The sequence below is a fragment of the Drosophila bipectinata genome, chromosome 3R, assembly GCF_030179905.1.
Source record: "Drosophila bipectinata strain 14024-0381.07 chromosome 3R, DbipHiC1v2, whole genome shotgun sequence".
NCBI lineage: Eukaryota > Metazoa > Arthropoda > Insecta > Diptera > Drosophilidae > Drosophila > Drosophila bipectinata.
The window spans coordinates 8,649,263-8,896,828 of record NC_091739.1 but is presented as its reverse complement, the minus strand read 5'-3'; the positions used below and the strand labels follow the sequence as shown (position 1 = coordinate 8,896,828).

General features: G+C 41.8%; 34 protein-coding genes, 1 long non-coding RNA gene and 2 other non-coding genes across 48 annotated transcripts; 17 read left to right on the top strand and 20 right to left on the bottom strand.

Annotated features, from left to right (window-relative positions):
* Positions 1–45,077: 45,077 nt before the first annotated feature.
* On the top strand, positions 45,078–52,266 carry LOC122321581 (uncharacterized). The gene is made up of 3 exons (XR_006246157.2): positions 45,078–45,133; positions 46,688–46,891; positions 51,488–52,266. It is a non-coding gene; the product is annotated as an uncharacterized lncRNA (long non-coding RNA).
* Positions 52,267–52,297: 31 nt separating this feature from the next.
* On the top strand, positions 52,298–86,427 carry Rim (Rab3 interacting molecule). Its single transcript, XM_043212069.2, has 23 exons — positions 52,298–52,468; positions 52,535–52,739; positions 54,266–54,391; positions 54,449–54,817; positions 54,907–55,486; positions 64,943–65,865; positions 66,896–67,136; positions 67,293–67,628; positions 67,964–68,547; positions 68,605–68,742; positions 68,802–68,936; positions 69,610–69,795; positions 71,557–71,679; positions 72,483–72,872; positions 72,989–73,332; positions 74,222–76,791; positions 77,317–77,442; positions 77,780–78,011; positions 81,404–81,581; positions 81,641–81,808; positions 81,875–82,006; positions 83,069–83,237; positions 83,523–86,427. The coding sequence occupies exons 1-22, from the start codon at positions 52,359–52,361 to the stop codon at positions 83,123–83,125; spliced, it is 8,253 nt and encodes a 2,750-aa protein (XP_043068004.1). The 5' UTR covers positions 52,298–52,358; the 3' UTR covers positions 83,126–83,237; positions 83,523–86,427.
* Positions 53,436–54,207, bottom strand: LOC108128700 (uncharacterized). Its single transcript, XM_017246425.3, has one exon. The coding sequence runs from the start codon at positions 54,108–54,110 to the stop codon at positions 53,739–53,741; it is 372 nt and encodes a 123-aa protein (XP_017101914.2). The 5' UTR covers positions 54,111–54,207; the 3' UTR covers positions 53,436–53,738.
* Positions 86,428–86,555: 128 nt separating the features above from the next.
* On the bottom strand, positions 86,556–142,295 carry tinc (transmembrane protein tincar). 4 transcript variants are annotated; one of them, XM_017246525.3, is made up of 9 exons: positions 141,886–142,295; positions 121,057–121,141; positions 105,645–106,327; positions 105,290–105,405; positions 100,903–101,137; positions 92,716–94,521; positions 91,804–92,269; positions 89,784–90,504; positions 86,556–89,132 (listed from the first exon to the last, which is right to left on the bottom strand). In XM_017246525.3, exons 3-9 carry the CDS (start codon positions 105,967–105,969, stop codon positions 88,278–88,280), a joined length of 4,524 nt encoding a protein of 1,507 aa, XP_017102014.2. In that variant the 5' UTR covers positions 105,970–106,327; positions 121,057–121,141; positions 141,886–142,295; the 3' UTR covers positions 86,556–88,277. The 4 variants fall into 4 exon arrangements, with proteins under 4 accessions (XP_017102014.2, XP_070137425.1, XP_070137426.1 ...); XM_070281324.1 differs by lacking the exon at positions 141,886–142,295 and adding an exon at positions 140,538–140,627; XM_070281325.1 differs by lacking the exon at positions 141,886–142,295 and adding an exon at positions 129,577–129,597.
* Positions 142,296–142,816: 521 nt separating this feature from the next.
* Alg1 (ALG1, chitobiosyldiphosphodolichol beta-mannosyltransferase) lies at positions 142,817–144,436 on the top strand. Its single transcript, XM_017246842.3, has 3 exons — positions 142,817–143,460; positions 143,520–144,080; positions 144,152–144,436. The coding sequence occupies exons 1-3, from the start codon at positions 142,901–142,903 to the stop codon at positions 144,369–144,371; spliced, it is 1,341 nt and encodes a 446-aa protein (XP_017102331.2). The 5' UTR covers positions 142,817–142,900; the 3' UTR covers positions 144,372–144,436.
* On the bottom strand, positions 144,363–145,158 carry LOC108128954 (uncharacterized). The gene is made up of 2 exons (XM_017246843.3): positions 144,953–145,158; positions 144,363–144,881 (listed from the first exon to the last, which is right to left on the bottom strand). The coding sequence occupies exons 1-2, from the start codon at positions 145,156–145,158 to the stop codon at positions 144,569–144,571; spliced, it is 519 nt and encodes a 172-aa protein (XP_017102332.2). The 3' UTR covers positions 144,363–144,568.
* Positions 145,159–145,513: 355 nt separating this feature from the next.
* Positions 145,514–147,567, top strand: Arfip (ADP ribosylation factor interacting protein arfaptin). Its single transcript, XM_017246218.3, has 5 exons — positions 145,514–146,002; positions 146,064–146,583; positions 146,653–146,821; positions 146,887–146,994; positions 147,055–147,567. The coding sequence occupies exons 1-5, from the start codon at positions 145,792–145,794 to the stop codon at positions 147,097–147,099; spliced, it is 1,053 nt and encodes a 350-aa protein (XP_017101707.1). The 5' UTR covers positions 145,514–145,791; the 3' UTR covers positions 147,100–147,567.
* A 28-nt stretch (positions 147,568–147,595) lies between these two features.
* Positions 147,596–148,192, bottom strand: Dph3 (Diphthamide biosynthesis 3). Its single transcript, XM_017246219.3, has 3 exons — positions 147,984–148,192; positions 147,843–147,917; positions 147,596–147,780 (listed from the first exon to the last, which is right to left on the bottom strand). The coding sequence occupies exons 1-3, from the start codon at positions 148,089–148,091 to the stop codon at positions 147,703–147,705; spliced, it is 261 nt and encodes an 86-aa protein (XP_017101708.1). The 5' UTR covers positions 148,092–148,192; the 3' UTR covers positions 147,596–147,702.
* Positions 148,193–148,439: 247 nt separating this feature from the next.
* LOC108128593 (dnaJ homolog subfamily C member 17) lies at positions 148,440–149,555 on the top strand. Its single transcript, XM_017246269.3, has one exon. It carries the CDS (start codon positions 148,522–148,524, stop codon positions 149,416–149,418), a length of 897 nt encoding a protein of 298 aa, XP_017101758.2. The 5' UTR covers positions 148,440–148,521; the 3' UTR covers positions 149,419–149,555.
* Positions 149,556–149,988: 433 nt separating this feature from the next.
* GCC88 (GRIP and coiled-coil domain containing 88 kDa) lies at positions 149,989–152,385 on the top strand. Its single transcript, XM_017246736.3, has 3 exons — positions 149,989–150,197; positions 150,248–152,063; positions 152,121–152,385. Exons 1-3 carry the CDS (start codon positions 150,116–150,118, stop codon positions 152,299–152,301), a joined length of 2,079 nt encoding a protein of 692 aa, XP_017102225.2. The 5' UTR covers positions 149,989–150,115; the 3' UTR covers positions 152,302–152,385.
* Positions 152,377–153,819, bottom strand: LOC108128885 (protein arginine methyltransferase NDUFAF7 homolog, mitochondrial). Its single transcript, XM_017246737.3, has 2 exons — positions 153,420–153,819; positions 152,377–153,363 (listed from the first exon to the last, which is right to left on the bottom strand). Exons 1-2 carry the CDS (start codon positions 153,753–153,755, stop codon positions 152,377–152,379), a joined length of 1,323 nt encoding a protein of 440 aa, XP_017102226.2. The 5' UTR covers positions 153,756–153,819.
* Positions 153,820–154,021: 202 nt separating this feature from the next.
* LOC108128523 (antigen 5 like allergen Cul n 1-like) lies at positions 154,022–154,977 on the bottom strand. Its single transcript, XM_017246201.3, has 2 exons — positions 154,822–154,977; positions 154,022–154,772 (listed from the first exon to the last, which is right to left on the bottom strand). Exons 1-2 carry the CDS (start codon positions 154,927–154,929, stop codon positions 154,098–154,100), a joined length of 783 nt encoding a protein of 260 aa, XP_017101690.3. The 5' UTR covers positions 154,930–154,977; the 3' UTR covers positions 154,022–154,097.
* Positions 154,978–155,186: 209 nt separating this feature from the next.
* LOC122321558 (antigen 5 like allergen Cul n 1-like) lies at positions 155,187–156,165 on the top strand. Its single transcript, XM_043211836.2, has 2 exons — positions 155,187–155,352; positions 155,402–156,165. The coding sequence occupies exons 1-2, from the start codon at positions 155,221–155,223 to the stop codon at positions 156,074–156,076; spliced, it is 807 nt and encodes a 268-aa protein (XP_043067771.1). The 5' UTR covers positions 155,187–155,220; the 3' UTR covers positions 156,077–156,165.
* Positions 156,166–158,750: 2,585 nt separating this feature from the next.
* RpL3 (ribosomal protein L3) lies at positions 158,751–161,992 on the bottom strand. 2 transcript variants are annotated; one of them, XM_017246729.3, is made up of 6 exons: positions 161,847–161,991; positions 161,291–161,483; positions 160,934–161,102; positions 160,145–160,280; positions 159,436–159,825; positions 158,751–159,193 (listed from the first exon to the last, which is right to left on the bottom strand). In XM_017246729.3, exons 1-6 carry the CDS (start codon positions 161,847–161,849, stop codon positions 158,837–158,839), a joined length of 1,248 nt encoding a protein of 415 aa, XP_017102218.1. In that variant the 5' UTR covers positions 161,850–161,991; the 3' UTR covers positions 158,751–158,836. The 2 variants fall into 2 exon arrangements, with proteins under 2 accessions (XP_017102218.1, XP_017102220.1); XM_017246731.3 differs by lacking the exons at positions 158,751–159,193; positions 159,436–159,825; positions 160,145–160,280 and adding an exon at positions 160,347–160,571 and having other exon boundaries at positions 161,847–161,992.
* Positions 160,728–160,808, bottom strand: LOC122321680 (small nucleolar RNA U83). The gene has a single exon (XR_006246210.1). It is a non-coding gene; the product is annotated as a small nucleolar RNA U83 (small nucleolar RNA).
* LOC122321679 (small nucleolar RNA U43) lies at positions 161,171–161,248 on the bottom strand. The gene has a single exon (XR_006246209.1). It is a non-coding gene; the product is annotated as a small nucleolar RNA U43 (small nucleolar RNA).
* A 407-nt stretch (positions 161,993–162,399) lies between the features above and the next one.
* LOC108128561 (J domain-containing protein CG6693) lies at positions 162,400–163,651 on the top strand. The gene has a single exon (XM_017246239.3). It carries the CDS (start codon positions 162,597–162,599, stop codon positions 163,500–163,502), a length of 906 nt encoding a protein of 301 aa, XP_017101728.2. The 5' UTR covers positions 162,400–162,596; the 3' UTR covers positions 163,503–163,651.
* A 919-nt stretch (positions 163,652–164,570) lies between these two features.
* Positions 164,571–166,674, top strand: LOC108128803 (zinc finger protein 431). Of its 2 annotated transcripts, XM_017246615.3 has the most exons (4): positions 164,571–164,880; positions 164,938–165,305; positions 165,371–166,485; positions 166,537–166,674. In XM_017246615.3, the coding sequence occupies exons 1-4, from the start codon at positions 164,652–164,654 to the stop codon at positions 166,655–166,657; spliced, it is 1,833 nt and encodes a 610-aa protein (XP_017102104.2). In that variant the 5' UTR covers positions 164,571–164,651; the 3' UTR covers positions 166,658–166,674. The 2 variants fall into 2 exon arrangements, with proteins under 2 accessions (XP_017102104.2, XP_070137359.1); XM_070281258.1 differs by lacking the exon at positions 164,571–164,880 and having other exon boundaries at positions 165,186–165,305; positions 165,376–166,485.
* Positions 166,615–168,024, bottom strand: LOC108128805 (zinc finger protein 675). Its single transcript, XM_017246618.3, has 4 exons — positions 167,803–168,024; positions 167,004–167,743; positions 166,874–166,945; positions 166,615–166,812 (listed from the first exon to the last, which is right to left on the bottom strand). Exons 1-4 carry the CDS (start codon positions 167,917–167,919, stop codon positions 166,677–166,679), a joined length of 1,065 nt encoding a protein of 354 aa, XP_017102107.2. The 5' UTR covers positions 167,920–168,024; the 3' UTR covers positions 166,615–166,676.
* Positions 168,019–168,960, top strand: RpS25 (ribosomal protein S25). The gene is made up of 3 exons (XM_017246619.3): positions 168,019–168,152; positions 168,421–168,697; positions 168,761–168,960. The coding sequence occupies exons 1-3, from the start codon at positions 168,150–168,152 to the stop codon at positions 168,832–168,834; spliced, it is 354 nt and encodes a 117-aa protein (XP_017102108.1). The 5' UTR covers positions 168,019–168,149; the 3' UTR covers positions 168,835–168,960.
* Positions 168,961–169,610: 650 nt separating this feature from the next.
* On the top strand, positions 169,611–172,021 carry ZnT86D (zinc transporter 86D). Its single transcript, XM_017246617.3, has 4 exons — positions 169,611–169,913; positions 169,975–170,162; positions 170,237–170,677; positions 170,934–172,021. Exons 2-4 carry the CDS (start codon positions 169,979–169,981, stop codon positions 171,428–171,430), a joined length of 1,122 nt encoding a protein of 373 aa, XP_017102106.2. The 5' UTR covers positions 169,611–169,913; positions 169,975–169,978; the 3' UTR covers positions 171,431–172,021.
* A 987-nt stretch (positions 172,022–173,008) lies between these two features.
* On the bottom strand, positions 173,009–174,135 carry Tctp (translationally controlled tumor protein). The gene has a single exon (XM_017246818.3). The coding sequence runs from the start codon at positions 174,002–174,004 to the stop codon at positions 173,486–173,488; it is 519 nt and encodes a 172-aa protein (XP_017102307.2). The 5' UTR covers positions 174,005–174,135; the 3' UTR covers positions 173,009–173,485.
* Positions 174,136–174,512: 377 nt separating this feature from the next.
* On the top strand, positions 174,513–175,277 carry SdhC (Succinate dehydrogenase, subunit C). Its single transcript, XM_017246704.3, has 2 exons — positions 174,513–174,616; positions 174,674–175,277. Coding segments are annotated over exons 1-2 (516 nt in total). The 5' UTR covers positions 174,513–174,614; the 3' UTR covers positions 175,188–175,277.
* Positions 175,278–175,621: 344 nt separating this feature from the next.
* cu (NADP/NADPH phosphatase nocturnin) lies at positions 175,622–186,685 on the bottom strand. Of its 6 annotated transcripts, XM_070281579.1 has the most exons (8): positions 183,440–183,595; positions 179,124–179,405; positions 177,567–177,671; positions 177,104–177,336; positions 176,978–177,049; positions 176,798–176,919; positions 176,088–176,720; positions 175,622–176,028 (listed from the first exon to the last, which is right to left on the bottom strand). In XM_070281579.1, the coding sequence occupies exons 2-8, from the start codon at positions 179,201–179,203 to the stop codon at positions 175,831–175,833; spliced, it is 1,443 nt and encodes a 480-aa protein (XP_070137680.1). In that variant the 5' UTR covers positions 179,204–179,405; positions 183,440–183,595; the 3' UTR covers positions 175,622–175,830. The 6 variants fall into 6 exon arrangements, with proteins under 6 accessions (XP_070137680.1, XP_070137681.1, XP_070137682.1 ...); XM_070281580.1 differs by lacking the exons at positions 179,124–179,405; positions 183,440–183,595 and adding an exon at positions 186,379–186,685; XM_070281581.1 differs by lacking the exon at positions 177,567–177,671.
* A 638-nt stretch (positions 186,686–187,323) lies between these two features.
* Positions 187,324–188,749, bottom strand: LOC108128864 (uncharacterized). 2 transcript variants are annotated; one of them, XM_070281370.1, is made up of 2 exons: positions 188,328–188,749; positions 187,324–187,559 (listed from the first exon to the last, which is right to left on the bottom strand). In XM_070281370.1, the coding sequence occupies exons 1-2, from the start codon at positions 188,459–188,461 to the stop codon at positions 187,475–187,477; spliced, it is 219 nt and encodes a 72-aa protein (XP_070137471.1). In that variant the 5' UTR covers positions 188,462–188,749; the 3' UTR covers positions 187,324–187,474. The 2 variants fall into 2 exon arrangements, with proteins under 2 accessions (XP_070137471.1, XP_017102196.2); XM_017246707.3 differs by having other exon boundaries at positions 188,202–188,742.
* A 3,599-nt stretch (positions 188,750–192,348) lies between these two features.
* Positions 192,349–194,001, bottom strand: LOC108128610 (uncharacterized). Its single transcript, XM_017246288.3, has 3 exons — positions 193,814–194,001; positions 193,398–193,759; positions 192,349–193,338 (listed from the first exon to the last, which is right to left on the bottom strand). Exons 1-3 carry the CDS (start codon positions 193,853–193,855, stop codon positions 192,501–192,503), a joined length of 1,242 nt encoding a protein of 413 aa, XP_017101777.2. The 5' UTR covers positions 193,856–194,001; the 3' UTR covers positions 192,349–192,500.
* Positions 194,002–208,321: 14,320 nt separating this feature from the next.
* Positions 208,322–209,968, bottom strand: Ugt303A1 (UDP-glycosyltransferase family 303 member A1). The gene is made up of 2 exons (XM_017246255.3): positions 209,710–209,968; positions 208,322–209,652 (listed from the first exon to the last, which is right to left on the bottom strand). Exons 1-2 carry the CDS (start codon positions 209,966–209,968, stop codon positions 208,334–208,336), a joined length of 1,578 nt encoding a protein of 525 aa, XP_017101744.3. The 3' UTR covers positions 208,322–208,333.
* Positions 209,969–210,141: 173 nt separating this feature from the next.
* On the top strand, positions 210,142–211,789 carry Ugt304A1 (UDP-glycosyltransferase family 304 member A1). The gene is made up of 2 exons (XM_017246815.2): positions 210,142–210,391; positions 210,459–211,789. Exons 1-2 carry the CDS (start codon positions 210,142–210,144, stop codon positions 211,787–211,789), a joined length of 1,581 nt encoding a protein of 526 aa, XP_017102304.2.
* Positions 211,790–212,608: 819 nt separating this feature from the next.
* Ugt35A1 (UDP-glycosyltransferase family 35 member A1) lies at positions 212,609–214,548 on the top strand. The gene is made up of 2 exons (XM_070281944.1): positions 212,609–212,902; positions 213,036–214,548. The coding sequence occupies exons 1-2, from the start codon at positions 212,629–212,631 to the stop codon at positions 214,364–214,366; spliced, it is 1,605 nt and encodes a 534-aa protein (XP_070138045.1). The 5' UTR covers positions 212,609–212,628; the 3' UTR covers positions 214,367–214,548.
* Positions 214,549–215,134: 586 nt separating this feature from the next.
* Ugt35B1 (UDP-glycosyltransferase family 35 member B1) lies at positions 215,135–216,816 on the top strand. Its single transcript, XM_017246232.3, has 2 exons — positions 215,135–215,410; positions 215,466–216,816. Exons 1-2 carry the CDS (start codon positions 215,170–215,172, stop codon positions 216,785–216,787), a joined length of 1,563 nt encoding a protein of 520 aa, XP_017101721.3. The 5' UTR covers positions 215,135–215,169; the 3' UTR covers positions 216,788–216,816.
* A 1,053-nt stretch (positions 216,817–217,869) lies between these two features.
* On the top strand, positions 217,870–219,544 carry LOC108128576 (UDP-glycosyltransferase UGT5-like). Its single transcript, XM_017246253.2, has 2 exons — positions 217,870–218,136; positions 218,193–219,544. Exons 1-2 carry the CDS (start codon positions 217,896–217,898, stop codon positions 219,542–219,544), a joined length of 1,593 nt encoding a protein of 530 aa, XP_017101742.2. The 5' UTR covers positions 217,870–217,895.
* A 1,108-nt stretch (positions 219,545–220,652) lies between these two features.
* Positions 220,653–222,597, bottom strand: LOC108128539 (juvenile hormone esterase). Its single transcript, XM_017246216.3, is given in 5 exon segments — positions 220,653–220,876; positions 220,941–221,073; positions 221,132–221,461; positions 221,527–222,321; positions 222,324–222,597. Coding segments are annotated over 5 exon segments (1,647 nt in total). The 5' UTR covers positions 222,538–222,597; the 3' UTR covers positions 220,653–220,701.
* A 1,389-nt stretch (positions 222,598–223,986) lies between these two features.
* Positions 223,987–225,729, bottom strand: LOC108128524 (UDP-glycosyltransferase UGT5-like). The gene is made up of 3 exons (XM_017246203.3): positions 225,439–225,729; positions 225,119–225,375; positions 223,987–225,060 (listed from the first exon to the last, which is right to left on the bottom strand). Exons 1-3 carry the CDS (start codon positions 225,689–225,691, stop codon positions 223,987–223,989), a joined length of 1,584 nt encoding a protein of 527 aa, XP_017101692.3. The 5' UTR covers positions 225,692–225,729.
* Positions 225,730–225,818: 89 nt separating this feature from the next.
* On the bottom strand, positions 225,819–228,577 carry LOC108128548 (UDP-glycosyltransferase UGT5-like). Its single transcript, XM_017246225.3, has 3 exons — positions 228,191–228,577; positions 227,400–227,659; positions 225,819–227,339 (listed from the first exon to the last, which is right to left on the bottom strand). Exons 1-3 carry the CDS (start codon positions 228,441–228,443, stop codon positions 226,266–226,268), a joined length of 1,587 nt encoding a protein of 528 aa, XP_017101714.2. The 5' UTR covers positions 228,444–228,577; the 3' UTR covers positions 225,819–226,265.
* Positions 228,578–228,721: 144 nt separating this feature from the next.
* Ugt302E1 (UDP-glycosyltransferase family 302 member E1) lies at positions 228,722–231,002 on the bottom strand. Its single transcript, XM_043211594.2, has 2 exons — positions 230,697–231,002; positions 228,722–230,588 (listed from the first exon to the last, which is right to left on the bottom strand). Exons 1-2 carry the CDS (start codon positions 230,938–230,940, stop codon positions 229,264–229,266), a joined length of 1,569 nt encoding a protein of 522 aa, XP_043067529.1. The 5' UTR covers positions 230,941–231,002; the 3' UTR covers positions 228,722–229,263.
* An 857-nt stretch (positions 231,003–231,859) lies between these two features.
* Positions 231,860–233,565, top strand: Ugt302K1 (UDP-glycosyltransferase family 302 member K1). The gene is made up of 3 exons (XM_017246263.3): positions 231,860–232,115; positions 232,179–232,438; positions 232,503–233,565. The coding sequence occupies exons 1-3, from the start codon at positions 231,860–231,862 to the stop codon at positions 233,556–233,558; spliced, it is 1,572 nt and encodes a 523-aa protein (XP_017101752.2). The 3' UTR covers positions 233,559–233,565.
* A 10,489-nt stretch (positions 233,566–244,054) lies between these two features.
* mAcon2 (Mitochondrial aconitase 2) lies at positions 244,055–246,846 on the bottom strand. Its single transcript, XM_017246855.3, has one exon. It carries the CDS (start codon positions 246,724–246,726, stop codon positions 244,363–244,365), a length of 2,364 nt encoding a protein of 787 aa, XP_017102344.2. The 5' UTR covers positions 246,727–246,846; the 3' UTR covers positions 244,055–244,362.
* Between the last annotated feature and the right edge of the window lie 720 nt (positions 246,847–247,566).

The following is a 247,566-nucleotide window of genomic DNA, read 5'->3' as shown; positions in this document are numbered from 1 at the left end:
TATAGACTGGAAAAAATATTAAATGAATTATAATTAATTCATTGTGTCAACATCAGTGTAAGATGCCTTATAATTTCAAATATGCTAGGCATATGTAAGTACAAGTTATGTGCCCTAGTATCTTTTTGTTTCTTTCAGTGTAGCGCACATTTTCTTACGCTTATCACAGTGAGACATCAGCAACTACAACAATAACAAGGCCAGCTGCTGGCAACTCCATTGCGTAGTTAAGAGCAAAAAAAAATTTGAATACACAGAGGCAATGGCAGCGGAATGGGAATAACAGCAACCGCAAGGCAAACAAACAAACAAAAACATAGATACTCACATACGTACATCCAATATACACAGAAATGTAGAGGAATATACGGAGAGAAGACTCTCCAGAATACTTGAACATGCCAGAGTTAGGGGATATGGGAAACAACTTGAAAATTGAGCTGACTACAAACCAAAAATTGTAATACAAACGCTCGCTCGAGCTGGCAAAAATATGCACATAACTAAAGCTCAGGGCTCAGGGCTGGAGGAATTGTTTGGGGTTTGTGTTTGGACTCGTGTGTAAATATGCAGGCTAAAGGTGGAACACAAACAACCTTTTAATACAGGGACAGAATCGAACCCACCCCATCTGCCAATATGTATTCCTTTCGAATCACTATGACGCCTGTGAACTGTATCTGGTATCTGGCGAGTGTATCTATGCATCTCGGTTGGATAAGACCCCGAAATACTTTGCATATGTCATATTATGCAAACGATAAACGAAACTGAAACGCCTAAGACCACATCGGCTGTTAGGAGGAAGTTCGGCGAGACCTAATACGATTTTAATATGACCCCCAACAATCAACGGACAAACGATGATTAGAGGATGGCAGCTGTTTTAATCCCGTATGATTAATAATTGATAGAGAATGCCAAATCACCGATCCGACCGCACCATGCATATATAATAGACAATGAAGCCTGGTCGGTGGTGTGTGGGCTCTGCAAACACTAAACACACAAGTGTGTGTATTTAAATGGCATCGAATGGCGTGAGATTTATGGCCAAAAACTGCGGACACTTTGCGATTAATGAGCGGCCAACCAGGCGTATGCTTATTGACCACTGAACAAGGGGAATATATCACGAAAATAACAATAACATATAGTTATGGCACTTTGTACACATATTTAGCGTTTATGGATTTGGTATGTGGGCTTATTATTCTATTGGACAAATATAAATGAAATTGATCCGGCCGATATGGCAATTAATTAATTTTTTTGGAACTCTACTTGTTGCTGCACATTGTGAGATCATAAAGGCGATACAGACTGGATAATTAAATATAGACAGTGCTTTTTCCCAAAAGTACGGCCCTGAGAAGGGGGCTCTTTGATTTTCTATTCTCTCTGCTAAAATCTGAATTCTCAATGCACTTTCGCAGCAATAAATAAATGACTAACACCGACAATGTACTATTGTGTTTACATAAGCAGGCAGCAATGGCAAAACACAATGGAAAAAGCACAGGCTGAGGCAGTGGCAGAGGGGAAAGGTAATAGGTAAAAGGTAAAAGGGGAGGGAGGCTCAATAGAAGCCGGAGAGTAACAATAATGACGCTTGCCATCTACCATTTTTGTAGTAGTTGTTTCGGTTGTCTGTCTATTCCATTGCCATGGAAATTAGTCAGTAAAAACAAAAAAAAAAGTACAACAACAGCCAGTCATAAATATTGCTAATGAATTTCCCGCACGCTTTGCTGGGCTCGGAAACAACAAGCACATGGGGCAGGCCAGATCGAATCGAGTCTCTCGTTATTTTTTCAAACTATGCTCGAACGGAAGTTGGGAGCGGGAGCATTTGTTGTTTTTGGCATAAAATAAATATAATTAAATGTAATTTTTATAATGACAAATGCTCTGCTGTCTGCGGCGCGCCTCCACCGAAAGGGAAGTCTATCATGGCAATTACGGCAACACAAAGCCCAAAAAAAGCGGCTATAAAACCGTAACGAATTGGAAATTGTGTATCCAAAAAGCCGGAACGAAATCTGGAGCAGCCACAGCCACTGAAGCTCGAGAGCTAAATTCACCAATCAGTTTCCAAAAAAGACTGTTAGAAATTCAAAATAGAGCTGGGATCACGGATAGCCGCTGGCAAAGTCGATTTGACTGCTGCTCGCTCGATTAGCTGGCAATTGGCTGGTACCCTATGATCCCCTCTCCGTCTCTCCAGAGATTCATTGTAAAAGATACTGCCTCACACGCGGGCTAATAGATGCACGCCCACGACCCTCGGGGGCTCCAGCTCGATGATGATCGGCTCGGAAACGAGTTTCTCCATAAAAATAAAGATGATTTTGGCCAGATCACTTGTCAGCAACTGAAATCACAATTAGCATTGCTAATGCGTGAGGATAGACGAAACTTTGAGTACTCAGGCATCCGTAAGTACACTGCAAGTATCTGCAGCTCCCACGTGATTTGCGTCTTCGTAGATTGTTGCGCATTCCGTACATTGTCGGATAGTCAGATACGGATTGTTACAGATACTCGTAAGTCCCGCGGAAGATGCAAATGTATCTTGTTTCGTGTCAAATGCCCAAATTTGTCAACAGTTGGCTCTGCCCATCATGACGACGATAATAACTATGGTTGTTATTATTAAACACGATCCAAGAGCGACACTTGGATGAGCTGACACGCCTAGTGGCACTACAATAATAACTCCTCTCCTCAGGCCAAGTGGTTCTGGCCATAAAACGAGGGTAGAGTTATTCGCCCTGTCATGGTTATTGCTCTACACTCGCATTGCATAATTAATATTTAATAAGCCAAGTCAAGAGCATTGCCAAAAGTTTTCTCGAGTGAGATATTCTGTTTTCCAGGTCCTCCTTACCCCCAGAACCCCATGCTTATATCTACTCCATCTGCTTGTTTCAATTCAAGAATTTATTTGTACTCTGCCGGTCTAAGGGGTTTCTTAACTATGAGATACAAAATATCTTACCCATCTCTTAGCCAACTCAAATTCGGTAGATACACATACAATCCAAAAAATGTTTAAATTATTATTAATTTTAATATCATAATAGTTTTTCATAATTTTAAAGCCCTCTGGACTTGTTTTTCTTGATTTTTAGAATGTTTAGAAGACTTATTTTTAGGTTCTTGGTTTTTGGTTTCCAAGGTTACAGCCGTAGGGCATGAAAAGTTCGGCTTATAAGCCCAGTTTCCTCTCCAAAAATGTTTGTTTTCGTTTTCAACTTTTTTCTACCGACAGAGACGCTCCGATAGAGACATAAAGAATATGTGAGACAGAGAGGGCGCCTCAGTTTTGGCTCGTTGGGATGCTTATGTGCCGCATATATTATGATGCTCGAGAAACATTTTTTATATCTTGGCATGCTCCAATTCTTTGCTGCAAGAGCCCGGCTCATGCCCCACGGCAGCGTGTCTCTATTTGCCGCAGGAGGCGGAGGAGGAGGAGGCAGGAGGGTGGCAACTCGAGGATGAACCATTCCGTATGAGTATCTGTGTGCGCAAGATAGTTGGTTTTGCAAACTTTTTATTCTGCCCTGCCTTCAATTCGACTTATTATGTACTAGGATATATGGACTCGAACACAAAAAGAAGAGTGTTTCTCCTTCGTTTTTCAGAAAATTACAAAATCCATTAAGTTGCTTGCACGCAACTTAAACATAAATCCATCATACGCCATGTGGCACACACACACATAGACGGAACAAGAGAGCTAGACGCAAGGACAAGTTGCCAGCGAGGGGTGGGTGGGATAGGTGCATAGCTATAGCATAGCATGCACTGCCACGCCCCCTGCCTCTGCTGATTCGGCTGCTTTTATTATCCACGCCATATTTAATGCACAAACATTCAGACACTCGAGTAGGTAAGTAGGTTGGGCCAAGTCTACATCAACGTCTGTATCTGTGTCCAAAGTCATAGTTTGGTAGCTCGGTAGGAAGACACTATACGTATGTATCTATCTATCCCACCGCCTGCAGGGCTTTCAATTTAATTTCCTTGCCATCTGACTGACGAACTTTGGCTGACGCTTTTCGATACTTTCGAATTTGCTTTCAATGAGCGAAGCAGAGCCCTGCCTCTCCGGCTCATGCCCCTTTGGATGGGATGTGTATCTTTTAGCTGATAGCTTTAGATACCATAAATCATAGAACCGATTACGGCAAATTGCAAACGTTAATGTAATAAAACCTCCGTCCAAAAATTGCCAGCGAACTGGGGGAGAGAGATGTGAGAAAAAGTAAAACTCACGTCTTGGGAGAATTGAAGCAGAGCCGCACAATAGACAGCTTGTGTCTTCAGAAACTAGTTCAAAAGTTCAAGCGAACGAGCGGAGATTGAAAGACACCAGAAGACACGATCGCAGAGAAAGGGAGTCGGAATGGGACTTCTGTTTTGGTCCAAAATCTCAGGCCCACTTTTGTGAATTTGTAACGCAGTCCGGCTAACAATTTCCCCCGAATCTGAGTCGGTCTTTGCGGTTGTTTCTGTTTAGAACACAGGGCCAGCCACACCATCAAGCGTCCGAGAAACCGCAAATCAAACGCCATGTTCGTCAGTGATTTTCGTGCCGTTGACAAGTACTATGGTATACCTTATGCATTGATGTGCCGTATCGATGGGCGACAATATGGCTTGATTGAGGTGGGAGAACCACCCTGCCACCCCGGCTCGAAGGCAATTTAAAACCGCATAGACGACCGAACCAAAAGCCGATGACAAATGCTGTGACGCCTGACAAATGCCATTGTCGTTTCCATCATCATCAATGTCAAGATGCCGCCCCATTTGCACCCAACCAGTGGCTCTTTGTTGCGGCAATCTCAGCCGTTCCATTAGCATTCGCAATTAATTTCCATCTGTGCTGAATTTTTACAAATTTCTAAGCTAGCCCAGGGAAACGAACACAAATGGCAACACAAATGCAAAGCAAAGGCAACTAAAAGCTGAAAAAATCCCTACACAAATCGCTGGGGAAAAATCTCTAAGCTCGGATATATAGCTTTATATGTCTCTCCATACACTGTTTTTTTATTATTTCAGCCACCGAGGCTAATTAACATTAATTTTGCATAATTAAAGCGGCCAACGTGCAGGGACCGGAGCCAAAAACAAAGGGGGCGTGGCATACATTCGTCGTGAGTAAGCTATCCTCAGACTGTCAGTCAGTGGGTCAGTGTCAAGGGTTTCATGGGGGCAGCCTACAAGGAAAAGCTTTCGGGCATCTCAATTTATATTAATTTCCAGTGTGGGGCAGATAGATAAGCCCTCATTTGATTACTCAATTATTTTGAATAAATTAAGAGACTTTTCTTTGGCTTCTGATTGTTGGCTTTTTGTAAATCCTTGGCTAACCACAGACTTGGTGAAAGGCCAAGACAATTTGTGGTTTATTTCTAGTAAGGTGGTCACTGGTCACTGTCCAAAAAGGAAAGGCATCTACTATAGTCTTGTAATTCGAGACTAAATACTCCGTTCACTTAAAGCATTTAGATTCCAGAATATTCTATTCTTTTGATGTCTTTTCTGGGAGGCTTTATGAAAACATGAAATACAAGCTACTTCCGCTTGGCAATCCTACAGAGCACTTTCCTCTTTTCTGTGCATTTCTGAAATTGGCTGGAATTAAGCGCAAAGTGCGTGTGCGTCTTCGTCGGTTTGTTGCTCTTTCGTTTTCATAAATTGCGCTTTGTTTATTGCGATGACCCCCTTTCGCCCGCTTCAGCTCCAGTCTTTCATTGCTGACCCGGCTTGGGAATGATGTCATTAATTAATGTGAATGAGTTCAGTATGATGTCAATTAGCTGCGGAAAGCGCACTTGGAGGCATCAGCAGAAGCACCAGCTCAGCGGCAGGCAAAGTGCATTGGATAATTTGTTATTGGACGGAGGAGATCCGAGCCGAAGCAAGCCACCCACACTCTATCAGATTCAGATACAGATACATGGCATGCACTCAGATACTGCACGCAGACAGACACACAGGCGACTTAAACAATTGCGGAAGCTCTTGAGTTGCTTTTTTTGCTGTTGCCTTGCTTTTCTTGCTTTTTCTCTTACATTCCTCGATTATCATAAGCAGCTGCTCTGTGCTTAGGCACAAAGTTGAAAGCTTTATCTTCGGGAGGCAGGAAACTTTGGCCAAAAGTGCTTAACAATAGTTAAGACCCACTCTCATTCACGACGAAGAGATGGGCGGAGCCATCATTAAAACTCTGCTCCCAATGGGAAAAAGCAGGGCCCAAGAGCTGGTCTACCAAAAAAAAAAATAATAATAACACTAAGTAAATGCAATAAAATGAAAATCCAACTGGGGAAATTTCGCCATGATTTATTGTTGTTGCCGAACAAAAGGAGCAGGGTAGAAAAGTAAAAGGCATTATGCAGATCAAACTTACTGGCCAACTTTTCTCAGCCGTTTACTTACAAAAACAATGTTGTGTTCTTTTGTGGTTTAAGGACTTCACTCTGGTTTCAACTCACCTGCAAAGATAGGAACGAAAAACGAAATCATGAATTTGTATCTTACTTAAAACTTTTCAGACTTAAATCGATTAGTTAGCTTAAAGGAATAACTTAAAGTCTGTTCCAAAAAGGTAATAAAATAAAATCTGGTCAGTAAATTTGATTTATACAATTTTGAAAAGTCAGCTAATAAACTTCTAAAAATTTACAATCAATTAGAGTTCTCAGCAAAAGCCCATAAAAAAAAAAAAATTGAAAAAGGCCCTAAATATTTTTAAAGCTCTACACGAACATTTTCACCTTTGTTTTGGAAACAGCCAGCTCACTGAGCCAAATTGCATGTTTTAGACATAGTTTGAGCCCGGTCATTGATTTCGGGCTTTGTTTTTCTCTCGTTGGCCAATTGTTGCTACAATTTGGTATTGCAAAAAGGCGAAAGGCAAAATATCGGACCAGCTCAGCCCCAATTCCAGTCTCAGTTTAGTTTCTGATTTTGCGGCTACGGGCTTTGTGAGTATGTGAGTGTTTGCCAGTGTGCAACGGAGGCGAAACAATTTTTGTGGTCAAGAGCCTTTCACCAAACCAGAATGAAGTGTGGAGCAGGGTCCGAGTTCATAGCTCATGAACTCCCTTCCCAGCGCTTCTGGCTTCCGTCGCCCCGTGCCTCTACCTCGGCAGCTCTGCTTTGGGGCTGGTCATGCTCTCGCCCTCTTTTTGGCCAGGCTAAATCTGTAACTGAGCCCCTTTTCAGTTGTGGCTATTATTCTTGCCAATCCCCATGTGCCTGGGAAATTTGTTTAGCCCTGCTTCCCTTTTATCCTCGTTTAAACAATGCCACGGTTCGGTTTTTACTTCCCCTGTCGTTGTTCCTGACTTTTTGGGGTTTCCTGGCAATAGGAATGTGAAAAAAGCAGGGAACTTGTGGAACTCTGAGTGAGACCTCCAATCGGCTTGCATTCTTATTCGTCAGTGTGAAATCAGTCAGAGATACCAGAGTGTATCCATCAACCGGAATTAGTTTCGCTCAGTCACTGCGATAGAGACTCCGAAAGCCGAGCTGTCTTGGCTAATGATGCGCCAATAACAAGGCGAGAAATGGCTAAAACATGGCACCTGGCAAGTGGCGATTAAGGGGAAACCTAGAGAGAGCCAAAGATAAGGTGAGACAGATGATTCTTGGCAGTCCCCTCTGTTTCTGGGCCTTTTGCCAAAAGCTGCATTCCTCAATTAGTTTTGGCGGAAAATAGAAACGGGCACCCAAGGTAATAAAGCTAATAAACTCAGCGACAACCCTTCACCAAAAACTTGAGCGTTATTTACTTGTAAGGATATTTACTTCGTCCATGAGTCCCTTTCATCCTTCCTGCCTTTCTTCTGCTTCAACAAGCACACACAAAAATAACAAGTTCCCAAGTTTTTCAAATTAAATATGAATAAAATTTCATCCACAAAAGTGAAGATGCTTTCAAACCTTTACTGGAAATTTTATCAGTTTTATCAGAGACAGGCATACTTGATACTTCGGAGAGCTCTGCTATAAATTTTTAATTAAGAAACGAAGAATCGTATGAAGGTTTTTTTATGTGTGGCTACCTGTTTCGGGGCTTATGGGGTGGTAGATTTGCTTGATTGGGGGTGTCTGGACGGGTCTGAACACACATATTCACACACCACGTCTCGGATTACATGCTGGCAGCCCTTTTTTGATGGATGGATGGATGGCTGGGCGCATTCTCTACCGCTTCCCTTTGCTTATTTACTTAAGCAAGAACACAGAAAACTGGTTGTCGCCGGCAGAGTGAAGAATCATGTGAGGTAACCAGGCAGGGCAGTCGGGAATGAGATGGGGTTGGGGATGGGGGCTTCGAGTGACAGTTGGCACGGAAGTGGTTTTGATTTAATGCCGCTTGGCGCTGAGTGACGCAAGATAAACAGATGCTACCCGGCCGAGAACAGGTGTCGACAGCGAAGGAGCGCGAAAAAGGCAAATAAAAGAGCTCTGAAAGAAAGACGAGGCAAGAATCGATTAGGAGTCGCCTCCAATGTGTATCCATCCATTTAATAAATATGTTTCTCAACCATTTATGAAGTAATAATTCGTTTAATTATTCGTTTAATCAATCAGGTAAAATATGGAAAATGGAAAGCAGTAATTGATACAATCATAACAATTAATTGAATGAAAGGCCATTCATGATGTATAATATGCCTCTTTAACTTGGATACCTTAATGTTTTTAACAGAAAAGCACAATTCGGATTATTCTTGTACCATCTAATTTGTAATTGCTGTCGGGATGGAATTCGGAGGGTGGAACCAGAAAACATAATCAAAGCGAGCGAATCGAGGGAGAAGTGAGTGAGTCAGTCTTATGGATAGGGATTCCATGAAAGTGGCAGGGACAGGATAAATCCCCCCACTGGGCATACTTGTGGCTTATTGGCAATCAAATTTGGAACAGAGCTCGTGTCTCACCCTGGGAGGATGATGGCACACCAGACTGAGAGCCGAGTGTCTGCTGATTAGCATAATTGACTTTGTGTTAAATTTAGCATTTAATTAATGTGGAAACATGGCACACCAGGAAGGTAACAATGCAGAGCACAATACCAAAGGACTTCCAGCCGGCATCGATATGAATGGTAAACCAGAATTAGGGGAACCCCACGCCCGATTGTTTGCCTCTGTTGGTGCCCAGTTTGGCAAACATATGTGCTCCAATTCCAGGCTCAAGCTCTCCGACCGAACGCCGGCACTTGAACAAAGCCCGGCCATAATTGACTTTTCCAGCAGCAGAAGCAGAAGACCATGGCAAAGGCGTAGACGAAGACGGAGAAGATGCCGACGGCAAGCCACAACCATTTAACACCTCCCAACCACCCACGAAAAAGAAAAGTCAGTGGCAGGGAGCTGGGAGCTGGACGCGCAGAGGGGAGAATGAAGGAAAGGCGTTCTAGAAAACTTTAGGCCAACCCCTCGGCAAAGCACTTAACATGTTCATCAATTGCGCCCGCTTCCCAGACAACATACACCGACCGACAAAGTGTCCCAGCATACTGCGAAGCCGGGCCAGGGGAGAAGGGAAATGGAAAATGGGCCAGGGTGGAATTCCGCCGGAGGAAGTGGAAAATCTGGGCAAGCCAAAACAATGCAACGCTCCAAACCAGGAAAGAAGCCAGGGGAGAACGCCGTGAAATTGTTTGGCGACAGGCGAGCACACAGGAAAAGTACCAAAGGAAAGTAGAGCACAGTTTAACACTCAAAAAAATTGAACTTGCTTTATAAAATTAGTTTTCTGACTTCATATAAATTCATATAAAGCCCTTTCTTATATATGAATTGTTGTTTTTTTTAATTTATCTTGTCCCAAACTGTAAGATTCTGGTTTTTTAGAGTGTAACGTTGCGGGAGGTTGACCGACAGCAGCCGCCTACGCCACAGTCACTGTTATTTGTTAGATGCGCCACGCCAAAAGCCAAAGCCGCCAAGTCAAGGCCTCCAGATGCTCGGCTTGTAATTCCGGCCGAGCTTTCAACAAAAAAAATAAAATAAAATGGAAGCGTGATGGGGAAATGAAGAGGAGTCGGCGATGTAGGCGATCAAAAATCTGGCAAGCCAACTTTGGTCAATGTCTAGACAAGAATCTAAGCTAATGAATGTCATATTGCCAAGAACTAGTTAAACCAGTTTAAGGAGCACTCGAAGCTGGGAAAATGGACAAGAGAACAAGAGGTGCCGATGCCCTTTGGGCACTTCAAAGCCTATCCATAGGCACTTCATTTCAATACACTTAATGACGGTACCTTCTTTTCAAGTGAACTCACGAAACTAGTTTGAAATTATTTGAAGAAGGGTTTCAAAAAGATATTCTTGGTAGAAAGAGGTAAACAGTTTTTAAACAGTTTCCATATTTTTGCATAGAGTAGCAGCTACTTCACAGCCGATTTTAGCCGAGACGAGCTTCAGACAAAAATGATTAATTTGCCTTTTGGCCGCACACGCTGAGCGCAAAACTGGCAGAAAGCTGGAAGGTTTCCTCACTCAGCGCGATGTCAAAGTCGAATGGGACACAACTCAGGTTGATGAGCATTTTGTGGAAGCTTATGCAAATGACCCGAGATGGAGCGGCATGGGGGATGTTGGAGCGGCATAATTACCCATAATGAGTAGAAAATGGAAAGTATCCGACGAGTGGGTTAGGCAAATTGTGGTACGGAGCTTGTGGTGTGGAGCTTGGAGTAAATAAACAGTTTCCCATTGCCGGTCTTCGATTCGACGGGTTTCCACCGAAGCGCGATATATGCTATAGCATACTATTTGTATGTATGTACCTGTGTACATATTATCCACTTGAAGTGTAAATAGATACAGAACAGAGGGGGGAACGGGCAGGTGTTGTTGCTGATGGTGGGTGAGCAAGTGGCTGGGGGGACGGGTGCGAGGGTGGCAACAGTTGCGCAAATTTGCATGGCGTCAACAGGTGGCTCGCTGGCAAAACCGAAGCGTGAAATCTATTTATTTAGTTACACATTTTGTTTTGTTTTCCCCTTGCTTTCAACTTGAACCGACTCGAGAGCGTTTCAATTTTTCAACTTCAACTTAACTTCGGCAACTGTTTTCAGTTTGCACACTCTTTTTCTTGATTTTTTTGCATTTTTTGTGGCTCCGGGCAATGTCAGTTCACTCGACTGCAGCTGACTGAAAATCACATCAACTGAAATGCAAATGATGCAACAGCCAACAGCCAACCTCAGCAGAAAAACTCAGCCAGGCAGCCAAAAGCAAAGTCAACGTTTTTCTTCCCGTTCGATCTTCGATGGTTGGATCTTCGAGGTCTCGTTTTGCCGGGTCTGGGGACTTGGGCCCCGTAAGCCATATACCCCGCGGGGTAAAGGCAAAAGCAATGGCAAACAAAGCCGGGCCAGCGGCATCGGTTACTTTGTAATAATCCCCAACTAACAGTTCGAAACACTCGCAACACAGAGTGCTAAAATATCTCCATATGTAATGGGACTTGGGGGGAATGAATGGCTTTCTGATGATGATGATGGCGGTGATGAAGGCAGTCAGTCAATGCAGTTTGCCCTCAGAGATGACGTCGTGTAGTAGGCAGGCCTCTTAAATCACACATTCATATTTTTAACAAAAAATATTTGGAAGGTTGCAACAATGAGGTATCTACCAGACCCATCGAACTCTTTTCAAGTATTCAATTAATTGAACCTGATTGAATTGGTTCGTGATCATTATGCATATATTATTGGGTTTCCCAGAGTTTTCTCCGGCAACCCGTTTTCCCCATTTCACGTTTCCATCTCCAGGGACAGCCACACAGCACGTTTCTCTACGAGCCGGCCTCGCTTATTGGCATTCGCCATTTCCCGCTGATTTCTGTTGTTTTTTCGCCGAAGCCATTGTCTTTGCTTGGAGTTGCATGTAACTTCCAGCTCGGATTCGTTTTGAGTTTCAGCTTTTCAGTATTATCTGTTTTTTTTTTATTTTTTGTCTGTGGCGCGTCAAAAACTCGTGCATGGGGATCAATCTCTCCATTAGAGTCGTCATCGCAGCTTGGTTTCTTTGGATTTCTGCTGCCAGTCAGTCGGTTATTGCATTGTAAAGACAGAAGGCGACAGCCCCAACGGCATGTAATGATGTTTGCGTCATGAGCGGCATTTCTAGCTCAAGAGTGTGGAGTGTCTCCGGCTGTGAATGTATCTCTATCCGAGTATCTGTGTATCTTCTGTCGTGCACTTGTAGAGCTCCAACGCTCGTCGCTCGTCGCCCGTCGCTCATTCGTCTCGCATTTCGCATTTGCGGGCGAATATTATGTAATGTATGCATTGTTGTTGACCTGCCATATGTCCAATATCATATATATACCACAAGCCCAACTGAAATCGAAACCGAAACCCTCGAAAAATATCACTCTCCGCACATTAAGATATATTGGTGCTTTGCATTTGCATCTTTGCATAGTTTATCAATTCGAGGTGCCACAGAGGCTAAAGCCGTTTGATAAATGACACGAGACGAAAGCAACACTCGGCCTGAAGCCGTTGTATCTGTATCTACATATCTGTATCAGCAACTCTTTCTGTATCTCTGGGATCCACAAATATAAATACAAAACGAGGCGAACTCAACAATCAATCAACAGAAGACAACGACACTCGATGCAAATTGTTTAACAAATACATCTTTGACATTTTCTGAGAGGTAACAAAAAAGGTGTGGGCAACAAGGAGATTAAAAGTAATATAAATATTATAAACTACATATTTTTATAACAATTGCTGTTCTTTTCTCCATATATTACTCCTATATTACATTTCTTCGAGTGCATTTCACTTCTAACTAAGCACGTGCGCCTACAATAAAATTTCGAAATTTATTGCCCGGTTACACCAAGAACACAGGATACCTTTTCGGCTACTTCAACCCCTCGGAGCCGGGTGCACCCCCCGCCCTTATGTGGCAGGATCCTTGACCCCTCTGCCACCACAATAAGGCGTGTGTGTGGGTATATGATTGTATTAATGTTGCATGTTCGTTCGGCTTGCGTGCAGGTCTTTTCGCTGCCTTAGCTCCGGCTCATACTGGTTGTAAATTACGCTGGCTCGGCCAGAGCGCAGAGTAAACGAACCCCTAACCCTGGTTGCAACCCTCACCATGTACCAAAGTAGCCAGGACTTTGACTGGTTCCTGGTTCAGTGGGTTCTGCTCCTGCTTCGAGTCCTTCTCCCTCTCCTGGTCCTGCATTCCAGTTTGCCCCGCCCCTCACCAGCCGAGCGACAGCTGATGGCGTCGGTTGTTTCCTTTTTGCCGGCCAGCTCGGCAGTTGGTTTTATGGCCACCCAAAAGGCCAGTGAACCGCACCTTAAAAAAAGGCGCTAAAGTAAACTGTGGCCAAGTCGCAGTTTGATTAAAACTATACACAGCACACAGACTGGGACAGATACACATGGCCACAGTAATAAATGGCCATACATGGACACATGGGAGCAGCCGCCTTAGGTCTTCAAACTCGGCTCTCTGACGTCGTTTGTTAATACCCTTTCAGTGGGTCGTATAAGTTGGCCAATAATTTGGGTCCTAACTTGACTTACTATCATGATCTCCCAACTACGGATAAATCCTAACTTTTCCTTAATTATAGACTCAAATTTTAAGAATATGACCTATAAGTTCGAAGAAGATTCCCAGAAAGAGTACCACAAGATTATGTTTTCAAAGAGGACTGGCTGGTTTTGTACTCTTTTCGTTTTAATAGTCTTAGCTTGACCCCGTCACCGGTTCGCGTTTTGGCCCTGGGCCGCTCCCTTCCTGACCCGCTGCCTTCCTCTTCCTGTCGCCCATCTGTTGTCGCCCTGTCCCGCTCACACTCCCCGCCATTTTCCGTTCCTCTCGCACCGACGGTTTTGTCATGTTTCATGTCGGAAGTGGAAATTATCCGCAGTGCACTTTGCCATTGCCATTGCCCTGGTGACTGACTGACTCCCCCCCTCACTTCGCTCTCACTCGCCCTCGCACCGGCTGTCTCTTTCTCCCCCTGGGCTTCCCTTTGGCTTTAACATTTTGGTTTCGTTTCGTTTTCATTACCCGCTATCGCAATCCCCAGGCAAGTCATTGACACACCTGTGTGGTGAGCATTATCAGGGGCGGGTTGGCACCGGTGGAAAGGAAGCGAAAGGTTAGGTTCCAAAGCACCGGGTACTTTGCTGCCCGTGCCCGTCTCTTTCTGTCTTCCGGCGGGAGTCTCACATTCTCTGGAGAATTTTTGATTATTTGCAGGCTTTTTACCTTGGTGAGTTGCATTCGTTGATGGTGGATTGGATAAATATTACTAACTAATGAGAGTGTACATGCCAAAGGATCGTTAAATAGTTCCCGGGCTGAGATGACCTTAACAGAATAATAGGGGGAGTGCTATTTTAGCTTCCTTAACCTTTCCCCGATAGCTAAACGTTCTTTCCCCCTAAAACCAAAACCGAAAACAATTTTAAAAAGGTAATTTCCCAGAACAGAATTCCCCTAATGAAAATAGAAAAACACAAAAGTTGAAATAACACTTCCGAAAACCATTTGCGATGTTGGAGATAATTGTTTGTAACTAGTTACAAACCAGACCCGCACCCGACCCAGCTCCCTATAAAGCAAATGACCCTTATGAGAGTGGAAAACCTCATTACGACACTTGGACATTCGCCACGCATTCTTGCCACACCATCTAGATAGAGAATTGAAAACTTAATGATCATTCGATTCCATTCAGGCTTTGTCTTCCAGTTTTATGGCGGTCCAGAGGGCCAGAGAGAACGGGAGAGTTTTCGACGTAAATTCAATTAGATTTTATTGATGATTGATTTCGTTCTTGGGATGGGGGGGTTGGAAAAACAGCGTGGAGGGGTCAGAGTTTCCTCGATCAGTGTGTGGTCAGTCGCCGGAGCTCTCAACGCCCGCTCTTCGAGTCTCTTCGAGACTAATTGTCTTTAATTCAATTAGGACAAAACCAACACACACTTAACTTCAATTGCTGTGACCTAACAAGCCTCCTTCTCCGCCTCTCTTAGCTGATTTCATCAGATACTCAAATGCATATCTCATATGTGGCCGAATAGCATATACATTTTATGGATGCGTTGTAATATTTCCGCTCTCGAACACCACCACACAGCCACACAGATAGACAAACAATCTAAGTTTATTGATATAGTTTCCCGCCATGCCCCCCTGATTTGCTGGCTCATTGCGGTCCCTGTGTCATCAGGCAAATGAAATATATGAAAATATATTCATGCAATTGTCGGCCACGTTATCAGCAACATGCATATATACCTAGATATGTATTTATATTTGTCCATACGCTCCGGTCCTTACATTTATCGACACAGTAAACAAACACCGTTTGGCCATCACCAATCGATAGAGATAAGTTGGAGTTCGTTTTGGCTTTGGCTCTGGCTGCGGTTGGGGCTCTGGACGGGGCTCCAAATGTTCACACCGAAAGCACAGCCCTCTCCCTGAAACAATAATCACCCCTCCGGTCATCGATCAGTGGGACTTATTGTGCGACTCGTTAGGCGACCCATGACGGATATTACGGGGAGGTCTGGGTCGCAGCTCTGGCATTCCGGGCGAGAGCAGGAAGGAGCGATCCAACACTTCACTGCAAGCTAAATGCACTGAGAGAAAAGATCCATACTGTCTTGAAGAATTATTTTACAAATTCCTTTAAGCTTCGAAACTAAATTGCTTCATAAGCGTTTCTATAAATAGGACTATAACCAAAGGTTGAAAACCCATTTTTTCTCTGCATAGCATGACTTGCCCAAAGTAGACTCCTCTATCCCACAAGCCAGCTATCTTATTCTCACATTGCTTTGGGTTTATTGTTTTAGTTGTCTTGCCCCGCTTGGTTTTGAACAGCTGGCGGTGTCGGGTGCTGCCTATATAGACGGAACGCGACTTATATAAACTCAACTACAGCAGCGAAAAGCAAATACAACGGCGCTCACAGTTCATTTTAATTGACATCGATAATTAAAAAACTATTTTGTTTTTAAATTTTTCCCTGGGCTTGGCTCTTTTAGCGTCTAGCTGAGCTAGCCAGCCTCGGGTGGTCAGGTTGCCCATGTTGTAGTTGCTTCTATACGATCTATAACCTCTGAGTCTTAGTCTGAGATACTTGGTCTACTTTCCCAGGTTTTTATTGTCTTGGTCGCAACCACACAAAGGTCGAGGTGCTAGTGGCTACTTGAGGCCAAAACCAAGTCAAGTGCCAAGATAAAAGTTGTGTGCCTTCCGCTCCCTGTTTATTTCTGCGGCTGCCATAATTACTCAACAATTAATACAGTTAACCACTTTCGTTGCTTGATATCTACCTCATTCCCCAGTCAAGTGCGAGGTTCTGATTACGAATCACGGAAAATATCCCGCCCATAAAAATAAAGAATGTTATAAAAAGAATCGGAGTGGGACTCCATACGGAGGCCGTCACACATATTGTAATCGCTTATTGGTATATTGATAAAAAAAAAAACACGGAACACAAAATCGAAAAGAAACCAGAACCTTTATAGCTTGCTAGTCATCAGGCTGTACAAAGTTGGCTTTAGATAAGAAATGTTCTTCTACAGTAGCACCCAACAATTTAATTGAATTTAATTGAAGGTAGTTTTCTTGGATTTAGGTCGAGATAACGTAAGAACTTTACGCAAAAAATGTTTGGAAAGTTTATTTTTGTTGGTGACAAACTTACACAAAGTTTTCCTATGGAATATCCCTTAAATAAATTTCATAGAATATTTTTATAGCGCAATTCCGATTTAATTAATCTTAAGGGAAATTAAGAATTCGAAAAACCCGATATTTTTTTGTAAAAAAATAAAGAAGGAAATGTATTTATTTATATCGTAAATTCATAGAAACACTCGCCTCACTCCAAGTTTAATTCAGTAATGGATCAGCCCTTCATATAGAAGTCTACACAATGTACATAGACTTTTTATCGCCATGACGCGACTATAAAGCATTATATAATGATGTTGTTGTCCGCAATTCCAGTTCTAGTTCCCATTTCGTAGTACCCCTGTGGGGCTAACTGAAGCGATAAGAGTTCTGTTCCCCAAGAATAATTTGTGGGTCAAGTACAGCGTGGTGGTGGAGCCAGAGTGGTGCAAATATTATTCACCACTATGATCCGCTTTGAAATACCAAACTTTCTCGATTTCAAGTTTCATATTCCAGTAAATCGGTTTACAAAAATATTTTTTTTCCTATTGATTTAATAAAGACTTTAAAGCTTTGAATGGTCTCCTATGGAATTATTATTCATGTATATTTTTTTTTGTAATTTTTTTGCAAACTCCTATAATTTCTTTGAACGGCAACTTTTTCGCCGCTCTATGGGTATAGAAAATATTTTACCTTTTTGTAGTTATTATTTATTTATTTCCCTCTTGCTTCTTTGTGCTGTTGTTGCCTGTCACTTTTAACTGGTTTTTATGCCGCTGTTTTTGGTGTTTTTGTTGTTATTGGAGTTTTACTTTTCAGCTGCACTGTAATTGAAATTTTTGTAGCCGTTGTTGCCGTTGGTAGTTACTGTGGAGCATTTCAAATTGTTTTGCGCCGCCCACTTTGAATTATTTTCGCGTTTGATACACGACTATATGTATATGCATGCACTGGGGATTTCCACATATATATTTATATAGAGATGGCTTAATGGTTTTTTTCTGGTTCAATTATATTTTGTAAATCAAATTTTTTTATCACAATTTTCTTTTTTTTTGGGTTGTGGTTCTTTGTTTGGTTTGAAAGTATCCTCACATTGATTCCTCTGCGGAGTTAATAATTGGAAGGTGGTTGGTTAAATCATCAGTTGCATAAAAGCCGGTCATTAGCACATTTTATTGTCTCTTTTGCAACTTGGACTCTTTTGCAAAAAAAAAAACTAAAACACACACACACTCTAGCACTCGGTGGAAGTTGAAAGTTCTTAGTTCTTGCACGCTGCGAGTTGGCCGTAAACAAATAAACCTGTTAGCTGAACCGAGAACGCAGCAGCTGATTTATGCTGCCTAGCTGGAAGATATATATACAAATATGTATATTTATGGGGGTAACGCTTGTGAACCGGTTTGTGCCTGGGATTCTTGGCTCGTGAGCCAAAAGTCTTGGACTCGGCCAACAATTGATACAATTTGCGGGATAATTTTCAGTTGTTAGCTGGCGGCCTGGCCTTCGGTGGGTGTGGGGCATGGCATGGGTGTATGTGTGTGGGAAAGCCCCGCTGCCAGCAACCGGACCTCAGAGCTCAGAACTGCGGGGCACTTGCATAATGAGTGCAGCGGTAAGAACGGTTCAAGTCAACGACTTTCACACGCCCAAACCCAAAGCCAAAAGCAAAACCAAAGTCTGGCTGACTAATGAGAGTGCGAGAGTTGAAAGGTCATCAGCGCTGGGACGGCGCAGATTGAAGGGAAAATGACTCAAAATATGGGGATAAAAACAAACTTAAAATCATATATTTTAAGCCTTTTTTCATGGAACATATTTTCTCCAAATATTAAATGCAATCATTTGAATGAAAACTATTCTCAAATTTTCATTTATTTTATTAATTATACGATTTTGGGGAAAGTTTCTTTGCCAATAGATTAAAAGAGCATTTTTTCCAGTGTTCTCTGGATGACCAAGTCCAACTCAAGTCCGATCCCATGTCCGCATTGCTTCAGCGGAAATAATCGTAAAGTAAGGTACCACTGAGGGCACCAACAGACACATAAAGACAAAAGCCAGCTCTGGGCCAGGTTCAGATGGCTAAGAAGCTATAGTGGAAGAAGAAGCGGCAGCTGGGCCTGGGAGAAGCGGCAAACGAAGAAGCCAAAGCCGTAGATTGGGGAGGGGGTGGGGGTATGAAAAGAAGTAGCAGGCAATGGGCATAAAATAAAAGTTTAGCGCAAAGCGGAATTGAAATGGATGGCTGGCCAAGAACTAGACTCTCGACCGAGCCAAACTCGCCTCGACTGTTGACTGTTGTCGACTGCTGTTTGAACTTGGCTAAAATAAATAAAGCCATACAACCGACCAACTGGGAACAACTCCTCCGGCCCGCTTCACTCCCGGCTGGGTGTCAGAAAAGTTTCGTAGCCGGCAAAGTTAACATTTCGCACCCCAAATGAAAATGAAATAGTTTTCTTTTTCGCTCCCCCAACTTCACAGATATTCTGCAGTCGCTTTTTTGTATTTTTTGGGTGATGTATTGGATTCATAATTAAATTTGCCGCTAATTGTGCGGCCTTCCTAATGAAGACATAGAAGAATGACCAGGCTGCACCCAAACTTAACTGCCAAGTTATGAAGACTCTAATTAAGGGACTTTCGGTTAGCCGGAAGATGGCAAAAATTCCATCTTTCCACAATTGCAATTGCAACACGCAATTGCATTGAAAAAAGGAAGCTAGGGCGAGAAAGGAGTAGAGATAAGCTAGCCGGTTGCCAAGGGCTTTGGATTTCAATTTGCGGTTGCAGCTGCTTTTCTCTTGCCCTGGCTAAAAGGGGAAATATTTGCGGTTCACATGTAAGATTATGGCCCATGATTGCCTATACCTTACTAACTGGCTAACTAACAAAAGCTCCGGGGGGACTGGAAAATTTCCATAACTGAAAACGGATCTGCGGCAGAAAATTGAAGGTGACTGGGGTGAAAAAACTTGGCTAAGATGGAGTAGATTTTGAAAAACTTTATACACGATTTACATGGCATATAATAATTATACGTTTTGACTAGTCATGATCATCGGTTTCTTATTCGAATTAAGAGGGAGATCTTTGTTTCAAAAATTTCAAACCATTTGGACCAAGTTTTCAGTTTTCAAAGCAATTAAAAAAGATTGATATGGACTCCTATAATTTCTACAATCTTCACTCGATTTTTTCACTTCTTCACTAGGTCTTTCGATCTTCGCTTAGAACCATTTGCATAATTAAATATGTGTTTAAATATTTATTTTTCAATTTTTGCGAATCCTAATGAATTGGCTTTCTGGAATCAGCGAGTTCTTTTATTTATTTATTGGCTGTTTTGCATTTAACCCAAATAAATGGGCGAACAAAAAGTTCTGAGTTCAGCGTTCTGAGCTTCATTTCGGGCTGTATTTTTCACTTTAGTGGTTTTTTGGAACGTGACTCATTTTGTATCTAGTGACTGCAACGGCATTGTATCTGATAGCTTAAAATTGCACACCATGCACACCTTAATTTGTTAATAAACAATTACAGTTCTAACCGTGTGTGTGGGCAATTAAGTGTTGAATTAAAGTTTGGTTTGTGAAATGGAGCCAAACACGAATCGAAATGGCGAACGGATAAATTCACGAATTATACATTCACGTTTGTATAATTGCCCACTGTTTCCGCTTTTCGGGTTGCGATTTACTTTTAATGATTTATGCGAATTGTTTCTAGTTTCGAGATAGGCCAACTTTTAGTACGGGTGTGTGTGCGAATAAGATTTTTTTATTTATTTGCTAGCTGCAAGATTATAGCTGAACTGGCGATTTGATTTACAATATTTGCTGGGAGACGATTTTTGTTTAGAGGTTGTAGTACTGGCAATTACAGTTACTGCAATTAACTCTTTATCTATTTATTTATTTTATTTTTATTTATGGTTGCTGGAATTTCCGCGGGAGACGAGCAGCCAACTGCGTTTCTGACACTAGACTGAACCGGACCGAAAACATTTTTGAAAACATTGCTGGTTGCTGGTGGCGCCCTTGTCGGCTATCCGGAGAGCTCAGATACGAAGCGGTGAAAGATACGAGCCCCGAACCGAATCCACACTCGGTTAAGATACTTTGCTAGTAAGATACTTCGGCTCTGACGCCGGCGTCGACGCTGGCAGCACAATCAACGACTGGTTGCTGGGAAAACGCTCTCGCCCTCTCGTGACGGAAAATGGCCAGAGCGTCGTTCGGCGTTTTTCTCACATTTTCCTTACATTTGTTTTGCTTTTGCGGTTCGCGAGAGTGTTGGGGCCAAAGAGAACAGTTGGATCCCAAGAGCGCGGCCCCAGTGGATTGTATCTAGCTAAGAGAGAGTTAGTCACAGCTCCGTGGTACCTTAGGTACTTCTAGCCGCAAAAGGTGGTACTACCAGAAAATAAGGGTGTACTAGCGGCACAGGCAGGTGGGCGATGCGTCTGGCCACTCGAAACATGAAAGCGAAATGTCCTGAGAGTCTCCAAGCTCTGGAAATAGCCAGCCACACCGGAGAAAATCGAATTTGCTTAATAGTAGGGGAGGGTATTCTTTTAATCCTGCAGTTCATTGATTGTGGATTTGGTCTTTAAAGAAAAAAGGTGCCCCCTACGCCTCACACATCGCTCTTGTTTTAATTAGAAACATTTTCCTCAGTGCAGCACTAGAGCAAAATGGGCACACTGACAATAAATCACGTGCCATTTCCCTCAGGTGAGCGTTTTCGTGTGTGTGCCAGCTACTTTTCCAATCAAAAAGCAAAAGTCTCGTTAGGGGTGATGCGAGTGCTGGGGGAGTGCTGGCAGTGTGTCATAGAAATGGTTAACAAATCATTTGCCATTTTTAGAAATCTACTTGACTTGCACACTGGCTCTACGAATTGAAGACAGTCCGAGGCGCAGGAAGGGGGATTACGTAACAGGCAAGAAAACTCACTCGCTCGCTAACTAACTAACCCATCGACCGCCCCCCACACTGCCGTTTTCTAAAAAATGTGCCACCAATGTGTGGCAAACTGGATCGCCGCAGACTGCTGCAGGAAAGTGGGTGGCAGTGCGGGGAGTGGGTGGTGTACACAGTCTGGGAGTGTCGCCCAGACAGGCTTGCGGTTCAAATTGCCCGGCCAGAGCCATGAACAACACTTAAAACTTCATTCGCTATACCACCAGCACTTTGCCGCCCCCACCTCTTCCTCCACTAGAGTCTCGTTTTTATCTCTTTTCTCCTGCAATAGTTTCCTTTTTTCCGGGCGGCTTGGAACTCTGAAACTTGCACTTTTTTAGTCGGAATGTGGCACGGGTGACCCAAGAAATAGATGGGTTCGGAAAAGGCTTTTGTGGTGCCAATTTGGGCTTCATAAGTGCACCGTCCATGCCAGCGTTCATTAATTGAAGAGGTCGAAGTGCAAAGCCATTGCTTCCTGAAAAGGCCACAAGAAATGGCTCAATCCTAAGATTCGAAAGCATTTAACTATTTAATAGCCAATATAAATTATTTCCTACTTCCTCGAACAATCAACTTCCACTATAATTAAAGATAATAAATGCAAAGAGAAGAAACTAACCACCAGAGTATGTAAATGTATAAATATTTAATACCGGCCCATTAAAATCTCCAACTTTGGTAAAAGAAATCAAGTCTCCTGCCACTAAAACTTTCCACCAACATTCAGGCCCCAACCATTTCCCAACACATTTTCCATTGTTTTTCTTCGATAATTTGTCATAAAAATTGATCAAACAAGCCGGAATAATGACAAAATGCAATTTGCATGTCATGGGACCCCGCCCCAGCTCCCACTTCCGCCCCCCAATATCGTTTATCCTTGAAGGCATTGCATGTGTGCCGTGGATAAAAAAAAAAGAGGAAAGAACGGAGGGGTGTTCGTGAGACAGGGGACTTGTACACAACGACAGGCGTCACGATAAACCATTTACAATATTTATTTATTCATAACTCAGCAAGTGGAATTAACTTTACATACAAGATGGCTCGGTTCAGTGTAGTTCGGTAATAGTTGGCCGGATTTAGTTTGGGGCTTTTCCGTTTAGTTTTCAGCCCTGTTTCATGTCAGGCCACGATTTCCCTGGATTTGCGTATACAAATTGAAAATTGTTGGGCGACAGGTGGACAGGACTGGGTCGGAGCCTCCCTCCTACCGAAGACCTCCTAACGTGATTCGCAGTCATAACTTGCCCATATTTATTGACTCTGGTTGGCCTAATCAGAGGAAGAAGCTTACTTTGAAAGCGGGGCTGAAAATTCCTATTACCAATTCTTGTTTATGCATCGAAAACAAATTCAAAAATTGAATTTTCCTCTTCTCTTTTGGGAATCGAAGCCCAGTCCAAGTACCTTCCCTGCCACATCCACCCTCCAAAACATAAATATATTTTTTCTGGCCTCTTCAAACATCCACATTGCCATCTATTGCTTTTAATGTTTGGCCAATTGTCCCAGGTAGACGGCAGACGACAAACGACAGACGGCCAACATTCGACGGCCGGCAGTCGACAGTCGGCAGCCGGGTTCTTCCTTTTGGAATGGCTCTGGCCAAGACGAGACAGGTGCATTGCCACTCACCACTCGAAACACACTACCAAAAAAAATATGATTATGAATTTGACTAAAATTGACTTAAATTTTAGACATTTTGTTTTTCTGAAAAACAATGAAAGTAGAACCTTAGGTGCTAATAGGTTGACTTAAGCGATTTTCTTACCAAACTATTTAATAAAATATTTTTTTGATAAGAAAACTTAGTAAAACCTTGTTTAAGACAATTTCAGTGTAGGCCTTGTACTTTGTTTTGGTTGTAACAAATTCAGGAAAAGGGAAGCCCACTTACAAACACATAGTGTTTTACAGGAACAACACGCGGCACAAAGTCAGGTGTTTCAGCCTCTGCCAAGGCATATGCTATATGTACTCATATGCTGTTTTTTCCGAGGGTTACTTTTGGGCAAGGTGAACGGACCGAGGCGAGTGTTTCGGAAACCAGTCCACCACAAGTCCAATCCCAACTGCAGCCCCAGTGCGCCACTACACCAGTGCAATTGCAATTGCAAGAAGACATAGGACAGAGGACACTGGACAGAAAACAATGACAATGGCTATGGAGGCCCAGACAGAGACTCTATGTACGGAGCAAATTCCAACCAGTCAGGCCAGTCATTGCTGCACTTACTCGCCATGAGTTGGCTGCTTTTTTGGGTTCCAGACCAACCCGACTAGCCGGACAATGGCAATGACCACGGCCGGTCGGGCGCATAATGCAATAAACAATCATAGAAATGCATAATGCATGTCAGATTAAGAAATTATTAGCCGCATAGGAACAGGGAAGGGAGTTTGCAGTCGGAGTTTCAGGTCCAACTGGGAGTCTCCCCCAAACCACAGTTACATTCATAGACAGAGGCCAGTTTCTAACTGAATGGGCAATTATATTGGTGACTAAAGCAGTTGCGCATAAAGACCGATCTGCAGAATGTATGAATTTTAATTGAATCCAAGTGAATTCTCTATTAGTTTTTGTGCACAAAATTGACTAGGGAGTCACTCTCTTCAAGCCAATCGTTCAATGCCCTTTGACCGCTGCTGGCTAGGAGTAACAAGATCTAATGGTTTTCCCTTGCGGATTTCTTGCTCCAGTGAAAAACTACATGATGCACTAAGAGCTGCCATTGCTCTGCCCAAAGCATTATGTCGTTCTGCTCCCGGGCACTGAGTTATGCAAGTCTGCTTTTTGAGTTTCGAGCTGAGCATATAATGCCAAAAGACCAATGGTAGTGGGTGGCCAAGGCGATGGCGGAAACTAGGGCGGGGCCGATCGGGAGGGCGCCCAGATGGGAGAGACAAATGTTGACGGCCATGCTTCAATGCGTGCGCAGCGGCGAATGCTTCCGTTTCCGTTCTTAATAGCTTTATTGTGATTTACTCGACGGCAAACAGAGCAGTAGGGCCAACAATAACCGCGCCGGCAATGAGCAAAAGCAATCAACGGAATTACAATAGCGTTAAAAAGACAACAACTGCGGCGGCGGCCGATAACTGATAAAAACAACATTCAGTGATTGAGAACAATCGAAGAGCGAAAAGTTAAGCCCCCTGACTAAGGGAAATAAAAAATTTAAATGGCTGGGAAATTACTTTAATGGGGACAGGTGAGAAAGGGCGTGTCATGCCAAGTGGCGGAAAATATGATAGTATATGGCCCACCTAAGCCTACACATACGAGTATATAGAAGGACTGACATTTCAAGGCTAACAAACGGCTAACAAACAGTTCAGCAATCGTCCAGCAAAACAACGAACAGACACTTTTAAGGCCACTGGGTGAGCTACAACCCTTTTTTGCATAACTTTCGGATAAAGGGGATGACCAGAGGGGCTGGGTACTGGCCGTCAATCAAGCCAAGTAGAAAAACCACCCGCTCATGACTCAAAGGCACTCAAAAAAATATATCTCAAAATGTTAAACTATAGAATAAGAAACCTTAGAAGTACTACATGGTGCATCTGACCAGGATTTGTATTAAAATTTGTTTTAATGTTTACCATTTTTTGCTAAAAAAAACTATTTCGAGTGCAACGTCCTCCCCACTTACGTCACACAAACCCAAAAACAGCAAAAACGGAAACATCATCATCCAAAGCCGAAACTTTAGTGTTTTGGTTCTGCGACTCATTTTATGCCATATGATGTGGCACAAATACCACACATAAAGCGGACAGGAACTCGGGATATAGCCAGGCTGTATTATATAGATATGACGGTATATGGTATATAGAAAAGTGGTTGCTTAGTATGGACTGCTTTGTTGCTTGGTTGCGTTTCAAATGCTCAGCCAGGTGAGACGCGTTTTTTTTCTGCCTCTGTCTGTCGCTTTTTGTTGTTGTCTGGGCCGCCAACTCAGGTGTGACAAATAATTATATATACCTGTCCGTATACACTGTTCCCTATACACTGTACAGGTATGAGCACATACATAAATATATATATATATATATATATTCAGTCATGTTAAAAGAAGCGTCGGCAGCAAAAGTTCATTAAAAGGCGCACAATTTTCTCTGCCAAAAGAGCAAACGAGTTGTAGTTGCCACCCCCATCCCCCCTTTTTTTCGTTTTTGTGCCATAAAACACCTTTCAGTTCTAGCTGAGCCGGGTTTTCGACTTGTCAACCTTTTGCCGACACTTTTCTGACTCATTAATGCCGTCGAGATTTTGAGGCGAAACATTTTTTCAATTAGAAAAGAAACCCTCCACGCAGCTCCTTGTCCCAAAGTTCCAATTGGATTGCCACATTTCAGTTTGATCCACGAAATAGCGGAAAATGGTGAAAAACTGGACCAACAATCGCCATCGGGAAGCTGCGAAAATGTGGCTGACCATGGTCCGCGGATGAACCGAATGTGTGTTCTGGGATACAGCTCACCCAATGGTGCAACAATTTGCAGCACTTACGCCGCAGGGAGCCGTTGTAAGAGTGTTTGCATTTGGGTTGAGGGAATTGGGTTTCGGATTTGGGACTGCGATCCGGACTTGGATTGGCTGGGGATTGAAGGATGGCCGAGACGAGATGCCCATGAGCTAGACTCTAACTGAACACCAATCAATCTAAGCGGCTTGCTCTCAAGACACAAACAGTTTATGGCCCCAGCTGTGTTACCAGAAGAGAATACTTACTTTTACACTTTTTTTTGCAAAACTTGCTTATAAAATCGAATGATATATTATTGGTATACTTTAGAAGTGCTAATCGCAATTTCAAAATCTTTCAAAACTAAGCCTATCAATTGGTCAAAACTCAAAACTGACTTCTGCCAGCTTATGGGACTTTGTGGTTGTCCAGCCTTCGATTATCCGTACATTTCTCTCCAAACACTTATCTATTTGCGTAATTTATTACTTCCTGCACATTTGCATTCGAGATTAAGCTATCAAAAGTGCAAAAGCCGCACTGCTGCCTATAATTACAGCACATTCAATGCAAATGAATTTGCAATTGTTTTGATGGAGCTCGAAATGCGTTTCAATTAATTGATTGCCCCGGGGCTTTGCATACATAATAATATAATATGGCTTAGATGATCTTACCACTAAGCACCCAACTGGTCGGTAAGTTAATCATTATTCGGGTACTCACCTTGGCAAACAAAAGTTATACAAATTTCTTGGCGCTTTCGTTGATGGCCCAATTAAAACCTGAAAAGAGTAGAAAAGAAAGTTATTTTTGAGAATTTTATACTTTGATAGAATCTTTTAATTTTTTGAAATGGATGAAGAGCATCCTTCCCTTAAAGGACTTCTATATATTCCGCTTCTTTGCCATCCAATTCCCTTCCTTTTAGCCTTTAGATTTATTGCATTGCAATTGAAAAATGCTTTCGCCCGAACTCCAATTCAATTTATCTTTGATTTTTAGTGCACTCTGCAAGAATCCACTCTACTTGGCCACCACCGCACCTCAGTTTGATTAATTTTGTATTTTTTTTGTGCTGGCAGGACGGCGAGAACGTGTAGCATCTTTTGCTAAACTTTATTTGTCCAGGTTTCGATACTCGGTGGGAGTCTTTGGCCGCGGACTAATTGCGATTTTTTCTCACACAACCTAACAACCATTGTCCATTTAGTTTTTAGCAAATTACATTTTCAATTAGCGACTAGTGAAATCAATTTGCGTCCTGAACAATAATACTGGCCTCCCCGCTGTTGCTGTATATTTCAGTTGGCTCCTCGTAAATTCCTTTGACGCTACCAACTGCATTTATGCAGCAAGTCCGGAGACTCCCGCGGACTCCCCACCCGAAATTGCAGCTAACAAAGGGCCTCCTCTGGTAGCGAAAAAGTAGACCATCTAGAAACAGCAGGGACAACAACTGGAAGGGAATTCCTAAAACAAAAAGAGAAAACATGAAGCCTCGGCTTCCAAACTAATTTTATTACAGCACCACAGCCAAAGAGCCCCCACAGGAGTGGCAGTCCCTCCTATCCTTCTCCTGGCCCCCTCGCTTTTTGTCCTGGCCGTGTGAGAACAATGTCATTTTTACACTTGGTCATTTTGCTTTTTAGTCATGTGCCCTCCTGTTTTCCAAAAAAACAACAACTTTTGGGTTTTTGTTGTCCGCTCTCGGTGGAAATTTTAGCATATGTTGTTTAAATGTTTAATGAAATCCGCCGTAGTGCCAAACACAGAGTTGCATTTTAAAGTATCCAAAAAACCTTGTCCCTTTTTTTCAGCCCCATCCTCGTTGTTCCCTGGATCTCTGGGCAGTGGAGGCTCAATTTTCTAAGCCAATTTTGTCGCACATCGTTGCCGACCAACAAGTAAACAAAAGCCCAACACAAAATGGCCAGTAAAATCCAAGGGTGGCAAGAGGGGATTTCCAGGAGTGTTTCAGGAGCTGCAGCGCACTGCATGCAAAGTGAATCTAATAGAATAGTCAAAAGTTGTTGCCAAAGTGCTGCGAGCCGAGCGGCCTGCCTGTCAATGGCAATAGATTGTTACGGTTATTGTGTGGGCTGCTTTAGAGCTCCCGGAGAATGGGGGTTCTTTCAGAGGCATCTAAGAGATAATCCCAAAGTGTCAGTCAGATAAGGTGTGGGTATTTGTGCGGGCCATAAACCAGATGCTGGGGATCAGTTGAAAGTGCAGCTTGCTGATGGTTGATAACAAAAACTCAATGCAAGCTTTACATTCGGCTTTGGGGAAGAACATTTATTATCCTTAAAGAAACATAAGAAGACTCTTTCTTCCTGAATGTCCTATTAAACTCTGGAATGGAGAGTTTTTCGAATAATTTGTGCCCAGCTTGTGGTCTATCAAATGTTTTTGTTTTATTCTGCAAGACGTAAACTTTTAAAAAAGGACTGCACAGTAGTAGCATCTAAGACTTCAATCTTCTTACATTTCTTTTATAGTTTTAAGATTTTCTTAAAGGGTTCTTAAACCATAAATTCCCATCTAACTGCCTTTGAGTCTGGAACTCAACGGGTTCACTCCTTATATTTTCGGGACATGGTTCAAAGCAACCAATCGACAGGCTGTCAATTAAAATGGAAATGTTTAAGTTTCGTTGCCAATAAAAAGGCTCGCCTGGCTCTTGGCCCAGTCCCGAGTAAAGTTGGGCTGGCTTGTAGAGAGGTTTGGCTGGTTCGGTTGGTTCGGTTGGCTCATTCATCCAGAAAGAAAGGCAGGTTCTTCCTGCGGCTGGTGATTTTCAGCTTCTACTTCGTTCTCCATTTGAACTTTGACCCAATTTGCGATGCAGCGGCGTCATCCAGGATTGCCTCGGTATCCCTGTGCCACTCCACTCCAAGTCGAGGCAGCTCCTTGGGCCTGCCCGCTGATTGCACGTGGCACACTCGCACACTCACAGAGAGAGATATGGCACAGAGTGTGCTACAAATTGAAGTCTTCAGCAACGAGTCACGAAATCTAGAGTAGTAGTCTCCGGCTCTGAATATGTGGAACGTTGCAAGTTGGCGCCCCGGCACGTTGCACGTGTATTATATTTTCGTATTTCGCAGTTCGCATTTCGTTTTCCCTTTGCTGCCGTTGAAAGGAAATTGTATGATGTGCCTAGGCTTCTAGTCCTGCATCTAGCCTACTCTCTGTGGCGCATACACTGAAGAAATTTCTGAATTACTTTTCCAATTTTAGTTTCAGACATGGAACCCCATAGTTAAATCCTTAAGCTCCATGAAATTCAACAAAATGTATGTAAGAACTAAAATTTTCTCTGTGTAGTCACACTGCTAATAGTCGGCAGCTTGTTTAAGCCGTCTGTAGCTTTTCACAGACAAACAGACATTCGGCGAAAAGGAGACCGACAGAGTGAGGAAAAATGCTGGAAAATAGTAAAGTGCGGGAACTTGTCCCTGCTGCAGAGTCGATTTTTATGTGAAACTCTATAACAATTTCACAGACGAAGACCGTTACGTGCATTTTCGCCTGGGAACAGGCTCCTTGTCGGCACTGTAAGCCTCGCTTTAAATACAAAGATTCCGGCTTTCGATGAGGGGGAAGGCGTAGAAAAAAGGATAAGGGAGTGAGCATCGGGTGGCTACACCTTTCCCCAGCCTTGCATTTCGTTTACTTTTATGAAAATGGCTTCCATGTGTTCCAGGCGAGTATTTTTAAGGATTGCGCCAATGTGTAATGAACTGCAAGGAAAGTGGAGTGCAGTTCTTCTTTTTTCTACTTCTGCCTCGGTCTGCCCCCCTCAGTTTCAGTCTCTGAGTTTCCGCAGCCGTAGTTCTCCGACAGAGTCCAGTTTCAGTCAAGCTTTTGATGCCAGTCTCTGGCTTATTTGAGTGTATTCGAGAGTTTCGTCATTCTTGAAAACTAATTTTATTTACAGGTAGACCATTGCATTCGGTCCGTAAGTATTCGCCCGCATCACAGCTTTTTTGCTCTCGGCCAGCCCAGGCACTCGATTTATATTGAATAAATGCAAAAGGCGTGTTAATTGACAGACCATGAAGAAGAAAAATATTTTTGCACTTTTATGGCCCCCCTTAGCATCCGCTCGCCTGCCCTCCACATTTTTTATTTTTTACAGAAAAAAACAACTACAATGAAAACTATAGTGGAAAAGTAGTCAAAGCTTTTAACCTGCCTTCGTGCCGAGCTGCAAATGGCCAACTGAATGGGCTAAAAATAAAGTGATGGGCAGAGGAAAATTGAGGAAAATCGACTGAGTTCTTTATACAATTCTCGGATTACTGAATAAGCCTAATGATTTGGTTATACCATTTGTAAAACAATCAGTAAAATAATATGAAAATTGTATAAAAAGTATGTAACCTCAAACAAGAAAATATTTTTAACTTTTTGGGCAGAAATTTTAGGTAGCACTGTTGAGCAAGGTAATTATGGTAATTTGTTGCTGCTTCTACTTAGCCAGTTGTTTTATTATTATTTTCATTATTAATACTCGTTTAAAGAGGAAAAAATCCAAAGAGTGGGATGGCTGGCGCCCATAAATCTGAAGGCTAGCGGCGTGTATTTTTTATGACGCTCGGATGGCTGCGTCTTCATTGCGTTCCCCTTTCTCCATCGAAGGAGTTTTCCTCCCAATTCTTTTTGGTCAGTTTAAGTTGCGTGCGGCACTAAATCGTTCATATTTATCTATAATAAAGGCAATTTTGAGCCATTCCCCCCGTTGCCTTGCCTCTTGGCCTGGCCTAGCTGGCTTTTCTTTCCGTTGCTCGAGCCTCGAGGTACTGGCAGAAAAATCGATTAAACAAATCGAGTAAAGTGTTGCCAGTGCCTGCCAGGCACGCCACATAGCAGTATATGGCACACATATACACGGTACATAAATACATATATATTGTTGGGCTTGAGGGCGGGGACTCTGGTGGTCTATAATTATATGCCTGGGCCCCGTTTTTCGCCGCCTCTGTTTGTTGGGGCCAACTTGCGTTGCCTTGGCTACGCGTCGTCAATAAGCCAACTCACACACTCGCTCTTGGGACAAGGATACACAGGACATACAGACACACACTCGTACACACTGCGGCACATAAGACAGACAGGACACTGGGCAGGATATGCCAATAATATTTATTTATTTTAACTGTCCACTTTGGCTTGAGGGAATATTTTAATGCGAAATAATAACTGTCACTTCTTTGTAATTGAGTAGCAATTAATTATTTTCTGAGCTTGTCACTACTTTGAGTTTTTATTTATGAAATAATTACTTATTGTTCTTGGCATTGGTTGATGTTTTAAAAAAAGCTTTTGGGTTTTATGTCCACACTGCTCCTTATTTAATTTTCTCCTCACTTTCCTATTCTTTCATAAAGCTTTGCTTTTCCTTTTTTTCACTTGTATTCTTAACTTTAACATTAGTGTACTGTTTCCATTCTCACCTCGCGTGTCCTGGCAGCGAGTCCTTGCGCAATTTGACCGCAAATTTCTGGCAAAACTTCTGCGTAAAACTCTTGATTTTGTAGATCTTCTGACCCAACGACATCGTACCACTCGATCTTATGTCACCATGTTTTTTAGTGTTTTTCCCCCTCGGTTCATTATTGGTAATTTTTATGTGTATTCGTTGGGAGCTAATAGTGTAGGTTTGGGTGCAACTGCTATGGGAAAGTTGCTGTTGCGCCTGCTGCCATTTGCCACTGAGTCCAACTGCCAACTGGCGTGCCAGGACGATGCGTGTTTTTGTTTTGGCCTCCCCCAGTTCGGCTCGTATCCTAGCAATGGGCTGGAGCTTTGGAATTTTTTTTTGCGTGCCAGCCGCAGGTCCTTGGCTCGAAAGGCTAAGCTGCCAAGCTAAGCCGCAGGGCTAGCACCTCCTGGGTACGGCCTTCGTGGCTAGCCCTCGTTTCCAGCAGTGGAAACGGCGAGAGAAATAGTGAGAGAGCTGTACACTTTGAAAATTAAATATGTTAACTCTTATAAAATAATCTAAATGTTGGAAGAGGTCTTGATTTTGTAACAAACTCTTTTTTTTTGACAAACTGTGATAAATCAAATTATCAATATGATAGCTACTAGCTAGATGTTATCCCCAGTGTGGAGAGAACGTGGCTCCTTGTTTGGGTACTACCAACAATAAATCGTTAGGCCGTTACCAAGGCAGCTACTACCAACCACCCAATAGCCCCCCACCACGTCGACCAACAACCGACACCCTAACATCGAGGCTTACTTAATTTGTATAAAAATTTTCCACTTCTCCGAAATGAAGATTTCAATTAAAGCCGACGCTTCAAGTGCCGCAATTGCGGTAATTAGAAGAGCAATCACAGTAACAGGACCTACGCATATCGATCTAATTATGGGGTGGTGGGTGTTTGGCTTAGGTTGCCTGGAATTGCCTGGGGGTGCTGGATGGAGGGCGGTTGGGGATGAGTGGCTTCATTGTTACAGTGGCTCAGCTAGTTCAGGTCAGACTATGCAAATTTACTTGGCATACATCGCTTTGTCTCTTTCGCTGTCTCTGTCATTTTCCAAACTTTTCTCTCGCTTCCCCACTAGCCAGAGCCCATCCCCAACTCTCTCCATCTCTTTTATCCCCAATGCTGTCCATCGCTTGGCATAAATAACGAGAGAAACCTGTTAATCGAGCTAATTGCATAAATTATAATGGATAATGGCCACGCACCCCACTCCAGCAAGGACATTCCAGCCAGGATGTCACCAAAACACTGACACAGATTTTTATTTTTGTTCACTTTGGGACACAATAAAATATAAAATATCTAAGCAACTTTAATAATAATAACTATAGTGTTTCATTCCGCATTTTGAAGGGGATAAAAAATCGAAAAGGTATGTAATTCCTGGATTTTGAGATATTCCTTTCAATAATCGGATAAATATTGGCAAAGATCTAGCCTTTGGAGTGGGTCATAATGGCCTTCCCTTTCTTGTAAACATTTTGAAGGGGATCCCCCAGAAAATTCGACAAAAAATTAAAACATATTTCGTTCCTGGCTTTTGATGCAGCTTTATGGAGACTCTATCCACAAATCGTTTGAGGTATTCCGCACAATAATCGGATAAGTATTGGCAAAGTTATAGGTTTCGGAGTGGGTCACATTGCAATGTCAATTGTCATTCCCATGGATTTTCCGCATTTGAAAGGAGACCCTCCAGATAAATTAACAACAAAATTTTAAAACATTTTGTTTCTGGATATCAATGCAGACTTGTGGAGAATCTATCCACAAATCGTTGAAGGTAATCCGCTAAATAATCGGATAATTTGCGTCATTTCATTGTCATTTGCGGTGCATCATAAAACCGTCTGTTCAGGACAAAAAATTTTTAAATTTCTTAGTCAAAAATCCATAAAAAATATAAAAACTTGAATCCGTCTTATCGGCAATGATAATATTTCTAGAAGCATGTTTTTTTTTTTGGTTATTAAAGACTTTTCGCGCTGTCAGCGGCAGACATCGCCAGTGGTGGCAAACTTCAAAGTGAAAATCAATTTCTCTTTAAGCAATTTCCAATTGAATTGAATTTTCATTAGACAACAGCGCAGCGGGAAAAGAGCAGAGGAAAACAGGATGGTGGAAGGCGCATGGTTGCCGGGAAACGACGACTGGCGATTGAATTTCCATAAATCCCTCGCCGCGACCCCTTAACCCGTTTTTCCATTTACTGACACTTAAAGGATCTGCCGGGTCTCAAGTTAAACTTTTGTTTTGTTAGCTCGCGTTTCGAGGCGGAGTTTTGGCCATGAAAGTAAAAATTGCCTGACAACGGAGGAGGCAGTGCTCGTTTCGGTACTTTTTGGAGGGAGTTTGATTGACGTCTGAGCCGCTTGTCACTTGACAGTTCCTGCTTCTGTCCCTGACAGTTTTTCGCCTATAATAAAAGTCTCTCGCCTGCCCGACATCTTGCATAAGTAAAATTTTGGAAATTGACAAATCGTAGTGGATAGAGGGTACCAGATACATTCCGCAATGGTTAGGAGAGTCCTGGTTGTTCTTTGCGACCACAACTATGTCAAAAATAATTTTAATTATTTATCAAACTCAACAGAAGATAAAATTTTGTGAGTCCAGCCGGAGCAACTATTCATCCTTTCCACAACTTCCATTCTGCTGATGGCATCTTTGTGTGAGCCTTGGAGAGCTTTTTACGGGCAGAGCTAACAAAATTTATTTTATGGGACACAAAAGTTTCTCCCAGGACTTAACTCATCACAATAAATCAAATCAAAAGCTTTCTAGGACAAACGATGGGGTAACCATTGTTCGGCTTGGCTTGTCTGCCACTCATCAATTTTTGAAAATTATTAAAAATTTAAATGGAATACCAAAATACTTGAAATGCACTCCATATGAAGCACACGCATACACATGGAAATCTGATGCCTTTAACAAGGATATGGGACGGTCATAGGATGAGTCGTTGTCGTTATTTGTGTGTCAGGCTTGTCAAACATTTTCCCAACCCCCCACAGCGATGCGAATGAAATTTTAATTTTAATTGTTCACCAAATGTGCCGGACAAAATATGTTCACAGGGTTCCACACACACTCACCCACACTTGGAAAGGCGAAAGGACACTCGTTTGTCGAGTGTACCATTCAATATGTATTTACTGCCATTGAGGGAAGGGTATCTTTTTTATATGACTGACATTTTAATGGTCGAAATGAAAAGCCTTTGACCGCCGTGATGGCTCGCAGATTTCCCACAGCGAAAATTTTACCGAAAAATAAAAATTGAAGAACAATTGTGGGCGGAGACGTCGCCTCCTTTGCGATGTAAAGCTCTTTTAATGACTTCCACTTTATTGACTTTCTTGCCGCAGTCGAAAAGGAAGACGGAGTAGCAAGGGCAAGGACCCAAAGTGTCCATCATTAGCCGGCAATCCGACCGAAAAAAAATCCATAATTATAATGCACCTTACATAACGCTTCATTAAGATAATGATAATGAATACGTGACCGCAGAGTGGGGAAGCAAACGGGAAAGAGTGAGACAGGTACAGCCACTTCCTGCTAGGTAATGGCACGCATGAGGATGTGTGCTTGTGTTTGTGTTTGTGGGTTATGGCAGTGAGTGTGCGTGTGTGTGCGAGTCAACTCTGCATATCCTTTCGGGGTAAATGTTACCAGGTCCAAGACCAGCCCACAAATGGCCAGTGGGCAAGTGGCATTAACCACTTACCGCCCCAAAGGCAACAGTACTGCGTGACACAGTTACACTGAAGAAAAAATAACCATTTTTAAAGAAATAATTAACTAAAAAATATAAATAAAGCTTTTTTTTACAAATTAAGTCAATTCGGTTCTTAAAAAATGTACTACCTTTGTATAATATTTCTGGACCTTAGTTCTTTCAAAATTTAATTAATTCCTGTGTATGACAAAGGACCACAGCTGAAATTTTTTCGTCCTGTCCTGCAGACACGAGTCCCTTGAATGCGGTCGATAATTTACATAAAAAGAACAAACGCAGACAACAAACTGAAAGATAAAATAAAAATGAAATAATATTTTATCAGGTAATTGAGTCTTTGAATGAAATTTAAATGTACCAAGAATTGTAACATCTAGAGTTCAGATAAATCTTGAAAGACTTTCAAAGTCTAAAAATATAAAAATCATTTATATCTTCACATAAAAACTTCCGAAATATTCCGTTTCCGCTTCAGCCATAAAATCAATAAGCATTACATGAAAAAAAGACTATGGGGAAACAAAAGTAGAAGCAGATAATAGCACATAGGCGTAATTGGGCGTGGTCAGGACAGGATGGAATATTGGAAAATGGAGTTTGCGGCTGAACTTTAACCTACTCAGTCATTGAACCCAAGGCCAGTCATCAATAAAAATTATTGTGGAAAGGTTACCAAAATGTCCTTTCGAGGTGGTGGGTTCCCAAAACAGTTAACAGAGGCGAGGGAGGTCCTTTTGGGGAAAAGATAGCAACCATAATTAATTCACTTGCATGATAATCAAAATATCATTTGATTAATGTCATGCCAAAGCTTACGCACAGCAAACTCGATGAATTTTGCCTAACTAAATATTGTTTTCATATTTAAAATAAGCCAGCAAGGGGTTGTGGCGGAATGGGAGGAGGAATGCGACCCAAACCCCTGGAAAATGAGTTTTATGTTAAGAGCTAATTTGGGTTAATGCCGTAAAATGTGGCGCAGTTAAACAAATGCCAAAAGAGCTAGGGTGAGGGGTGGGAAGGAGGGCGTTTTTTTAGGGGTTTCGCCGGTGCGGAGGGTGAGGAGTAAAATTTCATCTCGTTCTCATGCTGCCTTAGCAGCGTTTTATGCTCCTCAAAGTATTCTACATAAAATTGCACAATATGCGCATAAGCCACAGGAATTGTTAGCTCGTGTGAGTGTGTGCCTGCACGAGTGTGTGTCTGGGCGAAAGTGTGTTCATTAGTGTGCGGCTGAGTGTGTCTGCAAGAACTGTAGCATACTTTTGTGCGTTTGCCTTTCCAAAAGATTTCATTATGTATGGCCGAGCGTATGCATGTGCGCCTGTGAATGTGTGCTCTTTTCAGCCCCTCCCCCCTCCAAACTTTGTCCGTTGTGCCCCTCCTTCATCTGTTTTTGCCGCCCCCAGGCTTTCATTTTAAATTAGTCAAAATGTCAACTTGACACAGATTTTTGGGGCCCGGCAGCAATGAAAAGCGGTTTGCGGCCAAGACGGAAGATGGAGAAATCTTGCCTTAAAGTCCGCATTTCTGAGTCTTCCAATTAACTTCTTGATGGAGCATCGCTCCTGGGTGAATAAGACTAAGCCCGCCTGGCTGGATAGCCATTAGGTTTGTCATTTTGATTTTGACCTAACTCTTTTCATACTCCAAGAAAAGTAATTTGCAACAGGTCGTATACGTAATGTCAGTTATTTCTTTAAATATTTAATATTTGTCTATCTTATCTTCAAGACTTCATTATTTGGAGTAATATTATAAATATTTCAAAAGCCCTGCTTGTTTTGAAGACTCCTCTCGACTATTTGAATGACAAAAAAATTGTCGAAACTTTCACCTGACTGCGCCAGCTTCTCAGACAAATATTGACAAAACATTTGCCATACTCCGGGTGCAGATTCTGGTTCCAATTTCCTAGGATGTTCCTGCTGATGCTCCATTTGCTTATCTTAAATTACAAATCAGTCAATATCAAATTGAATGCAAACAGAGACAGAGACACGAACTGCAAAAAAAACGATGGGATCTGAAGCTGGGGAGCAATTGGCATGCACTTGAGCTGGAAATCAGTTTCGGTTTTTCTTCCTGTCCTTTTCTTCCTTTGAGTGTCCCTGTGCAGTTGGAATTTGAATTTCCCTCTGCGTAAAAATATGAGCAGCCACTTAAGGACCACCTGAGAAGGAGTTTGTAAGGTAGAAGTTACCAAACGACTTGAGGGAACCCCTCGTATGCATTCCAAATGAATTTGGACAATTTTAAACTCCTTCCGGAAAGCTGGCAGCTGTCATTGTAATTACGGGTGGTCAGCGCTTGAGGGCTTACCTCAATTTGGTTTTTTATGGCACCCCGCCCAACATCTGTGCACATGCGAGAACCTCTAAACTTTCCCACTGACACATTAAAAATTAAGTCAAATGAGACAATTAAAAGGAAAATGCCTGGGGTTTGGAGCTTGGGAAAAACAGCTGAAGCTACGGCCACGCCCATTCCTTAGTCGCCAGCTGCCAATCAGCCGTCAAGCAGTCAGTCAGTCAATCAATTTTCTATGTATATGTAAAAGCAACTTTTTGTATAAACATCCGGGGCTGTAATTTCATAAATATTTAATGTTCGCATGGGTCTGTGCTAAAGTATATACGATATGATGCAGATACATATAGACAGAACCGACCGTAAGTGACAATTATCCATGTCCTGCGCCACCCACCCCCCTGGGCTTGTTTTCCTTTTTGCAGTGGCTTGGAAAATCCACTTGGACTTTCCTCCGATTCCGGCTTCTGGCTTCTTCTTGGCCAGGTTAACATTAAGTGTAATTTTTTGTTAGTGGCAAACATTTCATGAATTAAAAATGAGCCCGGGCGCAGGGGACTGCGAGTGTAAATGTATTTGTGTGTATGCGGCAGGAAGGCATGCCGGCATGGTGGCGGGCGGGGGTGGAAAAGTGCGTGGCGCCTCTGGCAGTTAGTCATCCAAACTTTTTCCTGCCGCCAAAAAAATGAAATGTTCTACTACGTCATTGTCACACGTCTTCGTGGGTTTTTAAGGACAAGGGGAGGATTGCGGCCGAAGGGGCGTGTCATCTAATGTAATGAAGCGAGCAAAGCGAACGGATGGGTTGGGGGAGAGGGGCAAAGGTGGCTCGGCTTTTTCCGCTTATTACCAACAAGCCAGCAAAAATTGTGTATGCCAGCCAAGTTTTTTTTTTCGTCCCGCCCGCTTATGATATATTTTTGCGGATGTCATAAGGCGTGTGAGGTACCTAAAACGTAGGCTATTTAAATGATTGCTCCGGGCCACACACATTCATAATTGTACACTGTGACAACTTTCTATCAAATCAATAACATGAAATTGTTTGAAGATAAAAAGCATGTTCACCCACTCTGTAATAATTTCTCTATTTTAATTATAATCACAAATTCAAGAAAAATATTATCTATCAAATTAAGATATTTCTCAGTGTTCCTAAAACTCTTACATAAACCTAAAAGAGAAACAGCTCAGCCTAATTGCATTTGCTATATTCTGGGAGATGTGGGACGGTATGCTACATGAATTTTGATTAATTCTTGGGCCAGCGATTAAGCCCGGCTGTCCACCTGTAGGAGGTTCTCCTGGAATATCCACTTTTGCCTGCCAGACGTAGATGACATCATCTGCTTGCCAATCAACCTGCGTGAGCTTTCAGAAATGCCATTAAATATGCACTCAAGTCTCGAGCTTCCTAGGATATAGACGACTATACGGATACCGTGTTAATGTAACCTGCCTCACCAACCTACACTAACAATCAAAAACAAAGTAAAGTACAAAAAAAATGGAAATAAATTAAAAAACTCAGAAAATACGCTCACGCAATATAACCGGAACAAGCTTCTGAATCTGCGCAAAAAGGAAGAACATTTGCATGAAATGTCGACACGACTTGGTGGAAAATTACCTTCACCCACTTTGGCGAAAAGTTTCGACGCTGTTTCTTTTTGCCATAGCCTTGCCTGCAGCACTTTAACTTGGCCCAAAAGACGCTAGCGCATAACGGAATGGAATTACTTTAAATCTGATGTTTTTCTTTTGGATCTGCATAATAGGCAAGGCTGCAAATGAAGCAAGGAAATGCGACTTTCCCCAAGGTAATGCCCTATAAACTGGAATTGACCAGTAGCTACCAGATACATATCTTTTTTAATATCTTAAAGATGTATTTTCATTCCCATTCATTGTGAAAAGGATGTTAAAAGTTTCACAACTAACTTAAAGTGATTATAATAACTAAGGGTGTTTAACGAGAGCTTCTTTCTTGTTGCAACTTCCCTTTTTTTGATGTTGCTCAGGTTTAGCATTCCCCGATGCTGCACTCATTAGGAAATGGCTCCTGAAAGTAGCCGGCGAAAACTGGCCAGGTAAAAAGCCAAGAAGCGAGAGCTGCGGGAAAAGGCGAAAAGCGAGCAGCTGCTGCTGCACGTTGGTTGATGGAGATGATGAATTTTTGATGCCGCAAATTGAGGCAGCTGCAGCGGGAACGGCCTTAAAGTGACCAACGCTCTAATGGCCGAAAGCCAAGCCACAATTTGTCAGCTCGAGGTTCTAGGGGAATTTTTTATCGCACCGCTATTTCGCCTAGGGTACAATTTTTGCTAGGGTGATCCGAACGATTGCCAACCGCAGTAATTGAAAATTAAATTTAATTTTACGGCCAAAGTTAAACATTTGCTCAGTAAAACACAAACGCGCACGCATTAGAAGCCTTCCTGGCTTCGTCATCGTAGGTGTCCTGTTGTGTGGCCCCACCAGCCCGCCGGCTTGTACCCTTCGACCTGGGGCGGCCCTTTTGCTTCGTGTGAACCCGCACAATTGTTGCGGATTTTCGCAAGCGATAATCATAAAAATGAAAATTTTAATAGTCGCGCGTGGCGACGTCAACCAAACTCCCACTCCCCCTCGGTGTGGCGTGTGTGTTGGCTGCTTTTCTAGCTGTTTGAACACACACACACGGCCGTATATTGATTTTGTTTCCAGTTTGTTTGGGTGTACCCAGCTGAGTGTTTTCATACATATGTTTGTGACTCGCTCTTGGGCGCTGCAGCAAAAAATTTCGGTTCGACAGGCTCATTACGGTTTAGTGAAACCGTGGGGCTCAGAAGGAGGTGGCACGACAATCCCCTCTAGGCCCATTGGCGCATAAAATTCTGGAGCCTCGGCCTTCTTTATTTTTGGCTGTTTTATGGATTAGCTATGCTCCCATGCTTTTACCAGAAACTTTGTGATTGGTTTTTGGAAAGTGATTACAAAAACATGAACGAATTCTACTAACAATTCTGCAGAGTCTTTAGGTCTAAAGTTTGGAGGTATTTGTAACATTAGTAGGTATAATTCTTAGTCAGACTTACCAGTTGGCAAATTACTGTGTGTACTTTTCCGTTGTCTGTTATCGAGTCTTATCGGCATTTGAAATTGGTCCACTTAATAAAGTAAATAACTTTTCCGTAATAACTTTACGTAGTCTATTGGTATAATATTCTTCAGATTGTATGATTTTTCACTGTCTTTTACTCTTTTGAGGCTACCTCAATGATATGTGGCGATATTTTTGTAAATATTTTGTTTTATTCGATAACTGATGTAAAACTTCTAACAAAAATTGCTACCTTAGGAGTTATTCATTAAGCAATTTTAATACATTGATGCATGTACTATTTTAATATATTTTTTTTGTAAATTTAATGGCTAATTCTTGAGATTAAACTAGGGTTTACTCTTTGCAAGAGTGTTGATATGTATGCGATAATTTGCACAATTTTCCTTAAACTAGTTCATTAAGATTAGTTTTTAGATTTTTTTATTGAATAAATAGCTTGGTTAGTAATTCAGCAAGCTTTCTGGGCGTTATTACATGATATGCATTAGTTTTCTTTAAGTTTACATTTAATTTGTATTTATTTATTTATGCAAAGTTGTTCTTGTTCTTACTTCATTAAGATTTATTCGTTTTTAGGGTTAGTGTTTAGAATGGTCTTGCTTTTTGGATTTAGTTCCACTATTTTTAAATTCTTATTTTGAATGATATGTTTGGATAAAACATTAATTTTGTTTATTTGGTAATTACTGGTGTTTTTTTATTTTATATAATGATAATGTGTCCTTTTTATTTTATTCGTTTTTGTTATTCATCGAATTAATCATCCTTTTTTCTTTAATTTCTTTGTGGACTCCAAGTTTTGTTTATAAATTTTCCATCCACCGCTAACGGGTTCCACAAACTTTCTCCGGGGGTTCTCTTTGGGGCGCTCTCTCTTTTCTCTTGCACAGTAATGGCGGCTCTCTGGCTTCCTTCTCTGGGCCCTTTCTCCAACTCCGCGACCACCTCCGCTCCTGTGGCCCACTCGCCTCTCTCTCTCCTTTCTTCTCCTTCCTGCCTTTCTCCGCCCCCTCTCTTTCACTGGACTCGCTTTTACAGGCGGCAACGGCAGCGGCAAGTTCTCTATGTATTCGTTTTTTTTTCAGGCTTTTGTATTTCAGTAACTTTTTCCGATTCCGCTTTGTGGCCACATTCGCACCGAAAAAACCGTAGGCCCACAAACAACAACAAATCGTACTCGAAATTATTTATTCAAGTCAATTAAGTTTTCATGTCGGATTTTTGGGGAATTTTCGCTGATTATCTCCTGCGGAGATTTATGGCGTTATCGTGGATATATCCTGGTGGGATTAAGGATACATCTATTTGGCCGCTGCCGTTGTGTTCCCACGCCCGTAGAAATTATACAATCACTCGAAGGATTTAAAAACTATATGCGTACAAGGATGTATTTCTTGGGACACTCGCGTTTGCCTAATTTGTTCGTTATTGGATTTAAAATTTAAAATTAGAAGACTGCGCACTGCGATGGACAGCGATTTGTTTATTGCACAATTCGAATGTCTCTGTTGGGATTGGGATTCTTTATTTTCAGGCCTGTGTTCGCTGCGTGCGGCAGAGTCGGAGTGTTTTCGTTTACTCAGGAGCTAGTGCAGGATGCTGCTACGCCAGACCATGAATTTTTCATCAAGCATCCTTATTAGAGATTTTCGCCCCATCTCGTTGAGATTTCTGCGCAAGCATCCGCCTGAGAGAGATGCCGAGAGAGAGTGCGAGAGAATGGAGCCTGCGAGAGCGTCAGTAACATAGATTTTGAAAGGACATCCCTTTGAATGGGTGCATCTCCCAATTGGTATGCTATACAAATTAATAAGCCATTTTTACTATTCCCCCATAAGTATTTCCCTTTGCATCTGATTATAGTCTCTTGGAGGTATTTTTCTGAATTTTTCCTGTATCTTTTGGAGGGTTGTTCGCTTATCAGGTGGGCGGTGGATGAGCTTGGGGCCGTGCGAAGAGGCCGGGGGTGTCTTTTGGGGGTGGCTTTATCTGTTTGTTATTCGCTCTCCCCAAGCTTTCCAGCTTTTCAATTGTCAGCCAACCTTTCTCCGAGGTTGCAACATTGGCTAATGGTGAGTTTTAGCTAGTTCCCAAACCTTGCCGCCATTTTGTTAGCATACATGTAAAGAAAGAAATTTACATGGTCCGATGTTAGGTAAAAAGCATGCATAAATGAAATTAATTAAAAAAATCTATTTTTGTAATTTAAAAAAAAAAACCTGGCTTTTTAGCATCATTATTGATTAATTTTTAACTTATTGAATTTTCCTATATAATAAAATCAGTTCGTCTTAAACTTAAAGCAGAATAATAGAATCATAATTCTATAGTTCGTTTTAAGATTATACTTAAGAAAAAAATAATAATTTTAAGAAATAAAAAAAAAATAAAAACTTCATGTTTGTGATTTTTTATTATTCTTATTTTTTAGATTGGTCAATTTTAAGAAACATATTTGAAAAATAATAATTTTCAGTTTGGCCCAATTTTTTTTAATTGCGGGCCAGAAGGAACTCCATTGGAGACCCTACCCAAGCCTCTCCAGACAGCCCCTCAAAATATTCTTCTTCAATTGCGTCTCTCGCCGCTCCATGTTGGACATCTGTTGGCCTGCTAGCTCTGCGTCCTAGCCCAAGTAATTCTTCTCCTGCTTGGCTTGAGTCCTTTTTTCGGGTAAAATGAAAATCAATAAAAAGCTCAATGACGTCAGCCGTCCGGCACACACACACACAATATTCAACAAAAAATGCTGCTGGCAAATACCCGTAGCTCCAGGCTCCCCCAGACTCCGGCTGTCACATCCATATCCCCCTGGCTCCCTGGCTCAAACCCACGAAGAATTCTCTCTTCTCCGTCGGATATCCAATCGCTCTGCGATGGGAGTTTATGTGTGTGTGAGGCGTGATTTGGTGGTAGTATGTGTGTAAAGCTGAAAACTCTGCACGTGAGCTGGCTATCAGAAAAAGACTCAAACATTTCGACAACCAAAAAAGCATTTATCTCACAATATTATTCTACTTGTCATAGATAAATGCAAAAAAATGCATGGAAAAAAAAGTTATTATTATTATATTATTCTCTATTATTTATATTATTTTACAGCAATATAATTTTTTTTAAGTTCCGAGCGTCAAAATAGTCATTTATTTCATTAAAAAAACATAAATTTTTTTCAAAATCTCAGAATGTAACATTCTGTCTTTTATTACATTAATATAATTAATTTCAAAAATTTTAATAATTATTTTTTCCTCTGCAGCATAAAGGAAGTGCAATAGGACGAAAAATGAGCGATAGGCTGGGAAAAGCAACGTACAAGTGGCTTTGACAATTTACGCCAAATTCCGTGATGGCTGCGATAAGCCGCAGGATAAAATCGAAAGCAGCCACGACAGCTCAAGCCAATTGCGAAATGTGCAACAGAAGTGTACAAATTTTATAGGCTTTGCGTACTTTGGGTGCTTTGGGGGCTGAATATTTTTGACAAGCACGTGATGTGTTAAGTTAGACTCTGTGATTCTAAAAATAGCATTTTTATAAAAAGATTTTTGAACTTTTGAGAAGTAGATTTTTCTTTCTATATTGAGGAAAGTTCATTTAAGCATAAAACTCCTCCCGCATTTTGTTGCCCTCAAAAGTAGGCAATAATAACTGAGTCTGGCACTATTAAGGCTTTTCAGTCCAAAATGCATTGAAGAAAGGTTTTTTTTTTGCAAAAATGAGAGAAACCATCACACAAGCGTTCTCCCCCTAACCGAGCTTAGTTTTATGAATATGCAACACGATGTTGCTTCCTAATGTTAGCCCAAAACAACTATATTACTATATGTAATGCCCGAGGGGCGGATCGCAAGGGGGTGGCTGGCGGAATCGGAGTCACACACACACACACGAGCATTTATTAGAGCCGTTAGTTTGTAGTAGGTGTTAAAATTGCACATGAAATATGAAAAGCCACTCATAACAGCACACACGAACACACTCGCAGGCGAAGGAACATGTGCTCCCACTTGCCTGGTTAACAACTCCCCGGTCAATTCACCACGAAAGAGATAGCCAGCCAAGGAGGCGAAAGAGACGGGTAGACAGCGAGGGAAAGAGTCGGGAATAGCGAGAGAGAAATTCCTGAACTGCTGACGACAATCGAAGCGAATTCCTGATGTAGGTGGGCCATATCGCAATAGCTGTGGCTCCAGCTGCGGGTTCCTTTTTCAGTTTTAGTTTCAGTCGTTGTCGTGTCGTCGTGATGTGCACATCTTGAGAAGATTGCGTTGCTTTCTGGGCGCAGCTGTCGGTTTTAATGGAAAATAATTAATTTCATATTTAATTTGAAGCCCATTGAACAATGTAAACAAGAACGCGATAATCGCGATGGTTGCGGGATAGCTGTCAGCGTTGGCTTTCGATTAGAACGTTTAAGAAAAAATATAATTCGAAGGTTGCCGGATCGAGAAATTGTTGGAAAATATCTGTTTCATATAAAAAATGGTCCATACGTTCCAACAATTTGTCAGGTTGGCGCTCTCGCTGATAACTAAGGACTACTATAACTAATTTCGTTGTTTTGATCTGGATCTTCCCTGGTTGCAAACAGCAACATCAGCAACATCAAACAGCAACAGCAACATCAGGCCATCACCGTCAACAAAAGTTAAACAATGCTAAGGACATGAGTTCGCCAAACTGAAAATTATTTTGCGCATATGGAATGCTGCACACATAGATATAGCAGTATATACTTATACCGATATATACCTATATATTTGCCTATGTTATACACACACAAATCTAAATAAAATCTAAGTGCAAACCAATTGTGATTTAAGCTAATGACCACGACCCAAAAAACAGCTACATAAGTGTAAAAAAAATTTAAGCAATTAATGCAATTTTCATTTTCTACTTTAATGAAATTTTTAGGGTTTTTTTTCATCATTCCTCTGCTGGTTGCTTTTTTCTGTACACACAACGCCACGCAATCCCACCCAGAACTCTCTCCTCTCAGGGCTCTCTCTTCGGGGCCCCCTCCCCGCCACTACGACTTTCACCCGACTGCCTTTCTCTCCTTTGTTGTGTTGGCCGTGATCCCGCCTTGCTCTCTCGCTCCCACTTCCTTTTTGCGGATGAACGCATTAAATATGCAGAAAAATAAAGCAGCACTCATACAGGCACAAGCACAGGCCCACACAGACGCACTCACGTGTAATGGTTAACTGTTTTGTTCTTTACCCTTGAGCTTAAAGGAAATTTCATTAGGGCTGAGAGTTTCTGTTTTTTAGCCCAGTGAACTCGTCAGGAATTAATTAATCAAAGTTGTGAAAGGCAATCATGTGGGCGGGAATGAGAATAAGTGGGAGCTTAAAGTTCACCATACGAAGGCAGAAAAATAAATTAAACTAGTAAAGATACAACTGTATTAACTTTAAAGTCTGTAGAGGGAAAGAGTATATCTTGTGGTACAACAGTGCGTATGATTAACATGGCTTACGTTAGCCTTTTCGCTTATTTCAAGTGCTTGGCGACCCAGCATGGGCAGAATAATATCCCAGTATTTCGGTGCTTGCTGCCAGCTGCAGTGCCCTTTCTCTCAGCCATGCTCTCTCCCTCAGTCTCGCTCTCTGCTTCGTGAGTGTATCTGTGTGTGTGTTTGTGTGAGTTACAACAAAAGGCAGCATGCAACATAATTACAACTCAACTTCAACTTTACACTTAGACGCGAGGCGAAGCTCGCTAGAGAAACAACAAATACGAGAGCCGCAAAACGTGTGTTTACTAATCAGTGTATCTAATATACATATATTAAAGTGGATATAATCTAAATATGTATACTTTTCTTCGCAGCAGTTTTCAAATTTATTAAAAGTCGACACAAATGCAAACCAACAAACGCCTTGTAAATAGCAAAACTAACTGAAATAGAGACTCAACAACACTTTCTTATGCTAATAGAACAAACTTAAAATTAACATATTCTAAACCAAACCATAACAAACAACGAATAAACAAACAACGGAGTTTACACAACAACAACTTTATAGAGGAGTTCAGGTGAGTTAAGAAAAAAAGAATTTTAGTCCTTTTAGAGTATTTCTATTTTGGTATCAAAGGAGCAAAAATAACGTCAACAGTTGACTTAGACAATGGTGAACAATGGCCAAGAAATTGACACAAATTTCGCCCATTTTCTGCCCTTCCTCTCCTTCTCTGCCTTTTGTTGCCTTTTCTCTGTTTACTGGGCTCTGGCTGGGATGAGTGGGTGGTTCGCCCGTCGATGGGCGTTAAATTTAATTAAAAGGTAAACTAGTTACGGCAGTAGTGGTAGTAGCTTTGGCAGTGGCAGCAGCAACAGGCAGCCAGTTGGAATCGATTTTCCCTTTGACTTGTGTCAGTTGGCAAATGGCAAACGTCACTAGGCAACCGAACCGGGGGCCAGGGAACTAGAGGATGAGCCCATTTGTATGGACAAATGATAGTAATGACGACATAAGCACCCACATTCAAATAAACACACTCGCCAACTGAACCGAATGGACGTCATAAATGTTTGACAATGCACACGAGGCGTATGAGTAATGGCGCACGGCCCACAGAAGAAACGGCTCTTTGTTTTGTGGGTGTAACTGAATAGCTGAGTGTGTGTGTGTGTGGAGGGACACCATTGAAACAACTATCCATTGACATGACCCCCTCTTCCATCCGTTCCATCCGTTTTTGTGAGGGTCAATGGGTGCATAAAATTGCTTTTATGCTTCGATGTCAATGCTCGCCTCTTTTGCCCTTTTCCCTCTGCTCTTGGGTGGAAACATATTCAGTGGCTCTTGTTGGGCCAACTTTTAGATGTAGCCCTCCACCACCTTCCCCTGGAATCGACAACTTTTTGCCAATGTTTTGTAGCTCGCATTTGTCTGCCGTTAATTGCATGGAAATTGTGAGCGCAATTGAAAAAGTTAAACAAGGAAACCGGGAGGATAGCATTGTCCCAGCTTCCTATTTTCGCTGTGAAATAGAAAAAGAACAGGGAAAATGCAAATGGGTGCAGTCATTGACTTCCCTGGCCGAGCCCGCAATGAATAAATAATTTAAATTATAGGCCATGTCCAGCTGCGAATGCCTGCTGGTCATTAGTCAGGCTGGCGAAGAGACCCCGACGACATCCTTTTTGGCAAGCAAACCGCAATAAGTCGCCAAGTCATTGCCTCGTTTATAGTTTTTGGGTTGGCTTGCAACAACAAACGGCAGCTTGGCCACGTTTTCTTTTATGGCTCTATTCGAGTGGTCGTTTGTGAGTAAGTGTGTGTGTATGCGTCCAAGCAACACTCCAAGTCCATTGCACTCGGCAGCTGGAAAATGGCTTACGCCACGAAAACTCCGCTCACCAATTCTGTTAAATGCACGCGTCTTCGGCGATCGCAGCGGGAGAGGTAGCGTCACAGGGGCAGCAATATATAGCCAGATAGAGCACCCCGTTGACAGGTGATGTCAGTTGATAAATGACCCACTTCCTAGCCGAGCAACCAGTTGATGCTTTGGCCTTTTGCCCCGATAAAATAAGTACAAGACTACCAAACCGAAACGGTGGAGAGATTAAAGAGCAATTCCGAGCAGGCGAACGGTGGTCCTGACATTTCGTAATTGAAAGTGCGCTGAAAGAAAAATGAGTATATTATCAAATAGAAAAGTAGAGTAGAGTAAATCAATCTAGGTATTAACTCATGGATTGAATAATTTATATTAATTGTATAAGCAGTCCATATAAATGACAACAGTAGCTACTTCTGAAAAAAAATTTAAATGTCTTCTAAAAATACTATTTCAAACTCATTCCATTTTTTATAGAATCTTGACCTTTGCCTTAATGGCATTTTTGTTGGTCGCTATTGTTGCCCAATTCCAGGCATTTGAAATGCATTTTTCCTTTCACTGAAAAAATGATTCCGCTGGCTGCTGTTGTTGCCACTTCTGGTGGCGACTGGTATGGCTAATTGAAACTGTCAATTATCAGTTGGCTATTGGTAGTGGCAGCTACCCGTTGGCAGTGAACTTTCACATTTCAGCCCGACCTGCACTTTTGAACTGCGCTATTTGTGAGACATTATTCCCTTTAGTGCTCCGGAGGCTAGGGGGCGTATGCGTAATATGAAATAACCTTGGACAACGTGGGCAGGCAGTGGCAGTGGCGGCGGCAGCGGCGACCAAGGAATGTAGCCTTCCGCTTCCTCTGCTCTCCCCGGCCACCACTCCCCTGGATTTTTCATTATTATTATAATTCATCCTTGTGCCTGATAAGTTTCTCGCCCCCCCCCACCCGCTGTGCTTTTTGGTTGCTGTTTGCCTTCTGCTTTTGTTGTTGAGTTCGCGCGGTCAGCGCATGAAATTTCTATCTACTGCGAAGCAGGTGACAGGGAAATTGTCAGGGGGAAATTTATGGAAAACTTCCCCAGTGCCCGCTCTCTGTGATTTAACCGTTAGCGCCTCGCAAGCGCGCGCATTGGAAAAAGTCCGTGGTGAAAAGATAAGCCTTCTCTCTCTCACTTGTTTAGCTTGCCTCTCCCGCAGTTAATAAGCTGATTCTGAGTTTCTGCGGCTTTATTTTTGGTGGAACTTTTCGAGAAAATGAGCTTCGGGAGCACACTTAATAGGCGACACCGAATCAGGCATCTTAATCAATTGATTGAAGAGCTGAAAGATTGATTTCTCTCCCATAAACCCAAAACAAACGCCCCATCCGCTGAGCTCCTTTTATGGGACCATTTTGGAGGGTCCTGCCCCATCGGTCTAACCTTCCGATTTAAAGCCACATAAAGCCGCCCCATCCTGAAGCCACACACATCTACCCAACGCAGCCATCAATTTTGCATGGGGTGTTGGTGCTGTTGTTGCAGGTTCTGCTGCATCTGCTGCATTATCAATTCATGAGCCCGCGCCGAGAAACACAAGATACAAGTCCTCGCACCGCCTGAGGACCTCTGTGGATGGCAGCATAAAGCAGGCCCATAAACACCATGGTAGCTGGATTTTATCTTGCTGGAACTACATAAGTTATAGGCCAAGAGGGGGCTGTCAGTGCACAGAACAAAAATTAAATAAACTTTACAGAAAATGTCTAAATATTTAGGAGTAATTAAAGAATTACTTTATTAAAAGCAATAAATTAATCATTTTTTGAATGATTCTTTTGAAAAACATATTATTTAAAGTTATATATGTATCAAATATATAATTAAAACTCCACTGCAACTTCTTTCTCTCCCTGTATCTGTGTCAAGTTGCATACATCTGCGTACATACCCCGAGGATGTGACATCGACAGCTGCCCCATAAAGCCCCAGTAATAAATATACATGCATTCGAGAAATCAATCGCTGGCTCCCCATGTAGTTGATGCTCTGCCTTGATTTTAATGCCACCCCAACTCAATTTAATTAAGCGTGGCTCGGTCATACATACATTTCATAAACGTTCGGCAAATTGTTCGCAGTGGGTCGGAGGTCATAACCAATTCCCACACCGCTCGGATATCTCTGACCCGACCTGCTGCTGCTGTTGCTGCTGCAAAATTCATGCAATTGAAGCTACAGCTGCTGCAATATGTTGCCGAGGGGGCTAGGGCTTCTAATGCGGACGCTGCTGCAGCTCCTGGTCTTTCTGCTAAATCTCGGCCTAAGCTCCTTGCTGCTTTCAAATAGGATTAGAGGTCGATATCCTGGCAACGTCGGCGTTCTGGTGGGCTTCTCGCACACTCGACTATGCGCCAAGTGCTTGATGGCTTTTAATTACGATGGTTCAGATTGCTTCCTGGCCATTGGATGCTAATTCTAGCGCCTTTCAGAAGAAGGAAATGAGGCGCCTGAAAGAGTCCTGCCCCAGCAAGCGAAGTGTTTTCTTCCGGTTGCAGCCTGCCCTCTTGCAAACGGGCTTGGACCAGTAATCTCCTCTTTGTGCGTAAATGTATGCGAATGCACCGAAAAAAAGGCTAAGCTTTTATAATAACATTTCTATTTTATTAGAGTTATTTATTTAAATTTATTTAAACTAAGAACCCTCTTCTTTTAAAAGACTAGGACTCGACAATATGTTCCAAAATTGTATCATTTAATTTTATTTCTGCGTGTACATGAGCATGGCCTCGTACATATTTTCGCATTTTGTACGTGCGTCACCGTGTCAACCGCAAAGAACTGCAACCCTTTGCCTCACCACTGCTGGCCCGGCCCCACTCCATGACCCTACCCCGGCAGGCAGGCCACCTAGTTACCCTACTAAGGGACCTGCCTGGTTTTTGTGGCTGGTTGTTTGCCCTGGCACGTTGATGGCCATAAATACAGTTACACATGTTTACATTGCGGTCAGATACTGGCCATCCCCAGGGCTCCCGCCTCCCCCTTGGAACCCTTCGGTCATCTCGTTAAAATTCTCATTTCCTGCTGGTTTACTTTTGTTTATTTTTTAAATTTGGCATTGCATTTGGTTTACGAGATTCAATTAAGTACGTATTACAGTAGAAATTACAGAAAGTTTACACCATTAAACGTAAAAATTAATTAGTTCACAGCTGGTAACAGGAATAGCTTACTGTCAAATTAATTTTAAAACATAAAAATGCACTTTATTTTAAATAAAAAATATGTCTTGTTTCGATTGCAGTATTAACAGCTCTCTTTAAGCCGCGTTGCCTGCAATTTGAAAGGATCGCAACGCAAAATGGCGCCGCAACGCGCACGGCAACCTTACCAACAACAAAGGACACAACAAGTACAATTTACTTGGCAAAGGCACCAGAATCAGCCATTAGAAGCAACAACAATGGCCCGGCAACGACATAGAGTGGTTGAAAAATGAAACAAAAACCAGAAACGAATTTTCCACTCAAATTTGCATTCAGCCAAAGATATACAAAAGTCTAAACAAAGAGGAAGGAAACAACACACAACTGTGCACAAGAAATTCGCAAAAGAAAAGGGGTCAGAGGGCACGCACACAAACACACACACCGAAACGGACAACAGGACACAGGAACCACAACACAAATACACCTGAAAGGAGCACATAAAACTCAGAGAAACCACACCGACACACAAATAAGAAAGAAAGCGCCGAGTGCATCGTGAATAATTTCCAACGAATTTCCAAAAGTCTACGAAACAAATCTAACAAAACGTTCATTACAAATAATAACAAAAGAATCCCATAAAAGTTTTGAAATTTGCTCTGTGATTTTCTATCGGAATGGTTTACTAACCCAATAATAATAATAATATTTAATAAAATAATATATATTTATAAATATTGCTGCATAGACGACATACCAAAACAAACAAGTTATCGAATCAATATTGAAAGCTTTAAATCCAACCGGAAAGATAAACCAACAATGTTTATAAATACTAGAAGCAAAAAATAAATACACTCCAACTAATTAGAGCCGCAGAAGCTACTCAACTCCCGGCAAGCGTCAACGAACTCAATCGATTGGGAAAAACTAGAAAAACTAGAGGAAAACCCTAAGCCATTAGCCATGGACGAAATGCCGGACCTGTCGCACCTGACGCCACACGAGCGGATGCAGATCGAGAATGTCCTTATGCGCCAAAAGCAGGAGGAGGAGAAGCAAAATGAGATCATGCGGTGAGTTTTCGGTAGACCTTTAATTTAAATAATAAAAATTAATATTTTATTAAAATGTCCTTGCAGGCGCAAACAGGATGAGGTGGTTACACTGGAAATGCAAATCAGACAACGCTCCGAGCAGCAGAAGAAGGCCGGCGTGGAGCTGGATGCCACCTGTCACATCTGCCTTAAGACCAAATTCGCCGACGGTGTTGGCCACATATGCCACTACTGCAACATTCGGTGCTGCGCCCGATGCGGCGGCAAAGTGACTCTCCGTAGCAATAAGGTAAGTTCCATCCACTCAGCCATCCAATTTAATGAACCTGACAGCTCGCTTGGATTACTACTCTGACGGCACTGACATCGACACTATTTGGAGAGCGCGTGTGACAGCAGAAAAATGGGCTTTAAAGGGTGCTGAGCTCATTTTCCGCTTATTGGCAAATAGGACAGCGGCGCTGCCAAACTCTGACGCCAATATTGCTGGCGTCCCGGCTGCCGCTTGACTAAGCAGCCATCACTCATACGCCCCATTGCCACATCGGCATGGCCATAGCCGGATCCTTAGCTGGAGCCCTAGCCATCGCTTGTTGCCAACTGTCCCCAGTGACGCGTAGAGGGCATAAATAAGTGCCATTGTCGCCTTGTAGCCCGCTGTCGCGAGAAGGATAATTGGCGAGTGATGGTTTCATGTTCCTTTCTTTCCGCCTCCCTACAATTTATAGTTTCAAGTGATGTCTTTTTCCAAGGATGTGCTATTATGCAGTTCCCTGTTAATTCTTTCTAATTCAATAGTGAATTTAAATACCAGTTTTCAATTGATTAATAATGTTTCCAATATTTTGGCTCTTCTTCCAACTACCTTTAGATAGCCTTGGGAGCAGGATATTGATTGCTGGCATTGAAAGCCCCTCCATTCTCATTTTTTTCATCCACAAACTCACCCTCCAGGCCCCCGCCCCCGCAGTGCATTGCATTTCAATTACACTTTTTTCAATTTTTATTTAACTCAGTGAACCGTTTCGTTGGAGTTTTCCCGCTTGTTTCTTTTCCCGCTGCCTGAGCTTATCATTTTCTGGCCGTGCTGCCAAACGTTTTTCCGTTGAACTGCTGCCAAAATGTCACAGACACACACTCACACCAGAGGTGTGCCACAGATATAGACCCGGAGAAAAGAAATTGTATAGCAGCCCCGAACGAAAGCCAAGCGGAATTTCAATTTGGCTGTGACACGGTATCTTGGACTTATAGTTCCTTTTCTTTTTCGATTTTTGGTTGTTTTTTGTTATTCAAGAGACCTCCGGAACATCGGGAAGGTCGAAGCGCGGAAAACTAGCGACAGGTGGATCCATTTGTTCTTATTACGATCTTCATGGTACGATGTGACCAGGTTTACATTGCTAAATCCAGCAAAGTACTCGTTCCTTCCCCGCTCCACATAGGTGGTCGTAAAGATGCTAGCCCACATGAATTCGAAAAGCTTGGTGAAAACGTAAAGCACTGTGGTATCCGGCCATCCATCAAGTAGAGCTACGCCGTGTGCGTTTTCGGCTCTGTCCTGCCCTTCGCCCTCAATGGGTCCAAATTCCTCACCGTCATCGGAGGACCTAAGGCGAACTTGTATATCTGGGGCACTCAGATTTTCAGCTTCTTCCATGGTGTAGCCAGTCTGCAAATGTAAAAACGATGTGGACTACCTAACCTAAGTGACTGAATCGGCACGGGAGAGTAGAAACCCTGAATGTTTATGACTAGAAAGTCACTGCCTTGATAGTTTCTAAACGACAGGCTTATTTTCTCTTCGTCTTTCAGGTGATTTGGGTGTGCATATTGTGCCGCAAGAAACAGGAGCTCCTGTCCAAAACTGGCCAGTGGATAAACAAGACAGCGGGCCACCAGGATGGATTCATCCGGCGCATTGAGCCTGATGGCAGCAGTGTAAGTGTGCATTTTTCTAGCCCATTTTAGCTGCTCAGAATATATTATTCGCTGCAGGACATCTCCCAGCAGACCATCGTGGATCCGCACGACCAAACGGATAAGCGGCCCAAGCTGGAACGAACTCGCAGCGCCGCTGAGAAGGAAAACCTGCCCATGCAGCGAGCGGGGAGCATGCTCCGGCGTCAGTACTCGCAGCAGGAGCAGCCCACCAACCGGAGGCTCTCAGTGTCTGACAGCGGAATGGATCCTATGATGAGTCCCGGCCAGCAGCAGCAAATGCAGCACCACCAACAGCAGATGCAGCAACGCTCCCGCATGCAACCGATGAATCCTCAGCAGGCGCAGCAGGCATATGGCATGCAACAACAGCAGCAGCAAAGAACCGGTGGCGCTTATCCAGAGGATGATCCGCGTTTCTATCAGGTAATTAGTCAACTTTTCCCTTAGCCAGGGAGAATTGAGATAAACACAATGAACTAATACTATTTAATAATATTAATTATCATTTTTAGGGCGAGCTAGATGGTCTGATGAGACAGCACCCGCACCTGGCGCATCCCAGTCAGGTGCAAGCGCCACACCAGCCACAGTCACAACACCAACAGCAGACGCAACACCACCCACAGCAGCAGCAGCAGCACCTTATGCCCCAGCAACATCGCCAATCACCGCAGCAACATGTGCCCCAGCAGCAGCAGCAGCACCAGCAACAACACCAGCAGCAATTCGCGGCTAGACAGCAGCAGCATCAGGTGCAGCAATCCTACCAGGCGCAGATTCACCAGCAGCCTCACCAGCCAATGCCGCCACACCACGGGCAGCCAGGCATGTCGCAGATGGGAGGCTACCAAAAGCCCCCGCCCTTGACCCGCAACCTGACCATTTCCGGGGGTCATGCCATGGACACCAGCGCGTACAGCCAGCAGCAACAACAGCAGCAACGCCGGGCTCTGGCCGGATCCCAGTACGCCTCACAGCAGCAGAGATCCTTCAGCAGCTCCGAGGAGGAGTTCCAGCATCAGCTGATGCAGGCCCAGGCCCAAGCCAGCGGGGGGATGCCCAGCGTGGTTACCGCCGGATCGGACTATGACGGTGAGTTGAGACGTTTTGTCCAATTTGCATCCTTGGCTCCTTGTCGCTCTATCTCTGCTCTATCCCCTCCGATCGCTTGAGCGGTCCTCTGTCTCTCTCTAGTCTCCTCTTTCCCCGTCTATCACTATCGCTTCCATTTTAAACGCTCTGAATGTCCCCAAGCCAGATCCGAATTAATACTATTTTCTGTTCCGATAACTCTCCCAATAATTCACAATCTCTCTGTATTTGTAAAATCTCTTTGACTCGCTCGCTAAATCAAAAATCCTTTAAAAAAAACAGAATTCTTTCAAAACTATAGCACACTCTTGTCTCATATTGGTGCGTTGTCTTTTTCTTTGGCTCGTTTTTGAGGATCAGTACTTAATGTTTTTCTTTCCAAAGTCAAATCTTCTTGTACTTGAGTTTTCCTCATATTTCTCTGTTTCATATATCGGTGTAAATATTTATTTTTCAATATTCATTATGTATGACTGTCTCACACATTAAGTTAGCTTTAAGACTACTTCTAAGGTGTAAGTGTAGTTTAAGCGGGAAAACGGCAATCGCATTTCGGGGAGTCTCAAGCTCCTCGACGACTTCGACTGCAAAAGTTTTGGCCAAAAATAAACCGCACTTACCCACATACATACATATACAGACCAGTTTGCAATTTTTTTTCCACACTTTTTTCCACGTGCAATGGTGGCAGGAAAAATAAAAGAAAAAAGGAAAACGAACGTCGAATGGCGAGGAATGTTTTGTAGCGGAAACATTTCGATGCGCTTATCTCGGGGGCACTTGACTCGAATAGAAGGGGAAAAATCTCGAACGAGAGCGGGAAAACCTGCGGAAAAGCACAGAAAGCAGAAGAGGAAAAACGTGAAGGTGCCGAGGAAGGAGCGAAAATAAAAATAAATTGTTTACAAAGGCCAAAAGAGCCACCGAGACAAGTGCACACTTCTGGACGCTGCATACTTTCGGGCGAGCCATTGCCGCTCTTTTTTGCTATAATTGTAGTTGTTTTTCCTGCTCTTGTTGTTGTTGTTCGTCCTGTCCTTTCTTGGTGCTACTTTTGTTGTTGTTATTGTAGCCCGTTGGCCGTTAAATGCAATCAGCATAAATTATATGCCAGTGCCAGGCAAGCGAGCAAAGAAGGTTGCACAGCTGACCCGAAAACACATTTTCCAACAGGGAAACGTGGCACAAAAAAAAATATAAATAAAAAAAAAGCGTACAAGGAGGCAGGACAAGCAGCTTTTCCTTTTTGGCCGCCACCACAGAACATCAAGAAGTTGGCCAAGCAGCTGCACTCGCCTGATGAAGAAGGTGGGTGGGTGGTGCCTCCTTGGGCCGGCTGGGTGGCTGCTTGGCAGGGCGGGGTGAGAATATAGGGTTTCCTTCTGCTCTTCATGTTTTGAAAGATGCCGGGCGACGTTGTCAAGTACGATGCTGGCAAATTTATTATCCTAATTAGAAAGTTTCTTGTTGGCACTTGCTGCAGTTGTGCCACCCTCTGCCATGCCCCCACTTACAAACGACAGTCTTGAATGCACCTCAAAAAATAGATCATTCCCATACCTAATAAAATATAAAAAACTATCGGCAATACATCAAGCATAAGTATTTATTTAACGTTAAAGTATTTTGATTAAATATATAATTGATATTAATATAACTCTGGTTATTAAATTTATTCTATAATCATTTTTTTCGAGTGAATAGTTCAGGAGCAGTGCAACATGCCGCTCTGGGTGATTCCAATTTTTTATTGCTGCACATTAGCGCGCAAGTTTCTGGCAAGCATGTTGCACTTGCAGCACCCCGGTACCACCCCTCGTCGTCTTTGAACTCCTCTGTCATTTTCAATTTTCCAACAAACTAGCATACAATAATTATTGATTTCAACTTTGGCCCCGAGCTCACAGTATCAGCTTGCCAGCGTGTGTTCGCTGGTGACTGTTTGCCACAGAAAGTGGCATAAAATTAGGCTCCCAAAAGTTACAACCACCCAGAGCCCCGCCCCCTAGATCTGGTCTGCAAGCAGGCTGATAAGCAAGCTAGAATGCAACCAGATGGTTAGGAAAGGGCAGAACCGAAAGCCCAATCGAAACTGAGGCAAGTGAAAGTTTACGCGGCAGGTAGCTTGGCATGCTCGGGGCATGGAAAAGCGGCATGTGGAATCTGTTCCGGTGCAGTTGCACTTGAAACTCACCATAGTCCACCATGGGCAACGAAACTCACCACTTTTCTTGCTAGTTCACAATAGTCGCATCCTCAGCTAGACGCCATGCGTTGGAATTTCTCATCCAACGACTCGGCTGGAAAATTCCCACACACCAACGTGCTACCGAAGAACGCATGCGCTGTATTTTCCACGTGTGTCCCCCGCCTCTCTCCCTTCGAACTTACACCATTCCAATGCTGTGGGTGGGAAATGGGAAACAGTGAAAGCAGAAGCAGCTGATGACGAGAAGCGCGCGTAAACCCTCAGATCAGAAAGTTATCCCCCTACTAGGAGGTCTGAGGAAAACAAACTAAATAATAGCCTAAATAATGTCTATCTAATGGTTTTAATGATGGAATTTAAGATACATTTTTATATCTAATACCTTTAGAGTCCTTTAGAGTTATAAACTTTATGCTTTGGTGGAATAAAATTGAAATAAATTTTCCTAATAAAATCTTATAATAGCCATTTATTAATTAGTCCCCAAGCTGTTCAACAATCGAGTCTTTGACTTAGAACTCTTAGTTTTGCGTCACGTTGGCCATTTTGGCTCCTTTGTCCTGCGCTGTCAGATATTCGACTCCACTTCCCTCTTAGTTTTCACCCGCAGCGACGTCATTTCATTCAGTGCATTTCATTTGGGCCTCGTGCAGCGTCATGGTCTTTACTACGTGCAACAACAACATCAACTGATGCACTTTCAACACCAGCCGTGGCAGTAGCAGAAACCGAAGCAGAAGCAGCGATGGCCGTGTGCCAGTGTGGCAGTGTGGCACTGTCACTGCCAACCATCCATCGCCACAGTTAGTCGCTTTTCCGCATCCAGCACGCGCACAGAAAACCACCTCCCACATTCCACCCACCGGCCCCCACCTCTACAAATTTTCCGCTCGCTGGAAGGCAAAGACAAACACATTGGCTTTGCAGAAAATTCGCCTTGAAGGTGCAAACACAAACACCAACACACATTGCAACATTTGTGGGAAAACATATTTTATTTTATTTTAAAATTTATTTATGTTAATTTCTAAAATTTCAAATCATAATTGGGGGTTTATTCGCCTTTTTCATGATCTATCAGTAATATTTCTTAGGGGATTTAGTTTGTTGTTAAACCTTTCTTAAGTATTTTGTCGCTGAGTGTAGTAGTACAACATGTAACTGAAGGTAGGGCGATTTAGAGGGGGTGCGGGTAACCCGCTGACCCCAAAGTGGGCAGCAGCAGCTGTCAATGTTATCGCTGCTGGCTGCGGTCCTGCCGCTCTGCTACTGCTCTGCTGCTGCGCTGTAACCGAGCAGTTGGCAGAGCTGTTGGCCACGCGCTTAACTTTATTTTTAGTTCGGAACTGGAAGCGCCATGGGAAAGTGGCAACAACAACGAGCCATCGTGTAACATTGTTATTGGAAATGTTGTAGGCTCCAACAGCACAACAAAAACAACCAGAGAACGAGAGTAGGCGCAAGGGAAAGCGAATGGCAGCGTAAAGCGAAAATTCCATTGAGATTTTTTATGAAATCGAAACGAAATTAGTTTTCGATGAACTTTAAAGGCGAGTAAACAGCCGTAGCGGTCCTTCTCGCGTTCTCGCACATGTGTGGCATCTCAAAAATATACAAAAATATTTCCCAAACATATTTTTGATATAAGAAACAAAATACTGAAGCGTGTGAAAATCGGGAAATCGCAGAAATCGAAGGAAAACGCGAAAAGGGCAGAGTGCCCGCAAAAAAGTGAAATCAAAACCCGTGTGGGTGAAAGGGAAAGTCAAACCTTGTGAAATGTGAATGTCGAGTTAAAAATAACCTTGTTGGGAAATTGTACAATCCGAAGAGGTTGAGGTTGAAAAAGGAAAATCCTAAAATGTGGCTATCGTGCATAGAAAGCGACAAAGTGGAGAAAGTGAAAGCGTCGGTTTAAAAAATTTAACTTCATTGGCCCTAAATCTTACAAATAATTGACAACTTGGCATTGAGAATCCGCCAAGGATAATTGAGTTGCTGTCAAAGTTTCAAAACTGAAGAGTTAAAAATATAATTTCAAGTGCAAAGTGCAAGTGCTGAAAAATATTGTTCAACTAAAGGTAAACGCGACCTTGAAATGGCTTTAAAACTGCCTAATTGACCGACAACATTCCCTCCCAACAACCACGCCAAAAAGAACCAAACAAATTTGCTCTCAAATCAGTCAATCGACTAACAATACACTGCGCAAATTGTGGCGCCTAACGGGCGCTTTTGCATATGGCCGACCAGCCGAGCCACTCAACCAGCCACCCACACACACACCCACTGTTAGACACCCACGACCACGACCCCGAGTCCACAACCCACCCGAGGCACTTGCTCAGGGGCGCCTGAGTCCTCCCAACCACCCACTGCCATCCCTACACCCATCCCAACCTCCAAACACGCACCCACAACCAACACACCAATGTTCACTTGGAAAAGCAACGCCAAAGGCAGTAGCAACTTAATATTATTGTTTTATTTTTTTGCCATTTTGCTGTTGTGTAGCAGGTAGAAGAAAAACGCTCGATTTGTTTACTGTACTGCCACGCAATCTGTGTGAGGTATGGGTGGTTGGGTGGTAAGCGGCTGGTGGCGGGGGTGGCTAGGTGGCCGAAGCAAGATAGTGCTTCTTGGTGCCACCTGAGCACAAGGGTGGCTTGCTAACATGCCCCGCAATTTGTACAGCAAATTAGGCAATGGCCCAAATCAGAATTCAACAACAACAACAGCTTAAGTGATTTGAAAAGAGGAGGAAGTCCGAAGAAAACAAAGCTCAAAACTAATTAGTGTGGCATGGAGAATATAAACCATTTTTAAATTCCATAAACAAAGCAGAATTTAAGGTGAGTGTCGGCTGCAGGCAAAGCTCTTCTCGAAAATGCACCCACCACAGCTTCAACAAAAATACCAAAACTAAAATCTACAAATGCCACACGCTCACTCCAACAAACAATTCACAAACCACAAACAAAATGCTTAGACAGCCAAAAAGTGAAATATTTAAATGCAAAATTCAAATAGATTAGCACCCAGTATCCAAAAAATGCTTATTGTGTCGAAAAAATGTCTGTCGAGTGCCAAAAACAAAAAATCCAACTAAATGCAGCATTCATATCAAACAACAATTCAACAATGGCAACAGGATTTAGATATTCAGGATTAAGATACACTATGACCTCCACTAAGAACTAAAAACGAATGTCTTTATAATTGGCTTAAGAACATGGGGTCTTTGCGGAATTCAAAGATATAATCTCTTACTTAAGAAACTAATCTCTTGGTAATACATGGCTTTAAATTCAATTTATTATTTTATATTTTATTTAAAATTGTTTGGTAAACATAGCAAACATGTCCACATTTTAATTAGTTAGATAGGAGATTTATTTTCATTTAAATCCTGCCTGTCACGTGGCAAAAACTAATGCTTTTCAGGAGTATATCCACTTTGAAAGCCCGCCTAAAATTATGCTACAAATTTGCGATTAAACACAAAATCAATAGGAAAAATGGTGGATGGGACGAAAAGTAAAATGGCAACCGCAACATCAACGCGGAATGTGTCACATATGAACAAACAGGCTGTGAATAAGTAAATATAGACCACACGTTTGAGTGGGTGGTCCACCATATATCTATCTATATAAAGATATATATGGGATATAGCCCAGTAAGAGCTGCCGTTTGGCTATTTCAAAATGCGACCCACACAGAACCTTTGGGGAATGGGCTGAATTTAATTAAATCGTTGACCAACACCAGTTGACGTTGACGTTGCCAGTTTGTTGTTATTTATGTTGCTCTTGTTGTTGTTGTTGTTGCTGCGGATGCTGGCATTGTTGTTGTTTGTTTGCATGTGCAACTGTGCGTATGAGTGACATTAATGCGAACATGGAGGCTGGCCCACGCAGAAAGTGCGTGTGAGTATGCCGCCCACTCTCATTGAATTTGTTTGTGTTTGTACGCCTGTTTGTGGCCATTTGTGTGCTATTTATGCGCCTGCGTGTGTGTGTTCGTGTGTTTGTGTTTTGTGCGCGTTGGTTTAAAAATAGCACAAGCTACGTCTGCTTCTCCCGATTCTCCCTGCTCCAGCTCCCGCTCCTGCTCCTGCCAATGATGATGATGATGATGATTTTAGTGTCCTTTTGCCAGCCCAACGCCCATTACACCTACACCTACCCTATGTCACACTGCCCCTGCTACACCCGACCATTTCGGTGGCTGTCAACCAAACTGGCTTGAATTTATTGCCAAAAATATAAAACAGGAAGCAGCAGTACACACACACACACACACACTCGACAAACACCAACACACTCGCTCGTATAAACTTTGTTTGATTTTTCGTATTATTTTGTTGTTATTGTCGTTGCCCGATTGCACAATGCGATGGTTATGCGCCATCTTTGGAGAACAACTACAATCGCAACATCTGCGGGGAAAACACCATAAACAACAACCAAAACACCAATACCAACTTAATAAAAAGGCAACAAAACACCAGAAAGCCAAGCAACTTGAATACAAACAAAAAAAAAATATATATCTAGACGAATATCAACAACAACAAGAAGAGAAAAGTGAAACAGAAACAACACCAACACGAACTACAATAAGAAAGGTCGCCAAGGGACAGAAATGACCGTGTTTTTGTGTACAATATTGATTTTTGGTTTCTTTTCTTGGTCTTTTGCGCTGCCGCTGCCTTTCACTTGCCCCTTTCATTTCCTGGCCCCGAGCCTCAAGCCACCTCTTGGCTCCAACCCCTCCATCCTCCTCGTGGCCACGGAATTGTGCGTGTGGTTTGCCACTCGCATCTCAAATAATTTACTTTACTTTGGCTTTGTTTTACTTTCGTGCCTTCTTTTGTTTACATTGTTATCGTTATGTTCTTGTTGTTGGTACTGGATTTTTTCTCTAATTTTTTTTCCATTCTTTTTCTTTTTTTATATTTTTTTTATTTTTATTTCTCTTGGTTTTTTGTTTTGTTTGTCGTCGGTTGTTGTTGTTGCTGTTGCTGCCGCCCATTATGCGCACAATAAACGTTTCGTATCGTTACCAAAGTCAAATGAAAGTATGCCAGGGGTATGGCCCACAAACAGGATAGTCTATATATGTGTGAGTGGGTGTGTGGGGCTCTGTGTTTGTCGGAAAACTAGTTCTTTTTCGCACCCAAGGCGATTGTCTGAGTGAGTGCCTGCATGTTCGTGGGTGTGTACTGTATGTGTGTGTGTGCATTTGTTTTAAAGAAATTGTTCAAAATGCGTTCCCAGCCATTTGCATTGCCTACTTTCAAGGGCAAAAAGTAGGCTTACATTTTATTGAGTACAAGCGTATCAGTACCGTAAGTTTGAATGCTTTTAGTGGCTTATAACCACCGAAACCCATCAGATGTAACCAAAAGTAAACAATTAAGCTTATCCTAAATATTACATTATGGTATTTAGAGTAATTATATGTAAGAAGCTATTAATATTTATGTTGAATTTTAAACCTTTTTTAGTACAAATAGTTGTAAGCTAAGTTACCTCGCTAAGCCATAGTCTAAATCACGTTTACCACTCGAGCTCACTTTTGAAATATTGTTTTCATATATTTTTCTCCACTTTTTCTCTCTCCACGGTCTACCCCAATAAATGTATCTCCAACCAACTTGCCCGCCACAAAAACCATTAATGCCAAAAACCAAAAACCCCAAATAATGTCTAACCTAAATATAATGAAATCACAAAAATAAACATCGAATAGCAGGTAATTTTGGCGGCGTTCAAGGTGTCCAAACAGTTCTCTCGCCCGGCGATCTACAGATTCATGCAAATGTAAGCAAAAAGAATTAAATCAAGGCCCGAAGGCATTATGCAAAATTATTTGAATGTGTGTGTCTCTTCGATGTTATTGTTTTTTTTTTTGTCTTATCAGTTACCTACCACATGTCACCAGCGAAAGCAAGGAATGTGCGATTTTCTTAGTTGTTCAATTTGTTTCCTTTTTTCAAAGCACTGTCGTCTAACTCACACTTTCTCCAACACTCTCTATCCGTCACTTTCTCCTCTTCCTCATAGAGTTTTGTTTCGGTTATAGCCAATTAACTGGTGATGCAATCAAGCGTTTCTCAGTACGTGTTTCTTTTGCTTCCGGTACTGCTCTCTATCTATCGATCATCACTTGACTTCCTCCTCACACCTGCCACACACACCCTATAACTCTGGCTGTGACACTCTTTATCGTTACTTGACGAGATTTTCAAACACTTTGTCTTATATATTTGTTACTTTTTTGCCTTTTTTATGTATTTTCTACGTTTTTCCCCTACCTGTAAATGTGAACTGAAACAAAAATAAATTTCTAAAAAGCAAGAAACTTGGTGAATAATTTGCATGGATATCGTAACGCTGTTTCCCATTTCCTCCTTACTTCAATCCGATTCTACACTGTCCAATACACAAACACACTTATCCATTCAGAACATTCTACAGTTCTACACTGTCCCCCAGGGCTAAGCCCTCTAAAAATATTTTCCCCGTGCCCCGAAAAGACTTGGATTGTATACCTAATGTTCTTGCAACTTTTAGCCACAACAGATAAGTATTTAACTACCCCATATCTCTCAATGTCGATTTCCGAAAACTGGGCACTATATCTCTGAGTAAACTTAACCCGGCCATGGCACCATTAGACCCAACAGTCGCGGGCACTCGTAACTCTAGTCTAGTAGGTCTATTATAATACTCGTACTACCCATACTTAGCTTACTCATACTTGTGGCCTAAAACAGTAGTGTCTCCACGGATTTACAAAAGAAGATACTTAGAATCTTTCAAATATGTATTTTTGGTTAGAATATTTTTTTTTTAAATAAGCATAAAATGAAAAGTTCTTTAAGAAAATCCTTGCAGACACTACTCATCATTCGCCACAACTCGAAAAAATTCCAGAGCAGGATCAGACACTGATCCGAAACCCACAAATAAGTCTTCTATCATACGTATTTATTTGCATCGACTTTTGCTTTATCGACCATATCGATTACCATATTTTGTTTGTGTGCATTAGTTGAAACATCTGAAAAGGACAACAAACTATGGCAGGCAAGCGGCGCAGTCCCCCCTAGTAATCCGAAAGTAATCCCCTAAAACCCCTAATACCCAGCCCCAAAGTGAAACCCCGAAATCCCACAGAGCAAACCCCCGTTAGTAGCCATTATAGCCACACCCAATCAACATCTCCAACCCCTACAGGCGGGCGCCTCCAGGTGCGCACCTCTCTGGATCCGTGGCGCCAGCAGCGGAGCCTCAACGAGCGGGACCTGCTCAGCTCCGGCGGTGACTTACGCCACCTGTCGCAGACCAGTCAGCGGCTGTACGCCTCCGCGGACCAGCGAGACCGCTACGAGCTGCAACTACAGCACCGCGAGCGCCTCGAGCAGTATCCGCTGACGCGAACCGCACGCCTGGACGTCCAGCAGCGGAACTCGCTCAATCGCAGCAACCACGAGCGGCAGTTCTCCACGGCTGGTGGAGCGGGAGCAGCGAGTGGTGCTGCTGGCGCCTACCGACGTGCCCCGCCCTTGGCCGCTGCCGGCGGCGGCGGCAGCAGCAGCAGCAGCACCACTAGCAGCAGCTACTACCCCCAGGCAAAGCCGCAGATTGTGATTGGTCCGGGAACGGGATCTGGAACGTTATCGGCATCGGGCTCCTACGATAGAGGGGCAGCCATGGCGGCAGAGGCGGCACGGGGCAGTGGTCATCGCGGCCTGCTGGGCGCCTCAAGGAGCGGCGGGGGCAGCAGCTCCGTCAGCTCCACAGAGGCGGCCTACTGGGACGAACCGGCCACCAGCTCCTCCTCGTCAGCTGCCCAGGATTCGCGGCGCTTCACCGAGCGCAGAATAAAGAAGACGGTGCGCTTCGATGCCCACGACGACGAGGCCGTCCTGCTGGCTGCCAATCAAGCCCTGCCCCCGGTGACCGCAATCCTGCCCTCGACGGCGGTGGATGTGGGAGCTGCCACCATTCTGAGCAGCGGGAAAACGCTGGACGGCGACTGGTCGCGTTGGGAGTCGGAACGCCAGGGCAGCCAGGACTCGGCCACCAAGGACTCAGGCATCGATACCAGCAGCACGTTCACCAGCAGCGAGGACTCGAATCGCGGCGACGGTCCCAAGGTACAAGGAGTCGAGTTCGCGACGAACGAGATGGGCAAGAATGCATTGTGTCTGTGTAGAGTCTCTCTCTGTCTCTCTATCTTTGTCTCTTTCTCCCCTCTGGACCCCCCAACCCACTTTCATCCGTTTGTCTGTGTGAAGAACCGAACCAACAAAAATGATAACCCCAGTATTCCCTGTTTGTTGTTCTTGTCGAAAACCAACCATAACCCAGACCATAATCAAGCAACAAAATATCGTTTTTGGTTATCACTCCTAGCTCGCAACCAGCTCGCAAATTTCAGCTATTTTGACAAACATTTCAGCATACGACTCACTGAACCCCAGAGAAAACGAAACTCCACAAGAACCAATATTGCATGATCGTGTATAAGTTTTTTTATCCTTCAAGTCTCTGAGTGTTGTGCTTGCATGAATCCCAACTATCTCTCAAGAAAATGAATTCCCAAAGCACGCCCTTGCATGACCCCTAAATGTTAGCGGTTTTAGCATTCAAAATTAACCCATTAATCGCCTGGAGTTGAGGAAACTCTTGAAACGTGTGTGTTCTCAAAACAAGTAGGAACAAAATATACAAACGAAACAACTATGTATCTCTATCTATGCGCTATGCCAACTATCCGTAATTGAGTAGAACGTGTTTCTCTAGCCTGTAAGAAAACAAACAAAACCAAAACCAAAACAAAACCAAAAACAAAATGAATGTGAACAAAACGTGTACAAAATGTTACTTTCCACTGTTATACATACTATATATATATTTAATTTCGCTTACCAACTCTAATTGTAAGTTTGTACTAGACTGTAAGTTGTTAACATATTTCTGAGACCTGAGACCGGTGCAAATTGCTAACTAAAAACAATTCTACTTCCCGCATACGATGGCTCCCCACCGAACACCACCACATCCAACAACCAAAATCTATGCACGATCATCCGCAATCCGAATTGTAATCCCACCAATCAATCACAATAACCACCACCAACCAATCAACCACCCTTCCACACCCACCACTGTCGATGCATATAGAATCCGGTGAATTGGCAAACATCCGCGGACAATACTCGCCTGATCGGGCATATGATATTGCGTAAATACTATGACGGGGAGGATATATTAGGCTTAAAGGTCAACGGCGGTCAGCCCCTTGGAGTGGGCGGCGGCGTCGCAGGAGGCGGCGCAGGAGGAGGTATAGGAGGTCCATGCGGGGCAATTGTGGAGAAGGTGAAACGCGGATCGGTGGCCGATCTCGAGGGCCGGATTCGACCAGGTAACCACCATCTCTAATCATCCCATTTTCCACTCACTACATCCACTCTATCTCTTTCTTCTCGTCTCTCTGTTTTCTCTCTCTTTCTGCCCGCCTATCTATGATCGTTCGATCCATCCTCACATCCATTCATGATCCGATCATCGGCGGGAGCAGGCGACGAGATAATCGAGTGGAATGGCCGCAGCCTGCACAACAAGAGTGCCGACGAGGTTTACGACATCATCGACGAGAGCCGCCTGGACGCCCAGGTGGAACTGATTGTGAGCCGGCCGATTGGGACCGGCGGTGGCAGTGGCGGCAGCAGCAGCAACGTCAGTCCCAGCAGTGCCTGTTCCGCTTCCGCGTCCGGCATATCCGGCATTTCCGGCGGCTCCGCCAGCAGCACCGCCCCGCGCCGCTCTTCGGCCAACTTTCCGCACAGCGGACTGGCCTGCAGCATGGCGGGAAGTGCGGTGGTCAGCAGTGGCGGAAGATATCTTCAGCGAAAAGGTATTACTCTATATAAGTCTAGAATAAAGTCCTTTGAAAAGGATTTTCCTACTGTTGTTGTATGTGTGAGTCTGTATGATTGAGTGACTGAAAATTGTGACAAAAATAAACCATAGGAACTTACAAAGAGGGTGGGAATAAGAGCCATATTTTGGCGTATAATTTGGATACCATAATATGGAAAATCTTAAATTTGCTGCGTAACAAGGGACTAATGGTTTTAGGAATAAAAGTAATTCAGGACAGTCATAACACGACCATAAAACTAACTTCATACTCATACTCATAATGCTTCAATAATCAATAATATCTACCAATATCCAATTGCAATATAGCTCCTGCGGTTGAGGCTATCGAAATCCATCGAGATAAGCCAAGTGTGCTGATTACCTCGCCCGGTTCGCCGGACATCCACACCGGTGTTCCAGGATCAGGAGCTGGCGGAGGACTGCGGCAACGTGGCGTCGTCGCGCATCAAACGCAACGCCTGGGACCAAGTCACAGCAGCCACAGCCACAGCAGCAGCGGGAGTGGCAGCGGCAGCAGCACCAGCAGCGCCCACACCGCCCCCTCCAACGTCACCAACCTCGCATCCGCATCCGCCACCGGCTCCGCCTCGGGCGGTCTGCACGGCACAACGACGGCGGGCCATCATCACCACCATTGCCATCCGCATTCGCATCAACACCCGCTACAACATCAAGGACTGCCCACCGCCCACCTGCACGGTCACGGGGTGGGCGGGGGCGTGGCCATGGGAAGCGGCTCAGGCACCACCACACAAGCGCTTCCGATCGAAGGTCGGTTGCAGCTGAAGCTCGGCTACGACCAGAACACGTTGCAGCTGATCGTGACCCTGGTCTGCGCCACCGGCCTCTCCCTTCGCCAGAGCGGAGCTGGCCGCAATCCCTACGCAAAAGTGAGTATCCTTTTAGGATAAAGAGCGCCTCATATACGTAAAGTTATATTCTTTCAGGTGTTCCTTCTGCCCGATCGCAGCCACAAGTCGAAACGGCGAACAAAAACTGTGGGCACCACCTGCGAGCCACGCTGGGGCCAAACCTTTATCTACTCGGGCCTGAGACGCTGCGACCTCAGCGGCCGGCTGCTGGAGGTATTTGGTGGCATCTTCTTGAAAAGCTTCCGATCGGATAACTAAACTGCCCTTTTCAGGTGACGCTGTGGGATTATGTTCGGTACGGGGCCAACGACTTCATCGGCGAGGTGGTAATCGATCTAGCGCACCACATCCTGGACGATGAGGCGGAGTGGTACCAGCTGCAGCCTCATCAGGATACCTCCTACCTCGTATGTGTGTGGGCCGGGGCTATTTCAGTTCGTTCGCTTGGTTTCCATTTTGCGTTCGTTGGTTCGGTTTCCGTTGAATCCTGCGTGTTCAGAAAATTATTCATACATAGGTGTTGGCAAAGGGCTTTAGCGAAAACCTAAAGGAAACACAAACGAGCTAAGGTTAAGCTTAGCAAACAATGCTTTGAGGAGCGAAAAAATTAACACAGAACTTGCAAATGAAAAATGGAAAATATTATGGTTTCAAATATTATTATTGTTTAATTATAATTTTTAGTTGTTTTGTGAAACTAGTTGTAAGGGCTGATCCGTCTTACAGTTTTGGAGATTTTATTAAATTTTAAATAGATAATTCTATCGAATCTATATAACTGAAAGTAGGATCCAGCTTGGTAATATTCCCTTGCCAACCATCCATTCCTGCAGAAGCTGCCTGGTTTGAACAAAATTATTAATTCAGCATTGTCATTATCTGGTTTTTTCCGTTGGTTTTTTTGTACTGCACCAACACGTTACCACCCCAAAAACTTCACCACCCTCTGCCACCACCACTTCCACCCACAATAACAAACAACAACAACCACATGTGCGATTCTCATACAACGAAATCAACAACATTGCGACGCAAAATTTATGACACCAACAACAACAACAACAATAATAACTAAAACAGTTACGTGACGAGGGCAGCGATGTGGACGGCCTGATACTGACACCGACAGATCATTTATCACCGCCGAGCACCATGTCGCGCCTGAGCGACTCGGACACAACGTCCGACTGTGACATCGATGGAATGACCCCGGGGGCCAGCATCTCGTCGATGGGCAGCTCAGCGAGTCCACCACCCCTGCTTGAGGTAACAACAACAAAAACAAGAGCTAACCAAAAATTACAGTGAGAGCTCAACACACAGTAACAGAAACAGGATACAATGTTTGAATCAAAAATATTATTTCATCTGTATATAATACACTTGCCAAAAACTAGCAAAGGAAGAGCCAAACAAAAACAACTGACAGCAACCAGAGTGAGGACACTTGACTCACTAACACAATCACACATACATACATACTTCAATCGCAGCTTGCCACTTTCAGGGGCACTCAGTCCCTCCTACACGGTTACATACATATGAACATCCTATGTTCCCCTTTAACTTTCTCTTCTAGTCAGTCGGGAGACTCGACTATTTGGCGCTACTTATAAGCCTCAAAATCAAATAAAGTTGCTAAGGCTAAGCTGCATACTCTTGGCTAAAATTCTAATAACCAAATATATTAAAAATATTTATTAAAATATTAAATGATTGTGAGACTGCATGAGTTTAAAATTAAATAAAAAAATAAAGAAAATTCATAAGATACAGCATTCCATAATCCTTAGAGAGAGTATGCAGACTTCAGTGTCCACAAATGAACGTTTTGATGCTTTCAATTAAGTGCCATCCCTAGTTTATATCTCTCTCTCTATGTGTGCGTGCTTTTTTCTAACTGTAACTCACATATCACATGCCATGGGCAGCATTCACCATAAGCATCGCCATCAACATCAACCAGCCGACCCGTTGGTCGTCATCGAGCACAACCACAGCAGCAGAACACAGTCGGCGAATGAAAAGAATAACTCATTCATAGCCATGGCATCCATGGACTCCATTTTCTGTTTCAATTCCAGTTCCGGTTCCTGTCAGCTATCAGTTTTCAGTTTGCATGCCACACCACACACAACAGGCAAACAGAAATTGGTTAAATGTCAGATTCAACACGTGTCACCTCCCAGCAAACAAACATACATACAAAATGTACAAAGTATTTTGGTTTTCAAGTGTTTTGAGTTTGTTTTAAAGTTACATTCAACTAATTGGTGTCGTTGTTTGGTTGTGCGTGTGTTAAATTTTTCTCTCTCTTTCTGTCTTTCGAAAACTATGATCTGTCTTCGAAAACTGTCTTCTAACTCTATGTACTAAAATCTCTACCGAATCCAAGCGGGCCTTGGTCGCGACTTTTCAGCTAACGATAACTATTGAATTTAAGATGAAAAACTACTCTAGTCTAAGTCTCTTAAGTCGAATGTTTTAAGCTAAGAATCCGTGTAAACTTAAACTTGAGAACACATACTGCCAAAGGCGGCCTTAAAACTACTATAACTCTCTATCGTATCCCATACCGATCTGCCATTCAACCGCTATTGCATGCCTCTATAGAATATCGCTTATGCCCATCCACTGACCACCCGCCCAGCATCCTGCTTGTAGCTTTAAGTGTGTAGCGTTGCGTATACTTGATGTGAGTTGAGTTGAACAAACACAGCCCCCCCAGACACCTGAGAAAAGTGCCAGACCCTTACCCAGAGATACTCCCACACAAACACAATGTAAGAGGCCAATACTGTAATTTTTTGAATACCACACACCTAAACACATATATCACACTCCCAGATTTCCGCTCATTTTGTTCATATGTAAACTTCTTTATTGTCTTATCCTTCTTTTTCTCTCGATCTTTATCTTTCACTTAAAACTGAACTCCTCTAAACTCAACACCCCTTAAACCTTTAAAAAAAACCCTCGTTCCATTCCAAATCCGAAAACCCTTTTAACCGAAATACGACGATCCAGATCGATCTAAACGAGCGTCGCTCCAGACGCGATATGTCTCCCCAGGGCCGCAAACGGGTGGCCGGGATGGTGGCCCGCGACTACCGCACTGTATCTGGCATCGGACAAAGTTACCACAATCAGGTTTGCACCAAAGCTAAATTAACGAACCACCAAACAGAACTGCAAAAAAAGCACTACAAACAAAACAGAACAGTACAGTGAGGTCTACGAAGTCACTTGCGTTCAAAGTATCATCTTAGGAACCCGTGGGGGGTTAATTAGAAAAGAAATGATATACAAAAAAAAATCACAATTCAATCTCATGATTTATTACAAAAATAATATCAAAATAAAGGATTTCTTGCAGAGATCACTTGGTTTATGTTAAAGTTTCTTGGCCAGTTGAAAAAAACCCACCCATAGCTAGTTTAGTGAGTTAGAACCACCGCCTTACTACAGCACTTTCTATTCAGAGTTCATGCTAATATTTTACTTAACCTAACTAACTAACCCTAACTAATACTTCCGCATTCCCACCTTAGGGAGTGCAGAAGCTTGGTTCTCAATGTATTTTAATTGATTTCGTTTCAAAAATATAATATCCGTATCCAATTTTATGGCTCTCTATCTCTTGTTCACCTACGTATTACCATATCTTTGAACTTACTCGTTTCAATGTTCCAGTAGAAGTTGCAGTAAAGTTAACCGAAAATAAACCAACACGAACACCCACACTGTTAATATGCCTGAATTAAGTTCAGAACCACTAAACCACTTGAAATCACTCGACCACCCAGAACCACTCACATGCCTAGTTTATAAGCTCCGATCCGAAAGTTTGTCAGAGTCCCTGGACCCCAAGGGGATGCCTGATTGGTTCGGCTGAGAGGTGCACCACTCTAACCACTCTCTACTTTCCATGCCACCACCTGACGCACTTTCAGGCATCTGCCAGCGGCTACTATCGTCGCGGAGGTGGTAATGGTGTTGGTTCCGCCATCGGTCCCGGTGGCATGAGCCTTAGCCAACGCAGCCACTCAGCGGCACCCAGTGACAGCTACCACAGTGGTGGAGGAGGAGGCGGCGTTCCCTCTGGCGGAGTGGGCTACGGATATCGGAGTACCAGTCCGCGGCGCGGATCTCTTTCGCCTCCCGACGATCGCTACATAGACTATCCAGTTCTTCCAGTTCACGGCTCACCCAACGCTCCATCGGCATACCAGGGGCCGGGTGGCGCATCCTCAGCGTCAGCTGCCACGCAGCAACAGCGGTTCCAGTCGCGATCGGCTACAGCCACGCCTACAGGCTCTCCCAAGAAAAGGCAACTGCCACAGGTAACCTTGGCGGGACTTGTAGCTAACAAGGATTATTCTGAATCCTTAACTTGATGTTACAATAAGCAATATTGAAGAACAAGTTCTGATGAATATTAAATTTTTCGTTTCGTTAGGTGCCCCAGACATCTCGCAGCGCCATGTTGAGGGACCGACTCGGTCAGGACTTTGACGAGCGACTGGCCTCGGGCGGCCGCTTTGGGCGGCACCGCACAAGGCAGCCCCACCACCAGGCCACCTACCGCAGCACTGGGATGGGCGGCTGGGAGCGGCACTATACGGGCCTTTCCGACAGCGACCTGCACTCGATGGACACCAGGATGCGACCACGACACTCCCTGTCGCCGGACAAGGACTTTATGGGCGAGTTCGGCGACTCCGATATGGAGTCTGTGGTCAGTGTGACCTCCAGCGCCTTCTCCACGCAGTCGGAGCGACCGCGTACCTCGCGTGGCCTCAGGTGAGTAGCTGACTGGAGGGATGACCGAATGTTCGGAAGGAAAGAGGAAGGAGTGCCAGTCAGGCTTGAAACAAGCCAAGCAAAGCTGTCAAAATTACGCTGAAATTCCGCTCTGGGCCACACGCTATTGGCCTTCTTGTAATATTTTCTTTCTGAGTAGTAGCTATGAGCAACATTACAAAATTTCCTTGAATTAGGCTTGGTATTCAAACGATCAGAATCAGAATCGGCGCGCTTACCGCCCAACTCTCTCTTTGTAACTAATACAAACAGACACACACCAACACACCCACACACACGTGGACCCAAAAAGTATTTTCTCGCTTACACTGATTACCACACGCACACTGAAACCAAAGGAAAACGAAAGCGAAAACTTTAAGTTTCTTTTCTGCATTTACTTTTTGCGTTTGCCAAACCAACCGACCAATAAAAAATCTCTATGATAATCTCAACAACAATCAACAACAACAACTTGCCGCTCTCGCCGCGCCAACTCTCTGTTTGTGTTTGTGTTTGAATGCTTCTCTCGCGTGCCGTGCTCGCCACACGCTTACACGCCGCCAACTCACCACGAAACACATTCCAAAACATAACTCCACCGAAAAAAAAATGAACATGAAACACACAACCACCCACCCACCCACTACTCTCACCTGACCTCGGACGATGTTCGATCTTTTCCCCCCCAATGTGCGCTCTCAATTCAACTCACCACCCCCTGCACCTGGTTTCTGCATTTCCTCAACACTCTTCTATGCAATGGGTTGGTGTAATTACAACAACGTTTTGCATGCCACTGAAAACCACCACCGCCGCTGCCACTCGTTTATCGTTACCGTTACCAAAAATATACCACCCGTTACCGTTGCCCACAAATAACCGTTAGCTTCCCCCGCAACTGGCGCAATCTCTTTGGCGTCCGCAACAGTTTCCTCAGCGGATCCGGAGGTGAGCCCATCACCGGACTGCGGCTGCACCACTCGGAGCCGGGCAGGGCCAACACCATCGAGGTGGATGACTGTGATTACCTGCCATCGGGCGGGGCCCAGCAACTGGTTCTCCTCGAGCAGCTGGAGCAACTGCAACATCTGGCCGCTCTGGCGGCTGCCGACTCGCCCCCAATCTCCGCCAGAGTCGGAATGGGCATAGCCCCGCACCAGGTACTGGTGACGGATGCCAACAGTGGCCAACTGGTGGAGCAGTTCTTCGTGGAGCCAGGCACCGTGGCCGAGGAGGCCCTTATGCCGCTCGAGCCACTGGACCCACTCGATCCCCATGCGCATCTGCATCCACATTCCGCCTTCTACTCGCCCCATCTGCCCACCACCATGCCCCCATTCGACATTTTTCCACCAAGACGCTCGAACGGACAGAAACCAATCGTACAAGCCACCTCCGCCGCCTATCCGCTGCAACCGCAACCGCAACCGCTGCCGCTGCTGCCGAGCTTTGAGCAATTCAAGCGCATTACCTCGCCCATCACCAATCTCTTCCGCAGCTCTTCGCCAGCGGGCGGCCACGCCCACGCCCATGCCCACGACCATGCAACGACTTCGCCCAGTTCTCTGGTGGGCTATGTGCGGGATCACCTGGACAAAAGCTGCAGCCACTGCCAGAACGGAAGCCAACCGGTGGTGTTGTCCACGCACCACACCTTGCAGTTGATTGGCGCATGTCCCGATCCCTGCTGCCTGGCGGACGCGCATCCCCATCCCCAGCACCAGCCTATGGGGTATCCCTATGGAGGCGAACCCCGGCCACCCTCCTCTGATCCAGCCATGTGCGGGGAGTGCGTCGATCAGCACTTCCTCGGCGGCTTGACGGGGCCGCAACTTAATCTCGGAGTGGTGCCTACCTATCATGTGCACACACCCACGCCAAACGCCCATAGAAGGGCCAGGGGGCAGATGAACACGCCGGCCCCGCCACCGACCCAATCGGTCCTGCGGCTATCTCGGCAGCTAAGTGAAGACGCTCTGGTGGCAGCTGTACCCATTTCGGAGGCCAAAGCCCAGCCCACTTCGATTCTGAAGAAACCGAAGCTGGAGCGCCGAAGACTCTTTCATGAGGGGCAGTCGCGTTCGCTGGACTACGATGACCTGCACACCAAGAGCTGGGGCAGGCGTCGTATTCGCTACGAGGACGAGATGGCGCCCACGGACGATTACCCCTATCCACATCCAAGCGCCTACGCCCACTCGCCCACCTCGGCCATGTCACGGCGATACGGATCCGAGACGAACATCCGGCAGTCTTACATGGGCGCCAATGTGGATGCCAGCAATCCGTTGAGTCACTCGCACTTCCTGGTCACGGATGACAAGATCGTGACCATAACCTACGACTCTGATGTGGGTTGGACGCGTCGAGGAGTGGCGCCTTCACTTTTTCGAGGGACGCACCGCCAACGTGGCCTGACCGATGCCAGGCACCACATGTCCCTGGATCTGCAGCGGACCAGCCAGCAGAAGCTGTACGGGCCGGCGGCTCCGTATTTGAAACGGAGGCGGAACCTGCCACATCCACCTAGCGCCCAAAACGCGCACAACTTTTCGCCAATGGAGGGGGGAGCGGATCAACTGAATGCAGCTGTGGCGGGAGTGGACCAAACGGGCAACGGCGGAATGGGTAGCGGTGGTGGTGCACACAACACATATAGCAATACCGCCACCACACACAATAGCAACCACCAGAATAGCCTAGCGAGTAGTGTTAGCAATCAGCAATCAGCTAGGCAAAAAGGGAAAGAAGGCGGATCGATGATCGGAGCATCGGAGCAGCTGACGAAATCTAGTAGTGGGAGCGGTGGTGCAACATCTGCTGCCGCTGCTGGGCATCATGTCGTCGGTGGTACTAATGCTAATAATGCTTCTTCTTCCTCTTTTGCAAATCCCCAACCACCACCACAACAACAACAACAACAACTACATCATGGATCACCCAATAATAACAACAAACGTGTCCTTTCATCAATGACAACAACAAATACTACACCACAACAATCACACACTGACGCCAATAACTTGACGCTTGACGCCACACAACAACAACAACAACAACTTGTACAACAACAACCAACGCCAAATACATGCACAAATCTCATAACAAACACAACAACAACATTATCAACAACCACAACAACAACCACACCATCGTCGAATGCAACGAATGCGGCGACAACGACAACTACAACCACTGCAACAACAAATGCTACAACAACTGCCACAAATCCAACGACAACAACAAATAACACTAACGAACCAAACGCAACAACCAACGCCAATGCCGATGCGGATGCGGACGCGGATGCTCCGCTGGACGCAATCGACTGGGATGCAATCGATGCGATGCTGGACGACGACTTCAGCGAGTACGACAAGGACAAGAACGGCGCCGATGAAGCGGGCGGCTCCAAATCAGCAGAAGGAGCTGGTGCAGAAGGCGAAGAGAAAGTCGGTGAGTGCCCATAAAATGCGAGATTTGAATGGTTTAGGGTACCTGGCTCTCTGAGCGATGAAATACATAGAAGCAGGAAAAATATTTGACCCACCCGGCGTATGAGTGATATCATATTAAGTATACGACGAGTAGGCATATTGAATTTTCAGCTGAATTGTATGCAACAAAAAAAAAAAAGGTTTTTTTTTTTTCAAAGGGCTTATGGGTTTTAGCATCCACTAAATATTTTGTTCTTTTATTAAAAGAATTATTATTTTATTTTTATTTTCTTTTTTTATGAAATATTTAAAAAAAAAATTTTTTTTTTTTTCTTTTAATTTTAATTTAAAATAAAAACTAAGAAATTACCCTTATATTTATTCCCTAATGTGGAATAATTGTGTAGTTAGAATATTCTGACAAGCCTGCAAAAGTATGACCTGTATAAAAAATTACTCATACGCCTTGTATGCAGAAGAGTCATAAAATTCAAAAAATTATAAAAACTACCAACTTTAATTTTTGAATCGATTAATCCTACAGATGGAAGCCTCTCGGACACCGCTACGGACAGAAAGAAAGGCGGCGCCATTGACCAGGAGCGGTCGCCCAAGGGCGGCAGCGGCATGGGAAAGAAGTCCAACTCCACCTCACAGCTTTCGGCAACAGGTAGGCCATTTGTTCCGTTCTCTGTTTGCGCTCGTTTACCGTTCTTGTTTAGTTACATTGAGTTTCATAGTCAGATGATCAGTTAATCGTAAAATTTTGGTCTCGTTCCGGAAAAAATTAACAAAAAAAAGAGTCCGGAAAGAGCAGGCATCTCGTCCTTCGTTGATCTCATACCCATTGATTTAGTTCATGCTTTGCCATTAATTTTTCGGTTGCCCGACTAACGTCATAACTGTATTCATAACCATAAGCTAACCCACTAACCAGTAACCAATATAGTTAAACTAACCAAAAGAATACAAAAATACTAAAACTGTGTAAAATGCCGTACTCGAAGGTCGTAAAAGACGTATGGGCTTTGGAAAGAAGGGTAAGAACTCGTTCACGGTGCACCGCAGCGAAGAAGTGCTGCCCGGGGATATCACGCGAGAGTTGCGCAGCAGCGGCGGTGCAGGCGTCAGCGGTGCCGGTGGTGCCAGTGGAGCCGGTGGTGGCGGTCTGTCCCGCGGTTCGTCCTCGGAGGCGGACGCCATCGAGCAGTTTTTCGGCGATGGCGCCGGCGGGGAAAGGTGCGCACAAGTCCAACTTTCTACTCTAGCTATCTTCTCTCTACTCTAGTATACTTTCTACGCTATTCTATCAGTTCTTTTCCGTATCTTTATTCTATTCTTTATTCTTTTTTAACTTTATTTTGTTTTTTTTTGCTCTCTAGAAAGAAAAATAAATTAAAAAAAAAAAAAACCAAAAGAAAATTCCAGTTGATTGAGATGATAAACATTAGTCGGCCCAAAAACAAAAATCAAAAGAATCCTGTAAACAGTAACAGTACATTATCGGTAACACTCACAGGATATCCATTTATCCATAGATATAAGAGCTTCTCATTCACTTTTCTCTCTTGCTCTTTTAACTTATGCGCGTGCTTTTTGCCAAAAGCTTCAGTGAAAGAAAGCTCGCCCTTTTTGAAAAATTCCAACCGAATTCGAAACCAAACCAACCGCCTCCCCTCCGTTTATTTGATTTATTATTTTCGACCCTCACGAAAGCGCAGGTACAACAATCTAAACAAACAATAAGTAAAATATTAAAAATATTTCCAGAACAACCAGAACCAGAACAACCCAACTAAACCAAACCAAAACCAACAAACAATCCAAAGTCGATACGTATTTTTAGGCTTATAGGGGGAGTCCTGTTTATCCAAGGATTCCTCAAAACGAAGCGGGGCACTCCAAAAGCTTTGCTTTCCCGCCAAATGCTTTAATTGTAAAGCAAAGCTTTTGGCTGTGCGACAGCCCCATTTGCATTTTACTTTCTTAGCAACATACTTACTATAATTACTACTACTAACCAGTAACCAGTAAACAGTTACCCGTAACCTATATCCTTTACCGATTGCTAATGCCATTTGTATAACCCACACAAAACATTTTATCCTAGCGTTCTGTTCGATTTGCATGCATTGAGTTAAGCCAATACCTATACCTACTTATATACTCGTAACATACTCGATACCAGCATACCAGCAACTACCAATCTATTGCAGCTTCTAAGAATCTTAATATTGCTCTCTAGCTGAGTTTAAAGCCTAGGCTAAAGCTAAAGTTTGAGCTTCAGCTGCAGCTAGTTGTTGTAAGCGGTAAGCAGTACATCGGGAACTGATCCCCAACAAGGAATCTTCCACACAACCACCCGGCAGTTTCCTTTAAATAAAAAATAACACCAAACATCGGGTTGAAGTCTTCAACTCCTGTCTGCGAACTAATGTTTATCATCCGCCCGCCGCAAGATTTTTCTTCAGTTCCATTATGTTTTGTGCAATCGATTCGGATACCTAAGTATACAAAAATATATGCAGGGAGCTCTGTCACAGAAAGTCAACAAACATCGAACCACAACATCTCAAATACAACCACAATCAACACACATCTGAAGACCACGACAAATACCAAAATTGTAACAATACTGCTGTACAAAAAACATCAACCAGACCCATCTGAATTGGCCTACTGAAACAGCAAACATTTTTAGCATTGCACACGACGTAGCGGAAGCAAGTACCAAAAGTGCAGTACATATCACAGCAAATATAGAATCAACACTCTACTGTATACCAGAACCGAAATAGTACACAACCAAACGGGTTAAAAATGCTATTTTAGCCATGGCATAAAAACAGCAATTTTTTTCATTTCAGCCACTAGTTTTGATGATTTTTCGCTGATATATAAATATATATATACATATAGTGTGTACTCTATGATCAGTGTTCTTATGGTTATTAAGTTATCGTTCTCGCTTGATTTACCCCCTCAGTTTGTATATCGATTTCCGTTTCGACTCTACTCTGTCTTGTCGCTCCTGTGGGGATGCCCCAGCATCGGTTCTCGCTTAAAAAAAAAGGTTTTGCGGTTTCCAACAGCCCAGCGTCGAGAGTCCCCAAGCCCAGAAATCAGAATTCACATCCGACGTCGCAATCACATCACCTACTGTACTGCACCGTCGCTTTTGAATTTTGAGTTTTCGAATTTTTGAGAACAGAAATATCATATTTTGAATTTTGATAATAATATTATTAGATCATACCACAGGTGGATCCAGAAATTTTATGGGGCTTTAAGAATTAAAGATACCAATTTAATTTGCAGCATAAGGTCTCTGAGTCATCCACCTATCAATATTTTTGAATCAAAACACACACACATTGTATCATCAACCATTTCACACACCCTCTGTAAATACGGTACACCTTGTACATCTGTATAAATATGTATTGTTGTCTCCGGCAGAGCAAGAGCAATACCAGGCACAGTTCTCAGGCAGCTCGACCAGTTCTGCTGGTCACCACCATATCACACTACCTCCACCACATCCATACCACCAGCGGCAGTCGCGCGGCTCGGCGGGCAGCATCCAGCGGTCGGTGGAGGTACCTCCGGTGCCTCCGGTGACCCGTTACAGTGCCGGCAGCATTCATTCGATCTCTAGCTCCGAGGGCTCATCGTAAGTCTCCCGATCGCCTCGGCAAAAGTGCATTTCCAAACCAGATGCTACTATGAACCACCATCCATCAATCTATGCCTGTGCCACTTCTCTCTGTCTCTGTCCCTCCGACTCTTCTCTATCTCTCTATTACTTTCCGTCACTCTCCGATCTAAAATCTATATCCATTTGGCTTTTGTATATGGTAATCTGTGTGGCGACCCCATCTCAAAATATTTCCAAAACTCTCATCCTGCAACTTTCTCTTTAATCGATGTCTGTGTGCCTTTGAAAGCGAGCCTGCATTTGCGTACATTTTTTCTCTAAGTGTTTTCCATCTATTCCACCTTGAGTTCTGTATACTTCCTTGAATTATTTGTCTATTCTTCTGTCATGTAATGTGTAAAAATTGTGTTTTTTTGGTTTATTTTCTCTATGATTTTCAGCAATCTATATATAGTATATATATATGTATATAAGAAAGTTAACCTCACTCTTGATGTGTGTGTAAAAGAAAAATCGGTTAAAATAAACAACAAAAAAATTATCCTCGTTCGGAAAAATCGCTTAGAGACTCTGATAGATTCAAGCGACACCAACTATAGTCCTAGTAGCTTCTCTGCACTATGCTCCTAGGAACGAAAGACACTGCATGCCACCATTGAACTGTGACTCCACTTGTCTGTCCCCCTTCGCACCGCCATTACCACTATCACCCTATTCACCACCCTAACACATGAACCACCTCAGACCACTACTGAAAACTACAACATTTACTGTCTTTCTACAACTCCCTGTGTATAAAAAGTACTTTTTCTTTTTCCAAAGATCCTTTCTTTCTCTAAATTATGGTATTTTATTTAAACTATCCATAGATTGGAAATAAAATATGAAAATTTATCCACGATGCTGTACTAAAATGCTTTCTTTAATGTACCCCAAAACCCACAAAAAATCCCAACACCATCCCCACATGTAGATTCTCCCCCTCGCTGCGAAATGATGGTGCCCTCAATGAATTTGTGGATGGCCTGGGCCCAGGACAGCTGGTGGGTCGTCAGGTGCTGGGAGCTCCCTCGCTGGGGGATATCCAGCTATCGATGTGCCACCAGAAGGGCTTTCTGGAGGTGGAGGTCATTCGAGCCAGAGGGTTGCAGGTAAGTTTATATTAAATGGGTATGTGCTAACAATCTTAACTTCTTTAAATCATCCACAGCAAAAAGCCTCATCGAAAATGTTGCCCGCTCCGTATGTGAAGGTTTATTTGGTGTCGGGAAAGCGCTGTGTGGACAAGATGAAGACCTCGACCGCCCGGAGAACCCTAGACCCTCTGTACCAACAGCAGTTGGTATTTAAGCAATCATATTCCGGTTGCATACTCCAGGTGAATAAATCTCTATTTTGTTATAGACCTAATCTACATATTTAATATTTTAAAATTTTCCTCTAGGTAACCGTCTGGGGCGACTATGGGCGCATCGAGAAAAAGGTGTTCATGGGCGTGGCGCAGATAATGCTCGATGATCTGAACCTGTCGAACATCGTGATCGGCTGGTACAAGCTCTTTGGCACCACCTCACTGGTCAGTTGTCCCACTAATATAGGCTTAGGCTCTAGGCGCTCATCCATAGCCTCACTCGACTCACTCAAACTCTAGAACTACTTAACTAATCTAATCTGAACTCGACTCAAACCAGAATCTTTCAAAACTCGATTCGTACAAGCAAACTAAACAAATTTAAACAAAGCGAATTCGCCAATTGATAAAGAAAAACTCACTTGTATTATATTTATGTAATCTACACAAAATACATTATATTTAAATCGTATTTAGCTCTTATTTTGTTCAGAACAAGTTACCAAGAGCAAAAGTTATACAACTTATTAGCGTAGTCAGTCGCAAACACCTGTAAAAATTCCCGAAATAAGACGATTGGTTTGATCAGTTAAAGAAAAACCAAAAAAAAAACTCTCATTATAACGTTAAAATAGTCAACATTTAAGTATTTGTTTTTAGTTAGCGATACACAAACGCACTCCTGTAAATGAAAAGCTTGTTAAGATCACACACTTTAAAGACATACCCACTACACCCATAAGGCAAAGTAGTATTTTGCATTGCGAACTGAAAAGTTGAATGGAAGGTTGATCAAAACCAAAACAAAAAACTAAAAAAAAAACAACCAAATCAAAATGCAAACAAAATTTAATTGAAAATCCTCTCGCAAGTCACCATAAGTCACCGTTAGCGTTATCGCTATACTTCAACGTAGTTTTCACATAGACTCGTATAATACTCATATAGGTATGTTTCTCAATCCCCGAAAACCCGATTACTCGATAGACTCGATCACACCCAAATATTTTGCTTAGCATATCCTAGTGCATGCGTAGAATAGTAACCAGCATCTGTTTGATTTTTGATCCAAGCCGGTAACAAGACATCACGGTTCTTAATCTCACACTATTTGTTTTACACACACTACTTTTTAAGAGAATATTTATTAGTTTTGAAATGGCAAACACTGGCTAGCGACCAAACATTCTAAAATAGAAAACGCTTAGGCCTAGTAACTATAATCAATTCTTTCGGTAAAAGAAACAAGAACTCCTAAGAATGCAACAAACTTTGAAACTACACCAGGGTCGTCCGATTGTCTGGGCCGGCGAATCAGTCATTATGGAGGAGCCGGGCGAATAACAATTCACAACACTCTCAACCCAAAAACCAACAAACAACACCACAACGAAAACACTTTAAGCACCTAAGCACAATTTAAAATCAAGCGAACTCTTACACTGAACTGGATTCAGTAAGTGCACCACGACTAATAATAAATAAATTTATTTCAAGCTTAATTCCTATATCGCTAAAAGCACCAAATATTTTGCCACTTTGCCATTTTTAACACTCAAAACTACACAAAAACACACACACACAAACCAGGCATAAAAATAAGCCGAAAGGATCTAATTAACTCATGTATAAATTCAAAACCGCTACTAACCCACTTTTGCCCGTTTCCGAAACAATTAACAACACTTACCAGATGGCATTTAGTTTGAAAATGTTCTCTAATTAGCTTGTATTTTTGCAGTAACCCTTGCAGAGAGCTGCCAGCCAGGCAGCAAAATAGCAAAGGACCAAGGTCAGCCTGCAGAAGTGGATACCCGGAAGCCGCCCTACCCTCGTTCGGCATGTTGGTGGCCTCAGCCTAAGCCTAAGTCCAAATCTGTATTTTTTTCTATTCTATCACGGAGGGATATTTGAAAAAAAAGAATACCTATTAAACCAAAAAAAAAAAAAACGAGAGGCTATCTAATTTTTCTAAGTCATGAAAACAATTGCATTTAAATGAATGAATGAAATAAAAAAAAACCACAGGCAGTGTGGAGAGATCAATCGCTTAACTAGGGAGTAAAGACACAAGATAGGGGTACAGAAAGTCTATATATATATAAATATGTATGTATACAGATATACATGTACACATATATAACGGATAACATTTGACAAAGGATACTTGTAAATTATGCATATTTAAAATAATTTTTTCTAAAAACCTAAGATCACTATCATTTTCGTATTACGATTACTACGATTATTATTATATTAAAATTATTATGGATTAAAGATCAAAAAACAAAAAAATATAATAATAAAATTGGAGAAGGTGGATAAAGTTCAAGTGCTAATGTCAGTCATGCCTAAGTCTAGACCCGAGCCGAGGCTCAGAGGATATAAATTGTTTAATGAAAAATTAGCTAAATCTAAATCAGTAAAGAGAGTTATAGATTTTCAGAGAGGCGTTATTTAAGTATATTATACATACATATATAAATCGATATATACATACATTAATATATTTACCGTTTAAGCAAGCAAAGAACCACTAACACTTAACTAAGCCTAACTTACGATAAAACCGGAACTTAAAGTTAAAGCTTAAGTTTAGGTAACCAAAGGAGGCATGAGATATGTATTAATCGAATAACAAAGAACAACAAAATATTTACCAAGCGAGAGATGAGCAAGTTTAACTTAATAATGCAAATCTGAAATTAAGCTGTATAAAGAATCCACCCACTCACCTACACACGTACATAACCGATATCCGATTAACGATTACCAATAACATATTACCGCCAACGCTTTTTCTGATTTTGACTTTTAGGCTCTACGCCCCGCCAAAAACTCCGCAGAAACCCCAAAATGTATGAGTTTTTGCCGATGGCGATGAGGATGCTTATTTTATACATAAACATATGTTTGAGGCAGAAATTTTATAATTTTAACGTTCAAAACTTAGAGAAAAGAGAACTATTTCTATTTGTAGCGAGCTTTACTTTGTCTTGCTTCTAGAATCGCTTTCCTTATAGAGAATCCCCTTATTTCGCCAAAGACACAAGCAACTCGCCTCAAAACGCATCAAGTACCTTCAACTAAATAGTGTGAGCTGTAAAAATTGTTACCTGCTTGCCAAAGACACACGTACACTAGCATAGATGGAAAATGGATAAATTATACATAAAATAACGAATATATTTTGCATATTCTTGCATCTATAATTTGAGATATTTTTGGCGTTCTTTTGGGCAACATTTTGCAATGCATTCCTAGAAAGGATCACTCCGACCGGTTCACTTTGAGCAGACATATCATAGAACTGGCGGACGGACTGACAATGGATGGGAACAGTTAATTTTGATATGCATAGTGCCATTCGTGGGATAGTAATGAAATAATCGTATATATGAAATAGTTAGACATTGTTCCTATCCAGTTTTTAGTGTTCGTTCTATTTCCTTTCGCTCATATGACTACGGATATTAAGTTAAACCTTGCCGTCCATTCATTCAGATACATACAGCTACGCATATATGGATACAGTGACCACAAACTACACACAAAGATAGTTAAAAATTATACTGACATGTGCATATCCATCTAGGCAACAGCTTCCTATATCAGATCTTAAAATACTATGAGATACGTAAAGAATTGCCAAAGCACAGGGATGCATTCGAAATGTTGCTTCAAAATAACAGAAAAAATTATCAAGATATCGCGTTTAAAATTGCATTTGAATACAAAAAAATCCGAAGGACAAAAATTATTTGAGAAAAGCAAAACTACCAGTGAGGTTTCCAGAAACTAACTATACGATATATAATTCTGAGATACATCATACATCCATATGCATACATTAAGGATAATCAGATTTTTACACTCCGCTCTTCACGATCCTCATACGAACTTTTCTATGATAAAACTCTCTCTATCTCTATATTATATTGTTTCCACTGATCTCCTCCAGCAAACATTTAAAAATGCTTCGATTATCCAACACAACCAAAAAAAAGGAGATAGTACACCCTCTACATCAACTTCGGCCATACCGAATTTGAAATGCCCGTTTCTGAACACAAATCCAATTCTATCGATATGGGTATTTCGCACTGTACTTTGTGTCATACAAAAAAATCTTATTAGGATTCCTATAGAATTCGATACATTTAAGACACACCAAAGACAAAGCATATAGAAAATGTTAATAAAGCAAAGAGATATATTATGGCAAGTTATTTCAAAGGCTACCAATTCAAGAAACCAAATGCTATTTACTAAGTTCAATCTGAATGAGAGGCGAGTAATTACACACTATACGACAAGATCAACAACACAAGATTATATCATTTATTGAAAATGTTGAACAAAATTGATAAAAAGGCGAAGGACACCGCTCTCGCTGGGCGCCCTGAAAACCTTATATTGTATTTTAATATCTCGACAACAATCGAAGGTCGAGAAACGACAATAAACTGTGAAATGAATATGTAAAAAAGCAAAACCAAAAGTAAAGACACAAAAACTAAAATTATATTAAAAATTGCGGTGAACATCATTATTGATATTGATGAACACAAAAACATAAATTGTGTAAAACTAAAAACTAAAGAGAAACTTTAAAGAAAAGTGAAATTTAAAAACAAAACAAAAATGAAATTCATTAAAAATTGTTTTCTAATAAAGTAAATAAAACGGACTTTCAATGGGGGGAAAAAGGTTTTTAAGCATTAATTCTTACCTTTAAAAGACCCACCACAAAAAATGAAAGAAATTCAGTCCATTGGGGTTTTACATAAAGCGGTGGTATTTCTTTATTTACCATTGATAAACCATTTAATCCGTATATGGTATATATAAATAATGTAAACATTTATTGATTTTAAATATAAATGTTTCTGTTGTATGTGCCGTTTTGGGGAACTGGGTTTAACCTTATTTTCATTTACAGGTTTGGCTCGAGTGCGCAAAAAAACTGACCCAAATTAGTTAAATAATTTAGGAGACTTATCATTTTGGACATACTTAGTACTTCGCCTGGATATTTTAATCGAATTAACCATTATTTAATTGGAAATTATCTTACAAAAGTTATCATTCTTAAATATTGATATCTCGTTTAGTTTAGTGCGTTTCTCAAAGGAACCAAGTTAATGAAGACGTACTAAACTATATTTATGGCCTATCCTCTATCGTATGAATTTCTCAATTGGTATTTGGGAACGCTTTCTATCAGTTGGGGGATTTGTGTGCCTTTTGAAATGTGTCATATTACTAATCAGTCTTTATAACGAAAATAAATACGGTAGGACTAGCAAATGCTCTATAAAAACATTTAGTTTTAGTAAAGCAATCCCACACAAAATAACAAAACTATTTACCTATATGCGCGGCAGCACGACAAATAAAATTTGATAATGCAATGGTTATGGGTTCTAGACATCGCAGCGTGCAGGAGTTCAAAGTGGAAAGTCTTGTGCATGAGAGATATGTATTGGGGGGGCGTGGATAGTAATTATTTGTATCATACATTAGATAATATTCATATTGTCGCTTTGTTACATTACATTTTACAATCATCTTATACGGTAAGCGTTGAGAGTCCATAGAAAATACGTATGCCAAAGCTTTGCGGGAGTCTATCATCTATGCCGACTAGCTGAAGCATTCTATTTGGCTAGATAGTGCCATAAAATACGATTTACCATTTTACATTTAATCCTTACAATAAAAACCATAGAATTGCAGCTTAAATTCGTATGCCTTTTCATCTTTTTGTTTGACCTTTTCTGTTTTGGTTTTTATTAGCTATTTGCTTCAATTAGAGAAATTGCTTAGGGAAAAATACTTTGAGTGCTTGCACATGATCGAGCTATGATATTTTATTCCTTTCAGATTAATAATATATGTAAGGGCCTTATTCTTAGCTATCGATATTCATTCATATATGATATGATAAACATTAGTTTACATTGATTACTTAAACACGATTAGCTTATTATCTTACACATTGTATACGAGCATAGCATGTAAAATATATATAGTATAAATATATATATTTAGATTTAGATTTAGCCATAGGTTTAGCCGTAGTTTAGATATAGTTTAATGCTTATTTTTTCCTTTGCTTGGATCATCTGAGTGGCAGGTTTGTGCTAATTACTTGAGTGGATCATCGTTTGGGCAAAGCAAATAAGGAGTAATTCAACCATTTGGGATTCGGTAACCAGCTGATCCATTGGAAGATTAGTGGATTCGGTATGGCTTCTCTTGGGGCCTAGAGCTGTACAAAAATCGATAGAGACTAACTTAAAACAAGACAGGACTTAGGGCTTTACCATAAAGGTATCTTGACTTGAAATTTTACAAATGTTATTCTTCTTAATTTGAGACATCGCTTTGCCCCTTTTGAAAATGATTAGTAGTTTCATTAGAGTGTAACTTAACATAGAACTGGTTTTGGGTTTTTTTTGGATTGCAATATTTAATATTATAGTTAGGCATCCTAGTGCAGTTGGGCCGTCACATATAGTCCGCAGTCCTGGTCGGAAGCCATCGAGTAGTTGGCCGAGTCGCGATCCTCCGGAATAGTCGGGTGCGTATCGTGCGGAAGCTTGGCGAAGGCATGGTGTCCGGCCCCGTAGCCCAGGTGTCCGTACGGCGACTCTGCCGCTTTGGTGACGTGCGGCAGGCGACGCAGGAAGTGCGGATTTGAGTACCGCACCCCGTTCGGCAATGTGGTGTGTGGCTGTTGCTGCTGACCCCCCATGGCAACGGCGGCATTGGCATAGTGCATGCTGGGAGTCTTAAAGCTGGACAGCTGCGATGGCGGTAGGGGGGGCATGCCACCACCCATGGAACTGGTCATGGCCGAGGTGGAAGCGTAGCCGCCGCCGCTCCCGGCAAGCTGCTGGCTGTGGCAGCCCACCGGTAACGGCATCGTGCTGCAATGGGCTGTGTAATCGAATTTTTGCTCCGGCATTGTTCGCTGCAGCGGCAGAGTGGCACTGTTGATGACCGTTGCCACGGATGCACTAGAGCCGGAGGATCCCGACGAGGGTTCCGAGTTGAAGCTGGACATGCGCATGTTGGTGCACCGGCCATAGGGTTCCTCCTGAATTGGCGGCTGCGGTGGGCGTGGTGGTGGCTTTCCATTGGCCCGCGGCCTGATGATCACATCCAGTTCACGCTCCTCTCCCGAATGAACGCCGCTGGAGGACTCCGAGGGGGCGCGCTCTGGCGGCGACGTGGTAATGGTGCTCTCGGTGGTGGAGGTGGTGTCGCTGCGGGGTGTCAGCGCCTCGTTGGGGACGCCGGAGTCGGCGCGACGCAGGCAGCGGGGTGTGGAACTGGAGGCGATCTGGGTAAGGGGACATATAAAGAAAGAGTGAAAGAGCGGGGAATCAGTGAAAGTCGAGGTGTGGGAAAGTCAAGGAGACAAGAAGGGACATTCATCTTTTTAGTTGGTCCCGGTCTGCAAGTGAAAACGAAATTAAATCAATTTGGAGCGCCTATGTCGTATTGGTCTGTGGTCCATCCATCAACTGGAGCACTAATTCGGACAGGCGCCCAGTTGCCCCGGACAAATCCCACACCCATGTCGCTGTCTGTGGCCCTGGCACTGATTTATGCTGTCTCATAACAGCAAACATAAATCTGCTGCTCTGGCTGCTCTTGCTCCAGGGGCGTGACATGCTACACGCCCCTACATGGCAACGCATCACTTCCCAACAACCTTCTATGCAAAACAAAAACAAGAGCACAAATCTGTTAACAATGCACTATGCTAAAGCAGGATACTCTTGCACAGTCTAGGGTTCACAAAAAATCCATAAAATGTTTAAAATTTATGTTTCATTTATAAAAATAGAATAAATCTCTCTGAATAAAGTTAAACATCAATAATATGAACAAATGCCCCACCAGTATTGAAGTGTTTTATAGTATTACATTTGTCAAGATAGCGTATCCCAAAGACCCTTAATGCATACACTCATATATTCCAACTTACATGCGCTTCGTTGGTGTGAACTGCGACCGTGACAGGAGCCAAAGGGCTGACTAGATGCTGATGCTGCTGCGGATTGCTTTGCTGCTGCAGAAGATGCGGCGGTGGCTGATGTAGATGCTGATGCTGCTGCTGGAGAGGATGCTGCTGAGAGGGCTGAAGTGGCTTGTGGTGGTGTTCCGGTGAGAGCTGCATCATCTCGGGCATGGCTTGGGGCGCGCGTCCGTAGACCCCGGGGTGTGGCAGCACCGCCGGCGGCTGGGGGATAGGCGCTCCCTTCATGGGCAACGGCGGGGGAGGCGGAGGTGGGGCAGCTTGAGTCGCGGGTTGTGGGGGCTCCAGATCCCTGGTGGAGGCGTAGGTAATGCTGTCGTCACGCACACAAGCCAGCAGCTTTCCCTCCTCGGAGATGTTGTCGTCACTGATCCCGCCCAGTCCGCTGAGGTTCGCATAGTCGTGGGGATGTCCATGGGCAAATGGCTGGGGCTGCCGATGTTGCTGGTGATGGTTGGCAGACTGAAGCGGTGGCGGCGGAAGTTCGTCGTACTCGGAGAGGTGGAGCAGACTGACCCCCACCGAGGTGGTGCTGACCCCGCTCTTCATGCTGCCCATGGTGATGCCCACAACGGCCCCGGCGGTGGCTGCCCTTAGTGTCGCGTACTCGCCGTCGTCAACTTCCCCCGCAACACTGGCAAAACATATCGAGGCTCCACGGCTCGTATGGCTAAAGATTTGTAAGGAAATATATTTGTTTTGGTTAGTATTTCACAAGGGATCCGAGTACAATTGTCGCTTTGTGTTGGTTGCTTTCAAGTTTTCAGCCTAACAAGAACAAGGACATGGAATAAATTAAAAAAAAAAAAACTTTTCAGGCCAACAAAGTTTAGTCAAACCCGACTTTGTTCCATTCTATATTCTATGTCAGTCTATAGAAAAACCAGCTTCTATACTAAATTAATATTATTTTGTAATCCATCTTAGAAATGACTTATTATTAAGGATGTTGTGTAATTGGTTCTAAAGTTTCGTAAGAATTCTTAGTAACTTAGTAGTAACTTCTAAAGTTTCGATTCAAAATATCGGAGCTGAATTAAAACTATATTTTGAAATTTAAATAGAACGATACAATTTAAGATAATACTTTTACTTTAAATTTTTTCCATGTCCTTGTGCTATAATTTAAATCGGTGTTAGTTCAGTGGTTTTCCAGTTAGTTAAACGAATTAGAAGAAGCAACAGCAACACCACGACAATAATAACAACACAAATTGTGCGAACGTAGTATTGTTTTAGTAGAGTTTGTTAGTCAACATTCATTTCGCCCACACAGTCAATTAGCTAGAGTTAGTAGTAATTAAGTTCTAGTAAATGAAACAATTCAATAATGAAATAAAAAATCGTTTTTAAAAACAGGCGACAAGCGGAACAAAATAGTTTCTCATCATTATCATCATCCTTCATCCTCTAATACATACATGTCTCGCTATGTTATGTATTGTACTGGTACAGGAAAATCGTTTGTTATTTAACAATCAATCGTTTTAATGGATAAACTAAACGTAAACCAAATCACAGAACATAAAACATATAAACAGGTGAATGTCAGAAGCACGCACGAATCGGAACCGAAAAGTAGTAGTGCTGGTAAATGTGGGAAAAATTATGTGTGGCAAACGCTGCTCTAATGACTAGTATTGGGCAATTAGTTTTCAATAATGGGGCATGCCCCAAAATGGAACGTGCAGAGGAAACACACCGATAAATTACAAATGAACGAGTAGCTGGCTAGAAAATGAACACAAATGAACGCATGGATTTTCTGAAAATATTTAGGTGCTGGGTAGTAAGTGTGTGTTTCTGGAATGGTGCAGTGGGTGTGAAGGTGTGTATATAAAAAACTAAATAAAACTAGTTGCTAAGGTTAAGGTTAGGAGAAAACGGACAAATACGGAGCATCGAGAAGCCGCATTTCATTTTTTTGTTTGGTTTGTTTGTTGGTTGTAGCTAAAAAACGATTTTTTACCGCTTGCCATCAGTTTGTTCTTGGTCACCAATTAGTAGGACATCATCAGACGTACTCGTAACTTCGTTGAAGGTGACCTTCAGCTTGGGCGAGCTGGGCGTCAGCTTCGGCCAGTAAATGTCCTCCTGGGCGGCCAGGCCCATGCCGGACCCAGCTCCTCCACACCCGCCCACGCTCCCGCCGGTAACCATTCCCATTCCCAGATCCGTGCTAGTGGCCGTGCTCATCATGTCCGGCTTAGAGTCGGCCCCATTAACGGTGGTGCTGGTGGAGTTGCAGCCACTGCTGCTTGAGTTGCTGCCGGTCCTCTGGCCACTGGACATCAGAAGCGGCTGGGCACTCGCCTTGCCCAACAGACCGCCGTAGGAGCTGTCTAGGGGCGGCAGTTTGAAGTGCCACCGCCGTTTTATGGTCAGACACAGCCAGATGACGATCCACAGCAGCAGGTGTGTCACTCCCACGAGAGCTGGAAAATCGGAAGAGAAGGAGAACAGGTGAGCGGGGCACAAGTGGAAACGTAATACGGTTAAGGCAGGCGCATGACAGCTTAATTGGACTCAGTCTGCAGTTCGATTGTCTCGCTTCGCTTCGAATGACACCCAATACCTCTGAACTCGGCCTTTGTCTCGTGCTTGCTGGGTGGTGGGGTTACCAATCAGGCGTTTATCGCCAGGACCCCAGCTCACATCGGGATTGGGTCCAAACAACGCCGCTAATTGGCTTAGACCACAACACAGGCCCAACCTAAAGTTCAAGGTGTTGAATAACACGGCTGCCAGCTGGGTATCCAATTTGATTACATACAGAGCTCGATAAATGAGCTTTTGGTCATGTTTTGAATAACATTTGTACTTGAAATGCAGTAATCTAAAACCTCAATCATGTTTATAAATACAATAGTTACTAACTCACCTGCTAAGAATGTCGGACAGTGTAGATTATTCTTATAGGTGGCACTCAGATCGTTGAGGAGGGGAGCCTTAACCACCGCCAGGGCCAGGACGAAGCACAAGGAGGCGCAGTGGGCGAAATAGATCCAGGTCTGGTTGCTCTTCAGGGTGATGATCGAGCGGTCCCGCATCCGTGTGGCCAGTCTTCCATGCCCGTACAGATACATGACCATCGAGGAGGCCACCACCAAGGCAGTGGACAAGAGGTACAGTGCCAAAGTGACCACCGCATTTAGAATCAGTCCGGGCTGATGGACCGGCATAGCCTCGGCGTAGATTTGCAGCTTGTACAGGTTGGAGACACCCACGTAACCAAGAATGATATCCAAAGCGGCTACAATCATCTGAAGGCTGAAGATGCAGGCAAAGGCCTTGGAAGTGTTCCAGAATACGGCCGGATACCGCACCGACCAGACCAAAAGGGCGCACAGTAGATTCACAAACTCGGCACTGGGCGGCTGGGAGAATATGGCCACGTCAATGGGCTTGTCGATGCCAAAGAAGAGTTGCAGCATGCCCGCGAAACCATCCAAGCGAACGTAATCCTGGCCAGATCCTTTTTCAGATGGTGATCCAGGAGAAGGAGTGAGGGCAGGCACTGCCTGGAAGTCCCCGTCCTCCATTTCGAAGTCCTCACTCTCCTCGGGCTCCTCCTCGTTGGACTTTGCCACAAACTCGCTGGAGTTGATGGTGGCATCGCCCAGTAAGTATTCCGGCTCGATTTCGACTCCCGCTGCGCGTTTGGAGATTCGTCGCTTTTGGTTCTTCGGCTTGATGGCAATTATTTTGGAATTGGAGGCGGACACGGGCGTCGACGGAATCGGGATCTCTGGCAGAAATTCGGGACGAACTCGATGGATGCTACTGTCCCGGGTGGTGGTCTCCTCCTCCGGGAAGCTCTCGAGGATCGCCTGTTCGTGGGAGGCCACATGGTGACGCCGAGGTTGCTGTTGCCTTGGCTTGCTGTGGTGCTTGTGGTGCTTGCGTGTCTTGCTGTGATGGTGGTGCGGCAGCCGGCTGGTTGTCATCACAATTGGTTGAAGTGTGGTACTTGTGGTGCTCCGGCGAGTCGTCGGTGCAGCAGTGGTGGTCGTGGTTGTTGTTGTTGTCGATGTGGTTCTGGTGGTTGACGGCGTTGTAGTGCTACTGGTTATTGTGGTTTGCTTCCCCAGGGTCCCCAATTTCTGCCAATTTTCCACATTTAACTTGTTAGATGCTTCTGCTGCATTGATGGTTGTGGTGGTTCCTGTACCAGTTGTGGTTCCTGACGGCAACTTATCGAAGTCAGGCATGATGACGGTTCCCTCCGCATCGACAGCATCTCTATCCCCATCCTCATTCTCATCCTCTTCCTCGGCCCGTCTCGCCTCCTCGAGCTCTTGGCGCTCTTCCTCGTCAATATCTTGATTAATTAAATCGGGCACTTCAAAGTATTGGCCCTTGCCCGCATCCAACTTGGTAGCGCTTGTTGTCCTCGTCGTTGCCGTTGTCTTGGCCGCCTTCCTGCCAGTTTCCTTATCGAGCCGCAGGTCGAACAAATTGTTATTGCCCCCCACCAGTCCGGCTCCGGGTCCTCGTACGGCCGTGAACATAGTGTCGTTGTAGTAGTCCTCCTCGTCCTGTTCCAAACTGTTTGTGGTTAGGTTCAGTCTGCCGGAAAGCGGATGCTGTTGGTTCTTCAAATGTGGAGTGGGACCCACCACCGATAGGGCCATCAAATTGCGTCGATTGATCACAACAAAGTCCAACTCAGTGGCCCAAATTTGCTCTGCAATGGTAGTAGATGTCGAAACAGATACAGGGGTGAGATTGATGGTTGCTCAAGTATATAGAATTAATTGCTTTGAACCCGAGCATCGGGCAAGATGCTTTCGCATCTAATTGGAATACATCACGCAGGATTACATGGTAAGCACCTGTTAAGGACAAACACAAGCACACACTTCCCTTAAATAAACATGAGCTCTGGTAATGAGCAGGACAGATGCCTCCTATAGACGGTATACACCTCCTATTAACATTCTGATCCACTAGAGTCCTTGTATCCGTATGTAAGGCAATCGTTAATTAAATGAGGCGTTGATAGGAACAGCACTCGTATAATCCACGCCCAGTGGGTTATTAAATGCGTATGGTTGTTTCTTTGTTGCTTTCCCCGGGCTCGACTTCCTGAGCCTCCCCACAGCAATGAATCCAAATCAACGAAAAAGTAGACCCAAACCAATCGGAATGTTCAGACAAAGGAGCATTCTTTTGGGCACGCCCAGTACAGACAAGGGAAAAGCTGAAACTATTCTTTGCAAATCCTGTTTCCATTCGATTTTTCCTCTATGGCTGAACAATGCACACACAGCTCCCCCATTAGCTGGCACACCCAACAGAATTGGACCTAATTAGGCGCGCTTCTGCACCATACGAAATGTACCTGGAATACGCTATCCTTTAGGCCACTTAATATCCTCGGCCTATACACAAGGAAGCCTCGTCGGCAGTGGCTTAACTCTTGCCCGGGGCAAAGCTTAATATCCATGTTTATTACGGTCAAGCCATGCTAGGACGATTTATTGAAGCTGGCAATTGGAGATTTTGGATTTTGTTCTGGACTCACGTTGGCATGACACCCTGCTTGTCTGTGGCCCCCTAAATGACTGGCCAACCGGAACCGAAATCCTATCAGACAGACAGATAAACAAGCCTCTGAACAATGAATTATTGGAAGCCAGGAGACAAATAAACACATATTTATGAAGAGATTTAGGTTGAACATTAAATCACCTAAAATATGCAAATAATTTATATAACAGTATAACTTTATATCTTAGATTATTTATTTTATAAACTTTCTTTACATGAAAGTGTTGCCAAAGTTTATTAATGAGAGCCATTTCCTTTATCCTCAGTTTCTTACGCATTTAGATTCTTCTGAAAGCCACAAAATTTGTTTGTCTTAGCCCAGTTAAGAAGGCGCTGAGCTTTGTTGAAATTCCGTAAAGCTTTCTAATTAGTTTACTTTATGATGTCGTCGTCGTAGCTGATGGCGTATATAGATGTTTCAGCAAAAGTACTTATACAGCTATAGAATAACCTACTTATTAACGAAGCGAAAAAAAGGAGCGGAAATTTGCCAAGTTAACACTTTCATAAAATAATTTATTAGTCATATTGCTTTAAGGATATTTACCCAGCGGGTGAGGCTGGAAATAAAAGAAACCCGCCGAAATGAGAATTGCCGAGCAGATATTTAAGACAATGGAATGGCCGAAGACGAGCCAAAACCATAAGACAAGAGCCGAGGCGGGATTACAACAATGGCTGCCATAATAATATGTCGTTGTTGCCGTTGTCGTTGTCGTTGCCGCTTTCGTTGTTGTTATTGCCAAAGACGATGGCTATGGCGGAGCGGCAAGTGGCTCGTAAAACCGACAACACCGAAAATCTGAAGATTAACCCGGAGGCAAAGTCGTCGGTTCAGAGAAGCTACGGCTACGGTTCAGGCCTCCCTTCCACCCCCTTGATTATGGCAATGACAATAACACCAACAAGAATGAGCGCCGGGCGACGGGCGGCGAAGCTCTGGGGATAAAAGTAATGAAAATGCGCAAATCCAACTCGGGCCACGCCCAACGTAGGCGAGGATTTCCCGTTGCGGTAATAGTTGCGATAAGACAAGCCCACGCCCCTGTTCCTCCCATTCCCCGCCTCATAACCGCCATCCACAGGCAATCGCTGCCCCAACGTGGAGCTCAAACTCGCGCTCGTTAAGTCTTTAGCATGAATAATGATAAGTTCTCGACTCAAAGCAGGAGCCAATGGACAATTGCGATCAGAAAACTAGTATTTATTTATAAGAAGCATAAATCACGTATACGCAGTGTAAGAAATGCGCCTGTTAATCACGTATACGCCAAGTGGGACAGACATACTAATTTTTTAGGGGTTTATTGTTCTTTTTCACTCCAAAAATCAGCTCTTATAAGCACATAAATAATAATTAAAATATTTAGCTCTATACCATTGACCGCTATTGTGACCAACGACCACTCCCCTCGGGCAGACCGGGGCCAAAGTCTTGAGCCACTTCCGGACCACCCGTCAAGAAACCAAGCCACCCACCCCTAATGCCCAACTCCTCCTTGGCCCTCCTCTCATGCGGTAATCTGAGCGAGCCTGTTTAGCAGCCTTTTATGCGCACAATATGGCGCAAGGATGGCAGAAGCCTACTGCTATCTGGCTACTCCTCCTGCTGCCCTGCTGGCCTCCCCTGCCGCCAGCAGAATTTTTATTTGTTTCTTCGCCTGCGATGTCTGAATTAATTATTTATGAGTGCAGCATGGCGTCTAAGTGATTTTCCCATAAAATTGTCCTTCAAGTGATTTTTGTGTTATCTATTAATGAAATTAATTAATGAATGCGGTCACTTCCTTGATTTCCCGTTTCTTTTTAATGAAAGAATTATACATGTTTTCCTGACCACGACAGCTGTGAAGAGTAAAAACTTTTTTTATGGATATGAGGCAAAAAAGTTTACTCAAAGACGCTTCTGTATTAGAATTAGCTCTGTATTAGCATAGTATGAAGAAAATATAAGAAGAATATCTTTGTTTATAATGAAAAATAACAAAAAAAATATTTTTAAGATTTTTTGGCAATTTTTTTGGGTTGTCCCCTTGAAAATGTGGAAAATCCATGGAAAGGATAATATGACCAACCGCGATGACTATAGCTCTGCCAATAATCATTCCATTCTTCAGCGGACTACCTTAAACGATTTGTGGAGCGATTCTCTATCAATCTACATCCAAATCCAGGAACAAAATATTTTTTATATTTTTTGTCTATTTTTCTGGGGGGTCCCCTTCAAAATGTGGAAAATCCATGGAATGGATAATATGACCCACCGGGAAGGCTATAACTCGGCCAATAATCATTCGATTCTTGAGCGGAGTACCTCAAACGATTTATGGACCGATTCTCTATTAATCTACATCCAATTCCAGGAACAAAATATTTCTTAGATTTTTTGTCAATTTATTGAGCGGATTGCATTAAACGATTCATGTATCGATTGTTCATTACCGGTTGTGAAAATATACCTGAATACCTGAAGGGGACTCTTTATTGTGGTATATGTTTTATCAGCCGTGGTTAATCCAAGCCCAAAAATAACACTGCGTATACGCAATTCCTTAAAAGTCGTTAAAAGTGTGCAAAATTTAATGAAACATAATCATGAAATGCATTTGTGTTTCACCCTCGGCTACCCACTCCTCTGATGGCTCTTCATTGCAGCTTTTATGCGAGTTGAGGGAAACTTTTAAAAGCATTTTTTATGATTTGCCTCGCCTAATTGCTTCATTTTGTGGTTCCGTTTTTATGGAAATATAAAAGTTGAGCCACCTTCCATTTATTAGTTCCATCGCTAATCAAGGCCTGTCAATCGAAGGCCGGATGGAAAAAACTTTTAAAGTTTTCTAATTGCTTGCTGAAAATTATAATACTCGACTTACAAATATAAGCGCATCATGAACCCGCCTGACAAGCCAATCTTGGCCAGCTTAAGTCTTTAAGAATGTCAGACTCGTTGACAAATTGCAGGGAACAAAAAAGTGCCAGGACGGGGAAATGGAGAAAAGCCAACCAACGAAGCGTGAAAACGGCCAAAGGAGTCGCGCGACAAGGCATTGCACTTAACTTGACCAGCTGGGCCAGACCAGAGTCTGAGCCAAGTTAGTACCATTCAAGACAGAGAGAAAAAAACGAATCACAGGCTATTCTTTCTTTAAATAAAATTTCTAAAAATTTAATTCCCAAAGGAACAATTAAAGAAAAAATTAATTGTACCACGATCCGTTACAGGTTTAACCTTTTTTCGCTGTTTCTGAACTCGCTTTCCTTCTTTTGGGCAAGTAGTATTGGCCAAGTGCAGCTTCGGCTTTGACTGCACATTTTTATTTGTGCCAATGATTTTCTAATTTAAGAGGGGAAGCGAAATCAGTAAAGGGTGGGTGGAAAAACAATTTCCCGCCCCTGCCAGAATGGATTCAACATCGACCGCCACAAAATGTCTGGCAGCGACGGCGACAAGAGATCGACTTTGTGGCAGCCAAGCGGCAAAAACCGGAGCAGCATCGAAAGCAGCAGCGGGTACAACAAAAATAACATCGAAATTAATTGAAAAATCACATAGAGAAATGGGACGCGAGGGCGCAGGGACAAATGCGGAGTGAAACCCTATTGAGTCACTCAGTCAGTCAGTCAGCCAGTCAGTCATTCGGACAATCGACAAGGTTTTAAACTCATCTCGTCATGGTTTTTATGAGGCCACTGCAACCCAATGCCCCGATGTCGATGCCACATTTTTAATTTACTGCGCGGAATGCGGCGATGAAACAACCGTCGAAACGAAACCTTTGTCTTCTCCCCTCCCGGCCTGCTCTCGGGGCTGCCCTGCTCCATCTCGTTTTCCCAGTGGTTCAATAAACCCGCGGTACAATTCCCGGCCAGCTGCTGTCCGGGGACTGTTAACGTAACTCGGACCCGCTTTAAGTGTAGTTAATTTTGATTTGCCTGCCAGTGCAGCAGTGTCTGCAGCCATGCATCCTTCCGTCAATGTAGCTCGTCCTTTTGCCCTGTTTTTGCCATTTTGCAAAACTTTTAAAGGGATAGGCAGCTTATGTACTTTGAAAAGCCATTTGGGATATTGAGAGAAAGTATAATCCAGACAATAAGGGATTCAATACCGAGAAGCAGTATTGGTAACAAAATACTTAAAGGATGCCTTCTAGTCTCAGAAATTAAAATTCCTAAAATTGTCATTAACTGTGGAATTAGTTTACTATGCTATACCTGTCCAACTGTACACACACTGGAGGGATGTTGTACAAACATAGAGAAAAGGAGGCACAGGACTTGTTCGCCCCACGTCCTGCTCACAGTTGGCCAACATTTGCACAGTTTTGGGTCGCTTGGCTTGCTTTCCGCTGCCTCCTTGTTAATAACATGGCTTATTGCTGGCCATAATGGACGTACTTCGTTCCCTGTCAACCTGCTCTGTGCTCCTGTCTGCCGGGCATACCCACGTACACACGGCTATGTGTGTTTGTCCTGGTGTTTGCTTCTGCGGTTGTTAGCCTGTGTGCCCGCTGGTTTGGTTGTATTTTTGTTTGTCGAGCGGTCATGCATACACTCCCAACCTCCCTCCCACACACACTCACATGGTGTATGTTTGGCTAGCAGATTTCCCCAGCGGATGCCTCAAAAAGAGCCGCCCGTTCCGGCTCCTTCGAAATTTTTCCGACTTCCTACCATATTCCCCTAAGTTCACTTTGTTAAGCGCCCTGCCGAGCATCCTAAACTTCTTCGTTAAACAGTTTGCCCGGGCTTCCTCCATTTTTTTGGGAAAATGTATTCAAATTGGCCTGCTCACACATCAGGCTCGTATTTCTCCCAGAGGAGTAAGTGGAAATTGCCGGCAATGCTGGTTCGTTTTAAGCACAATAAATTAAATTAAAACACGGAATGGCAAACGCAATTGTGCATTGATTGCAGCGACAATGGACATTATGATTGATTTAAGCCCACCCAATTTTTATCCACCCACTTGCAACATGCTGGCTTAAAATAGTTGTCAACAGTGACAGGACGAGTGTCATCGCCATCGCCATCAATATGACAATGTACAACGCGGCTTATGCCTGACAACAATGAAAGTGGGAATAAATGGCATTCGTGCTTGGCAACATTGTGTACGGTTTATTCTTTTCGAATATGCAACCTCCTCCCCCATAATCGACAGGCAATCAAAATGGTGGCGATGAAATTTTGATTACCCTTTCAACAGTTTTAATAAGCTTTCTATAAAGTGCTTTAAAATTTTAGTAGAAAAGTTTATCTTCATAATCAGAATCACTTATTATAAACTCCTCAGATATTTAAAAGGTATAATTACTAATAAAAAAGAGATTCTTTTTTGTTTATGTTTATTTCTGCTAGCAAAAGATATGATTGAATTGTCTGTAATATTATTTTTAATCAAATATGGCACAAGGAGACATATTTTTCGATAAATATTTCACAATTTCCTTCCTTCTGCTCCGGTTTCCGTTCATTCAATCTGTGTGCATTGTCCCTTAATTATGAAAACACTCACCTTTTGACAACAATCCATTCTCAATGATGCGAGCCTCGAGCAGCAATCTCGGCAGCAGCAGGCACAATGCAATCAGGATGTGGACGAAGGCTGCAGTGGGCCCACCGTGGGTCCAGAGCGCCCGCAGGGTTCCGCCGCGCGACTCCTCCTCGAGGCCATCCTGGGGGGAGAGGGTGCAGCGCCGTTCCCTGGCACCGGTGGCCAGTTTTATGCCGTCGTTCGCCAAGTTGCCAACCTGTCAAGCAATCCACAAAACTCGAGATTATTAAAATGCTGCATGCCATCCAAATGGGGGACAGAATCAGTGGGCTGGAAAGGGGGCGATGTTGGCCAAAATTGCTCACATATGCAAATGATTTGCCAGTTGGGGGATTAAATTACACGAGGGAAAGGGTAAGGTGAGCGGAAAGGAAGCCGGGAACTTGGCAACGAATGCTTATTGATTCGGTCTCGCTTTCGTTTTGGCTCAGGAGCGGAAATTGAATATTTCCCAAGATGCACTCAACTTCCTGGCAAATGTGCATACAAACACAATTTAATTTGCCATGAATTTCGGTAAAATAATTCTGATCAGTTAAGCTGGGCTGATATAAAATGCAACCAATTGAACCTTTATCAAATAAGCCGATGAAATTAATTTGATATCAGAATTATATGTACTTCATTGATTTAACATGTAATAATATAAACAATAGGCCAGAGTCCTTTAGAAATATGCATTCAATACAAAATTTGTTATTAACTCGTGAGAGTTCATTTATCCACTTACAAATACAAGTCAGTAAGCAAAAAGAACAATAACCAACTTTAGGACCTTAACCATTAACATTGAATGTTTTTATTGAGAAAATACATCATAAAAAAGTACAATGCAATAAATGGCCATAAAAACTAACAATGAGTGAGTAAATTTAATGAGTTTAGAGCTACAATAATTAATAACATGGCCTAAGCCAAGTTGCGGATGAAATTCTATAAATACATCGATTATACTGACAAGGTAGTAGTAAGTTGTCTATCCTTCAGTTTATATTTGAACAATGTTTTATTATTACATTGAGTGCATAAGCTTTGACAGCAAGGTTGTCCATTTACCAAATGACACAATCATTTCAAAATTGGCTGGAATAGATGGCAGGCCACAGGGACTTGCCAAAGATATCCTCGGCAACCACCAGGGTCGACCACACACCGAAATGACAATTTGTTGTCCTCCCAGGGGCAATTAATAAAAAATATGTGGATATAAAAATCACAACAAACTAAAAATAAAAGTGAGAAAACTTCAATCGGACATGTTTAAAATGTTGGCAAAAAAAAAAATGTTGGCAAAATGTGGGCTTTTGTGTTTGGCGTTTTAATGCATTTTTTATATGCGCGAAATGCGAACACATCGCGATTTGAGCGTCAGAGTGTGAGTAAGCAAAGCATTGCGCATACGACGCGTTGCCGCATGAACAACAACAACAACAGCCACAAAATAAAGGAAACATTGCACGTGACAAATGGCAAAATGAAATATTTATATACACGCACACATGAAATATACATGCATCTATTATTTTCCATACAACCTCCCGCTCCACTCGCATTTATTTTCGCGGGCAAAGTGAGGAAACACAGCGCATAAAAATCACGTGCACCACATATACGATATGTATAGTATAGTACACCATATATAAATAAATGCGAGTTGTCGGGCTTTTAAATTAAAAACAAGCAGACATCAGCATGATGAAGGAGCAGGATCTGAAGCCAAGGCAATGGCATCGCAAGCAGAAAATGGAACTCGACTCTTCTCACTTCGTTTCGTTGTCTGCTGGCTGCAATGGTTTTGCTTTGTTTCGTTTGGTTTGGTTTCGGTTTCGCATCGCGCAACTACAATGATTGCAATTTGCAAAAGCGAGAATGCATTTGAAGTGCAAACCAGAAGACAAATGGGGATCCTGGCCTTAGTATCTGGAATGTGAAATATTTAATTGTTCGCTTTGGTCATAATGAGATGTAAGCACTCATTAACTTTTGATTGCCCAAGGCTTAAAGAGCACTTTGATTAATAAGACAAGAGGTATTTCTCACAACAGAAGGTAACTTCCAAAATTTGAAATCCCGCCATGAATATTTAATCAACAATCTCTCTGGAAATAGTAACCATACAATGAATGCGGTTTGGTCATCCAGCCATCCCGCAGGTTCATTCGTTTAATTTCGATTGCTGTGCAAATATAAAAGTAGCAAAGTTTTCGCAACTCGTTGTTATGGCTGTGACAGTTTTCCATGCCCTTTTCCCACCGCTTTTCCCACTTTCCAATTACCGAAGGCCTTATCGGTTGGCACATAGCCCCATACCCCCACATACGTAATTGTGACTGCCCTTGTGGTTTGCTAACTAAAAACTAAGCAAAAACTATGAACTTCTGGCTCAGTCTACACCGTGTCCTTTTCCTGTTGCTCGTCCTGATTTCAGGACTCTTTTTGGACTCTCTGGTCTGGCGCTGATAGCCACGCCTCAATGGTCAATGTTGGGATTTTAGTTTGCAACCAATTTCAGTTCGTTGCTGTTGCTGCTGCTGTTGCCTTTTATTAAACGCTCGGCGACGTGTGATGAGACCCGATCCCCTCCTCCAGGCTTCTCTCTGGCTATTGTCCTGCTAGCCTCGTTGGCGGTTTTTGGTAGTTTTTCCCCAGCTCTGTCCCCAAGCTTTTCCAGTGTCTGGCCACTGACTGATAGGCAGCTTGTGCAACCATTTTTTGACTACTCGTCGTGATGATGTTGTGCCGTTTGTTTTTGCTCCCTGGCTGCGGTTGTCTGGCAGCGGTAAAAATGTATATTTGCATACAATTTGAATACCCTTTTGTGTGGCAAAAAGTCGTCACAGAGATTTTTGTGACATCGCCATGAATAATCATTTGAAAATCAATTGCCAGAATGTTGGAAAAACTTTCAGGGAATGGCTTTAAAGTGAAGAATTGACAAGTAGTAATAGAAAATCATGTAGTAACGCTGATATCCTTTCCAACGGCTCATGTTACCTACTGTATACTCTTACAGTAGTATAATAAACTGTTTGAAGGACGAAGCACACACTTAATGGAATTACGTATTTGGGAAAGAGGTGAGAGCAAAACAAAGGACACCCTCCGGCGACTGCGATAGCATCTATGGTCAGCTTAATGTCACATCCATATACATATGTACTGAAGCAAAGCGGTATACTGGTGCAATACAGTCACTCTACTCTCAATATCCCACACCATATTTCCACAGCTTCCTTCCATTTCGCTTGTTTTAAAAACAAGCCAATTATTTGTGAAAACTTTCAGTTGGTAAGAGAAGAAGGGAATTGGGACAAGGACCTGGAATGGAAGTGACTGCGGACCAATAGTGTCGGACAGACACTGGAGAAATAAGCCAAGAAGCTTATAAATGTATACTGTTTATCATGTTTTTGAGTTCATCATGATCCGTTTCTACATTCAATAATAAGGATTTAATCCCTAGATAAAAGCAGATTCATGTTTTGTTGCTTCATTAATAACAAACATATCTTTTAGTGGCAACTTCTTCGAGGGCATTTGGATTTTTTCAGTGCACCGTGTGGCATATCCGGAGGTTCCCTTTCTGTCGCTCTGCATTTCTGTCTTTCATTTTAAGTGGCTTTTAACAGAGACAGGGAGGTGGTGGAGTAAATGCCGTTTGTCGGTGATTGTATTTTTCTATCGAGCTTTTTGCTATCATCGCCAGCCATACCCCTTATAGATAGATGATACATAAAACACAAAACTACAAAATGCATATGTGTGTATGCCGTTTATTGGCGGTGAAAGGGGTCAGAGGTACAGGGAATGGGCGGACAGGGTGGCCGAAGCCATAATTGCATTTATTATGCTGATAAAAGCAGAGACACTGGCATGGGTACTGCACATACAAGACACACAAATAGAGGACTCAAACGTGCATGGAAAAGCATAACCAACGCAATTGCCAGCCACAACGACAGTCCTTGTGTGTCCGTGTGCCGTCAGCCATTTTGCGGATCCTCAGTAAAGGACCCGCAGCGTATGCTTTTGGTGCTGGTCCTGCTACTGATTCTGCTTCTGTTTTTGTTTGGAAATAAATTTAATAACGAGAATAATGCCACTAAAAATAATTCACACAAACACAAAGAGGGATTGGAGCGAAAGCGACGTTGGGATACGAGGTTTGTATCTGGCAAAGTGAAGCTGCAGAGACAACAAAAAATTTAATTATTGAGTGCAACCAAGCACACAGGCAACACAACGACACACTCAGACATTCGGGGGACTGGCCGAGGACACTCTGGTACAGAGTTAATTATTGCAGGAGCATGATCCCCGTTAAAAAACCATTTGAACAACCACTCACCTTAAATACGGCCGAAGTGAAAAAGACCGGCAGCAGAATAAAGACCACTCCAGACAGTACAATCTGCAGATTCAGCTCGGCCACAGGTTCGATTTTCCAGGGTATCAGAGAGCATCCTGAAAAGGAGGAATAATTGTAGGAAATATATTAGTTTTATTTTCAAATATTTGGTCAACAAATTAGAAAGCTTTTCTGCTTTAACTAAGCATAACTAAGATAAGAAACTGTGGTAGATTAGAATATTATCATGACAAAATAAATATTTACAAATATTACTATATTAGGTAACAATAATATAATTTAATCTTTCTTTATTCTTGAAGATTTTATTATAAAAATCTTAAAATTAACTCACCCAAGAACCTGTAGGCACCATGCATGGCCAGATAGCCCTGAAACAGGGTGAGCAGCACTCCATACCAGATGGACCACAGAGAGTTCAAGTGAAGATAGCTACTGGAATCATGGCCAGAATGCTGGAGGCTAGTGTAGCGGCTTTGGTGACGCTTCGACTTGATGTACTTGGCCTGGAGTTGTTGCTGCTGCTGAGTGAGGCTGCTGTTCCCGGAGGTGGCGTTTGTCATCACCGAGGTACACAGGCTTGAGTTCAGGCTCCCGCCGCCGCCTCCACCCCCTCCAGATCCAGAGCCAGAAACAGCTCCGTGATGCTTTCCACCCATATCGTCGGGGGATCGCCTTTGTTTGTCTTTCAATGCTCCGCTTTGTTGCTCCTCCGATTATTTTTTTCGCCTCCACACGACAGCGAATAATGTTGACAATCAATTTCTGTCTATCTCGCCGCACTATTTATATTGATTTTGTATTGATTTTGCCCGTTGATTTTCTATTTACTTAAGTGTCGCTGCTGCTGCTGATGATGATGATGCTGCTCATTGTTTTTCCCATTTCCCATTCGAGAGGACAATATTTGTTCGCTGATATGGCTCATTATAGCGTCCGACGTTTCTATTTGCCGTCGCATATTTATGGAAAAACGTGATGCCTTCCCACACCTTGGTTGACATTGATTTGCGGTGGCTGGAACGAAAACGGAAATGCGATTTGGTAATTAGTTTTATTAGTAAAGCAAACAATCAAAAAAAAACTGGAAAAAGAATTTAGAAGTCATAAAAAATATATCCTACTCATTAAAAATATTTAAAATGCAATAAATACCCGATGAAATATCATTTGATAATAAAAAGCCAACCGATTACAGATTATTGGGAGATTATTTTGTTGAGAAACAATTAAAATAAATCTCTCTAATGAACCGTAAACAGTTTTATTTATATTAGTACTTTTAATTCAGTACATGATAATGTAATTAAGCTGACAATTATCCATCTGCAAAGCGATTTAAAAATTAATGTCGTCTAAAAGCCGATTGCGCCAAAAATAATTCGCAAATCTAAGCTGTATTTTAATTAGTCACCTGCGTGGCTGATTCGTTTGGACGTTTGCCAAATTGACGTGTTCAAATTGGCAACAATTTAAATAAGATTACAACTCCCTAATTGAGGATGGGAAACTATAAATCAATCCGCTGGGGTAATGGAGGTACGGCTACAGCCCATGCGGTGTCTGTAAACCAATTTGGCACATGGGAGTCCCAGACACTGTTGTAGTTGCTGCCGCTTTTGGGGCGTTGCAAGTTGGGTGTTGGATGTTGCTGTTGGCTGTCGCATAATTAAGGCACCGTGCGTTGTGCCAGACAGACAAATGAGACGGGAAAGGCTGCAGAGGGGGCAGTGGATCCTCCCGGGAGGTGAGCTGCACAACCAGGCACCTCCTTTGTCTGGGCCCTTGTTTAATATGCCGCGTTTCGTAGTCTGCCACATCGGAAGCAAAATTATTACAGGCCATAAGCTCACCGAAACAAATTTAAGCTTTAAACAAGATTGTTAAAATAATTTAATTTCTCAAAATGTAATAACATTATAGGTACGATTTTAAGGGTTTACTGTTAGTAATGTTTGTTAGTACTTTATTAAAATTTTTTTCACTGCACTTTCTTTGGTGAATAGACCATGTAGGCAGGTAAACTATTTGCAGCTTTGCGTGTTGCAATTGCATCTAACACATGTAGAGCCGTTACCATTTATGCCGCTTTTATTATGCCTTTTGGCAGAATGTTGCGTTTTGTTCAACACAACCGCAAGCGTTGCCCCAAAGGGCAGTGGTACTATGTGGAAAATGCAGTTCTTTGACCCATTTTCCAAGTAAAAATAATAAACTGTTTCCAATTTGTTAGCGCCGTTGTAATTTATAATTAGTACAATACAGGAATTTCGCCCCACCCAGTAGTTGACAGGACTTAATTGGTAATAAATGTTGTTTACAGCGAATACCCAAAGGGCAAGCTTATGGGTTGTAAAAATTTTAATAATATGTATCTTTTAGAGAACAGTTATTTATGAAAATAATTTTCCCATAGTCTTAAATAGAACTCTCCATTCTCTGGAATTGGTATATTATCCATACAAATAGCTCTTCAGAAAACCAAACACAAATGAATCATGAGAGCACTTCACTCCTCAATTTGAAGCTTCCTTATCCATGAATTCTAATTCACTCGCACTTCAGCCACAATCTGCTACTGTATTCACCGAACCTCAAGATGCTGGACGTCCCCTTCCGTTTGCATTTGCTTGTGACTCATGCTGATATTAATTTTATGTTAATTGCAATCTCCCCCAAGTAGACGCTGTTTGTCTGCCAGAAGGAGGACTCTGTTTCATGTTTGTTGCCTGTAGAACGGTTAAGATCCTGGAGCCATGTGGCAGCCTACCGGGAAAATGGGGGGTTGGTTAATGTGAACACCCACTCCATAATCCAGAACCCACTCCCTGAACTTCCTTGCCGCCTGTTCTTACATACTCAACATCAGATTAGCCAGCCGCAAAAGTCATAAATGCAGATGTTTACATTTCTTTTCGTACTCCGACTCCCTAATTCAGTTGCTTCCTTTGGGGCATTTCCTTTGTCTTTGGCATTGCAACACCAGAGGACACAGTGGCAGTGTGGCATGGTGGTGGCATTTTCGGGCGCCAGTCAACAACCAGGAACTTTGCCTCCTATCCTTGGGGCAATTTGTCGCGTTTTCACGACTTTTACGCAGATGAAACAGCCACTTTATGGACGTCTTGAGGTGTGTCCTTACACTGAGAAGAATCCTATAATCCCATAAAATCAACCTCTAGCTCTTATATCTATGGATTTATTTATTTCTCCCAGTGCATAAGAGGTTGTCGCTGAAATATCCTATGTGGTACTTGGCGTAAAATTAAAATACTTATATCTGAAGGCTGAAAAAGATAGCGCCGCATATTCCCTTCCCCCACTTTGTTGCTAATGCAAATTAAAAACTTCACCCGACTGCATTTATTGTGTTAGCACAGTTCCAGTTCCCGCCCTAGACTTTCCCTGCTACTTTCACACACTCCAACCGGCTCCAGTGAGTCATCCTTTCCGGCTTTTCCCCCCCATCGAAAGGCGCAGACTCCACTCCGCTTTGGCATTCCGCCCTCGAAAAACACAAGAAGAAATACAGCAAAATATGCTAAATGGCACTTGGCACCCTCTGTACTCGCCCCTTTCTCATTTCCCGTCTGCTCCCCTCTCGAATTCCAGACTCACACATTGCCTTTGGCATGCTCAAGTGGGCCACTCCGGCTAATTTATATGGGGTTGGCAGCTTCTTCTCGACCCTCTTCAGCTTCATTTGTTTCTTTTCTCTGGTGGCCTCTCTTTATTTTTGACCAGTCTCCAAGAGCTCTACAAAGAAAGGCAGTGGCAATATTCATTTTTCTGCATTTTCCTCCTTGGTGCTTATATATTTACACAAGTTGGCATTGAGAAGGCTTTTCTGGATTCCATTTATTTTGCATAACTGAAAATGTTGCATTTCCTTGCCGCATCATTTACTTTTTCATCATTTTCATATTCTTTTCAAAATCAAATACAATGCGAAATGCCTCCCTTCCTTTTCTGTGTCTTGGGTCTTGGATTTGCCACTGGAAGCGTGACAAATGTTTACAGGATGCCTCCCCAACTCTGCATCCTGCAGCATCGTGACTCACTTGTTAAATGTATTTTCAGCAAGAGTTGCCAAAACACAAAGAGGAAAAGAATTTATTTTCTGCATTGGCTGGCAAAAGTTTCTGGCCCGGCTTAAGGAAGAGAGGATATGGAGGTTGCACGTGGCATTTTTTGAATTGGATTTACACATGTGCCGAGTTAATACGTGTTGCCCCCGTGCCCCCATGGTATGATGACATTTTTTTCAATTTTAACTTTCCAGCAGGCAGAACGTGAGTTAGCTGGAAATGTGTTTCCTAGTTTTTCGGGAATGCCGGAAAATCCGCAAAAATTTCAACTAAAATGCTGCAGCTTAAAAATGGCAATTATTTTTGATTTATTGACGAAATTGTACATTTTTGGGACAAAAATAATATTAGGGAAACTAGGCACCACATTACTCAAATAACGTTTTTAAAATAAAAGTAATCGCAGGCAAGTTTTTGTGTAATTTGATTGTGAATAGAGTGAAACTAGGTCATAAACACCAAGGGAAACCAAAAATCACCAAAAAATAAACAGCAACCGAACAAAAAGAAAGCCACAGGAGAGTGGGAAATTTATGACTGCAATTAAAACGGCACCGACGGGCATATAAAATTAAAATAAAGCATAATAAACTATATACATTAGAATGAAAATCGCATAAAATGTGGTGCCAAACGAAAGCTGTGCGCATTGTCTGAATGTAAATTATCGTACCGAGGGCGCGTTTACCAACACTGCCACCGAACCACCCATCTATCTATCCATCCCCCCAACAAAACCATCCAAAACCGAAGCAACAACAAATGGGCCACATGCCACCACTTGCAGACGGACTAAGCCAAATATCGCGTTGAAATGTTACCAATTTTGAGAGCGTTTAAATTGCGTTACACAGGTCCCAGGTTCTGGCTGAAAAGGGGGAGAGAAAAAGGGGGGATGGTGCAGCGGTGGAAACCACCCCCCAGGGACATTCTGTCGCTTGCATTCCCACCGAGCACTTGCCCCCGAGCTACGGGTCGTAAAAATACCGGGGAATTTATCGCATTCGAATGGATTTTTTCGAGGGTAGAACTCTGCTGTGCTCCAACACACACACGGGTCTTGGAGGTGGAAAAGGGCAACCCGGGGCCCGGGCTTAGGGGGTTGGTTACTGCTTCCTCTGTTGTTATTGTGCAATTGTTGTTGTGCACGTTGCATGAGTGAGTTGGGCAGGTTGAAAAAATGTTCAAGCCGAAAACTTTTGCCGCTTAAGAAAATCGATGAATATCCCCCAAACAAGCGATTTAACCACCACCGAGCTGCCCTGGAAACCAGCACACCACACATACAGGTGGGCGGGAAAGGGCCCAGGACACGCCACATTAAGCGGCATTTTGTTTTGACATTTCCGCAGCGCTCCCAAAACATTTTCCTCCGGGTTGCCTACTTTTGCGGGCCCTCTATCGAAAGAAAAAAAATGTTAAGACTAAGTAAGGGATAGGCAGGAAAACTTAAAGGGAAACACTCTTAGAACTGCGCACTTGGCAAAAACAAAACAGAAAAAGTAAGGCAAACGAAAATAGGAAAGCTAGAACAACATAAAAGCCGCTTTTATCAAATGTTGCACAACTAACACACAAAAGCCTTAAGGGGGGAAATACAATTAAAAGGCCTAAAATGAGGCCTATCTTTGGGAGTGAATTGCAAGTAGGGAATTGAATGAATCTTAGCGATTCTTTTTGCATGTTATTAGGAAATTATTGGGCAATGAAAATCAGTTAAGTTTTTCGAAAAATATTGTAATTAAGCCCATTTATGATCAATAATGTGGAGTCGTTTTTTGTGGGATAAACTTTGCGCCGTGCAGTCTCCAGGCCCAGGATCACGTCTAAAACAAAAAACAGCAACTGGGCATTAAACTTAGAGGTACAGCGCACAACATGAATTATTTCATATGTAAAAAAAATGGGGTTTCCATGAAAAAATTTGAAATTGAAAAAAATGTTTAAAAAAAACACACTTTTTTTCGACTTTGTTCGTCAAAAAAACATGTTATAACAAATAAATATGAAAAATCCTTTAATTCATGTTGTGGAGAATTTCATTTCAAACATAAAGCAAATGCGGTTTATTCGATTAAAATGAAATCTCTGACCTGTACATTGCACGGCGACTTTGAAAACACGACTTTTCAGTAGAAGCGTTTAAAGTTTACCACTCACTAAAGTTTACCACTGACACGCTCTCACTAAATTGCGTATTACTTTGAAAATAAGTACCGGACAGCTTTATGCTTTTAAAGGCTTATTCCCAGACATATTTAGAGTACATTAAGACAAAAAAAAATTTTTCGAAAAAAATAAATTTTTAATTGTATTTCCCCCCTTAACGAAAAAGTCACGCTTTTAACCTTGTTTACTCATTCACTTGGAAATAGAAATGAATTCCTTTGACAAAATAGTAGTTTTTTAATAAAAGTGAAAAAAAAACAAGAGCCTCTTCACTGCTATATATTGATTCCCAGCTAATATTTTTAGCCTTTGCCTATTCATAGGCAAACATCAGACAACTCTGCTACTGACAATCATTTCCTTTCAATTTCAGCAGCGGCTAAAATTGGTTTTTTAATTAAGCCGGACTAGCAATAGCCAGTCAACAATATTTCACCGTCCATGCCAACTCCCACTCCCTTTTGTTGCCTTTTTGTACCGAACCAGTTCAGTAGTGATATGTAACTCAAGCTAACCGACTGACCAACTGGCTCCCAACCGATGATGTGAGTGGCCAACAAACAAACGGAAAGGAAAAAAAAAACAAAACAAAAAAACATATGGAAGGGGAAACGTCTGCCTCTGGGAAAAGTCAAACAACAAAAAAATAGGGAATGGCAATTGAAATCAACTTTGGCATGTTGTTTGCCACCGTTCCATCGCTCCTTCCATCGAGTGGCAGAGTGTGGGTAGAAAAACCACAGCTCAACGGGGCGTATGCGCAATATTGGTTCATAAACACATTTTGGCTCGTTATATTTCCATTTACAAGCCCAGGCATACTGCTCGCAAAACAAAACTGTGACTTGGCCAGAATTTAATTGATTTTGTATTGTGTGCGAAATTACAAAATCTGTTGCAAGCATTTTCAACATACCTATCAGAAGGCTATTGAATAAATTATCAAGGAATTTCTGCACATTTTAGCAATGAAGTGAAGCAATTTCAAGTATGCAAGAGGAGACCGCACAAAAACAATTGAAAATGCAGAGATTTAAATGACAAGTTCAATTATTTGTTGGAGAACAGCAAGAAAAGCAACAACAGGCTGGCAACAAAGCTATCACCAATCAGAAATGTGAGCCGAAAGCATTTTGCTTGAGGCCTTAACCGCAGCAAAGCGTAGCCCGTCACAACAAGCTAAAGGACAAAACCGCACGACAGGATCAACTAGCCGAATGGAAGGACAAACGGGAGCAAAACTGAACTTGACTTCCCTGGTGGGGAGCTATTAAAAATTGCACATGCCAGTAAAATTGAAGCTGAAACCGAAGTCGACGCCGGAAGGTTTCAATTTCACTTAATAACAAAACCGCAAGAGGTAACGGCTGAAAAGGAGAATCAGCAACAAAGCGATGCGAAGGAGCCAGGAGCAGCAAAGGATCTAAGGAGGGATGAGGGAAACGACTACTGGACACATTCGAAAAGGCAACAAAGTTGCTGCCGGAGTTGGGAATACAAAACGGAAAGATGCAACCACAGCTTGCAGCTGCTTTTCCCACTTCTCCACCTCGGCAAATATTCATCTGGCTAGTCCGTCCATTTGCACTTTCACTGAAAATAAAAATGATTTAAAAAAGAAAAGTAAAGTTATCCAATTTATTTTAATTTAATTCGTTTAAAAACCTATCTCGGAAAATAGAAGACAGTTATGTAGGTGAAAACAAGCAAATAAACCCTGCTGTTCTTTTAATTGGCTTTTCAGAGATTCAAATGCTTAAGATGGACAAACAACTTATTTATTTTCTTAAAGTTCAAAAAGATATTCAAAGGTATTCTATTTTTTCCTTTAGTGTTCTTAAAAGGAAACCCCAAGCCAAGTCAGCAAATCAAATGGCATGCAGATGCCGAGTGCGTTTGGGTTGCAAAGAGGATTGGAATAGGGAAGCAAACTGGTTCAGCTGGTTGCCGCATGAATGCCGATAGTTGTCAGGGATTATGACACGAGAATGCCACAAGCAGGACCCACCGACAGGCGGATAGACAGAGACAGCTGCCTGCAGGAAGAGCGGCAGGATAGTTTGGAAAAACTTTCAAGCAATGAACACATTTGCGCATATTTGCATAAAACTCGCTGCAAGGATGAAAATGCGGTTGACGAGGAGGAGGTGGAGGACCAGGCTGCAGGAAAGGTTGTGAGGGGCATGGAAAGGAAATGCCAAAGCAACTCTAACACGGACATTAAAAATGTGTTGCCAGCGACATCACGAAGCTTTGATGCACTCTCCGAAATGCGATTTTCAAATGGAAATCTGCGAGTGAGCAACGGAAATTGCTTATCGGAAATTCTGCCTAAATGACATTTCCCCGATGACGATGATTTTCCGTTGAAAGGGAAGGAACTCGGCAAGGATTGGTTGTATTTTAAATAACACTTTCAATATAATAAGTAAAATTAAACAAAATTTCTTAAAAAGTATTTCGTATTCTTTTAAAAAAAAAACTTTCTTTTATAAATTAAAACAAATATAAGTTGAAATAATTGTTCATCTGTTTAATTTTAGAGCATCTGGGATCCTAGAATCGATACTTTCGTGCCATGGGAAATATGCGGCCATAAAACTTGATCAACTTGTGTGAACATGCAGAAAAAGGACGACACAGGACGAATCAAAAGTAGGTGGAGTGATGGAGAAAACGAAGTGGGTGGAGGACTTGGTACTTATTGGGAATTGTGGGAGTTCATGCCTGCAGAAAACTCATAAAAAGTGCTGACAACAACAAACAAAATTTTAAAAATGTATTCCCAGAATGCTTTAAGCAGCAAAGTGTGTGTGTGAGAGAGAGTGTGTCCTTTGCCAACATCTTTATTTCCGCACACAGCAACAATCCCCCATTGATAGAGGTCTATAAGGTTCTATAAGCTACGATTATTAAAAATGGAAAATATTTTTCCACCCAGCAAAGGATTTCCTCCGGAAAGAAAACCAAGAAAGAAAGCTAGATTTTCCTTTCATTTTTTTACCCTCGTTTGATTGCAGTTTATGCATATGAATGAAGTTGTTTGGCATATCAGTTGGCCAAAACAAAGATAAAGGCGATAGGCCAAGCAAAGACTAGATCGTGGAAATGCTGAGGCTAAAGAATGCCACAGACAATTTGCATTGAAATCGAATAGTGGTCCAGAAAGAATACCATGGCCAAGAAAAAGACGCAATTAAGTTATAAAGACAGCGGAAAAAAAGGTTAGAGCCAGCTTAAGTTGCTGACTCGGTTAGTGGCTGGAAAAATAAAACTTTGGTCTGGCCGGAAAAAAAGTGCATAACCAAACTTGGCTAAATTGTGGATAAAAATGCATTATTCATTTAGGGGAAAATCGGGGGGAAAACCTCCATCCTCATTCTTTTTTTATATCCTTGGTTCTCTTTTTCTCCTCTTCATCCCAGCCATTAGTCAAAGCGTCAAGCGTAAAATGCTAAACTGAAATTTTGTGTTCAACAAATGTTGACAGCTAACGCGGGAAACTCCTCCCCGTTGGGGACACTGGGGTCCCGGCTCCTACGCCTCCCGCGTCCTAAATCCACCCCACCCCACCCCAGAACTGGGCAGCTCCATTAGGCGGCGGAGCCTTGACAGCTGCTGGCTTCGTCGGAATCGCTGCGACAAAGTGACGCAAAGTTTAATTGAAATTCTAAAAGGAATTTACACAAAACTCGTGCGGATAAGCAGGAAAGAGGACGACGGCGGCAGGCACCGGAGGTAACACCAAAGGACTGACTTCCCGCAACTTCAAATTAGTTTTACATAATATTAGGTATATTGAAAAGAAAAGGCACAACTTTGTGTCTCGCACCAGAAGGAAGGCAGTAGAAACAAAAAAAAATTATATTACATATTTTGGAAATCCTGGCTGTTTCCACTTAATTATGTTACATGAATTGCAAAAAAGAATCCAACTAATTAAGAACTTTGTATTTTACAATTAAATTCCTGTTTATAACTTGAATAATTTTTATCAAATCCTCCACTATACCATATTTATCATCAAAATAAGCAGTCCTTATGAAATATTTATAAAAACCATAAGCCCCAACCATTATAAATAAAATTCCTGGAATAAAAACTTTCATGTTCAGTAACTCGATGATTTTTAATGCTCCTCTCAAGCTGCAACATAAAAATTACGCTAAAAACTCAACTCGACTTTCCTTTGATTCTTCAATATACTTTTTTTTTTGGTTTCTTGGTTGGTTAAGTTTCAGGTCGAAAAGCCACTTGAAGAATGAAGAATGAAATTTCCATTTGGCCTTATGAAAATTAAATGAAGCCAAAGCCCTAAACTCAGAACCTACAACTCAAGAGCTGAAAGGGAATGGGAGGTTACTAAGGGTGCTAAAGTCAAGTGCCGCAAACGTTTTGGTTTTGGGAGTTAAGTGGGCGTGCCTCTCATATGGAGCAAGCTGTTCATAATTTGTGTCCCCGCCCCTTTATAAAAGCAGAGAAAACAGAAGGGAAATATTTCAAATGTTTTTCGTTGTTTACTCGCCGCTGGCCTCGACTCCTTTAGTCATTCGGCAGACCTCCTCCTTTTTTTCCCTTTGAACTATATTACAGTCGACCTTCTTCCGGGGCGAACTTAAAGATATTCGAATTGAAGCCGACAAATTTAATGTCGAGATAAGAAATTTATAAGTGACATCCACACACATACGCACCCAGGAGAAATTCGAGTTACCAGGCAATGTAAAAGGAAGCTGGGAACATCTTCTGGTAACATGAAACTTTCCTCTGCCTCTTTCTTTTCGTTTTTTAAATAGAGGTTTAGAATCACAGCTGGCAGTTGAAAATAACACTTATCGCCCAAGAGGCGTGCCGGCAAGTGGGAAGTTGTGTGGGGGAGGCCTCCATAAAAGTGGACTTATAGATATGCGATCTTTGCTTTTTATTGGCTTTCTTGGCTGTAAGAAAGAGGTAGGAAATTGGGGTAAAAGCTCGCCTGTCGTTTGTAGTTTTCTCATTCAACTTAATCCTTTCTTATTGAAAACCAAAACGGGGCAAAAAGAGTCCAAAGTCCCACCCTGTAAAGATAAATCTTTATGTGTCTGAATCTCCAAGAGTGTATGTGTGGGTGTATGTCTTAGCGGCTGGCACGTGCGGCTGGAAAGCAGTTTACAGTTTCTTGTGGGGCTCGTTAGGCGGCCAAGAAAATGCCTGGCAACGCTTCAGACCAATTCGCAGTCTGGCAAATTTATGACTTGATTACAATACGCATACGCCCCGTGGCCGGGGACAAAGACTTGGGAAATTAAGGAGAAAAGCGAACCACCAAAGCGAGTGTGTGCGTGTGCCAGTTGGTCTAAAGCAAATGGCAAATAATGTAATAATATGACAGAAGAAAAGAAGCCCGATAATGCACAAAAAACAACAAAATGTGATGGGAAAGAGAGCAAACTGTAAGTTGGCCAAGAGAGGCAAGGAAGGAAGGGACTAACGCGGGCGTGGCTGTGTAAATTGCGGTGACAACAATTCAATTTAACGCCCCACTGGGCCCTGACAGCAGTGGATTGTGGCCTTTGTTTTCGCTCCTCTTATGCAGTGCTTGCCTTTTTGTGCTGTTTTCTATTAAATTTAAATTAAATTTAACTCGATTGATTACATTTCCTTTTGACTGGAGCTGACACACCACGACCGACTTAAATCAATTTGATGGCCTGTTTTAAACAGCTGAAAAATAAACTTCATAACATAATAATATACGAGGTACAGTCCAGTGCTGCTGTCCATTTTTAATAAGACAGCCGCGTGCGATTGATTGATTGATGGTTTTCTCAATTGAAGAACTGTCACTCCTGAAGTCACTTCCAAAGTTAAGTCACTGAGAAAAAAAAATCATATTTTTAACAATAACTTGAAGCTGTGACTAGCTGCTAGCTAATGTTGTCCTTGCCAAATGAAGCAATTTTTCGTTCAATCGAATTACAATTCAATTGCCTTCAACGGCATGTGCTGCTCTGATCCAATTTTGTAACTGAACTTCACTCGAAAAAAAAGGAAAAGCACACATCCTTACGTGTACACACATAGAAGCTAAATCTAATAATCAGCTTTCCACCTAACGAATGTGAAAATGTTGTCGGTGGCAAGGAGAACCGAAAATGGGGGGAAAATGATATGGGGAAAATTTCGGTGGCGGTGACATTTGAATTTTTGGCCATTTTAGCGCAAATTTCTCCATTTTTGGTTGCTTTTTGTTTTTTGTGCAACCCAACTCATGATTGTTTGGTTTGGTTTGGTGGGGTTTTCCTTCGTTCGGTTCTTTAGGTTTTTGTGCTTCTTTCCCAGAAAATAACGTGACATGCATAAATAATTGACTTTTCACAAAATGCGCCATGGCAGCAACAACAAAACAAACAAACAACACAGCAGGAAAATAACAACAATACAAAGAAGAAGCGGAAATGAAATATGGCGGAATGGTAAAAATGGCGAACTAGTGAATGCCAAAATGGCGGCGGCCATATTGTATTTGAAAGCAGGAGCAAGACAAAGAGCGAGAGAGCGCATTCGAAATGCCATAAAATATTTATTTGCAATGTGAAAGCAGCTGCCTGCCACATGACTAAGGAAAGCCCAAAAAAAATTGGAAAAGGAAGCAAACGAACAACAGCGCAGGAGGATCAAAATTATATAATTTTAAATCTGCCTATGGGCAATTTCCTTCAGATTGTTTACGGTCCGTTTAAAGGGCCGCATACAAGTCAAATATTGTTTCCGACTGACAATTAATCAGCCAAATGGATCTGTTATTGTAGGCATCTATATAAGCAATGTATCGGCATAAAAGGTACACAATGGCCATACATATATAAATGGACAAATCAATTTGCCAGAATGAAAGCCAAACAAAGTCAAAACAGTGGCCAACAAAAGGCAACCGGAGTGAAAAAAGGAACTTCTGCGGACGGCAAAGTGAACTCCAACTAAAAGCATAAATATTTATACAAAATCTATTTTACACAAATAAACCGCTCGACCAATTGTTGGCTAAGCTTTTACAGCATTGTTGAGTGCTCAGTAAAAACCAGTTAACAGGGTATAATGGACAAGGGAGATATGTATTTAATATAATAATTAATAATAAATATCACAAATAAATCTGATAAAAATAAAATAATATATTAATGTCATATATTATATACTTAATCCATATAGTATATTTCAAAGGACAACCAGCCAGTCTGTCACATGTTCCAGTAAACCTTTTTGCCACAATTTGTCGCAAAGTTGTACTTTTTTGAAACTTTTTTTCTGCCGCTTCTGGTTTTTATGGCCAATTTATAAAGTCAGCTCCGCTGGGCAAGTGGGCGAGCAAATACTTTTATTCTTTTGTCCAATAATAATTTATAAGGAATTTTCACGAAACTGTTGCTGCTTTCGGACGCTCCTCAAAGTGGTCACATGTTGGGCTGGGGGAGTCACTTCGAATGGTCGATTTGATGCCAGGCATACAGAATTATTAATGGCCTAGCCGTGTGCCCGTCCTTATGGACGAACAAAAAATAAATTCAATTTTGGCTAAAATGTTTTCAATGTAACTGTATGCCTCGAGTCCTGTAATTGCATATGTGGCACGGTGACATATGCCAAAAATGTGGCTGAAACTCAGCCAGGAAACTAGCAACGAGGCAACACGAAACTAACATTTTTGAGGGACATTTTGTGCAGTCGTCTGTGCCAGAACTTGAAACGTCTGTGTATTGTCCTTTATGTTCGGCTTGATGCTTTTGTTGTTGTGTCTGTTGTTGCTGTTGTGTGTGTACTTTATGACTTGTAGTCACTCGAGATGTCCTGCTATCCTTCAGCTCACAAACCCAAGCCCACATCCACCTCCTCCTTCATTTTATAGCATTTCAAAAGTTTTTGCAGTGAGATTGCAAGCAAACATTTTCAACATTGTATTGTATTTGTTGTTGTGGCAGCTTTTTTTTTTGTTTTTGTTTTTGCTTTCTGCTGCTATTTGGGTTTTTAGCATGTGACGCCATTCGTGGCACAATCTGCTGCAGCCCCATTTTAAAACCCGGCTTTTCCCCTGAGCTGGAGCTACTACCCTTAGTGAAAGCAAAAGCAGTAGCAAGAACCCAAAAACCCAATAGCACTTTTTCCCCCACTCTTCCAGACGAAATGGCACTAAAAAGGATCTACAATTCTTGTCCCAGGCAACCACACTCACACTCATCTTGGCCCTTCAATCCCATGTATTTGAAAGTCCATCTGTATGTTAGTGTTCAAGAGTTCAACAGGCTTTGTTGCTGTTGTTCCCAATGCTTTTGATTCTATTGTTCCGAGAATATACCGTAAAAAATGCTCTTCTGATACGGAATTGGGTTTATAATCTGTAGTTTTCAAACCAAATGATTCAGTTTTGTAAAAATAATCCTGTAGATGGATAAGATTAGGACTTCAATTAGGCACTTTAAACCAAAAAACATCTAAAACAGCTTTTCTTCCAGAAAATTGGACAGGTCTAAGTCCAAGTCTTAGGGCAAACCTTTTTTCACTCATTTGTTGTACAAGTCGCAGGTTTCCCATTTGTTTTCCCTTTTTTCACATGGCCAGGAGCTGGAGAGTTTTCAACTCTTTCCATTAAACTCCACCTTTTTCGCCTAGTTTTTCTCGGTTTCTTGCTGAGGAAAAATAAAATTTTTTTGCCTTTGCTTCACCGCTTTGTTTACGACCAAATCCAAAACAATGGCATTTTTGCACATGAGCGCATTTAAGCCAAGTTCTGCTGTTGTCGTCAATGCTGTTGTTCTTGCTGTTGTTTGTGCTTCCACACTTAAACTAAACTTTTCAGCTGTGCTCTCTACGTGCGAGTAAAGGTCTTCCAGGTCCGACTTGGGCTGCATATTTAATCCTTTCATCCTGCCTCCCTCCGGCTAGAAGTGAATTATTACGGCCATCTTTCCGGTTCAAGCCGAAGGATATTAAGAGCCAAGGGGCAAATCCAGGATAGAGGGAGAGCAGTGCGCACTCTTTGGGAATTGCAATTGCCCGAATCATTCGACTCATTGGCTTGCCATTTATTTTTTTTCTCCTTTTTTTGCTCATTGCTTTTCCCAGCACTTTTCCCCAACTCATCTTTGTTTGCCGTTCGCATTAGTAATACAAATTGCACAGAAAAAGTTCAACAAACTGCATTAAAAATGGAGCAAATACCGTCTGCTTGAAGGAAACAAGTTGGAATCCATCCAGCTTCCTATCGATTCAATGTTTGAACTTATCTTGGACTCTTGATTTAAAAACTTTACACAAAAAACTAGTCTCTTCCGCTCCAAGAAACGTTTCATAAATTTTTTGATAAATTGCATTTTTTAAAAATATTTTTACACCTTATACACGTAATTGAGTGGCCGGACAATGCATTTGCAATATAAATTCCATAAATTCAATTTTATGAAAATGCATTAAAAAGGCCAACAAGAAAATATGTACAGCATAAAACCAACTTACCATCAATATTAATTGGCGGAACCGCAACGCACTTTTGGCCCGAAGTTGGTTCCGATTGGTTTGGTTCAATTCGTTATGGTTGAAGCTGCAAAAAAAAAAAGAAAGAAGCCAGAATGGAAATATAAATAAATTGATTTATGTCGGCAACAAGAAATCGATGAATCAAATGCACGGTTAAGCAATAAACCCAAAAAGCCTAACCAATAATAAATGTCCTGGCTGATGGGCTCTTTTCGATGTGGGCTTAATGATGATGGCCGACACACTTAATCATAGGCGGAGATATAGGGTGCTGGTGAAATATTTAAGTAAAGCTTAAATCCTTTTTATTTTAATTGCCAAAGCCTCTTATAGACTCCCTTCTCAATATATATAATACACGACTGTTAAATCAAGACCATTTCTGTGTGTTTATTGACTTTATCGAGTGTCAAAAATAGCATCATAATCAGCCAGGCCAATAAAAACATAAACAGAAAGTGAACAAATAAAATCTCGAGCCATTTGCTAGACGACGAGTGAAAGGGAAAGAAACAAGCGATTTCAGGCACTATATCAAAAAAATAGAACAGCAGCTAACAGACATTATGAAATCAACAAAATAGCTGGCACCCCGAGAAAAAAAACTTTGGCCCAAGCGGAGGAGGAACATTACTCCCGAGTATACTTATGTCATATTATTGACGATGATGGCAAATGAAGCAAACTTTGGAAGTGGAAGGAGACAGGCATGGGGAGGCAGCAGGGTTCCTTCAGCTTGTCGGCAATTTCATCAGTTTAAGCTGATGGCAGTTGAAAAATGTGCTTCCTTTTTCCTTTGCTTTTTTCAGCAGTGCTTTTTTCTCCATATTTGAAAATAAATAAAATGGCGGTTGACATTTGACAGGAGAAAAGGCAAATAAGTTCGACACTTGAAAAAACTTGGAGTTCAAAATTGTACATTTAAATAATAACAGATTATAATGTATATCCTTTATTTTAGTATATATTTTCCAAGAACTGTGTATAAATTATTTATAAGTAGTTTATTTTTTTCTCTGTGTGTTTGCCAAAGTGTTTCGTGCTTGTTAAAGCGAAAACCCGTAGTCAGAGGCAGCTGCTGACATTTCACAATGTGTGGCACCTCAGCCTTATGCAAATGACGTTCCCCGCCTTTGGCTGCTCCATTTTTGATGAGCCGGCCTTAGTGCGGCCTGCTGAAAATCAAATAGCAAATCGAAATCAAGTGCCGCAGGTGGCCTGCCATCCTCAAGCCGCAAAGTGTCGGTCATATCAAAGGACAAAAGCTCCACAAACATTGTCAGAATATTAGCACCACAGTGGCTTGCCACATTCGAGAAACCACCCAGGGAAACCACACCTCAAGTGGTAAAGTTCCCTCCCAAGAAACTTTCCACACGCCCGAACAATTTGCTTAGACTAAGGGACAAATCTTTGGGCCGAAGTTGTCCTCTGCATAACAAATATGGCTTGTAATTTAATTAATCACCCACCAAGGTACGAAAGTTTGACCCACAGCTGAGAGGATGGCTAAGCTATGGGATTACGGCAGCCAACTTGGTCCTGTCTTTAATTTAATAATATTCAAAATAAATATTTCCTTTGTTTTGATTTACCAATTATGAAATTTAAAGTGGAATAAAACCAACAAAGGCTATCCCCTATCGGAATATCAATTAAATTCGAAACTCAAACACAAAACAAAACTGGTGGGGCAGGGCCGAAAATCTATTAGGAAGTCAACCGAAAAGTTTTCTCAATTCAGGCACGCACTTTTGATTAATTTTAAGACAATAATCATAAAGGAGGTTCGGTCTGGGGAATCTATCCTTATATCCGGTTATCTTGTTCTCGCTCGCACTCTCTTTAATTCCATTACGTGCCTGCCAGCATTTCTATAGCATACTTATTCGGGGTCTCTTGTTCATAGAAAACCCAGACACGTCCCTGCCTCTATCTTTGTCTCTCTCACCTTGCTGGTATGTCTTTCTCTATTTTCCGGGTTAGTTAATTTCGACGCCTTGCAGGCGGGAACTTTAAGTCGATAGAAAACTTAATCAAAGTTCTTCACGGTCGACCGTAGTTGCTGCTCCTTATATTGCTGCTGCTGCTGCTGCTGGAGCTGGAAAGTTTCTCTTTCGGTCCAATTTGGTTGTGGCCAAATAAGTTTCGGGCACGCAACACTCCGGCCAATGGCTTCGTTAGCTCCTTCGAGCTTTCCTTTCCCCACCACGATTTCCACCTGGCCGAACGGCTTGCGTGTTTGAATGTTATTTATAATATGCTAAGCTCACCGGTTGCCTTCTTCCTTTGCCCTCGTCTGCTGCTCCACGGGCTTGCCGGAAGCCTTAAACTTGACCAAGGAGTTGAGTCTAAGAAGACGGCAAAAAAATGGTACTACTCAGTTTTTTTACAGTGAAAAAAATACTTATCTCAAAGTAAAATAGATTTATTTCAGTATAAGCTACTTTGGAACTAATCTATTGAGAAAAAGTGCCTTTTATAATCTCCTTTTACTAAATTTTTAAAAGGTTTTGCTAACCTTATTCTCAGTGCCCTTAAGCTTTATCCCCTTAATTCAGCTGACCCTTATCCAGGCCCTCCACACTGAGCGTTGCCTTTGTGGCGTTTAACTTTTAATTGGATTTCGGTTTTTGGCTTATTTAATGGCTAAATGAGTTCAACATCGGCTGCTCTTGCTGTTGTTTTGCTCGCAAATTTTTGTTACCGCCTGTCTGTGCAAAATATTAGCGCATAATTTTAACAATTACTTCCACTGGCTGACCACTGCCAAACACCCACTTGACAGCCCCTCGCCTGCTTACTAATTTGCATATTTCATTAGAGTTCCAGCATTTCATTTTGTATTCCAGGGAATAATTATCATGAAGTTGAATCAGCTTGAAATCTCCCAGGCAACACGGCTAGTTTAAGGAAAAGTTGGCAATTGAACTAAACCTTGGAAATGGAAATTTCCGCTTTATATTGGTTTATTTCCGAGAATATTTAAGGATCATGGCATCCCCTAACCTCCATAAATTCCAAAGAATAATTTCCATACTAGGTTCATTGAAATGGATTAAAAGGAAACTGGCAAAGAGGCAAATGGGTAAAGAAGGTAACATAGCACATCTAGAAACCGAGAAAAAATAAGAAATTCCTCACTCAGCTTAACCAAAAATTCTTTACAAGCGAAATACCAAATGCCACCCAGAGCCATGCCCCCGAAAATCCGAATCTAACCTCTCGTCACCCCCAGGAACATTCCAGCCCGCACCATCCATGTAAACACATTCAGCGCCATCAACAATTTATCACAGCAAACTGAACGAAATCTCATTTGCAAAAGAAGCTGATGGAGTGGGGAAAAAAGTTTACTGATGTTTTGCCAAGGAGCGGGGGTTTTTCCCTCTAGTGCTTGTCAAACTGTTTTCGACGGGGGGTGGGAGGTAAAAAATAAAAGGAAAGCCCGAAATGAAAAAATAAAACATGACCAGACGGAAGCTGCGACAAAGCAAATTTATGCTTTCGGGCAACACACAAAAGCCAGAGAGAGGAAAAACCAGTGAGGAAAGCGAAAGGAAATGCGTGCAAAAGGGTTCTACTGGGGAGTCTGCAAAGTTCGAGGAAATAAATAAGGAAATAATGCTTAACTTTCGCCGCTGGAGAGGCAAGGGGCAATCAAATTCTACAAGCTGTGCCTAGGGAGAGGTTTCCATCTCCCGGATTTTCCCCTTTGCCTCATTTATCAAAATCAGCAAAAGAAATAAAGAAATATGAGCGTCGAGTCGGACAATTTACAATGCTGATCCCAATATGATTGCCGAGCGGAAAGAAATAGAAAAAGTACCACTGAGCTAAGGTCCTTGCCTTGCCATTGTCCTTTGGCATTGAAAAATGAAAAATTTTCGTAACCAGTCGAAAAAAAAAAACAAAGACCTCGGGGTAGATGCAACCACTTGCTTGCTATTAAAGGAATGTGTCACCTTTCCCCACCCCTAACCACTACTTTTGGTAGCCCCACGACTTTTGGCCCTGTCCTGCCACCCTTTTGGCCACTGGCGAAATTGTTGCAGGAAAATTTACGCAAACATTCGGCTATAGCAATCTGAGAGCACTTTACGGCTAGTGCCTGGGTGACTCAACTTTGTCTGGGAAAGCTGGGAGTGTGCATGTTGATTCTTTGTCTCAGTCTGGTTAATGGTGCACAAGGACTTTAAACTTTTTTTATTGTCAACTGGAAAGTTTCCCCCGACTCTTCTTCGTTTATGCGTTGTGTGAACTCGCAATTTTATTCGAGAATTATACAACTTGGAGAGTAAATTGGTTAAGATAAAAGTCAGAATGCCAATGAATGCGTTAAAGGACCTCATTTTAAATTTGATAACAATGTGTGTGATTCAAAAAGCCAACATCTTAAAGAGTAGAAGCCTTTCATCCTTTAGATTACCTTTTTTTTAAAGACGTCCCCTAGCTGTTGCAGAGCGTCAAAGGATACGCCTTAATAATGTCTGCCAGGGCCCTAGATCCTAGCTCATTGCTGCAATGATAAATTTTGCATTTTCGAGCAGGGCATGCACTTTTTGTGTGATATCGTTTTTTTCTTTGTTGTCTGGAGCTTGGCATTAAGTTCTTGGCAGCACAGATTGAGAGCCCTGGCATAGAGATGCCCTGTGTGGCATGTAAATAAGATGCAACACATCCCGACTTTGATGCTGCAGGGATTTCATCTTCGAAGTTAACGAGCAGGTCAGATCCTTCGTCACACATAATTTATGGCCATTTAAATGGCGGCTTAAAGGAGACAGGAAGCCTCAGATTTGACTAAGCCCCATCTCAAATTTGTTTGGAAATCTTTGTCGGGCAATTTGGCGAAAGCGATTTCTCTATCTGCCAATTCTATTCGCACCTGGACAGTTGGCTTAAAATAAACGAAACGGTTTCCATTTCCCACTTCATTAGCATTTCGTCCTGTCACGTGCCAAAAAAGTCTGTGCCCGTTCCTGGTCCCACATGGCACATCCGCTTCCTGCCATTAGGGCAGGCCTGTAAATCAAATGGCTGGCAACCCTTTTCTTGGGTCGAGACATTCTATTAGTTGGCCATTTTCACGCCCCGAGCGGGTCCCTGAGCAAATGAACCTTTAAACTGGACCCGGAAAGGTGACCCCTCACATATCGACACCTCAGAATATATACACGCACACACACCTTGGACCCCCGCCCTCTCTCACACCCACAGCTGTTACGCAGGACACACCCCGGCAGGACTCACTCACCACTCCCCTGTTATTCCTGACTACCTCCTGACTAGGCAAACGCATTCAAACATCAATAAATTAAAGGTACAAATGTAATTTCGTGCCCTGACAACGCCGGGCGGAAAATTCGGGAAATAATGTAAAAAATAGTCATATGACAAAGTCGACTTTTTAATACATTAAAAATTTAATATAGTATTAAGTTTCTAACTACAAATTTTCATCAGGACCAATGAAACACATATTATTGTGGGAACATCGGAATAAAAAGTAAATGTAGATTTCCGAAACTGAAGTCTGATAGTTTTCTTAAAGACAAAAAAAACACAATTATATCCCAATAACCACCAATATTTTATTAAAAAAAACATAAAATCAAAACATAATTTTTAACAAAGTGAAAGGACATCTTCCAAGAGCATAACAACAGAGGAAATAAAATAACAGAAGAGTAGAAAAAATAAATAAATATATATTTCCTGGCCGTTTTTTTCCCAGACCATAGATTAGGGTGCTGCCATGGCATCCCCGAAAATGAAACTTCTGGCCCTCCGACCAGGTCACGTCTTAATGTCCTCCTCCACCTATCGATACTACCGGCCCTGTTTTCTCACCCACCACCATCATGACCTCCCATCCAACGTGTCAGTTCCAGCCTGGAGCCATATTTTAGCCATTTTATAACTCGAATTCCTCATACGAGTAACAGACCGACCTTTCTAGCCAAACAAATTGCTGCTTAGAGCCGAGAGTTACGCAGCGAATGTTTATAATGTGTGTTTTCACCCACTGAATTGTTGGGGGGAGCCCTTTCAATCTGCCATTTGGCTACCTTTACACCTCATCGTCATCTGCCCATCATCATCATCGTCGTCGTCGTCGGCATCAGGGCTGGACACCGAGTCGTTGGGGAGTTGTCGCACATTAGGGGAAGGTGTCGTTTTCGGGGAGAAATCTCCGCAGGTGGATGAAAGGCAGGGTGTTTCTGATTGGAGCTGCCCCATCGAAAAGGCAGCTGGAGAATGAGTGCCAAGTAATTCGAATTGAAGCACTCGCATGACAACTCCCAGACCCTTCGAAAGCCTCTGCTTTTTATGCCTCTGCCTATCCATTACCCCAGACTTTCGCACTCTTTCGCCCCTTCAGCGGAGTGAAATTAATGGGTCGGAAAGTGTTGAGATTAATCACGGCCGTCGTACTGGTCGCGGAAGTAGCTGTGTCCCCATTTATGTCCTGAAAATGCCGCTGCCCCTGCCACTGCCGCTGCTCGATGTGCCCCCAGATGCACTGGCTCATTAAGATCCGACGCAATCTGGGCAACTTTATCATGCAACCATAAACTTAAAGCCCAAGCAAATGAGGCCCTGGCACTGCCAGTAAATGAAAATTGGGAACATGAACCAGGAGAGGGGCTTTTAATGCGAAAGTAGGCAGACAGGGCACCTGGAAAAAGGAACTTTAAGCAAGAACTTCGAGTCCTAGAAAGTTGAAAGTTATATTTTAAAAACTTTAAATACTCTATCTTTTAAAAAAAAATTATAAAAGCTATGCAATTAGTTTGTCTATTATTTTTAAATGACTATTAAAGTAATTTTAATTTTTGTGAAATTTTTATTTAAGAGTATTCACAAAAAATAAACAAAAAACTCCACATAGGCCAGAATGAGGGTACAACCTGAAAAAGAGTCAGACAAACAGACCAACCAACTCGGCATAGAAACATAAATTAAGCAGAAATCTGAGGCAATGTGGGCAGGATAGGCTGCGGGACGAAATTGAAGGAGCCACAGGAGCTGGACTCGAGCAGAAATTTGAAAAACTTCCGTGCGGGCCAGAGGACGGAAATGTGGATGGACTGGAACACAAAAATGTTTTAGGCAACTTCCAACACGGCCACTCCGGCAATCTGAGCCAGAAAAGTCAGAGGCATAGGGAAATGGAACTGAATGTGGAGAGAGAAAGGTGGCAAAGTAAGCAGAGATAAAGAAATACTTTTCCCCCCGACTTTGCCACAACATCGTCGTGATATGCCGGGAGGGGGAGAGTAGAGTAAATATCACACAGCTTGAAAGGCGGTGCAGTGAGGGAAACCTCCAAACCACACCAAGTGACACAAATAGATATACATATCTAAAGGTAGAGAAATTTAGAGATAATAGCAGGGCAGTAATTAGGTCGAAGCTGAAGTTTTTGAATAATTAAAAGACACCAACAAGAGAAGCATTTAAGTTTATCTTTTTTTGAAACAACATACGATGACTTTTATTATAAAAACAAACTAATTTTTAGCAGACATCTGGACTGAAGCTTTTAACAATTTGTAATCGACTTATCCGATATCTGACATCCGACTTCGTCTGACATCAGAAACCCCAAAATCGAAGTCGAAAAACCGGAGGTCATTTCCAAGCCATTTTTCAATATTTTCTTTTGGAAAGAGCTCTCTTCATGTGTCCCCCTCGTTTGTCACTCGAGTCAAGAGTGCAAAATGATAAATATCCAGGGACAGGGGCAACAGGAGTTGGCCGGGCCGGATACAGGACACTCCAACTACGTCTACAGCCGAAACTCCGACGACCCTAGATCTCCTCCAGCCACTCGACCGTCTTTTCTCATTTGCACTCGAGGCGATTCAAGTGACACACTGGCTCCACTTGGCCGCCCACTTTCGGTGGGGTTTTTGTGTTTTATGGCCGGGCCACTTGAAGTGATATTTCCTCAATTGATAGGCATGAAGCCACAGGGGCACAGGGGCCCCCGTCACCCGGGCCAGTGGCACAGGGATGAGTCAATTCCGGAGGATACTGCCAGATGCCTCAATGCGGTTATCAACAAAGATTTCGAAACTGCTTTAGAGTCCCTACCTTGACTGCCACCCCCTCTAAGCCACACCTGCCACCCGTCTCAATGGACCCCAACTAAACACGTACCTTTCTGTGTCTTTCAGACATAAATGACGGCAAGGCAGCAGCACGAGCTACATCCGGAATAAAAACGGACAGGCTGAGATGCGATTGTGATAGCTGAATCGATAAAATGGAAAACTGTTCTGCTACTCCACTGTCAGGCATTCTATTTATTGGCAGAATGACGCGTCTGTCGCTGTATCTGTGGAAAGTTTTGACACTTGGACGAAAGTATCTCAACTTTTCCATCAAGAACGGTAATGGAATATCTTACTTATCATAATTACCACTCAATTTATATCCAAGCTTCAAAATAATGAGTTCTTAAAATAATAATATTTTTATACTACATACTATTTAATGATTCCTCTTCCAAACAGGCCAAAAAGTTAGTAGAGCCACGGATTCCCTTGATGTTCTTCCGCCTGCTGCTCTTATCGATTTTCGGTTTAGTTTGGTTTCGGTTTGTTTGGCTCCGAGCCCTCTCTAAAAACATTCCTCTGTGCGAGTGTTGGAGAATAAAGTTTTTTTTATCAGGTTTCTGGCTTTGTCGGGGGAGTTGCACTCAACTATAGTAGAGATAGAGCGGAGGGTACCGAAGACAGAACTGTCAAACAATGCCACGGCGAATGGCGTTAGAATAACATTGGGAAATGCAGTTGGGACTTGGGGAGTGGTCGGGCTGTGGGTTGGAAGGAGGGAGTCACACTAACAGCGACAGTTCAAGTTGAAGTGCCTGAAGAATACACAATTGTAATTTTCGTAAATCTCAACGAGAACGGCACACGACTAACTGGAAATGCGAGATGAACTAGAGGAAACTGTGTACTTGGAGATATTCCCTCTTTTCCGCCCACTTCACTTCAGTTGGTATCCACCCTTGAGGCAGAAGTCTCTGAAGTTAGTTTTTGGCCTTTATTCGTTTTAATGAAGGGAATTTTTATTTGGTCAAGTGAAACTGAAGAGGAATCTCTTCATCAGCCCTGTATAAGAGTCTTTAAAGGGAAATAACTTTAATAATTAATTGCTGTAGTTACTACACAAAGCATAAAAAATGATTTTTTGTTGAATTATTATAAAAATATGTCAAGAACTCACAACAAAATTGGATTGGCTTGACACCTCAACGAAATTCTCTACAAAACAAAATTGACACATTCTTCGAGAGTTACACTTTTTTTGTTTCAAAGACTGAAGACGATTGCGAGACAGTAGCAGGTAGTCGAATAATTTATGGCAATTATTGTGACACGAACAATGATGAGAGGTCGTTCCAGACCCATCCTCCATAAGCCTCAGATAATAATCTTGAAGAGTCCTGGAGAACAGGATACAGACTTAAGCACTTTCGATTAACGAAGCGCACAACAACCAAAGCAAACGAATTGCAAAAAGGCTATTATAGCCCATCCATAAAGGATCAGCAGGACAAGCTACCTGACTGAGTCAGAATTTAAAGGAAAGGTAGGAATACGTATAGCCCGACGAGGGACAGCAAACAAGGACAAGACAGCAGGTGTTCCCAACCAAAGGAAATCAGTTGAAGCAGCGGACACAAAGCCAGAGGTAGAAACACAGAGAAAAATGGTTGTAAGGAAGATTATAAAATAAATTATTCATTTATGAACTATTCAGAAAATAAACTTAAATGTGGCAAGAAATTGTATAACAAAAATTTTTAAAGAAAACTTTGATGGCTTTTTTTGTTCAGTGTTTAGATCCTACAACCCGAAAGCCCTGCTCAGAAGGTTGCACCTGCCGCTGCTCAAATCAAAGGAGACAGCCTTTAGCAGATCGCGCAGGTAACTTGATCGCGATCGTCGACATCTGGCGTTGTTGTTGGAGCTGTTGGCCTTTTGCCGATTTTTGGGGCAGAGGGAGTGGAACTCATTTCGCGAACCAGTCGCCAACCAAACCAGTTTCGTTGAACGTGTCCGAGGGTAACCCAAATTTTTTGGCGGATACCGTTGGCCATATAATTTTCGGCATTAGCTTTGTTCAAATTAAGGGCCAGCCATCCAGAAAGTCGGAGGTTTCATCTGCGCTTAAAAGCAGCTGTTAGATTTTGGACAGGAAGATGAAACTTGTTTCCTGGATATTTTTCGGCATTTATGCCAACTACACTAACCAACAGGGTTTCGGGAGACTCAATACAATTTTCTGTTATTAATTGTCATTAAGTTTAATAAGGGAAATAAATTAAATTTGAAGAGTTGAAAGCTATCACATATGTTAATGATTTTACCCAATTAATTACCCTTATCCCCAAAAAAATAAATATTTTTCGCAATAAAGGCCAACAGTAGTTGGTACAAAGGAAGGGCCATTAAACACCGACAATTAAGCATTCCGCAATTGGCTTCATCGATCAAAGGATGTCTGAGCTTAATGTGATTGCATTTTTAATGGCAATTTGCGCTGAAAATTTCAAGAACTTCTGCCACATTAACAGCAATACACGGTTTTAATTTTATATTAATTACATCTTTTTTTATACAAGAAGAAACGGAATTCCGGGGAATGCATCCGCGGGGCTTAATCGGTTTTTGATTTCTTGTACGGAAGCAACGCAGAACCTCCTAATGGATATTATCGATTGGTGTCTATTTTTACTTTTATCAGGCAATTATTAAATCAATAGCCAGGCTAAGGGGCTGTAATTGAGTTGGTTATTACCATGAAAGCATGCCTTGAACTTGATTGCGGGGTGTGGTTGACCCAAAGGGTTGTTCCGGGGGTGGTTTGACGGCCATAGTTTGATTGGATTGAGCTTTGAGTTGGACACGAGCATGTACTTGAATGTGGGCCACTGGGGGTGACCCACATAAACGCAAAACAGTAAAGGGAATTAAGTTGTTTAGCACCGCTTACAGGCAGATCAAGCCAAATAGCCGACGGTAATTAGGTTTCAATTAGCACGAGCTTGAATGTCTCATATTCCTATTCCTCATCTACATACATCCAAGTGTTACCCCTCCAAGTCCCTTTTCGGGCAATAAAACAAAATCCCTCACATAAATTATGCTCCATTTAATAATGCCGGGATCCGACACTCAAAAGAAAAGTTCATACAGCCAACAGAGATAAGGACCAAGTCGAAGGTAGCAATTCGTTGGCATTTATAATGCTAGTCTGTCAACAGGAAGATGTTCAAGATGATGATGATGATGATGAGCCCAAGGATGATGACTCGCAAGTGGCTTCGTTGATGAGCCAGCCGGCGGGCGATGCGAAAAATAAAAGTCACACAAAAGTCACGCAACTCTCATTTGAGGACATCAATGCGCCCGAAAGGATCTCTGGCCAGGTTTGTCGAGGAAGCCCCGGCCGATAAGTCCAAAGCCAAATGGCATATTTTTCCTTCGCTGGCTTACAGCCATATGTGACGTGACTGGCTTTGCTCGCTTGTTTTTCCCAGGCATTTCCATCCAAGACCAATCTGCACTGCCGTTTTATTTTTTATACTTTAAGCTTTAAGCAAGTAATTTGCATAAAATGCGCGACAGAAGGAGAAAAACCAGCTCACGCCGAAAGCTAACAAGGATTAAAATGAAAAAGAGCGGCAGGTCTGCAAAAAAGAGGAAAAAATTAAGAAGGAACACAGGCAGGCGGAGGGAAGCCGGCAAGAAATGACTACAGGATGCCATGTGGCGATGGCGAAAACTTACGAGCTGCACAAATGAAAATGAATTCGGGCCAACAGAATAATAAAGAAAAAGTCGAATGGCGGGACTCCAGCAGAAGACTCTTATCCGTAACGAATAATTAAACAAAATTAAACCGCACGCGAGCGGGTAGGGGAAACGAAAATACATCAGAGGGCGCATTGACATTGCAAGGACCTATTCTATTTCCACAAACTTCATTTTCTGCAAGTGTACTCCTGCAGGAACCTGAAAGCAACTACATGCTCTGTGCAGTGGCAACAGCCGCAGAAATTTAATAAGTTTTAATACAAAAGTTCGTGATGCTTCATTATGGGAATGCAAGCAGCTACAACGCGGCTGTTTCCTTCCCTGATCCTTTTCTGTCTGCATCCCTTTTAGGTCTTTTGTGTGTATTCCATTTACCCAAGTTGTATATACATATAGCTAGAATATACAGAATACAGTGCGTTTTAGAACGGAAAGTCTATTAAATGGAATCGTATCGAATTACTTAATTGGAAGTTAATTGCCTAATAGTTTTCAACAAAGACTAATTAAGGGTAACTTGAGATCTTGAAAGTACCATAAGATTAATTTTATGAGGGTTCTATGGGGGTATGGAATAGAGTTCAAGTAGATAACTGACATGCCATCGAAAGATTAATTTTCCTTTTAAAATAAAACAAATATTTCCCATTCCGAATCCAATGTAATAAATATCTATGTAAGAGCTCCTTATATTTTTGTTACGCACTTCATCCGTATGTGTGTCCATGTCCTGTTTAGCTACTCACCAGCCAAGTGTGAATGTTTCAAGTCCCGACTGCTGTTGCTGTGTTTTTGGTCCTCCAAGTCAACCAAGTGCAAGTCCTTCCCCCCAGCCACTCCTTCTAAAAGCCAATGTTTTTCTCCTGTTTTGTTGGGGTGGTGGGTAAGTGGCGTCGCATTTCATGCAAATTAAGTTAACTTGCATATGCAAATGAGTTTTGTTTGTCTGCATTTTACATTTTACAATTTCAGTTGAATTTCTGCGACTGTTTTTCGCACACCTTTAGATAATCTTTTTTCCTGCCACCATAACTGATTTATGAGTAACGAATTAATTTAGAATTTGGTTACAATTAACATGAAATTTTAAGCCTTCGAAGCTAAATCCGACCTAATCCTTTGGCAGGCCCCCATGAAGCTGGTGAATCCTTTCGGCCCACGTACCCACTTCTCATACATAAATCAAAGTTGTGTGGGCCCAAATGCGATTAGCATTTTATACCATTTAAACACTGAAAGCACACACCACCAGACAGAAAACAATGCAAAACAACAGCAGGGAAAAGCTGTGACAAAGCTGGCCGAGCCCTGCCAACTTCTCTGGCATTCTCGCTGCCACAGAATGTGTGCATCTCCCTTCAAGCAGACCAAACAAAATTACGTATTACATGTTATATGTATGTGGTAGGCACATGGCTTCGGAAAAGAGAACCAGCCACCATCAGAAAGTAACAAGTCGAACTGGGAGTACTCTTTTCAAAGATTCTATTAGGAGATGCTTTAAGTCCCTTTGGGATATGAAACTGAAATATTGTTTTCCAACTGAATCCATGTTCATTCGTTATTCTAATCTCTTTCATAGCCCATGGACTCTTCTTATCGAAAAGTGGAATATGCAAAACCCCTAGTAGAATATCGTGGCAAATATCGTTAGAAAAAGCAAATGTGCAGCAAAGCGAAAAATTGTAATTTAACTGCAGTCAGAGTCTAGTTGGCAGCTACGGCCACAACGACAACAACAAGAGCATCAAATGGCAGAAAGCATCAGCCAGAAAGCATCAGCCAGAATCGTGCCGGCCTCAAGTGTTGTATGTAAGCGGCTTTTGTTGGGCAATTGTTTGCTTGCACGGCTTTCGTAGTGTTTTCTTTTTTTTGGGAAGTGGAGGGGGTGCACAACTACGAATGAAATATCTCCCCTGTACCAAGACACATACTAGCATAATCCATTTTGGCCCAGGCAGCATCCCTGGCCAAAAAAAAAGGAAGCAATATCACAATAAAAGCAAGCAAATCCGGAAGTTACACATACGCCCCGTTGTACATATATGTAGCCCTGGAATACAACCCTTTTGCCTTTTGTTTTGTTGAAAAATGTCACAGGAATGACATTCTACACTGAAACTAAAATTATTATAAAACTGTTAATAACTGGAAATTAGGAAGAGTTTTAGGGGTTATTATTTTCCTCAGTGCACATCTGTTGCCCCTCCTCATATCCCCCCACAACAGACATTTGTAAAACAGCATAAAACACTCGTTGTCGTCGTCACTAGTTGCATTTTCCCCCGGAGCTTCCCGCCTTCCCGAAGCCCGCCCCCTGATCTTCCTCTATTATAATGTTCGTGAAAAACTTGACACTTAATTGTCTGTCCATGTCCATGTGCGTCATGTGTCCTCCTCAACTCATCCCATCCGAACCCGACTCTACTCTGGCCATGCAGCAAACTCCCGTTGCTATCTATGGCATCTCGTCTGGCGCCTGTTTCTGTTGTCAATTGTTGCACATTTGCATGGCAATTGGATTGGAGTGCAGGAGGAGTGTGGCAGCAGGGATTGAATGGCTTGGAATGCAACCGGAGAGGGAGAGAGGCGGCTTTTGGGCCAATGCCCGCTGTTTCATGAGGCGTCGAGTGAAATGAGCCGCCTCTTGGCTAAAAGCTAGTCATCATCCACTTCGCCACCATTTGGAATTCCCAGTTTCCTTCTTTCCCAGCACTTTGAGTAACAATAACAATAAGCTACAACAGAAGCATTTAATAGGATTTTTTGAAAGGCCTTTAAACGTTAAAATTATGTTAAACTAATTGTAAGATCTGTAGAACTTTAGAAAAAAATTATTCATACGGTAGAATATTTATTCAAAAGGTTCTCTTAAAATATACATATTCAGTCATTATTATAATCAGCAAAAAAATGAATAGTAGTTCCACTTACAACCTTTTTAGAGAAAATTAGGTGCAAGAGCTCAGCAGGCAAGAGTTGCAGCAGATGAACGGATGTACAGCTGCCACAATACCGCGGGGCATTTGTTTTGGTTAGTGGTCCTGGTTTGGTTCGGACTGGGCCACTCAGTCCACCCCGCCTCTGGTTCGTTTCAGTTTCGGTTTTGGCAGTAGTTCTGCCTGATTCCGCATCCCCCAAAAACCGGGGTGGTTGGTTAATAGTGGGTGGCAGCTGGGTGGCACTGCGATTTCCGACTGGATTTTGCACTTTGCAGTGGCTAATGAAAATGAAGTCGTAAAGGGGTTTGCCACGTGGCTAGACCCACAATCCTAGTCCCGCCAGGACTGAACTTATCTCCCTTTGCTGTTTTGCTTTTACTTCTGGAATCTTTTAAGCGTCATTTAGTTTCAACGAGTGATTAACTTAATGAACACAATGGAAGGATAGAAGATCCGCTGCTGGTGCCTGTTGTTGCAGAAAATGTAATGGAACATTTTTAGAGCTTCCGGCATGTACTATCCAATGTTTTCGCAATCCCGTTTGAAGAACATAATCAGATTTTAATAGCCAGGACAACCGAAAAGGACAAAGATCAACATTGTCGAATAGAGGAACAACTAAAAATGCCATTAATGAAATGATGATGACGACGAAGAAAGTTCCGCACGACCCAAACACATAAAACAAAAATTCCCCAAAGTCACAGTCAACAAAACAAAGACAAAATTGGTCAGGGAGTCAAGGAGGACGAGGACGACATGAGAAACAGGATATGCACAGAGAGAAACTATAAGGTTATGGACTAAATCTTAAGAACATTTTAACATTTTTAAGAACATTTGAATTTAATTTGTTTATAAAGCCCTAAGTACTTCATTTAATTATAATTATAAATTAATAATGTATAGCTTGTACACTTTTTTTTAGTATTAAAAACAGGACTCAGCTGAAAACGATGAGAGGCAAAAACAAAACATAAAACAAAATGCCCAAAAAATTAACGACAAATTGCGCATCATTAAAAGTAAAGAGGGAGACGACTGCCATAGCGATGAAAAGGAAGGACTTGGGCCTGGGCTTGTGCCTGGGATGGCTGAAGAGCGAGAAGGAGGCAGACAAGAGCCTGCCAAAAGCCAATAATGAAGGCAAACGCACGTTAAGAGCAAAATAAGGGCCCAAAGCCCGGCAACTGACAGGCAATGAAAGAAGCTTTAAAGGCACCACAAGCGTGGCGACTCCCGCCCTCCAAACCGAAAGATAGAGGACAGAGTTTTGAGATGTTGCGTAGGTGGGGAGGGCGAGTGGCGTGTGTGCCTGCGGCAACACCTGGGTGCAGTCATTTGTTTGATTACAAGCCACGAGAAACGACAATGAACCCAAATTGAAGATGGCAAAGTGAAAAAGAGATACGGGAGGGATGGGGGCCACAAGCGGAACCGGAAGGTAGGTTGGTAGATGGGAGATGGGCGTAGGGAGGACTCTAGGAACGTGGAATAGACCTGTAACATCCGGACGCCTCCTAGGCACCTAATGAAATATTTGAGCCATTCATTTTGTTAATTTAAACAAGTTTACCCAATAAACAGAGCAATGGTTTTCCTCAGAAACATCTCAATAAACAATTTAAATAGGTGGGATAGCCTTGGAATATTATAGAAATCCTTAGTTATTTGAGTAATTATTCTTTTCAGTGCTTCTTCTAATTGCCTAACTATGCAGCTGCCCCGCAGTTACACATCCTTTAGGAAAAATATTCACAAGCTCATTTGCAAAAACTGACAGGCGGCAACATCAAGCCCATGCTCCGGCTGCTCAACACCCCTGGTTTTGGCCACAAAAACCCAGTTGCCACCATAATGACTCACTCACTCTGTGGCAACTCAGTTTACCACGGGCTGAGGACTCGGGTTTCGCTGTTCTTTTGCCTGCAATCCTTTTGCCCTTTTTTTTGGAGGTGTGACAGCCACAGGCTCAGCTGATGGAAGCGTGTCCTGGGTGCCAGATAACGTGTCCTGGCGGCAGTCCCTCATGTGAACACATGTATCCTGCTGTTCTTGGACCCCTTTTTTGTTGGGGATATAATTTTAATTGGTTTTCAAAGCATAAAATGAATAATGGGAAATTTTGTGGCCGAGAAAGGATATTTGTTTAGAAAATGAAGATACAAGTCGCATTTAAATTAGTTTTAAAGCTATTAAGTTTCAAATTAAATTCCAAAGAAGCAATGACTGATAACTAAGAAGAGCTATTCAGTCCAGCTATGAAGCTATTCAAAATGATATTCCGATTATTTTTTAATCCAAGCTATGTCATCTTCCTGGGATTTTCTTTTTAAGCCCGAGCTAGCTGTGGTCTTGGCCATTTTAATCAGAATTTTTCACTTAGCCGCAAATTTTTTCCACTTTGCTCTGATGTCCTGAAGCTGACCGCCCCCTGATGGAAGCTATTTATCCACCCACCGCCCACTTTGGTTGGTCGAGCTTTGTACACACCGCACTTTGTTATGTTTTGTTTGCATTTGCTTTGCTCTTCGTTTTGGCTCAGAGTCCTTTTGTTTTTCCTTCTACTGATTTTTTTACTCTCTGTGTGCTCAGTTGTTTTTTTAGGTTCACTTTTTTTGCTGCGGCGATGCTGTGGCTCAGTTTTTAATCAAAACATAATGTAAAAAGGATGCTAAATACACAAGGAAAGTGGCAGTCACCAGCCCAACAAAGTCCTCATCCCTCAAAAAGTGTTTGCCTTGTTGCTCTTGGTCTTGCTCTTGTTTTTGTGTGTTGTGTCCATTATTCAAAGCATAATGTCACAATAAACGTAAAAGGTGCAAAATATGGCCCAAAGGCAACAAGCAAAAGCAAGTGCCAACAATGAGAGGAAGTGACACAGGGAACCCAGAAGGTTCCCAACGGCAACGAAACTTTACAGTCCAACTTCCAAGCTTGAACTAAAAAAAAAACTAAACTTAAAAAAAGAAAAGAAACTTTTGCCTTCGACCATTAATTGGCTTCAAGAGGCAGTGCAGCACTTTTGATTAAAAAGTTTATAGACTGTTCATTACGACATAGACCTTACTGTACTCACGTAAGAGAGCAACTACAACAACGACTACGGTGGCAACAACAACTAAACTTAATAACACTTTACCATTGTCGCCGCCCCAGGCACTGGCCCCAGCTTTCCCGTCGCCCTTCCTGCCACCATTTATAGGGACCCGACTGCATAAATTTGGAAAGCAGAACCAGGAACCAGGAACCAGGAAAGAAAAAACTTGATCACGTCCTTTCACCTCACCTTTCTTCTCTGCTAGCCCCCGGTCAGCCAGTCACTCTGCCAGTCATTCGGTCAGTCAGTCAGTCATTCGCGTGTCCATGTGCTGGGATAAAACCGTCATCGCAAATTACCAGCTGCCAACCCGAATTTGGCATCTGGCTTGTGGCTAGGATTTAAAGCTTTTTGCAGTACTTTTTCTTAAAAGTATTTAATATTTTGAGAGTTATTCTTTTAAAGACCCACATTACAAAATCTAAACTTAGTCAAGCGAATCTGGTATTCAAGACGAAAGCAATTCGCGTGTTATTTTATTCCCATTTCTTTCTTTAGAGCCGTCTAGTCATTGACCTGCGGTGACTTTTCGCTCCGGCTCGCTTTCTTTACCGTCTTCTACCTGAATTGGCCTCCGTAATTTGCCTTTTTGATAGCCTCAAGTCCACCATCCCGTCGCCAGTTGATCCACATGTTTGTCACGTGTATGGCGACTGAACTCACTCACCCTCCCATTTCTCCGCCCTCTGGGGCAAGTACTTAACAAATTGAAGTGCCGACAGAGAAATAGAGAAATAGAGAAAGATAGAGAGAGAGGGCAACCACTTCCGCTGATATTTTCCCCGTTTTTCTCAAAAGAACATTTGTCGAAGCCCATGTTCTCGGTGTCTTTATTTGGAAAGTGTCAAAGACACTTGATGTCGATCATTGCCCAGACACAGATCTTGAGCTACACTTGGAAAATTTTTTAAAACTGAATAGTTAAAAATATAGAAATAGTAAAAAATATTAAAATACTAGAAGATAGTTATAAAAGAAAGTTCTTAATCATTTATTTAATAAACCATTTTCTTAAAATACTGTTTGTATCTCTAGACATGCTTAGTGCTCAGTGTTCCATCGTAAATTAAACAAAAATAGCAAAAGGGGCCGAGATGCTATGTACTTGCTGCCCTCCCTTAGGCCCTTCCCTTTCCCTTTCCCTCTGCCTCAAATCCGAATCTGCCTTAATTATAGCCACCTCTACGTCGAGGCGCCCGCCAAGCGGAAGTTTGTTTAGGATATTTGGCATTGTGTGCTGGCATTTTACAAGCTCATGCAGCTGCCTGCATGTGGCACAGTCTTTTTTCTCCCCCCTCCCCATCCCTAATGTCTACATCCATGGATGGCTTGCGAGAGTCCATGATGCGAATTATTCAAATAGCTCGCGCCTGCCTTTGGATCTGGCTGAATGCGGGCTGCAGAGCCGTCTACCATACGCCGTTGGCATACAAATTAGATGCAGCGATAATCGACTATTCAGGTTGACTGCTTCAACTCCCTGACTCACCCACCCACCTATCTATCTATCTATAGGACCGCACACCGCACCGCACTAACCACCCAAAAGACACACACGCACCTGCAAAGGAAACTTACCTTTCAAAGTTTTCGTCCTGAGCGTTCTTAAAGTGAATTTTTCAGAGCAAAATAATCCCTTCTTTGATATGTTGTCTGTGTAGCTGGAAAAGAACAATTTTTCAGATGAGGATTTTAGTTTTTCTTTTTGTGATTTATAATTTATGAAATTAATATTAATCCCACAAAGAAAAATCATAAAGAAAGAAGCCAAATCTATTTCATGGAGTGACTGGATAAGAAATTAAATTTTAAGTAGAATAAACTAATTCAAAAGGATTAATATTTTTAATAAATAAACTTTCATCATTCTGATTTTCTTTAAAATAAATTAAGATAGAAAGGAATTTCTTCCGCATAAACCTGTGTAGAGAATGGCATGCGGATTTCGTGTCTAGACTCTGGACCGACGATGTCACAACTTTTCTATGCCAAATGCTACCCATAAGGAAGGACAACAAAAGGACAAAAACGAGAGAGCAGACTAGAAGAGCAACTTCTGCAGCGCAATAAAAAGCCGCACAGAAATCAAAAATCAACAGTGGGAACTTGCTGTCCAACCCCACGAGACGGTCGCAGAAAACACAGCAGCAGCAGCAGCAATACGAAACCATCCACCCACCGAAAACCACCCAACAACGAACCGACCCATCCAACCACCCACCCACACAGCCGGAAAGCAGTGCAACCATCAACCCCCCGCGAAATATGGCTCGAGGGTGGCTGACTCTAGTAGACGCCAGTTTGGCTATTTGCCTTTTGCGAAGGACACAGTACAGGAAGCAAAAGGACGACTGGCGAGGCATCATCGTGTCTGGATCAGAAATTGCAGACGCGCCTAATGGGATAAACTACATGGTACATGCAGAGAAACAAATCAATAAAATAGGATATCAATCGATAATTTTGAATTTTTAACATAAATTTTATTAAATTTTAATATGTTTAATATTTTTTGAAAGAGATAAAAAGTATGTAATTTACATTATATTTTGATTTATTATGTTAAATGGTTTTAGAACCATGGACCTCTTTTTTTTTGGGGTCCCAGACATTACCTATTGGGCCAGACAGTCGCATGACAAATTTTATTACAAAACGAGAATTATTAGGAAAATAAAAATGCATAAATAGACAACAAAACCAGCAGGAAACGTACGATGTGTACAAAAATTTGCATTTCCACTTCATCGAAATTCGATGGCTCGAAATAACCCCACACACAGACAAACACCGAAACGCACACACACACACCTACAAGTACTCACTAACACCCAGGATAACAGACAGGCGCCAATTGGGGGGTGGAAACCCGGCTTGTTTTGCCGGCGAAAATGCGTAAAATAACGCCAGTCGGAGTGCAACTTACCGGCAAACTTGCGGCTTTCCGATTTACAATAGAGACAAAATCCTTGAGACACAGTTTTTTCTTGGTTTTTTATTTTTATTTGTAAACACCTTTTAATTAATTTATTTTATTCCTTTACCAGAAATTAGTGGCTTGAAATATTGTATCCAATATTTGTGGGTAATCACACACACTGATGCACACGCGCACTAGCACAGACACACAAACAGATGGGGATATGGTGTACCGCTATACAGGGAAAACCCACAATTATTTCAAAACTATTTTTTTGTATTTTTAAAACAAAACTTGTTTGTTTTTATTTTAGTGATTTTGGTTCAAAAGAACTTTTTATTCAGTACGTAAAGAATCCTATGGCTTTTGTCTCTTGGCCAGACACGCGCTGCACACGTCCGTTGCCGTCGACCGTTGAAACAGAAGTTTCAAAGCCGCGCGGCGTAATTTGGTTAGTTGGAGCCCCCCCAAAAAACGTATTCTTGTATTTCCACTGAAAAGGGTAATGGTCACACTGATTTATTTCAACCCCCTCACTAGCAAATTCAGGCAATGTTAAAAATCTCCCTTCATATGTCTTTTTATAAATGCAATGAAGGCTATTTTTAAAAACCTACCTTATTTTAACCCGTAAATTAATAAAAATGTAATATTAAAATACCTAATAATAACCACAAGTTATTACATCTACATCTTACATCTACTTTACATAGTATTCTACAGAGTAAATGTAGATGTAGAAGCATTTTCGCCATTGTGAACTGTTTCGTGTTACCTGCTAAATAATTGCAAAGTAATCTTAGGCAAAATATGTTTATCTTCACTTTTCATAATACAACAAAATAATCATAATTACCTTGTTAAAATTTATTATTAAAATTAATGAAGAATAAAAATATGAATTCAAATTTGGTAGAAAAATCTTTTTCATCTGCCATCTGGCCACACTGTTCTTTCGTCCACAAACAAACGCGCAATTCTACCTGATTGTTGATAAGCAATAAAATCTAACTGCATTGCGATGACGGAAGTGCCGCCCAAAAAGCGCCATGCCTGCGTCATCGTACTGGGCGATATCGGGCGAAGTCCCCGTATGCAGTATCATGCACAAAGCCTGCTGGAGGACAACTACCACGTGGACGTCATCGGGTATTTGGAAACACGTCCATTGGAGACTCTCACGCAGCATCCTTGCTGCAAAATCCAGGAACTCACTCCGGTGCCGGTGACCAACCTCACCCCCAAATTGCGATTGCTGTTCAAGGCCTTCTGGCAAACCCTCAGCCTCTTGATAGCTCTCATCTCTATACGGAGGCCCAGTTTTCTGCTTGTCCAAAATCCGCCCGGCATTCCCACGCTAATCGTTTGTTACCTGTATTGCACCCTGACACGAACGAAGTTTGTTATTGATTGGCACAACTATACGTACACTGTTTTGGCCTTGGGCATGTCCGGTGGAGAAAACAGTTTCCTTATTCGTCTAGTACGGCGGCTGGAACGTTACTTTGGCTCCAAGGCGCATACACATTTCTGCGTCACGCGAGCTATGAAGGATGATTTACAGGAGAATTGGAAGATCGGGTAAATACTAGTGGTGCAATGCATAAGAAATGATTAACGAGCTTATAAATCCCATTTAGCCCTGTAACTGTGCTGTACGATCGAGCCCCAACGCAGTTCCATCCCATAGATCTGGTCCAGAAGCACGAGCTCTTCTTAAAGCTGGCCAACGATTACCCGCAATTTCAGTCAAAGGATAGCAGTCAGTCGGATGTGCTGGAGGCCACTTCCATCACCCAAAAGCTTACAAACGGAACGGTGCAATACAAGCCCCAGCGACCGGCTATCCTGGTTTCGAGCACCAGTTGGACACCGGACGAGGATTTTGGTATCCTGCTAAAGGCGTTGCAGGCGTACGAGGAAACTGCTGTGGCGGAGCCTCTTGTATATCCGCAGCTACTGTGTATAATCACAGGAAAAGGGCCGCAAAAGGAACATTATGCGGAGGAGATCGCCAGGCTGAAGTGGCAGATGGTTTCGGTGATCACGCCCTGGCTGGAGATTGAAGATTATCCCAGCGTTCTGGCAAGCGCCGATCTTGGCGTCTGCTTGCATTGGAGCACTAGCGGCCTTGATCTTCCCATGAAAGTGGTAGACATGTTTGGCAGTGGTTTGCCTGTCTGTGCTTATGATTTCAAGTGGTGAGTACAAAAAAAAAATAAATCTTTCAATAATTATAATTCATCCCTAAAATGGTTGTCCTTAATTTCAGTTTGAACGAGCTGGTGAAGCACGGAGAGAATGGCTTTGTATTTGGGGACCACATTCAGCTGGCAGAGCAACTGCGTATCTGGTTCGAGCATTTTCCAAAAAACCCAAGCATTCTAGAGACCCGAACCGGCTTTCAACGAAGTCTGCAGCAGTTCCAGGAACTTCGCTGGCGGGAAAGCTGGAGCCACACCGTGGCGCCCATTCTAGAGGCATTTCTCTAAGGCATTTCATGTTGTTTATTTAACAAAAGTTATGACAATTACACGCTAAGACAGACTTATTTCAATTGCTTATCGCGTTTTTTTGTGCTTATTGTGATTTTTAACGGCCAAGTCAGTCGCTTGGCGCTGATATTTTCGTTTCTTTTCTTCGCTTGTAGATCCATTTTGGGTTGTACTATAAAGCTATAGCTTTTAATCTATACATCTGGCTCCCGGCATATTGGACAAGCTTTACCGCCACTATACCGATACTGAGCCAGACACTGATTATGTTGAGCGTGCTTGCAGGACAGGAACCTCATATCATTCTTGGTAAGTGGGTCCAGACAGATGGGGCAGTCGTCACCCGGTAGACTCGGATTTACTATCTTTCGGCACAACGGGCAGCTTCGTCGCAAGTACCGAAACTCATTGAAACAAGTTGGATGCATCGCATGGCTGCACTGCATCATATGTAGATCTCCCTGCAACATCTCATCCAGGCAAACTGGACACTTGTCGCCCGGACGGCTAGTGACGCGATAAAAATGATTCAAAGATAAGACACTCATACGTATATTCGATTTAATTTTCACACTCACCTGCGGCGCATCTGCTGCTGACCGAAGTGGCTTCGCAACTTGCTATCCGGATCATGGCTGTCCCCCTCGTCCTCCTCCTCACGACGATTCCTGCGATGGTTGTGGTGCGGCGCAGTTTGCTGGTAATTGGGCCAGTTGAACCAAATAGCCGCTGCCGCCGCCGCCACCACGACGCCCAAGCCAAGCACTATGTTCATATACACCATTTTGGGGGCTTCTAATCACGGGACATAGAAACTCATAGGATTAAATAATCAAAAGCCGACAAGAGGCAAAACTTAGACGCATACGTAAAATCCCCGAAATAAAAAAAGAGCGATCGCCTTTGATGAGACCAGACTTTTAAGGACAATCACAAGAAAATACTGCACACGTAAAAAAATACTGTACACAATAATATTAAAATATTAATTATATCCAATTCAAACGACAATATGATAAAACAATATTTATATAAAGGTATCTTGATAAATAATCTTTAAAAATACCAATTTCTAAAGTAAATAACCAGGTTTATTGCCGGCAAAAGATTTCAAGGGTTGTTGGCATAATAAATTTTCATGGCTCGGCCACACTTATTTTCAGTAGCAAGGAACACAGTTTTTTTTAAGTTTGTCCAAAACTTTAAGAATTTGTAAGAGTGAAAAGCGGTGGCGTAAAAAATTGGCGAGGAACATCGGCCAACTGCTTCGCGTAGCGTGCCATATTGATTTCTGCGAGGCAATTTCAACGCCGCTCCGTAAAAGAGACTCGCAGACCAACGCATACACGCACACCCACGGAAAACAATTTTCCGAAGGTAATTATATTGAATCGGACGGCGATAGCGACCAATTGCAATGGCAGAACGCGAACGCAGCATACATGAGATGCTGAAAGATGCGCCCTCGCTGAACGACAGTTGCGGGCCAGTCCACACGGGCACCGAAGGTGGGAGCATGGTCATCGGAAGCGCTAGTAGCCACAGTATTGCTGGAGGAGCCGGTGTTATTGGCGTTGGAGGCGGTCCCTTCAGTCCACCCAACAGTTTGCCATTAAGGAACCATTCAGGTTAGTTGTTTACTATCCATAACAATCTGTAATCAAGCTGACTCATTCAATCGATCGATAGCACCCACCACACCGATGTCGCCCACAAGTCCATCGCCTTCTGGTAATGGGATTCTGAGCCCTACGGACAGCGGTAGCCTCATACGCACGAGCGCCTCCAAGATCGACAGTATTAAAAACTGGAGCATATCCACGTACAAGTGCACCCGACAAATAATGCTTGAGAAGCTGGGAAAGTCACAGCGCACCGTTGACTCGGAGCTGGAGGCGCAAATCGAACAGCTGCGCGAGACGCAGCGCAAGTATCTGTCCATTTTACGACTAACTCGAGCTTTTAGCTCCCACTTTCAACACGTGGTCGTCACCCAGCACGCCCTGGCCGATTCATTCGCGGATCTGGCACAGAAGAATCCAGAGTTGCAAAAGGAATTCACCTGCAACTCGGAGACGCAGCGAAACCTGACCAAAAATGGCGAGCTGCTTCTCAATGCGCTTAATTTCTTCATATCGTCGGTGAATACACTGTGCAATAAGACAATCGACGACACCCTGCTGACGATACGACAGTACGAGACCGCCAGGTAAGTTCAAACTCCAGATTGCAGTGTTTGCCAAGCCAAGCTATAAAACTAACTTTACCTAACTTTCAGAATCGAATTCGATGCCTACCGTATGGACTTGGAGAATACTAAGCCCGAGCTGACGCCCTCGGCTGCCGCTTTGGAGGAGACTCAACGAAGTTATGCGCAGCATAAAGAGCAGTATGAGAAACTGCGTTCAGACGTGGCCGTAAAAATGCAATTCTTAGATGAGAATCGCGTAAGTAATTCATAAATAAAATATTTACCGGGCGGCCAAAATAAACCCTCTATTTCCCAATATAGATCAAAGTGATGCACAAGCAACTGATTCTGCTCCACAATGCTATTGCTGCGTATTTCTCAGGAAATGCCATGGCACTGGAAAGCACCTTGAAGCAGTTCAATATCAAGGTGATAATCCACTCTCTGAATGAGGAATAATTATCTAAATGGATTATTTTTGTACTTTAGCTTAAATCGCCGAATAACGTTAGCGGATCCTGGCTGGAACAGTAGTGTCCGCCTTTAGCCCTCGAGTTTCAGACGGCATTTATGCGCATTCAACAGGGAGAAGTCACTTTCCTCTACCACTTGCTGAACGAGCACGCTCTCTAAAAGAATTCTAATCAGAGAAAACCCAAGCCGAATTGTATATCCAATCCATTGGACGAATCGTAACCACATTTACGTGCTAAGTTTAAGTCTAATTCCTAAATCGTAAGCAGAAAGGTGGTAACTGTCTATTATGCATATTTTTTTATTAGTACTTTTCGCCCTGTATGACATGTAATGTATTACTCACATTTCCAGCCGCTCTGTCAGCCACAGTTCCTTTTACTTATGTTTCTAAATTGTCATATCCTTTAGAGAACTTATGGCGCTTAAAAACATCAACCGAAAAGTGTTTAGTCCACTTTATGTATTAACGTGGGTTTCAGTTCTAGATATTGTAAAATATAAATTATTTGTAATTCACCCCAACGATATCCATAATTGAATTGTTTCGCCGAGCTTGAATATTTTCATTGTTTACTAGTCAACGTATTATTTACACTAAAACGAAGTCTATATATAAAAATATATAAATAAAACTATTTAATTACACCAAAGAACTTGTTTTTAGTTCTTTTCCAGCTTCAAGTCCCCCAACTTTTCGTTCAGAGCCGTTTCTTCGTCTTCCTCAGCTTTGAACATTTCCTAGAAAAAGTAACTCCCTTTGTTAGAGAAAATTTTCAGGATGATTCATTTTATTCTCTTACCGGATCGTAAATGACCTTAATGATTAGCGAACAACTGGGACATGTGGCCACCTCCTCGCCTTCAATGAGCTCTTCCTAAAAAAGTAAACATAAATAACTAAAGAATGTCCCGAAAATGTTGCGTATACGCGATGTTGTTACCTTGGAGATCTGAAATCGATCACCACAAGGGCAAGGGTAGTAGTACATTTCCTCCTCTTCGTCGTACTCAAAGTCTTCGATTTCCACTTCGTCGTGATATATGCTCATTGTTGCATCAAGGGTTTAATTTCATTATAATCCGTATTTACTACAGCGAATAAAACAACCACGCTAGGCACGTTGAATTGTGGTGCTGCCAGCGCGTTTCACAGAACAGCTGATCGCGCACCAGATTAAAAATAACGTTTTTGCGCCAAAATTATTAGTATCGCAATAAATTTTATGTTATTAGGAGATTTAACAAGTTTTTTTTATAAGTCTAGCTAATATTTAAAATAATATTATCCCAACATCATAATAATATATTTCAGTATCCCCATTTATTAATTGCTACGGACGGCACTGCGAGTAGTGTGTCTGTAGAACTGCCAACTTACTTTTTTGTTAATCAGCTGATAGGGCCTCTTGGGGGTAAACAAATCTAGTAGTTTCATTTTATTGTGCCGGTTAATCCAAAGAATCCAAAGAAAGACGAAAAATGGCCAGTAAAAAGTTTTCCGACATAAATCTTTATGAACTTTTGGGCATTGACATTGATGCAGAGCAAAATGAAATTCGCAAGGCATACCGAAAACGCGCCCTCGACTGCCATCCTGACAAGAATCCAGATAATCCCCAAGCGGCCGAGCGGTTCCATGAACTATCCAAGGCACTCGAGATCCTAACAGATGAATCTGCTAGGTCGGCTTATGACAAAATATTAAAGGCAAAGAAGGCAGCGGAGTTGAGAAATCGTCAACGGGACAGCAAGCGACAGAAACTAAAGGAGGAGTTGGAGGAACGGGAGCGATCTGCGTATCATAAACTGGAAAGAAGTCAGCCGTATAGCACGGTTACCAAAAGCGACGAAGAACTTCTGCAGGAACAGATCGATCGTTTAAGGAAGGAGGGATCCCAGCTGCTAGAGGAGGAGCAAAGGGCTATGCGGGAGCAGCTAAAACGCAGCCATGACGAGAAACTTAAACTCCAACAACAACGCACTCAATTCGATTCAGCTCAGCATCGCATTAAGATTAAGTGGAAGGCCGGTCCTGACCAGGACTACACAGAGGAGCAACTGTTGAAGTATCTTAAGAAATACGGTGATGTTGTTGCCTTGGTGATGAACAAAAAGGGTCGAGGACGTGCCATGGTGGAACTGGCCAGCCGCGAGGCCTGCGACATGGTACTAGCCTACGAGAAGGGCGATGCTGCCAAGCCATTGTCCTTTGAATGGCTAACGCCTCCTGCTTCAGAGGTAAAACCTAATGGATCCGTTTGCGGATCCTCTTCCTCTAGAGACTACGAAGATCTGGTGATGCGCAAGATGCGACAGGCTGAAGAGCGCAAACGGATTATTGAGCAGATGATGAAGGACGAAGAGAGCGCTAAATAAATGTACTACTTAGGTCATAATGTATATATTTATAGTAAACGGAATTTCGGAATATACAAATATTTGTAGCGATTAAATAAACCTAACTAAGCTTAATTAAATAAATTGAATAAATTTTATTTTAATGAAAACAATAAGGTTTTAAACACAAAGTAAAAACTTATTCTGCGCAAATCAAATTTCTCCTAAGAGGATAGACAGTTCCATTGAATTAACTTTAGGTAGGTCGTATAGGCTAGGAAGATTTTGTGGATTTTGATGCAGAATCGATCCACAAATTGTTTACTATATTTAGCTCAAGAATCCGATAATTATTGGCAGAGATATAGCCTTCGAGGTAAGCCATATTGAGCACCCATGCATTTTCCGCATTTTGAAGGGGATCCCCCAGAAATTTTTACAAAAAATATAAAAAATATTTCGTTCCCGGATTTTGTTACAGATTTATGCAGAATCGATTAGGAATCGGATAATTATTTTCAATGATATCTTCAAAAATTATTAATTATATATTTTTAAAATTAATAAAAGATGGCAAATTCTAGTATCAGAGAAAACGCAGTAAGTTGGCAGGCCCGCCAGTTGAGCTTGCCAGCTGACAAAATTATTGTTAATTGAGGAAATGCGAAAATGCCACGAGAGAAAAATAAAGTAAAGCTTCAGGAATAAACTCCGCAATATCAAAACTCATAACGATATGGAGAAGCGACAGCGGGAGCTAGAGGCGTTAGTTTCCTCCCAAAAGGAGCAACTAAGCCGCTATGAGAAACGACTGAAAGGTAAACAAAAAAATTAAGTTATTGCAGAATGTAAATTAACCCACTTTTAGATGTGGTTACTGCCTACAAGGGTCTATTAAAGGAGAAGGAGGCCCTGGAGACTAGTTTGGCCGCCCACGCCGAGGCTACAGCCGCCGGAGAGCCCGGATCTCCGGCGAAGGAATTGGAATCCCACAATAGCTCCGATGCCATCGATGGTGGTGTAGATGGTGCCGCTGCGCTTCCTGTCGAGGGACAGCTACAGACCCAAATAATTACGCTGATGAATTCGCTGGCTACACTCTCGGCTGAAAAGTCCCGGATGGAGGCCTCCTTCCAGGCCGACAAAAAGCAACTGAGAAGCCAAATATCTCAGAAAGAGCAGGCGATTCAGGACCTTCACACACGGGCCAAAGAACAAGCAGCTCGTGCCAAGAACGATGTAGATGAAGTGAAGGCCAAGTGGATCATTGAGCGACAAGAGCGTGAGAAGGAGACGAGCAATCAAATGTTAATGATCCGCGAGCTGCAAAAGCTGTATGCCGACGAGCGCCACCTGAAAGACAACATCGAAATGCAGCTGAACAACTTCAAGACCCAGTTCGCCAGCAACGAGGCTGAGAACAGTCGCCTCAGAGATCTCCAATTGCAATTAAAAGAGGCTCGGTCCCAGCTAAAGCAATTCCAGGCCAAGGCGGAACAACCAGCGGCCAATGCCGCCAGTGTGGACAGTGGGGCTCTACTGCAGCAGGTGCGCCAAGAGATGCAGCAGCTTAAGGAACAGCACGCTGTGGCCATACGCCAGGAGCAACGGCGTGTACTGCGAGCGGAGGAGCAGAGCCGCAAACAAGCTGCACTCCACGAGGATCGTGTTGCCAGTTTGGAGGCACGTCTGGCCGAGCTCAGCACCACTGTCGGCAGCTACGATCGCCTGCGGCAACAGGATCAGGACAGCATCCATGCCTTAAAAGAACAGTTGCAGGATCTACAGGAGCGCCCGACCACAGGTTTCAAATCGGTAAGCGATGATGTGGATGTAGCTACGCTTGTGGATGAGATGGTGCGCCTGAAGAAGCTCCTAACAAGTGCCAATAATCGTTCCGCCAATCCTCTGGATCTCGGGGAGATTCTCTCATTTGGCGGCCGTACTTCCAGCACCGCTGATCATACACATTGCGAACAACAGCTCCAGGGCGTCCAGAAACTGCTGGAAGCTGCCAAACAACAGCGACAACTTCTCGAACAGAAGGTCCAACTACAGCAGTCACACATCCAGACGCTTCAGGAGAAGGTGCAAGTTCTTAACCGAAACATCGACGAGGCAGAAGTAGAGCTGAAGCAGCAGGGCGAAAAACTACGACTGGCCTTGAAGGGTGAGAGAACCAAGTGGCAGGAGGCCAAGGCAGAGCTTGAAAACGAAACACGCTGTAAGCTTAACGAGCTGGAGCAGCTGCTGCAAAAGCAGCGCCAGAGATCACTGCAGCTTCTCGACGAAAAAGAGCAGGAGATCAAAACGTTACAGACCTCCTTCGAGGTCTTTCACTCCGCCACCAATGTGGGCACTTCCCTGGCAACGCCTGGCATGGAAGCTGCCGGAGGCGAATCCTTCGCCTATTCCTCCGACGCGGATAGCGTGGAAGTAGAGGGAGAACAACGGGATCAGCGCGAAAAAAATCTAAAGGTACGCTCGAAGAAAATGTCCCTGGGGGATAACTGCCACATGTTGCACTATGCCAACGAGCTGGCCCGCAAGGACATCGAGATAACCGCTCTGCGAAAAGCCAAGTACGCTGCCGAATCCACCCTGCGAAAAGCCATCCAGGACAAAGTAACTTCGCAGCAGGAGATGCACGAGAAGATCGAGTGCCTGGAGGAGCAGGTCGACAGGTAGGTAGTTGGGCCCTTATCTTTGGACATCTTTTAAAAGTTCTCCCTTGATTTTAGACTGGAACGCTGCAAGACCCGCGAAGGAGCCAACCTAGAGTATCTGAAAAATGTCATCATCAGTTATATTGTTACGCGGGATGCGGACGGCAAGCGGCACATGCTGAATGCCATCTCGGCGGTACTTCAATTCACCGCCGCCGAGATGCAGGCAATCAATACTGCATTCCAGAAGAAATAACATTCGTTTTTTTTGTTTAACATTTATGTGCAACATATTCAAATTATTTAAATAAAATCAAAACATTATCGTTTACTAGCTAAACCCGACCACAGGGAATTTTTCCAGGTGGGGAGCCACCACGCCGGGAAACATGGCCAGGAATTTAAAGCGCGTTCCCATTTGGGCGGTATCAATTAGCATTTTGTAGCCGGAGCGGATAATTTCCTGGTTCTCGGGCAGCGCGTTAGCTAGAAGCTGCTCCAGTCGTGCCTCGCCCTGCATGCGCTGCAGAAAGAGTCCCTGCTCCACTGGTCCACAGCAGTGTATGCTGCCCCGCTTCTCGGCCGCATGCCGAATCAACTTGAAATCCACATCTGCTGTGAGATCGGCACTGCCAGGCTCCACCAATGGGTCGTGGAGTGCATGGTTCTTAAAAGCCCTGAAGGTGTCGGTTTTCTCGCCAGAGTGCCCGTAGTCCATGATCAGAGCAATGCCACCATCCCTTTCGATGCGCTCCGACAGAAGACCCACCTGTCTCTCTGTCTCAATGGAGTACTCCAAGCAGGAACGCTTTTCCCCAGGAAGGGGCTGAAATACTCTGGACACCGGGGTTTGCGATCTCGAGAGAACATAGCGAAAGCCGGGCTGATCCTCCTCCTTAGAAGCCACGTCTATAAGCACCTCCTGCCATTGGCCATCAAGCCACTGCAGCTTGTGCACAGGCAGGGCATCGAAGAATTCGTGGGCCAGAACCAGCGAGAACCCTTGCGGCACATCCTCCAGTCGACGGTGCCAGAACGCTTTGGTTCCAGAAGCGGTGGTGCCTGTTTGGTAATGGGGCAGCTGGGTATCTTCCGGAAGTGTCTGGTGTGTGTAGCAAAACCTTTGAGCCTGGATCTTGCTCAAAAAAGGACTCACTTCCACCATGTGTATGGATAACTCGGCCCCCTGTTTAAACTTCGTGAGCACTTTCAAGACGTCTCTGGCAAGAGTGCCACGGCCAGGTCCCAGTTCCACAAGTTGAAAGGGCGATGGGCTGCCCATCTTACGCCACTCGCTCACCAGCCACACCCCCACGAGCTGCAAGGAGAGCTGATTATAACGAGAATTCTAGTATGGACATCGAGCTATCTTACTTCTCCAAATATCTGAGATATTTCTGGCGAGGTTATGAAGTCTCCCTCGCGGCCAAAGACATCGCGGGCCATATAGTAGCCACCTTGTGGATTGGTCAGCACCTCCCGCATGTATTCGGCCACCGAAATGGGACCTGTAGCCAAAATCTTGGCCCTCAGCTGTTTCGCTAAGCTGGCTTTGCCATTTTCTGTGGCGGATTCTGTACCTTGCTCCTTGGAGGACTGTTCCTTAGCCTTTTCCGCCTGAGATACACTGGTGGTAGCCAGATTAGGGCGGCGAACGGATTTATAGCTGTAGCAACGCCTGCTGGCGACCCTCAGCGCCTGGCGTAACATTTTCAACCGGCAACAAATTTCCTACAAACCCATATGGCATGTGATGGGAAGGGAATCGACTACATGATACCCTTTAAAAACATTCAAAAATGTATATGATTCTTAATTAATTAACTTGTATTTGAATAGCTTTAATGTTTTAATATAATATCATTTTAACGCCATAAAAAGAAAGGTTTCTATAAACAAAATAAAACCATCAACTTTCTTAAGCAAACAAGAGCTGCCAACTTGTTTCAAATCAAAAGGAATTAAAAATAAAACCGTTATTTCAATTTCTGGAATTTATTCCACATTCATTTGTATAAAAAAATTAAATTTAAAATTATTTAAGGAACATTTTTAGACCACCTTGATTCCTTCCACGATCTTCTCGTTGTCGTAGATCTCCTTGGCGTAGCAAAGGTTGGGATAGTCGAAGGCGGCACCGTAGCGGTTCTTGCAGCCGGAGGTGGCCTTATCGCCGGGAGTGTAGACGGGCTGTCCAACGATGTTGGCGGTGGCAAAGTTGCAGGTGAGGACGAAGTGGTTGTAGAAGTCTCTGGTGAAGCGGATGGCAGCGCAGCCGACGTGGGTGTTCTTCTCGGCCACCGAGATGGTGAACTGGGCCACTTTCTTGTTGGGCAGTTCCTCGGGGAAGCTGGCCAGGATGTCGGGAGAGGCGTTGGAACGCTCGTTGAACCAGTTCTCAATCTGCTCCTTGAGGATCTCAGCATCAGTGTACTCGGACTCGGCTCCGCTGTAGTGGAAGATGGCGTTGTTCTGGCCGGCATAGGCGAATCTCTCGGTGCTGCGGCACTTGTCTGGCAGGGATTCGCAGGTCTTTACGTTCAACATGGCTAGGTGAGCTAGCTCCTCGCACCAGGACATCTTGGCCATGCGGATAGCCTTGGGAAGGCCCTCAACACCACCTCCTGCTACCTTGTTGCGTAGGTCATTAAAGAGGGTGAGGATCAGTTTGTGGTGTGCCTCGATTTTAACTTCACGGGAATCCTTGGGACAGTTCTCACTGAAGTTCTGGGGGAGAATTGGTTAGCTGGATAGATTATGGATTAGTAATACTTACTCCCTTGTTGTTGCAGCCAATGTGCTTGTCCAGGCAAGTGGGCAAGGCACAGTAATCCACTGCAATGGTAGCTCCAACGAAGGCAACTAGAACAATGAATGTCTTCATACTGATGCTGGCTTTCAACTGACTTCTGGTAGTCGAAGGCGTCTCTATTTATAGGGGCTCTATGGATATGCTCCTCGAATTTCATAAAGACACCTGCGGGAATGGACAGCTGCTTTCCAGGAATCCAGGTACATATTGTTACAGCTTTCAGTTGGAAATGGAAACTATACCCCTATCGCACTGGACATAGAAATCATATTCCAACCGTAGTCTATTATGTACTCCAATTTGCTATAAAAGCCTAAGGCCCGATCCGATTCCGTCAGTCTCAACTGAAGATCATACAAAGCAATGGCTTCCTTCAAAGCAACTGCCTTCTCTATCCTGGTCGTGGTAGTAGTTCTCTGTAGTTCCTCCCTAGCAGTGGATTACTGTGCCCTGCCCACTTGCCTGGACAAGCACATTGGCTGCAACAACAAAGGAGTAAGTATTGCTAGTCCCTACTCTATCCATCTAACCAGTTCCCCCCCAGAACTTTAGTGAAAACTGTCCAAAAGATGCCCGTGAAGTTAAAATCGAGGCACACCACAAGCTGATCCTCACGCTCTTCAACGACCTTCGCAACAAAGTAGCTGGAGGTGGGGTTGAGGGCCTTCCCAAAGCCATCCGCATGGCCAAGATGTCCTGGTGCGAGGAGCTAGCTCACCTTGCCATGTTGAACGTAAAAACCTGCGAATCCCTGCCAGACAAGTGCCGCAGCACCGAGAGATTCGCCTATGCTGGCCAGAACAACGCCATCTTCCACTACAGCGGAGCCGAGTCCGAGTACACTGATGCTGAGATCCTCAAGGAGCAGATTGAGAACTGGTTCAACGAGCGTTCCAACGCCTCTCCCGACATCCTGGCCAGCTTCCCCGAGGAACTGCCCAACAAGAAAGTGGCCCAGTTCACCATCTCGGTGGCCGAGAAGAACACCCACGTCGGCTGTGCTGCCATCCGCTTCACCAAGGACTTCTACAACCACTTCGTTCTCACCTGCAACTTTGCCACCGCCAACATCGTTGGACAGCCCGTCTACACTCCCGGCGATAAGGCCACCTCCGGCTGCAAGAACCGCTACGGAGCTGCCTTCGACTACCCCAACTTGTGCTACGCCAAGGAGATCTACGACAACGAGAAGATCGTCCAAGGCGTCAAGGTGTTCTAGGAACATTGTGATTTGTGACCAATAATGCATGAGGTATTCACGTTTGTAATAAAGAGCTTGGGCAGATATAAAGTGCTAAAACCTAAAAATGTATTTTTGAGACAATCTACTGTAGATCAGACGACCTTTTTTTATGGCCAAAAATTATAACTCGAAAACGGGACAGTATTTTACAATTCTTCCTGTATTAAGCAAAGATAATAATTTTAAAAGAGTTGTAATGTCTTTCTACAGTTAAGTATAGAAAAAGTTACGTTTCTTTTTTTTTTTAATTTTTAAAAACAAACTTTTGGTAAGGCTAAAAATGTTTTTTTTTTATAAATATTAGTAAAACAACGACCGTGAACAAATCAATATTGAGATACGAAATATGATTGAAAATACGTATTTTAATATAGGAATGTTTATTTTATAATATTTCCTTATCCTTGTCGTCTAAACTTTCTTTATCAGCATTATTTGTTACATCCTTGACCCGTGGCTTCGAAGGTGGAACATCGCCGTCAACCATGAGAAGTCAGGCCAAACGACGTTTACAATGAGGAGAGGCGACTGTCCTGGAGTCAGTCTCGGAAGCACCCCAATTCCAGCCAGCCCTACACCCAAATATCTGGGTATGACCCTGGATAGAAGGCTCACCTGGAGAACCCACCTGCAGCGCAAACGGACGCAAATCGGGATCAAGCTGCGTCAGCTCAACTGGCTCATTGGAAGGAGGTCCAGGCTGAAGCCAAGAATCAAGCTCCTTATATATAAGGCCATTGTAAAGCCAATCTGGACCTATGGTATCCAGCTATGGGGGACGGCGTGTCAAAGCAACCGAAGGATCATTCAGATCGCCCAAAACAAGGCCCTAAGAACTTTAACTGGAGCTCATCCGTTCCACGACAATGCGACAATCCACGCCCAACTGAGAGTCCCATATGTGAGCGAAGAAGTTCAGCGATTCGCCAATAGGTACATCGTAAGGCTGGACCGACATCCTAACCCTGAGGCCATCAATCTTCTGGACAACAGCTACACCACAAGGAGGCTGAAACGGACCCACCCACTGGACCTCTGCCACTCGGGCGAACGGGACTGAGCTGCAGTTGTAAAACTAACAAGGCCCACTAAATAGAGCTGCAAACGATTCGATCTTAAGTCGATTACATCGATGTTTTTGAGTTGAGCGAGAACATCGATTCCTATTTTAGGGAATCGATGCATCGAGCAATCTGTCACTTTAACAAAGAAAACAACGCATACTTTTCGTTTATGCAATCCAAAATTGCAAATAAAATTAAAACCCCAATGTCGGATGCCATTATTGTGCTCCGACAATATTTAGAAGCCAACCACGCGACGCCAAATATAAGCCCGTTAGACTATTGGAAGGTTTGTTGTTTAGATTTCATTTTGTGATAAATCTAGTCTAATTTGCAATTCTAAATATTTCTTACAGGTGCAAGATATTAGGATGGAATCTCTCAAAAAAATAGCTGTTTAAAGGCTATATTATTGTTTAAAGGCTTATGTTTTCCTCTACAATTTTTGAGCATATATATTTATATATTTATTTTTTCGATCTAAATCGATTTAAATCGATCTTTTTCAGAATCGAATCGAATTTACTCGATTCACTAAAAGTAGAATCGTTTGCAGCTCTACCACTAAAGGGCCCGACAATAATTAACTTGAATTCTATCGCTAAGGTCTACTGTTAAAATTAGTTTCCTAGGATAAGCACATTGTACTACTCAATATTTCATTAAGTTAAGGTCCCATTATACAATTTAATTATTGTCCATAACTTCGGACAGATTTTAAATATAACTATTGATTGATTGATAAAAAAAAAATAAAAAGCATTATTTGTAAAACTTAAATTTGTGTCATGGCTCCATATCTAGAGAATGTCAAAAAACGAGAAAATTTTATCTAGAAGTACGTTTTTTTAATGTTAAAAATTGAGAAATTCGCGGAAAAGTTCACTTTTGGACAGTAGGTATTTTAACGAGAATTAAAAACCCTATAAAAGAAACCACACCTAATGGTTGGACTCGTCTTATAACTTTCTTAAACATAAGAAATCGACACTTATCTAAACCTGATATTTACATACAAGTTGTAGGCATTTAATATTCGATTTTGAAGATAAAAGGGCACGATCACCTACTATATACCACTCTTCTTGGACTCCAATGCAAAGAATGGTTGTTTCATTTAATAAAAAGGCTTCAAAATCTGATTTGATTTAAAGTGTTTTAAAATGATGAACTTTACAGGGCTGTAGCTCAACAGTGGCGCCCTCTATACAAATTTACAAAGTTACACAACACTAATCTTTAAAAATTTCTTAGCCCATAGCCTTAAAATTTGAAAAGTTTAAAATTAATTTTAATTTTTTAAACAAAAAACGTCGTCTGAACCAAAGTGCAATCCTGAAATACATTCTACTAGAAATCTATATCAATCGCGAATTCTTCCTTTTAAAAGAGGTAGATTTCTTCGTATATTTCGGATATATATCCTTCGAATTAAATATAATTAATAATTCTCATAGAATGGAATTAAAATTATCTAATTATTTATTACCAAGTAACTCCTAAGATATCAAGTTTATAAACTATGGGTAGTCAGTGTTAAGCACTCAGTGTTCCCAGTGCCACCTGCCCAAAAATAAAGTGAGATCTTTACAGATTTATGTAGCTTATGCCGAAAATTTTATTGACCGCTCTACCACGTTGCGGGGTAGAAGCAGACACCATTTTAAAGAGCTTAAGCGGTGGTGGCGGCGGCGGCAGCAGCACTGGTGGTGGCAGCAGCCTCCTCCTTGAGACGATCCTTCTTGAGGGGACCCATGAAGGCCAGCTTGTCGGCAGGGGTCTGGAAGCGACCGTGACCCATCTTGGACGAGGTGTCGATGAACTTGAGCTTGATCTGCTCGAGAGCGGAGCGCTTGGTGTGCTTCAGCAGGGACTTGCGCAGGGTGATGATGCGCTTCTTGGAGCCGATGCAGCAGCCCTTGATCATGACAAAGTCGTTGTTGACCTCACCGTAGTGGGGGAAGCCACCCATGGGGGTGATGCTCTTGTCGGTCAGATCGTACTCAGTGGAGGCGTTGTTCTTGATGACCTGCAAGGGAATAGATTCCAGTTAGCTACACTTCCACTTAAAGGGATTAGGGGGGAGTGGGATTGGGAATCAATCTACTCTGGCTGAGGTCTGAGTTCAGTCCTATCATTTGTGAAATATCACGGTTTATCAAGATTTTTAGTTTCGATGTCGTTATTTTTGGTTTTTTATCATCAGAATCTCAGAACACAAGCAGCCAAAGAGAGTAGAGTCTTCATGGAGTCTGGGAGAGAAATATTTACCTTGCCGTCCTTGGTGTGGATGCCAGCACCGATGCGGTAGATCTTCTTGTTGATCTCGGTACGGTGGTGGTAACCCTTCTGACCAGCACGTGCCACGGTGGTGGACACGCGAGACGGATGCCAGGCTCCAATACAGGCGACCTTGCGCAGACCCTTGTGGGTCTTGCGGGGCAGCTTCTTGGTGTGCCAACGCGAGGTGACACCCTTGAAACCCTTACCCTTGGTCACACCGACGCAGTCGATCATCTCGTCCTGGCCGAACACGTTGCTGACCGGGATGGGCTTCTCCAGATGCTGGCGGGCCCAGTTGACCTTATCTTCGATGGAGCCACCGTTTATCTGGATCTCCATGACATGGGCCTTCTTTTGGCGCTGCTTGATCAGACGAATCTACGCAATGGAGAAAGGAGCTGGGTTAGATTTCATCACTGGAAATGGTAGTTATTGGAGGGGCTGTGCGTAATATGGTTTAACCGAGCGATCATCGCCTGAGCGGCTTCGCACCGTTACTGGAATATATCAAGCTCCGCCACCCGAGGGGCAGTTTTATCTGCGACGTTGCACTCCTTAACCGGACATTGAAGGGCCCAGCACGAATGCTTTTTAGGCCAGGCGCACCAAAGGCGCCGAGTCCAAGGACCCAACACCAATGGCGCAACAAGACCAAGGACATCGCATTTTTAATTATATTTTTAAAATTAAAATTTACCTGAGAGTGGGCAATCACGCGGATGACCTTGCAGTAACGGAGCATCTTGCGGAAGTCGTTCTCGATGCTCTTCTTGCCGAGATCATCGGTCCACTTCTTGCTGGCCTTGGTGAAGGCCTTCTTCTTGCTCTTGTACCTGGTAGATCAATTTGAAGAGGCACGTGGTCAGAATCGAACGAGAGGATGCCCTGCCATCCATTGGGGTGTCTCAACAACTCCAACTTCTTAGCTGTAGCTGTCTCTGTTTATGTGGGGGGCGAGATAGAACAGGAAGAGCACCTCATCGCAACCAAGGCGAGCGGAGATGGCATCTTCCATGTCGTGCTCACTCGGACAAGTGTGTTTCAGTCGTCAAACAACCAAATACTTGTTAGCTCACACAACTTTCAGCGATTTTAAAAGCTCTCTCAGCAAGCTGATCGAAGAACTTTATGGTTTGGATTTTACGTTAAGTTAAGCGTTCTTTTTAAATTAAATAAATAATAATAATAAGGTGTAGCAGTTCACAGGTCAATACTAGATTAACTAACAAATCAATTAACTTAAATAATTCTAAATCAAAAACCAAGAGTTATCTACAAGGCTGATCAGAAGGAAGGCAGCAGATGGTAGAAGGCTTTTCAACAGGAATTTGCTCATTCAGATACCATCGTATCATCATTCAAACTCGAGTAGAAAACACGTGGTTGGACTTGTGAGACTGTGGAACTGCTGCACCCTTTCAAGCAAAATGGCGGCGGGTTGAAAGAAACTACATTTAGTGCCGCACGTGGACCATCAGATACATACCAGTTCTTGTAGAAGCGACGACGGCACTCCTCGGACAGATGCTGGGCCCAGACATTCACCAGGGCGCGCAGACCGAATGGAGTCTCGATGTAGCCGACGGCACCGACCACAATCATGGGAGGGGTCTCCAAAACGGTGACAGCCTCGACGACCTCCTTCTTGTTCACCTCTGAAATAGAGAAAGATTCATTAGAAACGCTCCTCGAATTCAACTTAAACAATGTATAGGGCATGGATTTAATCAGTCCGCCCTAGTAAATGAAATCACGGTTAATCATTGTGTTCTAACCATATTTTTTCTAGTTAACTCATCATGAAAATACTGATATTAGGGAGGGAAATGATAAAGGTACTTACTGGAACCGGGACGATCTGCCTCGCGCACAATGTGCGTCATGCCGGCCTTGTAGCCGATGAAGCTGGTCAAATGGACGGGCTTCTTGGGGTCATCCTTGGGGAAGGCCTTAACCTTACCACGGTGGCGAGCTGAGCGCTTCTTGGGGTAGAAGGCCATGGAGCCATGACGAGGCGCAGAGAACTTGCGATGAGACTGAAAGAGAAATACATTTTCTTGGTTAGTGCACATGGACACATTGAGGTTAAGGTGAAGCCATGACTTAAAACGCGTCAAATTTACGTGAAAAACTAGTACAACTCGAGGAAAATGCTAAATAAATCAATAGGAAAAAAAGTAACGTCACGATTCGACTGAATTTCAGCATATTTTGACAAACTCTTGCGCCACGTGATTTTCACTTTTGGGTAAAAACAGCCGCGTTGCATTACGTTACGTGCAAGTGATAGGTACAGGAGAAGTCACGATTACTTATTCTTTACTCATTATTTACTTTATGAAAGAAAATTCAACTATCTCAACTACTAATATTGATTTTATCCGGAGGAGAAAACTTACCATGACGTCTGTTCACTTCAGACGATGAAACAAAAAGAACGGAAACGGACGGCACTGGAGTTAACTTGGCTGCGGCAGAGAGCTGTCAAATCCAGGGTTCCCATTTAATGCTAAAGTTAGCTATTTTATAGCTACTAGCTAGAATTTCAGCTTTTTAACTTACAAATATTTTTTAAAATGTCATAACACATAAAAAAAATAATAAAGTAATAATATAAGTATTCCATTAATAAAATGTAATATGGAGAATGATAAAGAAATTCCCTATGCAGATATATTTTTTACTTACTGAAAATATTATTTGTCTTTATTGGTGAATACATTTTTTTAACGTTATTTCATTTTTTTATATTTATTAGATTCTTTTGCTGCTTTTATTTTCAATTTAGTTCTTTCAGTTTTTAATTTTTTTGGAGACAGTGGTCGTAAATCGAATACACTATCGATAAAAGAGGCGGGTTGCTGATGTTTTTTGAATGTTTAGCATATCATGGGAACTCTAAACACTATTTGTATACATGTTTTTAAATAAAAAATCATATTATTCTGTCAAAATGTTTACTTCAATAAGAGTTAGCCTTTCCCATAGTATAACAAATTGTTTGTGAATTGTTACTTTTGTATTTTTTGCAAATATTCCAAAAATTTGTTAACCACCCGTCTACGGCCACACTACTTCGTCGTTTTGGCGCATTTTAGTGCTTGTGTTTGTGCTAAAATTGTTAAAAGGCAAAAATCTTAAAATTCGCAATGTCTACTCTTGAACTATGCGAAAAGTATTTTGGGACACGAGATGTGTACAAATTGATGAGCCTGAAGAAGAGCGCCAGCGAGAAAGAAGTGAAAAAAGCGTACCACAAGCTATCGCTGCTTGTTCATCCAGATCGGGTGCCCGACGAACAAAAAGAGGAGTCCACGGAGAAGTTTAAGGTTCTCTCGAAATTGTACCAAGTGTTGACTGATACACAGAAGAGGGCCCTATACGACGAGCAGGGCATTATCGACGACGACGACGATGCCGAGTCTAAACTCTCCTCCTGGCTGGATTTGTGGAGCAAGATATTTAAGCCCATCACCGAGGAGGAAATCAACACCTACGAGAAGGAGTACATTGGCTCCGAGCTGGAATGCTCCGACATCAAGAAGGCCTACTTGGGAGGCAAGGGTTGCATCAACTATATGATGAACCATGTGCCATTCATGAAGGTGGAGGATGAGCCACGCATTCAAAAGCTTGTACAAGGCTGGATTGCAGCAGGCGAGGTACCAGAGCATAAAATCTTCACCGAGGAGCCGGCCGCCAAGCGCAAGAAGCGCCATCAAAAGTATGCCCGTGAGAGTAAGGAGGCGAAGGTCATCAAGGAACGCATTGACCGGCGGAAGAAGGAAAAGGACGAGCAAGACCTCGAAGCTAGCGGTGGCGATCTGCAACAGATGATCCTGGCGCGCCGCAACAAGCGCGAGTCCAACTTCACCTCCATGATGGATCGCCTCATGGAGAAGTATGCCGGAGTAGACGACGACGATGAGGTGGACTTCAGCGCTTTGGGAAAAAATTGTAAAAAGAAGAAGTCGGCTAAGAAACCCGCCCATAAGTCGCCTGCAAAAAAGTTACACGGGGTCAAGAATGGCCGGGTCGAGAAAGGGAAGAACTAAGCACCGGTCGGCCATCCCAACTAAAATAGTTCTCTCGTTTCTCCTACTATAGTCTTAGTCATAACCGCCCGAATGTATTTATCCATTTACGTATCAGTGTTTTATAAATCATACTGTCTTTATAAAATAGATAATTATGGTCAATCAAATATTTATAATGTATTTAACTATTTTACTTGTAAGTTATATTTTTGTTTCTTAAGAGTTATGGGTAATATTTAAAATAATAGAGCTGATGTAAAATTGGATTTTTTTCCCATTGGACTTTTTGAATTTCGCATTCAAAACATAAAAAAAAAGAATATATATTCATATTTAGATTTTTTAATAATAAAAGTTATACACTACGCATTAAAAGTTTTCTTTCACTTTGAAATGTTAAATTCATGAAAATTGCATATTTATAGCAATAAACCCTATAGAGTTTATATATTGTTGATCAGGATCACCTCCTGAGTTGATATCAGCATTTCCGTCTGTCAGTTTGTTTTTATGCGAACTTGAAACTTTGCACAAACCCTTCTTTTCTTTGCACGGAGTTTATAAGTCGGAACGGCCGAGATCGGTCGAATATATCCTATCCTAACTGAAAGATTGGAAATGGTATTTGGTAAAAATACCAACTTTGGTGTACTTTAATATAGATGTTTGGGACTTTTTTTAGATATAGTATTGTAATAAATTGCAAATATGATATTTTCATAAGGATCGGCCACCTTTATCCGATTTTTGCGATATATATCCGATTTTAACTCCAAGGGTACATATATCAACTTCAGCTCCGCCCAAAATTAGCTTTCTTTTCTTGTTTTTGGTAGGATTTTATTTGGATTTTATTTTATTTGACTTTTATAGCCAATATGTGAAGAATGTTAAAACAATAGATGAACCTTTTTGTTATAGTTGCGTAATAATATATATAATTATAATTTGCACAATAAATACTATTTGTTTTAATTAACAAAAAACAAAAAGATATTCTTTGAAACTTAATCGAACTCGCATCGCTTTCGTTACTATTCGGGAATGTCTACGACGTCCCTATAGAGCTGCCACCATGTCGGAAATATTGTTGCAACATACGGCCACACGGATTTGCGCTAAATATAAACATTTATTGAAACATCGCATTTATTTTGACTGAAAAAAATGAAATGTGTTGTGCCCAACTGCAGAAACGCTTTTGTAGGTAGGGCCAAGCGGGATTCAGAACAGCAGCAGCCTATTGGTTTCTTCAGTTTCCCCAAGTGCCCGGAAACTTTCAAACTTTGGGCTGCTTTTTGCGGTTACGAAAATGCTCCCAAAATAAAGAATCCCTACATTTGTATCGAGCACTTCAAGCAGGAAGATATAGAGGGATCTCTCAAATTCGAAATGGGTGAGGACAGCTTATTAATACTAATATCTTTAAATATAAATCTGTATATATCCCTAGGACTTGCCAAAAAACGAACCTTGCGGCCTGGTGCTGTGCCTTGCATTAAAAATGTTAATAAAAGTGCCTCTGAAAGAGCACACCTAGAAGGCATTCAACGGCGCGAGAACAAGCGACTGGTGGACGAGCTCCTGGCGGAGGACGAGACCAAGGGCTTTATAGCCGGCGATGTTGAGCCAACACCTCCACAGGAAGAAGATGACCTTTTTGAGGATGCCTTTCCGGATTATGATCCCCTGATCCATGAGGCAAAGATTAGGTGTCGCATCTGCTACCAGGATCTGATCAATGACTCTTCTGCCAAAGATCTCTTCGATGAGGCCAACAGCATCCTGCTTTTTCACATAGAAGTCATCAGCGGTGTCTGGGTGGGTAGGATAGGAATCTTTACCTTTCTTTCACAAGAAAAATTTCTAACTAGAATTTTTCTCAGATTAGCCAACTGGAAGGAGAACCTCATATTATTTGCCAAACGTGCCAATCGTCACTGCATAATGCCATTGAATTCCGAGAAATGTGCGTAAACACGGAGCTGAGGATCTCCCAAGCAGTGCCCGAAATTGAAGTAACTGCTATCGCATCTGAAGATGTGGAAGAAGAATCCATTCCCCCAGAGCCCGACCTTATCACAAGCTTGGACGATCAAGTGAATGATCAGCAAGAGCCTCTTAGCCCGGAAGTCACAGCAGAGCCTCCGCTAAAGGGAAAGCCCAAAGAAGAACCTACAGAATCTGCGTCCCAAGACCCACTTAGTGTAAATCTGGGATCCAGGATTTTCAAGGAACTAATCGACCAATACACGGGTCAGGAGAAAACGAGAAACAGAACAAAAACGGGAGATCCGTCTCAGAAAACGACAAAACCTCCGACCAAACCACGGAAAACGTTAGTCCGTGAACCGAAACCAAGAAGAAGGGCCAATCCAAAGACCAAGGAGGAGAGGAATCTCATACGGCGTGCCCAACTTCGCGCCAAGCCGCCCAATTTTGTGTGTGATCAGTGCGGCCAGGCCTTCCGCATGGCGCACAATCTTCGAATCCATCAACTGCGCCACACCCGCACGAAGAACTTTCAGTGCCCCGAGTGTCCGATGGCATTCTATGACGCCTACATGCGCAATATCCATGTCCGGGTACGCCATCGCGGAGAGACTCCCTATTCATGCCGCCACTGCACTGAAACTTTCGCCTATGCGGGAGCTCGTCAAAAGCACGAAAGCGAAGTCCACGGAGCTCCACCACGGATGATTGTCCAGCGCATTAATCCGAAACCTATGCCACGTAACGATGCGCGCCACTACTGCCAGTTTTGTCACAAAAGCTACGCCTCCCAATATTCCCTCCGTTGGCACTTGAAAACCCACACGGACGGCCTAATCTACAAATGCGGGCGGTGCGAGAAGAGCTTTAATGATCCTGCGAAGCTGAAACGCCATGAGATGAGTCACGAGAAGAGGCCGCTGCAGTGCGATGTCTGCCTGAAGGGATTCTACCAGCGAACGCGGCTGAAGGAGCACGAACTAATACACACCGGCGAGCGTCCCTACTGGTAGGCATATCTCTTCATTATCTCTGATTATGACAATAATTCCCTTTTTAGGTGCGAGATCTGCAATGTAAACTTTCGGTACAAATACAACATGAAAACCCATGCCAATACCAAAATGCACCAGGACAATCTGCATAAAAAGAAGTCTATTAGTGAATTAGTCGTTGAATAAAAATGTGGTTGACTGTTTTTTATGTATTTGTGTCCAAGGATTGAATTGATTTTGATTTTCGCATTTTTCGTTTCTCATTTTCTACGTGACTGGAGGAGTTGATGTGCTGAGTGAAGTTTCCAGCGCGTAGGAACCACAGATCGCAAACCTCGCAACTGTGAAAATAATGAAAGTAAATCAATGATAAAAAACAAATGGGAACTTAAGGAAACTCACTGGAAAGTACGCTCGCCCTTTTTGATGATTTCCCACTTGGATTGCGGCGCTCGACCCTTTTTGCAGGCCTCTCTGAAAAGATGGAGAGGATTTTAAACAAAATCTAAGGAATATGGAGTGTGCACCTCACCTTTCATGCCTCACTCTTGAGCTGTTTGTGCTGTATTCCAAGCCACAGAAGGTGCAGGCGTAAGGACCCTCTGTGTGCTTCAGTTGGTGCCGCCGCAGCAGGTGCAAGGTGTAGCACTTCTGGTGACATTGTTCGCATTCGAAGGGCTTGGTGCCCGTGTGACGCAGCAGGTGGACGTTGAGGTTGCTGGTATCCTTGAATTGCCGACCACAGTGCTCGCAGATGCAGGGCTTCGCTGTGGTGCTATTCCGGTCCACAATGCGCTTGGGTTGTTTGTCGTCAATGACTTTAACGTGAATCAGCTTTCGCCCCAGACGCATCGTCTTTTTATTGGACTTGTTCTTTACCTTAATCTTCCGCGGATTAGTGTCATTAGTCGAGATCTCGGGCTGCGATTCACCATAGTCCTCAGGAAGAGGTGACTGCCCCTCTTCCATATTGGTCTCTTCAAAGGTATCTTCTATTTTTTCTACAATCTCTTCGGCTACGGACTCGGGTTCCTGCTTGACCTCACTGGGTGCCATTAGCTCGTCGATACCCAGAGGATCTGCAACGGGCACCTGTTGAATAGGAGGCTGTAGCGCCACTGTTGCAGGATCCTCCGCCAAGCTAGTTTTTAGTTCCTTTCTAGAGAGGTACTTTTCAATCTTTGCACATCTCCTTTGGAAGCGTTGCACTTGTCTTAGGAGATTCTGACAGTCGATACACATATAGCAGGGGAAGTCAGGAGCACTTTGAATCTGTAAGATGTTAAATATTACTAAAGGGTTCCATTGCTAAGACTAATTTTTAAACTTGCCCAGCAGTTTGTTATGGTTCTGACGCAGCGCAACAGCTGGCGGCCCTCTGTTGAGAACATCTGCAGACAGTGCTCCGGCACAATCTGTTTACCGCAAGTTCGGCAGAATTTGTTCATGGCTCAAATGTCTTAATTTGAGGAATTTATTTAAATTTTTCACGTTCTTTTTCCATATTTTGTGTTACTTCCCATGGGCTGTTTTTATTTTCAACTTGTCGGTGTTTGGTCACTTTAGACCAAAAAATACCAGATCCATAAACTATCGATAGGCAGGTGTGCAACTCTTCTTGACCTGCTGGTAACCCTGGCAATTTCCGTCCTCCATCTTTCTGCATTGACTTTTCACGATGGTGAGTTCGTCCGCGACAAATTTTTACAAAAATAAACAATTTTTCATGTGAAAGTGCCTTCAAAAAGGAAGCAAACTACCGCCGATATGTGTTTCACGGCGTGTGATATGAAGACATGCCGTCACTTCGGCTGGAAACCGTGAAAACCCGTGTTAAAAACAAAACCATGCCTTAACCTCGAAAGCAGCTGGCTCCAAATGGAGTTTTTGGGTTTTTAGTAGCCAGTTTCTCATGTAAATTCTTTGCTTACTTTTTCCTCAACAAACAGCCGCCTAAGAAGGACGCCAAGTCGTCGGCCAAGCAGCCGCAAAAGACACAAAAGAAGAAGGAGGGATCCGGCGGCGGCAAGGCCAAGAAGAAGAAGTGGTCCAAGGGAAAAGTCAGGGACAAGCTGAACAACCAGGTGCTGTTCGACAAGGCTACCTACGAGAAGTTGTACAAGGAAGTGCCCGCCTACAAGCTCATTACCCCCTCGGTGGTTTCTGAGCGTCTCAAGATCCGTGGCTCCCTGGCTAAGCGTGCTCTGATTGAGCTGCGTGAAAAGGGTAAGTGCTCTGATTCCTTTCCATAGAATCCTAATGCTAATTATTGTATTGTTTTTCTTTTAGGTCTGATCAAGCAGGTCGTGCAGCATCATTCCCAGGTCATCTACACACGTGCCACCAAGGGTGATGAGGCGTAAATGTTTTACTACAAAACGCATTTTTAGTCGCATTCATTTTACAATTAAACGTTGATTGTATCGGGAGCAACTAGGACGCCGTCGTGTGTAAAATGTTGAATAAACTCGCTTTCTTATTGTAAGGGATATTTGCGTGATTTTTTAATTGAGGAAAAGTGCCAAAACAGCAGATTGCTATAATTCAACAGCTGATTTGTACAAAAAAATAAAAAGGTTATTATAATGAGGATTTTATCCCTTAAAAGAAAGGACAAAGAAAAGGAATATGTGTCTTAAAGATGCAAGAATAACAAGCTTTTTGGAAAATTTATATTCTAAAAAGGAGAAAATTGATATTCTTTTTGATAAAAATTTTTAAAAGGGAAAAGCCCTTTTTAAAAATTTTTAAAAGCCCTTTAAATAATAACCTTTAAATGTGTTTTAAAAAAAATCCTAACATAAAAATACGTAGGAATTTTATTATATTTGGATTCTTAAAGAAGGAACAATTCTTAAAGTTTCTTCTTCCGGAAACGGCATTCACCCTTTCCGCATTCACCAATTTAAAATTTGTTTTATGGTTTGATACATATATAACCACATATAATATATAACTTATAATACAAAAATTTAAGTTTAAATTTATAAATCAACTAAAAAACTAAAACTTTTAGTTTTTTGAATATATTTTTAAAATTTGTTACCAATGATATACCCAGTAAACATTTAGTTGAGCATTTGCTCGACAAGTTGCCATTCACAGCGAAAGTTGGCTTGAATGCAACCGATATGTTTACGTGGTTACGTTTATTTTGATGACAACACGGCAGATTGGTTCGGTTCAGTTTTCGGCTTCTTCTAAAAATGAATTAACCCAAAGCTATTCAACATTACGCTACACTCCGCTGGCAACTGTGCAAACAAGAGCAAGACGACCGGGTACCGGAGCAGGAAGCGTCTGTTCTGTTTACGTTGTGCGGTATATCCCGTCAGTCTGTGCCGCTGAGAGAGTAGGTGACATTCTTGCGGGCCTGGCTAGAATCGGATTTTGGAGTGGAATCAGCTGGAGCAGCGCCGTTAAACCCCCGCGATTAGACCACGTATGCAAACAAATTCTCAGTTATCTTAGTGCGTACGCTTACGTATTGTCTGTCCATTCAGGTGCATGATGATACCACTGTCGCACAAGGACAGGAGCAGCTTCGGCTACCGGGTCCGAGAAAAGCTCAACAGCTGGAAACGACTCATTTTTTCGGACCGAAACTCGCGCAACCTGTTCCTGTTCCTGCTGCTTAACCTAAGTTTCGCCTTCGTGGAGCTCTTCTATGGCATCTGGACGAACAGCCTGGGTAAATACTCTTCCGCACTATTACAGTTTATCTTATCCGGAGTTTACAACACCCCCTTGAACGTTAATCGGCAGGTCTGATCTCGGACTCGTTTCACATGTTCTTCGACTGCACCGGCCTCTTGGCGGGCTTAGCTGCCTCGGTAATTACCAAGTGGAAGGCCAACGACAAGTACTCCTACGGATATGTCCGTGCCGAGGTGTTGGCCGGTTTTGTTAATAGCTTGTTCCTGCTCTTCATCGCCTTCTTCATCCTGTCGGAGGGTGTTGAACGGCTGATTGAGCCGCCAGAGGTTAAGCACGAAAGGCTATTTGTAGTCTCCGTGCTGGGATTGCTTGTGAATCTGGTAGGAATCTATGCCTTTAACCACGGCGGACACGGGCACTCGCACGGTGGCGGTGGACATGGACACTCGCATGGCGGAGGATTAGCAGGACATGGCCACAGTCACGGACACTCGCATAACCACAACGACGTCAGCAACCATGACCACCAGGCCATCAACTTGGATAATGGTAACCATAGACATAGATTAAAAAGGATTATAGTTATTAATTTCAAACTACTGACTAACGAACTGAAACTAATTGCTTTAAGAATGCAAAGTAGCTTATCAAATACTGATTAATGAAAAGTATTTAGCTATTAAGTGTTTGCAGGGTTTTATTGATAAAATCTGATTAGATTTTTATCGACATAATCAGATTAGCATTATAAGTGCTATAAAAACATAGGTCCTGTTAAAATTAATAATACTATATATATTCTCAGGTCATGGACATTCCCACGATCACGGCAGTCATGGGCACTCCCACGACATGTCGGGCGGCAACTCACAGATTATGCGCGGCGTCTTCCTGCACATCCTGGCCGATACTCTGGGATCGGTGGGCGTGATTATCTCAGCCGTGTTGATGCAGATGTTCGGCTGGATGATAGCGGATCCCATATGTTCAATCTTTATCGCCCTGCTGATAGCACTCAGTGTGCTGGGCCTAATCAGGGAGTCGATTATGATTCTGATGCAACGACAGCCAACGGACCTGGATCGCTCGCTGCCGCAGTGCTATCAGAAGGTGACGGGACTGGCTGGAGTGTACGCCGTGCAGGAGCCTCACTTCTGGACTCTGTGTTCCGACGTTTACGTGGGAGCTTTAAAGTTGGAGGTTTCGAAAAACGTGGACCCCAAATACGTCGTCACGCACACGAGAATGATATTCGAGGCGGTTGGCGTGAAACAGATCTACATTCAGCTGGATTATGTGTAATGCGGATGAGGAATAGTCTCTGGTGTCCTTGTAAAATCATGTGTATATTTATCAGTGTGTGATTAAGAGCGGAAGACGTCGATGTTGTCAAGTTTATTTTTGAAATTTTAGTTCCATTGGACGCCACACACACACACAACACACACGTTCATCACTTCCAGAATGCGAAAAACATACCCCTCCAAGAGCTAAGCAAAACAAAAGTGTAATCTTCTGATCTAGTAATTTTTGCGAATTTTGTTAATTATATTATTTTGTATTTGTTGAAATGCCATCGACCGGCATTCATTCCATTCTTTACAAACTAAAGGCGAGATATGTAGAACCACTAGTGTAATTGTAAGCTAAGCGAAAAAAAATTGTGCAAGAGTAAATATATATTTAGAGTTTTTTTAAATTCAGTATGAACATACTTCGAAAACATGCATACAAACCCACAAATAGCATCTAATCTGACTGACATATTCACGGACATTCCGCTACGCGGTGGAAGTACGTTGAACGGACCGTTTTGCCACAGTTTGAAGCATCAAAATAATGAACGAAATAAAATTTAATTTTGTTATTAGCATTTTTATACGTAAACCGAAACCGCGTCTTTTAATGAGGTTGGGATTAGCATTAACTCATATTGTGCCAAATTTATAAATTAAAGTTTATATAAGCTAAAAATTGAAATTTTATCACACACAGACCTCATGCTAAAAATATTTTTTTTTTAGAATTCATTTCTTATCAAAAGTTTTCGTATTTTTAGGCATTTTATGACCCAAATAAACAGATTTTTGTGATTTCCGTAATCTGTTTTCCGTAATCTGTCAACAGAGTTACCTTTGTTAAAAAAAGAGAAAAAATTTATTTTTCATTCATATTCGAATATAAAAAGAAATTAAAATTTTGAATATGGATTTGGCATAAATCAACACATTCTTTAAAAATAGTTTAAACTTACAAAAATATTTAAAATTTTTATCTATGATTTCTACTTTAATTTTGTTATTTTTCAAAAAAACATTTAAAATAAATTGTTATTTATTTTCGCATATTTGCGAGTACCTACTGTGGCCGCCCCTCACGCGACGATGGCAACAGGTCCACACGTTTCGCCGAAACGATAATGACGCTAGTATTGGTGCGCTCTCCCCTGCAGAAAGTTAAAACCAAGGTTGATAGAAGTAGATTATAGTATAGAATCGCACCTTATGGCGAGAACAGCGCATTTTGAGGCAATGACAAGCGCCAAGATTGAGGTTAGGTCGGATGCAACGTGCCAAATTGGGCCAAATAAGACTGCAGGGCGTGCAGCTCCAATAAAATAGTATTCCACACCGGGAATTGTATTGCGCATGACCCCACCAGAACAGAGACATATGTATGCATGTGCGTGTGATTTTGTACGCCACTGTCAAAGGTCAATAACTCCGCTATTGCCAAAAAAGCGAAAAAGTCGGGAGTGACTCAGACGGCAGTGTCTCATTTACACCCCTCTCGCTTACACTCGCATGCCCTTATGGCAGCTGCAATGTAACGGCGTCTACCTGGGCCCAACTGTAAATAAAAGAAGTACAGGCATTCGGATTTACAGTTGTATAGTATATGGTTTCCGTTTAATTCAGTACTAGTTTCCATTTTAGGTATTTTCTTAGTATTCGTGTGAAACAAAGATGAAAATGCGTACAAAGTTGCGTTGTTGCTATCAAAATATTATTTTAATTACAATATTATCGGCATTATATTAATTTAGCCATTGTATTCTTCTCTTTCGCCACAACCACAAAATTGCATGCTACATGATCTGCAGTTAAACAATAAACATTAAATCAAATTTGTAAGACTTTTCTTTTACCAAAAATCAATTATATCGATGGACAGGGATCTTTGTCAGCTTTGTTTAAACATAAATTTAAGACTTTCAAAATTTTAACTAAGTATCTGATAAATATTTAGAAGGTATGCATGAGTATGTTGGCCTGTTGGGTGATGAACGATTCCTCCCGCCTTTTGGGAGAAGTCGGAAAGGCACGCCCAAACACACACGGCTACCGGGTGATCCATCTAGCACTTCTCCTCCTCAAGGCCGTGCTTGAAGAACATAAGCACGGGTACGCTGTCGCCATCGATCTCGCGGTACTCCACAAGAGCCACCATGCCGTCGCAGTCCATGGACTCGCCAGTGAAGAACTGCAGCTCCTTAAAACGGCCGAGGATGTCCTTCATTGCCTTGTTCATGTTGGTCTTGAACACATCGACCTGGTCGGGGGAATTCTCCTCCAGCTTGGCCAGAACCTTCTTCATGTAGTCCTTCAGGTAGAGGGTGTAGGACTTTTTGTCGCCGAACGCGAAGCACTCCTGCAGTCGGTGGTTCAACACCACATCAACGCCGGTCTCCGAAGTGATTTCGGTGCCCTCATCGGCTTCCTCGGCGGAGGCGTTGGCGCCGGCCAGTACAATGTCATCGCCTTGACGAGTGATCAGCTTGCCGTACACCTCGTAGATGACTTCGTCCACCAGCTTCATTTTGTAGGTGTCGGCGAACATCTCGTCACCGGTAATGATATCCTTGTAGATCTTCATGATGCTAACGTTGTTTCTGTTTGAAAATGGCGATAGGCGTCTAAATCACTTGCGAATCTACACCGGGACGGGCCGAAAACGACTTGCCACGCGCTCAATCGACAGGAAAAAGGTTGACAGATGGCGGCACATATAGTTGGGATAGCTGCGACGCTGGTATTTCTGCTCAGAACGCCAACGGTCTTCCTAAATCGGTAATGCTGCCAGAGTTTTCGAAATCGTAATAAAGCTACAAAAATATTACAGGTTTTGAAATGTATACGATTTATGAAACATGAATATTATTTGTATTCAATCTATGTATTTTGACAATTTAACTATTAACATTTGTTAAATACATGGATAAATTTTCATTAAATTACATGACTATTTTTTACCAGCTTGTTTTATAGAACGTAAATATAGAATAATATATTATTATTGCAGTTCAAATTTGTGTTTTTAATATTAATTTCTCCTAATAATGAGACGTCTTTTAGTTTAAGTTTTAGCGCAGACAACCTTTTGGTATTTTCTTGTTTTAGGGTTTTAGCACAGCCACACTGTTGGTATTTTTTTGTCTCTCAGTCTACGGTCCCACCATCCCAAATTCCAGGTGAAAAACAAGAAAATGTACGTAATTTATGCAATTAAAAAACCGCAAAACTTAGTTTGAACCAATTCCGATAGGTATGCACTATCCAGCTCGCTGATCCGGTCGCCGGCGCTGAGGCAGGGCCTCCAAATGGCCGCTGCCAACCGCCAGGTTTCGCTGAAGGTGGTCTCTGTGGCATCGACCCAGAAGGAGGAGTCGTATTTTGAGAAGAATGAACGCCTGGGAAGGAAGCTTTCGCCGCATCTGACCATCTACTCGCCCCAGCTGACTTCCATGCTGTCGATTATGCATCGTGGTACCGGCTTGGCTCTGGGCGCTGGCGTGTGGGCTTTGGGACTGGGCGCCCTGATCTCCTCGCACGACATTAACCACTACGCGACCATGGTGGAGGGATTGCAGCTCAGCGGCGCCACCCTGACTGCCCTCAAGTTCATCATCGCCTACCCGGTTGGCTACCACACAGCCAACGGCGTCCGCCACTTGCTGTGGGACACCGGCCGATTCCTTAAGATCAAGGAGGTGTACTCTACTGGTTATGCAATGGTAGCCACCTCATTTATTCTGACCGCTATCTTGGCTCTACTCTAGGCTTTTTTGACTAGTCGACGTATTAAAGTGTACTACGAAGATGGTGTGAAAATTGTTATATGCAAATATATGTAAAGTAAATATTTATAATTTTTTGTTGTTACGCAACCACTTGAAGTGCTGTTTAGGGTTTGCGATTGCGTTTTTTTTTGCCGTATGACCAAATGGCATGCGATTTCTGTAATTTCAGTCAATTGTTGGCAAACCATTATTATTTTGCGCTGCCGAAGTTGTTTGGTGATACTCTATCTATCATGGAATTAAGTATACGCCTGGTTTGTTCTGTTAGAAATAACAGAATGTTAACAGATGCGCCTCAAGCATATGCAACATATTTTTATTTTTTATTATATGATTATTGACCACCTTTGAAGCCTCGTAGACAAGTTTCCGTAAAATGTAGAACCCCAAACAAAATACTTGCTAAAAGTATGGATTATTCTTGAGTTGGGAAAAACACTCATTTTATTACTTTCTTCCATCTTATCAAGTTTTATTATTGTGAATGTTTGGATTATTGTTTGTAAAAGCTGCAATTTGTAGTGCAACGTTCGTGTATGAGGTTAAAATGTATCTAACAACTAATATCACAATCGATGTAATTAAAACTCCTCGTCTAGTGAATTTTTGTATTCGGGCGCTTCTATTGGATGGACCCATGTTTGCTGCCTTCCGTTTCTGATATCCCTTCACCATCACTGTCGCTTTTCGCTCCATTTTCAACGGATGGTAGCAATTCAAAATCACAGACCAGGGAAAAGTGATCCGACGGATACTGGTAGCTGGGTGTGCGGTTCTTGCCAATCTGCTCGCCGGCTGGGAACTCGAGACAGTTCTTGATCTAAACAGGGATAGCTCATTAATATCAAAATACATTAAAAGCAATCAACTTTTTCTCACCTTGAGGCGATCAGGCGTGTAGAAGACGTAGTCGATGGTGTGACACTCCTCACCATCCTCCCGAATCTTCCAGGTGGTGTAAGGCGGTTCGCGCTTTATGGATTCTGAAACAAACTCCCCGACATCCTCGCTGGGCTGTAAAATTTTCTCACGATCGAGCTTCACATCGGCATAGGCACTACCCAGTCGGAGGAGATCGCAGCCGAGAATCGTGGAGTAGATAGGCTCTACTGGCTCAGCGTTGAAGTCGCCACACAAGAGTAGGGGTGTCTCGCCAGCGAACTGTTTCACAAACCGGATAAGATCTCGGCCCTGTTCGTTGCGTAACTTGGCCAATAGGGCTCCATGACGGGCCTTCAAATGGGTGGTGCAGACGCAAAACTCGCGCCCATTAGCCCGCATACGCAACCGGGCAGCGATGGCTACTTGGTTGCTCTGTACCCGCCATACCTCCAGGATACGGGTGTCATAGCCCAAGAGTTGGAGCTTGTCTCGTTTGTAGAAAATGGCGCATCCATCAGGACCGTTGTTCTGCTCGATGTACAGACATGGAGAGTCCGGCTTTGGGAAGAATATACCCTCGTAGTTCTGAGTACCCAGTACTGTTTGCAGGAACTTGAAATGGTCTACTTCCTAGTGGGTCAATAAAGGTTATAGGTTAAAACGCGACTGCATTTTGATTCAAGTTATTGGGAATTGGTGATATATACTTGCAGACAAATCACATCCGGCTGATTTTGCAGGATCTCCTGGACAATCAGGTACTTGCGATGCTCCCAGGTAAGAGCCTCTTCAGGACATCGCACAAAGCCATCATTGTGCTGGCCGAGTGCTGGCACAGGAAGTTTTCTTTTAGAACTTGAAACTTAAAGGGGATGTATCACACTTACTCTGCGAAAGAATATTCCACTGCAGCAAGCGAAGATTCTGAGAAGACTCCCCTACAGATGGAGCACTGCAAACTGCAAGAACAGATTAAAATGTGTCCGATAGCTAATGTCGAGATGGTGGCCTACCCCTGGAGATGGAGTTCAGCTTGAGGCCCCTCAGCCCGTCTGTAAAATCCTCGTCCACCAGCAGCGGCTTCAAGAATTGGCGAGTGAGAAGCGAGGTCTGCTCGATTCTTCCACCCCATAGCTTATGAACGTGCTGGAGCAGGGCGGAGGTGCTCAATCCCTCAGGCAGTTCCAGATCATCGTCCTGGGAGTCGACGTTGTTGATCTTTGGCGCCGAGTTGAAGGAGCCCATTCTGTAATTAAAAATAAAATATTTATTAACACTTTCATATTAATTTCAGAATCTATTCGATTATTCTGCTTTTAAAACATAAAAAAATATGTTTTTTGTTGGCATTTCAACCGAATTAAAAATTATGAAAACATTTCGCAAAAAAAGCAACTTTCAGCAAACATCACCAACAGAAAAAAAAGAACAACAGCCAAACACTAAAATGAAATTTTTGGTTCATCTGGTACTTACAACTCATTTGGTTTTCTATATAGAATTTTTCTCAGTATTATGCTGAAAATGAACAAACTATGACTATGTCGCTGACTCGTATAAAACTTTCCCATTTTTAACTGGCTGTAAAAAATTGATTTGTGCGATTAAATGTAGTGTATGGGTGAGAAAGAAAATTTGGGAAGTTATTAGATTTTTTAGAATTCAAAATTAAAGCGCCAAAATAAATGAAAAGCATGCCTCAATTTTAAGAGTCAGAAAAACTAGTTAATTATTTAATTAATTACGGTAATTAACCCCTGCGATTACTTGATAGTTTTAATAAAGTTTGCCACTAAACTTATTTGATTAAACTGGTACTGCCTTTGATTACTGATGTCTATTTCTGTAGCCCTATCGAACTGGAAATTAGCACATCTGCTCTGATTTTGATGAGACACCCAGAGAATTGGCTAAGAGAGGGGAAGGGGGGATGTCCGCCCACGCAAAAATCCGTCGAAACAAAAACAGAAGTGAAAAATGTCGCTCGGTCAATCGCTTCGCAGCTGTTGGTCTGGTTTGCTCCACCAGAATGGAAACCAGTTCCCTGGCTGGGGTTCGAGAACGGATCGGATCGGATCGGGGACTGGATTTCGGGGACTGGAGCCCGTAGCAGCGCGCGCTTGTCAACACAATCAATCATCGCAGAGATTTAAGATCTCAGAGCTCGGCTCAAGCTCAACACGCTCACCTGGTCAGCATCACCTTCTGGAGATAGGCCTTCCGGTCGTTCTTGCAGGGCGCCTTATTGGCTCGTTTCATTTGCATGGCTTGCTCCATGGCTTTGGCAAGGATCCAAGGATACAGTTTATTGATTTTTAGCTAGAAATATATATTTGGATTTTTTGGGGGGGATGCCGAAAATGTATCGGAGAACGAGGTGCGCTTGCAAGCGACTTTGACGAAACTGAATGCCAACTGAAGTGCGGCGTTTTATTAGAGAGATCATTGCCGAGGAGAGCTGCGAGTGAAAGAGAGAAAGAGCTAGGGTGCGAGAGGGAGAGCACGCACAAACGGGTATTTCGCATGCGAGATGTATCTGCAAGATACTCCAGAACGAGATCAATACGTTCGGCTCACGTGCGTACGACGGCGGCTACAGCGGCTACGGCGAGAGTTTGTTCGCGAAATGCTAAACAAAAGAACGATTCTGATTCTGATTCTGATTCTCATTCCGATTGTGACAGCTTCTTAAATATTTATGTATGCTGGCGAAGTGGGGGGAATGGCTCCTGGGGGGTCAGATTAATGAAAACAAAAGTGTTCGCCCTGCTGAGATATGCATGGAAAAATATCAAACGAAACACGGGGAAAAAAGAAATTCTGCCAACAGCATCCTTAGCTAATGCCCGAGTCGTGTTGTATGCCTAAGCAGAATCCCAAATGTTCTCAAATGCTAATCTGCCAGACAAAAGATACAATTGTATCTGCATCTGGCAAATTGATATACAGCAACGCAGTTACATGCGTAATGAGTTCTGCGGCTGGCCGGCAGACAAGCAAAGATATTGTATCTGCATCTGGGGGGATCGTTACCTGGGAATGGGCACGGCCACACGTCGCGCAAACGTTTTCGATCTTACGATCAGACGCGATGTTTTCATTAGAAACTCCATCTTTTTCTTTCAAACTTTATTTCAGCTACTTGAAGATCACTTTCTTTTTGGTTTACTTCTTTTTGGCTTTTGTGGGATTCTTCGGTTAGTTCTGTCACCAAACTATATGGTGTATACAGTATTAGGATAACTTGAAACGTTTTATATTTATATTTAGTGTCAGTATGGCAATGTCAAAGAGACGCGGCCCCATCTGTGTTTCCTAAAATGGCAGAATTAGTTAAGAGTTAGAGAATGCTTAATTATATTGATATAAATTACTAAACGCCACTTGCAAAATGCCCACTAATCGGTGTTACCTTAATGGTTAATTATTAGTCACGTGTCGGCCCAGTTACTGAGCTCTTATCAGCCACGTTCGTGACCTAAAACCATTTAATGCCCCTATTGATGGGATATTTTTTTTGCTATATTAACTCTGATATGATTGTAATTAAAATTGTTTTATCGATGAGGTGGTAATTGGCTTGAAGTATTCAGTAGATTGTTAGATAAGCTAAGGCAAACATGGTAGTTACAGAGGGATGACTAGTCATTAATTAAAATGATAATATGATGTGCGGGTGTTTCGAGCATTACTTCTTATTCCTAAAAAAGAAATCCTTTGCTTATTACCCAAAGTCTAAAGCTTAAATATATCTCTCAAATACATATATTTTAAATTAATTTTTCCTTAACGACAACCCTGCAATATTTTGTCATGATCACTTTCGCGCAAATTGTGCAAGGTTAGTTATTGTTGCTTTCATTTAAGTTTCATTTAAGTGCCAAGTGTCTTTGAGCCATATGCCTGGCAATGCCTAAGAACACTTGACACGCCGCCAGCCATGAACTTGATTTATAAGCACGGCCGACAGCGGGCAGCGGCCAACGGGTAGCTCCCCTCTCCCTGTTCTGCCAGATACAAGATACGAGTAGCTCACCTCACCAGATACAACAGCAAATCGCGAGGCGGCTCAAACTCCACGATCGCAGTCGGCGGCAACTTGTCTCCAGCTGCAGCCGAACTCTGGCTGCGATCGAGATTGATATTTGGGCTGGCCACGCCCCCATCAACATCCACATCCACATGCGCGTCCATTTCCTTCTCGATTTCCAGTTTGCGAGCAGCGAGTCGCTGTTTCATCTGAGCGGTGGAGGTCATGGCCGAGGTCTTGGCCACAGCTTCCGCGATTTCGTATTGCCTGAGGAAATCCTGGCGCTGCTGACTACCTCCAAGCGTGAGTCCTTGGGGCTGTCTGCACTGGGGACCACACAGGCGCTGGCACATCTCATTAACCGCCGAGCAGCGTTCAGCCAGGTGATCCGGTACCAGTTGCAGGCAATTCAGGCAGGGCTTATCCATTCCGGAACTGACTTTTTTTGCCTCGTCTTCGGAGTGGGATTTGGGTAACTTGGCGTCTCGATCTTCGGGAGACGGTGGCTCATCGGTTACATTAAAGAACTGCGGCGGCCTGTCATCCTCTTCCTGGTGGCCAAGATGCTCGTTGTGCCTGTAATCCGTGTTGGCATCGTTTAGCTGAAGATTAAGGAGCAGGGCTGTTACGGGCATGGCTTTGCCCAAGGCAGGCTGACGCCTATGTCCATAGTTTTCCTGTACTCCTGTGTTCTGTTTGCCATCCATTTTTCTTGATTTTTGTTTTCAATCTTTACAACACTTTTCATTGACCGCGGGCCGTATGCGTAATATTTTTTGCAATAGTTTTCATTCGAGAGTCGAGAGTCGATTCAATTCTGGCCGTTTAGATCACAGACAACAATTAATACGCGCGTGCGTTGCCTTTCCTTATTTATATCTTTTCGGTTGGCTCTAGCCGAGATCGAGGCAATCAAGTGCTCGGTTCCCGCTCTCATTTCTCATTAAATGAGCAAACAGACCGACTGCCATAGGTAGTAGGGTAATAATAATAATAAAAATGAAATTTTGCTCTCGCTCCCAGCCAGCCTCACCAGCCCGATCGCTGATTCGTTGGATCGTTTAAAGGTAAACCACATTTTGTTTGATTACTTTCCAAAATGTCAACTTTGCGATTAGCAAAATTTAAGACTATGATATAGTGCCTAAAAGTTACAAGCCGAACGCTTTCATCGACTTGACTTGAAAACTTGACCCGATGAATCAGAGTATCAGAAATGAGGCAACAAACTGTTGTGATAAACAAACACGATTTACGTGAACTTGCACCTGTTTAAGGTCAAATCGAGACATAAATAATTGCTAATATTTCTGGAATTCTGTATACTGTATACATATGTACATGAATGTTTTGAATTTTCGGACTTCCATGCGCCATTTCATTGAGAATGCCAACGGAATTCCGTATTCCGCAAACAATCAATTACAGATAAATAAAGAACAATTTTCAATCAGCAATCAGATTGATTAATTACGCTCTATGTCATCCGGCTGCCACTTGACGACATCCACACAGACATAATTAATTTTACGCCTCAGTCCCAAGTACCATCGAAACGGAGAGACATGAAGCGGTAAACCTCCACAGCTAATTTGTAGCAAATAAATTATTTGCATTTTCATGATTTGCATTAATTCAAGAGCAAATTGATTGCACTCAGTTTGGCTAATAAACTGCCAACTAACTGAACGACTTCAATACATTTCCGCAATATGTGCAGTAGGTTGTTTGTTTGAAATTTAAAATTTGAAATAAAACAGTTTCCTAAATATCTCAGATATTAATTGAAGCCATTTTTAAAACTTTTTGTATTTAATTCTTTTACTTTTATTTATTTTCTTAAATGAAAAATCATTTTTTATATATTTTGAAATATGTTTCCCAGTTTCTGCCTAAAAGTAGGCTAGAACAGACTCAAGATTTAAAAAGGTAAAATATCTTTCACAAAAACCATACTTATGTAAAATAAAGTCTAATGCCATTACTTTAAACTTTAAACATTAAATTTTTAAGTTTTTATTAACTTTGATAATAAACTTTGTTAAATATTTTGTTTTGATAATAAATTAAATTTAAAATAATAGTCTATTAGTCTAATAACACCCTTTTTCCTGTTAGCTTTTGTTTATTTGCTCAGCTGTTGTTAGAACTAGTCTAGATTCTATATTTTTATTCGTACATACCTATAGTTAATTTTCGCTGTAATGCTAATTGAAATATATATTTACTTCCCCTTCCGCGGCTGGGGCTTGACTTGTCTACAAACGCTTCAACGGTGGCTGCCTTCTTTTTTGGCAATGCACTACGGAAAGTCGAGCGGAATCAACAAGAGAAACGGCCGACATTGAGTTTTATTTATATGGCTATATGTACGTGAGTGTCCAAGTGGCGAGAATCTTGAACTTGGCAACCAGCTCGCTCAATTTATGACAGGCCTATACATCGAGAGGGCGATACGGTGGAACATACAATATAATACATAGTAAGTTTCAAACGCGATGTAACTTTTCTGCCTATTCATTGTACAATAAACTGGCTGTACACCTGCTTCGGCTTGAGGAGATCAGGTCATCAAAAGGTCGATCTACCAGCAAACAAAAAACGAAGAAAAAACCTCAGACGCCAGAGATTTGATAAGCTTATCAGATATTTTTGCGAGCAGTGCTGTTAATGCTCGACTATCAGGTGACCTGCATTTTCGTGGGTGGGCAAATAATAAATAATTTCAAATTTTAAGATTACGTGACGTGTGATCTTTCAATCTGTCAGTAATGTCAGACCGTATTACATATTATTTTTTGAAAAAGATATGTTCTTTTGAATCATTTTTTTTATTTTTCCCAAATTGCCTATCCTATAGTATAAGGACAATTCTACATGAGGTTCTTTCTTAAGATTTTTAAAGTAATGATTCTAGAGAATAAATATATTTCCCAACAAGTTAAACAGCTTTTTTTTGCGTATACTCTAGAGCTTTCCATCCGCTCCATTTTACAGGGTATAGATGCATATTATACGCTTTGTTCTAGGGATAGCTTTGCGATTATTGTGTTTTATACAACAGCATAGCGACAGATTGGGACACATAGCCGTACTACATTCTCGTATGTATGAACAATATCGCAACGGCTGCGACTTGGAAATAACTGGTTCTGCTCCGGCAAAAGCTGATTCCAGCTGGACACAAAAAAATAACAAAAAAGAAAAAAAAATAGGCATTCCCTAGATTTTTCCCGAAAAGGTATTTGTGGGTCAGGCATTTTGCAAGTGTCTCTGTTTAGTTAACTCCAGTCTATATTCCAGCAGACCGAGGACTCACCATTTTGCAGTCTGCACTAGACATCACCACACATGGTTAGGTGCCAATCGAAAGGAATCCAAACTGCCCGCGTAGGCCTTTTCTAATCCGTTTCGATCTAATTCCGTAATTATAACGATCTTGTTTTTGGGGATTCAAGTGCTCCGACGAGCTGCAAAGAACTAAACTTGGTTGTAGGTGCTTTGCGCCATTTATACCCATGCTCTCTGCTTGGGAAATCGGAAGCTGATAAGGATAATGCCAAGAGCACTCTCTCGGCTTGTCTGTTACGTCTGCGGGAGGCACCATCGAACGTTTGCTGAGTAACCGAAACCCGCTCCCAACCGCTAGTCACCTCATTATCGTAATAAGTTCAATGGCTCGCTCTCTCAGGGTCTGTAACACTATTTTGAATGTAAATTTTAGTTTGCCCTACACTGCGTATGAGCAATAAAATAGGTTCTTGGGTTGTAGTGTTTGTATTACGTAAAGGTTTAGGTATTTCTCTATAAATATGGAGGTTTTCATGGAGTAGAGGTTATTCGAAGAAGGGATTATTCTACATATTGATTAAAGTAGGTTCTGGTGTCCATATAACACTAAATAAACCAAAATTATAGTAGTAATGGTAACAAAAAATCATGGAAGTTGATGCTATTATATTATTAACGATATTTTAAGCATAAATCAAAAGATCATCTTTTTCCAAACCGCACTAATAATATTAATTTCCATACAATATAAATATTTATATAAAGTATAATATTTCTCTTTAATTTTAAACAAAATTGGTCCTAAAAGGAAGACCGTCAGAAACTTATCAGTTTCACTAAAAATTACCAAAAAGTCAGTGCCATTGGTTATACTCCCCTGTAAACAAAGCCTCAAAGACATCAATCGAATTAGTCACTTACTTCGTGGGGATCTGAGTGGGTCAATTGTGAACAATTTGTAAATTCGCGTTGATAACAATGCCAATGACACGGTCCTCGTGTCTGGTCTTGTGTCTGGGTATGGGGCTTTTGTGGGGATATCTTATCGGGGCTGGTGCCACTCGAAAACGTTTCTCCCAGCATAATTCCTACGCTCGGTTGTAAAACATTCAAAACGGATTTTGATTTACAATATGGGGGAAATGCAGAAAAAAGTGACGATGCCTGGATCTAATTGGATTTAATTAGATTGAGGCGGTTGCATTTGCGTAGTTCTCACGAATCCCACTCCCTATCAGCCTAGCAAGGTCACTCGACTTCATACAACTATTTCGCTCTAATATAACGTCTAATATATAGTATTTTTATTGCTCACAGCCAGTGGGTTAGCCATTCAGATTAGATAAGGACTTTGAGTGGACCCACCTCGGCCTTGTTTTAGTGCTGGGGGGGTAAAGTTCATTCTTAGGTTTATCTTTCAAATATTATTTTAAAAAGTTTTTTTTAGAGGAAAGCTATGCCAGACTTTTTTCTTTGAGCTTATCGCCATAAGCGTGCCGTTAATTGAGATAATGCGAAATAAGAAATATTTTTTGTGCATTATATGAAAATATTTATATATAAATAATATTAGACTTTAAGCTTGGAGATGAAATCTGTTACTGTTATCATGGCGGAATTTTTATGACATAAGGTATTTGTCAATATGCATAAGAAGCGCAAAAAAACACCGACTTTATGACTAAGAACTGATTCATTCCGGCTGTGTCTAGTATTACAAACAAGTCTAAAGATTTTTCAAAAGTTTCATTCAACTTTGGGGCAGGTTATGTAGCGATAGTAGCTAACAGTTATTTGGGTATACTAATCATAAACCTAGTTTGTTAGATAGCTATGGTCAATGTTATTGAACGATTTCTAAAGAAATGACTCTTAAAGATTAAGATGAATAGATCCTTTATTACATATATATAGATTTCTGATTTCCCAGATCATATTATTAATTTAATTAAGTAGAGGCCAGACTTTACTCAGCCCACAACTTCTTCCGTAAAACTTCAAAGGACTTATCATCGTTTTTATCAAATAATATTCGGTGTGGTACCATTGTTGTCAACAAGTGGGATCTTTGTAACGGGGAATTCCCATAAATTGCGATTAAATTACCCGCCAACAAGAGGCCCTCGCTTTAATCTGAACAGATCTTTTGTGCTTGTTGAAAATTGTGTATACAACGCCCTCAGAATACCGAAACCCACAAAGAACACACAGTTATAGTAATTAAAAAACCATTTCTGTTGTCACCATCCCACATAACACACTCATACGTATGTACATACGTGCGCTCATATGCTACCCACAAGCCTGCAAACAGGCACTTTAATAAATTACAATGCAAATGGTTACAGTTTTTGCACCGAGAAAACAAAATTATGAACTTTAAAACTGTTTTAAGTATTTTTGATATCAAGGTCAATGCAAATGGATAGAAATTATTTTAAAAAAATTCAAACTCACTGTAATTTTTAATTATTTTACTAATCGTAGAAAAATTTCTCTCAGTGCATATAAGACAAGCTCAGCCAATTTCCCAGCGGTCGCAAACCAAACAAAATATGTGCTTAGAAGAGAGGGAAAGAGGTGAGAGTTTTCGAGAGGAGCTCTCACTCTCTTCACACTACAGACAGATTGAAGGAAATTTGTATTTTTTCGTAATAAACAGCAAAAAATAAACAAAAAAATAAATTATAAAAACGAATATACAAAATAAAAAACTGAAAACAAAGACCAAAGGCAGAAAAGCTGCACAAAGAAAAAAAAAAGATTTTATAAAGAGCAGCAGCAGACATTTTCGTTGCTGCCGCCAAAGTCTCCCCCTTCTTCGGTGTTGTTGTTTTGTCAATAAGCCCCCAAGATTTGTTTGGAGGGTAGCTTCAAGGGGAAAAAAGCACGCAAAAAAGGACAAAGGAAGGCACGCCCAACTAAACCAGGCGCGGTTCAAAATATTAGGTAATTTCAGCCACTTACAGGAATTTCTTAAGGAACTTGTAGAAGGCAACCAGCAAATAAACAATTGTTGAAATCAGCTTCATTTTTCACGCAATAGTACTGGTTCACTGCCTTTTGTTTATGCTAATTATGAGTGTTTATTTTTGTAGTCAAAATTTGAGGTGTGTCAGAAGAGACTCAACGAAACATTAATTTCGACACGAATATTGAGATTTCAATTCAGGTTTCTTTTCTAGTCGTTATAATTAAAACCAGCCTTTCGTAAATTTTCGTTAACATTTCACTATCAATGCCATTTCCGCGAACACGTTTTCCACACTAAGCGGGCAGCCCATGAAAAAAACACCGAGGAGATAACGCTTTCTGTGACGTAGCCTATGTGAGAGGTATGCGCCGCGAAATTAAAGAGAAAGTTCTCAGAGAGAGTGAGAGTGAGAGACAAATTAGTGTAAGGCAGCAGAAAGGAAAAGCTAACTGAGCTGCGAGCTAAAGTAAGAGTCAATGATGAGGTTGCATGACTATATAATGCCCCATGGAAATATATTAATAAAATAATATTATGTATATACTATAATAATAACACAAAATTATGCTTAAAAGATTAAATAACGGAATTAATAAAATATAATTTATTAAAAAATGTTTCTAGACATTATTTATCGAAAACTGAATGATGCAATATGGTTGAAGATATACGTATGTATGGGTGTACATAAGTCCCCATACAAGTCCAATCTTTCAACAAAACACAAATACCTGAAAAAGCAAGGTACAAAGTCACGTCCACTTGTTGTGAGCGGGGCAATAAACTCTTGTGTGGGCGTACTTAAGAGTCCCCAGCAACTATTATATTAAGGGATCACATCAAAAAAATTAAGCTCTCTTTAAGAGTATAAAGCTTTTCATACTAAAAGCCCCAGATATATCAGCTGATTTTAAGCTTGCATCACTGGTGTAAATAAGTCTGTGTAAAAAATAAAGCTTTTAATAAAAGCTTATAACATGAATTTAACAATAATAGTATGCACTCAACATGTGCTTTTCAATCTTATGCTAAGTAACAGCAGTACTAAGAAATTCGAAGTGGATATCCTTGTATCCTTTCACAGATTTGTCAGAAATTGGAAGGTCTAAAGTCATAGGCAGGTCCCATGCGAACGGATAAGTTGGCGGGCTCGTTTAAACGTTCCTTCATTATTCTGAAATAAAGTTATGAAATTAATATTGCTTTAAAAATAATTGGGTTCTATATTATATAATATAGAATAATAATATAATATTTATATATAATATATAATGCAAAGATCGATCTTTCTTAATTATTTAATTTTGGGAAGAAAATGTTTTTGAAACAAAATGCAGCCAAAACCGGATCCAAATTTCAACACGTATACGCACTGTTTCACATAGTTTTACAAAAGTAGTTTTTATCTTTTTTTAAAAAAGACTTTATAATAAAGTATAATAAAGTAACTTAGATATTGTATAATTTAAATAATAAAGTAATATAAAGGTTAATCATAATAATTAAATTTTTTTTATAATTTAAGTTTATAACATTTTATAATTCTCTTTTAAGGAGGAATTTAATATTTCTCTTTAAAAAAGCTAAAAGTGGTTATTAACTTAAAGAAGTAGGGGATCACGTGGCGTATACGCGTTATTCTATGGAAAGTTTTTAGTTTAAGTGACACCATTGACACCAATATTAAAGTTTAATAATTGAAAATAAATAAAAAGGTTCGCTCTAGCTAGCTTATGTACATAGGCAAAACTTGAGGTAAACAATAACAATGGGCTTATCTAAAGCACCTGTGAACAGCACCGGTTTATATTCCTACCGTTTATCTGCCTCGCTCTCGCAACTTTGATAGCCTTTTCTTCTGGCCGATTTGTTGAGCCTCAACGATCGTCTCAGTTCTTTGGGAAGAGGTTTGTTGGTCTCGCGTTTAAGAAAACTACTGAACCTTTCACACTTTTCCGCCAAACGATGCCACACCAGCAGGATAAAATGCTTATGGCGCGATGATGGCCCCGATGATGATGTCCCGTTGGCACCGCAATCGTGCAGATCAATGGTGGAAACAACCCACGACGACATGCTGACACTGACTGAATTTAACGGGCCAGAAGAGCCGCTAGCCACTTGGTCGGACTTTGATAAGATTGGCTATTGGCAATCGCACCGTTTCAATGGTCCGCAACGTCATATAGCCCTTGGCGGATACACTAGGGCCGAAACCGGAGCAGATTGCAGATGAGTCGACGCTGTCATGGTAGAGTTTATCATTTAAAAAAAAATGTATCGGTATCTAAATATCCATTTTGAAAAATGGCATGAAACTTCTAGAACTCTTTAATTTTTTTTACCAATAAAGGTAAAATTCAAAAACCGTACCACCGTACAGAAGAATTTGTGTCAATATCAGAAGTAAAATTTTTGGAATTTTGGGCTAACCAGGCCAAACAAAAATGTCCTTTAAATTCCATTTAAATACCAAAAATCCAAGGCAGCCATTTGGGCAATAAATATAGCTCCAAATGCGTATGTTGGCTGCTGTTGCCTCGGATAGTGATTCCAAGGTTGATGCTTTGATAGTAAATTGAAATGCAATAAAGGGAAGATAGCATATTTATTCGTTTATTCCTTATTCCATTTAGTCTGCCTCCATTGGAATTTTTCTGTGTAATATCCTTTCTTCGGTTTTGTCTATATACTTGTGGGTTGGACTTTATAAAATTTTTCATAAGCCACAAAGAGACTACCTTTGTTTGGTTGCTTATTTATTTTGTAGGGCAAGGGCTATTTGGCAATTTAAATATTTCTCATATTTTTTGCAGTAATGCACTTCGGTTTACCGTTGTACAATAAAATCCTGCAAAATATGCAAATAAACTGCACTTGCTGGAATCAATCATTTTTGGCGAGTTACCTTTAATATTCGTAGCTTCCAGATCAATATGGAATCCATTCGTTCCGTGCGTCCGGAAAACCAATAAAGTCGAATCGCTAACATTTTTGATGGACTATTTGATAAAGTTTTAAAGCATATTTATTTTTTAAATTTCTTGTACTTTAATGCTAAAGGTTTTGATTTGTTTAATACTACTACCTGTCAAATTCAAAAAAATGGTTTATTTACTTTATTTTCTACCTTAAAAGCTAAATATTGGACAAAAAATAAAAGCCACCTCATTTAAGTTGTTCAGCAAAGCCTCCGCTCCTCGTCAGCCTAACATCCCATTACGAGGCCAACAACTGGCGGCCTGAGTCGACGACAGTGGCCGAGATAAATGTATGCCCAATGCTGATGTGCATGCAAATCTACATTTTTGGACGATAGTCAAAGTCGAAAAACGGATGGGTGGTGGTGGGTGGCATTAGGGGGCGGCCCTGGTAGACAGATGTCAAGACATCAGGCTCGTTCCTATGTATTCCTCGGTTAACATATGCGTCCCATCTGAAAAAGGGAGAAGGCCGAGATAGAGGGCGAGAGCGGGACAAAGTGTTACAACTACATGAGCGCATTACGAGCACTAACAAAAACAACAATGGGGCAAACAAAAATGTGGAAAACATCCACAAAAAAAATAAAATAAAAAGGCCAAGAAAAAACGAAGAGAAACAAATGAAAGTTTATGCTATAAAATGCCAAAGTGTGGTGGCACAATCTATTGCGAAAAAAAGACAACGTCAATGAGTGGGGGATGGTGCAGGCATAAAATAGCGTATATAAGATAAAGGATATATCCACCCCTCTCCACCCACGTGGGCTGTGGGTTGGAATGAAAATTGTAGCAAAAGTCAACATATGGCGTTAAAGATGCGAACGTGCAGCGAATCTTTTAAGTTTTCTCTCGGTTTTCTATTCAGTTTCTCAGATTCTTAACAGAGATATTTTTGTTAAAGATTTTTGAACTTCATTTTAAATTTTGAAATTTTTTCCTTATTTATTGCCTTTATAATGACATTTTACAAGCCATAGAGTCGACCCTATGACCCACATTAATGGGCAGTTTTCCTCACTTGAGACTCCCCCATCTCGAAACCCGTTCCATGTTTTTCCATTCTTGCCGAAAGGCTTGTCAAATCTTCAGCCAACAAATCCCATCCATTCCTGGTAGGCCCCTAGCCACCACATCGGAAAGGCTTTTTTCCCCAACATTTCCAAGCCATACAATCGACCGACCATTTGGCTTAAATATTTTATGCAAATTTTCAATGTAATAAAAATTTTTTCTACCCATGCCAAAACACAAAAGCAAATAAAAATTGATGCCAATGCCGTTTGTCTTTCAATACGTTGTTTCAGTTCAGCAGCCCTTATACATATTTTGTTTTTTTTTTTTTCTCCAGTTATGTCCTTGCTTTGTGCGCGCAATGTTTGTATATGAGTGTGTGTGTGTGCAATGATTTTCAATATGTCGCAACTCTCGGCCAAACTTGCGCTATCTGTCCACCCCCAAAAGACCCCTCAACCCATGTCACCCAGCTCGGACTTGCCTCAGAGCGGCTTGAAACAAATGCCGAGTTAATGCTTTGGCATATACGTCGCCATCGCCATCGCCGATGTCGACAATGAATGCCGCATGGACATGACCTCAATTGCGTTGGATACATCCGCACACACTCTGAAATATCCTTGCGAAAGGAGCGAGATACCCGCACTCAGGCATGCACATATATTGGTTTGATCGACATCAATACGCAAGGGCCGTAATATGTGTTAACCCGCCAGGACCTCGCGTCCTTACGACTCTATATCTCTTTCTCTTTCTGTGCCTCTCTTCAGCTATAGCCATCTCTTTTCTGGGCAACACCGTGGCAAGAATAACACATTGCCATCACTGTCATCTTTTAGGCTGACAAGTGCGAGTGCCGGCATTACGAGACTTTGATGCCGATATCGATAAGTGCAGCAGTGGCAGGCCACACTGCGACAAAACTGCAAACTTCATTAGTTTTGGGCCAAAAACTTGTGTTTAAAAAAAAGGACTTCCGGTATTTGTTAGACTTTAGACTAGGCCATCTCTCAAATTCCAAAAATGACGTTTAACTCTAAGCTTTTATGAAAATTTTTTTTTTTTAGAGTGGATTGGAGTCACAAAACTTTCGTCTGGCCACATTTGAATTTTTTTTTTTGGTGCAGCTTAATCCAAGTCATCCCACCTCGTCACCTCCTGCCACCATCTCAGTTGAACATATTGTCAGTTGGCTTATGTTCCATTTTCATTCTTTTTTTTCTGGTGAGTTCCGATTTTTCTCCATTTGGCTTTTTCCCTTTTTTTTTGTGGTGTGATGAAAATTGAGGCGTCGACACTTTCCGAACAGGTAACTTCTCCCGGCGTGTTCCACTGGTGTCTGAGGGGTTCATTGTTTGGCGTTTATGATGCACTTTAACTTAATATTTAATTTTAATGTATATTTTGTATGTATTCTTGACTCTACCATAAAGTTCAATCGAAAAGTTCAACCACATATGTTTCAAGTTGAAGAAACTATTGTTCCAGGTAAATGTTATTAAACAAGACAATGAACAGTTTTGTTATTTTAATTTTATTTACAAAAATTTTTATTTAAAAACACTTGTTTGTTCATAAACCCATCATTTAACGACCATCATCTCTTCCAAATCCAAAGTGTTGCAGGAACTAGATTTTTTTGCGGCATATTGGATGCCGCAGTTTTCTTGCGACTTTTCTGCCACTTCTGAAAGTCCACGTCAGGTTTGATGGCGGCATATGTTACGAAAATGCTGTAAAAAAATTCATTTTCCTCTAAAATTCACAAAAAAAAAACTGGGTTTAAAAAAAATTAATTTGAACGATCAGAAACAATATTTGTATTTTGAGCAGTGTTTTAGAATAAAACAGAAATAAATACAACTTTTTTTCGAAGTCAGCACAAGGCGACAGGAACTTTCCGGCGGTGATCTAGAGTATAAGAGAAAAATCAACAAAATGTATTTTCCAAATTCGAATGAAGCATAATTTATTTCGTTAGAAAAATGTTGAAATCAAATTTTGGGAGGGTTTTGTTTTGTTTTAAAATTTTGATCGAAAAGTTGTGAAAATAACAATTAAATCAACAAAAATTTGGATCAGAATACTTGTAAAAATGTTCAAGACGTACAAAAAATTTATGAACAATCAAACTCAAAATAAAGGCGCCAGAAACAGTACTTCAAATTCATGCAGTGATCTAGAATATAATCGCGACTTTCCTCGTCCATATAGAGAAGGATCTCGTCATTATCGGCAAGGTGTGTCACATTTCTGTCGACATATTCCTTAGTGGTACCCCTTGAACATCTGCCTACCACGCTCCACTTGTGTGTCTTTAACCCACAGTTTTGCGCCTCCAGTTGCGAGAAAATTTCACAGAGTAATTTCTCGGGTGCAACTAATGGGAGAACGAATGTTGCCCTAACTAAGTCAAAAAACTTGATGAACGGATTACATGAGTGCGGCGGGCAGACACCGTCTATTGCGTCTCTCATCCATGCCATAGTATCGTCATCTCCGCAAACAATTAATAAGTTATTTTCGAGTGTAGCTACTGGGGTACAATCTGAGAATATTAAGTTTTCCCCCGCGCAAGATTCAAGTAAAACAAAAAGATGTCCCATTACAGCCATAATATCCACTTCATCAGCCGAGGGGTCTTCGTGAGTTATCACTAGTCCGTATCTTCGGTTTTCAGGCAGCGTTACCGCATAAGGAGGGCGTGGATCGACCTGATTACACTTTCTGGAGTAGCAGCAGTCCCTTCGAATATTGGTGCATCGGGCATTGCTTTCCTCTTCCTGCTCCTCATTATCCTCTTCTGTTGTCCGACTCTCTGCTGAAGATAACTCTGACTTAGCTACTCGGGCTGTATTAATAGCACCAGCATTAAGCCTTAAGAATCTCTCGTTACGGAAAGGTGCAACTTGTGACCTTCCTGAAGACGATTCTGTCGAATCCGATAGACGGGGACTGAAGATGCGAAGCTTATGTTAGAACACTTTTAACCTGAGAAATATTAATTTACGTACAGTTTGGCTGCAACGCCCGACATTGCACCATCATTAAGACGCTTTCTATCTAGACGAGAATTAAGCTTTGGCACAAGACGAGCGGAGATGGATAAAAAGTTCCTTGCCATTTTTTTAGCAAAGAATTGAAGAAAGCCAATGAACTCTCTCCTTTGCGTGACGACAATGGCTAGATCAGAATGTGAGGGGTCCTCTTTTGGTTGCAACGGTCTGAGGTTCCTTTTAATAACATCTCCATTGCGTAGCTCTCGAGATTGGAATTTTATTTCTAGATCATCTGTGGTAATATTAAAGATTCTGCGCAATTTAATTTTCAAATCTTGGACTGTGGCTGAATCCGATATCTGAACAATTTCTTCACCCTAAAGACAAGATGCAATAATGGACCATTTATTTTTTGTTTTTAGATTCCTCACCCTGCCAGTATTTTCGTTTTGGATTTTCACTTTTACGAACATTGCGTTTCAAAAATTTTAATTCAACGTTTAATTCAATTGAAAATCAAAAACTTTTCACTTCACTTTTTTTATTTTTGAAAAAATTGCAAAGATTCAAATTTGTATTTCACAATTTATAGTACCTTCTCAGACTATGGTACAAATAATACTGAGGCTGACAAGGCTAATCAGACAGGGCTAGAATTGACATAAGGCCAAGGCACTCTTTAATGCATGACTTTCAAAAAATTTTGTATTGTAGAAAAGGTTCTAGCACGTATTCCAGACTTTCTGTTTCGAGGCTTCGTGCTTTATGTCTGACTCTTCATTTTTTTGCCTACACTCTGGCACTTTCATTGGCAACGTGTGTGCCCTTATAGATACATTACCATCCTACTTCCATTGGACATTGTTTGCTTGGATTTACGGCATAATTCCAATCAACAGCTTGCATCTATAAGTACATAACACTTAGCCATCGAACCCTGGGAAGCCGTGCGGAGGGTTAGCCTAATGAGGGACCCGGCCTAAGCTACCTGCCCGAAATGGCTGGAAAAGACGAGAAAAACGAAAAAGAAAGAGGCAAACATAACTTTGAGTGTCTCGTAAAAATTTCAATTATCCTAAATGATTAACTTTGTTTATTACTGCCGAAAAAGTGGGTGAAAACAGGAAGGGCAGAAGGTAACTGCTACCACCAAGACGATACCCCAACTCATCGGAGTTCTCATCCCACGGCTGAGGATGGTGGCACATCATTTATCAGTTTATGACTTGATTCTATTATTTATTGGCACTCGAATGGAAGTCGTCGGCTCACGGCTGCGTCGTCGCAATTTCAATTATAATTATGTGAAAATCGTAAAAAAAACAAACGACGCAAGGATACTCCCTGCCGCTATCCTTAGATAAAAATCACTTAGTGGAGAGGAGAGAGCCCTCACATAACACCCACACATACGCATGAAAAGTTTATAGCTAACAAAAATCGTTAATAAATTAAGCGGAAATATATTTTCCCGCTATGGCCCGGCCATGGCCATGGCCTGAGGGTGGCGGCGGCTCACACCCACACATTGTAGCGCCCTGGGATCCTTTGGCCTCTGTTTGGTCTTGCCCGTGGTGCTTTGCTCCATTTGGCATTTTTAGCAAATAATGCTTTTTGGCTCTCGGTAATGGTTTTTTAATTTTAGTGTCGTTGAAATTATGGTCGAAACAATAATTTAATAAGTTAAGGTCTTCTGCTGCAGGCGAAAAAGAGCTTCACGGCCAGCGTAAACAATTTTCATTTTCGTTTCCATTTTCCACCTCCCCCCACTCCTAATGCTGCTTCCCAGCATATTCCCCCATATTCAGTGGCTACATTGTTATTTATATGCTTTCTTTGTTTTTTTTGTGAATGTTGTTGTCGGTGATATTGTGGCGGCCAGCAGGTGGGAAAGTTGGTACAGTTGGTGGTCGGTTGGGGGAATCCTTGCCCAGAGGGTTGAAATGGTCGTTTGTATGCGGGAGGTCTGTTACTACAAATTGTTTTTCGCTCCCCGCTCCCATCGTCCCTAAAACAGGACACGCACCCACAGCCGTGAGCCAGCGGTTATTAGCCATTGAGCATATCTACAATTGACTTTCGTACAAAGACAGAGAGGTCCTGGTACATATTCGTTAGATTTTAATAAATCAATTTTCTGCTTTGCCCCCAATGACTGGGGTACTTTTCGAACTTTAAGCGCTGAAAGGGATACTAGGGAAAAATACTGGTATACGTGTTCCAGTCTTTTTCTTAAAGTAGTTTCTTCTCCTTTTCATTTTTTTTTATCTTAGCCTAAGACTTTGAGAATTATAATGCATTACATCCACTCAATTATCCTTCTAATCAAATGTAATTTGTTCTAGTAGCTTTTCAAGGCACTCAGGATGGAGAAAGCCAAGATTTTAAAGCATTATCCATGGAAAAGCAGTACGAATATGATCCCGGCAACAGGGGCAGCATCAAAGAGTGCGGCTTACGCAGTGGCACACAACTTTATGACTGGATTTTTTATTATATGTAATTTCATATTTTATGTTAGGCTATGCTGGTCGGGCCGGGCCAGAAGGCTAGCAAGCAATTTCTTGCATACATTTTTCAGCATTATGCTTTATGATTTTTTACGATTTTGTTTTTATTCGCTTTGGGGCTAAGCTGGAAAAATATATATGTATAGAGATGATAGAGAGGCAACCGAATGCCAACGAAACGATGACAAGCTCCACATGCCATGTATCCTGTCAAGGTATCCTGACATTTCGGGTTGTTAGAAAACCGAAAAAGCAACAAAATCAACTTGAAGGCAGGACACAAAAGCGCCAGAAACAAAAACACACACACATGGAGAGACATAACCAATTTGTGTCATCATAATTGTAATTCGTCGTTGTAGTCGGCATGCCAGACTCCTATATCCTTGACTGCCCCGCCCACTTTAGCCCACAATCACAGTGTAGCTGTCTCTTTCACAGCAGGAGATGGCTGTCAACTCTTTCGCCTGCCAGTATGGCAGTATGGAAACATTTTCAGCATATTTTACCTCGATCCTGAAACAAAACATATGCACACCACACTTTAAAAGAGATTTTTATGGTTAATGGGCTGGGAGACGAGGCCGAATTGAAAAGGAAACGATAGCGGAAAGTGGGGTAAGTAGACATGGCCGCCATTAATTTTGTAAAATTAATTTGGTTAAATGAAACTGGGCCGTAATCCTTGCGAAAAATGCTTGGCATTTGCCTTTAGACAAAAGTTCAACTGGAAAAAGGTTAAAAAGAAAATAATACCCCGAAAAAGGTAAAAGTATCGGTACAAGGAACTTCCGGGGGCAATCAGGTGGAAAAGTCGACATTATACACTTTCTAAGTGTATACAAGATAGAATTGTTTCAAACTAGAATTAATTTATTCAATTGTAAAAGCTTAATATTTATCCTTAGGTAGTTGTTAAGTTCTACATATATGATTTTGAAAAAAAAAACTCGTTTGAAAAATATTTGATTTTATTTCATGAAAATTTGAAATAAGTAAAGTTGAAATAATATAAACTCAGTGGCCTACTAAAGATAGTAAAAATTTCTTTTAAGAGTAAGAAAATTAAATTATTATTTATTTCGCTTAAATCAGCTTTTTATTCCGTGTTTTTGTTCAAATAATTATTGAAAAACATATTAAAGTGTATCTTATGGATAGACTTAAATGCATCTATAATGCTTTTTGACTTATGAAAAGTATTTAGCTTCTGGCATTGGCCAAACAATCGCTGATTCCACACAAAAGTATTTAGAAAGTAATAAAAACATCAGAACAATGTTTGATAAAGAGTTTGGTCGCTTCGGCTTGCAGTCAAAAGAAAATTAATAATAAAAAGGACAACTATGTGGCATTTCTACCAAACCAAACAAACAGAAAAAAACCAAAATCAAACACAGAAAGTCTAAAAAAATGGGTAGAATTGGGGAAAATACAGAGACAGAGTAAAAATACCGACCAAATAGCCAATAATGATGGCAAAGTCAAGCTGCATGAAACAATCAGTGAGGCAGCAACCAAGGGGCCAGGAGGAGTTTGGAAAGGGGGCTGGGCTGATGGCCAGAAACGAGTGAATGGAACTCATAGCCAAGCAATCAGCGCATAAGCACGCCCTGTAATCAAGCGTGGCGCCCCAACAGGAACTCTTCCTCCTCCCCCTTCTCGCTCCAATGGCCCAGCGTTGCGAAATGAAAAGTTTTGTAATTAAAATTGAAAAAAAGAAAGCAAAGAAAGGCATTGCAGAAGGAGTGAAAGGCAGAACGATACGCTTCTCCTTTGTGGTAGCCCACCAATATGGTCGAATGTGTTATTCGGGCTCCGGACTCTATTCCAAAAATAAAACCTCTAACGATCAATGAGGTAGGCTATACAAAATATGTAGAAAAAAAAAAGTATTTTTACAAAAAACTCTTCTAAAATTTATTTCTTTTGGTCTTCTAAAGAAATTTATTTTATGGACACACATAATAAGCCTTCAGTCTTTGTAACTCAATTCCAATAGTGAGTAGTCCAATTATTGACATGCTTGTAATTACAAGAGTCGTTTTTCTTAGATTCCTTTTCATAAATTTTACCTTTTAATTGCAGCAATTATCCCCACATTACTTGTATGAATTTTGCGGCACTTGAAAGTTCAACCAACTTTGAGCTAATTTAAGTTTAAGAATGACGTTGTTGTTGAGTGATGTTAAGTGGATAAATTCTTGAAAATATCAATCATACGCCGTGTGGGTGGAGTGATAAGTTTTGGTATTAGCTCACAATTAACATTAATTTGCGTGATAAATACGTAAAATCAATTACTGGCCAAAGTCAGTACATTGATAGATGACACATATCAGCAACTATGCGCAATTCATTAAATATGCATTTATTTCAATTATGTGTCAAGTACTACTAAGGCCTACATACATACATACGTTTACTTGTGTGCAGTGAAAAATCTTTAAAGTTTCGCCTCGAGCGGTACACACAAAGTTATTTTCATGCTAATTACAAGCGCCACAGTGAACGAGCATGAGATACCGTGTGGTACAAGAAGAGATACATATTCTACACTCATATAGCCACTTGTGAAACAGTTGAAGTTGCATCACTTAAGGGATTTAAATTTTCAAGTTTTAATGCAAACCACCTACGTATGTGAGTGTGTGCATGTATGCATGTATATCCTGGCTGACACACATGCAAATGCAAGCATGCATACATGAGACGCAAATTAACTTATGGAAACATCGTCTTTGCCTTCGTCTTCATTTTCATCCTCATTGTTGTCGTTGGTTGCCGTTGACAACGCTGGATAATACGCAAGGCATACAAGAGACGGGTCCTGGGGCCTGGGGCGGGGGAGAGTTTGGGCCGGTTTTGAAGTGCCACAGTTGTTGTATTCAAACGTCTTGACGAGGCTGCCAAAGCAGTAAAATACCAAAATTGTTGACTGTGTTTAATGGGAGTACTTGGATGCTCTTACTGCAGTTTTGGACGGATGAACTGAATAAATAATTAGCTAATAATATTAGTTATTAAAGTTTTATATTTTGAATCTTAAAACTGCAAAATTTTGATTGCTTTTAATTTGTATTATATTGTGCCATACGATTAATGCACTTTCAGTGCCCATATAAGTTAGTGTGGGGAATGCCTTAGTATGCTCACGGGCGTCTCACTGAAATGGTGGCAATTCCAGCGAAAGTACGCGCATGCAACTCACTTTTTGCCTTGTTTTCATTCTTAATTAATAATTAAGAAATAAGCACAAGCAGCCAGGCGGTAGAGGCAGAAGCAGAACCAGGTGCAGAAGCCTGAAACAGAAAAGCAGCAATTTCATTGTTGCTGTTGTTTTTTGAGTGTGGCATAACTTAAGGCGCACATTTCGCGTGGTTTAATTAGTCCGCTCCAAAAGGCCTTAAAGCTCAGTCAAGGCAACAGGAATGGCAACGTCACGGCAAAGGCAATTGCATTCCATCTTCATAGAATAGCAATGCCAATGGCTAACTAATTGCTGGCTAAGCCTTCATGAGAGAAACTTTGCATGCTTAGAACTGATTCATTTGTGGCTACCCATTCTTTTCCGGTTCCGCCTACAATTCAATTCAATAAAATGCAAAATAGTCAATGAGCCAGATGTAAAGAGCCACAAGGAGCGAGAGAGCAATGAAATGCAGTGAAAAACCTCATAAAAATGTAAAAATCCCAGCACTTAAAAATCAAAAACCAGAGTGTGAGGAAGGGATGCCAATACATAACCAATATGAAAGGGAGACCGAGAGAGAGAGAGAAATAGAGAGGGCTGGGAAAATTTCAGCCAACGCACTTCCGGTTTAATTAAACGGAAACTGATTTAATTGCATATTTGATGAGCTACGAAGCCGGCGACGCCAATCGTGGAATGTGCGAGGGACTCGGAACTAGCGGTTCTCGTAATCCTCCCACCAGGACACCCTCCATTTGCTGGTGCCCCAGCGCACTTAGTTATGCAACAGAGTAGCAAGATACAAAACCCATCCAACCGACCAACCACCCACTCACCGCCACCCAAACCCGAAGCCCGAACGGAATGCGAAAAAGATTCTGGCGCCTTGTCATAGGCAACTTGATGCTTTGAGAGCTTAGCATAAATTGTGATGAATACTAAAAAGGCATTTTATTTATGCCTCACTTAATTACACACACAAAGCGGAAAAGAGAGATCCAGGGGCTGGAGCATCTGGAAGAGGAAAGAGGAAAGCGGAGCTGGCAAAATCTCCTCCGATGTCCTTGTCACCTAAGCGTAATAAATAAATAAAATGTTCTTGCTATTTTCACAGGCCAGCTAAAGCGATGCTCCTCGGACGTCAAGTCCGGGAGTTTATGCGTTGATATTTCCTTATTTTCCAAAAATAACCAATTCAAGGAATTCTCAATTGTATATCAACCGAGACTTGGACACTTTTTCCTATAAAAAGAAATCTGCTTATGAAATTTAATATTCTTTCACAAAAAACCATTCCCTCCAATTCCAAAAATATTTTGATGATTATGTATTTATAGTATTTTAATAAAATTATTTTCATTTACATATTTAAAAAAGCTACCTATTCAAAATTGTGTACAATCTCAGTGGCAATATCAAATTATTTATTATTTAATAAATTATAAATTATTTATTATTATTCAATAACATACAATAATTGGACCCCCATTATTCAAATAAATTTATTCTCTTTATAGATAATTTTTTAAAGGCAAAGGTGAAAAATCATTGATAATTGCTTTGATATTTTAATTTCTCTAATAAGAGTGATAATAATACAATGATAATATAACTTGAAGGTTTTGGATGTCATTCCTGTTCCTTTTTTAATTATCCTTTAAAATTTATTCGAATTAAACACATAAACCCATAAACGTAGCTGCCCGCTTGGAGAGCCTCTCCTTATATCTTTCTTCCTTTTTATCCTGGTTAATTTTTATTATTTCCTCTTCGCACCACAGTCTCTGAAATTGGTTTTGGACTGTCCTCATCCTTGATGATGTGGGGTAGCTTCCTCGGCGTCGTCCGTGAACCGCTTTTAATTTAATGTGCGCATTTTTATGAACATGTTAATTTGATATTCAATAAAGTTGGTTTGATTTTCGGCTTTTAATGGATTCTCGCATTTAATGACATGGCGGTTGGGTGGCTCGCAGTTTTCTCTTCTCGCAGCGTCTCCGTGTCTTTCGGTTTTAATGCTTGTCACTTTGGAAATTGTTCGCTGGTCCTGGCCAGAGGACTTGCAGACTCCTTGTTTCTGAGTGGTGTGGTGTGAATTGCTGCTGCTCAGCTTGTTGGACTTCTGATTTGTCTGGCGGTTGGGTAAGGTTACTCTGAAAGCTAGTTTAATGGCATATCCACCAACAAGAAGGTCGAATATATTTTTTTAATTTTTGGCAGTAAAAGGTTGAACTCCTGATTGGCCTGAATGCTAAGTGAATTCGACAATTAAATCGAAACGTGAACTCCCAAGTATACATTCTCGAAACTACTTTACCTGAACCCGGTGAAATCCGGTGAAAATTTTAGCACTTTAGCGAGCCAATTTCATGGTCATCATAAAGTGCGCCAGGATTAAAAGGCTTTTTTGATGGTTCGAGTGGGTTAACGATTTTTACGATTTGAATGCACATTATCGGGTAATTATGCGGCGTCAAAGGCGGAAGAGGGCCGTGAATAGCTGAAAACTCTACTCAGTATGCACTCGCTTATTTTATGAACACTCAAAAGCGCTAACACACAACGTTAACAGACTCATTAACTGCCGAACAAAGCAAATATAATTTGTAGGCCAATAAACTCTGTCAGGCATGCGGAAGCCACAAAACACACAAAGAAGCAAACCCGCTGCGAGACAAGGAAACGAACCAACTGAGTGACTGACTGAACAAACGAATGAATGAATGAGTAAATGGACGGTTGAACGAATGAAATGGGAGCAAATGGAAAGAATCCTTTTATTACTTTGGCGCGGCAACAGATTTCGAAGGCACAAAAATGAATTTAGCATAAATGAAACATTTTTACGAGCTGCCATTACGACCAAAGCAACATGACAACAATAAAAACACCAAAAATAAATAAGCTTGAAAAAGGACAATAAGGATGTGGTAAAATATTTTATACTCTTACTATTAATTCTTACAGAAACTAATATGAAACATTTTATTGAAATTTTACAAAAAACTTAAATCAGCAAGCTTTTCTTGCAAAATTATTGCAGATGGTAAAAAAATCTTAAAAACTAATAAACCATAAGTATAGACTTACCCGGAAATGGCGAAGGAATGTACATTTTTAACTAGCTCGAAGTATACAGATCTGTAGGTCGGGGAGTGCGGGAATGAGGTGTCTAATGTAATGAACAAAATATGCCCAGAACAATTTCAAGTTTACGTATGCGCACTGCGTGTATATGTTTATATACATATATCTATATATATTGGATATGCTACATAACAATGTCGCCAGCCCGGGCGGCACACAGCGGCGTCAGATAGGTCTGGGCAATAAAAAACATCATCGAAGCCATTTGTCAAAAGACAACACGGCGAAGCGGGAGTTAGGTAGCAGTGGAGGGAAGGCTGTCGGGATAGCGGCGAGCGAAAACGAGGACGGATACATTCAGCATTTCGTATTCATTGCCAAAAATCACAATAGCAATGTGCTAGCGCCTCCATCGCTCTGTTGCGATTTTATAGCACTTCAAGGGCTCACACCACCCGCCATTTTGCCCTCGAAAGCCCCGCAACTTCCACGTTGTAACAACGCCGCGAAGTAGGCAGTGTCAGTGGACAGACTCCCTCGCTAACTTGTGTCCAAACACGCGCGTCTACAAAATGCGTTTGCCCGGGACCAAGGACCATGGACTACGGACTATGGGCTACAGACTGAGGACGGAATACGGGGTCCGAACTGTGGACTCCGGCCTCGGGGCTGGCGATGATTTTAAAGCGTGCTTGCGACTGGGCAAGGAAAACGCATAAATAATCTTGTTGCTTACGGCTGTTGAAATGGCGTGAAATAATAAAAGAGACCTGAAAGCAATAGTCGACGATGAAAACCAGTGATGGCAGTTGAAAAGGCTAAAAAAAACTTAATCAAATAGTAGAGAAGTAGAAACGTTAATTTAATGTTTTAATATTTTATGAATTTCTGATCCCTATAAAAGGATTTGATATGAAAGACTCGTGAGTTAATTTTTGATACTTTAATAATAAAAAAAAGTACTATTTATATTAATCTGCTAGAAACATCTTAGAAAAGCAAAGACCGGTTGGCTTTATGTATATAGACTATGTACATTTTTTAACTGTATCTATGTTTATGAATTGAAATTCACGAAAAATCCCGACCAAAAGCCACATTTGCAACACCATTCGCAGTGAGTAGGAATCGCAATCACCCAGCCACAGTAGAAAGTAGAAGGAATGGCCCAAAGCTGGTTGAGTTTTGTCGTTGTTGCTGTTGCCACTGTTTCAGCTGCTTTCCCTGGTATTGGTAGTACTGGGCTATACCGTTGTTATTGCTGTTGCCGTAACAGTTACCGTTAGTGTCGTGCCGTTGGCTATTGTCGAGTCCCGGGCTAAAATCGCGATTTTTAGTGGACTACAATCGAAACGTTTGCGATTTTACTCCAGTGAATTAAGTGAAGGCTCGGAATGCGTATACGCAGTGTGTGCCAGATTGAATCGAATGGAGTCTGGGAAACTATCATGAATAAGGGAAAGGTCCAGGAAAGGACTTTGATTATGAGAATATGTAGGAATCTAAAAGAGTAAATACAGTATAATTGTTAATAAATTATTTTTCGATTTGAGCTCGAGACAAAATGGAACCTTTACTTTTCCTCCACTTTATAAGCTCTGTCAGCGAAAGCATTTCATTTGATTTATTTACCACATTGCCTGGTGGTCACAAATCCATATAGATAAATGTGGCCCAATCTGGGAGGTCCGGGTGTATTAAAGCAATTTATAAAATCTCGGCTCAGGGGCAAAAAGTGTACCCGAGACCCACTCCGATGGCAGCCACAAGCCATTCAATGTCCAACGGGATTAGAGACAAATTAAAATTGTAATATTTTATTTATGTGCGTTTGTTGCTGGAGTTGTTACTGGGCTGCTTACGAGGAACAGGAATAAGCCCAACAACAACAATAACAAATAACAACAATGAAATGGTAAAACCAAACTGGAATTGTGGCACGTTGTCCTTTTGGTCCTGGCTTGTCCTTGGGTATTACGGGTTAATTTGTGTGTTTATTGCAGTTGGCCAAGTTTGGCGCAGGGTTTCGTTGTTCGTTTTCGGACCATCTTTGGGGAGAGGACAGACACTTGAACGTATTTACACGCGATATGCCAACAACAAGTCTAACAGAGGCAGCAACAACAACAAAACAGTTGAGGAAACAACAACAACCATAAAGGGAATTGAACAGAAACAGAGACGGCAAATGGCAAATGCCGAACGGCAAAACGAAGTATTGTAGACTATTTAAAAAATTTATGTGCGGATGTTTTGCCGTCGGGATATTTCCGGTTTATGATGATTATGTTTTGTGTGCGCTTCCTCTGGCCTCCCTCCTCCATATCCTGCCCCACCCCCTCATCATCATCCTGACGCTTTCCCCTAGCTCCAATCTTCCATCCATCGCTTTTATTTTCGTTTATTTTTAACAAGCGGATTACTTGGCGTCACTCGCTTTCCTTTCTCTCACTCCTTCATAGCGATTTTGTTCTCTTTTCCTCTTTTACCACCGCCCACCTCCTTTCCGCACCCATTCATCGTGCATAATAATAAACATAATTTGGTTTATTCTTTATTTTTTATTCACTTTTTTATGTGTACATTTGCCTAGCCGGAAAATTGTTGCGTGTGCATTTTAATTATTATTATTTCCCCACTGTTTTTTTGCGTTTATTGGTTTGGTTTTTCTCATAAAAGGTTTGGTTGGTTTTTCTCATTATATATTTACTTTTACTAACTATTGGAAATTAAAAGCTACACACCTATTTAAACACAATAGATTGTGTTAAGAGTTCTTCATTAATTACCAAAGGCCTACATGGATCCCAATAAGTTAATGTTCTTTTGTCTTTTTCAGCATCCCGAAATGAAATAATTTTCACAAATAACAAACCAAGACATACTTTTACATTTTAAAACATTGTAATATTATGTTGATTCTTGACGTTATTGTTTCTGATTAATTTAATAACTGAAGAGCTTTAAACTTCCTATTCGGTGGTAGTGACACATAACGTTACAAAAAAAAGACTGACGCAGTGGAAATTAATTTGGCTGGAAACTACCCCAAAAAAATGAAAATAAAGAAAGGAACCGGGAACAGGGAGTTGCAATACGAGATACCAATAACCAGAGAGCTGAAAAAAAAAACCAACAATGAACCGAGCGGATCGGGAAGCTGGGAATTATTTTTATTCCTTCATACAAAAGGCGACATCGTCTGGCTTTTATTACGCTTGGTCATTTGCTGTTGTTTTTGGTGGCACATGGTAGCAGGGGTGCGACGGCGACATGGATGTGGCACTGGGTCCTGGTCAATGGCCAGCAGCCACAAAAAGTAATCTCTGAGCATAAACGCATATCCTGGACTGCAATTATGCCAAATGTTGAGCATAATGCCACCGCAATTTTCATTACCGCACACGACACGGCCAATGAACATGTGTGACCTCCCCTTATCCCAGCATCTCCCCTTCCGCTCAACGCCTTGTACCGCACTTCACCCGTCCACCAAAAATAAATGCTAAATTTTGATCCACATTTTGTTGGCGGTGTTAAGCTCTGAAACGCTTATTAGGCCCACAGACCGGCAGGAAGCAAAAACAACAGGGGCTTTCTGTGGAGGGAAAAAAACAATAACTGAGCCTTAAACCAACAATGCTTGTGCTTTAGCCACTGGTGTTGCTCCTACTGCTGCATGTACGCCTCATAAAAGTCTAATTAATTAAAATCGTGCCCGAGCAGCCAGCGGCGATCCCAAAGCCAATGTGCCAGTCAGCTTTGGCGGCGGCCTCGGCCACGGCCTCAGCGTCAACGCTGCGTATGCGTAATGCGCTTTGGGACTTTGGCCAGGATAGCTGGCTGACTGGTTGGCAGTCACTAATTAAAAGCCTACCGCATAACTTTTCTGACAAACGGAAAAAAAGGAATCACATAAGAATGAAAATAACATGGACTTTATCATTGTGACGAATCCGATATTCCCTTTAATTGAAATTTTTGTCTAAAAGGTATATAGCAGGGAAATAGGTTAAAGGCTCCTTATATATAAATGTAAAAGAATTAAAGATTTTAGAAATAATATCTAAAGATAAAATTTTTAACTTATAGTGTATTCATGTGTGTTGAAAAAGTAATCATCTCTGGATATGTTAGTTCTCCGCATTAGTTCCTGTTATCCCTGTCCGACTATTCCTGATCCTTGGGGAAGTTGGTGGTGGTGGTGGTGAAATCACTTTTAATAAACTTCTTTTCTACTATTGATGATTTTTATTGCGCGAAGGCTTTCATGAGCTCGGCGAGGATGTTAATTAGATTTTATTATGCGTGCGTTTGTGTGTGTTTGTCCTTTGTGCGCTTATGACTGGGGGCCAGATAATGCCAGCGGGGATTATGGCTTATTAAAAGGCTTATGAAAGTCAAAAGAAAAGTTTACTTAATTTCAGTTAGTTAAGCGCCAATGAAAGCCGCCCACTTGAGTATTGGCCAAGTCCAGTGTCAGCCTCAACTCCCACAATGCTGGCGCAAAGTTTCCCTCGGCTCCGTTGCCAAATGGCCAATAAAAATGGCCTGACTTAGGTCAACTTCCCATCCCGCCCCAGCTCCCAAAAGGCAAGAGGCTTTGGCAATTTTACAAGAATTTTTGGATTAGACTCGCCGCCAGTTTATGGCCGGCACATAAATTCAAATGTTGCTCAAACATAAAATCAAATAAAAATCTGCAATAAACATCAAATTGACAGAACGTTGAGTGCAATTTGGTTTTGTGGAATCCTTCGTCTTTTCATTTCAACTTATTAACATGCCAGCATTTTTCTCATACATCACATTTCCCATTTTTCGTTTCGATTTATTTTTGGCATAAATAATTTTACATTCTTGTGGTTGGAATCTGCATTCATAGACTTTTGTTTTCAATTACTAGTGTAGGGTTCAAAGGGATGAAAATGAATTTGACGAGCTGGAAAAACAGACATCCTTCGATACGTATAATTATTATTATTTTACAGAGAATGTAAAGGTCCATACTTTTAAACCAAAGTCATTTATCGCAAAAAGTAAGGTAAACCTTGATATGAACACGATTCAATTACACTATATAATCAATGAACCCCCCTTTTTTACAATCAGTCAACGCTTGTTTATTTGTTTTCGTTGTCCTCCATACCCTTTATAGAGAAATCACTGTAGCTGGGACTGTTTTCATGCGGGAAACGTTCGTTACCTTGGCTATCGATGGACCGACACTGGCTTTACGCTTCAATGGATTCAATGCGGCTTTTCAACCTCAAGGAAGACCCGATCCATCCCCAGGCTACACTTCCAGGGGTTCCACCCCCAAGTTCCTTTGACCAGGCCACCTTCTCGGATCCACGTCCCTGGGATATTTTACCCAGCAATTGTGAGAGCAATTGTGCGCACTTTTTTCCCTCGGCTTGTCCGGCGCATTTTAATGTCCTCTTTCCATCTAGTAGTCACTTTTTTCAATACCTTGGCCCTTTATTCGAGTCTTTTTTTGTGAAAAGAGTTGAAAACATGCTGGGCACGTGCTGATTGATGTAAAATGCGTAATGAGCGCGGTTATGTTTATGGCCAAAAAAAGAAAATAAAAAGAGAAATAAAAAGGAAAAGGGTCCGGATAGATAACGACTAAAAGGAGAATAAAGTTTTTTAATTAGAATATACATGGCAATTGTGGGGAAGGTCACTTTCTTTTCAGTCTACTGCCTTTTCCGAGTCAATATTTTGGTGTTTAAATCTAGAACTCCTAGGAATCAATTAGACATTTCTTTCAAATTTAAAATTTATTTGGGACTAGACATATTTGATATACCTAATCATTAGTCACTTAGCCGAAAGATTAGATAATAAACTATCACTACTGATAGGAATGTGTAATACAGAAAAACAAAAACACTTTTTTAAGATACTCACGATTGGGGTTTATTAGAGTTCAAGTTTAAGTTGGTGGAAGGTCGCGGTCGGTAAGCCGAGAGATAAGCTAATAAAGTTTGAGCAAAAATGTTTCCAATAATATTTGGGTTATTGTTTATGTATAGAAATGTTTTATTGGGCTTAATCTTTTTAAAACAAAAGTATATATTGATAACAACATTAATATTTACATTTTTGTTCATTTATAGCTTTTTCTTTTGGGTAGAGAGCATATTTATTGCAGATTACCTTACCATTGGCAGATTAAACCTGTACTCCAGGTTTCTGGTGGCAAAGGAGACCAGTTTCCAAGCCAGGACAATCACGATGAGGGCAGTGAAGCCAATGCGCCCGAATAGAACAGAGATTATGTCCACATTGTAGTATTGCATGAGAGACATTTCCTGCTCGGCGATTCGCATGTGATCGGCTCCTTTGTGTCTCAGGACGTACTCCGTCCACCAAACGGCGGTGTCAATGGGGGACATCGGCTGGTCGTGAAATCTCCCGGACAAATCCAGAGCTCTCTGCTTGTATGAGCTGGTGTTCAACATATCCCCTATGGCCTGCAAAACTACTTCTTGGGAGATATCTGTTATGTCTAGGCTTCGGGCCACTCCCATTTTCTCCATTCGCTTGGTGTTTTGGAACTGATCGAAGAATAGGGGCAGGCAGAGTATGGGCACTGCATAATGAGCGGCCTCGATGATACTTAGCACCCCGCCGTGGGTGATGAAGAGTTTCACATTCGGGTGGTTGAGTATTTCGCGTTGGGGCAATAGACCACTGACATACACATTCCTGGTATTGTTTGCGATCGTCTTATCCAACCGCTTCCAAATCACACGTTGCTTGAGCCTCTTGAAGGAATTAATCATTAGCTCGGGCAGTCCAGGTGGCAGCCACTTGTCCAGCATCTGCAGACCCATCGAAAAATAAATGACTCCATGCTCCGCGCCCTCAATGAAAGCCCTCAGCTCATCGTCTAAGGGCTCCGGCGGTGCGTCCAAGTGCATTCCAGCCACTTCCACCAAGTTGGGCACATTACTGCGTACCCGGCCCAGACTAAAGTGCTGATTGATCAAGATCAAGGAAAACCTCCGTCGGATTTCGTGCAGACTGCCAGCTCCCTCAGAAAAGTACTTTTTATAGAGATCGATTTGGCGCGGCAGGTAGACAAAACGCTCTACCAAGCGCTCTTCTGTGATAAAAATCAGGTTGTACCACTTCTCCAGCAAACTAAGCCCCGGCGAGTAGCCCAAGGCTGACATTGGCTCGTAGACACTCGGGGCGGAGTTGCCGGCCAAAAAGTCAATATTCCAAGCCGAGCCAAAGGCGGCTAAGCCCACCAGCGGAGCATTAAAGTGCTGGGCAAATCCATAGAGGGCGTCGGTGTGGGCAGCCTCCAAAATCACCATCGAGTATTCGGCACTCTTGTTGAGCAGCAACTCCTGGACACCAGGATCCTCTAGTATGAACTTGGAACAGTTGAAAAAGTAGTCGGAGACGAACTGGGCCTCCATCCACTTGCTTAGCTCGAATTCATAATCGTAGTCAAGGAGATCTATGACCAACAATTTATAATTATTTGCGATTAGTGGAACTATATTCTTATGCTTACCTTGCATTTGCTGATCGAGTCTGGCCACGCGAATGTGGTGAGCACCCTCAATGTGCGGCAAGTGGGTGACGGCGGAAATGATGGTCAACTGATGGCCCCGCTGGACAAGGTGCCTCAAATATGGCTCAATCAAAAGATATGATGAACCGAAAGTGTATGAGAATATGCCCAGTATGTTCTCCGATTTTACAATTCGAGGCTCTAGCAGGCAAACGAGAACAAGGGTCGGTAACAGCAAACCCGAAAGGCTCCTCGACATTGCTAGATCCAAATCAACCGCACATGCCGCTGCCCGAACTGATACTGCTTATATATTTTTTATTGGCTGAATAAACAGTTGGGTACAACACTCTCATTGGGACAATCTAATCAGCAAAATGCGAATCGTCAGCTCTTTCTGGCAGTCAGTTGTAATTTGGGCGCTGGATGGAAATGTTTCCCCCGGGACGATGGTTGCTCTTCTGGCCCACGGTCATAAATGCGATCTGTTGGCTAGAAGCTGCTCGGATCCTGTTTATCGCCCCATTTGATTCACATTCTCAGTGCGCGTTAATGTCGCCCTATGTCCAGGGACTTGTCGATCACGGACACGAACTTACAGTGGTGCGGGCTTATGAGGAGTGCATGTCCATTGTAAATGTGACTTCCATTCGGATAATGGATAATCACAATGTAATTTCAGGTATGAGGTTCCTCCACCTTTTTATGGAGAAATAATTCTCGTGACTTACATTTATATGAAATTTTAGACTTTGAAGATGTAATTTTTGAATTATTTGTTGGTTCTCCTGGAGGAAAATGGGCAGAAATGCACTCCATAGCCAATATTATGATTAGAGCTGGACTCAATGTTCTTCTCAATCCGGAAGTTCAGGCCCTGATGAAGTCTAATGTCACATTCGATTTGCTCATTTTGGAAGCGGGCTATACGGACTTGCTCTTTGGCCTCGCTGAACATTTTAACGCATTGCTGATTGGTATATCAACCTGTGGAGCAGACTGGAATATCAACCGTCTAAAGGACTATGGGGTATCGGTGGTGGAAGAGCCAATAGTGCCAGCGGAAACTCAAACCTCAGGCAGCATCTGGGCCCGCCTTTATAATTGGTACATCATTACAGAGGAGTGGCTGCTATTTGAAATGATTTTTATCCCAAAACTTCAAATGGTACACGATTATTTTTTTGGCCATCTGGATCAGTCATTCTTGGAAATCCGGCATAGTTTTTGCCTAATGCTACTCAACCAACACTTCAGCATGTTCCGAGCCAGACCGAACGCTCCTGGATTAGTCGAAGTGGGTGGCCTTCATATTCCAAAAGAAGTTCCTAAGCTCCCAAGAGATCTACAAGCTTTTATCGATGAGGCCGAACACGGAGTGATTTATTTTTCAATGGGAGTGGAACTAAAGGGCAAGGATTTGCCAGCAGAAATATTGAAAACGTTTCTGGAGATCTTCCTGTCTATACCACAGCGTATTATTTGGAAATTCGAAGGGAAGCCTTTCGAAAACTTAACTCAAAACGTTTATATGGCGAAGTTTCTGCCCCAGCTAGCCATTTTAGCCCACCCGAATGTAAAGATTTTTATTTGTCACGGAGGAATGTTGAGCGTAATGGAAGCCGTCTACTATGGAAAGCCACTTTTGGGGCTTCCATTATTTTTTGATCAATTCCGGAACTTTGAAGTTTTGGTGGACGACGGCATGGCCCTGGTAATGAATATAAATAGTTTTAGTGGTGACGAGCTTAAGAGATCAATAGATAGCTTAATAAACAATCCAGCCTTCTTGGACAATGCCTTGGCCATATCCCAAAGGTTTCGCGATCGGCCTACACATCCTTTGAAAAATGCCATCTACTGGACAGAGTATATCCTGCGCTACAAAGGAGCCAAACACATGCGGGTACCCAATTCGAACATTAAATTTACAGAATATTATTCCCTGGACAAATTTCTATTTTTGGGACTTCGATTATTTGTTACAGTTTTTTCGGTTTTCTTTGCCCTTTCCAAGGGGAGATGTTACCTCAAATATTTTGTGAAATTTGCCAAGCGCTTTTTGCCACAGTTCGGATGATTGTATATTCGGATGTATTATTTAAAAATAAGCTATTTTACAAATCAATATTATATTTATTAATAGCTTCGAAGTGAAAAATATTTGGTACTTCCATTTAATTGTTGCTTATTTTAGTCATACTTAGATTACAGTAGAGACATTAATGATAAGCCCAGTAATACCTTATCTTATCTTAATTATTCGATATTTGAGATTGTTAAAACGGTACTTAAGTTTATTTTTAATACGCTTCAAATTATTTTGTTTTTCGTTAAAAGTATTTAATTAATGCTTAGATATATATGTATAACAATAATTGTATAATAAATAAATACTTTTAAAAATTTGAACATTTCTGAAGTCTATCTGAAGTCTATGCTAAAATAAACGATATATGATGTACCTTTTGTGTGTTCAAAGTTTAAAATACAACAATTAATAGCTGGAATAAAAAAATATCGAATGGGAGGATATTTAAGAGAAAAGAAAAGAGAAACCAAATGAGTTTTAACACAGATTAGATTTTATTCAAGAGAATAACACAAATTCAAGAGAAACAGATAGTTGCATAACAACTGAGAGTTGTATGTAAACAATCAACAAAGTTGTCTAAGGCAAGCCGGTGACGCAAAAAAAATATATGCGCATAAGTTTAAATTTTTTAGTTTAAATGTGTAGAAAATAACAAAAAATCGTTGTACATAAAAACAATGCTTCTGTCTCGCTCCAGTGAATTTTGATTAAAAAGTGTGAGCGTAAAGTCTCTGGGTATGCGAGTAAATAAATGGGCACTCACAGATAATTATGGCCAACTTTTTGTAGCCGATTAGTTGCTGTTTGTCAGCGAATCGGTTGAAATGCGAATTCCGTGTTATGGAGCTGGTATCGGCCTGTTGTTGGTTGGCCTGGTGCTTGTTTTGAGTGCAAATGCCGATGAAAAGGTTCAAAGTTCCCGCATTCTGGCCGTGTTTCCCTTTCCCGGTCGATCTCAGTATATTTTCGCCGAACAGTACCTCAAGGAGCTATCCCGACGTGGACACAATGTCACCGTAATCAACACCTTCGGTAGCGACAAAATTGAACCCAATTTTCGAGTAATTGGTGCAAAAAAGATACACGAATTGATGGCAGGTAACAATATGATTGAATATTATTATAGAGTTTACGATTAGATAGTTCCATTGAACTTAATTATTTCACAAGCTATGCAGTAATTTCAAGTATTTTAAAATAGAAACAATTAATTAAATAATTATACTTTCAGCTTTTAACAGTATCATGTACAATACACCCACTAGCCAATGGAAAATGCTGACTATGACTACGGAATTCATCAATCTTCTAACCACTTGCATACTGGATGATCCGGCTGTGAAGGAGCTGCTGGACAGCGACGAGAACTTTGACCTTGTCGTGTTCGAAACGGTCCAAAACGAGGCTCTCTTTGGATTAGCCCAGCACTTTGGAGCCCTGACTATGGGAATTTCATCCTATGGAACGGATCGACATATTGACGAACTAATGGGCAATATCTCGCCCCTTTCCTACAACCCTATGCTCTTGTCATCGCGAACCGAACGAATGAGTTTCGATGAACGCTTCTGGAATCTTTGGGATGCCTTGCTCCTTTGGGTGCATAAGCGGGTTGTTCACTTGCCAACTCAAAGAGACCTACTTAGAAAATACTTTCCAGAGTCGAAGCAGTCTCTAGAGGAGATTATGGATAGCTTCTCTCTGGTTCTGATGGGCCAGCACTTTTCACTTAGCTATCCGCGTCCCTATCTGCCGAATATGATCGAAGTGGGAGGTCTTCATCTGCAGCAGCAACGTAAAGTGCAACCTCTGCCCCAGGAATTGTCGGATTTCGTCAGCCAAGCCACTAAGGGAGTAATATACTTTTCGATGGGCTCGAACATTAATAGCAAGGATCTGCCGCCGTCTGTTCGCCAAGCTCTGATGGAAACCTTTGCCAGCTTGCCTCAAAGTATCCTATGGAAATTCGAGGACGATCAGCTGTCCGATAAACCGGCTAACGTTTTCATTAGCAAGTGGTTTCCTCAACCTGATATTCTGGCCCATCCGAACGTAAAGCTTTTCGTTACCCACGGCGGATTATTGAGCACCATCGAGAGCATATATTTCGGAAAACCAGTTTTGGGACTGCCAGTTTTTTACGATCAGCACTTAAATATCCAGAGGGCCAAGCAGGCGGGCTATGGTCTAAGTGCCGATTTGTGGACTTCGAATGCCACAGTTCTGATTCCGTTGATACAGGAGCTTCTGGAGAATCCCAGCTATGCCAAAGCGGCTCAGACCAAGTCTAGGTTATTCCGCGACCAAAAGGAGACCGCCCTGGAACGCGCCATCTGGTGGACGGAATATGTACTACGAAATGATGGCGCCACCCATATGAGGTGTGCCTCCCGGGATCTGAGTTTTGTGCAGTTCCACGGATTGGATACCTGGGGCCTACTCATCGCAGCCGCGCTTGCCTTGCTACTGAGCTTTGCAATTGCTCTGAAGCTTCTATTCAGGGGCCTTTGTTACGTAATCGCCAAACGTCGAGATCGGGCGAACAAATTGAAGACACAGTAACCAATTAAGGTTATTAAGCTGACTATAGTTCATGCCGCACTGATCGTTTTTTATGTTTTTTAACCCTAGCATAGTATAAACGAAACTAGTTGAGATTATATGTTTTGATTTCGGAAAATTGTGTATAACAACCCACCTATTAAAATAAAAATTATATTAAATAAATGTTATTTTTAACAAAATCATTGAATTTTCTTTTTTCCCGTAATTTTAAAAGAACGGGAAATGTGCAAACATGCATTGTCTTTTTCAAAATTAGAACAAAGATTGTTTTATTTCAGGGACCGTAAATAATGATTATTGTTATGATTTTTAAAATAAAACTCATAATGTTTACGGTCCCTGTTTTATAAGATAACTTCGCCTAACTGATCAGATAAGCTTAACAACCATTTTTTGAACGCATAAACTCTTGGCATTCAGTTAGTTAATAAAGATTGCTTAATGTATTTACACTTAGGAAAATTTAAAACAAATGTTCTCAAATTAAAAAAAAATGTAATTAGTGTATTTTTTACTGATTTTACTGCCAATTTTTAACTTTCTACTCAAAATATTTTAATAAAAAAGTAAAACAAACTCCACAAACTATAATAATAATAATACTTTTTAAGGGGTTAAGTATATAAGGAAGTGATTGGGAGCGTCAAGTAAATGTGGATTGCCTACTAAATTATTGTAATCGCATCTGTCGAGAATTTTTATTGCGTGTCTTGTCGGTGGCGTTATCTAATAGAAGGTGAAATTCATAGGACAGTTTTTTCCACTCAGTTGATAGCTTATGTTCAGAGACGGCTGGCGAGATGCTACCTTTGAAATTAAGTGCAATTTTAGTGTTGCTATTTCCTGTGTGCCTGGAGGCAGCAAGGATTCTGGCCGTGTTCCCATTCCCAGGACCGTCGCAGTACATAAATGTGCTCCCATATCTAAAAGAACTTGCCGCTCGGGGACACGAGGTGACCTCGATTAATGCTTTTCCTCAGAAGAAGCCTTTGAAAAACTTCCGCGATGTTCCAATACTCGAGGTGTTTGAAAACTACAATGGCAAGTCAAGTAACACATTTTTTAGATCTAAAATTATTCATTTTTAATTTTATAGAGCTAATTAAAGACTTGAATCAGCCAATGAACTTGTGGCAGGAGAATAATTTTATTAACAAATTTTTTGTCAGCGTAACGAGAGCTGTTTTGACAAACAAAGAGGTGAATGAGTCGCTCCTGCCACCTGGAAAGGATCACTTCGACTTGATAATCGTAGAGGCTATTAGATCAGATGCCTATTATGGATTCGCATCCCACTTCAATGCCCCAATCATAGGTCTCTCGACCTTCGGCACTGACTGGAATATCGATGAGCTGGTGGGCAATGTATCTCCAATGTCATACACTCCCCTCGTGACTGCGGGCTTTACAGACCGAATGAGTTTCAAGGAGCGTGTTACCAATTTTGTGGATACTACAGTAGCATGGTTAAACTACAAATATGTGCACATGCCGGAGCAGGAGGCGATGTACGCGAAATACTTTCCCGAGGCTTCCAAGAGGGTTCCATTGTCGGACTTAAATAGGAACTTTTCACTGGTGCTGCTCAATCAGCACTTCTCTCTGAGTTTTCCTCGACCATACGTTCCGAACATGATCCAGGTGGGCGGCCTGCATATATCCCACAAGCCGGCTCCCTTGCCCAAGGACTTGGAAGATTTTATTCAGGGCGCCGGCAAGGCAGGGGTTATCTACTTCTCCTTGGGGTCTAATGTTAAGAGCAAGGACTTGCCCGCAGAGAGAAGAGAAATAATCTTAAAAACTTTTGCCAGTCTTCCACAGCGAGTCCTTTGGAAATTCGAGGAGGACCAGCTGCCGGGTAAGCCGTCGAACGTGTTCATTAGCAAATGGTTTCCCCAACCGGACATTCTGGCCCATCCCAACGTTAAGCTCTTCATCACACATGGTGGGTTGCTAAGCACCATCGAGAGCATCCACCACGGCAAGCCGGTCCTGGGACTCCCATTTTTCTACGATCAATTCCTGAATGTGAAAAGAGCAACACAGGCTGGATTTGGACTGGGACTAGACCACAAGACAATGACGCAGCAGGAGTTCAAGGAAACCATCGAAAGATTGGTAAACGAAAGCCAGTTTGCGGACACGGCCAAACAGATGTCCGATCGGTATCGGGACCAACCGATGACCCCTCTGGAAACAGCTATTTGGTGGACGGAGTACGTCTTGCGGCACAAGGGAGCCTATCACATGAGGGTGGCTGGCCAGGATCTGGGCTTCTTTGCCTATCACAGCTTGGACGTGATCGGTACTCTTATGGGAGGAGCTCTTCTGCTTCTAGTAGTCGTGTTGGCCTTGTTTTTCAAGGGTATCAAGCTCGCTGGTTTTGGAAGCTCCAAGAAAAAACAGAAATCTCATTAGGCTTTATTAAATTTTATTGTGAAATGTAATTTTGTGTTTTTATACCCTTGCAGTGGGTATTATAATTTTGTCCAAAAGTGTGCAACGCAGTGAAGGAGACATCTCCGACCCTTTAAAGTATATATATTCTTGATCAGGATCACCTCCTGAGTTGATATGAGCATGTCCGTCTGTCCGTCTGTCTGTCCGTCTGTCTGTCTGTCCGTTTCTATGCGAACTAGTCTCTCAGTTTCGAAGCTATCGTCTTGAAACTTTGCACACATCCTTCTTTCCTTTGCACGCAGTATATAATTCGGAACGGCCCGGATCGGCCGACTATATCCTATAGCTGCCATATAACTGATTGATCGGAAATGGTATAACTTTGGTGTTTTTAGAGTTAGAGAGTTCAAATTTGACACGAGAGCTATCTTTGGCAAAACATTACGACATGCCAAATTTCATAAGGATCGGCCGACTATATCTTATAGCTGCCATATAACTGAACGATCGGAAATGACCCAAATTTCGTGTTTTTGAAGATAGAAACACAGGGTTTCAGGTACTTTTCAAATTCTTAATCCAACTCGTAAAAAAAAACAATTTCCTTCCGTGAAGAAATTTTTGCCTTCAGGTGGCTCCAGTTGGATGATGAGCCCCAAATCTTCTTTCTTCTTTCTCGGGTCCATTCAATTCGCCCCGATGTGTACCGCCGTGTCTTCTCTAGCTATCGTTTGCAGACACTACCGACACCTAACAAACCTGACGTGTCTTCAAATAAAGCTGAATAATTTGGAGCTGGAATTGGAAAAAATTTCATACTTATCTTTATTCATCCGTATCACTAATTTGAATAAACATTTGTTATCACACGCTCCTAAAAGTGTATGTGACAACGGAGATATAAGTTTACTGATTTACACCATAATCATGTTAGGTACTTTCCCTTCCTAGTCTGTTAGTTAACCTAATCAATGTGGAAATATTATGATTTATGGTTTTCCATAGTTCAGCATAGTGTGCTGTAATCTTATCGGATTTTATTATCATATTAATTTATATATCGTCTTTAACGTGAGGGCTTCAGTCTGTAGTCTGAGCTCGGTCGAAGCGCGTGCCCGTTGGAAAAATGTTAGCTTTAAGATGGTTTTGGGTGGTATTGTGCATCCTACCTGGATTTTTGGAAGCGGCACGTATCCTCGCTTTATTCCCTCTTCCAAGCACTTCCCATTATATATATGTCCTGCCTTACCTGAAAAGTTTGGCTTCTTTGGGCCATGACGTGACCTCAATTAATGCGTATCCATCAAAGGAGCCTGTAAAAAATTTTCGAGATATTCCAATTCTAGAAGTATTTGAAGGAATTGAGGGTAAGTGTCTTAGTACAAAAAATGTGTACAAATTTTAATTAAAATTTTTTTCTCAGAAATTATAAAATTATTAACCACTCCCATGAACACTTGGCAAGCTGTTGAAATCTGCAATGAGTATAGCGTAAATCTTACAAAAAAAGTATTCAATAACGATGCCGTTCGGCGGGAAATTCTAAAACCAGGAAAAGCCCAGTTTGACTTAATAGTTGTGGATCTTTGGCGGTCGGATTCTTTTTATGGCTTGGCAGCCTACTTTGAAGCTCCCATAATTGGAGTAGCACCCTTTGGAACCGATTGGAAGATCGATGAATTGGTGGGAAATCCTTCACCCTTATCCTATCTGCAATCGCCATCTTACAAATTTAGTTTGCCAGACACCCAGACATTCGGAGGGCGCCTGTTCAACTTTGTGGAGCAGTCTATCGCCTGGGTCAATTGGAAGTGGCGTTACGCGGCAAAACATGAAGCCCTCTATCGAAAATATTTTCCAAATATCGCTGATAAACGTTCTTTATCGGATGTGTCTACAGATTTTTCGTTGATATTCGTTAATCAGCACTTTACCTTGGCTCCACCGAGACCTTATGTACCAAATATAATTGAAGTGGCAGGAATGCATGTCCAGAAGGAACCCCAAGCGCTGCCCAAGGACTTGGAAGAATTCATCCAAGGAGCTGGGGAGGATGGCGTAATTTACTTTTCCCTGGGCACCAATATTAACAGCACAGAGTTTTCGGAGGAACGAAGGAATGTAATTCTTCAGGCTTTCTCAAGTTTGCCGCAACGGGTACTTTGGAAGTTTAATGAAGAGAATCTCCCGGATAAGCCATCTAATGTCTTTATTAGCAAATGGTTCCCCCAACAAGATATCTTGGCGCATACAAAGGTGAGGCTTTTTATCACCCATGGAGGCTTGCTCAGCACCATTGAGAGCATCCATTACGGCAAGCCTTTATTGGGATTACCCTTCTACCACGATCAATTCCGCAATATGGAGTATGTTATGCGTCAAGGTCTAGGTTTGGCTTTGGATTTAAAGAAAGTGACAGCCGAGGAGCTTAAGTCTAATATTCTTCGATTGCTTACGGAGAAATCTTTCGATGATAAGGTCAGGACCACCTCGGCCCGGTATAAGGACCAGCCCATGTCCCCACTGGACACGGCTATATGGTGGACTCACTACGTCCTGCGCCACAAAGGAGCGCCTCATATGCGAGTCCCTGGCAGAAAACTGGATTTCTTTACTTATCACAGTCTGGATGTATTGGGCACATTGTTTGGTGGAATTTTATTAGTTCTATGCATAGTGGTCATTTGCATAGTTCTGTGTGTGAAAATGTGTATTAGTCCGCGTAAAGTTACCAAAAGTACTAATAATATTAAGAAAAAATTAAAAAAGCGATAGCTCTAAGCAAAAGAAAGATAAAAAAATTAAAAGTAAATACAGAGCTGCTAAGCAAAGCTTAAAATAGAGATACCTAGAAATTTGTGTTTGGTTCAACGCTGTTCATTTATTTAACCTTTAAACTTTGTGCTTGCGGCACCCCACGGCTTTCAGTTTGTTTTTACCACAGAAGGTTCAACCAAAATAATGGGATATTATGATGCGCACATTTACCCCACACATAAGTTGTATATATGATATAACGATGCCATCCTGGTCGCGGACAAAGCTCCACAATTGGCGTCCAGTGAATTATGGAATACGCATACAAATATTTGCGTGGCATTCGCTGCTTGTGCGTATTTATTAACCGCTGCCAATCAGTTGCATACGCTGCGTATGCGTAATATTAAATTGCATGGAGTCACTTCCGTTGGATTGGTTTGGTTTGGTTCATTGGGGCTCGACGGCTTATGCTGCTTTTGGCCGTTTTTGGCCGCATTGCCAAATGCGTAATCAAAAATTCATGAGCTATATAAATGTGGTGTGGCTGGCGGTGCCATTAGTTCGGTGTATTTTGTGTCGGTATGCAAATGCAGATAATTTCATGCGATTTAGGGTTGGATCTGCTGACCCCCGTGCATCGGCTCGTTTCCGATCCCTTTAAATGCCCAGTCATTATGAAGAAGAGGCAATTTAATGATGTCCTGTTTTGTGGTTCGTCTCGTTTTTAATGAGCTGATGATTATCGCAGAAAATATTTATGTATTTGCCTATGCCAAAATTCTCCCTAGTAATCACAATTTAATTGCCATCAATACACATCGAGAGTAAAGCAATTTGCACTTCTCTTGACTGCATCTTTCGGGCAACTTGTTTGGAAAAATCTTCTATTTTCAGTCAAGTCAAATCCAGTCGAGGTGTATTCCTAAATTGGCAGAAATTGTTGACTTTTCACTGGTTCACTGGTTGCTAGTTATGCATTCAAGCATTTTGTCCATTTGTTTGTTAATTTTTGAGAAATGCGAGCAGTGATACGATGTCTTTAAAATGATTTTTTTCCTCTTCTTCTTTGAATTTTCAGCTAAAGAAGTAGAATAATCCGACTAATTGGACAGATATTAAAGAGTGTTGCTGAAATAATCTGTATTTTTGATTTCACTTAAAAAAGTTAGGTTTCAATAATAGTTCGAAAGGGGAAACAATTCATCCCAAATGCTAAATCGCTCCTGATGGAAGCCACCAGTCTTAGGTGAAACTTTGTTGTCGATTTCCAAGTACGCCTTTTCCTTGGAATTGTACAGAGGCCAGTGTAAGTCCTTTAGGTATTCATCGCTTGAGTTGTGAGGATTCCTAAACAAAAAAAGCATAAGTTGGTTTATATCTTGCGTGCCTTAATAGATAATATACAACTCACCCTTTTTCAGCAAATTCGAGCCACATTCGCGTCATTCGCTCAATCATGAAACTCTCAGGATCATCTGGCTTGGACAGAGGACTTATTAGTCCCACGTGGAATAAATACAAGAGCTCATCATGGTGAACAGGACCTAAAAATATTAAGCAATTTTACCCACGTTTATAGATGTCTTAATGTTAGTTGCTTACCCATTGCTTGTTGGTTGTCTGGGTTTTTGAGAAAACTATACCTGCCCTTGTAGCGGAAGTAGTAGGCATAAATGGGAGTATGAGGGGACAAAAGCCGCAAAAAGCGATCGGTTGCCACATTAATTAGAGCGTCGCTCACAAGCTTGCCGAAGCCGTTCAGGGACTTGGGATACTCCAGTTTATCGAGGCTCTCCGGTAGGTATTTCTCCCTAAAAACGCGAGTCGCATATCGCGAATGGTTCGTGCCCCGTTCCAGAAGCAGAGAGATTGAAGCATAGTGTTCCCAGTCCTTGTTATAGTTGCTTATAATGCTCTCATTGCGTAGATCAACTATGGAAATTGAATTTAAACTTCATAAAGCTTGAAGCTAAAGTAAAAATTGTCCTAAAACTTACAGAACGCTCCAGATAGAAATTCAAACTCTGTGACCCCTGTGATTAGTGGCACCTTATAGAAGTCGCCACGTCGCGCAGTTTTAAATGGATCCTCGATAATATACCTTTCCTGGCCAAAGTCCTCTTCGACTACGATTCTCCAGTTTAGCACAGGACTCCAGCCAAAATCGAACATTCCGTTGTAGGTGCTCACATAATCCAAAGCGGATTTCTGTCGCATACACTCTACCATTTCCTTTATCGGTTCCTGGGGACAATTCAAAAGTCTGGCCTGGCGTTTTGCCAGCTGAAGGTCATTGGTGTGGTATTTAGGAGGACCATAAGGTGAGGCACTCATGCAGATTCCTCGATGGAAAAGACCTCGCGACATTGGCGAAAGCATATGCAATCCAATACTAAGACTACCGGCACTGTATCCTAAGAGGGTCACTTTATTTGGATCGCCGCCGAATCTATGGATGTGTTTTTGTATCCAACGAAGAGCTTGAACTTGATCTTTGAGTCCTGCATTGCCAGGAGCGTCCTTAGTTCCAGTAGCCAGAAAGCCCAAGCTACCTAGGCGATAGTTGATTGAAACCAAAACGCAATCCCGATCCATAAAATGCTCTGGTCCGGCCAAATAATTGCTTTGCCCTGAAAACACATAGAATCCTCCGGGATGCAAGAAAACAATGACTGGGCGACGCGCTTTTAAGTCCTTGGTGTAAACATTGAGCCGCAGGCAGTCCTCGGACACATCGGTCATATTGTCCCACGGTTGCGGACACATGGGCCCATCTTCGGTGGCGTCGAAAGTGGACTCCAGGCCTCAACAGGTTGGGGGTTCAGAAAGCGCAGCTCTTCCAGAGGCGGCTTTGCATACCGAATGCCTCGAAAGGCATGAAAGGGCAATCCCAATCTGGAAGTCAGATTAGCACCTCTTACGCGTCCCAGGTCGGTGTCTACTTCTATGGAGAAGACCGATGAACTGGCCTGCAGCACCAGCCATGTAGCTAAAATCCACTTGATCATCTCTACGCCTTCACTAAACTGAATTGTATAACATTTTGTGGGGACTTTTATACCGATTGGTCTGCTGAATTTTTGTTCTTGGGTTTTTTCCCGCAATGACAGTAAACTGATCTGGCATAATAACGAGTTCAAGCTTGATGATTAAATATATATAGATTACGATACTGTTCAGCGGAATAGTTGTCTTGAGACAAAGGAGTCGGAATTTATAAAATTCGGCCTAAAAAAAAGCTTGACTAGACACTGGAAATATTTTTTTTTTAAATGAAAATTAATATGAGGTTTCGGGTGGTACTCGTATAATTAAGAAGAAACTTATAATAATAATTTATTTGGATTCTAATCTCGTCGCTTCAAACATATTTCGTTTTCAGTTGAATCAATTAATCTAAGCAAATTTTCCCATCTGGTGGATCTCTATTTTAGATTGCTTGAATCTTAAATAACCCTAAGTTTCTATACATATACAAATGAATATAATATATCTTTCGTTATATTTCTTACGAAAAACACTCGGCCCCCTCACTACGAACTTGAATGCACATTTAAGCCTGGTTGGCATTAAAGCCGCCAACATTTCCGCTGATTTTCCAGCAGCGTGGCCATGGCCCAAAACAGTTTCAATAAGTTGTGCTAAAAGTTTTACACGCCTTTTGCCGGCTCAAGGACTGGGATGAGGAATGGCGGATGGAAACTAAGCGGAGGATGCACGGCAAGGAAAATAAAAGCATTCAGCCGAAGGCGTTTGTGGGAGTGGCAGTGGGCGGAAGAGTGGCAACTTCGGTGGTGGTGCTGTTAAAAATTTGAACGCGCTGATGGGCATTTTTACAACTGAAGCGTTAACTATGTGCAACTTGCAACACGAAGAGAGGAGAAAATAGGATCCAACAAAGGACGAATACCCTGTTAAAGGGCATTTGGGAGTTTCTTTATCATTGAAATTTGAATATAATTATATCAACTATATTGGTGAATATTGTACTAGGTTTTCATCAAATATAAAATGCGCTTTTTAACCTGTACTTTGTATAAGAACGTAATGAAACAACTCTTCTCTTTCATTTATTTTGAAGTTATTTTTTTGAAAATAAAAATAGTAACAAACATTTGGAAGAACATGGCCTTCCATGGAGGAAGAACATTCCTCACAAAAGGTCCGCAAAAAGTAGTAAAATCAACAAAGAAACAAAACAAAGTAGGATGAGAAAGAGAAAAATATTTTTTCGATAGAAGTTCACAATATTTTTCATTTTAGTTTACAAGTTTCTAGCCGCAGGCTGAAACCAACCGCACACCCCGCCAAAAAATCCAATGGAATTTCCATGAGCTTGTTCAGAAATATCAAATGGTTATAAAACTAGCCAATTCATATACTTGATATAAAACGGTAGACTTTTAAATAAAAAATAACCGCTTTTTGAATTTTTTTCGCATTTATTTACAATTATATTAATTTTGTTTAATTTTTGGTGCTTTTTTAAATGTTTTCTTTAAAAATAGTTGATAAAAGCGCTTTAAAAGCCATAAAAATATTTTGATTGGCAAATAAATAATGACAAAAAGTCCACTGAAGAGAATTAGCAAAATATCCAGGCTGTGGTACTGGAAAAAGTTGAGTTCCTGTGCGGCACTCTTAAGGTATTTGGCTCCCTTGTGCCGGGTGACGTGTTCCACCCACCAGACAGCACGCTCCAGAGGAGTTTCCGGCTGATCCTGAAACTTCTCGGACATATCGCGGACATTCCGAGCGAACTTTGGATCCTGGAGGAGACGCTTAGTGGCAGCCAGAAGGTTGTCACCTTTTAGATCCTCGTACTTAAGTGTGATTCCCATGCCACTTTTCTCCACTTTCGCTATAATCATGAATTGGTCACCAAACAATGGAATTCCCACTACCGGCTTGCCATGGTAAATGGACTCCATAATGCTCAGCCGACCTCCATGGGTGATGAAGGCAATAACCTTATCATTAGCCAGAATGTCGTCCTGCGGGAACCAGTCAGATATAAAAACGTTATCCGGTCTTCCAGGCAGATCAGAATCTTCAAACTTCCACAAAATTCGCTGCTTTAGTTTGCTAAAAGTTTCCAAAAAGGCTTGACGCTTTTCCAATGGCAGAGTTTTACTTTTAACATTGGAGCCCAGTGAGCAATAAATCACTCCATGCTCGGCTTCTTCAATAAACTGACGAATATTCTCGGGCAGTGGTTGTGGTGGTTGGCGATTGATGTGCATTCCACCCACTGGGATCATGTTCGGGGCAAATGGTCTGGGATAAAGAAGGGATGCATGCTCGTTGACGAGAACTAGATCTGTATTCCTGCGCATCTCGTAGAAGTCCAGTTCATTTTTAGGAAAATATTTACGGTAAAGGGTTTTCTGTTGGGGCAATACGAAAAAGTTATGGAGGCTATAAGAAAAAGTCACAAAGACAAAGTTGACCAATCGCTCCCATAGGTTCATGTGGTCGGTAAAATGAAGTAGGGCATGCGGTATATACGAGGACGTAAAAGGAGTTCCAACCTTCAAATAATTGTTTATTATTTTTTAGTTTATTTTAAACATTCTGCGACAAACTCACCAGGTCTGCGTGAGCTGGCATGGCCCCAACCGCACTCAAAGCTATGAGCGGAGCCTTGAAGTGCTCGGCCAGTCCCAACTGAGCTTCGTTCAGAAATACCTCAGCAATCACAGCATCAAAGGTCTGATTTGATTGCACTAGTTCCAACACCGAGCTATCATTCAGCAAAGCTTCTGTAATTTTGAGGCCCATGTTGTATAAATCCAAGGGATGAGACCACGTCCTATTAGAATTTTTCACAAGATTCCTCACATGTTCTAAAAAAAAAGTTATAATATTAAAACACTCAAATAAATTTAAAAATCAGGTACTTGTTGTACCTTCCATTGCCTTATGTATGCCAAGTGCCGTAACGTCCCTAATGTTTTCAACAGGATTCTTTTGCTCGAATGCCGAAATTAGGGTTATATTGTGCCCTGCATTGGCTAGACCTTTAACCAACGAAAATCCCACATGGTAATGGGAGCTGGCAGCAGAGGGGGACACTACCAGGTAATTGTAACCAGAAGCTTGTGCAAGAAAATGAAAGCAGAACAAAGAAATAAAACCATATTGGAGACTTTTTCGGCGCATTTCAGGTTGATTATTTCCTTTAGAACCAGTCACTTTCACTTTCAGACACTAACTAATCATACACTGCTTGAGCATGAAATACAAACCGAACAAAGAAATTAAACCATTTAGAAGATTTTTTTATGCGTTTTAGGTTGATAATTTTTTTTAGAACCAGTCACTTTTACGCCCAGCAACAAACTTATCAAATTCTGCTTAGATTAAAATTAAATTTTGAAGATTTTGGCCAAGCTGCATTTCTTATCTTCCTAACAGCGGCATAGAAATTTTGTTTTTATCGCCTTCCTTAGCCACAATTAAACTTTGGGATTAGTGGAAAGTTTGTACATATATTTGGTTTCGTTAAATCATATTTTTTGGTAGTACCAACTTAAGCTAAGTTACTAAAAATATTTTCTGTTTAAAATGAATTTGATTTATTAATATCTCATCTTTTATAAAATCTACTAGCTAACAAAAAAACCTGAATAAATTGAACAGCACCAACAATAAATATACACAAATACTTATTATATATGTAGGCATCTCTATAATTGTTATAAAAGACTTTTTCTATCAATAGCCGGAAAGTCATCTAGTTTTTCTTAACTTTTGTTTTCGACTTTGGAGTTTCCTTTTTGATAAACAATTCCTGCAGCAGTCGGAAGAGAAAGCCAATCAGCTTGAACAGGCAATACAGGACGAAAATAATGCCGCCGTACAGGATCAGCATGGCATCCAGATTGTGGTACTGGACAAAGTTCAGATCCTGTGAGGCGCTCCTTAGGTACTTGGCGCCCTTATGGCGACTCACATGCTCCACCCAGAAAACAGCTCGTTCAAGAGGAGTTTCTAGCTGATCTCGATACCTGTCGGACATGTCCTGCACCTTTTTGGTGGCCAGTGGGTCGTTAAGAAGGCGTTGAATGGCCGATAAAAGGTTTGAGGCTGTCAAATCCTGGTAGTTGACCGTGACTCCATAGCCGTTTTGCTCAGCCCGAGCCATGTTCAGGAACTGATCTCCGAAAATCGGAATTCCCACGAAAGGCTTGCGGTGGTAGATGGACTCGGTCGTACTGAGGAGACCTCCGTGGGTAATGAAGGCAAGGACTTTCTCATGAGCAAGAATGTCGTCCTGCGGGAACCAGTCTGAGATAAACACATTATCGGGTTTACCGGGCAGGTTGGGATCCTCAAACTTCCAAAGCACGCGCTGTTTCAGTTGCGCGAAAGTATCGATGAGAGCCTGGCGCTTCTCCAGAGGCAGTGTTTTGCTCTTAAGGTTGGATCCCATCGAGAAGTATATGACTCCGTGCTCCGCTCCCTCGATGAACTCTTCAATGTCCTTGGGAAGGGGTTGCCTTTTCCGGTTGATGTGCATGCCGCCTACTTCGATCATGTTGGGGGAATAGGGACGTGGAAAACTAAGGGATACATGCTGGTTCAGAAGCACCAAAGCTGTGTTCTTTCTCATATCGTAGAAATTCTGCTTGTTGTTGGGGAAGAACTTCTGGTAGAGAGCCTCCTGGTGGGGCAGGTAGAAATAGTTCAAAAACAAATACTCGTAGGTGACAAAGGCAAGGTTTCCGATTCGTTCGACGAGAGACATATGGTCACTGAATTTCAGCAGGGCATGAGGAATATACGATGGTGGTGAAGGAGAGCCAACCTAAGTTGATTGTTGAGAATTATAAACTGTTCAAATGAATATCATTCAAGAAAATCTCACCAGATCCGTGTTCCAGCTGATGGCCCCAAATGTTCCCAGCCCTATTAGTGGAGCGTTGAAGTGCTCCGCCAATCCAAAGTGCGCTTCGTTGAGGAACACCTCTGATATGACGGCATCGTAGGTCTGATTAGATTTCATAAGCTCGACCACAGCGGGATCACCCAATAGAACTTCCGTAATTTCCAAGCCCATGTTGTGGAATTCAAGAATCTGTTTAATTATGGGTGCTTTTGAGGATTCCAAAAGATTGGAAATACGGCCTAGAATTTAAAATAAAGTAATGGAAAAAGTATATTAATCGTCAGAAATTACGAGTTCCTTTTATCGTATAAGCCCCTTGATTGAACTTTCTACTAACAATTTTTTTCTTTTTATAATTTACTTGATAACAAACGAGATTATAGTAAAACCAGTCGTATTTTTTTATTGACTAAGGTTATTATTGCGTAATAGTTAAATAATACATATTGGCTAGCTCTTTTAAATATATTTTTTTTAGTGTAATAAAAGTATAAAGAAATGCATTATGTCAGTTGCGATGAAAAGAAATCACTGTGTTTGCTTTAGTATAAAAGGTATAATTTCTATAAATCTAGGAATTTATTTTCGATGTAGTTTGATAATGTTCACTCTTAGTCATGATAATGCAATTATATTGCACTGACATGAATACTATATTATTTGTTTATTTTTTATTCACGTGAAAATTGTTGTCTTCTAATTTTATTTTTTCAACAAGTTCAATTTGCACCTCATATTCTTAACACACTCAATTGTCAATTAAAACTTACCCTGCATGACGTTTAAAATAGCCTTCACCGTCACATCTTTAATGTTTTTGATCGGTTTCTTCAGTTCAAAGGGCGATACCAGGGTGACCTGGTGGCCGGCACCGGCCAACCCTTTGGCCAGTGCCGATCCCACGTGGTAGTGGGAGCGTGCGGCAGTATGGAGCACCACCAGATAATTGTAGGCGGACACGCAGCTCAGCAGGCCGAGAACAAAGAGGGCCAGAAAACCTGTTCGGCCACCTGTTAGCTGCATTTTTTTGCGTTTTATAAACTTTGATTTCGATATAAATTGGAATAATTAGCCGTATCCAATTATGGAATACGATTATGTTTGTTGGCAAACTTTTTCCGTGGAGCTGCTGTTCGAACGCCGTCTGTCGACAAACTCAAAAAATTCTATAGAATTCCATGTATTTATTAGAGGAAGCCTATGATATTTTTCTGGGTGTTCCGATCTTAACCTGGCACAATACTCAGAGAGTCAGAGAGCCTATAATGGATACTTTCAGAGCGAAAAGCTTTGGATCGCCACTCTCTTATTATTTTGCCAAATCACTCCTTCACGTAGCTGCCGCTCTATCCATGCTCCATCATCGTACATCGCAAAATTTGTAAGCTCTGCACGATCATTCCTCTTTTTGTTTGGAACTCCTTATCAGTTGCGGTTCTTACGTACATTTAGTAAATTTCATAATTTTCGATTTCCTTACAAACTATATGCGAGAAAAATATGATTGCTACTGTAATTTTTTTGCATGTGCTTAATAAATTTAAGTTTTTATATTAAGAGGGTTCATATGGGTTAATCAAAACAATTATGTACATTAAGCTTTACTTTTCTTTATGCCTATAATATTTTTGTTAGCAAATTAGCACTGCACTTTTGTAGCAGATATATTTTAATAAAAACAACGTTCAATGACCTAAACCTAAATAAAATTATATACTACTACTGGTATAGGACATTAGCTTAGAATCTTTACAGGCTTTGTCTATTTGTTTTCTATTGAATAAACCTTAAAATTCTCAATTTTTGTTAATAATTATTTAATTAATAATCTTCATCCATAAGCCTACAATGCCTTGACTTTGTCCCCACCAATTTTTAACACCTTTTTTAGCAACTTGATGATTATAAATTGTACCAAAAGATACATTAACACAATTAATAAGCTAATGACAGGAAGAAACACGGCCAATACATCCAAATTATGATATTCCACAAAGCTGAGATCCTGGGAGGCACTTCTAAGATATCGTGCTCCTTTTTGTCGAGTCACGTGCTCCACCCAGTACACTGCCCTCTCTAAGGGAGTCTCTTTCTGATCACGAAATTGGTTGGATAGAGTTTTCACTCGTTCCAAGTACGTCACGTCCATGATAACACGCTCGATGGCAGACCGAAATGATGGAGCGTTTAGCTGGGCATAGTTGACTGTGATCCCATAGCCCAATTTTTCTGCCCTCGCCATATTCATGAATTGGTCACCAAAAAAGGGAATCCCCACCACTGGCTTGCCGTGGTAAATGGACTCCATGGTGCTTAATAGTCCTCCGTGGGTGATGAAGGCCACAACCTTATGATGTGCCAGAATATCGTCCTGCGGAAACCAGTTGGATATGTAAACATTGTCAGGCTTGTCGGCTAGGCTATCATTTTCGTATTTCCAAAGAACTCGATACTTTAGAACTCTTAGGGTCTCCAAAATAGCCTTTTGCTTTTCCTGAGGCAAATCCTTGCTGTTAAGGTTGGAGCCCAAGGAGAAGTAGATTACTCCATACTCGGCTCCTTCAATAAACTCCAAAATATCATTGGGCAGCGGCTTGGGAGCATTTCGATTTATATGCATGCCACCGACTTCAATCATATTTGGGGAATATGGACGAGGATTGCTCAACGAAACGTGATTATTTAGCAGCACTAGGGAGGTGCTCTTACGCATTTCATAAAAGTCTTGTTTGTTATTCGGAAAATAATTTCGGTACAACACCTCTTGTTTGGGCAGATGGATCCAATTCTGGTAAAAGTATTCATAAGCTTGGAAGCCGAGATTCTGGGCTCGTTGCCAGAAATCCATATGATCATCGAAACGAAGCAAGTTATGTGGCACATACGAGGGAGGTGAGGGTGTGCCCACCAAATCCGAAGTCCAACCAGTGGCACCCAGGGTGCTCAGGGTTATTAGCGGTGCTCCAAAGTGCTCGGCAAAGCCGTAATGGGCATCGTTCATGAAAGTCTCGCAAATGACTCCGTCGAAGGACAAATTCTTACCGAGGAGTTCTTGAACAGCTGGGTCTTTAAGGAGAGCCTCTGTCAGATCGAGTCCCATGGCATGCATAATGGGATACCTTCTAACCAATGAAAGTTTGGCGTTGTCCAAAATCCTCGCTTTATGAGCTGCAAATGTGGAATATATAAAAAATAAAACTTTTCTCTATTTTTTAGCGCTCGGCTTATCAGCAGACTATACGTGACCGATAATTAAATAAACAAAAAAATACTTGCCACCCATTACACTCAAAATTTTTGGCGTGTTCACATCGATCAGGTGCTTGTGAGGTTTTTTCTGCGGAAAGGGCGATATTATTGTCACTTCATGACCAGCACTAGTCAGCCCTTTGGCCAAAGCTTCGCCCACTGTGTGGTGTGATTTTGATCCTGTATGAAGGACCATTAGGTAGGAATAGCCACGAGCCTGGCCAGTGATTATATAAAATGCCAGTGAAAAAAATAATAATTTAAGAGACATTCTGACACTTCTTTTGATTGTTCACATCAGACTGATGAGAACTAAGTGGGATGCCTTTTTAATACTGAATAGTCTAGCTAGTGTACTATATTAAAGATAAGGAACAGATGTTTAATTAGATCAGTGATGCTTCTATTTGAAGTGGCTAAAGAATCTCAAAACTGTGGAATTTCGAAAAATATTATAAAAAATGTATAAACATGAACTTGAAAACTTGTTTTTTAAGTGTATGAAATTAATCAAATAAGCGAAACTTTTTAGTAAACAAAGTTCTTTATAGTTTTTATAAAATTTGAACTCTCTTAAAAATAAAATCTCTTAAAAATGTCTCTTAGCTACATAAAGTTTTTCTAGCGTACCGACTTCTCTTGTCTAATACTCTTAAAAGTGGTTCAAACAAGCTTTGTTTGTTTTAAATCTCTTAAGACCCGGCTTTTTCGAATTTTTATTTATCAGTTGGAATAATATTATATTTTTCTATATAACAAATATACACTATTAGTTTTAAATTAATCAAAAAAGCGGTTTCATCAACATGTTTGTGGAATAAAGACTATGTTTAAATTAACAAAAACAAGATTATTATTTCTCAAAACAATCCAACTTGTCCAAGTAAATAGGAAAACCCATTCTTTCCTACATAAAAATTGTATTTAAAAGGCAGTGTATCTTGTTAGTCTCTTAAGTGTGTTTTTAATTAAACCCACCCAATATTTTGTTTACCTACCATTTGGCTTTGGTTCTCTGCATGGTGACTCTCACGTAAATTGGAATTTCACAAGAATTTAATTTATACATATATACACATGCACGTAAACATATATATTACCCGATATCAGTATAAATTTATGTTGACCGCGGCAAACATTTTCAGTGCTAAGCAGTAACGCGCTCAGTTCGATTCTGTCAGAGGCTCTTCATGCCCCATTTCGTCAGAATGCGTATATTAACATTGCTCTTGGGGCTTGTCATTAGCTTGGGATATTCGAATGGATACCACTTCTTAATGGTCTTAAACTCTCCTGGTCGATCCCATTTCAATGTCGGACAAGCCTTAGCCAAGGGCTTAGTTAACGCCGGTCATGAAATCACAGTGGTTTCGGTATTTCCACAAAAGAAGGCTATTCCTGGTTATCACGATATAAATGTACCGAATATAATAGCTGCAATGAAGGGTAAGTAAAAATTCATAAATTTTCAAAAAAATTATATCCTTAAAAGGTGGTGTAATTTTACAGGTGACATTGCTGCCTTGTGGGATTCGATCAATAAACCTTTGACACAGAAACTCATAGATCATTATCAAATGGGTTTCCGACTCACAAGAGGTCTTTTCGTGGACCCTAACTTCCAAGACCTCATGAAGAGCAATCGCACTTATGATGCCATCATCTGTGAAACATTCTACAACGATGCCCAATACGGATTGGCGGAACATTTTAACGCTCCTCTCATAGGATTAAGTACTGGAGGAGGACTAACTTTTATCACAGATATGGTAAGTGAAATAAACAATACAATTGTTTTGTCATATTTCTCTACAATTTCTGTTCTTTTCTCAGGTTGGCTCTCCAGCTCCAGCTTCTTTCGTGCCACATATAATGTTGCCATTCAACGATCACATGTCGCTCTATGAACGTTTTGTTAATGTTGCTTTTTTGGCCTTTGAAAGGCTCTTATTGGACTACTACTACCTACCAGGACAAGAAAAGCTTTATAAAGAGTTTTTTCCAAATAATAAGCACAGCTTCTATGAAATGAGACGAAATGCTTCACTGGTTCTCATTAACCAACATGTATCTTTAAGTTTTCCACGACCCTATTCGCCCAACATGATCGAAGTAGGAGGCATGCACATTGACGGAAAGTTAAGTCCTCTTCCAGAAAAAATAGAGAGATTCCTGAATGATTCAGAACACGGAGCCATCTACTTCTCAATGGGCTCTAATCTTAAGAGTAAGGACCTGCCACCATCCAAAGTCGAGGAGATCCTAACGGCTTTCCGAGGGCTAAAACAGCATGTTCTTTGGAAATTTGAGTTGGACAATCTGCCCAACAAACCAGAAAATTTGTTTATTTCTGACTGGTTTCCACAAACCGATATACTGGCGCATCCGAAGGTGTTGGCTTTTGTGACCCACGGAGGTATGCTGAGCACCACAGAATCCATTTATCATGGCAAGCCAGTGATTGGTTTGCCGATTTTCAGCGATCAGTTCTTTAATATGGCTCATGCTGAGCAAGCTGGATACGGTATCATGTTGGACTTTAAGAATTTAAAGGCGAATGATTTCCGTGCGGCCATTGAAAGGATCGTTAGTGATGCAAATTACACAGATGTAGTTCGTGGCATGTCCTTTAGATACCGCGATCAGCAGCAAACGCCTCTGGAAAATGCCATTTATTGGGTGGAGCATGTGACCCGTCATCAAGGAGCTGCCTATCTCAAGAGTGCTGCCCAGGGGTTAAACTGGTGGCAGTACCACAATGTTGATGTGTTTTTGATTATTTTAGGGATTTTTATAACCCTAATAATGCTGCCTTTTGCAATTCTAAGACTGATGAAAATGTGTTTTGTTGTTAAAGTCAAAAAAGAAAAGAAAATTAAGCAAAATTAGATTGATAAATGATTAAAAGCGAAATAAAAAAGTTTTGTTACCATATTTTAAAATATAATTATTGTTTTTTTAATTTAAGTTACAAAGTTTTAAGAGGAAAAGGTGGTTCGATTCCATTGCACTATAGGAAATATGACCACTTTTTCTGGCCAAAAATAATATCTCAAGAACGAAACAAGATATTTAAGTTCTGATTTTTGATTTGAGTTCACATGGTCAATAGATTCAAGATTTTAAAAAAATGTGGGCGTGGCACCGCCCACTTTTTAAGAAACACATTCTAACTCAAAAACTAAGCAAGATATTTAAATTTTGATTTTTGATTTGAGTTTATATGGTCAAAAGAACTCAGAAATGAAAAAATTGTGGGCGTGGCACCGCCCCCTATTTAAAAATAACATTCTAACTGTTCGGTTTTGCACTAGTCTCACAGCTAACAGATTCACATTCAAGGTGTTGAGGTTGCCTCCTTAAATTATGAATTTCTTCGAAAGTGCATTTTTATGCATATTCATATTTCACTCATTTGAAGAAAATATAACAATCTACAACATGGACTAAATTACATTGTCCGACTCCGCCAGACTTGGTTTAAATCTCTTTTTAAAAATGTGATTTATTTCTAAAAATTTCTTATGCTAGAGTGCTTACATTTTCACTTTATTAAAAGGACAACACAAGTTTTTTGGACACTTCACATACACAAACACACAATACAAACCACTTAAAAAAGTATTCATTTCAAAACTTTTGATTTTGTCCATAAAATTTTAAGTATTCGTGTTTTTAAAATCGCACCAAAAAATCGTAAATTCTAAGCTCATGTAAATGTTAACATCAACAGCTGTTTTTAACAGCTGTTTTCTTCGCAGTGGCGCCATCTATGAAAATTTCTGGTATGCAACATTAAAAATTAATTTATTGTGAATGATATGCAGTTAAAATTATTTAAATCCTTTAACTTTCAAAAAATGGTTTTTGGCCAGAAAAAGTGGTCAAATTTCCTATAGTGCATTGTTTCATCTTTACTTCCTCTCTAAACGCTCACTGCATAAAAGTATGCTATACATAATGGTTTTCAAATTTTTCCTCATCACATCAAACAAACAATTGCTAACTTGTGAAAAGTTGGGGTATTGCCAAAAATACATTTCGCTTTTCTATTATTGGCAATGTTATCGATGCACACACGTGCCGGACGCTGATTGATTTCGCCAAGAAACGAAAAAATAATATAAGCCAAAAGTAAATGACAAAACAAAATTGGAAATGCAGACGATGAGGGACCAAAATTTAAATAAGCACTCAGGCATTAAATTAAGCAACCGCAACTAAGGTGGCACAAACTGCCAAAGGGGAAGAGCGCGGTAGAGCTTTGAAAAGGAACTGTAGCATCCTATCTGTCCACGCCCCTGCGAAGAAAAAATTGAAAGGAAACCGCTTCGAGGTGCAAAACGGTTGAAATGAAGGAAATGAAATGTCAGAAATACAAAGTTTCGCTTCAGCAACATAAGCCAAAAATATTTCGAGTGTGTTACTACACTGAAAAAAAGAAAGAAAATATATAAAAATTATCTGTAAAGAAATGTATATTACTTTTTCAAAACTGACTAAGATATCCATCGCAGTGTGTATGTGTGTGCAATGACATTGAAAAGCCACATGGAAGCAATAGAGACGTACCGAGGGAAAGAGCCAGTAAAGCAGGGAAAAATATGGAAAATATACGTATAGTGAGCCAAAAAGTTAGCTATGCACAAAAACTTTTTGATGGCGCGCTGAAAGTGAAAAGTAAATTTACGCTAAAGTCGCCGAAATGCACAGTAAAGAGAAAATAAAAATTGAGAGTTGAGTGGGTCCTTCACAAAGTCCTTCCCTTTCCATCGCCGGGAACTTGCAAAAGAATATAAAATGGCAAGAAAAAGCGAAATGAAACGGAAGTTCAAGTTGATTTGTTTGCAGGCAAAGTGTAAGTCGGTGCCCCTCATGTTGCTTCCGCCTCCATATTTTTTTTCCACCGTTTCCACTCCATGCATTGACAGCCATTTTGCGGAAGCGGAAGTTGCGTTTCAATCGCACTTCTGATGAAGTTAGCAACAACAGCAACAAAAGGAGCGCCACCAACAGATGGCTACGAGGGCAAATAAATTTAGCATAACAATGCTTGGCAAATTTATGATATTTTTCTTGTGGGTCTGTGCGTGTGCTCGTTGCGTATACGTAATATGTATGATGATGATTTTGATTCGCGTATAATACACATAAATACCAACGATTTTAAAGCCTATTTAGGTTGTTATTATTTTTGTAAAGAACTCAAAGTACAAATAATTCTTTTTTAAAATGGGATTTTTCCAAAAATAGGCTAGTCTATTATTAACATGGGTATTATTAATGTACTATTATAGGGTATTTTTATTACATATAATTTTGAGGCTTTTAAATATATAATTAAAAAAAAAAAAATTATAATTTAATGTGCGCATTTTAGAAAATCTTTTTTAAAATATGGCTTTAAATATAGGAAAATTACTTTCGTTTTATTGCATTATATTGAATAAATTCTGGCTTTTATTTATGCATGCTATGTACATATGTGTGTCTGAGTACCATAATGTCGCAGTATCGTAATTAAAAAATACACTGCGGGCCGTGGTCATTTTTTGTAACTTTTTGGCTTTTCTGATACATTACACATCTTTCTGTCCTTTGTCCACTCTATCTTTCGTCTCTTTCTTGGTCTTTCCATCTCATTCCCACTGCATATGCAGAGATTGCGCTTGGAATGACAGTTGCACTTGCACCATGACAATGCGCTCGAAATGTGGAGTGAAAGGGGCGGCCAAACGGGGGCTATGCTGCGGGGTAAATTGATTGCGATTGTTGAGTTGATTGGCAGGCGACACATACACACACTTGCACTCACCAGGACATCACACTCACACACACATACATCTATAGAGTGACTGCATGCGACACTGGCAAACAAAAGCGCCGTTTTGTGGTTTCCATTGTTTTTGCTTCTTTGTCCCCTTCAGCTTGCTCGCCTTTCTCCCAGATAGCTCCTTTTTTTGCACCCATTTATTTTTGGTTGTCGTTTAAATTAAGTTCGTTTTGTCTTGTGATTTTTGGCTTTGACTTCTTTTGATTAAAGCTTTTTATTTCTTTGAAACACATGCAATTTCGTAGATGACAGATAGTTTAGATTGAATTTAAAATTTCTATTATAAAAAGAAGTTTAATTTAATTTAATTTCTTCCATTTTCTTCTATGTTTTGGTAGTGTGTTTGTTTTTAATAAATTAACCAATTTTAATTTAGTCAAATACCCAAATGTTGCATCAACACTGTAGGCAGTGCCTTGGGTAAGAACTTTTCCTTCCTAAATGCAATTTTAAGTGCACATTTTAAGTGTATAAATTTTAATGTTTGCTTTTTACAAAATGAAATAAATTGATTCAATTTTACGGCCTTTGGCTATTGTTTAGACTTCAATATCATTACCGAAGGCGTTGAAAAGAATGATAGGAGTGGTGAGTACATTACTAATAAATATAATTTATCCTTAAAGTCGGGGCGTTGAATTTACTATTATGAATTTTCAGTTTGGAACAAAAACAAAAGCCATCAAATTAGAGTCTCGGTTCTTTGCCAAAACTTTCAAGCTGTCTCTTCTACTTCTTGGTATCCTGGTTCTGGTTCTTCTTCCATGCCCTGCAGTCATTGGTCGACAATAAAAATAAAAATGAAAAAGTAAAAATAAAAATAAGAAGAGGGCCTGCCAAGTAGCGGTTGTCTTTTTTTCAGTTTTTCTCTTTGCCTGGCTGCGCTCTTTGAAATATTAAAATTAATAATAAATGTTGACGGCATTCATTTGTTGCTGCTGCTTCACAAATATGAAAAGTCTTCATTATGGCCAACGCATTTTACGTTGTCTATTTTCCGGCGCCACCATTTCCCCTCACACACTCTTCTGGTCGTGATTTTTATTTCTCTTGGCAGTTTGTGCAGTTGCTTGTTTTTGGCCCTTACACCACTTTTCTGCTAAATTAAATTTTATTTAACTGTTATGCATGAAATTGGTTACAATTTTTATTTTTATGCTCCTTTGTCTGCACTCATACACACCCATTCGTACAAAATGGCCGCTAATTTCTTTTTAAATTATTTAACAATTTTCGACTGCCATTTGGCAGTTGGTGTTTGTGTTTGTGTTGGCGCGTTGCAAGTACAATCTAATTAAACTCGCTGGCACGGCAGCAGAAGCGGTGGAACGATAACAATGACGACGCCGATTTGTTTTATGCCAATTTACTTGGCAACATTTGTCCTTAATGCCCGAGTGCCAAAATATTTGGCTCTGCCTCTAGTTTCCGTCCAAAAGGCATAATTGGCCAAAAATACATAAATCGCTGTGAATGGATGTCTCCGTGGGATAGTTATGGACGTGTTATTTCCGCCGAAAAGTAATGGCTGTTATTTGAGAACTAAGAATAAATTTATTTTTTCTCTAATATATGATTCAATTACATTAAAATTATATAAAGACCCCCAAAGAGTGAGTCACTACAAAATTGTGGTGGAAAAGGACCGGCTCCTTGCATGGCTTCAATTGGCAATTAAAGCGAATCAACAATAATGCCGTTCTGTCTGATAATGATAATAATAGTGACGATGATAATGAGACGTCGGGCACGTATTTTCCCTTCAACAATGGAGATGTGGAAAAATTAAGAAGAGCTCGGCGAAAAAAAAGGACAAAAGACAATGACCAGGATTTTTTCTTTGGGCGCTGACATGTGGTCGTCTTGTTGTTGTTGTCATGACGTCTGATGGCAAATTAAAAAGCAAAAGCCAGTTGGAAGGAACGAGAAGGGAATAGGGAGCAACAAGAACGAATTTATGCACGACTTGCATATTAAACGTGTGTTAATTTTAGAGCAGTGCAGCCCGACTATTTCTCTTTCCACTGTGCCTCTGGAATGTTGTCATATGAAGTGACGGGCAGCGGTCAACGCCATTTTCCTTTGTTGTTAAGGAAATGGCGTCGAGAGGGATGGTGTATGTGAAGCACAGAGGGAGAACAAGAGATCTTCCTACTGAGTGGCACTCTCTCGCATGCAATTTTCCAGTTCAAAGGCTTAAAACTAAATTAAACTTTATGACTTGGCAAGGAGCAACAGGATTTGCGTCAACTACAAAAAGGATTACACGCTTTTCTCTCTCGGGATTTTGCTCGCATCCCATATGAAGAATAATGTTTTGGCTTCCCTTAAGGGGATCAATATGCTCCAGAGAGCAGGTTAACCGAAGGGATACATTTAAAAAAATATTAAATAATAAAATAAAATATATTATTAATTTAGTTTATATTGGAACTACATATATATTATATATATGGATATGTTTAATGCCAGAAAGCTAAAATCAAAGAGCTTGTTAAGCACAAACAATGCAACAAAAGTACAAATAAATGTAATGAGTCTAAGTGGCAGAAACAGAAATTGTCTGACATTTTATTGAGCAAATATTAAAAATATTACGAATCGTTGACCATTAGAAGCAGCCGTCTCACCCCAAGCACAAGCACAAATACCACTTGTGCGGATATCTGTGAATCCCTCTATCCGTATCTCTCAGACTGTCTCTGTGGATGCCTGTGTTTGTCCAGGGCTACGAATCTCCACAGATAGCCAACTTAATGTAATGACCGAAAAGAAATCCAAGCTCACAAACATTTGCACAGCTCCCAAGGTCCCTGGATTCATGGTTCTCGTTCTTGTCCTCGTGCTTTGGCTCTGGCTGGACATGTGTTTCCAATGGTTTTCCTGCTTTTCCTTGGCCTGCTCCTCGTCCTGTTTGTTCCTCCTCGTTTTTGTTTGGGCCAGCAGCTCGGGCCATTTAAAAACGCACAAAACTTGGCGCAAGGCGAAAAACAAACTTTTTCGCAACCAGAGAGAAAACTCAGCTGGGGGCAAGTTTCCGTTGCAGTTGCAGCGTTTATTTGATTTTTACACACCGATTTTGAGCTATTCTTTTATTAGATTTTTTCGTGTTGGTTTTTTCTGCTCCTCAACTGTCGGTTTCTGGTGCTGTTTTTTTGCACTTCTTTTTCTACTATTTTTTTTGCCGGTTGTGAATTTGTAAGATTTGATTTTGAAAGTGGCCAGATAAAAAGCGAGCGAACGGAGTAAAACGAATTGAAAATGGCCAAATGGTTAGAAAGATTAGAAGCTGCTAGGGGTAAATGGGTAGGGGAACTAAAGCAATTCCGCACAATTCCACTTTTCAGATGGAGTGTGACAGATAAGTTCTCGACATTGATGGCAAAGGGTTATGGGTGTCTCAAAGTTTTCAATATTGCCTGTGACAACTTTAAAGTTTAAAATTATTTAAATTAAAAAATTAAAGCCATTTTGATGAAATTGCCAACTTTAAGTCCTTAAACCTCTCCACAAAGGCAATATTTCACATTAGATTCAAAAACATAAAAATCCCAGCATCATCTTTTTAACATTCCGCAAATATCTTATGTTTAAATAGCAATATCCGAGCATAAACATAAATCTCAGAAAAAAAGCATCCTCAGACTGAGCATCTGCGGTGGAGAATTTAAAGCCATTACACTAATAAATAATCTGCCACAAATTTAGCACATTGCCATCGATTTAATACAGCTTCAGCTTCATCTGCAGGAGCCTCGACCACAGAGCATTTCGCTAAAGACACGCCCACAGACAAATCCGAATCCAAATCGCATAACCCCCCGCATTCTGCCATTCTCCGTTCACACATGTTTCATGGAGATATTTATACCGAGGGATAAGCGGGATGAAGGGGATGTGGGAGTATATAGGAGGTTTCCTCGTTGCAAAAACGAGGGCCAGGAAAAAATTCATATGTCTGCTGCTGTGGCTGCTTTCAATTGCTTTTGGGTACGTTGGGCAAGGGGACTTGAGGAGGGAATGGGACAAGCTTTGGCCATCATCGATGGCTGCTTTCAATATCTAATAATATTGCGCATACGCCACGTTGCGAGATTTCAGAGCTTCCACATTTGATGCTACTGAAGCTGTTGCTGGTTCACTTACGTCGAGTGCGTGTTGGCGCAATAATCAACAGTTACATTATGAATGCACAAACACATTGCTTACAGTCAAGGTCCACATAAAAGAACATAACCAGGTAAAAAAAAACATCTTTTACCTAAAGGATTGTACAGGTATTAGTCTGTTCAATTAGAATATTGTTTTCTTGGACTTTCGCATTTAATATTTAGTGTTTTCCCTTATATCTTGACCGCAATCGTACATTTTTATAAATATATATGTATGTTGGTTCGATATGTTCATAATGCGGATTCTAACCCCTTTGAAAGGGGGAAACACCAACCAAGGCACACACATTGACACACCAACACATATACGACACTCCATCTAAGTGATACGATAAATTCGGGATTTTCTTTGCATTATGTGCAGATTTTGCTGATTTTGGCTCTGCCACGCCCCTACTCTCGCCAGCACACTCCAATTCTTTCCCATTTTAGCTGAAAACTTTTTTAATAATAAATAAAAGTGCTTAACTTAATTCGTGCTCTTCTCTTTTGCTCTCGATCTGTGTGCACTGCGGATTTTCCGCTTGTTTTTCCTCATTTTATTTGTTTCTTTGATTTGACACGCCCCTCCTGAACTCGATGCCCACACCACACACCCCACACACAGCACACAATGTGTGGAAATAATTTTTCGATTATTGTCAAGTTTTGCTTTATTTTCCTGCCCGCTCTATTGCTCGGGATTCCTTCTATTTTTGTGTGGCATTTGTGGCTGTTTACCTCGCCAGCGGCCAAAATGCAATTTATGGTTGAGAGCGAGTTTCGTTTCGCTTCATTTTGTTTTCGTTTGATTTTTGCTTGTTTGTGTTTCTTCTTTCAAATTTTCTTTATTTTTTGTGGCTTGATTTTATTTGGGATGGTCGTGTGAGGTTATTGGCAGTTGTCATTTTTCTATGATTTACGTTTATCGTTTCGAGTCAAGCGTGTAATTTTCTTATTGCAGCTTGCAAATAGAGACCTTATCTGCAAAGGGACAGGGAATCTTATAATTTTGTGGTTTGGGAATTGTATGGAAAATTCCTTTATTATTAAATAGAGAAAATTCCTTAATATTAGATTCTTTGGATTACAAATGTGCATTAGAATTTATGCTTAGTAAATTACTCTTTTAAAAAATATTCTTTCAATGAATACAATGCAATAGAATTTGAAAAGCAATCAATCAAAGAAAATATTTTTATGAATATGTAATTGGCAACTTTCCCAAACGGCTCTAAGAATTTCTAAGGTTTAATCATTCTATCTTTCCATTTACATTTTTCCCATCATTCTTAGGTTTTACTAACGTAACTGACAAACTTGCAATTTTCAATGTGAACATCGCAAAAAATTCCAGTTCAATTGAAAAATCTATTATTACCCACCCAAGCAAAAGGAAAATGGGAAAATAAGAGTACGTGAAGATGGCTATGTATGTATGTGCTATGTATCATAAAAATAGCTTGAATGTTTCCGTTTTCAACGCTGTATATCAATGAACTCGTTTTGGATGTGTCTACGCATTGACAAAACATTTCCAAAAAGCAATTAAAATTTTAGTAAAAATAAACTAAGCAAGGAAGCGGAATAACGAGAAGAGAGGAACGAAGAAGAAAAGCAGACTGTAGGTGGGTGGAAAGGAAAGGGCGGGAGCTACGATACAATAGATGACATTAAAAATCCATACAAAAGATAAACACATTTTTCTGCTCGCTCAGGGCACCACAGACTCAGATATATCTACCGCACACACAGACCCACACAATGGCTGCAAAAATATCGAAAAGAGAAGCACGGAGAAAAGATTAAATTCACTTAAGTGCAAAGTATGCAAATGACAAACAGAGGGAGACAGAAAAAGAGAAGAGGGCCAAGAAATATATGAAGTTTTCGGCATACTACTAGAACATACACACGGAACCACATGCCTGCATTTGAAGCTAGAAATATTGTAAATTCAAATTGAAATGCATGTGTGACATTTGCCATCCACTCACACACACACGCACAAATACAAGCATATAGAGAGGGGAGGGATGGAAGAGGTAAGATCCGGCAGATACAGAGATACAAATGATAGTGGCAGAGCCAGTATACAAAGGCGGCTTGACTCCGGCCTGCCTGTTGGAGCTTCGACAAAATTGAATGCAATTTGACAAAAATCATAGTCTATAATTTGGGGCTAGCAGCCATCAGGTGACTTCTTACCGAGTGGACCATTTTCTAAAAGTTCCCCATCACATTTCTCTATGCCAGTATTATCTTCTCCAGTGTCCCATGCATCCTAACATTACGAGTTAATAATTGAACATTTTGGGTTTCAGGCAGATATGCACTGCTATCGTTTTTTGTTGTACTCGTTGATTGGGACTGTGGCTTCTTGAATTTTATAATAGGCATTCTTTGAAACTTACTATAGATTTATATCGATATAACTGATTTAAATGTTTTTAAATCAGTTAAGTTTAAAGACCGTAATATTGGATAAGGTATATTTTTTTACCTAAAAATTTTTTTACAATGCCGAAACGCACTGTATGCCCGAAGTCATGACCCCGCTCAGCAGTCAGTCAGAGACTATGCCAATATTGCCCGAAACTCCAGGCGCAGTTCACAGAGACAGAGACAGCTGCTGCTATAATGCATATAGGCATTTGCCACTTGTACTGCCCCCACAGTAGCTCTGGCACTCCATCGCTTCACTATATCGTTCAGTTTTCAATTCTTTCCTTATGTCTCTTTCCCTGGCTCCCTTTGGATTTTGTGAATGACTTTTTGGCACTAATTAAAAGTAGCAAATAATTTTGTATGCCAACTCACATACGCCCATACACGCACACACACGCAATTGGGCTGAGTGCTGCACAGAGAGAGTGGTAGAGACGGAGATAGAGAGATAGACGAGAGTGAGAAGGAAAATGCAAATATGGCACGGCCTCTGCTCCAGAGCTCCCCTTGAAAACCCTGCCCCTGAGACAATGACAATGCCTGTGACAGTTTCGGTTGGCACCGATGATAACGCCGCTTATTGTCTCTCCGCTTCCTGCCCCCCCGTCCTGCACCACTTTGCCATACCTCCCCCTCCCTCACTCACTATTATCCGGGCGTTTTGGCAAAAAAGTTTGCAGCTTAAGTCGGAAAATTTATTATTATTTTTCTGCATTGCGGACTGTGTGCAATTTTAAACGGATTTTAATTAGTTTTGAATTATTTCGGTTTTAGTTTTCGGCATTTCATTTGCCATTTTGGCATTAAAGTTTTGCCTATTATGCCAAGTATAATAGTGGTTTATGTAAACTCTACTTATTTTTGGCGTAATTATTTAAAGGACGAATTTATCTTGCAACAGACTCATGTCAGTAAAAGTAGTTACAAAACGGGAAATTGTAGAACAATTTAGAATTAAATATCTGGCAGTTTATTTTATCATGTATAGTATTTTTTTTTTCAAAGAATGTGAAAAAAGAAATAAGAACTATGAATTTCTATCTTTTACGGACTTCTACCTCCAACAAATAGCTTCATCCATGTGGCTTCTCTTGCACTTCTTGACTCGGATACGGATATTTGTGGTTCAGGCAAGATCTTGCAACTTCGTCGTAGAATCCAAAAGAAAGTACTTCGAATGTGAGAAAAACTATAAATTTCGCTAATAGAAATTCGGTCAGGAACCATGTAAATAAGTAAAAAAAAAAAGGACCATCTTCGGTTACTTCTTCTTTTCACCGCCACCCTTCCCGGCGGCCAGCTCCTTCATTAGATTCAGAGCACTGCCAGCCTTGAACCATTGGATTTGCTGGTCATTGAGGGTGTGGTTCAATTGGATTTTATCGGATCCACCATTGTTCTTGATCTCGCATTCTACCGGCTTGCCAGGAGCCAAGTCCTTAAGGTTTAGCAATGAAATTTTGCTGGTTGGTTGAATTTTGTCATAGTCTCCTGGATTGGCAAAAGTTAAGGCTAGCAAGCCTTGTTTTTTCAGATTAGTTTCGTGGATTCGGGCGAATGATTTGACAATGATGGCCACTCCGCCCAAGTGACGAGGCTCAAGCGCAGCATGTTCCCGGGAAGAGCCTTCCCCGTAGTTATCCTCTCCCACAGCGCACCACTTGATCTTGTTGGCCTTGTAGTCACGAGCCACCGCCGGGACAGCATCAAAGCTTCCCGTCTTCTGATTTTTGACCTTGTTCATTTCGTTGTTCTCGGCATTGGTGGCTCCGATGAACATGTTATTCGAAATATTATCCAAGTGACCTCTATATTTAAGCCACGGCCCGGCAGCACTTATGTGATCAGTGGTGCACTTTCCCTTGATTTTTATCAACACCAGTATGTCGATATAGTCCTTGCCATCCCATTTTTCGAAAGGTTCCAAGATCTGGAGCCGATCTGACTTCGGGTCCACATTTACCTTAATGTCATCGCCGTTTTTCGGCGGCGCTTGATATGTGTCCTCTCCTGGATCGAAACCTTTTTCGGGAAGTTCCTCGCCCTTTGGCTCCTTAAGTTTGAAGCTCTTTCCATCTTTTCCAATCAGTTCGTCTGTTAATGGATTGAAGTCCAGACGTCCGGCTATAGACAGCGCTGTCACCATTTCCGGACTGGTCACAAAACAGTGAGTAGCGGGATTGGCATCATTCCGTCCAGTAAAATTACGATTGTAGGATGTGACAATTGTATTCTTTTCACCCTTTTTCACATCCTTTCGGTCCCACTGGCCAATGCACGGACCACAGGCATTGGCCAACACAGTGCCTCCAAAATTTGAAAGTACCTCTATGATTCCGTCTCTTGCAATCGTGGCTCGGACTTGCTCCGATCCTGGGGTAACGTTAAAGGGTATGCACGCTTTCAGGCCATGAGCTATGGCATCGTTGGCAATGCTGGCACACCGACCCATATCCTCGTATGAGGAGTTCGTGCAGGAGCCAATTAACCCCACTTTAATATCCATGGGATAGCCATTCTTTTTGGAGTTCTCACCAAGCTTGCTGATAGGATGAGCCAAATCAGGAGTAAACGGCCCATTTACGAGGGGTTCCAATTTGTTCAGATCGATTTCTATATCCCTGTCATACTTGCAACCCTTGTCCGCCGTCAAAAGATCGTCCTTGAATTTTGAGGCCAAATTGGCGATATCACCGCGACCGGTGGCACACAAATACGAGATCATTCTATCATTGAATGGAAACAAAGAGGTAGTGGCTCCAATCTCGGCGCCCATGTTGGTAATAGTGGCCATGCCGGTGCAGGAAATGGACTCGACACCAGGGCCGTAGTACTCTACAATAGCTCCCGTTCCACCCTTTACAGTGAGAATCTCGGCCATCTTGAGAATCACATCCTTTGGTGACGTCCACCCGCTTATTTTACCAGTCAGATTCACACCGATCACGGTAGGACACTTGAGCTCCCAAGGAATGTTGGCCATCACATCCACGGCATCAGCACCTCCCACTCCGATGCACAGACATCCTAAGCCGCCACCATTGGGTGTATGGGAATCGGTGCCGATTAACAGAAGACCCGGAAAAGCGTAGTTCTCGAGAACAATCTGATGGATGATTCCGCTGCCGGGCTTCCAGAAACCAAGCCCATACTTGGCACAAGCGGTTGCCAGAAAGTCAAACACTTCCTTATTAATATCCTTGGCTCTTTCCAAATCCTTGACTCCCGATATTTGGGCTTCGATCAAATGGTCGCAGTGCGCAGTCGAGGGAACGGCCACTCTCTTTAAACCGGAGGAAATAAACTGCATCAAAGTCATCTGGGCAGTGGCGTCCTGTAGGGCCACACGATCGGGACGGAGTCGCAAATACGATTTTCCCCTTTCTATCTCCTGTTTGGCTGGATCATCCAGGTGCGCATACAGTATCTTTTCCGACAGCGTTAGTGGTCGCTTGAGGCGTTCTTTAACGACTCCAAGGTTCTTCATCATTTTCTCAAACGGCAGGAAAGCGTCAGGGTCAAACTTTGACATGGCCACTTTGCCGTATCGCGGACATCCTGACACGTGGAAGCTACGCATCATGGACCTCGCCAGGAATATGTATCTATGCGTTCCACGCAACATTGCTGTTTCGTGGTTAATATACAACTAATAGTTCGTTGTGAATTTTGTAAGCAATGTGATACAATTTGTTGGACTAAAATGAGCAAGAATGACTGCCACTACGATGAGAGGTAGCTATAGGTTGCTTTGATTACAAAAATGTAAGATCTAAGCAATGAAGTCTTACCTTTATTGATTATAAAAACAACATAAAATTTATCAAAATTAATATGATTGATAGTATGGCTTATCCTTTGACAATTTAATGTTGTAAGTAGCCCATATATTTGATTGTTTTTGCCACTAGATTACGTGAGCAGATTGAATGAAACCCAGCTAACTAAATGCTTCAACAAGTCTAATACCAACTATTAATTAAACAAGCTCTACCTTCGGTGGCCTCATGAGCTTATTTATTGAGTTAGCTCATTGTGCCATGCGTATTTGATGATGGCCACCAGATGCAGATATAAACTGGGAGATGGATACATGCAGTTAGATGGTTCGGGGAATGTAAAGAGGTAAGTGTACACGTCAACGGAATTGATGTTGCTAGTGAATCACAGGGACTTGTACCGGAGGCGGGCATCCTTCGATGCCATAGGCCAACTGACAGTCAACGGTCAGCCCGAGGCCTAGAGACGGGTCGACGTCAAGAACTAGCAAACTGGACGAGTGGCAAACAGAAGGATACTGGGATGCCAGGATGCAGGCCGCTACAAAAGTGTCAACTGCAAGTGAGGCGCTCCTCGGTCCGCATCCTCCTGCAATTGTGATTGTGTTTGGTTTGCTAGCGCTGGCAGCATGTCATAATGAACGATGTGGGATGTGGATGTGGGAACACGGACAACAGGCAGCGGA

What these genes read in the sequence shown, in the direction of transcription:
- LOC108128954 (XM_017246843.3), bottom strand. Translation starts at nt 145,158, where the DNA reads ATGGTGTATATGAACATAGTGCTTGGCTTGGGCGTCGTGGTGGCGGCG. An exon ending in CAGCAGCAGATGCGCCGCAG is followed by an intron (nt 144,882 to 144,952) that starts GTGAGTGTGAAA and finishes TCGCGTCACTAG; the next exon opens with CCGTCCGGGCGACAAGTGTC.
- Alg1 (XM_017246842.3), top strand. Translation starts at nt 142,901, where the DNA reads ATGACGGAAGTGCCGCCCAAAAAGCGCCATGCCTGCGTCATCGTACTG. An exon ending in CAGGAGAATTGGAAGATCGG is followed by an intron (nt 143,461 to 143,519) that starts GTAAATACTAGT and finishes AATCCCATTTAG; the next exon opens with CCCTGTAACTGTGCTGTACG. An exon ending in TGTGCTTATGATTTCAAGTG is followed by an intron (nt 144,081 to 144,151) that starts GTGAGTACAAAA and finishes CCTTAATTTCAG; the next exon opens with TTTGAACGAGCTGGTGAAGC.
- ZnT86D (XM_017246617.3), top strand. Translation starts at nt 169,979, where the DNA reads ATGATGATACCACTGTCGCACAAGGACAGGAGCAGCTTCGGCTACCGG. An exon ending in CATCTGGACGAACAGCCTGG is followed by an intron (nt 170,163 to 170,236) that starts GTAAATACTCTT and finishes GTTAATCGGCAG; the next exon opens with GTCTGATCTCGGACTCGTTT. An exon ending in GGCCATCAACTTGGATAATG is followed by an intron (nt 170,678 to 170,933) that starts GTAACCATAGAC and finishes ATATATTCTCAG; the next exon opens with GTCATGGACATTCCCACGAT.
- Ugt35B1 (XM_017246232.3), top strand. Translation starts at nt 215,170, where the DNA reads ATGCTACCTTTGAAATTAAGTGCAATTTTAGTGTTGCTATTTCCTGTG. An exon ending in GGTGTTTGAAAACTACAATG is followed by an intron (nt 215,411 to 215,465) that starts GCAAGTCAAGTA and finishes TTAATTTTATAG; the next exon opens with AGCTAATTAAAGACTTGAAT.
- tinc (XM_017246525.3), bottom strand. Translation starts at nt 105,969, where the DNA reads ATGGGTGGAAAGCATCACGGAGCTGTTTCTGGCTCTGGATCTGGAGGG. An exon ending in GAATGGATTGTTGTCAAAAG is followed by an intron (nt 94,522 to 100,902) that starts GTGAGTGTTTTC and finishes CTACCATTGCAG; the next exon opens with AGCAAATTTGGGCCACTGAG. An exon ending in CTGTCCGACATTCTTAGCAG is followed by an intron (nt 92,270 to 92,715) that starts GTGAGTTAGTAA and finishes CCGATTTTCCAG; the next exon opens with CTCTCGTGGGAGTGACACAC.
- LOC108128561 (XM_017246239.3), top strand. Translation starts at nt 162,597, where the DNA reads ATGTCTACTCTTGAACTATGCGAAAAGTATTTTGGGACACGAGATGTG.
- Ugt302E1 (XM_043211594.2), bottom strand. Translation starts at nt 230,940, where the DNA reads ATGTCTCTTAAATTATTATTTTTTTCACTGGCATTTTATATAATCACT. An exon ending in AATTTTGAGTGTAATGGGTG is followed by an intron (nt 230,589 to 230,696) that starts GCAAGTATTTTT and finishes CCACATTTGCAG; the next exon opens with CTCATAAAGCGAGGATTTTG.
- Arfip (XM_017246218.3), top strand. Translation starts at nt 145,792, where the DNA reads ATGGCAGAACGCGAACGCAGCATACATGAGATGCTGAAAGATGCGCCC. An exon ending in CGACAGTACGAGACCGCCAG is followed by an intron (nt 146,584 to 146,652) that starts GTAAGTTCAAAC and finishes CCTAACTTTCAG; the next exon opens with AATCGAATTCGATGCCTACC. An exon ending in AATTCTTAGATGAGAATCGC is followed by an intron (nt 146,822 to 146,886) that starts GTAAGTAATTCA and finishes TTCCCAATATAG; the next exon opens with ATCAAAGTGATGCACAAGCA.
- LOC108128610 (XM_017246288.3), bottom strand. Translation starts at nt 193,855, where the DNA reads ATGTTCGTAAAAGTGAAAATCCAAAACGAAAATACTGGCAGG. An exon ending in AAAACGAAAATACTGGCAGG is followed by an intron (nt 193,760 to 193,813) that starts GTGAGGAATCTA and finishes TCTTGTCTTTAG; the next exon opens with GGTGAAGAAATTGTTCAGAT. An exon ending in TCGGGCGTTGCAGCCAAACT is followed by an intron (nt 193,339 to 193,397) that starts GTACGTAAATTA and finishes TCGCATCTTCAG; the next exon opens with TCCCCGTCTATCGGATTCGA.
- LOC108128593 (XM_017246269.3), top strand. Translation starts at nt 148,522, where the DNA reads ATGGCCAGTAAAAAGTTTTCCGACATAAATCTTTATGAACTTTTGGGC.
- Ugt35A1 (XM_070281944.1), top strand. Translation starts at nt 212,629, where the DNA reads ATGCGAATTCCGTGTTATGGAGCTGGTATCGGCCTGTTGTTGGTTGGC. An exon ending in GATACACGAATTGATGGCAG is followed by an intron (nt 212,903 to 213,035) that starts GTAACAATATGA and finishes TTATACTTTCAG; the next exon opens with CTTTTAACAGTATCATGTAC.
- RpL3 (XM_017246729.3), bottom strand. An exon ending in CGTCGCTTCTACAAGAACTG is followed by an intron (nt 160,281 to 160,933) that starts GTATGTATCTGA and finishes TTGATCTACCAG; the next exon opens with GTACAAGAGCAAGAAGAAGG. An exon ending in GCGTGATTGCCCACTCTCAG is followed by an intron (nt 159,826 to 160,144) that starts GTAAATTTTAAT and finishes TCCATTGCGTAG; the next exon opens with ATTCGTCTGATCAAGCAGCG.
- RpS25 (XM_017246619.3), top strand. An exon ending in GATTGAGCTGCGTGAAAAGG is followed by an intron (nt 168,698 to 168,760) that starts GTAAGTGCTCTG and finishes TTTTTCTTTTAG; the next exon opens with GTCTGATCAAGCAGGTCGTG.
- Dph3 (XM_017246219.3), bottom strand. Translation starts at nt 148,091, where the DNA reads ATGAGCATATATCACGACGAAGTGGAAATCGAAGACTTTGAGTACGAC. An exon ending in ATCGATTTCAGATCTCCAAG is followed by an intron (nt 147,918 to 147,983) that starts GTAACAACATCG and finishes TTACTTTTTTAG; the next exon opens with GAAGAGCTCATTGAAGGCGA. An exon ending in TTAAGGTCATTTACGATCCG is followed by an intron (nt 147,781 to 147,842) that starts GTAAGAGAATAA and finishes TACTTTTTCTAG; the next exon opens with GAAATGTTCAAAGCTGAGGA.
- LOC122321558 (XM_043211836.2), top strand. Translation starts at nt 155,221, where the DNA reads ATGGCTTCCTTCAAAGCAACTGCCTTCTCTATCCTGGTCGTGGTAGTA. An exon ending in TTGGCTGCAACAACAAAGGA is followed by an intron (nt 155,353 to 155,401) that starts GTAAGTATTGCT and finishes GTTCCCCCCCAG; the next exon opens with AACTTTAGTGAAAACTGTCC.
- LOC108128576 (XM_017246253.2), top strand. Translation starts at nt 217,896, where the DNA reads ATGTTAGCTTTAAGATGGTTTTGGGTGGTATTGTGCATCCTACCTGGA. An exon ending in AGTATTTGAAGGAATTGAGG is followed by an intron (nt 218,137 to 218,192) that starts GTAAGTGTCTTA and finishes TTTTTTTCTCAG; the next exon opens with AAATTATAAAATTATTAACC.
- LOC108128885 (XM_017246737.3), bottom strand. Translation starts at nt 153,755, where the DNA reads ATGTTACGCCAGGCGCTGAGGGTCGCCAGCAGGCGTTGCTACAGCTAT. An exon ending in TATCTCAGATATTTGGAGAA is followed by an intron (nt 153,364 to 153,419) that starts GTAAGATAGCTC and finishes CTCTCCTTGCAG; the next exon opens with CTCGTGGGGGTGTGGCTGGT.
- mAcon2 (XM_017246855.3), bottom strand. Translation starts at nt 246,726, where the DNA reads ATGTTGCGTGGAACGCATAGATACATATTCCTGGCGAGGTCCATGATG.
- Ugt304A1 (XM_017246815.2), top strand. Translation starts at nt 210,142, where the DNA reads ATGTTTCCCCCGGGACGATGGTTGCTCTTCTGGCCCACGGTCATAAAT. An exon ending in TAATCACAATGTAATTTCAG is followed by an intron (nt 210,392 to 210,458) that starts GTATGAGGTTCC and finishes ATGAAATTTTAG; the next exon opens with ACTTTGAAGATGTAATTTTT.
- Ugt303A1 (XM_017246255.3), bottom strand. Translation starts at nt 209,968, where the DNA reads ATGTCGAGGAGCCTTTCGGGTTTGCTGTTACCGACCCTTGTTCTCGTT. An exon ending in ACTCGATCAGCAAATGCAAG is followed by an intron (nt 209,653 to 209,709) that starts GTAAGCATAAGA and finishes TGTTGGTCATAG; the next exon opens with ATCTCCTTGACTACGATTAT.
- LOC108128524 (XM_017246203.3), bottom strand. Translation starts at nt 225,691, where the DNA reads ATGCGCCGAAAAAGTCTCCAATATGGTTTTATTTCTTTGTTCTGCTTT. An exon ending in CATACATAAGGCAATGGAAG is followed by an intron (nt 225,376 to 225,438) that starts GTACAACAAGTA and finishes CTTTTTTTTTAG; the next exon opens with AACATGTGAGGAATCTTGTG. An exon ending in TGCCAGCTCACGCAGACCTG is followed by an intron (nt 225,061 to 225,118) that starts GTGAGTTTGTCG and finishes AATTATTTGAAG; the next exon opens with GTTGGAACTCCTTTTACGTC.
- LOC108128700 (XM_017246425.3), bottom strand. Translation starts at nt 54,110, where the DNA reads ATGGAAGAAGCTGAAAATCTGAGTGCCCCAGATATACAAGTTCGCCTT.
- Ugt302K1 (XM_017246263.3), top strand. Translation starts at nt 231,860, where the DNA reads ATGCCCCATTTCGTCAGAATGCGTATATTAACATTGCTCTTGGGGCTT. An exon ending in TATAATAGCTGCAATGAAGG is followed by an intron (nt 232,116 to 232,178) that starts GTAAGTAAAAAT and finishes GTAATTTTACAG; the next exon opens with GTGACATTGCTGCCTTGTGG. An exon ending in TAACTTTTATCACAGATATG is followed by an intron (nt 232,439 to 232,502) that starts GTAAGTGAAATA and finishes TTCTTTTCTCAG; the next exon opens with GTTGGCTCTCCAGCTCCAGC.
- LOC108128803 (XM_017246615.3), top strand. Translation starts at nt 164,652, where the DNA reads ATGAAATGTGTTGTGCCCAACTGCAGAAACGCTTTTGTAGGTAGGGCC. An exon ending in AAGTCATCAGCGGTGTCTGG is followed by an intron (nt 165,306 to 165,370) that starts GTGGGTAGGATA and finishes AATTTTTCTCAG; the next exon opens with ATTAGCCAACTGGAAGGAGA. An exon ending in ACCGGCGAGCGTCCCTACTG is followed by an intron (nt 166,486 to 166,536) that starts GTAGGCATATCT and finishes TTCCCTTTTTAG; the next exon opens with GTGCGAGATCTGCAATGTAA.
- Tctp (XM_017246818.3), bottom strand. Translation starts at nt 174,004, where the DNA reads ATGAAGATCTACAAGGATATCATTACCGGTGACGAGATGTTCGCCGAC.
- Rim (XM_043212069.2), top strand. Translation starts at nt 52,359, where the DNA reads ATGGACGAAATGCCGGACCTGTCGCACCTGACGCCACACGAGCGGATG. An exon ending in ATGATCCGCGTTTCTATCAG is followed by an intron (nt 54,818 to 54,906) that starts GTAATTAGTCAA and finishes TATCATTTTTAG; the next exon opens with GGCGAGCTAGATGGTCTGAT. An exon ending in GACAAAGTTACCACAATCAG is followed by an intron (nt 71,680 to 72,482) that starts GTTTGCACCAAA and finishes ACGCACTTTCAG; the next exon opens with GCATCTGCCAGCGGCTACTA.
- GCC88 (XM_017246736.3), top strand. Translation starts at nt 150,116, where the DNA reads ATGGAGAAGCGACAGCGGGAGCTAGAGGCGTTAGTTTCCTCCCAAAAG. An exon ending in CTATGAGAAACGACTGAAAG is followed by an intron (nt 150,198 to 150,247) that starts GTAAACAAAAAA and finishes ACCCACTTTTAG; the next exon opens with ATGTGGTTACTGCCTACAAG. An exon ending in CTGGAGGAGCAGGTCGACAG is followed by an intron (nt 152,064 to 152,120) that starts GTAGGTAGTTGG and finishes CCTTGATTTTAG; the next exon opens with ACTGGAACGCTGCAAGACCC.
- LOC108128864 (XM_017246707.3), bottom strand. Translation starts at nt 188,461, where the DNA reads ATGTCGTCGTGGGTTGTTTCCACCATTGATCTGCACGATTGCGGTGCC. An exon ending in GAGAGCGAGGCAGATAAACG is followed by an intron (nt 187,560 to 188,201) that starts GTAGGAATATAA and finishes ACTTTATTTCAG; the next exon opens with AATAATGAAGGAACGTTTAA.
- cu (XM_017246703.3), bottom strand. Translation starts at nt 180,827, where the DNA reads ATGGATGGCAAACAGAACACAGGAGTACAGGAAAACTATGGACATAGG. An exon ending in TTGCTGTTGTATCTGGTGAG is followed by an intron (nt 177,337 to 180,126) that starts GTGAGCTACTCG and finishes TTTTAATTACAG; the next exon opens with AATGGGCTCCTTCAACTCGG. An exon ending in CGGATGTGATTTGTCTGCAA is followed by an intron (nt 176,721 to 176,797) that starts GTATATATCACC and finishes TTGACCCACTAG; the next exon opens with GAAGTAGACCATTTCAAGTT.
- LOC108128523 (XM_017246201.3), bottom strand. Translation starts at nt 154,929, where the DNA reads ATGAAGACATTCATTGTTCTAGTTGCCTTCGTTGGAGCTACCATTGCA. An exon ending in TTGGCTGCAACAACAAGGGA is followed by an intron (nt 154,773 to 154,821) that starts GTAAGTATTACT and finishes ATTCTCCCCCAG; the next exon opens with AACTTCAGTGAGAACTGTCC.
- LOC108128548 (XM_017246225.3), bottom strand. Translation starts at nt 228,443, where the DNA reads ATGCAGCTAACAGGTGGCCGAACAGGTTTTCTGGCCCTCTTTGTTCTC. An exon ending in TATTTTAAACGTCATGCAGG is followed by an intron (nt 227,660 to 228,190) that starts GTAAGTTTTAAT and finishes TTTAAATTCTAG; the next exon opens with GCCGTATTTCCAATCTTTTG. An exon ending in TCAGCTGGAACACGGATCTG is followed by an intron (nt 227,340 to 227,399) that starts GTGAGATTTTCT and finishes CAATCAACTTAG; the next exon opens with GTTGGCTCTCCTTCACCACC.
- LOC108128805 (XM_017246618.3), bottom strand. Translation starts at nt 167,919, where the DNA reads ATGAACAAATTCTGCCGAACTTGCGGTAAACAGATTGTGCCGGAGCAC. An exon ending in GAACCATAACAAACTGCTGG is followed by an intron (nt 167,744 to 167,802) that starts GCAAGTTTAAAA and finishes AACATCTTACAG; the next exon opens with ATTCAAAGTGCTCCTGACTT. An exon ending in AAGGGCGAGCGTACTTTCCA is followed by an intron (nt 166,813 to 166,873) that starts GTGAGTTTCCTT and finishes TTATTTTCACAG; the next exon opens with TTGCGAGGTTTGCGATCTGT.